The sequence below is a fragment of the Micromys minutus genome (genome assembly GCF_963924665.1).
Source record: "Micromys minutus genome assembly, chromosome: 2".
In the NCBI taxonomy this organism is placed as follows: Eukaryota; Metazoa; Chordata; class Mammalia; order Rodentia; family Muridae; genus Micromys; species Micromys minutus.
The window spans coordinates 86,378,452-86,586,380 of NC_137971.1; the positions used below are offsets into that span (position 1 = coordinate 86,378,452).

The following is a 207,929-nucleotide window of genomic DNA, read 5'->3' on the forward strand; positions in this document are numbered from 1 at the left end:
TAGAATTACAGGCATATGCCGGCATATGATGCCAAGCATTGAGCCAGGGTTTGTGCATGCTACATAAGCATTCTACCAACTGTGTTACATCCCCAGTCTCTTCCTCCTTCCTTCACATACACAGGTTAAACATTATACAAAATGAGTATTAGGAATTATATAGCAGGGTGTGCACAATAAACTTCACAGTTGAGAAGAGGGCATTGGATCATCTGAAACCAGAGTTATAGACATATAGTGAGTCACTATGTGGGTGCTGGAAACTGAACTCCAAGAGCAGACCGTGCTGTTCATTTTTAAGCCATCTTATCCAGCCTTAAGTATTTACTAGTTCAGTTATGAACAGGTGTGAAGGCCTCCTTACCATATAAAGGGTAAGTCAGAACTCCCTGCTCAGTGTGCTTCAAATACCATTTTATGTAATGACATTTTCTATCTGAGATTCCTTCAACAGAAACTGAAGAAACTGAAACAAAGACTCAGAAAAAAAAAGTGATGGCCAGGCATGGTAGCACACCTTTAACACAACCATTCAGGAGGCAGAGGGAACTGGATCTTTTGTAAGTTCTAGGACAGCCTGTTCTACATAAATGATACCCTGTCTCAAGAGAGGAATGGGGAACAAAAGTGAAGGACAATCTGAGAGTGATCAAAGTAGTGCCAGAGGCCCTCTACCAAGGAAGACTACTTTGGAGCTGAGGCTTATCAGTTAGATGATAAATGGGAGAAGGGGCTTTTGGCAAGTAAACCAGTACCTACGTTGTAGGAGCTGGAAGCTATTTCTTCTGTGACAGAAAGGGGAATTTTTTAAAATGTTTTTTTGCTTTTCTTTTGGACATGATTTCATTATGTAGCTCTGGTCTCAAACTCACAGAGATCCACCTGCCTTTGCTTCCCAAGTACTAGAGTTAAAGGTGTGTGCTACTATACCCAGCTTGTTCAAACACATGAGTCTATGGTGGGGGGTGTCAATCTAAACATTATGCATTATGCAAAATACATTTAGTTCAACTTCAAAAGTCCTCATAGTCTATAGCAAGTCCCAACAATGTTAAAAGTCCAAAGGTCAAAGTTTCTTCTGAGATTCATTCACTTAGTTAGTCATAATCTTCTATAAAGTCAAAATCAAAAAGCATACCACACACCTCAAACACTACAGGATATACATTCCCATTCCAAAATATCATAGTGAGAAAATACTAGATCAAATAAGACCAAAATCCAGCTGGGCAAATTCCAGACTCTGCATCACCACGTCTGATATCAAAGTGTTCTTCAGATCTCCAAATCCTTTCATTCTTGTTGACTGATGTTGGCAGATCTGGCATTCAATAAAATTTAAAAACAACACCATTAAATATCACTGAAATAAGCACACTGCCAGAGACGGACATGCTACAAATCCTGCAGGTTATTAAACACTCTAGGTTCAGGAATAGCTTCCTCCTTTGGTATCACTATTTAAAGCAGAAGAGTTACTTTAAGAAAACACCAGCACCTTAAGTTGCAGCACAGACGTCAGCGTGCTGCACTCCTTAGGATCTCTCTGCCCTTCAGTGCCCTGCAAGGTTTGCATCATCATCCTCATTAGCATTGAAACACACACCAAGAGATTAGCATTGGCCTCACTTTCACTGGTTTGGGTTGGGTAGGAAATAAAAACAATCATTCTCATCAAAACAAAGATTAGAAAGCCTAGTAAAAGAAGTATTACCTGTATTTTGGAATAATAATTTTAGCTGGCTTTCCCAGTTAAAAACAATACTGACTTTAAAAAAATTTTTTTAAAAAATAAACTGTCAAGGTATGGTAATGTTTAGTAGTCATCATTAACTATTATTAGTTTTAACATGTAAATTTACATGTTACCAATGTAAAAATGTTGTACAAATACTACACATTTGAGCACAGACTAACAAAAGCAAAAAATATGTAGTAAACATCACAAAATGTAACTTTATGGTTTGACAACATAGTAGTCACAAAGAAATTGTCCAAGAAAATGTTCCTAAGTAGTTATAATGAATACAGTTACTTTTATTTATACAACACATATGTGTATGTACACATGTGTTGGTTTGCATGACACTGCATGGAGGGTGAGGTATGGAAGCTGAAGAATAGCCTTGGGTGTTATTACTTAGGACACTATCTTTTATAATTTTATTTATGTGTATGGATGCTTTATCTACACATAGAGAGACAAAAGTACATATTATGTATGCATACCATTGTGAGCCTAGTGGCAGAAAAGGGCATCAGATCCCCTGAAACCAAAGTTACAGAAAGTTGTAAGCCACCCTGTGGGTTTTATGAACCAAATCCATGTCATCTGCAAGAGCAACAAGTGCCCTTAACCACTAAGACATCTCTCTAGGCCCCATCATCTCTCTTCATTGAAGCGAAATCTCTTAGAGCCCTGGAACTCACCGATTAGCTGAGGCTGTTTGGTCAGCAAGGACTAGGAAGGAATTCATCTGTGTTTGTCTCCTGTCATCACTGGATTGCATGAGTAACCAGGTTTGGATTTTTATCGGAGTTCTGGGGATAAAACTCATGCCCTCATGGTGGCAAATACTGAACTCTAAGCTTCATTTTTATTTGTTTAAAGTATTGTTTCTCATGGAGAATGAATATACTAATATATCAGAAAAAGGGGAAATTCTAAAGCATAAAAAGTGTATTTTGCAATTAAAAAAAAAAAAAGTGGAGAAAAGTTAAGGAAGACTCCAAAACTCCAAATATCAACTGCAGGCCCTCACTCAAGGCATATATAAGTACATGTACAAGACTACATACAAGGGAACACAACACACACACACACACACACACACACACACAAAACACACACACACAAATACTCATAAACTACCTTCTAAAATACTGTCCTCTTGTAACCTTGTGTGTATATCTTTCCACTGTGCTACAAAGCCTTTCATCCAGCTTATCTGCAAGCACATCGATTCCTTCCAAGTCAACCCCATATTATCACTGTGGTCACTGGTGAGATGGCTTAGCTAGTAAAGGTGCTTGTTACTAAACTGATGGCTTCCAGGAGACATCAGTTTCCAGGCTCTGCATGGGGGAAAAAGAAAGCCTACTATTGCAAACTGTCCTCTGACTTCTGAATGTACACACACACACACACACACACACACACACACACACACACACTAAAATGCAATACAATTTAAATAATACCTTTAATTTGGAGAGAGCTAAACATTCAGACCACAGTGCTACCTACAAGTCATTCTGTTTAGAACCCACTACCCCCCTTTTCAGACAGGGTCTCATGTAACCCAGGTGTGGTGTTTGAATAAGAATGGCCCCATACCTTCACATATTTGAATGCTTAGTTACCAAGCAGTGGCACTATTTGAAAAGAATAGAAAGATTAGGAGGTATGGCCTTGTTGGAGGAAGTGTGTGTCACTGGGAGAGGGCTTTGAAGTTTCAAAAGCCCAAGTCAGGCTCAGTATTTCTTCCTGCTGCCTGCAGATATGGATGCAGAACCATGATGATAATACACTAATTCTCTGAACCTGTAAACAAGCCTCAATGAAATGTTTCCCCTTATAAGAATGGCCTTGGTGGTGGAATTTCTTCCCAGCATTAGAACACTGGATAAGACTCCAAGCTAGCTTCGATTGTACTATATACATCAGAGGCTAGTCTTTCTTCTTCTTCTTCTTCTTCTTCTTCTTCTTCTTCTTCTTCTTCTTCTTCTTCTTCTTCTTCTTCTTCTTCTTCCTCCTCCTCCTCCTCCTCCTCCTCCTCCTCCTCCTCCTCCTCCTCCTCCTCCTCCTCCTCCTCTTCTCCTTCTTCTTCTTTTCCACCTTAGCATTTACTTCTATCCCATATTCTTGGAACTGTCTTCATCAAAGCTCAACATGAGATGGCAACGACGGAAAAGATGCTGGCTGTATCTCCAAGAGCAGCTGCTGGAGCTGCCTGGGAAGCTTCACATACCAAGAAATCAGGGAGATGCTGTTAGGGTGGGCAGCTGCCTGCAGCCAGCCTAACATCTCTTGGAATAGGGGCTGGGTTGCAGCCCAAGTCTCTCACAGAGGTGTTGGCAGTGCCTGCACCTCCTCCAGGCACTTGTCATAGATCTGATTCTTCGTGGGGCTTCACCATGATCACACAATTGGGACGTTGTCCCTGCACCCAAGTCTGTCTTAAAGGGAATATAGACGTAAGGCAAGTTCTGGTCCTCACACATAACTAGAAGATGACAGCACACCTCAATGTGTCTCCTGCCAAAACTATGATTCTTGTCTTGCCCTTGTTGAAAATTTTCTGAACCTACTTCACGCCACAATGAATCTGCTTCTTCTTCATGGCCTCTTGATGCGTTTGTAGAGCTTACATTTATAGAGCAGCAGGAAGCCAAAGGCTGTGCACACAATGGGGTTCAGGTTGACCTGCAGCTCTTGGGGGGATGCGCTGTTCACTGTAGCCCTCCACCTGCACCTCAGACTCCTCGAGAACTGGTCTTTATTTTGGTAACTTTAGCAACTACAATTCAGTCAGGGCATAGAGGAACCACAAGCCAGAGCTACTCTTAAAATCTGTTCCTTTTCTATCTCCTGAGTACTGAGATTACAGGCATGAGCCACCATACTACTTGGCCCACTTTTAGTTGTTTTTCTAATACTTACAAATTTTAAGCATTTGTTGTATATTTTGAGTATCAAACTTTCTTCCAATATAGGATTAGTTTTTAACTGCATCCTGCTCCCCCACAGCACACACACACACACACACAGAGGTTCTCACTAGTCCCTGAATGGCTGATATAGGCCAGGTTGGTCTTGAATTCACAGATCCACCTGCCTCTGCTTCCTGAGTTCTGGGATTAAGTCATGTGACTTTATGAACCACTTAACATTATCCTATCTATCTATCTATATCTATCTATCTATCTATCTATCTATCTATCTATCTATCTATCTATCTATTTTTGAGACAGAGCCTTACTTTGAAGAACTCTCTACATAGACCAGGCTAGCTTCAGAACCATAGATATCCATCTGCCTCTGACTCCCAAGTACTTGGACTAAAAGCATGTGTTACTACATCAGAAGTATTTAATAGATTTACTGCTATAGCTTACTTGTTCTAATAATGCCTGCTGATGATTTCTAGATAATTATATCATAATCAACTAATAACAACCTTGTCCCTTTTGTACAAATACTTTTCTTCATCCTTCCTTTCCTTTGATTCTTCCTTTTATATCTACTTTATTTATTTTTTGTGTACCAGAATACACACATGCCAGAGAACATGTTGGAGGTCAGTGACCAGAGAAAATAAATTGCAAAACAAAAGCCTCTCACACCTGGCTAATATGTCCCCACAGACCCTGAAGGAATATAGGTTGAGGGTGTCAGAGCCAAGTTGGAAAACAAAGCTACAGAAGTGGTAATTTATTAACATGGAATAATTTGTCTATGACTCAGATCCCACCTCTTGGCAAGAGCACATCTAAAGCCTTTCATGACACTATGCTTCAGAGAACTCTTTGAAGCCCAAACACAGGCAGCACACGAACACAGCTTCCAGCCGTTGTGCAACTCTGTAGAAAGTAAGACTCAAAGGTATCCTGTGAACTGTGTATGGTAGCATGAGCCTACAACCCCAGGATTCAAGAAGCTGAAGCACAGACATTAGGTTCAAAGATGACTTCAGCTACCCTTTCTCTGAAACCAAAGCTCAAACCAACTGAAAGGACACACTTTCTCCTGTGCACTGTCCGCTGTCCATTGCTATCTTTTCCCAAGTCTACTTTATTTATTTAAACACAGGACTGGGATTTAAATGTTCATGTTAGACAACTGATTTATTGTTGTGTTATACCCCAGCTCCAAGGCTGTTTTAACTTTCTTGCCCTTGATCTCTTCACATTGTACAGAGAACCATACTGGTTCAGAATATTGAAAACATCAGCCTAATTGGGCCTGGAACAGAGTGATAACCACCCAGGTCCTCTAGTGTGTATGTACACTAGAGGGTGAGAAATGGGTCTGGGGATAGAATTCAGTGGCAGAGTGCCTGCCTACCACACACCTAGATGTTCCAGTTGCTTTGTCACTGGTGTTCTAAGATAATGTGCATAGGTCTGCTGGGTTCCAGTTGTACAGCAGAGGATTTTCTCAAGGAGTTACTCAAGGGAGAAATAGTATTTCATACATGTATGTGTTGGGAGCCGTTTGCTGCTTCTCTGAAGCAGAGGAGAGAAAAAGAGAGAGAAAAGTCTGTGCCAGGCAGAGTCAAGGCAAGTCAGATGTCCTGGTCTGCTGAGGCATGGGATGATAAGAGGAGGTACACTTGAGGCAAGAAGTGAGAGGCTGAAGATTCTGTTGACCTTTGTGGAAGAAACATGGAGGCATAGGAGATGTCCTGTGTGTATTTCAGCAAATTGTTTCTGTTAGCCTGGGGCTTTGTTTCCCATCATATTACATTTTTCCCCTAAAGTTATGGGGCTCTAAGAAACAGGCAAGAACAACACCAACACCAACAACAACAACAACAACAACAACAAATAAAAAGAAATCCCAAGGGCAAGGAAAGAACAAGCAGTATTTGATCATGCATGGCTTGCCAGCCTCTGGTCTGGAACTAGAAACATGCTGTGTGAAGGTTTGTCCTTCCTTTCTTCTTGCCCTCTCTCCCTCCCTCTTTCCCTTTCTACTTCCTTTGAATTCTTTGTTTTTTAAAAGACTTTACAAAAAAAAAAAAAAAAAAGAAAGTAATTAAATCCACAGGCTTTTGAACTACATGACTGACCTCATATAAATGTTATAATACAGTGTGGGGATCTCAAAATATTTGGCAACAGTAAAACATTTGAGTGTACAACAAACTAATACTGGTTCAAAATCAACCCTGCAATGAGTCTGAGCTCTTGCCAGATGTTCTAGTCCTTGTTGCCACCTAGTAGTTTTCACTACAGACTTGTTTCTGGACACACAGTGTGTACACGTTGTACTGTATGAGCCATCACCCTACACAGCATGAGAGAACGCTGCCTGAAACACCCTGGCTAACACTGGATATTATGGACTATACATACAAAGCTGTATACTCTTGTAGAAACATAATAGTTTTTTTTTGCCTGCCTATCTGTCTGTTTGCTTGAGACAAAATTTCTCTGTGTGGCCCTGGCTATCCTGGAACTCGCTCTGTAGACCAAGCTGTCCTCAAATTCACAGAGACGGCTGCCTCTGTCTCTTGAGTGCTGGGATAAAAGGTGTACGCCACCACTGACTGGCTGATATTAATTCTTATGTACAAATAAACAAACAAACCTACATTGTTACTATGCAACATTGCTTTTATCTTTAACAAAGTGTAAAATTTTATAGATGACAAATTATTGCTGAAAAATAAATTTCTAAGCCAAAGGTTGTGGTACATGTCTTTAATTACAGCACTTGGGACGAAGAGAAGGTATATCTCTATAAGTTCAAGGCTAGCTTGTTCTATGCAGTAAGGCTGTCTTAATAACAACAACAATAATAATTTTTAAAGTATAAATATGCTGAGGTTCTGGGTTGTTATGTAGTCAGTGCTAACTGAGCCTAGCTTGTCTGTGCATGTATTTGTGTGTCTGTTCATTTTCTTATCCCCCCAAGCCAGGTTTGCAAGACCAAGCTGTGAAGAATGTGAAGCTTTGCCTTAAAGAGAGATAGCACGGCTTGATTTCCCGAAAAACTAAGCTTGGTGCTTCCTGCCTGTAATTCAAACAATTGGGAGGCAAAAGGATCAGGAGTTCAAGGTCATGGTAGCTTTGGTCAATTAGGGGAGTTGGAGGCCAGGCTTAAAACCTGGTCCTGAGTTCAATTCCCAGCAGCCACATGGTAGCTCACAACCATCCCTAATGGGATCTGATGGCCTCTTCTGGTATGTCTGAAGACAACAACTGTGTACTCACATACATAAAATAAAATAAACCTTAAACAACAACAACAAAAAAGAAAAAAGGGAAAAAGAAGCAGGGTAACGGAGAGGAGGAAGAGGACAGGAAGAAATGGAGGAGGAAGGCCACTGAGGAACAAGGGAGTCATTGCTTGTAGCTAAAGTATCAGGGATGGCAGGGAAAAGGAGGCCTCTGAGCTGGTTCTGGACTCTAAAATATGACAGCTCTGCATTTCATGGGCTGGAAGAGATGATAAATGGATCAGTGCATGACAGTTCTGTTAGTATTTCGTGGGCAAACAGTCCAAGCAGAGGGAATGATAAATATATCAAGGTACAGAAATGGGAAAGCCTGATTTGGAGTATACAATAGCTACAATCCTTGGTTACAAAGATCATATTACTTAAGATGACTGATTTATTCCAAGGCTATGTGGGAAAAGAAAAAGAATGTCAGTCATCTAGATTAAGGCTTTGAAGGGTATTAAATTCAGTCTGGGTCCTGAAGGCTATACTAAATCCCAGACAACCTAGAAAATCAGGTGTGTTGTCTGGATGTCTTTCTGGGTCCTGTCTATATTTAATGGTCCTGCTTAATTTCCTTTTATGCTTCTGAATAGCAAAGACTCCTGTTTGCTTCTTGCTTCTGCTGTGTAATATCTCCCAGTCAGAGCCTTTTCTCTGCGTATCTTCCAGCTTTGACTCTGTTATTAAGCATTTATTATCTGTCTCAAATTCAATCTTTGAAAGAGAAAATTTGATTCTTCTAGCTAATTATTATCATTTCTATCAAACAGCCCTCTGGGACAGACTATGAATAGGCTTGATTACGTCAACTAGATGAGTCAAAGCTAACAGAGGTCTGTAGTGTTCTTGTTCTAAGTCTGTAGAACTAAGATATACCTTAGTTGGCCGAGTGCTTGCCTAGCATGTACAAAACCTTAGACACTCTTACCAGAATCACAGAAAACTATGTATGGTGGTGCATGCCTATAAAACTAGCATTTAGGAGAGAACTGAACTTTGGGCTTCAGAAAAGCTAGAGGAGAGCTCTACCCTGGAGCTAAATTCCTATCTGAGAAAAGATTTCTTGATGGTCCTTTCCCTCAGGAATGCCTGGAGAGAGCTCTACCCTGGAGCTAATTTACTAACTGAAGAAAGATTTCTATTTGATGGTCACTTCCTTCTGTGTACTGTTTCACTGCCTGTGGGGAAGGTAGGCCCTGTTGAAAACCCTGAATCTTGGTTGAGATGGTAGAAGCCCTGAACGGTGAATGAGCCCGCTGGTAGCTTCCTGGACTCCTGTGAATCCATAGGCACCACACTGCTCCTTTGGGTACTAGCTACACCTCAAGTCCCTCTCCAACAGGTAGACATGACTGCAGGTCAGTAGGTCACATAAACTAGGCAGAAGCAGGACTGACCCCAAATATGTAGACAAGGTCTTCCCAAGTCCTCAGGCCAAACCAATAGAAAGTACCTGTGGTCAGACTCCTAACCATTTCAAAACTGTACACACACACACACACACACACACACACACACACACACACACACGCGCGCGCGCGCGCGCACATTCGAGGGAGCTTGGGTCAAAAGTAAAGGAACTCATGTAAAAATCATTAAAATCATTTCTCTGCCTGAGATCCTTTATTCTAAAAAGCTAATAACACTGCTGATTAGGAAGAGATTTTCTCTCCCAAAGCTTCTTGCATTTGGCACCAAACCCTCTGGCTGACTTGGTTCATTCAGCCTTGCCAGCAGTGAAGCTGAGGCCAAGCTGGGTTTTCTCTCAGTTTGCCTGAGCTTGCACGTGCCAGCCGGACAAAGAGGCAGAGGTATCAGGGATTGCCCCTATCTCTAGCCAGAGAGCTGTGTGGGATTTGTGGCTCCAGGTCCCACAACTGCCCAAGACAGGTACAAGTTTGTAAATATAAATCTTTTCTAAGAATCTAGTAGCCAGGCATGGTGGCTGCACCCACCTTTAAACCCAGCAATTGGGAGGCAGAGGCAGGAGAGCTTTGAGCTCAAGGCCAACCTAGTCTACAGAGCAAGTTCCAGGACAGCTATGGCTACACAGAGAAACCCTGCCTTGAAAAACAAAGCAACAACAACAAAAAGATCTTGAGACATTTATTTTCAGCATTATCCATTTTTTATTTATGAAATCACCTATCTGATTAGGAACTTGGAGTTCATTTTCACAGGTAGGAAGAGTTTGCAAAGAAACATTTCCATCGTTTCATCCAAGACAGCCATGCCAAACTCAACCACCATTCTTCCCTGCAAGCTGGGTGCAACGGATCAATGTTATGATCCCTGCACTTGGGAAGAAGAGCTAGAAGGATCAAGAGTTCAGGCTGAACTGGAGGAACAACTCAGCGGCCAAGAGCAGTTTTCCTCTTAAAATACAAAACAAAATAAACAAACAAAAAAAAAAACCAAACAATCCAGAGTTAGGTTCCTAGCACCCAAATAATGGCTCACAACCAATTTTAATTCCAGTTTCAAGGGCTCTGTACTGTTCCAAAGGCTCCTGCACATACATATAGGTGGTACATATATTTACACTTAGGCATACAAGCATAAAGATAAAATAAGTATATTTTTAAAGAGTTCAAGGTGATCCCCATGTATATAGCAAATTCAGGGCTAGTCTGGGCCTCTTAAGTCTGATCTTACCTCATCAAACCAAAGTAAGACAAAATGACCCACTGCACAGCCATATTCTTTCCAATGGCAAAAGGACAGCAGTATTTGTTTATAAGCAAAACATTCTAAAGCATGAACTACATCATTCTAAGTACTCACAAATATGGTCTCATTTAGCTCTCACAAGAACTTATGTAGTATTATTTTCCCCATTTTTTTTTAAATGGAAAAACTGAGACAGTTAAGACACCTGTTCAAAGACGCCTAGCTAACTTGGTGTGAGAGTTCATTTCTTTGATACAGCACTCAAGAGAAAGAGCTACACTAAGTTTCTGGACAGCCTGATCTATACAGTCAGTCCCTTCATAGCCAGAGACCCAGTCACACTCCCCACCTTAAAAAAAAGAAAGAAAGAAATAAGGAAGGGGGTATGTTCATATTTAATACTATTTAAATCTTGGAGATCAATTTTCTATTTTACTTGCAATTCTTAAAATTGCCCTTTTATAATTTTTAATTTAATTTAATTTTTTTTTTTTTAGTTAGTATCTCAATAATGTAACTCACATTGGCTTTGATTCTCCTGCTTCTTGCCTCCTGAGCAATGGTGGGACTATGGTTCTTTTGGTTTGATTTTGTTGTTTGAGACAGGGTCTCCCTCTGTAGCCCAGAATGAGTAACTCTGACCTTGTGACAAGCCTCCAGCCTAGGCCTTCCAGATGCCGAGATTACAGTCAAATTAAAATCAAACAAACTTGTGTTTGTGTGTGTGCTTTGCTATTTATTGTCCATTGCATTTTGGAATGGATTTAGGTGTTTGGCCCTAGGCAAATTTCTTCCCTTTTTGTTTATTTTGTTTTTGTTTTTGATTCAGGGGGTCGTTCCCCTATCACAAATTATGCAGTCAAGTTTCCCCGAATTTGGGGGTCAGAACACACGGAGTGCAGTGTATAAACCTAAACCTCGCTTTGGGAAAATCACCTTCGTGATCATGGCATTTCACCTCCCAGGTAAGGACAAGTGTCTTTGATCTTCTAACCAGTTTTGGAAGCTTGCAGATTTTGACAGTCTCTCCTAGCTCAGGTTGCTATTAATCTTCTGATCCTCCGCCTCCACTTCCCAGGTGCTAGGATTTCAGTGGTTCCGCACCAGGCCCAGTAGCCCAACCGTACTGCATGTCCTTTACCAACAAGGCAGCTTCTACTTTGTGACTTTAGATTCCGGCTTCAGCTCCTGAGATGAAGCGCAGGGACAACAGACGTCCAGCGCGGGCGGGTTTCCAGGAGTGTCGCGGCGCTGACTCAGCCCTTCCGGTCAGCCAGCCGCGTCATCCTGAGTAGTCCCGGCAGGGCCGGGCCGGGAAGTGCAGAAGCCAGAGTCACTGCCATGCTTGGCCCCTGACTCAGCCACTTCCGGAGCATCTGAGAATCCAAACGTGGCTGCCTTTGGCATAGGGCAGCCTCCTACACCCTCTGCCTCATGTGCTCTTCTCTCTTGCTGGGATGGGGGTCGCAGCGTGGCAAAGCTCTTCCTGGTGTAGTATTTAGAAAATGAGGGTCTTAGAGCACAGACCACATGGTACCTCACAACCATCTATAATGGGATCTGACACCCTCTTCTGGTGTGTCTGAAGACACCTATAGTGTACTTATATATAATAAACAAATCTTAGAAAAAATCCAAAGATTCTTTTTTTCTATTTTTATTAGATACTCTATATTTACATTTGGAATGTTTTCCCTTCCCCACCCCTCCACTCCCACCCCCTCCCTTCCCCTCCATTTGCTTTCACAAAGGTGCACTCCCTCCTAGTCACCCTCTCCACCCCATTGCCATGGCATTCCCCTACACTGGAAAAACATGCTCTCCCTGGGCCAAAAACCTCTTCTCACATTGATGCCAGACACTGCTATCTTCAGCTACATATGCAACTGGATCAATGGGTCTCTCAATGTGTGCACAAAAGTTGGTGTTTTAGTCCATGGGAGTTTTGGAGGGCTTGGTTGATTGATAATGTTCTTCCCATGAGGTTGCAACCCCTTTCAGCTCCTTAGGTCCTTTAGCACCCTTATTGAGGTCCCTGAGTTCAGTCTGATGGTTAGCTGCAAGCATACACAGCTGTACCTATATAACTCTAGCATAGTCGCTGAGGAGGCATCGCTATCTGGTTCCTGCCAGTAAGTACTTCTGGAGATCAGCTAGTGTTTGGATTTGGTGGCTGCATATGTGGTGGATCCCCAGGTGAGGCGGCTTATGAGTGATCATTTCTTCAATCCCTGTTCTTTTTTTTAAAGAATTTTTTATTTATATGAGTACACCGTCACTGTCTTCAGACACACTAGAAGAGGGCATCAGATCTCATTACAGATGGTTGTGAGCCACCATGTGGTTGCTAGGAATTGAACTCAGGACCTCTGGAAGAGCAGTCAGTGCTCTTAACCACTGAGCCATCTCTCCAGCCCCAAATCCCTGTTCGACTATTTAACCTTTAATTTCTTCCTGTGAGTGTTTTGTTCTCCCTTCTAAGAAGAACTGAGGCATCCCCATTTTGGCCTTCCTTCTTTTTGAACTTCATAATGTCTGTGAATTGTTTCTTGGATATTCAGAGCTTTCTGGGGCTAGTGATTGCATACCAGGTGTGTTCTTCTGTGACCTCACTCAGGATGATAGTCTCTAGTTCCTTTCATTTGCCTATGGATTTCATAAAGGCAGCAAATAAAAGGCAGACTTTCCTTTGAGAAGCCCATACCCACCTCCTCCCATGTCTTACTTTCTTGCTGAACACTTTCTTTTTCTTAACTCTAGTGCTTAAAATCTATATTGTACTGTCTTAATAAACTCTTAACTCTGTCAAAAACAAAAGAATGACCCATACCACCCACCTCTTCCCCCTCCCATCCCTCTTCCTCCTTCTTCATTTTATTTATATTTTTGAAATAAAGTCTCACTCACTCTAGAGCCTAATTTGGTCTCCAACTCGTGGTGATGCTTCTGCCTTAGTCTACCAAGTACTAGAGTTATAGACATAAGCCATTGTGTTTGGTCAAGTACATCATGTTATAAAGTAGTGGTTCTCAGCTTTCCTAAATACTTTGGCCTTTAAAAACAATTCCTCATGTTGTGGTGACCCCAACTATAATAACCTGCCCCCACAGCCTCCTCCCCTCTCTGAGACAGGGTTTTCCTGTGTAGCCCTGGCTGTCCTGGAATTCTATTCTGTAGACCAGCTTTAAACTCAAAAGATCTGCCTGCCTCTGCCTCCCAAGTGATGGGATTAAAGGCATGCACCATTACCACTTGGCTACAGAATTATTTTTTGTTGCTACTTTATAAACTGTAATTTTGCTACTGTTATGAATCATAATGTAAATATCTGATATGAAGGACATCTGATATGTGACCCCTGTGAAAAAGTCATTCGACCCCCAAAGGGGTTGCAACCACTGTTATAATGAGAAGTTCTTTACTCTATATGCAGGATTTATTCTGAATCAGTCTTCCAAATTAGTTCTGAAACCTGATGCCCATCACATACTTTGGGCTGAGAAAAGAAAATCAAACATTTGTTCGAAAACCAAAGTTTAAAGTTTTTTTTTAAAAATTTTGTTTATTTATTTATTTTTTTTGAGACAGCATTTCTGTTTAGCCTTGGCTGTCCTAGAACTCACTCTGTAGACCAGGCTGATCTTAAACTCAGAGATCCCAGTGGGAGCGGGGCATACATTTAATCCCAGCATGTGGGAAGCAGAAGCAGTTGGATCTCTGAGTTCTAGGCTAGCCTAGTCTACAGAGTGAGTTCCAGGACAGCCAAGAGAAACCCTGTCTCAAAAAACAAAAACCCCACAAAAAAACAAAACAAAACAAAAAACCCACAAAAAAAAAAAACAAAACAAAGCAAAAACAGAAAGAAGCAAACACACACACAAAACAAAACAAAGTGTGCACCACTATTGCCTGGCCATTCTTTTTCTTTCTACTACATTTGGGGGCAGGGTAGGGTTGGAGGGAGTATATGTCTGTGTGTTCATTGTGGGTTCCCAGTGTGGGTCAGGAGATAATTTATGAGAGTCAGTTTTCTCCTACCATGTGGGTTCCAGGGATATTCCTGTCATTTGGCTCTGCAGCAGGAGCTTTACTAGCTGATCTATTGCCATCCCTGTCATCATCATATTACTGTGGATGTGTGATGTGGGCTATATGAGCCACGTCATGTATGGAGGTCAGAAGACACACCTGTGGAGTAAGTGTCTCTCTCTGCATGTCCTGTGTGTACTAGGGTATGACCTCAGGGACCAGGCTTGGACAGCAAGCACTTTTACCTGCTGAGCCCTCTCACTGGCTCAGCTTAAATGTTCAAAAGAGAAAGCTATCTGTAATCCTACTATGTGACAAATTACCAACTGTACTTTGAGTGCTCTTTCAATACATAACTACCTCTCCTGGATTTGCCCTGTGATAATTGTTAGCACTTATAGGACCTTTATACGGTAAACTGTGAAAATTTGGGGTTTTCTACTGTACCGGCTGGTTTTGCTTGGGTTCCAGTCCTGACTTTCTTTGGTGATGAACAGCGATATGGAAGTGTAAGCTGAATAAACCCTTTCCTCCCCAACTTGCTTCTTGGTCATGATGTTTGTGCAGAAATAGAAACCCTGACTAAGACATCTACTCATGGAACAATAAAAGTAGCCAAAGGACAAAATGCCTCTGCTGTAGCCTCACTTCCTCCTCAGTCTCTGTGAAAGCTAATATTGTCAACGAGACAGCATCTAGAATCACCTAGCACACAAGCCTCTGGACATGCCTGAAAGGATTGTCCACACCAGGGAACTGAGGAGTGAAGCCCTACCTTAATTGTGAGTGGTACCTTTCCATGAACAGCCTGGAATCAAGAAGTATTCCAAGAGTAATACAAGAGTAAGTGAGCTAAGCACCAGCAAGTCATCTCTGTCTGCTACCTGGCTGTAAGTAATATGACTGGCAGCTTCATACCCTCCCACCGGGCCTTACTCTGGATCTTTGAACTATGGGGCAAGTAAACCCTTTCTCTCTTAAGTTGTTTCTTGTCAGGTATCTTGTCACGGCAATCAGAACAGTAAGGATAGAAAACTGAGACTTGGGTGGTTGCAGTGATAAGCCTGAGCGTGTGGTTCAAAGGCTTTTGGGACTTTTTCTGAGAGGAATGTGGTGAGTTTGGAACATTGGGCTAGCAAATTCCTTGGATATTTTACACAGAGCTTAAAGGGCTATTTCACTGTGAGCTTGGAAGAAAAGATTGTGCTTTTAATCCTAATGAGCAGTAGGCAGAGGATCTATGGATCTGTGTGAGCTTAAGGCTACCCTGCCTATAAGTGAAGCAGGAATTATGAAGGGCTGCTTAACTTAGGAAAGGGAAAATGTTGGGGTTGGTCTGGTGCTGCTATAATACATAGCCCCAGATCTTTGGGTGAATCTCCACATATACCAGCTTTTGTTGTGCAAACCCTGCTCTTCAATTGAAAACTACTGGTTAAATAAAACTGGTGACAGCCAATTACCAGAGAACGGAGGGAGGCAGGGTTTGAGTTACCTGGCTGGGATTACAGGTAGGGACCATGAGAAGGAAGGAGAGGAGAGAAAGGAGGAACAAGGAAGAAGGTGGAGAGAACTGGTGTCCATTACATGTGATGAACCAGGACATATGCCCAAGTGAAATACACCCCCAGGACAGACTGTTGGATAGAAGTAACTCAGGCAAGATTGTAAGCAGCAAGTACTTGGGTAACACAGCTAGGAAGCAGTCTAGTGAGTAGAAATATAGATCAGTGGCAATCCCCAGTAATTGTGCTAGAGCTGATTTTAAAATCCATAGAACTCTGCCTTGATTACTAGGGACTGGCTGGGTTATATTAATAACTAGTAGAGCTTATTAAATTCCATTTATAATTTGTGACACTTTTATGTTTTAAATGTGTGTGTGTGAGAGAGAAATACAGAGACAAAGAGAGAGAGAGAGACAGAGAAAGAGAGGGCATGTGAGTACAGGTGTCCTTAGAACCCAGAGATATCAGATCCTCTGAAGCTAGAATTATACGTGTGTAGTTATTAAATGTATGATGAGAATTGTACTCAGGTCCTCTGAAAGGACAGTATATGTATGCTCCTCACCACTGAGCCATTCTATTTTCTTTTCAGACCTGCACACTATTGTTTGAGACAACTTCTCTTACTGAATCTGAAATTTACCATTTCAATTAAACTGGCTAGCCCTCAAGCCAGTTTATCTCTGCTTTCCCAAGCATTCCACTTAACCAGGTTTTTACATGGCTGGTGGGCATCCAAACTCATGCTTGTGTAGAAAGAACTTTATTGATTGTAAACTCCCTAGTCCTCTTATCCTTTTTATAACATTTTTTTGGTAATAATTACCTTTTGTATAATTCAACAAAATATTTTACCAGTTGTTTGTGCCAGACATTGTTCTGACTTTTGAGGTACTGCAATGGATGAAGTGTTGTGATCACCCTCTCCTGGGCTTTGCTTTCTAGTCAGAGGTATGACAAAATGAATACCATATGCTTTATAATACAATGAGAATTGATAACATTTCTTATGAAAAAAAAAAGATTGAAATAAAGTTTCTCTTACTAAAAAATTAAAAGGTAAACAGGGCAGAAAGAGCCTAGAAGGTGAAGGCAAGAGGATCAGAAATTCAAGGCTGTCCTCAGCTTCACTGTCAGTTTGAGAGCATCATAGAACACATGAAATCATGACTCAAAGATAAATAAATAAGGCTGGAGAGATGGCTCAGAGGTTAAGAGCACTGACTGCTCTTCCAGAGGTCCTGAGATCAATTCCCAATAACAACATGGTGGCTCACAACCATCTGTAATGGGATCTGGTGCCCTCTTCTGGTGTGTTTGAAGACAGCTACAGTGCACTCATATACATAAAATAAATAAATCTTTTTTAAAAAGAAAATTAAATAAATAAAAATAGGATATTCCAATCTGATTTGTTCAAATAAGCTGGTCTCTTTAGAGATCTTTTTGGTAGATATGCAGAAAAGGAGGCCTTCTCTCAAAGACCTGTCTGGCCTTTGTCTATCAGACTGTCCTTGAACTTGTAATATTCCCTTATCTGCCTCTGGAGTACTAGGACTATAGGCATGAGGCACCACACCAAGGCAGACTCTACTGGCCTGAGCATATCATAATACTCAGAGAAATGATTCAGAGGTACAGAGCCATCAAAGCTTGAAAGGCTCCTGTTGATTTTTTTAAAGCTTTTTTTTTCTTTTAAGTAATATTTTTTTTTTGTGAATTTGACATCACCCCAACCCCATTTTTCCCCATCCTTTTGTATTCACCCTCTGCCCTTGCAACCTCTCCCCACCCCCCAAATAAAGTATATCTGTAGTATGTCACAGCGTGTCACACAGTATATTCTTTGTCTATATATTTTGTAATTGTTCATTGCAAGAAGTCATTGGTATGTTTCAAGGCCTCTGGCTATAATGGATCCTTAGGGGATTCCTCTCAGACACCCTGCTGTTTGTGTCATAGAGATCCTGAAGGTTTAGACCATATGGAGAGTAAATGTTAGTTAGGGTGGGCCACCTTAAAGCCCTGGATCTGAGTCTGGGAAGTAGCTGAGTTGATCAGCCTGCCTGTTCACCTGCACCAACAGGGTGAGTTCTCTAGTACTGCCTTGGCTGGTTCACCCAGTGGTGCAGCTAGCCAGAAGCAGAGTCAGCTCTCCATACTTCCCCCCACAGGGCCAGCTTTACTGTGCTGCCCAGGTGAGGTTTAGGGCCTGATCTTCCAAGTGCTGCTTTAGCCTCCTAATTTCAGGAATTACAAGTATGAGCCACCAAACTTGGCTCAAAGCCTGAACAGTCTGTCCAGCACCCTCCCTACCCACACAAATAAAAAAGCAGCTGGAAATGCCTGTACTCATTTCATACACAAGTGATGTCAAGCCAAAGAATTTGGCTTGGCTGGTTACCCTCAAGTGAACTGTCATTCTTCCCATAACACTGCTGTGACCATATTTGAAGGTACCCCATCCATGGTGTAACTTCATTCCAGCCCATGGGCTGCTCTCCAGGCATCCCGCTGACTTCTGGTCTGCCTTGTCTGATACTGCCTGGATATTAGCACTGAGAAATGAGTTCTGAAGTCAGGCTTGGTGGCATATGCCTATAGCCCCAGCATTCTGAATTTGGAACAGAACCCTATTGGGGGGTGAGGGGAGGGCAGGGCAGGCACTGACTATCTCTCCCTAAATGTCTGGCCTGGGCCACCACATTCTTATCTATTTTTAGGACAACATCCTTTCTTTGGCTCCCTGAGAAACTGCTCTTCTTTTTCTGTTCCTAAACTGTTTCCACTCCTACTTTAGACTGAGGAATCCATACATGGGAAACACAAGAGTTTAGGGTTTTAGTTGTTGTTTTTTTTTTTTTTTTCTCCACAAGTAAGGTACTGGTTATGCTAAATTGTTTTTAGCAAAAGAGGTAAAGCTGAGTATCAATAACACAACAAAAACTTGTATATACCATAGTATTACAAAACTAAAATAAATAAATAATTAAGACGTGGTCTCTCTTCTAATCAAGGCTGGCCTTGAACTCATTGTGCAGAGGTTGGTCCTGAAAAATGAGATTTTGTTTTGTTTTGTTTGTTTAGCTTTGGGCCTTGCTATAAAGTTAAGGCTGGCCTAACTTACAGAGTAAATGAGGCTATCCCCAGACTCCAGACAATCCTTCTGTTTCTGCCTCCTATGTTCAGCACTTCTCTCCCTTTTCATGCTTCTAATTCTGTGGTTGCAAGACAATCACAAGGACCTTGACAGCAGATGTTTCTATGGCTACCAGGCTCAGACCTGCTATAATAACTCTCTTTGCATGCCTGGTGATAAAGGTATGCTTGGGGAGGGTCAGTCCAAAGCAGCCTGAAAACCAAATGAAGAGGCTGAGTCTGGTGACACATGCTTAGTAATTCTAGTACTTCAGAGACCAAAGTATGAGAACAAAAAGTTACAGGCCAGCTTGGGCTACCTGGTTAGAGTCTGTCTCAGAAAATGAGAAAACAAACCAAAGGTGATCAATGTAAATGAAGACAGTGTTAACAGAGGACAGTGGTAACTTTGCTTGATAGAAGCCAAAACTAGGTGAAAGGAGGAGCTGTGATTGGAACTCAGTTGGTGGGATGCTTGCCCAGCGTTCCTGAATTTCTGGATTTGATCCCTAGCACCACACAAAACTGGCATGAAACAGTGATCTCAGCACTGAGGATGTGGAGAAGGGAGTGTCAGAAGTTTTCAGTCATCCTCAGCTACATAGCAATTTTGAAAACAGCCTATACTGCGTATGACCCTACTTCAAAATCAAAACACCTAGGTGAAAAATAAGTCTACTTAGGGACACAGGAGAAAGGTGAAGAAATAGAGTTGTTGGGATGGGTATATAGCTCTGCCGTGTGTGCCTAACATGTAGACATTAAGCTCTGTGTTCCATCCTCACCAAAAAGTTGCTATACCCATCCAAGCCTTTGTATTTGGATGGACAAGAGTTTTCAGGTGCCAAATGGGAGCATCTTAGAACTGCTGGGCTAAAAGTTGGCTGTTTGTTTAGTTGTATGAGAAACTGTCAGTTTTCTAGAGCTCTTGAATCATTTAATATTCCCAACAGCAATTTCTTATCAATTTAAAAACTAAATACCTCTTATCAATTTAAGAACTAAGTCAGGAGGGAAAAACTCTTAACCATTTATGACTTTGGGTTCTTCTCTGTTCTCTCAGAGAGCTTCATTTCCTTCTGCTATCAATTCAGTGTATACTGATGACAAAGCTCTTAATTTTGCTGGCCAATAATGTCATCACCTTCACTTGTAAATATATCTCTGCTGGTGTTAGAACTGTTGGTTTGCAGGGCTTTTTCCTTGAGATATTTTAATGATGTTTCATGTTTTCTTGTTCATGATGTTACTTTTTGGGGAAGGTGACTCTGTGCATGCCTGTATGTGTGTTTTCCTACCGATTCGTATCATGTGTGTGAACAGAAACTAAAAGAGGGCATGGAATCTCCTGGATGGAAGCTCAGAGCTACCATTTACTGTGAATTAACAGTTCTTACCTGCCAAGGCAGCTCTCCATGGCTGACATTACAGGTGAGCCATCATGCCTGTTTTTCTATTCAGGTGCTGGGATCCAGATGAAGCTTCTTGTGCTTGTCTCTTTTCTTTTGTTTTCTTTTCTCTTCTGAAACAGTTTCTCTGTATAGTCCTGACTGTCCTGGAACATACTCTGTGGACCAGGTTGGCCTCAAACTCAGAGATCCTCCTGCCTTTGCACCCAAGTGCAGGGATTAAAGGTGTGTGTCCCCAGCCCAGCAGCTCTTTGCCGTCATGGTCATCATTGTCTTCACTGTCTTGTCCTCATGGTACTCCTCCTATCAGCTTCCTCTTCTTCTTCTTCTTTTATAGTTCAGGCTAGTGTTGAATTTACTTTTTAGTTTTCCTTCACTTTTCCCTACTTTTAGTTAACTGCAACTTTTAATCCCAGCACTGAAGAGACAGAGGCAGGTGCTTCTCTATGTTTGAGGCCAGCCTAGTCTACAGAGTCAGTGCCAGGACAGCCAGGACTACATAGAGAAACTGTCTTGAAAAACCAGGAAAAGGAAAAAAGCCATTCACTCTGTTTTTGACTTATCATTTTTGTGATTATCAGAAAAAACTTTTTGGAATGAATTAACTCAATATATAACAAGTGTCTATCAATCAAAAGCTAAGAACATCAGCAGATACTATCTAAAACTTATAGTTGAGGACTGGAGAGATGGCTCAGCAGTGAAAAGCACAACCATCTGTAATGGGGTCTGATACTCTCTTCTGGCACATGGCTCTACATGCAGATAGAGCACTAGTATACATAAAATAAAAAAGAAATTAAAAAAAAAAAGAAAATGCAGGTAGATAAGCACTAGAGTTTCAGCAGAGGAGCGAGAGAGGTGGTCCAGTCAGTGGTTAAGAGCATTGGCTCCTCTTCCAGGGGACCTGGGTCCAATTCCCAGCACACACACAACAGCTCATAACCATATGGAGCTCCAGTTCTGGGAGATCAAAACTGATGAGAGGCCAGCCAAGACTCACTGTCAACTAGAATAAAATGGGAAGATTCTAGAAATGAGGACTTAAGATTAGAAAAAAAAAAAGTATATACTCATGGAAACATTAGGTAAAGGGTTTACAACAGAGTGAAGAATTATCTATTTTATGTACATAAGTACGTTGTAGCTGTCTTCAGATACACCAGAAGAGGGCACCAGATCCCATTACAGACGGTTGTGAGCCACCATGTGGTTTCTGGGAATTGAACTCAGGACCTCAGGAAGAGCAGCCAGTGCTCTTAACTGCTGAGCCATCTCTCCAGCCTGAGTATATACATTTAAAAATTTTTATTTATGTTATGTTTATGCGCAAGTGCCTGAATGTTTGTCTGTGCCCCATGTGTGCTGAGGTTACAAAGGAGGCCAAAAGAGGATACCTAGTCACCTGGGTTGGAATTATAGGCAGTTGTGCACTTCCTGTTGTGGGTGGTGGGAACTGAACCCAGATTCTCTGCAAAGGCAGGAAATGCCGTTTTTATTTGCATTGACTTTTTGTTTGTTTGTTTTTGAAACAGAATTTCACTATGCAGACAGTGGTGGCTGTTCTGGAACTCCCATGTAGACCAGGTTAGACTGGAACCCCTCTGCTTCTTGAGTGCTTGGATTAAAGTTAAGGGTATACAACCCTACCAATACATTTAAAATGGCTTACCAGTTTTACCCTATAACTAGGATGAATTCTTATTACCTGAGGGTGAGAGTTGTTTTGTGTTGACAACTACAATACTACCATTATTAAATATGACTCATGGTTACTTTTTATAAAATGATTTTCTTCTTTATAATTTTTAATACTACACTTATTATTGTGTGTGTGCATGAATGTCATGTCGAAATCAGAGGACAACTTGTAAGAGGTGGATCTTACCTATGCCATGTGGGTCTCAAGAAACCCAATTCAGACTGTCAAGTTTAGAGACAAATACTCACTGAGCTGCCAACTTTCTAGATGTCATATTATTTCTTATAAGTGCAATTATTGGATAGGAACAATCCAATTTCCCACTCCCCCTTTTGGTCTAAATTTTAAATACTGTCAAGTTGCGCTCATGAATAAATTCCCCATTATTACCTTCAATATCTGCTTCTAAAGAACAGGAAAAAAAAGAAATTAGCTGGTTAGGGGCATAGCTCAGCAACAGAATGATGTGGTTTGCATGCCCAAGGTCTAGGATTAGTTACATCTACAGCAAGAACAACTAAAAATCCCAAAACTTAAAAAAGAGGGGATTCTAATATACTTACCAGTGAGAAGCTGGAAAGCTGTTCTGAGGGACAGGGGTAGAAAACTGACAAGAAGCTATGCCTTGGTTCAGGAAACGCCAAAATATAATGAGTAAGGGTGAATTTACTTGTGACAGGTGGAGAAGGCGGGAAAGCATTTGCTTTGAACTAGAAAACCTGGCCTCCACACTTATTTCTGCCACTCTGTGACCTCCATAGGTTGCACCTTTCCTCTGGGACCCAATTTTTTGAGATTCCGGTACATTTGTCGCATGTTTTAAATTTTACACGATCTTAAGACCAGGCTTCCGCTCCCTCTGCGCTTGTAACCCTTTTGCTGCGGAACTTACGGAATCTTCAATCAGGAAACACCCACTAGTCGCGCGCAAACACTTCCGGTCGGAGGAACAAAGAGTCTGAAGTACTCAAGGCCTCACTTCCGCGTGACGAAAGCGGCGCAGAGAAGCCGGTCTTTAGGCCGCAGACCCATGACTTGCCTAGGCGACTGCACATGCGCCCTGCAGGAGCGAGGTGGGCGGGGCCCCGGAGGGGGCGGGGTCGGCCCTGACTTGTCTCGCGGTTACTGGGCGTGCGGAAGCGCGCGAGGCTCGTGGGCGGTTCTGGGCGGGCCCTCACCTGATACCTCTGGAAGGCTCCTCCGAGTGTCAAGTTTTCGAGGTCGACTCAGGTGAGGGGGTCGCGCCGGAAGTGGCTGTGCCGCGCGCCTCGGTGTTGAAAGGAAGCAGCGGGAGGAGCTTTAGTCGTTCAAGGGGGCGCGGCACAGCTGGGAGCTCTTCACGGCCCCCTGCAGCAGCCATGGCGAAAGGCAGAGTCGCTGAGCGATCGCAGACGGAGATGCTGCACTCGACCCCAGCGGGAGACCGGGCAGTGGGGACGCAAGGTTCCGCTGCGCCCGGCCACAAAGATCATCTCAAAGGTAAGTGAACCTGCGGGCCGGATCTGAGGCTATCCCAAAGATTGGGATCTCATGATGCAGGTCGCAAGGAAGGAGGGCTCCTAAGGATCTCAGCAAGAGAGTCGTGTACTTGGCGGGGACCCCGCTCGACACACGGCTAGATTCCTAGTTGGTACTTTCTCAATAGACTTGGTTAAAGGAAACAGTAACCCCGACTTGGTGTGACACCAAATAGACAGGTTCATTACCCAGGCCACCCAGACAGGTGCTCAAGAGACTTGAGCTTTCATTGCATCGTTTTAGAGATGAGCATACTTGAGGGCTATGCAGCTACATGACTTGTGTAGAGTCACAGAGACACACCAAGGTTGTGATTAAAAGCAAGGACTTGAGCTTCCAGGTGCCATTTGAAAGTATCAGATTCTAGCCGGGTGGTTGTTGCTCACTCCTCCGGTGGCAATGGCAAGTTCGGGGCCAACTTGGTCTTCTTAGCGAATTCCTTTACAGCCGGGGCTACACAGAGATACCCTGTCTAGAAAAAAACAAAGTTTTCAGATCTTGCGTCTTCATTTACTCTGGTTTGTAACTTAAATTTGTTAATTTGTTTCTCCGTGTAGCCCTGGCTGACTGGAGGGCTTGCTCTGTAGATCAGGCTAGCCTCTAAGGCAAAGATTTCTCCAGCTTCGGCCTCCCAAGTACTGGGATCCAAGGTGTACACTACCATCTCAGGGCGTTTTCTTTTTTTAAGACCTTGTCTAGTTCGATAGGCCAAGTTATCACCAGCCTTAATTTTCTGAGTACTGGTATTAAAGGAGTGAGCCACCCACAGAGATGGATTTGTAACTTTAAAAAAGTATCTGAATTTTAAAACAATAATAGTCGTAATCGTATCTGCTTAATCGGTTGATGTGTGGCGTAAACAAAACAGTTCACCTAAGCGTGGCTCCTCTGAAATGGCATTTACCTTTAATCCCATTATTCTGGAGGCTGGGGCAGGTGGCTCTCTAGGTCAGCCTGGTTTACAAAAGAAATTCCGGACAGCCAGGCATGTTACAAGACGAACCCTGTCTCAAAACAAACAAACCAAAAACCAGAACAACAACAAAACACCCAACAAAGTAAGGGGGACTCATAAGTTTTTTTTAGCCTAGTACACTAACCTGAAATTTCTTGGCTCTTTAAATATAGTTTTAAGTGGGAAAATGTAAGTGCTTTGATTTTGTAATGGCATAACATTATTCATTGCTTTTCCACAACTATAATGATTGCATCCTTTTATGTGCTTTTTGAAGCTCAAACATCTGAAGTGATTAGAACAAATAACCATTATGTTGTTTGCCGCTCACTCACACTGCTGTCTTTCATTGCTACTAATAGCCAAAAGGATGGTCTGGTAAGAATGTGTAGTGGAGAGGCTGGAAAGATGGCTAGTGGTGAGAGGGTTAGCTGGAAAGCCTCAGTAGTTAAGCACACTGGCTGCTCTTGGAGAAGAGCCTGCCTGGTTCCCAGTATGCACATGTCAGCTCATCACAATCTGTAACTCCAGTTTCAGGGAATCCAGGACCACCTTCTGGGTGACCTGAACTCACCCTCACCCCCACACAAATAATAAAATCTTTTTAAAAAGTAATACACAGTGGAAATGTGTTTTCAGCTATTTTTAATGCTTGGTGTACTCTAGCTTGCTTCTTACTTGGTATTTGTATTTGGTTACAGACTATATAGCTAAATAATTGTCACATTGCTTGAGATGGTCTTAGGTTGTGTGGGTTTGTTTTTTGTTGTTGTTCCCTCTTAGAGTTTTAAATAATAATAATAATAATAGTGGTGGTGGTAATAATAATAATAATAATAATAATAATAATAATAATAATAATTAATAATACGGCAAAACTTCCAGAGTGCCTTTATGGTGGTTTCTTTTATCAAATGTCTTGAAAACTACCCACATTTTACTAAGCCAAAGGATAAAGATATGCAGATGTACCCTCTAGATAAGTGAAGAAAGGGTAAGGCAGGAGCACGTGGAGCTGGGGAACAGGCTTGAGGGTTAGTGTGATCCCTTTATGCTTGTCAGCAATGTTATAGTATATTGATAGTATATTTAATGTGCTGTTAGATTATTTTAGGCAAAATGATGTTTTTTAAAATTGATCTTGTTTATTAATGACTTAATTCTTTTTCGCACTTCTGCCTTTTCCTAGTATTAGGAATTGTGATAGGATTTAGTTTACTTAGTACTGTGCTTGTCATGGTTCCATCAGTAGTGTCTAATTAGCAAGCAATTTTTAGCTTTAGAAAAACAATTTTTGTTAATTGTAGACTGCAACTACCATTATCCTCTCCCCCCTTCCAAATCAGAGAAGTAAATATTCTAATAACCTTAGATTGGAAAGTACTTGGTGATAGAATCTTTATTACAAATTCTGTAACACTTTAGTGGTTTTTGTTTATTTTTGAGATAGAGTCTCTATGTATCTGGAGCTGACCTGAGACCCTTTTTCCTCAGCTTCTGAGAACTGAGATCCCAAGAGTGGGCCACTGTATACCAAGCCATGACACTTTTTTGTCTGTATGGGAAAGTCTCATAGACCAAGTCTAGAGCTTACTGTGGACCAGATGGTTTCCATCTTTTGGCAACAGTCTGGTCTATGGTTACAGACAGGCCACCTTCAGTGTTGCCTTTTGTGTATGTGAGGTTTTGATTTTTTTTTCCTTGCTTTTTTCCTTGTTTTGGGGTGTGTCTGTGTTTTATTTGCATTAGATACAGGGAGATAAGTTCAAGGTCACCTTTAATTACATTTTTGAGTTGCAGGCCAGCCTCATCTACACGGAACCATCTCAAAACCCAAAAAACATAGAGGTACAATATGATTAATTTTTTATTTTTTGAGCTATGTGTCTGTGATTCTTACTAAGTTTCACTTACTGAACTTGAACTCATCCTGTAAACCAGGCTGGCTTCAGACTTAGAGAGATCCATCTGCTTCTGCCTCCTGAGTGCTGAGGCTGTATATCGATGTTAGGAAAAAGGTGATTACACAAGGCAAAAATTGAAGTGTCAATGAATTCACAAAGTAATATCTAGAAGGACCTCTGTTAACATTTAACAAAAAGATAAGACAAAGGAAGTTGATTTTTGGAAGCAGATCTTGGAATAGACATGGGAGCTCACTAGTAGGAATCAAAGTCCTCGGTTAATGGGAGAACTGTAGAATTAACATCTTGAAAGAACTTGTTAATCATTTTGGAGGGTGTTATGACAGGATTCCTGCTTGTCCCTGACAGCCAACAGTGAAGCAGAGAAAGTGTTTGGACTTGTAGGGTGATGAAGCTTGATTCTTTCTCAGGCAGTACCTTTGACCTGGGAGAAAGTTAGAAAGGCAGATAACAAGCATGATAATATTCATTTCCTAATAATACTTGTTAAGTATAGTGATAATATTCAGAAAGACTTAGAAGCTAATGCATTTCAAATGCAGGCATGGTTGCTACAAGAGCTAAAAGCACATGTATCTGATATAGTTGTGAAAAGACACTAGTAGTATGCATAGTATACATTTACAAAGAAATTGTAAAAAGACTTATAACTACGTGGATTGCATGCTATCTTTTAGGTTTAATAGATACTCAGGAGTATTACTGACTCATAATCATCAGTATATACTTTTAAAAGTATTACTATATACTTTTTTCTTTCAGAAAAGCCTTGTGCAGAAGCTGGATCAGCAAGAACATCACTCCTTATACTGGTGTCCATTTTTTCATGTGCAGCTTTTGTTATGTTTTTGGTATATAAAAATTTTCCTCAGCTTAGTGAGTAAGTATACCACTAAAGAAACTGAAAATGTCTAGATGTTTTAGAGGTGATATGAGTTAAAAGCTAAGTTTCCTTTAGCAACAGAACTATTAGGGTGCTTGTGCACTAGCTCTTGTCCAAATAGCAAGTCCATAAGCACTGTTCAGATTTCCTGGTTGACTTCCTTCTTGCCTTCCTGCCCATTGTTTTTTACACAGAGTCTCATCTCCTTTGTGATTTAAACTCCTGGAACTTGTAGTTCTGCTGTCTCTACCTCCCAAGTCTGAGATTACAGGTGTGTCCACCATCCCAGGTTTAGGTCCAGGGTTTGGGTCCAGAGTTCCTGTGTATTAAGCAAGCAAAGTACAGCAGATACACCTCAGTCCCCTTCCTTCATTTCTTTAAGAAAAGGATAGGAGGGGCTGGAGAGTTGACTCAGTGGGTTAAGAACACTACTGCTCTTCCAGAGGTTTGTTTTTTTTGTTTTTTGTTTTTTAAGATTATTTATTTATTATATGAGTACACTATAGCTATCTTTAGACACACCAGAAGAAGGCATCAGATCTCATTTCAGATGGTTGTGAGCCACATCTCAAAAAGAGAAAGGAGGAAGAACAGCTTTCCTGCATTTTGACCTGGGATATATTTTTGCTCTATAAAGTATGATTTCAAAAAAAATTTAATAATTCTCATAATAAATAATTATTGACTTTAGTTTAGAAAAATTACCTAAAATAATATTAAATATGTTAATGCTAATGGTTAATTTCTAATTTAAATTTAAGCCAATATTAAAAGAGCTGTATTTAATTTTTGATTTGTATTATTTTGAATTTTAATTTGTGTATGTTTGCTTAGACTGTTAAGACTAAAAACTGTGACTTTGTCCTTATTGCAGATCAATTGCATTGCATCATTTTGACTTTGATTTATTTATTTATTTTTTACATTATTATTTTTCTCTAGGGAAGAGAGAGTGAATATGAAGGTTCCGAGAGATATGGATGATGCCAAGGCTCTAGGAAAAGTTCTCTCCAAATATAAGGACACCTTTTATGTACAAGTATTGGTTGCTTATTTTGCTACATATATTTTGTATCCTTTTATCTGAAAAAAAAATGTTTTCTAGTTTGTTCAAGAAAAGTTCCCAAAGGTCTCTTGTTTAGTTAGAAGTGATGACTGTTTTCCTTCCTTTTATTTTTTTTTAAAAATTTTTTATTATACATAAGTAAACTGTAGCTGTTTTCAGACACCAGAACAGAGGGCATCAGATCCCATTACAGATGATTGTGAACCACCATGTGGTTGCTGGGATTTGAATTCAGGACCTCTGGAAGGGCAGTCAGTGCTCTTAACCACTGAGCCATCTCTCCAGCCAAAGTGTTTTTCTTTTAAAACATTAATACAGGGGGCACCTGCTGGCAAACCGAACATGATGTCCTGGGTTTGATGCCTAGGATCACATGGTAGAAGAGAACCTGCCCTTAAAAGTTGTCCTCTGATCTCCACATGTCACTCATGCCCTTAAACATACACACCCAAATAAATTAGTTTAATTCAGTGTTTAAAATAATAAAATGGGGTTTGGTGTTTTTTGAGACAGCCTCACAGTGTAGCCTTTGCCAGCCTGGAACTCTAGTTTTTCAGCTCTCAAACATTACAACTCGTTTAATGCCAGCCAGTACTTCAGAGGCAGAGTTGAGTGGTTCTCTGTGAGTTCAAGGCCAGCCTGTTTTTCAAAGAGAGTTCTGGGACAGCCAGGGAAACAAGGAACTGTTACACAGAGAAAAATAGTCACATATAACCCAGGCTGCTCTTAAGCTTGTTATGTGGACAGTAATGATAATGTACTTCTGGTCTTTGTTTCTACCGCATAGATGTTATAGGTACTGGGAATTGAACTCATGTCCTCTGGAAGAACAGCCAGTGCTCTCAACGACTGAGGCATCTCTCTAGCCCCTTTATTTTATTCTTTTTTTGGCTATAATTTTTAAAGTTTTGTATCTTAATTGTAGTGTTCATTCATTTAACCAGTTTTTAAAAAATGCTACGTTCATGTCTTATGTTTTGAGTATTAAAAAACAAAACAACCATGACCAAGCAGCTGAAACAGTGGAAGGAGGATGGGTGGAAACACAGCATAGTCTTCAGCAGCACTTATTAGTGTGCTTTTGATCTCTGAGTTTGGGTCTGATCTTGTCTACAAAAAAGTTCCAGGCCAGCCAGGGGGCTACAAAATAAGAGATACTATCTCAAGCAAAACAAAACAAAAACAAAAAACATAAAAAACAAAGGGACCTTACTGAAAACTTTTCCTAGCTGAGCCCCACCCAGTTTGTCTCTGCCAGGTGCCTGTTGGGGGCATTTGTCCTAGATTTCCTCTTAGCATAATCTTACCAATGTTGTACTTATTTGATTACTACATTTTGTATCATTTGTTAATGGGTATCTAGCTTGGAGCTAGAGGCATTCTGACTGGCAACTTACATACTTTTTAGCCATTTGATTATGATTGTACATTATTCTTTACTCTATGTTGGGTATTACTAATGCCCAAAACAAAATGGCCAGAATCTGCAACTATGATACCACAAGTAGAAGAAAACCTACCTGACCTCATTATTATTATTCAGTCAATACAAAGAATAATGCTATATACATTTACTCTGGGGCAATATAATAATAATATAAATTATTAACACAATTTCTGTATTGTAATTTTATGTCAACTTTGTCTTGTAACACTTCCACTTCGTTATGTTTTAATTCTTAACTTACAAGTTAACAGTTTGCAAACGTTTGCTATCCCAGGTTCCATATTCCTCAGTATCCTCTCTGGATTTCTTTATCCCTTCCCACTTGCCTTGTTCCTTGTTTGCTTGGTAAGTATGTGAACATAAGCAGAGCATTGGGATGACGATGGCAGCCTAGCTCTGCCAGGTAGTCTCTCTTACATGTATCCATTTTCAAGACGCTAATGTTAATGTAGATTTGTTAAGTCTCAAGGAGCTCTGAAGAGTTTGGTTTTTCTAGAATGAGGGTATTACAGACTTACTTGCAGTTCCATTACATACCCTTTCTTTCCTGTTGTCTTAGGTAGACACAGCGACTCCCTGGGTTGGGAATAGTGTTTTTATGCATCGCTATAGTATGGAGTGGGAATGGCTCCTTATTAAACTAAAGGCTAGCGGTGATTACAGGTTTTGGTCAAAAGTTTAATCACAAGTGCCAGTTTATTTTAACCGATCTTGTTTGAGTTAGTTTGAGAAAGGACCAGATCAAGTGGGTTTTCATATGGACTTCCTTGCCTGGCTCTAAAAGAGATAAATTAAGTAAATGCGTCTATAGGAATGAGATGGGAAAATACAAGGTACATGTGACTTCTTGTTTTCCAGTGCTCTGGACTTGGTGCCTCATTCTGCTACATGCTGTCCTACTTAGTTGGAAGACCCGTTGTATACAAATACCTAACAGAGAAAGCAATGAAATGGTCACAGCAGGTAGCTATAAGCGTTAGTTTGTTTCTTTGTTGTTCTTTGGTTTTGTAATTTAAAAAATGTTATAAATTTTTTTAAATTTTTATTTGAGAATTTCATGTAGTATATTTTGATTCCATTCACATATGTCTATTTTTAGTATTGTTACGAGTGTCACTATGTAGCTCTGGCTGGCCTAGAACTCAAGCTAGCCTCAGATTCCCATCTGCCTGGCTTTGCCTGTAGAGTGCAGGAATTAAAGGTTTAAACCACCACTCCAACAAGAAGTTTATTTTAAAACATGTGATGTTTAGATTTAGTTGCTGAGTCAACACAAAGTAGAATAACCTGGAAGAGAGACTCAGTGAGAAATAGATTGATCTGTTGGCTTTTCCTAGTTGGGTTATTTGAAATGAGAAGATCTACCCTGAAAGTGATCAGCACCATTTCAGGGGCTGGTCCTGAACTGAAGGAAAAGATGAGCAACCTAAGCACTAAGCATGCATTAATTTATTATTGTCTTCTCTTGACAGTATATACAATTCACCCCAAATCTGACTTTCCTCTCCCCCATCCATTAACACTTTTTCCCCATTCCATAATCTCCAATCTCTCCCCCTCCCTCTCTTTCTCCTGTTCAAAAAAAAAAAAAAAAAAAAAAAAAAAAACACCAAAAAAACCGTTTTGTTTGGTTTGGTTTGGTTTTTCAAGAGTGGCACTAATCTACAGGTGTAAACATATAGATTTAGAAGGCTTTGATAACATAACACATTAGTGCCCGTGATCTCTCTAGCCATGGCTCTTGACCAGATTTACAGAGGCATAGTTTGTGGGATTTAATATGGCATTTCATGTGTATACAATGTATATTGATCATATTCATCCCCTCTTTCTTCCCTTTAAATCCTTCTAGACTCACTTCCCAACACATTCTCTCCCAAATTACATGTTACATGTTCTTTTTCTTTCTTTTGGGGTGTAGGGGGTATGTTGAGACAGGATTTCTCCATGTAGCCCTGGACCGCACTCTGTATGTAGTTCAAGTTAGTCTCAAACTCACAGAGATCCTCCTGCCTCTGCTTCCCAAATGCTGGAATTTAAGGTGTGCATCAATCACCAACTCTTGCCCTATCTTTTTTCTTCTTAAGTACCATTTTTTTAAATGTATATGAGTACACTGTAGCTGTCTTCAGACACACTAGAAGAGAACATCAGATCCCATTACAGATGGTTGTGATTTGAACTCAGGACCTCTGGAAGAGCAGTCACTGAGCCATCTCTCCAGCCATGTCTTTTTTTTTTTTTTCTTTTTTTTTTAATATATCTCATTGAGTCCAGTTGGTGCTTTCCATATATTAGGTATTTTGATGTGTGAAATTAACTTATGATAATTTATCTTTTGATAAAAATAGTATCGTTGGGATGCAAGTGCGATGTTCATGCTTGTTGTTATGTTGTTTTTTTTCTCTTGCTCTTCCTCGGTGCTGTGCTAAGGATCCAGGCCCTCGCTTGTACAAAACATAATGCTCTGCCACTGAGCTGCATCCCCAGCCCCTCTGACTTTATTTGTTTGTTTGTTTGAGACAGGGTCTCTTATGTAACCCTGGCCAACAAGGAATTAAAGAAGCATGTCACCTTCCTGGCAATTTTACTTTAGTTTTACATTTTATTTCCAGTTTTTAAATTCACTTGTATGTGTGTGTCGTGTGTGTATTGATGTCTGTGGAGGACAGATTATAGAGTCAGACTCCTGGAGCTAGAGATACAGGTAGTTGTGAGCCTCCTTATAGGTGCTGGGATGTAAAATCAGGTACCCTGGAAGAACATCAGGTGCTCTTGACAATCAAGCTGTTGCTCTAGACCCACTGATTTTACTTTTTTGAAACAGGATGTTATGTAGCCTGTGCTGACCTTGAACTGAAGCTCCTCCTATCTCCAATTCCATCTTTATTTATATATTTTAATTTTGGTAAGCTCAGTTGGCAGAAGAGTCAGTGTCAGTATAAAGGAATCCCCAAATGAGTCACTTCATGTGTCTGACTGAAGAACTTTTAGCTTACTGCTGCTAGGCATTTCAGCAGGAAAAACTTTAAACAAGACTAGCAATCATTAGTATACTGTACACAGAAAAATGCTACCATAATCTTTGAGTTTTATTAGGTTCTTTATTATTGTAACAAGTGCTGGAGAAAAAACATACACATGATTTTGTTGCAAGGTTTCAGTTTGTAGTCCTTAGTTCATTTTTAGGCTACTAGTAGGACAAAATATTAGGGCTTTGGGTGTTTGTGGCAGTGTCTATTCATCTTATGGCAAAGAGGAACTCAACAGAGGATCCTGGGTAGGACCAAGATACAGACAACTTCAAGGACACTCTTCAGTCACTCACTTTTTCCAGCTGAACCCCACCTCCCAGTTTCCATCACCTTTACTGGCTTCAGATGTTTTCTCTCCATAAATCCCTTACCCACCCACCCCCTCCCAGCATTTTACATTTAAACCATAGTGGGGAGAATTCTACTTTTAGAAGAAGATCAGAAGAAATGATTATATCTCAAAGGAAATATAGAGATCATCCTGCCTCAGCTCCTTGTTTTGGAGAAGAATGTTTTATATTTTACTTGAATTTGTGATTATTTATAAAACATCTGAAATCTCTGGCTAGACTTTCAGTCTAGTGCCCTTTTTGTTATATGTGTGGTAAATATCAGGTTTACATATACATTTGCTTTGGAATAGCTGTTTTATATAAGTGATTTTGCTAGTTATGTAGATATACAAGTAATCAGTACTTAATCGTGCCATCTCTCCAGCCCCTAATACTTGCTTGGTATACATGTGGAAAGCAAAAGCTATATCACTGAGCTACATCCCCAGAAAACACACATTGTTTTCCTGTTGGATAAATTTGTGGTGTGTCTGGGGTGAGAATTAAGGTATTTTATATTAAACAACTTGCTTTGAAGATTGGTCTTAACTGATAATAGTTTTTTTTTTCTTGTAACAGGTAGAGCGTCATAGAGAACATCTTATTAACTACATTATATTTTTGAGAATCACACCATTTTTGCCTAATTGGTTTATTAATATTACATCTCCTGTAATAAATGTACCATTGAAAGTGTTTTTTATTGGCACTTTTCTAGGTAAGACCTCTGACTCCTGTTGTCTGACAGCTCATTGGGTGCCTATCCAACTGTCCAGCTGGCCTAGTTTGCCTGCTGTTTGCAAAATATCCAGTACCATATATAACTCTTGGGCACAAAGCCTGCCCTAGATACATAGCTTGTTCAGTGTGTTGTAATGTGTTACCTCTTTAAAGAATGAGCACTTTCTACTAGATATTATTTTAATAATGCAAAATTAAGCAGAACCCCCTCACTGTTTTTAGTTTGTTTGTTTGATACTAGGGTCAAATGGGTATGTCAAGCAGTCTGTACCACCAACCACATCCTTAGCCCAAGGAGAATAACCCCAACTCTGGCCAGAAGCCCTTTCTTCCTTTGTCAATGATAGTCAGTTATATTAAAGATGACAGGATCTTGAGGCCACGAGCTTTATTGGCCAAGCTCTTGTCATGAGCCTAGACTGCATGCTTTCTAGTGAGCACCCCAGGCCAAGTTCCAGGTGTCCTCTGGTCTTTTATTAGAGAATTTGCTAGTGATGACTAGGTACTGACCAAAGATAGTACTTTTTTGCTGCATAAACTTCACTGTGTCCCCATGCAGAACTTTTTTTTCATGTATGCATGTCACTGTCTTCAGAAGATGGCATCCAATGCCCATTACAGATGGTTGTGAATCACCATGTGGTTGCTAGGAATTGAACTCAGGACCTCTAGGAAGAGCAGTCAGTGCTCTTAACCACTGAGCCATCTCTTCAGCCCCTCCCCACCTTTATTTAAAAAGTTATTTATTTCCTGTATGTGGGTACATTGCCTCTGTCTTCAGACACACCAGAAGAGGGTGCCGAATGTCATTACAGATGACACCTATAATAGCTGAAATTACAGGACTGACTGACTTTTTTAAAAAGTATCTTTTTAAATGATTTTTGTTTTATGTGCATTGGTGTTTTGCCTGTATGTATGTTGGCTCCCCTGGAACTAGAGTTACAGATACTTAGGAGCTGCCATGTGAGTGTTGGGAATCAAACCCAGGTCCTCTGGAAGACTAGCTGGTGCTCTTAACCACGGAGCCATCTTGCAGTCCCAAGACTAACTTTTAAAACATTAACTTGCTGTGTAGACCAGGCTAGCCTCAAACTCACAGAGATCTTCCTGCCTCTGCCTCCCAAGTTCTGAGATTAAAAGTGTGTGCCACCACACCCAGCCTGGTGTCTTTCTACTTTTGTGTGTGTTCCAGGGATCAAACTTAGGTCCCTAGGCTTCCAAAACAAGTGCTGACTCACAGAGCCATCTGACTTGCCTTATTCTTTTGAATATTAAATTTAATTTAAATTGAGACAACAGGGAGAGATTTGATCTTGGTGCATGAAACAATTCATTTTACCTAGTATACAGCTGTTGGTAGAACTGAGTGAGACATGGAAGGGCATGAGGAAAAGTAACATCTAAAACTAATTTTACTTCCATATTATACTTGAGTCTGTGTGTCAGATAATTTTATTATTTCAAAATATAATATATGTAAATGCTGGTATGTCCTGGGATTGATTCAGTTCCTTCTGTGTGCTAAGTACCTGCTTTAAATTCTTAATCCTTTCTTCAAAATGCAGAAAGCTGAGTTCCTGAAAGACATTTCAAGCACACCGCAATTTAATTTTTTAAATTTGATTTGGAGGTCTGGAGAGATGGCTCAGATATCAAGAGTACCACACGGGTTTAGTTCCCACACGGAAGCTCACACTGTCTGTGACTCTAGTTCTAGAGATCTAATGACCTCTTCTGGCCTCTATTGGCACTGTGTGCACATGGTGCACAAAACATGCACATATGAAAAAAATGGTGGTTTTTCCTTTATTTGACAGGCTGCCGGTACTCTTCACTAACTCTGTTTTTTATTTTTTATTTTAGGTGTTGCACCTCCCTCTTTTGTAGCAATTAAGGCAGGAACAACTCTGTATCAGCTTACAACAGCAGGGGAAGCTGTTTCCTGGAACTCCGTATTTATTCTGATGATTTTGGCTCTTCTTTCTATTCTGCCAGCCATCTTCCAAAAAAAACTAAAGCAGAAGTTTGAGTGAAAAATCATGGCTTTTCGTTAACCATCATCACTCCCACCACCACCATCATCTCAGGATTAGCAGGTGTATTCATTGTATGTTTGGAAATCACCTCTTCAGTAACTAAAAGAAGGGTTTGTAAAGTAAAATATCCCATGAGATAGATGATAGTGCATATATGTGGCAAGGGAGAACAGAAATTGGCATGCTATGTGAAGTGCTGTCACCAACATTACTGTCCCAGGATTGGCTCTGAGACATCATCGTGGCTTGGTTTGGAATTTTTACTCTAAATGATTCATTTAAAGTGTTTTTCTCTTTTATGTCTGACTAATGACTAAAATAGTGAACTCAGATACAGTGGAACATACTTATAACCCCAGCTTCTCAGGAGGCTAAGGCCAGAGTATTGCTAGTTTGAGAATGTCACAAGACACCCTGTATTAAAGTAAATAAGGAACAGTGAAATTAGAATAAAAGATCAGAGCACAAACTGAATACTTGAAGCAAAAATATGAGTTTTTCATTTTCCTTCTCTTTTCAGACAGCACTTCCCATAGGTAGTGAATGTAGCGAGGATGGGTTATTTAAGTTTTCCTTAGAAATCTATATCATGAATTAGTCTGATAATTTTAATTCTGGCCAGTCTGTTTTCATCCTTTTTCTAGGTTTTACAGTATTTCCACCATACATATAGAAAAGGAGAATTATATATCTGTATCATATTGGTGTTGATAATGTATATTAAGATAATGATATTTTGTTACAGTGTCTTTATTATCTCAAAGGGGTTCTAAAAGTAAATACTCGAAGCATATACTTTTTAGACATTAATTATTTTATACTGAAACGACTGACAGTAAGACATTAGTGATTAAATCTAGTTTATTTGTTGCAATGATTGTAAAATTTGCCTCATAGTTTTGTCTGTTCATTAAAGAATGTATTGTAATTACCTTTCATGCATGCTACATCTTCAATTGCTTTGTTGCCTTTCCTCTGACCTCCTGGGGCAGCACCTGATTAGTACACTTTCCCTCTTACTCCTCTCACCTTGACATGGTGATTAGTGTCTCCACCACTTCTTAGAAGAGACTCCCTTTGGCTGCTTAGGTACGTCTCTTGTTCCTTTCCAGGACAGAACCATCTAAAGCCTAAAGTACTAAGATCCCAGTTGGTATGCTGAACAATTGCTTTAGTGGCGTAGGAAGTCCTAGGGTTTTTATTCTTCAAAGTCTGATCATCTCAAAGCCTGTTTCTCCTGCAAAATGTGGACTAATCCTTTTCTGTCACAGTATTAACATGTGGATATATTACAAATACAAGGAAGATAATACTGATCAATATTGTAGTCTGTCTTGTGTCCTTTTGTGTGAAATTTAGTGACCAGAGATTGATAAAGCTCTTGTTATTTTTACAGATGAGTTAAACACATAGGTGTTTGGGACTATATATATATATATATATATATATATATATATATATATATATATATATATATATATATATATATACACTTATATTATTGAAGCTGGGCATGTAACGCTCTTGCAGTCCCATGACTTGGGAAGGGAAGTAGATTCAGGTTCAGGATTAACCTTGGCTGCATAGTGAGTTGGATGCAACAATCTGGGCTATATAAGAACATGTCTGAAAAAAAAATACATGTATACGGACAAATTTTTATCAGGATTTTAAAGCTTGGATTTTACAGAAACCCTGCTGTTTCTTTGCATTTGTTATGGTGCTTACTCTGCTGAGAGTATTCTTTCCATCCCCTAGTGCACGATCTTTCCCTGTGCTATGTTTTCCTATGTTCAACAGGAGCTACCACTTTAGTTGGATATATTTTCTTCTCCCAGTAGAGTAACCATTGTTTTAACATTTTTGCCCTTGGGCTGGAGAAATGGCTTAGTGGTTAAGAGCATTGAATGCCCTTCTAAAGGTCCTGAGTTCAAATCCCAGCAACCACATGGTGGCTCACAACCATCTGTAATGAGATCTGATGTCCTCTTCTGGTGTGTCTGAAGACAGCTACAGTGCACTCAGATTAATAAATAAATCAGGCTGGAGAGATGGGTCAGCAGTTAAGAGCACTGACTATTCTTCCAGAGGTCCAGAGTTCAATCCCCAGCAACCACATGGTGGTTTACAACCATCTGTAATACAATCCAACACCATCTTCTGGTATGTCTTAAGGCAATGACAGCGTACTTAACATAAAATAAATAAATCTTTAAAAAAACCAAATCTTTAAAAAACAAAAAACAAAAAAAAATATTTTGCCCTTGACTGTCGAGAAAGAACTTGGACCAAGTATTGTGACTCACTAATGCCCAGGGATTGGAAGGCTGAAGCAGCAGGATAAGGAGCTTGTGGACAGCTTGGGCTGCCTGAAGTCTTGTCTCAGGAAAAACAACATCAACAACAACCCCACAATTTACCTGTATGTCACCTGCGTTCATGGGCACAGATGTGACATAATCCAAATGTAAGTAGTCCAGGCTCGAAGCACGGTCCCTTATCCTGGAGCTTTGTCACTTCGAATATAATATATCTATGATCTTAGTAAATGTAAAGTGGCTGGGTGGTGACAGTGGCGCATGCCTTTAGTCTCAGCATTCAGGAGGCAACCTTGTCTACAGATCAAGTTCCAGAACAGGGCTACACAGAGAAACCTTGTCTCAAAAAACTTAAATAGATTAATTAATTAAATGATGTAAGCTAAAATGTAGATTACACTGGAGAAACACATGCTTAAGATTTGTTTCATCAAAGTGCATTTTTAAAAAAACATCCTGATTAAAAGAATTGTTTGAATTTTTTTTATTGTTGTTTTGGGTTGTTTGTTTTTTCAAGACAGGGTTTCTCTGTAACCCTAGTCATCCTAGACTTGATTTGTAGACCAGGCTGTCGTCTAACTCAGTGTCTGTATCCCAAGTGCTGGGATCAAAGGCATGTGTCTAACATAGGTTCTTGTGCACTGTAGAAAAGCATTGTACCACTGGATTATGTTGGTGGTTCCCTCAAAAGGCTGACATACATTGCATGATCAAGAACAAAGAGCATAAGACTGGGGTGTAGCTTAGTTGGTACTTACCTATTATATCTGAAGCCCTAGGTTCAATATCTCCATCCATCCACAGCACCTCATAAACCTGGCCCAGTGGTGCACACCCGTGACTTAGGCACTATAAATCCAGCAAAAGGATCAGAAGCAAGTTCTAGGTTAACAGGCTAGCATTTGTTTTGTTTTGTTTAAAAAAAAAAAACTAAACATGAGATTTTTTAAATATATGATTTCTTAAATTATTTTTTATGAAACCTTGAGAATGAGGACCAGGGGACTAGACTGGTGCTCTGAGTCTTGGTATCAATGGTGATGATGTACCTTATCTTTATAATATGTTGCCTGTGGGTGAAGCTGAATGCATAGAATTTCTTTATTTCTTAGGACTATATGTAAGTCTATTAGAAGTGTTTCAAAATAAGATTGAAATCAGTATGTGGGGTGCTGGAGAGATGGCTCATTGGTTAAGACTTCCACTGCTCTTCCAGAGGACCCAGATTCAATTCTCAGCACCCACATGGCAGCTTATACTTGTCTGTAACTTCAGTTCCAGGGCTTCTGACACCCTCACACAGACATACATGTGAAGAACATAAGTAAAAATGAATTACATATTTTTCTAAAGATTTATTCACTTCTTTTATGTAAGGGAGTACACTGTCACTTTCTCAGTCACACCAGAATTCCATATCAGATTTCATTACAGATGGTTGTGAGACACCATGTGGTTGCTGAGATTTGAACTCAGAACTTCTGGAAGAGCAGTCAGTGCTCCTAACCACTGACTGAGCCATCTATCTAATCCTGAGTATTTTTAAAACTTACCCACCAGTGATGTTTGAATGAGTGATTCAGTTTCCCTTTTTAGCAGCTATGTTCATAATAGACAAAAATGGAAGCAACCCAGATGTGCTTCAATGAATGAGTTTTTTAAAATGAAAGCAAAATTTAAAAAAAGAGTTCAGTGTGGTGGTACATTTAGAATTCCAGCCTCAAGAGGTAGGGGTGAAAGGCATAAAAGTTTAAGGCTAGCCTGAGCTACATAATATAACCATATTTCCCAAACCAACAGAAAATCTTGTAGCATCTCTCAAATCTCTTGGCTTGAGCTACAGCTCATTAGTAAGGCTTTCTTAGCATGTCTTAGACTTCTAGGTTAACCTCTATAGAAAAATACAATCAGAGTAGACATAAAAGACACCAGGTGTGGGGATATTTACCTGTAATACTAGATGTGGCTGAATAAACAAATACATTCAAGGCCTACTTGGGCTAGTAGTGTAAACTCCTCTCAAAAAAACATGGGGGGTGGGGGGGGGCTGGAGAGATGGCTCAGTGGTTAAGAGAACTGCTCTTCCAGAGGTCCTAAGTTCAATTCCCAGCAACCACATGGTCACAACCTTCTGTAATGGGATCCAGTGCTCTCTTCTGGTGTGTCTGAAGACAGCTACAGTGTACTCATAAATAATAAATCTTAAAAAGGAAAACATAAAGGGCTGGAGAGATGTCTTTTCTGCCTCTCAGATAACTGTGATTTCTTTAAGGGTGGAGACATGGCCCATGACAAGATGACAAGTAAGGTTGGTCTGATTTCCACAAACTGATGCTTTGAGAAAAGGGCGAGCGGCAGGGGCTGTGGTTCAGTAGTACTGCACTTGTCTTGCATGTACTTGTGCTACCCTAAGTTCAACCAGCAGTCATACAGCAAGAGAAGAAAGAGTGGCAGTGCTTTGCAGGAGAGTACATGGGACAGGTAGCCAGTTATGTACCTAGTGTCATAAGGGAGAACCTGGGTCTGGCCTGGTAGCATTGCAGAGCCCCAGGTTGTCAGTGTTCTACTCTCAGAGAAGTGCTGTTGAAAACATTTGGAGTGAGGAGCCCAGACATGTAAATTGAAATGGTGGAGGTGAGTTCATGTCCTCAAAACTCTAGGTTTGCCTCTTTTAAATAAAGGTTTGATGAATGCCTACAAGGTTCGTGTTGTGGCTTTAAGTTGACCACAGGTAACAACTTAGTCTGTCATCACTGGTAGTATTATAATGGGACAGTCTGTTGTATGATGTTCTGGAGTTGATTTTGAACAGCTAGCTGTATTCCAGATCTGTTAAGCAAAAAAGGACTTAAGGAAGCAATTTTAGCTGTTTTTAGAAGTAATATCGAGGTTGGAGAAATTTCTTATAGGTTAAGAGCACTTTTTTCTTCTGCAAAGGACCAAGGTTTAATTCCCAGGGTCCACATGGCCAACAACCATTCATAGCTGCCAGAGGATCCAATGCCCTTTTCTGACCACAGTAGGTTCCAGGGGCCCATGTAGTGCACACACATACAGAAGGCAGACATACACATAAAATCCTGTGGTTCATTGGAGAGAGCTCAGCAGTTAAGATCAAAAGTTGCTTGTCATGAATACTAGAGTTTGGATTCCAGCACCTGTTTCCTCCAAACACCTATGACTTCAGCTCCAAGGGACACATAAGAGACACAAAAACACAATTAAAAAATATTTATATGAGTGTGACATACCAGAAGAGAGCATCAGAGCCCATTAGAGATTGTTGTTAGCCACCATTTGATTGCTGGGAATTGAACTCAAGAGCTCTGGAAGAGCAGCTGGAAGAACCATCTCTCCAGCCAAAAAACCCACAATTTTTGTTTTAAAATTTAAAATATATGAGACGTGCCTGTAATTCTGAACAGATGCAGAATATTTGTGAATTACAGACCAGGATTACAAAATAACATCTTGTTTAAAAAATAAAAGGGGGGCTAGATAGATGGGTCAGCAGTTAAGAGCGCTGACTGCTCTTCCAGAGGTCCTGAGTTCAAATCCCAGCAATTACATGGTGGTTCACAACCATCTGTAATGGGATCTGATGCCCCCTTCTGGTGTGTCTGATGACAGCGACAGTGTACTCATAAATAGCATAAGTCTTACCAAAAAGAAAAAAAAAAATGGGGAGGAAAATTAGTGAACCAGATCCCTGGGAAATATAAGAAGACTGGATGGACTTGGGATAGGATCTCATTCCTTTAATCCCAGCTCTCGGGAGACAGACAGATGGATTTCTAAATCAAGGCCAGCGTCATCTACATATCAAGTTTATGCCACCCACAGCTACAAAGTGAGACCATGTCTCCAAACAAAACACTTTCCTATCACCCAGACTAGCCTTGAGTTGAGAATAGCCTTGAACTTCTGCTCCTGTATCTGTGCCTTTCACTATGCCAATAGTCTCTAACGATGCTGGATAAGGCAGTAAGGGAATAAGAACTAAAGTAAACCATTGGTAGAGTGCTTGCCTTGGCATGCACGCAGCCATGGGTTTAACTCCCCACACTACTAAAACTGGTCCTGCTTGTAATCCTATTATTTACTAGGTGGAGGCAGGTAATTCAGAGGCTGGAAGTCATCCTCAGCTACATAGTAAGTTTGAGCTCAGCCTGATCTACATTCTGTCAGTGGGCTGTGCCCCAGTCCTTAATGGTCTGGCTGGCATTCCTGGTAAGCTTTTCAGTATTCCTGGTGGACAAGTTCACATAAATGCTCATCCTGTCCTGGGCTTGGATCTCTGAATTCCCCACACCTTACTGATCTTGGAATTCTCTGCTCAGATAGTTTTGTGAACTCTTAAAGGAATGAAGGCAGAAAACAACCCAGACACTCGTGGTTCACAGAGCTTCAGTTTGTATGCACTAGTCTCTTATCACATATCATTAAACCAAGTAAGTGTGAGGCTCTTCTGAGCACAGTGCCCTGTGTGTGAGTGGAAAGGCAATGTAAGTGTCCCTAGGCATAGAAGAAAGCAGTAGGTATAGATGCTGCCTGTTCACTGGCCACATCCAGCTCAGTGCTAGCAACCAGATGATGGAGGTCAAAGGTGAGAGGAGAACGGAGCAGAAGCACAAAGGAAGCCATGATGGAAGAGCAGAACAGATGTTGACTTTTTAGTTCTGCAAATCTGTACCCTGTCTATGAGCCACATGCTGGCATATGTCCAGCAGCCCTGGTAGGCGCACATGCTGTGTGGAAAGGATAGCTCTCTTTTTCAAACACTCTACTGCCACCTGTTGGAAGATGGTTACAGTAACTATGCAAATTAATGGTGCTTGCAATGGGACCTTTGCTGTGTGCTACCCTCATTGTGTTAGGAGCCAGAGGCACAGATACTAATTTACAACCTGAGTAGAGTTTGATGCCAACCTGGGCAACCAGGAACCCTATCTCAAAGGACCAAAGAACAAATCCTAACATAGTCCATTATACATTGTATATATTTTCAGATTAGTGATATTTACTATTTTTAGTGGGTAGTTCCCAGTTTTGTCTACCGTGAGCTACAATGTAACCACTACTATAATCAAGATACATGACAATTCCATCACCTCAAAGTCATTCAGAATCAGAATGTGGTGCCATATGCCTCTGCACCCCAGCACTCTGGAGAGTTTCAGGCCAGCCAAAGATACATAGTGAGACCCTGTCTCAAAAATTATAAAAATCTTTCAGAGTTTAGCTACAGCTAAATATAGCTCCCTTTGGGATCCAGTCCAAGGCCTTTCATTTCTCCCTCACTACACCATCCGGCCTTTCCCAGGACGCTCTTGTCCCTGAGCTGATGAGAATAGTGCCACTACTGTGTTCACAGTCTAAGGGAAAAGGCCGGGTGCAGCACACAAGAGGCCATCTGCTCTGATTCTGAAAAGCTTTTTAGTCCGGTGGGACATGGGAGGGGGAGAGGGCCTGAGAAAAGCAACTGTTAGTGTCTCTTGGGCTTGGGGAGCCAAAGATCCTCTGCTTTCTGAGTCTTACCACCCCACCCCCACATTCAAGCAAACACATCTGCATAGTCATCTACTTACAAGGTCAATCCTGAACCTGAATATTCATACAGGAAAAACAAAAACCTCAGACATACACTTACATGCACACATTCACATGTTCACATACTACTTTTGGGGAAGTTGTAACACCTGGTGACATAATCAACATTTGTTCCTGTTTCTCAACTCATCCTTTCTCATTTGTGGCATCAGAAGTGGCCTGGCTGACTGACTTTGAGCGCTTCCTTGCTGCTGTCGGTTATTGGCTAAAGGGTTGAATAAGGAATGAAGCCGAGGTGGTTTCTGGTCCAGCAAAGGAGCTGATGCACAATTAATTGCTCTCCAAGAATCAGCTTTGTTAAGATAAAGTGACCACGCTATTAGCCGGAAGCAACTAGAAAAAACAATAAACTAGACAATGCTGGCAGCACACACCTTTAATCCCAGCACTAGGGAGGCAGAGGCAGGCAGATCTGAGTTCGAGGCCGACCTGGTTTACAGAACAAAAGTGATACAGATGGAGCTCCCATAATAGGGATGGTAGAGAAAAGGCTTCTCAAAAGAGCCTTCAGAGAAATCATCGAACAAACAAAAACATCGGAGGGAGTTTATTTTCTGGGGCTTTCAGTGGGGTTTTCCAGTACGAGCCTTAGTCTGGGATTACTCATTTGACAAAAGAACATGGAAGAGCCAGGCCCTGCTTAGGACCATCCTTTAGGCACTGTAAGACATAGCACAGCTGCATAACTTTGCTCCAGGCTGGGAATGTTGAGGGGTGTGGCCTGGTTTTCAGTTCTTTTAAAGCTTCTGTTGTTGAGAGACAGGAGGAGTACTGTTAATAAACAAGGTGTTGGGGGCAAGTGGGACAGTAGGTTGTGGGAACATGAGATATGGATGACTTCTCGGGTAAAAATCGGAGGTGGCTGTGACCACTGAGCATGGGGACACATGCCTATAATCTTACCACTCCAGAGACTGTAGCCTAACAGCCTGAGCTATATAGTGAGACTGTCAAAACAAATTAAACAAAATGCAAAACTGTCTTGGTGAAGGATAGGCAGATTCCTTTGCTTATACAAGCAGAACTCTTCTTTGAGCAAATACTCTGTTTTTGTTTGCTTGCTTATTTTGGTTTTATATTTTTTTAAAAAAATTTGATCTTATGAGTATAGGTGTGTATTGGATTTATGTCAAACTTGACACAAGGTAAAGTCATCTAAAAGGAGGTAACCTCAGTTAGCCAGGTGTGGTGATGCACAGCTTTGTAGGTGGGTCTGTGTGAGTTTGAGGTCAGCCTGATCTGCAAAATTAGTCCAGGACAGGGCTCCATAGATTAAATCCTGTCTCAAAAAAGTTGAAAAAGAAAAGAAAAGGCCTCCTTAAGAACAGTCTGTAGATAAGCCTGTGAGGCATTTTATTGATTAGTGATCAATAAAGGAGGGTCCAGTACATTGTGGCTGGTTCCAGCACTGGTCTTGGTGGTCCTGGGTTCTATAAAGAGTCATGTCAAGCAAGCCATTAGGCAGTACTCTACAACCTCTATATCATCTGCTCCAGGTTCCTTCCCTGACTTCCTTCAATGATGAACGATGATATGAAAGTATAAGCCAAATAAACCATTTCCTCCCAACTTGATTTTGGTCGTGGTATTTCATTACAACAATAGAGACCCTAACTAACATGATGTTTTGCGTACATGTATGTCTGTGTACAGTGTATGTACGGTGCCTACAGAGGCCAGAAGAGGGGGTTGGATCTTCTGGGTCTAGAGTTACATCTTTTTGTATGCCTCTATTTGCATGCTGGGAACTGAACCCAGGTCCACTAAAAGACCAAGTGCTCTTAACCACTGAACCATCTCTCCAGTCCCTAAGTACAATCTTAAAAAAAATTTAGGGTCTCATGGGGGCTGGAGAGTTGGCTCAGCAATTAAGAGCACTGGCTGTTTTTCCAGAGGACACAGATTCAATTCCCAGCACCCACATGGCAGCTCACAATTGTCTGGAGCTCTAGTTCCAGGGCTCTGACACCTTCACATAAACATACATGCAGGTAAAACACCAATGAACATAAAAATAAATTACTTTTTTAAAAAATAGGGTATCAGCCTAGTTTAAGCTGACCTTGAACTCCCTACTTAACCAAGAATGACTTTGAGCTTTTGATTCTCCTGCATCTACCTCTTGAGTACTGGGATTACAATAATGCCTGCACTGCTGTTTCAATCCTACCATGGTGAGGACAGAGTGCAGGGTTTGCTACCAAGTGATCTATACCCAAGTCTGGTTTACATCTACCTGTCTGTCTGTGTGATTTGAATCTAAATATAGGTAGGTAGGTAGGTAGGTAGATAGATAGATAGATAGATAGATAGATAGATAGATAGATAGATAGATAGATAGATTGAGGGGGCTCTAGTATAATTCCTAAAACTTCATATGTAACTAAGGATGACTTTGAGTTCCTAATCTGAGCTTCCTATCTCTCCCTGAGTGCTAGAATTACACTTAGTTTATGTGATGCTGCAATTGAATTTAGAACTCTCTACTAGCCAAACTATATCCTTAATCCTTTTTTTTTAACTAAGTGCATTTGCTTTGTTTTAAAATATTCTTGCTTATTTTTTGGGTACAAGTGTTTGATGTGTATGTATATTAACATATGTACTGATCTAGAAATGGAGTCACATACTGTTGTGAGCTGCCGTGTGGGTGTTGGGAACTGAACCCTGATTCTCCACAAGAGCAGCAAATACACCTAACTGCCGAGTCATCTCTTCAGTCCCTGGCTTTTGTTTTTTCATTTTGTTTTGCTTTTAATTTAAAAAAAAAAATATGTGTATGTTGTATGTGACTGTGTGAGCGTATGTATGTCATGTGTATATGTGTATCAGATCCATGGAAGCCAGAGGCTATTAGATTCTTTAGAACCAGAGTTACAGGTTGTGATTTGAATGAAAATGTCCCTTATAGGCTTCTATATTTGTATACATGGTCCCCAGTAGGTAGAACTCTTTGGGAAGGATTAGGAGATGTGGGCAGCCTTTAGGTTTCAAAAGACTGGTGTCATTCCCAGGGTGTCCCTTTTCTGTTTTGTTCTTCCAAATCAAGATGTGAGCTCTGAGTTCTTCCTACCACCATTCCTTTGCTCTGCCATCATGGACTCTAGACCTCTGAAACAATAAGCCCAAATTAATGCATTGATTCTTGGTCAAGGTGTTTGTAACAGCAATAGAAAAATGACTAAAGCACAGGTGGTTAAGAATCACCTGATATGGGTGTTTGGACTGAACTCAGGTCATCTGGAAGAACTGTGGGCACTCTTTTTATTATTTTTTTAATGTACTTTACATATATGAGTACACTGTAGCTGTCTTCAGACGCATAAGAGGATATTAGATCCCATTATAGTGATTGTGAGCTACCATGTGGTTGCTGGGAATTAACTCAGGACTTCTGGAAGAGCAGTCAGTGCTCTTAAACACTGAGCCATTTCTCCAACCTGTTAGAACCTTTTCTACAATGCAAATGTCAGTGTGCAACTAGTTTTGATGCAAAAGATGTCAGTAACTTCATTTTGACTGGAAGAGCAGTGTTTGGTTCTGAGTGCATCTGCAGACCTTTCCTTCCAGTTCACTTTTCCTTTGCTCTGCACCCTTGCAGAGTGTAACCCTGTTGTTCTTTTATACCTCCAGAAAAGATGTAAGGGGGGGCTGTTTATCAAATATATAAAGCCATGATCATTACTGAGGTACATCTCCAATATTGGCATTTAAAAATGATCATGAGGCTAGACAGATGGCTCAGTGGTTAAGAACACTGGTTCTTTTTTCTCGCTCCTCAGCCATCTTGGTGGCCGATCTTGATTGGGGGTCATCCCTCACGTAAGGCAAGAAGATGGTGGCCGCAAAGAGGATGAAAATGTCTCTGGAGTCGATCAACTCCAGGCTCCAGCTTGTTATGAAAAGTGGGAAGTACGTGCTGGGGTACAAACAGACTCTGAAGATGATCAGACGAGGCAAAGCAAAGTTGGTTATCCTCGCCAACAACTGCCCAGCTCTGAGGAAATCTGAGATAGAACAGTACGCCATGTTGGCTAACACTGGTGTCATCACTACAGGGGCAGTAACACTGAGTTGGGCACAGCGTGTGGGAAACACTACAGTGTGCACACTGGCTGTCATCGACCCAGGTGACTCTGATATTAGAAGCCAGAGCAGACTGCTGAGAAGTAAACAAAGTTTTCCTTTAATAAAACTTTGCCAGAGCTCCTTTTGAAAAAAAAAAAAAAAAAAAAAAAAGAACACTGGTTGTTCTTTCGTGGGATCTGGTTTAAATTCCAGCACCCATCTGGTAGCTCACAGCTGTAAAGCCAGTTCCAGGGGATTCCCACATTCTCACACAGATGTACAACCCCCCAAAAACAAAAAAACCCACAAGTACAACCCTCCCCCAAAAAACCCCCACAAATGTACATAAAATAAATCATTAAAAACCAAGCGTATTTATTTATTAAAGGCAGGTCTCATGTGTCTCCGGCTGGCCTGGAGTTTGCTGTGTAGAACAGGCTGGCCTTAAACTTACAAAGACTCGTCTTTCTCCTTCTAGTGCTGTGATAAAAGGTGAACCTTCACACTCAGGGAAATGAACCTTATTTTTATTTGTGTACTGTTTTACCTCTATGTGTACTCCATGTGTGTGCAGTGCCAGTAGAAGCCAAAAAAAGGGAGTCAGATTTCCTAGAACTTGGGTTACACATGGTTGTTAGCCATCATGTGGTTTCTGGGAGCCAAACCCAAGTCCTTCAGATGAACAGCCAGTGTTCTTAACCTCTGAGCCATCTTCCCAGCCCTAACGTTTTTCTTTCTTAACTATTCTGGTCTAGGAGCTTAAAACAAACAAACAAACCACTCCTATCAACATGCCATTGGTTAGAACCAGTCACATGGATCCAAAGAACATAGAAAAGGTACATATTTTCTAGGGACAGCTCTACACACAGTGGAAAGAGAAATGTGGTTTTCATAGTGAACTTCAAGCATCACTTACTATCTTTTCCCCTGTCCCATTCCTCTTAAGCCACCCTAGCCTACTTACTGCTCCATGAACATTCCAGACACACACCGCTTCACACTCATTTCTGTAATGATGTCCCCTCAGATAGTCACTTGCTTGCCAATATTCTTCATGTTGAATTGGGCACCCCAGGTTGCATTTATAAAATACATATTGTATATTAGACTGATAAAAAGGCTCAGTCAGCAAAGATGTTTGCTGCCAAACCTGATGATTAGAGTTCTAGCCTGAGAACCCATGTCATCAAAGGAGAGAATGGATTTCCCTAACTCTTGACTTCCACATGTGTGCCATTGCATGTACATATGTACGCACACACACACACACACACACACAAACACACACACACACACACACAGAGAGAGAGAGAGAGAGATGTAATAAAGATATCTTTATTTATTTTATGTATATGAGTATACTGTAGCTGTCTTCAGACACTTCAGAAGAGAGCATCAGATCCCATTACAGATGGTTGTGAGCCACCATGTGGTTGCTGGGAATTGAACTCAGGACCTCTGGAAGGGCAGCTAGTGCTCTTAACCACTAAGCCATTTCTCTAGCCCCAATAAAGATATTCTTATATATAAAAGAATATATTATAGTAATGCATGGTGGTACATGTCCATAATCCTAGCACTTGGGGAGGCTGAGGTAGGAGGATTTTAAGTTGGAGGCCAGCCTGAGCTTCTTAGGCAATTCCAGGTCAGCCTGGGTTGTATATACTCTGTCTCAGACAAAACAAAGTAAGCATAGAAAGCTCTCAGTGTTTAAAATTCCTTTTCATTTGTTCTTCAGTTAATTTCTGAATCTGCACTGTAATCGGTTGGGAGGTAAGAAGAGTTGTTCTGGGCTAGGAGAGGTTAGCTCATGTCCTTTACACAGTTAGGGAGAGTGGAGCAGAGATTTAATCACCAACTAGTAATATCCAGACCTATATTTCTTCTGACTTTCTAAGAAGGAATCATTCTGCCAATCATATTTCCTGCTGAGAAGACTACAGTTGAGTATTCTGGGCCTCTGATCAAATTAATACAGGCATGTATTTGTTTTCAACTAGTGTTTCATGGGTCGAGTTTGTATGAGAGAGGTCTTCTAGCAAGCCTAGATAAAAAGTTTATCTAGACTTTTAGACTGAGGAAACTTTCTTTTTTTTTTCTATTTTTACACTGTTTTGTTGTGGTAGGTTGTTTTGTTTTGTTTTTGAGACAAAGTTCCTCTTTGTATCCCTGGTTGTGCTGGAATTCTGACTAAACTGTCCTAGAACTCAGAGATCTGCCTGCCTCTGCCTCCCCAGTTGCTGAGGTTAAAGGCAGGAACTATCACATTTGACGTTTTTCTCTATTTCTAATTAAAAAATTCCCCAAGTCTCTTTTAATCTTTGTCTGAGTCATCCTTTAATTTTACCTCTGTACACGTTATCTGGCACGTGAAGCCTTTCTTGCCCCACACTTTGCCTCCCTGCTTTCTGATTTCAATCTTTAATTCTCTGTCTCTGTTTGCTATTTTGTTTGTTTGTTTTAGACAGTCTGTGCTGTAAGGCCAGGCTGGCTTCAGATTCACGCTTTTTTTGGTTGGCCTCCAGAATGCTGGGATTATAGGTTTGCTCCACTACACCTGGCTCTCCCATCTTCCACATTAGCGCATTCCTCGATGCTGCCTAAACGTCTTACTTTTCCACTCTTTGTTGTGGGCACACATTAGATCCTGTGGGTCACCTGACCATGTCACCTGACCATGACCCAACACCACGAGGCTTTCTTTTCCTTGCTCCATTAAGCTCTCTGAGCCCCTGCACAGACTCAGTCCCAAGCAGGGAGGATAAAGTCGCATCACTTCAGATGGACTTTGTAAAGTTTCCCTCTCCTCTTGACTCTTTCCAGCTGTTAGGTCAGATACAGGGAGCAGATACTATGGTTTCCAATGATGTTAGCTGTGACCTCTCAACCAACCTCCCGATGGGATCCAGTACTTGAGAGAAATACTGGGGACAGAACCCAGGAGAGAGCCCAGGTTCAGCCCTTGGGGAAACCAATTACCTTCTCTAGTCCTTAGCTGGCTGCCTGCCAGAGCAGACCTTGAGCACGCCATTCTGTAACAACAATGATGATGTATAATATTGTGGAGTGCCTCCTACGTTCTGGATATAATCCTCACCACTTTACCTAAGCATGTATTTATTTTATGCTTTTACAAAAATTATGCCTGCGGGCACCTGGACATTACATAAGTAACTTGCCAACATCACATTGGACATTATAAAAGTCAGGATTCAAACTGGGGGATTGTTTCTAGAGCCCATGCTAGCAGCCACTACAGTTTCTCTTTCTTGGCTTCTGATGTTACAGTAAAGATTCACCCGAGCCTGGTGTGTCTTTATGTAGTCATGATGTAGGCCTCTAAGTCCAGCACTGAGCAGGCAGAAGTAAGAGTATTGCTATAAGTTAATACAAGTACACAACAAATTCTGGGTCAGGCAGGGCTACAAGTGAGACCCTATCCAAAAAAACCAAACCAAAATCACCACTACTAACTACTACCACCACCAAAACAAAACAAAAACAAAACAAACAAACAAACAAAACCCCAACAACAACAAAAACCACATCTGCCTAACTTCTGTAGGAAATGAAAGGAGGGTCTGTTCTTTAGACAAGAGACATGGGCAAGGAGGTTTCACTGTCTCAGCTACCCCTTTTCTCCTACAAGGAAAGTCTCACTAGAAGGGAGAAAGGAAAGAAGGAAAGAAGGATGGATGGATGATGGATGAATGAATGGATGGATGGATGGATAGATGGATGGATGGATACATGGATGAATGGGCACAGAATTCTGAGAGCGTCAAAAAAACTAAGTGCGGGGGGGGGGGGGTTGGCCTCTGAGGCTTCTTGAAAGGTGGAGAGTTTGATGCCTGGAAGAAGCCCCTGCTTGCCGGGTGTGGAGCAGTGAGGTAGCACATGATCCAAGTGTAGGTTTTGTCTCTTGCATTTCTTTGAGCCTCAGTTTCCCTATCTGCAAATTAAAGGTAAATATAAGATAAATTGATCCACTCTCTCCAAAGAACAGAGTTTCCTCAGATCTACTGGAGAAAGCTAACACCTAGGAGAGGTGACTATGAAGATGCTTTGTGGTGACAGCATACGAGCAGGATCCGGTGGGGTTCACGGTTCAGTGGTGCAGCTCTACGCCGGTGACACGGCCAGCGATAGGCAGGAGGTCTCAGCTCTACCACCATGGCCCACTCTTGCCGCACACCGCACCGGAGGCGGCAGCAGTCGTGGGATCCCAGCAGCTGACCGCTGGCCACTCTGTGGTGACTGCTCTGGAAGCCCAGGCCCCCGGGGCCCAAAGAGCATCACGTCATCCTTTGCGCCTGGCGCCCGCCCCTCCCCGACCGCGCGTGCGCACGCGGTGGCGGCGGGTGGGGGGCCGCGGTGGGGCGGGCGGCCGCTCTCCGCCCTTCCTCAGGCTTGCTCGGGCCGCGGTGCGGAGGACAGCGTCCAGGATGCGGCGCGGGGTGGCCCGGCGCCCCCCTGCCCTGGCACGGCAGCGGCGGCCGCTAGGATCCGGCGAGGCCCGGGGGCGGCGGCCGGAGCCTCGGTAGCGGCGGCGGAGGGAGCGGCGGCTGAGGGCGAGCGGGCGGCCGGGGGCGGGGGCTCGGCTCCGCGCGGCTCGCCCCGCTCGGCCCGGCGCCATGAGCGGCGGCGGCGGAGGGGGCTCGGCGCCCAGTCGCTTTGCCGACTATTTTGTCATCTGCGGGCTGGACACCGAGACCGGGCTGGAGCCGGACGAGCTGTCGGGTGAGTGCGCGCCGGGCCCGCGGACCCCGCTTTGTCCCGGGAGTTCGGTGAGGGTCGGGCGAGGGGACTGGAAGCGGGACCCCGCGGGCCTGCGGTCCCCCCGCGTTGTGGTCGCCGCGTCGGCAACCTGGGGAGACGCGGACGCTGAGTGCGCTCAGGAGGTCGAGTGGCTTAGTCCACAGTGAAGGGGAGCTTGCCTTCTAGCACCCTTTTGGGAGGGAAGAAGTTAGCCCAGGTCCTAGTGAGAGTTATTCCCACCCAGACTTTTCAAAAGAGCAAAACAAAAACTTGATGAGTTTATTTGGCCTCATCCCAAGAAGCTGGTGCGACCAGTTCCTCAAAACCGTTATAACTCACTCCGGAGTAGGCCAGACCCGGGGCTTTTCCTCCACAGCTCTGTCCCTCTGGATAGGACATGAAGTGACAAATGACATGAACTGGGTTACACCAAGAATGGTTTCTTGGCGCTAGAAAGGAACTTGTACCTGGGGCTATGACTTTTTTTCTTTTGAAAGTTAATGTCCTTTACCAGGAGAGAGGGTCATTTGTGAATGAAGGCAACGTCCCAGTTGGTCAGTTTGTGCTGTGTTGTGATGCCTCTCAAGTTATCTTTCGAAGAGGAAGTGATGGGGGAGTGACAGCGAGGCCCTGATGAGATTTGGCACCTATTGCTTGAAGGTGTAAGAATTATAAAATCCCCGGTGAATTCCTGCGCGCCCACATTGGAGTTTGCAATTGTTTTGAAAAGTTTTTGGCCAGTAAGCAGGTTTCAGTGGGTGGAGGCTTGTCGTGTTAGACTTTAAAGTTATGTCACGCTGATTTGATGAGGGAAACTCCTCTCTCCTTTTCTGTCACTATGTGGTCACTGGATACTGTACAGTTTCTCTGTTGAAAGTGATTATCTAGTTTTGCAATTTTTTTTTGTTGTTACCAGAAAAACTTCCACTTTGTTTCTCCTCCTCTTTCTCCTCCTCTCCTCCTTCCCCCTACCCCAGATGGGTTGTAGTCCTAGCTGTATTAAAACACACTCTGTAGGCCAGGCTGGCCTCAAACTCAAGAGATTTGCCTGCCTCTGCTTCTTGGGTGCTGGGATTAAAGGAATGCACCACCACCGCCTGGCAAATTCCTGTATTTCTTAGGAGAAAATATACGTACTTGAAATGACAAAACTGGAGTGTCTTTTAAGAATATGAGAAACAGATGCCTTATAAAACATCCTGAAGCAGCAATGTTTTGATCCTTGCTAAGTCTTTTGTTCTAGCTTTAGTATTCCAAGCTCACCTTTGCCTCGGAGTACAGGCGGATGTTGTCTTCTGTTTCCTATGTATTACTTTAGAGTTGTGGATGATGTAGTTGTTGGGATTCGGTTTTAGATGTTGGGGCTGGATGGGATCTGAGAGGGAAATGGAGCCCAGAAGGACAGCAGGGCAGTGCTTCGTTGGTGACATGCTGTACCACAGAAGCCTCTCTTTAGACAAGGTCGCTGATGCACATCTGTAACCCTAGCATTTGGGGGGCGGAGACAGGAGGATTGTCACAAGTTTAAGGCCAGACCTGGCCAAAAAGAAGAAAGAAAAACAAACATGTTGAGGAAGATTAAAAGTAACAGTTTTTCTGGATGAAAGAAGCAGCTCCGAGGTAGCATAAACTTATTTTTATGGTGTACTTTATTGAGTGTCTGTTAAATTGGGTAACTGTTTGGTCTTAAGATAGACTTGATAGGTGCTGTAAGCCTGTGAGATCCCTGTTTCAGAGGCACGAGGATCTGGAGTTCAAGGTCATGCCCAGCTTAAAAAAAAAAGAAAAAAAAAAAAAAAAAAAAGAAACAAAGGAAGGAAACTAGCCAGTGTGGGGTTAGAATGGACAAACCTGTTTTGCTATTGGCTGTATTTGTGCCTGGGGCAAATTAGATAACCAGGGCTGTAACTAAAGAGGCCTAAGGCAGACCTGGAAACTTAAAAACATTCTTTGACCGAAAAACAAATGTTACTGTCTTTTAATGAATAGCTATTAATTATCTGGCTTCTCAGCAAGCTAAAATTATATCCCAGTTTAAGCTTATTGGTAGAATAAAGAAGGGGTGAGTTGTATAATGTGTAAGAAGGGCATCTGTATATATATATATTTTAAATTGAACAACTTTATTTTAAAAAACATCTGTGTATTTTTAAGTTTAGTTGTAGTAGTGTAATGCCAAGACTATGTATCCAGTAGCTGGTTTGCCTTTGTTAGATCAGACAGTGATTGAAGGATTTTTTTTTTCATCCTTCTTTTCATTTCTGGTGGGCTGTTTGGGGAATCTGGATGACCCTGGGGGGATTTAGGGGACAACACCACAGAATACAAATAACTCTGTGCAGTTCATTTGGAGACTCTAGGGTGCATTTTCTCTCCTTAGCCTGCCTGATTGCTCCCAAATTGGTGATGTCATAGTAAATCTATATGAAGTTAGGAATTGCACTCAGATTCTTCTGAGAGGAACTTGTGTTCTTTTCTCCAACTAAATTAGGCTGTTTCTTTGGCAGTTCCTGAATACCCAGACAAACAAAACAAAACAAGCTATATCCAGAAAAAGCAAATCAAAGATGCTTTGACAGGCTTGGATCTACATCTGTAATCCAGGTCTACATCTGTAATCCTAGCACCAGGGAGGTTCAAGATACAGGAGACTTAGAAGTTTAGAGTCATCCTTGTCTACTTAGCTAGAGTTCTCCATCCTGGGCTACATGATACCCACATCTAAAAAAAAAAAAAAAAAAAAAAAATCCAAGAATATTTCTAAGTAATTTCATCATCTGGAAGGTAGAGACAGGTGAGTGTAAATTCCAGACCAGCCTGGCTGCTTAGTAAGACCATGTTTTTGTTTTTTTAAAGATTTCTTTATTTTATGTATGTGAGTACAGCTGTTTTCAGACACAGAAGGCATCAGATCCCATTACAGATGGTTGTGAGCCACCTTGTGGTTGCTGGGAATTGAACTCAGGACCTCTGGAAAAGCAGTCAGTGCTCTTAATTGCTGAGCTACCTTTCCAGTCCCGAGACCATGTTTTTAAATTAAAGTAAAAATTAAAATTAGGGGAGGGAAAACCTTTTACAGTCAGTGTTTCTTTGCTGACATGGTGAAAGATCATAGTCTAGAGATGCAGTAAATAGTTGCTCTGACCTGAGAGGAAAGGCACCACATTGAAAGCATAGGCTGAAATCATCTCAGAATGTCATCTTTTGAAGAGTGAGAAAATTCTGTGTAGAAAATTCAGAGCAGAGGATTGGTCAGGTCATAATGCTTAAATGTACCAAGCAGTAGATTAAAACTGCTTTTCTTTTTGAAGATGAGATCTTCCCATGTAGGCCAGGCTTGCCTGCGACTCTTTAAGCAGATAGCCCAGGCTATCCTTAAACTAGGATTTATGTGTATACCACCACACCTACATAAAATAGGAACCTTAAAGGCTGTGGAATGTAGACAGGGAAGCATACTTAGAGATCATATATACTTCTGATTTTACAGAGGTCTAGAGGATAGTTAAGAGTATCTGTTTCTTGTGCCACAGTTTGTTTGTCTTTTTTCGCTATTTAAGTGATGATTTTATGCCTTTTACAATAGTCTGATGGGAATGGGAAAAGTAAGATATTTGCATGATCGGGTAGCAGCAGACATCATGGCCTTTTATTCAAGCTCAGATTTTTATTTTTAAATTTTTTTTGTTTCCTAATTGAGATAGAGGTTCATTGTAGCCCAGGCTAGCCTTGAGACTTTGACCCTTCTGCCTGTTTGAGTTAGATATGTACCATCATACCTGACTATATTGTTTTTGTTTGTGGCTTATTACTTATTTGTAACATAAAACATTGTATTGGTTGACTAATACTTAAGTTGCTCCTACTTTTTAATTATTGTGAAAAATGTTGTGATTTTCATACGTGGTTTTTGTTGGGCATATGGTTGTTTCCTTTGGCTTGGGTACCTAGGAATAAAATTGCTAGGTCATATGGAAACTTTATTTAACCTTTTGAGCAACTGCTTGCTAGTTTGTGTTCCAGAATTGTACCACCAGTTAATATTTCCACTAGTATCCATAGCTTCCCAACAGCAGTCTTTCAGTTTTGTTTTACTTTGTTTTGAGACAGAGTTTTACTCTGTAGTACAGCACAGACTATCCTGGAACTTAATATGTAGCCCAGGTTGTCCCTGAACTTACAGGGATCCTCCTGCTTTAGCCTCCTGGGTGGATTGCAGCATGACCACCCTAACTGGTTAGAGACATCCATCTTGTCTGTGTGATGTGGGTTTTGATTTTTGACTGCTAAAGAAGATGTGTTATTTAAAATAAATAGACTGTCTCTCATTTTATAGAGATGAAGCTTGAGAGGTGAGTGGCAGTTCATGTATGAAATCTTATCACCAGAGGTGGAGGCAGAAAGTACATCCCAAGTTCCAACTCAGTCTGAGTTATAGAGAGACTAGCCCCCTCCAAACCACCCTACCTCTCCCTACCTCCCAGAAACTTGATGAATTGGCTGGGTGTGTGAATCAGTGCTTGTCTAGCTTGTCTAGCATACATGAAATCCTGAGTTCAATCCCCAGAAACACGATCACCACAGCACGTTTGGGGAGAGAGTTTCTTCAAACTGGGAGTTGATTGAATGAAATGTACTTCAGTCTTCCTAAACCACTCTGGTGGCTTCCAGGTCAGTTCTCTTATAATTATTATCTGTGTTTCTGTCCTGAAGCCTAGCTTACTAGCTACAGGAAACTCCTATCCTGGAGGCTTACCTCCAGCTTCTGACTGTCCGAAGTCAAGTCTGTAACAGGTGGATACTTCCAAAGTAGGGTCATGTGCTTCTTTTGTAAGGTAGAACAAGGACGGAGTCTAAAAATGACTAACACTCAGGAAATAATGAAGAAACATCCCAAGGCAATTTCAAACACAAACAAAATTTGATTGGAGAAACTAACTTGGTAGAACATTTGAGACCCCTGACTTCCTCAGGTGGCGAGGGTCACTTGGAAAGTGAGTGGGTTTTACTTTAATGATTTTGGGCTCTGCTCCTCTTAGAGGAGATCCTGAGTCAGTGTTTGGTGCTTAAACCACTTTCTCCTACATTCTGTTCAGGTCAGTCCTTCCTTCCTTCCTTCCTTCCTTCCTTCCTTCCTTCCTCCCTCCCTCCCTCCCTTCCTTCCTAGGTTGAAAATTGTTTCTTTGCCTAACATCCTTTTCCATTTCCTTTTAGAAACTTACTTTTTGGCTAAGTCTGGTAGAAGGTATATTGGGCTTTGCTTAGCTCTTTGTGCTATTCCTGTAATTATTGTCAGATGAGTGTGGCGATTTCTGAGGAACTTACGGTCAAAGAAGGGGTCCTGTGCTCTGTTTTAGATTCCTGCAGGTATGGAACAGTATGAAAGGCTTGCCTGCTGTTCAGAAGCTGGTGACTTCTTATGGAATTCAGTGATAAATTTTGTCATTAATAAATTTTTAGGTTTACTTCTTCAAAGTTACTGAGTGAGGTAGACATTAGTAGAATGTCCATATTTCAGGAATTTTGTGATTGTTGACTTAATTTTTTTATTGCACTTATTTTTGTGTATATGGGTTACATGTATCACAGTATATGTGGAAATCAGAAGACAGCTTTTGTGGGTTGCTTCTCCTGCCATATAGGTTCCAGGGATCAAATTCAGGTCATGCTAATTGGCAGCAAGTGCCTCTACATGCCGAGCTATCTTGCTGGCCCAGTTGTTAATTCATAATAATAATTAATAATGATGATGATAATAATGATTATTATTAGAGATAGGGTTTGCTATGTAGCCTTGGCTGGCTTAGAGCTCACTATGTAAAACAGGCTATCTCAAACTCACAGAGATCTATCTACCTCTGCTTCTCAAGAAAGGCATGTACTGTGCCCAGCCAGTTGTTGATTTTAGCTTGGAGTATGAGTCTGTGAGGCGCAGGATCGTGTGCCATTTAAGGAAAGAAGAATTTACTTTGGCTCACAGTTGGGTGTGACCCATCATGGCAGGGGAATTATTATGTTGGAAGCATGAGGCAGCTGGCCACTTCATTTGTAGGAAGCAAAGACGGTGCTGGTGCCCAGCTCACATTCTCCCTTTCTAAAAATTAGTCTTGGACTCTAGCTGAGGGATGGTTCCAACTGCATTTTGGGTTGGTCTCCCCACGTTAGTTAATCCTCTCTGGAGACATCCTTGAAGACATACACATCTTTGTGTCATAGGGGTTCTAAATTCAGTCAATGAAGATGATCACTGTAGTCAGGACAAAATGTTGCTAGGCCAGGTCAGGCATGGTGTTGTACACTTGAGGCAGAGGAAGATAGTCTGGTTTACATAATGAGTTCCAGACCAGCCAGGGCTACATAAAGAGTCTGCCTCAAAACAAACAAACAAACACACGACTGCTAGTTCATCTATGGTATACTGTATAGATGGGACAAGCTGCTTAAGTCTAAAATGCTGAGTGGCCTAAGCAGTGAGAAGGTCTGTGGAAGTTGCTGTCATTGAATTCTAACCTTCCCAGTGTGCAAAACATGATCACTCATTCGTGTATATTGGTCATAGAAGCAAACAAAATATCAAGAGCTAGAAGTCTAGAGACGATTCACCACTTTTGCTAAATGGTAAATGATTAATATTTCGAAATGACCTTAGAGTTTTGCTGTGTACTTTTAAATCATTTTTATTCAGTTTTATTTGAAATAAAATCTTCTGTTCACTGTTATCAAAAGTTGAAAAAGAATTGTTAGTTGGTGGTGCATGCCCTTGTTCTCAGTACTTGGCATCTCTGTGAATTCAATGCCAGCCTGGTCTAGATAAGAGAGTTCTAGGATAGCCAAGGCTACACAAAGAAACTGTTTCAAACAAAACAAAATGTTAGAATCCAGGTCTCTGTCTGCTGTCTCATTATTGACTTGACTTTATTTTTTATTTATTTATTTATTTTTTTAATTTCTGATTGACTTTATTTTTTAATTAAGGGGCATCTGATTTGTGATTTGTATTAAGAAGTTTGGCATGACGTGACATGTGGGCTTTTGTGGTTCAGTCTCCAGTTAGTACTTGAGTAGAGGTGCAGTGTTAGGAGATCAGACAGATGGGTTATTTCCTTGTATATAGCTGGGAAAGCTGGCTGTTGGTTTTTATTCTCTCCCCTCTCTTATCAGTTCTGGAAATCTTAGATCAAAAAGTGAGTAGAACTTTGATTCTAAGAAGGTTAGTGTTCCCTCTTCCCTTGAGTGTCTCTGTGCTTGCAGGATGTTTCAGACGTTTTGCATGTGGTCTGTTTTCTCTGAAGAAGAAAGAACAGGATTTGCATTTGCTAACCTCAAAAGCCCTTTGGTGTAGTGTGCACTTCTCGGCTTCTGTGTTGGTGGTCAGGGGTTTGCTTGTGATTTGTATGGTCTTGAAATGATATGGGAAATAACCAAGAAACTTTGAGGAGTTTTAAGTCATAGACACAGGAAAAAATGTTTCTTTCTTAGAAATATTATTCAAGGCCAGGATTCATAAGATAGTAAGTAGCAAAATTCATCAGAAGCAAATTACACTTTTTAAAAAAAATTATACATTAGGCTGACATTTCAGGAATATCTAGAGAATTGGTTCTGTTGGGGTGAAACAATGGCTCAGAGGTTAAGAGCACTGACTGCTCTTTAGGAGGACTCATCATGTTCTATCCACAACACTCACATGTCAGCTTACAGCCTGCTCTAACTGCAGTCCCAGGGGATCTGATGCCTGTTGGCCTTTGAGGCACTGTACAGACATATATGCACACAAAATTAGAAGAAACAATAGTTATCCTATATGATAATGACAAATATATGATAATGGCTGAAAAATCAGTGAAACAGCTTGTTCATAAAAAGTACCGAAAAAGAAAAAAGAAAGTATTTATTTTTATTTATCTGTATTTGCTTGCTCATCTGTCTGTGTGTCTGCTTGCCTGTCTGTGTGCCATGTGTATGCTATGCCCACTAAGCCAGAAGAGGGCATTTGATTCTCTGGAACTGGAGTGATAGGTAGTGGTGTATGCTTGATGTGAGAACTGAGCCTAGGAACTGAGCCTATTTGTTTTCGAGTGCTCTTAACCACTGAGCCATCTGTCAAGTCTTGAACTCCTTCTTCTCCTCCACCTCCTTCTCCTCCTCCTTCTTTTAAAGATTTATTTATTTATATGAATACACTATCACTGTCTTCATACACCAGAAGAGGGCATCAGATCCTGTTATAGATGGTTGTGAGCCACCATGTGGTTGCTGGGAATTGAACTCAGGACCTCTGGAAGAGCAGTCAGTGTTCTTAACCACTGAGCCATCTCTCCAGCCCTGAACTTATTCTTCTTGAAATCAGAGTATCATTCTCTGATGCTTTTTTGTTTTTTTTGTAATTATAAAAAACTTGAACTTTATTATTATTTTATGTGTATGAACATTTTGTGTGCATTTATGTACTATGCATGTGTGTGGTGTTCTTGGAGACCAAAAGGTGTCAGGTGTCTTAGTACTGGAGTTGTAGGTAGTTATAAGCTCCATGTGGATGCTGGGAGTGGAACTCAGGTCCTCTGGAGGAGCAACCAGCTCCTAACCACCAAGCCATCTCTCCAGCCCCTTGCTTTGTAATTTGTCAATGATGATTTTATAACATTGGCTTAGCCTAGTCATGTAGGTAGGGATTGATTTTGTTATATACTGTTATATTATTGAAAAAAACAGATTTAATTTTAGGAAGGTGTCTTTTCCATTACTTTTTCTACTTTTATTTGATCTGATCATGAAAAAGTTTAACATTTTTTTCTGAGCTAGTGGGATGGCTCAGCAAGTAAAGGTGCTTGCTGCCAAGCCTGGTGTCAAGGGTCCACATTTTGTAGGGAAAGAATTGATTCTCAAAAGTTATTTGTTCTGCAACCCACACATACAATAAATAAATACAATAAACTTTTAAAGAAGTTTAATTGTTCCTGATTATAAAATCCTGATCATTGCACTTCAAATATTACAGAGCTAGATTAGAAATTTCTCTTGACTTCGAGTCAGCTAGGCAGAGCTCTTCACTTGCTGGAAGACATTGTAAGTGTGTAATGATGGTTTGCTGTATTATGGAAAGACAGCAGCTTCTTTTCATATCTTAACTGTTTTTCTGATGTAAGGCATAATATTTAACCTTTTGGATTGTAATAAGCCAAACTTTAAATTTTTCTAAGTGCTGAGTAGTGGATGTGAGAGAGGTCTGTCAGAGAGAATAGCAAGGACTGGTTAAAGTTCCTGAATTCTTAAAAGTCCAAAAGTCAAGTCAAACTTGACACTGAGTATTGATGAGAAGAACATTTTTGTTTTGGAGTCTGGTTATTTCATGATTTATACATTAAAGAGATGAATGTGTTTATCTTGCTCCATAGTCTAGACTATACTCTAAACTCTTTTATTCTCTTGCGTTGACTGCAGTGTGCTGTGATTACAGGCATACCCACAAGGCCTGGCTGTGCCTTTAATGATTCTATTTAGCCAGTTCTGTTGACTCAGTCACCTCTGTCCACTCCCATGTCCCTGTTAGGGATTGAACTCAGCACTTGTATCTACCAGGCCACCACTTTTACCCATGCATATCAACCCCAGTCCTGTTCAGTTTCTTGCTGAGAAATTAAATATATATTTATTTTTGCCTTTGGAAGTTGCCAAGCTTATTGGTGCTGCTTTAAGAGAATACTATAAAGCGCACACATGCATTTCTCACAGCCATGTAGCTTGGGAGAGCAGCTCAAAGTGGTTTGGGCATAGTTTTCTTATAGCTGCTTGTCCCAGAAGGACAAATGAGTTCTAACAACTAAAGCCTCTTTTTCTTTGGCATTAATCCTATTAAAGAGAGCAGCCCTCCTGGCCTGATTTTTTTTTTTTTTTTAAGGTAATCTTATATAGCTCAGGCTGGTCTCTTACTGTGATGACCTTGAACTTCTGATCCTCCTTTCTTATTCTTCCAAGAACTGGGACTCCTAATCACCCAATAATGGTCTTAGTTCTTAATACTGTCACATTGACAACATCTTATTTTGGAGGGAATACAGTGAGATCGTAGCAGAAATACAACATATGTAGAGATACCATCTGCTGAACTGACAATACTTTGCTGAGCCCTAAGGTCCTATATGTCTAAATAGTGTTTAATGCATAGTCTAGTATTGTCCACTTTCCCCCATTTCTCATGTCTGTGTAAGATTGTTTTTTCTCTTACATTTTTCTGTTTTTGAAAAAGTGGTATACTTGTGACTCTGTTGAGAAGAATGTTTGTGTTTTATGTTGGTTGGCAGATCTAGCTTGGTTGGCTTTGTTGCTTAGCCATGAATGTGCGGTACATTTAGTCAAGGGCATTAACTCAGTTACTTTCCATAAGGACAATTTTTGTACTGGTCTCAGCTGACCATCCTGCTCACAAGTACACTGTAGATCTAGGGAAGTGAGAAAGTAGGATTACCAGCCTTGTTATCATAGACAACGAACAGTGATTCTTTACTGACAATTCTAGATGCCATCCATCCTCAACTGTCAGGTAAGGACAGTGCAGCAATTTTGAACTGGTTGAGTTCATACAGAAGAATTAGAAACATGTTCTTGTCTAAAATCCTCTGTCACACATATTTGTATTGAAGTGCCAGCATAGTGATGGGGCTCTGGCTTCCAAAGCCGTGTGTGACACAACCCTGCTCCCTCTGGGGGTACAGCTAGGCATTTGTAGTATTCTGAGGAGTTAGACACATTAATCAGAAACTTCAGGCAGTGATGATAATGAAGGTGACCAAGGCAGCTGACAAAAAAGATGCTTATTTGGGGCTTACAGTTCCAGAAGATGATGGGTTTGAGGGAGTAGCTAAGAAAGCACATTTTGAACTACAAACAAAGAGAGAGAGCTAACTAGAACTGATGTGAGGTTTTTGACTTCGCAGGTGTACCCCCAGTGACACACTTTCTCCAGTGAGGCCATAACCTCTAATTCCCTCCAAACAGTCACCATCTGGGGACCTAGTATTCAAATGTCTGAAACTTATGGGAAATCTCATTCAAACCATCACAGATGTGTTTTAATTTAGAGTTATCTTGTAGACAGTGATTGTCCGGAAGACCTCGAGCTGGGCTGGGATGTGTTACTAGAAGAGGACTTGCTCAGCATGTGTAAACCCTAGATTAGTCCCCAGCGCATGGATTTGAACGACAACCACAAAGTTAGTCTTTATTTGATTTTCATTCCCTTATTTAGCTAGTATTAGTAGAATTTTGAAGATCTTGTAATCACTATTTGAGGCACAAAAGGCATGTTAGTGAGTGAAATTCTCTTTGTGGAGTTCTTTTAAGTGGAGAGAGACAGATATTAAAAATTAGACATAGCTCGGCCCAGTGGTGCATGCTCTTTGTCCAGCAGAGGCAGGCAGATTGAGACTAGTTTGGTCTACAGAGAGAGTTCCAGGACAACAGGGCTATAGAGAGAAACTGTGTCAAAAACCAAACAAACAAACAAACAAACAAACAAATAAATAAATAATAAAATAAAACTAAGCATAAGGTTGAGGCAAAGAGATTTGAGAGTTCCAGGCTAGTCTGGGTTTCATAGTGAATTCTAGTCTGGACTATATACTAAGAGTTTGTTTAAAAGAGGAAAGGAAAGAAAAAAGAGCACTCTAAGTATGTAGTGTGTAAGGGGTGGAAAGAATTGACAGGATCAGGAGTGTCAGGCCAGGTGCATGTGGATATTCATACTTTGCTTTGAGAAAGAGGAGCATGTAACCCAGGGTAGCACACTCTTGACTATTTCATGTCTCATCCTCTAGAATTCTGCACCTCCACTCCAACACGCACACGCATGCACGCACGCACGCACAGACAGTTTCTTTGTGTAGCCCTGGCTGTTCTGGATCTCACTCACTCTGTAGACCAGGTTAGCTTTGAACTCACAAATTACTTACCTGCTTTTGACACCCAAGTACTGGGATTAAAGGTACCACCACTACTGCTGGGCTCGCTGTTCCACTCTTCAACAGAACTGTTCAAAAGGTTAATAAGGCCAGACAGAGCTAGTAAGTGAGATTGTTAATATGATGGGAAGATGTTGGGTGTTGTGGACCAGTGTCTTTCATCGCCTGTTCTCTGGACCAATTAAAACAGCTCCCAGAATTTACTACAGAAATAAAATTCAATCCAGTGATCTGTTGGATTATGTATCTGTCTACATCCACCCCAATCTTTTTTTTTTTTTTTTAGGTAAGGGCCCATGTTTTTCAGTCTGTTTATGAACTGGAGACATCAGTAGGTTATATTAGCCTTCAGAATTCCCAGGATTACAGATGTATGCCAGAGAACCTGGCCAGGCTATCTATATATTTTGCCTTTAGAAACATAAAATTTGGGAGTGGGGCTTAGAAATTTATATTTTATCAAAGCAGCCAATCCCTGATGTATATGCTATACTAATTATGACAGCATGTCCCACTCCCTTTTCAGCGTTGGGGGCTGAACTTAGGACATTATACATGCTGAATAAGCACTCTGCCACAGTTTTAGCCACACTTGGGAAATTAAAGCTCCACATTTACTGAGCTACATGTTCTTCAGGGAGGCCTGGTGTTGAGGAAAGAAGCACCTGAGGAACTGCAGAGTTGGGCTGTGGGGTTGGTTATTCCTGCTTCACTTGCAGTGAGGCCTCGGTGGTGACAGAACTGGTTTGTACGATTGCACCAGGGAGAAATATAAACAGATGCACACAGATTATTGGGCAGGTGAGGCTGTGGGACCTTTACCTTTTTTCTTTTATTATTGAAATTAACGAGTCATTCAGCACCCATCCTCCATTCAGCCTCTTCTGTGAGTCTTAGCTCGGAGGGTCTGTGTCATCGTGAGAGCTGGAGAAGGCAGGGTGCACTGTGAGACAAACTAGAAAGGAACCAGATCTCTGTGCTAGAGGTCAGCCCAGTGCATGTAGTGAGTTCCAGGACTGCCAGAGCTACATGGTGAGACCCTATCTTGGGGTTGCAGGGAAGGGGAGTCATCATTGTATGAAGTAGCATTTATGTATTTTTAAAAACTAAAATAGTGAGGAACTTGGCATGTAGCCATCTTGGTAGAGTTTTTGCAGAAAGCCCTGGGTCTTATCCCTAGCACTGCTCTAACTTCTGTGCACACACAACACTGAAAAGGTGGAGGCAGGAGGATCAGAAGTTTAAGGGTCATCCTCAGCTACATAACAAGTTTAAAGCTAGCTTGGTCTAAAAGAAAAACCAGTCAATCAAATCCAAAAAACAAAAAGATTCCAGTAAATTTTAAAACACACGCTTCACATGGGAACTTCATAATTACAGACGAATTGAGAAGTACCTCCTGATTCCTTGATCCAGAATCAAGCTCTGGAAGCATTCTGATGTATCTATGTGTTTCCTTTGCTATTTGTACCTTACTTTGTGTTTTTGAGTCCTGTATACACTATATGATTCTATATAGTTCTGTAACTCACTATGTAGACCAGGCTAGCCCTGTACTCACAGAGATCCATTAAAGTTGTGCACCACTCTGCCTGGCAAATTTTTTTATCTCTGAAAAAAGTAAACACCAACACTGAGTGTATAGCTTGATACATGTTGCACACACATTTGTGTACACGATCCCAGCCCAACTAGATGCTGTAAAGCTTTGTTATATGTGCATGAATGCATACTTAATTATTAAGTTGTGTGTCTAAGAGTGTCTGATCCTCTGGAATAGGCGTTATAGACAGTTGTGAGTCACCATGTATGTGCTGGGAATTGAAGCCCAGATTCCTAGAAGAGCATTCAGTGCTGTTAACTGTTGAACTATCTCTCCACCTCTCTCACTAACAGTTTTGACATCACTGTTTTTCTCTGCTTATGCTGGCTAGTGTTATGTCGACTTGACACAAGCTAGAGTCACTGGAGAGAAGGGAGCCTCAGTAGAGAAAATGCCTCCTTAAGATATGGCTGTAGGCAAACCTGTAGGGCATTTTCTTAATTAGTTATTAATATGGGAGGGTCCAGCCCATTGTGAGTGGGGATGCCTTTTAGCTGATGGTTCTGAGTTCCATGACCTCTGCATCAGCTCCTGCCTCTAGGTTTTGAATTTCTGTCCTGACTTTAAAGATGAACTGTAATGTGGAAGTGTAAGCTCAGTAAACACTTTCCTCCCCAAGTTGTTTGTCATAGGAATAGTAGCCCTAATTAGGACAGTTCCTCTAATGTGCTATTGCTTTTAAAGAACATTTCTAGGCTTGGGGAAGAAAATATTCTGAATTTAATCATTAGTGAAGCTGAGCCCTTTTTCCCTGTATTCCTTACAGTTTTTACATTTCTTTACTTGTCCAGGTATTTTGTTGACATTTTTATTGTGGTTTTGATATTTTTCTGGTTGATTTATTTAAACTGTTTGTCAGGAATATTTTTTCTGTGTGTTTCAAATATGTTTCTACATGTTAAAAACGATGACCAGGAATCTTCAGGGTAAAGGCACTTGCTTTCAAGCCTAATGACCTGAGTTTGATCCCCAGAATTACATAATGGGAGGAGAAAACTAACTTCAAGGTTGTTCTCTCCCACATCCCCAAGCAACAGCAACATGTACTGAGCCTGCTGATACTTTTCTATAATCTTAGGAGTTTGGGAGACTGAGGCAGAAAGCTTGTAAATTTGATCTAAGTTGGGTAACATAATGAGATTCTTACATTTTTTATTGTTATCAGTATATATTTATTATAATTTCTCCTTTTGCTCATTACTTTAAGGGGTGCCTTGGGAAAACTGAGTTGGGATTTGATTGAAGGGTAATTAAAACTCTCCCCTACTTAGAAAGCAAGTGAATTTGTCATGGGAGTGAAGAGGGTAAAGGAATGTGGTTTGGAACAGGTATTAGTTTCCTGTAGGCTGCCACATCAAATGACCACAACTCTCCAGGTTTAAAACAATATGGTCAGTCAGGTCCCCTCTCTCTAGAGGCTGCAAGTTCATGATCAATGGCCACAGACTCTCAGGTTCTTGGAGAGAGAATGATTCCTGGCTTCTGCTTCTAGCTTCTGGTGTCTTTGGCCATTCTTGGCTTCTGACCACACCCCTTCCATCTTTTGTCTTCCTGTCCCTCTTAAGTGTGTTTTCTCCTTTATTTGTCTTGTCTGTAGGGATTCCCTTTGCCTTTTGAGTCCACCCAGCTGATCTATGTTAATTTCATCTCTACATCATGATTATGTTTGTGTGATCTTTCCTTAAATTGATAGCATTCACAGATGCTAGGGATCAGGATGTGGACACACCCCTTCAGGATGCCAAAGGCAGAGCTTGAATTGTGTCAGTTGTGAACCCGGAGGCAGGGGTTCTGAGTTCTAAGCCAGCCTGGTCTACAAAGTGAGTTTGAGGACAGCCAGGACTATACTGAGAAACCCTGTCTCAAAAAACCCAAACCCAAACCAACCCTCCCAAAACCAACAAAACTTAGTTATGATTTTGTTACAAGCAGTATAACTCAGGTAAAAGTCACGCTTTTGTGGATTAGATCATCATGTTTTTCCTTAGCAACCTCAGTGCATTAGGAAAAAAAGTCAGGTACTGTTTTTATTGTTGGTAGCTGTCATCACAATCATTGCCTAAGCCTAGATTTATTTATGCTCTGTCTTTTAAAGCAAGCAGGATTTGGAGCCTATGCAGGAGAAGCAAGATCAGGTAGAATTTCTGAACCTCATTTCACAGACTGGAAATTGATTAGGAGCTCCCTGAGAAACGTGTTCAAGTTCTTGTAATTGGCTTGTACAAATAAGACTTGAATTTGGGGTTCCTTAACTCTTTAAAATTATTATTTATTAAAATATAAATGACTTATTTTTAATTACAGACATATATGTACACAATACACTAATGTGAGTATAGGGACCTCTGCAAAGGCATACTTTTAACCTCTGAGCCATCTCTCCAGTATACCGGCGGTCCCTTAACTCTTGTGACTCTCCCCCACCCCATAATATGATGTGTTTATTCCTTCAAAGCTGAAGTAGCTTCTGGAATCTGAAGGAGACGTTATAGCCTGGAGCTTAGATCTGTCACTTGAGTCTGTGGGTTACAAACCCAGCTCTTTCTGTTACGGTTTGCATGCTGTGGGCAGTTTGCTTGGTTTTGGTTAAGTTTCTTAATCTGTTAGGTAGAGTCCCAAAAACTTAGAGTTATGAGGATTAAAATGAGTTAATACTAAATTGTTTGGAATAGTACCTAGAACATGGTATTTGTTAAATGATCACATTTACTAACATTTTTATTTCCATCCCTTAACTTTAAAGCCATTTTAAAAAATTACAGTTATATACATACATGCCATGGTGCCTGTGTCGCATTCAGAAGATGCTTGTAGGAATCAGTTTTCTTCTACCGTAGCATTCTGGGGACCCAACCCAGATTTTCAGCTGGCAACAAGCACTTTAACTCCTAGGCTACCTCCCTAGCCCATCATCACTTAACTTTCTATGCAGTTTTGACATTGATGAGAAGTAGTCACTGGATAGTAATTCCTCCTACATTCTTTCATTCCAGCTTATTTGTAGTCACATGAGTGGAGTTTTATTATACCCATTTTATAGACTAAGATGGTACAGTTAAGGAACTTTCCTAAGCTTGCAAAGCTGTCATAAGGAAAGATGGGGATTCACATGTAGATAGGTCAGAATCCAGAGTTGATTCTCATGTAATTGAATGTACACTCTGGTAGTATTTTGACAACTTGAGTATAGCCAGGTTGCCAACACCTTAAGACTCTTAAACTGAATTCTTTTGGAGTTTTTGAAATGTAGCCCACCTGGGTCTCAACCTCGGTACTGCCTTGTTTTAGCCTCCTGACTACTGGGGAAGGATGGTGTGTACCATCACACTAGGTTCTGTGATGTGGATTTTTTTTTTTTCATTTTTGGTCTTTGTTTTATTTCTAAATTGCCATGGGTCTTTTTTCTTTTTCTGGCAGTATCAGGGATTGAGCCTAAGGCTTCCAGAGTGCTCTACTGCTGAGCTACAGTCTAGTGCTTGTGTTTTGAATGCTTTTGGACACATATATTGTAGTTTTAGATTGTTCATTCTCACTTTTGTATGCTTTTCCATTGTTTCACTTTGCCCCATTTTATTTTTGAATTTTACATTTGCTAGGCACATGGGTAGTTTTGGGCTTTTGAGTATTGATATTTTATTAGGACTCATGTCACATGTATCTTTTTGTATAAATATGCTTTTGGTTTGCTTGGGAATTTATGTAGGAGTGGAATTTCTGGGTGTTGGTATATTGACAGCATTAGTAGAGTCTTTTTGTTGTTGATTATGTTTTTTGAGACAGGACAGGGTTTCTCTGTTAGTGCTGGCTGTTCTGGAACTTGTCTAGACCAGACCAAAGGCGTACATCACCGTCGCCAGGCTCAGAAGAGTCTTCTATGGCTATTGTACCTAGTATGCCAGTTGCCATTCCTGTCAGCCATGTGTGACAATGAAGGCCTCTCCAGGACACCTACCTCATCTGTGCACCTCCTCTCTTCATTTTAGCCACTGTTGCAATTAGGTACACCATTATTTGGCTTTGTATGTAACTCTGCTCTGAAACAATAATATTATGAAAGATGGTAAGAACAAGAAGCTTTTTTTTTTGTCATTGAGGGCACATTAACATTTGTTTTATTTGTTGTTGTTTTTTGTTTATTTTGTTTTGTTTTTTTGAGACAGGTTTTCTTTGGGTAGCCCTGGCTATCCTGTAACTCACTTTGTTGACTAGGCTGGCCTCCAATTCACAGAGATCTGCAGCCTCTGTCAAGTGCTGGCATCAGAGGCACATGCTCCTGTGTGCTGTCAGGAAGAAGAGCCTCTGGTCGGAGGGTGTGTGTTCTCTTGAGCCATGGTTTAAGCTCTTAGAGGACAGAGATAGGGCTTCATTTCAGAGGAATCAAGCTAAATTGGCTGCCTTGGGTTCTGCTTTGCTCTGTGTTCTGAGAAGTGGCTTTGTGTTGCCACCTTCATACAGTGGAGGTTTCTTTCTTGGGAAGCATTTTGAAACTCCTAGGGCATTCTGGTTTTTGCTTTCAGGACTGCAGATTTGGAAGGGACATATATACAACAGTCATTGGGGGAAAAGGAGCTAGTATTTGTTGGGTTCTTTATTTAATAAAATTTATTTATTTAATAAATTACTCATTTATTCTAAGGGATGTAACTGAGAAACAGTCAAAGTAGTGCTGCAAAGGTCAGGGTACAGGGAAGGCATAGAGCTTGCATCCCTTCCCGAGGGCCCTGTCTGCAGCCTGCTTCTCTGTCTCTCTGGTGGCTTAGAGAGGTTTGTTTTCAGGTGTGTGGTTTTGATTTGTTGTTATCTTGTCAGTTTATGATAAAGTGGCTAATGTGGCTGCTTTTGCCTTAAGAAAACTTGTATTATAATTAGAATGTGTGTGGCTTCTGCAGTTTCTTAGATTTGTTTTCAAGAACCTAAAGAAACTTCTAAAAAGAAAAAAAACTTTTATTCTGTTGAGTATTTCTTTAAGAAGTATGTATATATATATATGCTGGGTGCACTAAATGTGAAATCTCAAATAACCACATTTGAAAGCAGGGTGGTGGCAGGCACCTGCACTTGCAGTGTTTGGGAGGGGAATCAGGAAGATCAGAAACTTAAGGTCATCTTTGGTGACATAGCAGGTTTGAAGTTAGGCTGGGATACATCTCTTTCGGAATACATAAGACCACCCCCCCCCCAAAAAAAAAAGCTCATTTGAAAAAGAAAAAGCAAATAAAGTTCAAAACAGCAAAATCTATTTTTTCTTTACTGTCAGGATCAATTTTGTATAATTTGGAAAGAATGAATTGGTAAGAAAAGACTGATACTGCAATCTCTAGACAATGTGCCAGAAACATTAATTTTGCTATGGATTGGATTGCAGTCTCTGACCCAGACATTACACCTTAGTATTTGGGAATGAGTCAATGTTAGTAACCTCTAAAGAATCAGTATTACCACCACCGAACAAACAAGCAAACGCCAAACCAAATAAACAAAAAGACATTTTCAAGACCATGAACAAAAAGTAAGCTTGAAGTGTTTGTTCCACCTGTTGAGAATAAGGTCACTACTACAATTTTGAGCCAAATTTGAAGGGATCTTTAAATTATGGGCCCTGGACAGGACCATTATGGGATTCCCAGAAAAAGACCATGAGTCACATCTTGCAGAAGCTGAGAAAGGCAGCCCCACAAAGCCACCATGTTTCCCATCAGCCCCATTGAGGGGCAAGCATGTTTCCTGACATACTTCCTGCCTGCACACCTCCTACCTACATCTAATCAGGGGCAGGCGCATGTGACCAAGCACATCCATTTCAGTTGGGTCAAACAGACTGTTTAGGATTGTGTAAACATGTGAGTTGTCATTTTATGTAAACAGTAGACTCTAACCTTTCAGGGTATATCTGTCCTTGGGCAAGGGACTTATAGGTTACAGGTATCTTTGTTTCATGGATCTCTTAGGGCACAGTATTTAAAACTTAAAATGCTGCATTCTAGAGGGATTCTGCCCTAGTCTGAAGAAAGGAGTGCTGTGTAGGAAGATGGCCTTGCTGGGTCCCTCTCATCTAATCATCCCTTTCATCCAATTAGATTTCTGTGTAGATTTCCATTCAGCTCTGGACCTAAGCATTAACCCAGACATTTTATCCTGGGTTTTTGGGTATTCATTTCTAAAGGCTCTATGTCACAGAAAGTTTGTTTAGACAGATTTGTTAATGCTTGCAGAGTCAACCATTAAGAGTTTATACTGCTTTTTAAAGATCTGAGTTTAGTTCCTAGCACCTGTCAGGTGGCTTGCAACCTTCTTATACTCCAACTTCAGGGAATCTTACACTGTCTGCTGGATACTGTGGGTACCTGCACACGTGCCTCCCCCTCAATGAAAATAAATTAATATTTTTCTCCTTTTGGTTTTTGTGACAGGGTTTTTATTTTTAGCTCTGGCTATCCTGGAACTCACTCTGTAGACCAAGCTGGCCTCAAACTCAGACACCTGCCCGCCTCTGTCTCCTGAGTGGGATTAAGGACTGGAGAGATGGCTCAGAGGTTAAGAGTACTTGTTCTCATAGAGCACATAGGTTTGACTCTCGCACCCATACGGTGGCTCACAACCACCTATAATACCAGTTCTAGGGGATCTAGGACAGATCTTTCGGGATCTCTGGAGACTAGCCACACAGATGGCACACATACCTATACAGGCAAAAATAAATTAAACTTTTTGACTCCATTTTTCCTTATTAACTAGCCCATTGGAGTGGACTGAAAGCATGGCCAGTGCGGGGGAAGAGTAAAGTTGTCTCACCTCCATCTCTGGAAGAGTTAGAGCAGGGTGCTTAAGCATGCTATCTTTAGTTCATTTTGTTCTGCTTCAAAGTTTGTGTGTGTCATTTTTCTTTTCATATGGCATTTTGCTTGAGATTGCACATAAATCATAGTTAAAGAGACAAAACCGCAGCTCTTTAAAATGTCTTCAAATACGTGAAGGCTCACAGTTCCTCTGGAGCCTCATTCACTAGAGAACTGACTGTTGCTCTGTTTCCTTTCATTTCTATGTGCCTATGTTAATCAGTGTGACCATCTTAATCTCTATTTTATTTTTTGTTTGTTTTTTTCTCCTTCCCTCTTTGAGATTTGTAGCATTTGTAAGAGTCTGTGTTAAATGAATATGCTGTGGTTTTTTCTTTGTGTGAGACAGGTAATAATGCTTCCTGGAGGTGATGTAATGTAGGTTTTGGTTCACAGATCCTTTAAAAATATGATGTAAGCTCAGATTTTTATGTTAGGCTAGCCCATCAGTCTTGGGTTGTTTGCTATGGCTTGCCAGGTTTGCTGCATCAAAATCTTGAAATGTCCTGCTTCAGGGACCACAATATGATGGCTCGTCATACTATCTACTAAATGGAGTGAATTCTCCAAATCTGAGATGCTATCTCAGTAGATGTGTGTTCATTGAAGGGTGTTCAGTTGTGCTAAAAGGACACCGTGTGGTAGTTTTTGATATTCAAATTTTGGCCTAGTAGGGAACATTTGTAATCTCAGCCCTTTGGACCACTGTTCTCAACTTGTGGGGTCGTGACCCATTTTTCACAGTGGTTACCTAAGACATCAGAAAACACAGATATTTACACTGCGATTTATAATAGTAGCAAAATTACAGTTATGAAGTAGCAATGAAATGATTTTATGGTTAGGTGTTATCATGAGGAACTGTATTAAAGGAACAGCATTAGGAAGGTTGAGAACTGCTAATTTAGGAGATGATGTTCCAAGTATTAGAAGTTCTTTGGTTATCTTCAGTGATACTGGAAATTTGAGGGACAATTTGGGCTATTTGAGACCATATCTCAAAAAAAGAAATAAAAATAAAACAAACCCCCACAAAAAAAAAAAAAAAAAAAAAAAAAAAAAAAAAAAAACTAGAGTGTGTCTTTTTATCTGGAACAGTCTTGTAATTTCTCAAACCTCAGTCACTTTGTTAAAACCTGTCAGATGTGAGGTCTGTGACTTGGGTTAAGTCTGGTGCCTAAAGATGTTAAACATCAGGCAAAGCCCCAGCACAAGTAATATATTACTTGACAAAGAAAACATACTGAGAAAGGGAGTGAATAAATCTGCCTCCAGAGGAAAACGTAGGAGCAACAGACCATCTCTTTTGATTTTCCTGGGAAAGGCTTGGTGAGTGGCTTTCTTGGGCTGGTACCTGAGAAGGGGCTTCTGTGGTCTTTCTGGAGTTGGGGGCAATTTACTGCCTGCTTTTGGGCATTCTTGAATGACCCCTGAACACATAGTCAGCTGGGGGTGTAGACAGCTTTTTGACCCTGTTTCAAAAAAAAAAAAAAAAAAAAAAATTGCTCAGGATATAAAGAAAGAAAAAAAACATGACTCATGACCCATTCTCAAAAGAGGAATCAACCAATAAAGATCAACCATGAGTTGACCTAAGTATTGAGAATAGAAAAGATTTTAAAACAGCTTGTGGTATCTAAGCTTCTCTTTCCTAAGCTTGGTTAGTTAGCTTCACTCTATGTTATTGCAGATTTACTTCAGTTTCATGTTGAGGGGCTGTAAGAGAGTGGGGAAGCTCCCGAGACTCGCAGCCCTCATGGTGTGTGGTGTTTCTTTGGGACCCAGTCATGCTTTATAAAGCACAGGTTGGCTTCAAACTTCTGATACTTCTGGTTCTGACCCCAAATGATGGACATATAGTTGGGCACCACACTTGAGTATATGTTTTTAAGGTGTCTGTACTTAAAAGGATACCCAATAGTAATCACAAGGTTAATTCTCATTTAAGTAGTAATCCATTTTTTTTTTCTATTTCACACTGTGCCCTTTACAGACAGATGACAGGTGATGCTGTTTGTTTACTTGGAGTTGAGGAATTATCTAGAAGATAGGCATAATTGAAATTTAGGGAACAGACCTATTGAAAACAAAACCACTGGTTCTTTTTTTTAAAGATTTTATTGTTATTTTATGTATATGAATGTATGTATATTTACATATGTATACATCATTGTGTATACACTGCATACAGAGATCATAAGAAGTTGTCTGATCACCTAGGTCCTCTGCAAGAGCAAGTGCTCCTAACCATGGGGCCATCTCTCCAGCTCCCAGCCGGTTCTCTAATGAGACCCAAACTGTGCATCTCAATGAACATCTATTTATTATTACATTTATTTATTTAATTAGTTTGTGTGTATGTATGGGTACATGTGTGGAGGTTAATGGACAATTTGGAGAAATTTTGCAACCATTTGGATCTGATCAAACTCATCATCAAACATGGCAGAAAGTGCTTTTATCTGCCAAGCTATTTGCTGGCCCCCAAAATATGGAATGCTTAATGAATTCACATGTTACCTTTGCATCCAGTCTTCTTTCTGTTCTCCAGATTGGATTGCTGTGGTACTGTTTTCAGGTTTGCTACTTGTCATCCCCAGTCTGCTGTAAAGTCTGGTTACACAGTGGCGGTGTCTGGCCCTCTGTTAAGACCTGTTCATAATGACTATAAGCTGTTTTTCTATTCTCAATACTTAGGTCAACTCAAGATTGTCCTCTATTGGTTGATTCTTTTGAGAATGGGCCATGTGTCACATTTTCCATTTTCCTCTTTCTTTATATCTTTAGCTTTTTTTTTTTTTTTTTTTAAAGGAGTCAGGGTCAAAAAATATCTATATATCCTTGCTAGCATAGAACTTGCTATATAGACCAGGCTGCTCTTGAACTGGCAGTGATTTTCCTGCCTCTGACTCTCAAATGATAAGATTCTAGAAATGTATGACCAAATATGGACTTGGGACCCTGGGCAGTTAAGTATAATATGTTGACAGACTGGATTCTGTTACCTTCCTTCAAAGGGCATTGTTTTTGTGTTTATATTGTTAACTTTCCCTTGTTTCTTTTAGTTTGACTTTGTGGCATCTGATCAGGGATTGGCCAGGAATGTGGGTTTTGGATTCTCCTTACCTAGTTCTGTTGAGAGAATTAATTGTCTTATCTCTCTAGTTGCTGTCATGGTCTTCAGATTTGCCCTCTTATAAAGACTGTAAGGCTGGTGTGGGTTTCTTACTTGAGCCATTATCTTCTGCGAAATGTAGTTCTTAACTGCTCAGCCCTGCATGCTTTTCATTCTCCAGAATTTTCCAATAGTATCTTACTTTGTTCCTTTCTTTAAGTTAAATTTTGTTGAGTTCGTGATTGCAGAAAAACTGATGTGGCTGTAGGAGCTATTCTGTCAAGACTATAAGTAAAATCTTTAACCATTGTTTACCATTCTAGGTGGGACCTGCAGATTCATGCAGTAGCCAACCAGACTCTGCAATATTCAGAACACCAGATAATTTATACTCAGGGTTAGGATGAGTCACAAAGTAAAATGTTGTCTGATCACAAGGACAGTCCATACATGGCTGACAGTTGGCATGAGGCAAATACATGTTTTTCCATAGACACATATAAAAAAATAACAATAGCGAGTTGTACTGAGGTAAACTCAGTCCTTCCTAAGTTCTGATCATCCTGCCTCTGCCTCTGCCTCTGCCTCCCAAGTACTGGGCTATATATGGCTTCAGTATAGGTTTCTAAAGGAAGAAAAAAGGAAAAAAGAAGGGCTGGAGAGATGGCTCTTAGGTTGAGAACACTGGCTGCTCTTTCAGAGGACCTGGGTTCAATTTCCAGCATCCATATGACAGTTCACAACTGTCTGTAACTCCAGTTCCAGAGGATGACACCTCACACAGAAATATATGTAAATAAAACGCCAATGCACATAAAAATTTATTTAAAGATTTTTTTTAAATGAAAGAAGAAAACAGTATCACTTTAATTTGAGTCAGCACCAGCTTGGAGAGCAATTATGTAGTGATGCATGTGGTTTAATATGGCGCTAAGGTTGTTTATGGTAGAAGAATCCTAGCTTTATTGAGTTCTGGAACTTAGAATCTGATTGAAATTGTGGTTCCTTTCCTAGAAAAAACACTCATGTTTTCATAAAAAATTCATTAATCCCCGCACCCCCATTTAGGGTTTTTTAAACCAAGCTGATAACAACAGATCAATAGAGGTACAAATATTAGTTTGTGTTTTGGCTTAGCCAAAGGAGAAGAACTATGTAACTTATTAGACATCCTAAGGCATGTAAAGTTTAGTTAGGGTTTTCCAAAATGTATTTTAGTAGAGACAAATTCACAGAGATAGAGGAACACCCAACATTTAAATGCTGCTAGAAATGGGAGTTAGGGTTAGGCAGTGGTGCATGACTTTAATCCCAGCACTCAGGAGGCAGGGACAGCTGGATCTCTGAGTTCAAGGACACCCTGGTCTACAGAATGAGTTTTAGGACAGCCAGGGTTACACACAAAAACCCAGTCTCAAAATCCAAAAAGTGGGAGGAGATTTAGTTTTACATCTGTTGCTATTATAGGTTTGTTTGTTAGGGTTTTTTTTTTTTTTTTTTTTTTTTGAGACAGGGTCTCATTCCTGTGATGTGTGAGTTCTCTAGAGATCTACACAATGGAGGTACTAAATGCCTCTGTACACAAATTTCAGTCAGGGATCTATGTAGGTGTTTCCATTACTAACCTTAAAAAAAAAATCAGCCCTTCATTAAAATGCAGCAATCCTTTATAAACAATAAAGGATTGAATCATATAAACAAAATGACCTCAGGTTTGTTAATTCTTTTATTTAACATTATCATACATTCACTTCTATAAAATATACAAAAGGTTTATTTTATAAAAATAAAACATTTATAAAATATTACAGGACTATGTTTTAAAGTGTTTTGTCTGTGTGTATGTATGTGTACTGTGTGTGTGCCTGATACCTGTGGAGGCCAGAGGTATTAGACCCTCTGGAACAGGAGTTCTGTGTAGGTGTGAGAATCAAAGCCCATGCCCTTTGCAAGAGCAGTCAGTGCTTTTAGCCTCTGAGCTGTCTCTCCTGGCCCTGGCTCTACTCTTTACCATCTGGGCTGCTGTTGTTTTCCATATATATCTTGTTCTTTATCCATTGTCTGAGTGCTCATCTTGTTTTAGGGACAGCAATCTTAGAACAGCTTCTGTCTCCAGAAGTGTTTAGTTTAAACAGTGGTAGCCTTCCTGACACCTGTGTATGTTCAGATATTTTGTGATTTTACTTGGGAATTTCTAGATAAGCTAAGAAGAAATGAGCAAACTTGGCAAGTTTTAGAAACTTAGAAAAACGAAATAGTTATCTCTTCTTAGAACTGAAGGTGGGTTAAAAATACCTTCTGAGGTTTTTGACTGCAGACAGGATCATTGTCTCAGCTGCTTGCTGCTGGATTACTTTATGCAGTAAATCCAGACCTGCCATGGGTAGATCTCTGCAGGTGCTATGGCTCTGTGTAAGCCATAGGCCTTTGTTGTAACGGTTGCCAGGTGCCTGCTGATTGTGCTAGTCTTCCTGAGTGAAGATTACTAAGTATATTTTGAGAGATGAAATGCACTCAAAAAGAAAATTCAGAAGAATATGGAAGATAGGGAAATTGTGGTTGGTATTCACTTTACTTGAGAAGGAAGTTGTGTCTTGACAGAAGTTGAAAATTATGAAGAAATGGGCTGCTGCTTCTGAGCTTAGACAAAATCAGAGTGCATGAAAAATATCTTAATTAGAAAACAGTATATCTAACTCCCTCTTTGTCTGTATTTGCAATATATGTTTGTAGTGCCCACTGAAGCTGGAAGAGAGCATCAGATCCCCTAGAACTGGATTAGAGGTAGTTGTGAGCTTCTTGATGTGGGTTCTGGGAATTGAACTCCTGCCCTTTGGAAGGGTAGTGCAGTGCTCCTAACTATTGAGCCATCTCTGTAGTCCTGACCTTTTGAGCACTTGCCTTCACCTTCAGAACACTGGGATAACAGTGTGCACAGATATGCACTATCATAACTGGTTTGAACATGGTAGGCAAACCCTTGTCTGCTGAATTACATCTCCAGCTCTAAAAACAGGAACCCATGAAATGCCTGTGGGATGATTTATGGAGCAGCTTAGGTCTATGCCATTCTGTATGATGAACAATTTATCCTTCTTAATGTTGCTGGCCCCTGATGGGTGTGATGGTGCATGCTTTTAATTTAATTAGAGCACTTGAGAAGCAGAGGCAAGCAAATCTTTGTGAGTTTGAGGATAGCCTGGTCTACATAGTGAGTTCCAGGACTATGGTGAGAGACCTAGTCTCAAAACAAACAAACAAACAAACAAACAAACAAAACCAAAGCCCCAAAACAAACAAACAGAAGGATCTATATCTATCTATCTATCTATCTATCTATCTATCTATCTATCCATCCATCCATCCATCCATCCATCCATCCATCCATCCATCCATCCATCTATCTATCTATCTATCTATCTATCTATCTATATTAGGTCCCCTGAGTTCTGAACTACAGTTTGGATAGAATTCTGTTAGCTAGTATGCACAGACAGGCCCCTGTGCAGTGAGTGTACCACATCAGTCTCCTGAGCTCTGAGATAACATGGAATGACCATCACACTCAGCTTTGCAGTCAGCCTATTTTGGAATAGAAAATATGAAAGAATATTGTGTAAAGTAAGGGTAAGTATTATTTTGTGAGATTTTTGGTTTTGGTATATATAGATACATATATATACATAGATATATATGTATCTATACATATACACACATACATATGTGTTTATTGCTTTGTGACATAAAATGTATTTTGTGCTGGAGTCATGGTCAAAAAGTTTGAATAATACTGCTTTATTGTAATACTCTGTTATTTTATTTATCGTATAGCATTATGCCAGTACATTCAGGCTTCTAAAGCCAGGGATGGTGCCAGCCCTTTCATTTCAAGTACGACTGAAGGTAAAAACAAAACCAAACAGCGCACCCAGAGCTTTCCGGTTCTCAGTCTCTCCAGTGGCATTTTGACTCTTTGCCCTTTAAACCACCTTGTGCCTTTTTGAGCAGTAGATTTCTCAGGTTTGCGTCTCTCTAGATGTCAGTGTGTTTGACTCCTTCCCTCCTCACTTTAATATTATTACTTCAGCATATGCTAGTGTTTTTATGAGGAGGCAGGGGGAAACTAAGAGTTCTAGCAATTTCAGATGATTCGGAACTGATAAAACAGTCCATTAGCTAGCATCCCTGAAGTCTTCTTAATGTTTCTGTGTTTTTATTATCACAGAACTATAGCACACTCTTAAAGTGTTTCCAGTTGATTTTAGGCAAATTAAATGTGGCTCTGGGGGTGGGGGATGGGCAGTCTTCTTTCATTTCTTGTGCTTTCTCTGTCTTTTAGAAGAAAATTAACCATTGGGCTTACAGCAGTGGTTTCAATGCGAAGGTAGTAGTGTCCACTATTAACAGAGCTACACTTTTTCAGCTTCTTATTGACATAGTAACTTTCGATGCCTTTTCTACTTAGGTGGCTGGCATACTAACCCCTTGCCTTCATTTCTGTTCCTTGCTGGACTGCCACACTGTGTTCATGATCCTGTGATTTAAAGGGACTTTGTGGAGAGGATTTGCTTCATTCATTTTTTGTTTGTTTGTTTTTTTTTTCAGGAGAAAATTTTGAGCAGACGCCATTGAGACGAACATTTAAGTCTAAGGTCCTTGCCCGATACCCTGAGAATGTAGACTGGAATCCCTTTGACCAGGATGCAGTGGGAATGGTTAGTATTTGTTAGCCGTGAAATGAGTGCAGAGTAATTTATAGAAAGGCTTTGAATCCTGGGTGTGGTAGCAGTACTTGTTTAATTTTGGGGATGCTGTGATTTAAACTCTGGGCTTATTGATGCTTGGTCAGCACATCATTGAGGTAATCTACCCCAACACCAGTAGTTCTTGAAGAAAGGATTATAGTGCACATTGCCTATGATTTTGTATTTGATTAGTGTATCAAATATACTGAAAAATCATGTTTCTGTAAATATATAGTAATGGGTCAGTGTGTGCATTGTATAAACAGGTGTCCAACATGGTAGATTGTAGCTAGCCGATTTGTGTTCTGGAGAGGACAAGGAATGCTCTCACTACTTGCTTTCTTATTGTCTTTTGTAGCTGTGCATGCCTAAAGGGCTGGCATTCAAGACCCAGGCTGATCCCAGGGAGCCACAGTTCCATGCCTTTATTATCACAAGGGAGGATGGCTCTCGGACATTTGGGTTTGCCCTTACTTTTTATGAAGAAGTGACCAGCAAACAGATCTGCAGTGCAATGCAGACCCTCTACCACATGCACAATGCTGAGTATGATGTCCTTCATGCTCCACTTGCTGATGGTGGAGACCAGAGTGGCATGGAAGATGGTGAAGGCATTCCTGGGACCAAGCTGCAGCGCTTCAACTCCTATGACATCAGCAGGGACACACTCTATGTCTCTAAATGCATCTGTCTCATCACACCCATGTCTTTCATGAAGGCATGTCGGAATGTGCTGCAGCAGCTCCACCAGGCAGTCACATCACCTCAGCCCCCTCCTCTGCCCCTTGAGAGCTACATATACAACGTACTCTATGAGGTGCCACTTCCACCTCCTGGCCGCTCCCTGAAGTTTTCTGGGGTCTATGGGCCAATTATTTGTCAGAGACCAAGTACCAATGAGCTTCCTCTATTTGATTTTCCCGTCAAAGAGGTCTTTGAACTGCTTGGGGTGGAGAATGTGTTTCAGCTTTTTACTTGTGCCCTTCTGGAGTTTCAAATACTGCTCTACTCACAGCGTAAGTCAGTGTTGACTACAACTCTCCACCCACGTGGGGTCCCTGCTTTCTATAGTCACATATCATAGGTCTCACATAAAAGTCAAGGGCTGTTACAGTTTTTTGCTGGTGGATTGAGCATTTCTGGTTGGCTGTCATCATGGCCTTTTGGTAGAATCTTTAGTTTTGGAGGGAATACTCATTCTGATTGACACTGAAAAATGTTAAAGGGAAGTAGCCTCCAGCAGTGATGGAACATCACTGCTGTTCTGTATTCTGTCTCTTTTTTGGCCTGAGTTAAATTATGGATGATCCATTTATACTGAGAAGATTCATTGTTGCTTTTTTCTCTTGTTATCTGAACTGTTTCTATAAATGAGAGTTGAATGTGAATAGCAGGCTTAGAAAGAATACTAAGGTAGGTGAGGAAAAACAGTTGCTTACTCTGCTAGTCAGACCAGCATCATAAAATTCAGAACATAGTTTAGTGCACAATGTGCCAGGCGTTGTTTCAAGGGTGGTAGATAAAAGTTATGTACAAAGTAAAGAAATAATCTTTCTGAGTAGAATTTGTATTTTAATGAGAGAAAAGGAGTTAGTAAATAAGCAAAATATGCAGATGGAAGATAGTTAAAGACTTGGAGAAAAATAAGACAGAAGGATGATATTTGGAGAAGACAAGTTCTGGCTGTTTAAAAAGAAAAGATTTATTTTGTATTTTAAGTTTGTGTACGTGTGTGTGTGTGTGTGTGTGTGTGTGTGTGTGTGTGTGTGTTTGCATGTGGGTATGTGCACACGAGTGAGGGGCCTACAGAGTCTAGAGGCATCAGATTCCCTGGAGCTGGAGTTATAGACAGTTGTGAACTACCTGATGTGGTGGTTGCTGGGAACTGAAGTTGGAGCCTCTGGAAGAGCAGCCAAGTGCTTTTAACCACTGAGCTGTCATTTCAGCCCAAATTCCAGTTTTCAATAGAATGGTTTGTTTTATTTATGAATTTATTTATTTGGTTTTTCGAGATAAAGTTTCTCTGTGTAGCCTTGACCATCCTGGAATTCCTTCTATAAACCAGGCTAGTCTTGAATTTACAAAGGTCTGCCTGCCTCTGCTTCCCGAGTTGCTGGGATTCAAGGTGTATGCTACCACCACCTGGAAATAGAGTAATTTTAAAAACAACTTATTTTCATTTTGGATTACAAATAGGGTCTTTTTCCCCCACAAAGACTTAGTGTTTTTAATTATGTATTTGTTTGTTTGGGTGTGTATACTTGTGTACAAGTGCCCATGAAAGCCAGAGGCTTCAGGGTTTTTGGAGCTGGTGTGAGCTCTAAGAGGTCAGAGCTTGTAAGCATCTGACATGGGTGCTGGAAATGAACACAGGTCCCATGGAAGAGCAGTAGTATGTGCTCTTAACTGCTGAGCCATCCTTCCCCCTCTAGGTGATTATTTTTAGGAAGTAAGTTAGGTCTTTTTTTAAACATAACTTGTGAATATCTGTAGTCAGAACATTCCAGGTTGGGCTTGTGGTGGTTCAGGGATTAACAGCACTTGCCCACCTAAGGCTGGCAATCTAAGTTTGGTACTTAAAACCTATATAAAAGTTGGAGAGAACGAACTCTCCAGAGCTATCCTCCTACCTTTTTATGTATGCAGTGGCGTGCACACCCACCCTTAGTGCCCTCCCCCACACATCAGTTGACAGTTTCTCAGCCTTTGTCTTTTATGATATTGACATTTAAGAGGTACTGTGCGTGTGCATGTGTTGTATATATTTTTAGGACTCAAGTTGCCCTAGAGCTGGTTACATGGACAAAGACATTTTCTCTGCACAGTGGTAAGGCTGCTGTTGTTCATTATCTCACTGAGGCATTCTGAGCATTAGAGCAGTGGCTGGTATATAAGTACCTAGTAAATGCTTATTGAATGAATGAATAGGTACTCTTTACATTTTGTTAAACTTATGTATATGGTGTGTGAGTAACTCTACATACATACAAGAGCCTGTAGGTCCAGAAGAGGATGTTGGGTCTCTTGGAACTATGGCAGCAGTTAGCCTCCTAGTATGGATGCTAGGAACTGAATCGGGGTCTGCTAGAAGAGTAGTTAGTGCTAAAAGCTACCGAGTCATTATTACAGTCCTTGAGTAACAACTTTGGTTGTTGTTATATATATATAATTTTTTTTTAAGACAGGATTTCTCTATGTATCTCTGGCTGACCTGGAACTTGCTCTGTAGACTAGAGCTGGCCTCACACACCTGCCTCTCTCCTCCACCCCCATTAAAGGTGTATGCCACATAAATAACATTTTAAACAAACTATTCTACCTATTTTTTAAAAGATTTATGTATTTATGCATGAGTGCTCTATTTGCATGTATGCTTGCATGCCAGAAGAGGGCATCAGATCCTATTATACATGGTTAGACCTCTGGAAGAGCAACTAGTGCTCTTAATTACTTAGCCATCTCTCCAGTTCTTTGGTCACTCTTAAAAGAGTCTAGTTAGTGAGATATTGTAATTGTCCATAAGGAGGTGTATAGTTAACAACTATGAAGTGGTTGGGGTTTGGGATCTAGTTTGAAGGTGAAGTAATGGAGACTCTTTTGTTTTGGCTTTGTTCAGAATTTTTACACACATGCATATATATATATACACACACACACACACACACACACACACATAGGTACCCATGGAGGTCAGAAAAGGGTATTGGATCCTCTGGAGCTGGAGTTATAGGTAGTGTGAGCCTCCTGACCTGGGTGCTGGAAATCAAGCTTATGTCTCCTGGAAGAGCTATATTTGCTCTTATCCACCAAGCCATCTTCCTACTCCTGTTTGTTTGTTTGGAGTCAGGATCTTCCTGTCTCTGCTTCCTCCCTGCTGTGAGCACAGGCATGACTAATCACCAAGTGTAGAACAGTTATGAGTTGAAGAGCATATACCTATCTAAAATAAACAGCACTAATTCTAGTTGATTTCTTGAGGGGCTACTGGCCTGATCTTTCATAAGAGCCCAGACTTTATAATTTTCACAAGAACCCGGATCAAAGTCTGTGAGTATTAAATGATGGCAGCAGTATTGTGAAAGACTATAGTCCAAAACAGCGTCTGTCGGTGAGCGGCTCCTGAGGCTTCCTTTCGTTAACTTCTCAGTAAAAATACAGACTTGTTCCTTGTAGTAACTTTCTGATTAGTGGCAAACTGTTCCTATGGTCCAGTAAGATTATGTCATGTATGACTCCTGGAGGTTAGCATTCTAGTGTGGGTGCCCCAGATTGCTGTATCTCTGAGGCATTGTTCAACCATCCTTTATGGTGGGAGGCTGCTTTAAAAAACAAGCAAACAAACAATACAACATCAAAACATTTAAAAGGTAGAGGAAGAAAACAACTTATACAGACCAGGAGGCTATAAAACTCAACATTTCTTTTATCTGTTAAAACAGACCACACAAATGGGAAGAAGATAGCCTTGAAAATGGGGATTGTATTACTCTGTCTTGTTTTTAAAGAATGTCACAGTTTCAATTGCACTGCAAGAAGTTCTTCAGAGATTTAAGTCTAAAGTCAACAAAATTATGTATTTCAAATACTAGATTGGGTTTATCTTAGACTTAGGTGTTATAGTGGCTAGAGAAAGGTGACATTTACTCTTACTGCCATATTTCTATATATTTTATTACTGGTTGGACCTGTGTATTTGATAGGCGTCTACCAGGGCGTCTGAGTCTGTGGCCTCCTGTAGGGAGTCATAGTGGTCCTTGGGTTTGTTTGTGCTTATTCTGTTGTTTTTCCCTCCGACCTAGATTACCAGAGACTGATGACTGTGGCGGAGACAATTACAGCTCTGATGTTTCCTTTCCAATGGCAGCATGTCTATGTCCCCATCCTCCCAGCTTCTCTCCTGCATTTCTTAGATGCTCCTGTTCCATACCTGATGGGCTTGCATTCCAATGGCCTGGATGACCGCTCAAAGTTGGAGCTGCCTCAGGAGGTGAGAAGAGAAGCCAAGTACTGGGCCACTGGCCCTCTCCAGCATGGGGGAGCCCAGTATGGTGCTACCAAGGGCCCTTTTTGGGGGTGGGGTGCTGAAAAGGGAACGGGGAACATGAATAGCTTTTCAGGAAAAAATAGAATGAAAATGAACCGTTAGCCCCAAATTTATATCACCTCATAGGGTCTTCATCTCCTCATGTGCCTGGTATGTTTTTGTTTCTTTTTTTCCATATACTTCTTTTTTTCACACGTTTCTCAGTTTTATCACCATCTTTGGCTTCATGTAACCTGGGACAGATTCTGTCCCCTGCAGGACTCTTCATCTTCATTCTCCGTGCACTTTAGGCGTGTGGGTATGTGAAGAAGTTGCTCAGGAACCAGCAGTGTTCTTAATGGGACTGTTTGAGGAGTTGTTTGTGTAAGAGACTCCAGTGTTCTGGCATGTGCAGCCTCTGCTCTGTGGCTTTTCCCATCATTAGAACAGCCTTTACACCTAAGTTTCAGGCCTTCTCCTATGGTCTGCTTGGGGAGGAAGAGACAGTGGGGTGAAGATTGCTAATGTGTCTGTCCTTCAGAAGTAGGTCTGTCTATGGACTTGGAGTCCATTCACCCAGGCCTGCCCTCTGAAGGCCACATATTTTTGAGGGTGGTTGCCTAGCTGGGTATTTTCTACCTTGACTTATAGCAGACAACCTCTATGGGGGTAAAGAACTGTGGGTCAGTTTTGTAAAAGAGAAAACCATTACACAAGATGAGGTAAGAGTAATGGTATCCTTGAAACATACTTTTATGTTTTTCCTCAAAAGTTCATAGTTTTATAAAATGAACAATAAAGGAAGAATTAGCTCACATTTTATTACTCAGGTAATTTAGCATCTTAGCTGACATCTTTGGACTATAAGGATTTTTAAACCAGCTATTTGAGGGAGTGTTAAGGCAGAATGAAGGACCTTGATGTAGTTCTGTGCCAGGCAGCATCAGGATACTGAGGTGGCAAGGTTGGAGTATAAAGAGACTTTCTGTTGAAGAGTGTTCATTTTTTAGACCCTCAAATTAGAATTCATCAGTTGCAGCCTTATCTTTGGCCATCAGAAGTTCGTAAAAAAACTCTTTGTTCTTTTTAACACCAACATGATCTCAGCTGGCCTTGAGCAATGAGAACCAGAGCTGGTCTTGTGAGACATCTTTTGTTTGGCTTCTCTTTGGGGTTTCATTGTCTGAAGACACAGCCATGTCAGAAAGTAAGCTTAAAAGCATTGGAGTGAAGAAGGGACTGTCACTCTGCCTGTCCCTTTCTTTTCTCTCTGTCTTCTATTAGGACACTCTCAGTAGCCTTCCCCCGGATCCTGTGTGCTGAGTGAGGTCTCCTCAGTGATGAACTCAAAGATGCACTGAGAGGAACTGACTGATTGAGTTTAGGAACTAAGGTTGGCAAAGAGCTCTGTGGCTCTGAAGGGAGAGTGGGGAGAATTTGGGGATTTGGAGGATTTGTGAGGACTACCTTGGGCAATAGTTGTCTTTCCATGCTCCCTTTCAGCATGGCAGACGTGAGCAGAGAACTGAGTTTGGCTTCAGTGTCTTTCCAGGCTTTGCATCCTCAGAAAGCCCTTCACAAAGTAAGGCACATGTGCCACTGGACCTTTTCTCAGTTGCCAGAGGGGATGCTAAGGACTTGGTCATAGGTTTATAAATTGCTTCAACTTGCCAGCCTGGGCTGAGAAGAAACAGCATGATACTGTTTTTTGAGCCTAGAAGTTAAATGGCCTCCTTTTTCATTTTGCCCTCTTACCCCTCCCTTTTCAGCCCCATTTTGCAGAGTGAGTAGGGAAGAGGTCTATGTAGAGGTTCCTGTGTATCCTAGCCACCTCTGAGTGTGTGCCTGAGCTGTTTTTCTCAGTCACCTCTCTCTCATCAAGGGTATCCACATATGTGGACTCAGAATTTGGGGTTGATAAAGTTCTTTGATAGCTCAGTGGAAGAGCTATTATTCTTCCAGAGCACCTCTCTTCCATTCCCAGCGCCCACATGGTGGTGTTAGTTCAAGGAATCTGATGCTCTCTTCTGACCACCACAGGTACCAAGTACACCTATGGTGCCCAGATATGCGTGCCGCTGCATGAGAAGGGGCAATAAATGAAGCATCAAACCAGCCACCCATGATTCTCATCATGAGGTTTTTATTGTGACTAAAAGAGAAAATATCCAGAGGCTTGTGGAAGAGTCCAGATCAGAGAAAAAGCAGCAGTCTAAACATGACCAGGGCTAGGAAAGTGGGTGTGAGAGGGTGGTAGCAGAAAATACTTCGTTTTAGGGGGAAGAGTAGCTACAGGAGGCTAGAGGCTAGTGAAGGGGCTTTGAAATGTAAGACTGATACTTGTGAATGAGGTCTGAGGAGCCTGGAAGCTAGTGTGGACTTTGATATGCTGATATCCGCAGGTGTATGTCAATATAGCCCTATTTCCTGTTTGCCAAAAGCAAGGGAAATGATTCCTTAGCTGATGGGGGAGCCTGTTTTACAAGTTTCTGAGGATTGCTGGCTTTTATCTAACTACCAAAAATCTTCTTATAGGAGCTTGAATTGGACCAAGACTGGATTATGTACTGCCTGAGACCAAACACAGGCAAAGCATCCATACAGATTTAATAAAGAATAAGAAAGAATTCTTTATGGACACTCTGTATTTGACTCACAACAGTGAAAGAGAATCCACCAAGCATTATTGGGTGGATCTAGATACTTTAGTTGCTTCTTTGTTTCTTGTTGGAAAAACTGAAACCCCCACCACCCTTTTTAAAAGAGTAAGAGATGGACATATGGCCTTTCATTCTGTCAGCTGTGTGGAAGACTCTTCACTAGAGGAGTTGATTTTGTTTTGATTTTCTTTTTTGATGGCTTGGCCTAAGAACATTAATAATGTTAAAAATCTTAAACAAATACATAAAAAGTGGTCTGTCTTTAGGTTACAAATATTTGTTGGCATTTAACAAGACAGAGTCAACATTGTTATGTAGTAGAGGAACTCAGAAATAAGGTTTAAAGTGACTCTACTATACTAGTTTTGAAGCTTTGAGATGGAAAGCTTGCTTTTTTTATAGTTACAGGTCGATAAGTTAGTTTATGCATAAAGGATACAGGGCTGTTCAAAGTGAACTGTAGTAGATGAATTTTTTGGGATGGGAGTGCTAGCGAGCTGATCATATCCTCTGCCTGCTGCTTTCAGAACATTAAGACTATTGAGCCAAGGGTAAACTTGTGTGTCACTGGGACAGCATTTGGTATATAACAACAGTGCTTTAATGAAGGAAGGACCCTTATCTTATGCTGTAAGGAAACCTGTTCCACATAGATTAAAAGTTAAAGTGTATGGGGGGAGCAGTGAGGTAGCTCAGTGGGTAAAAGGCGCTTACCAGCAAGCCTGACAATCTGAGTTAAATTCTTGGAACCCACCTGAAAGAGAAAGAGCCTACTCCCAAATGTTGTCTTCTAATTTCTCTTGTGCATATACACTCAGTCACAAACACATGTAGATATTCTATAAAAATTTGACATTATAATTCTCAAAACACTCTAACAGGTATGTCTTTTATATAATTGAGAGAGACATACTCTTAACCCTTTAGTATCAGTTGCAGTAAGACAATGCTACATGTCTTTCAAGGGCAGATTAATAAGATAAGCATATACAGCTCTTCTAATTTATAGTGCAAGAAAATTAACAAGAACAAGGATTTTATTTTAAAGTATTAAATTGATCAAGCAAGACCTGAGTATCAGCCGAGGTGTGATAAGTGAGCGGTTTTAGTGTAATGACTGCAGTCAAGCTGAGTTCAAATCCCAGTGCCACCAAGTAGTGATCATAGGTATATGCTTGGCCCGTATCAGGGTTTTCAGTTAATGAATAAGTATGGGTTCTACATGCATATATATGTGTGTCTTTGTGTCTGCTGGATCTGGAGTTACAGTTGGGAGATGCCATGTGGCATGTGCAAATTGAACTTGGGTCCTCTGGCTGCCAATGCTTTCATCTGCTGAGCCATTTCTCCAGCTCCTATCTCTGGATGGCCTGAACTCTGTAGCCTTATGCTAGCCTGGAACTCTTAGCGGCTCTCCTGCCTCAGCTTCCCCAAGTACTGTGATTATAGCCATGCATGTCTTCTTTAGTCAGGTTTGTCTGTAAAATAAGACTGGGCAATGACAAGTCCAACCATTAGTCAGTGTGAGTACTGACTGTACTCTCGGCATGGGAAAGACTGTAACAATCATCTGGAAAATTAGGAGTGAAGCGTAGAAGGGTGAACACGATGCTCAGCACTGGTGCCAGACTTTGACACTTATCACTGACTGGAATCCACTGATTTGTGAGCTATTTCCCCTGACATCTTACCTCTGAGGAAAGAGCCATATTTCTAAGGTTTTATTTTAGAAAGCAGAGGGAGCATGGGCGGAGCCTATCTTGCTGCCTCCATCTATACACTGCCCTCATATTTGCCATTCCATTACCCATTGTCCTTTGTAAAACTGCTCTTGGAGCTCTATTTGTTCACACCTCCTGTTGTGATTTCCAGGCTAACCTCTGCTTTGTGGATGTTGACAACCACTTCATTGAATTGCCAGAGGACTTGCCTCAATTTCCCAACAAACTGGAGTTTGTTCAGGAGGTCTCTGAGATCCTCATGGCCTTCGGTGTTCCCCCTGAAGGGAACCTCCATTGCAGCGAAAGCGCCTCGAAGCTGAAGAGGATCCGAGCATCGGAGCTTGTGTCTGACAAGAGGAACGGGAACATTGCGGGCTCCCCTTTGCATTCCTATGAGCTCCTCAAGGAAAACGAAACTATTGCGCGGTTGCAAGCTTTGGTCAAGAGGACAGGAGTGAGTTTGGAAAAAGTAAGATGCTTGAAATAAGCTTGTGACAGTTTGGATCTGTGTTTGAGTGCTGTCCTTGGGAAGCTGAACTTAGGATGGAAGGACCCAGGTCAGGGTCAGGAAGGGCACCTTTTTTTTTTTTTTTTTTTTTAAAACTTTTTTTTTTAGACAGGGTTTTTCTGTGTAGACCAGGCTGGTCTTGAGCTTACTTAAGAAATCCACCTGCCTCTGCCTCCCAAGTGCTGGAATTAAAGGTGAGTGTCAACACCACCCAGCTGACAGTGCATATTTGTGAGCAGTGAAGGAATGCACCCTATGGGAGATTGAGGACAAGCAGCTATTCTAGCAAGTGTTGATCTAAGTCTGGGTGGCTTTTTGTGCAGGTCAGGAAGAGCCTGTTGCCATTCTGTGTGAAATTCTGCAGAGTGATTGGGAAAGATTATAGACCTTTGATATCCACTGCCCTGTGACGTCACAGCAGCCAGACTTAGATCAACACTTGCTAGAAGTTGTTGATCTAAGCATATTCACCCAAGATTCAGAGCCTAGTCTAGAGTTCAGCTGCAAGCTTAAACCAGATCCTGCAATACTGAGCTGTCTCCAGGAATACACCTGGCTTTCCCCGTTTCTGGTTTTGATATTAAGGTTTCTGAGCTTGTTTGCCCATGTCTTTACCTTCCCCATTCTTATTGCTAAACAACTTTGGTTAGGTGCAAATGCATGTTAGGCTGACGTAATGATTTTGTTGGACTTCCTTTTTAGGGGTCAGCTATTTCATTTCTCTTTTATTTTGTAAAGTACAGAAAATTAGTAAAACTTATATGCCAGTTGAATAGAGAAATATTTAGGAAGATTAAAAAAATACCTCTTTTAAAAAAAGAATAATCCTTGAAAGGTAAGAAAAGTAATTTCCCCTCATCCCCTCAAAGAAAGAAACCAAAGAAAGGTGACACGTCTGGAGCAGGTGAGAACCAGAGCTTGGCCTTCTTGCTGGGGATGTTTCACTCCTTTTGTTCCTTGGCTGGATTGCACTCAATTTACAATGACTGCATCTCTGCATTTTTACTTAGCTTCTTGTTGGATACCTTCAGATTGAAGTCCTCTTTTTTCCACCTCAGAGTCTCTCCTCTCTCCCCTTCCCTTTACTTCCTGCCAGGCAAGTTTCAACTGCTTAACTAAATCTCTTTAACATCTAGACTCCCATATTTATTTTAATTACCACCTTCTCACCATTTGCTGTTAAGACCAGTAGGGAAAATCAGATTAATTGTATTTCTTGATATAAAAGTATAATAATATATCCTACCCCCCCTTTTTTTTTCAAAGCTGGAAGTTCGTGAAGATCCCAGTAGCAATAAAGATTTCAAAGTTCAGTGTGATGAAGAAGAACTAAGGATTTACCAGCTAAACATTCAGATCCGGGAAGTTTTTGCCAACCGCTTTACTCAGATGTTTTCCGATTATGAAGTGTTTGTCATCCAGCCCAGCCAGGATAAGGAGTCCTGGTTCACCAACAGGGAGCAGATGCAGAACTTTGATAAAGTGAGTGAGACCCTGTGGGGAAGTGAGCATGAAGTGACTGCATATGACATCACTAGAAAAGTCAAGGCTGGCTTGCAGATGATTACAGTTAGGTGATTTGCCTCTAGCCAGTGGTCCTGAAAAGTAGTCTTTCTAGGCAGAGGTGTATGTGTAGTTGAAGGTCTGGGCTAGCTGTGTCAGATTCTCAGGAAATTGATCTTTTATGAGAGTTAACAAAGGGGAGGAGGGTTGTAGTTGGCTTTTCATAAAGTCATAGGATGCTTCAGAGAAGATTTGTTTCACGTCAGCCCCGGGGAGGGGGTGTTGCCTGTGATCGTCAGTGCTGCTCTGTTCTCTTCTCTGTTGACTGCTTCTGTTTGGTTACTAGGCATCCTTCCTGTCAGATCAGCCTGAGCCATACCTGCCCTTCCTCTCAAGATTCCTAGAGACCCAGATGTTTGCATCTTTTATTGACAACAAGATCATGTGTCATGATGATGATGATAAAGACCCTGTCCTCCGGGTCTTTGACTCAAGGGTAGACAAGATCAGACTGTTGAATGTTCGAACACCTACTCTTAGGACATCTATGTATCAGAAGTGTACCACTGTGGATGAAGCAGGTAATGCCTCCTTGGCCTCTGGGACCTCATTGGTAACATGCCCCTTTTCCTCAATATGTATGCTGCTTTTCTCATGTTTTACCTTTGAGTATGTTATCATGTGGCCTATAGTGTTCTTTCCTATTACTTTATTTATTTATCCATTTAAAGACAGGGTTTCTAAAACCCTAGTTATCCTGGAATTCACTATATAGACCAGGCTGGACTCAACTTGTAGAGCTCTACCTGCCTCTGCCTCGTCATAGAGACCGAAGGTGTGCATCACCATGCTTTGCTTTTTTCCTTATTCGTTTATTTTTTTCTTTTGGTTTGGAATTTTTTTTTTAAAGATTTTATTTATTTATTTTTTGTATGTGGGTACACTGTCGCTGTCTTCAGGCACACCAGAAGAGGGCATCCAATCTCATTACAAATGGTTGTGAGCCACCATGTGGTTGCTGGGATTTGAACTCAGGACCTCTGGAAGAGCAGTCAATGCTCTTAACTGCTGAGCCATCTCTCCAGTCCCTGGATATTGTTTGTTTTTTGTTTGTTTGTTTGTTTGTTTGTTTGTTTTTGAGGCAAGAGTCTCTTGACTGGTCTAGAACTGCTATTTAAGCCAGGTTGGCCTTGAACTCCTATCTCTCAAAATCATTTTTAAAGTCAGGATTCCCCATCCTTTTTATTTCTTATCAAGTGTATTACACTTGAAAATGGCAGTATTGGAACAGCTGAGGACTGTGAAGCTGGAGATATGGTCATTTAGGGCCCTACCTATCTGCCATAAGAGTGAGGCAGTCAGTTTGTCCGTCTGTAGTCCATGTATTAAACCTGCAGCATGATTTGAGTTACTCTTGCCTGTTGTCAGAAGATGGCGTGTCATGGGTCTATTGGAGTATAGGGTCTGAGCTATGGAGTGAAGTGCTAAGCAGCCCTCACCTTAAAGGTCTTTCAGAAGAAGAGTGGCATGTTAGTACCTGTGGCAGCTGTGCGCTTTGTTTCCAGAGCACCAGGGATCTCACTGCAGACACACTAGAGCAGTTTTGCCATTGGCCTTATCTCCAGCCTTTGGGATTGCTCTAGACCCTGTCATCTATTTCTAATTCTTAGGGACTCTTGTTTTTCATTGCCCAGTGGACAGGTTTGTTTTTCTGTAGTGTGTATTTCAGGCAGAAGAGTAAAAATTATTATTTTTTACTCTATCTTGGTTAGAAGTGAAAGTAGTTGTGTCTAAAAGAAAGGATTGACTTGAAATTTTTTTAAATCTCACTCAGAAAAGGCAATTGAGCTACGTCTGACAAAAATTGACCACACTGCAGTTCACCCACATCTTCTTGACATGAAAATTGGACAAGGAAAATATGAACCTGGCTTTTTCCCTAAGCTACAGTCGGATGTACTTTGCACTGGGCCAGCTAGCAACAAGTAAGTAAACCCTATAGAGTCTCCAACCTAGTCACTGACTCCCAGAGTCTGTGCTCGCATTGGTATACACAGCAGACCTCAGGGGTTCCTAGTATGTTTTAGTTTATGTGTATGAATATTTGCCTGCATCCATGTCTGTGCACACCTGCATGCCTGGAGACCAGAAGAGGGCCTAGATCTCCTGAAGCTGGAATTGCAGATGGTTGTGAGCTGCCGTGTGAGTACCTAGAATTGAACTTGGGTCCTCTGGAAGAAAGGTTGGTGCTCTTAACCACTGAGCCACCTTAGCATTTAAAGAATTTTCAAAACAAGTATGGGTAAGATCTAAACTCTGTAGGTGTCAGGGTGTCTTGTCAGCTTTTGTCTCCACTGTACAAATTGGGTACCTCTTACAAATTGGATATTCCCAGGACTTGCAAGCAGCCAGGCAGCAGATGGGTTAAAATGACCTCCTATCTGAATTCCATGTAACACACAGCTATCTAGTTTTATGTCCTTAAAAGGCAGTGATGGAAATAACTGGACCCTGATGGTGAGCAACTTGGATGGATGGTTCTTTCCTAGACAGCTTTGTATCTACATGTGAATTTTTGGTAGATATTTCAAGACAAATGAATGACTTACTCCTTGGAAGCCTTCTATCTTTTGTTCAGTCATTTAATTTTTAGCTGCTCATTCCCACAGACTTTGCATTGCCTCTGTGGCTTTCTGTGCTCACCATTAGTTGCCTAGACATTGGAGTTTTTTTCTTGTTTGTTGGCCTTAGGGAATCTTTTTTCTTTTTTCTTTTGTATTTATCTCAAGACATGGTTTCTCTCTGTAGCTCTGGCTGCCTGGATTTGTAGACCAGGCAGGCCTTAAACTCAGAAATCTATCTGCCTTCTTGAGTGCTGGAATTACGGCTGCCCTTTTTATTTTTTGAGACAGGTTTTCACTGAGTATACCAGGTTGGCTTAGCACTCACAGAGTAGTGAATATTCCTTATGGCCTCTTTTGATATTGTCAGGTGGACAAAAAGGAACGCCCCTGCCCAGTGGAGGCGGAAAGACCGGCAGAAGCAGCACACGGAACACTTGCGTTTGGACAATGACCAGAGGGAGGTAAGACACCTGTGGACAGTCATGCTGCGCTTGCTCTGTCTGTCATTGTAGAGTTTAGTAAGTTGTCCCAGCAGTGACCTCTCCAAGAATTCAAGTGTAGTTCTAGAGAGCATAGTGTGTTTTTCATGACAGCTAGCTAGATGATCCTGTATGTTGTTACTCGATAGGAATTTCAAAAGATGCCATTCTGGTACTAGGAGAAATCAATGCCTTTAAAATTGGGGCTTTTTTGTTTGTGGTACAGTAGTAAAGGAACTAATTTTGTTAAAATAGAAAGGAGGAAAATGAGCTGGGGTCAGTGCTGTGATGCTGACTCTGAGGACAGAGAACTTTTTCCTGGACTTCTTTGTGTCTCAGGTGACTGTGATATTTAGTTTTCAGTGCTGTCTTAGTCGGGGTTTCTATTCCTGCACAAACATCATGACCAAGAAGCAAGTTGGGGAGGAAAGGGTTTATTCAGCTTACACTTCCATATCGCTGTTCATCACCAAAGAAAGTCAGGACTGGAGCTCAAGCAAGTCAGGAAGCAGGAGCTGATGCAGAGGCCATGGAGAGATGTTACTTATTGGCTTGCTTCCCCTGGCTTGCTCAGCCTGCTTTCTTATAGAACCCAGGTCTACCAGCCCAGAGATGGCACCACTCACAATGGGCTGGGCCCTCCCACCTTGATCACTAGTTGAGAAAATGCCTTACAGCTGGATCTCATGGAGGCATTTCCCCAACTGAGGCTCCTTTCTCTGTGATTAACTCCAGCTTGTGTCAAGTTGACACAAAACCAGCCAGTACAAGTGCTGACTTGACATAGTCCAGAGTCACCTGGGAGGAGTCCTAATGGGGGTGTGTGGGTCTAGATCAGGTTGGCCTGTGTGCTTGTCTGGGGGGACTGTTTTGAATCCTGTAATTGACTTGGGAAGATTCTCTTGCTCTTGGTGGCACCATTCCCTGGACAGTTGATTCTGGGTTATATAAGAGCAGAGAAAGCAAACCGAGAACCAGCATGCTGCACCCTTGCTCTGCTGATTGCTCCCTCAAATGCCTGCTGCTGTGCTCCCTGATATGATAAACTGTAATGTGCATCTATGAGCCCAAGTAAACCCTTTGTACCTTAATCTGCCTTAAGTTGCTTTTGTCAGGGTTTTATGGCAGCAGTAGAAAAGAAAGTGGACTTAGCTGTTTTTCCTTATGTGGATAAGGAGGGGATGGTACCCTGCTTACTGTCCTGTTGTGCAGAAGTGACATGACAATTAAGAAAGTTCTTATAGAAGGTTGTAGGCGTGCTCGGCTTGTGCATTCCTGGCTTCCCAGCATAAAGCAGTAAATGAACTCAAACAACTGTGATAGAAGTTTGTTTGTTTATGTATTGCAATTTGTAACTTCACTGTAGGATTCTTAAGTGTAAACATCATGCGATAATATCAAAATTTTGGTATGATTGCTAATGTATTTGTGTCTGGATAAATGCCTCTTGTGTCTTTAAATCAAAGTTAGTTTATTATACTCATGTCAATAAAACCAGAAATTGCATTATTTTGATTTTCCCCTTTTGTACTAGAATCGCACTTAAAAGTTCTGCTCCTGTGTATATTTGAGCCCAGGCACAGGCAAGCAAAGAAGTATCGGGTACAGTGTCCTCCTCTGGGGCCCACCAGTACTGTGGGCTCTGTCCATGGACATAAAAGGTCTTGACTTTTTCTGTTTAATGTAGAAGTACATCCAGGAAGCCAGGAATATGGGCAGTACCATCCGTCAGCCCAAACTGTCCAACCTCTCTCCATCAGTGATTGCCCAGACCAACTCAAAGTTTGTGGAAGGACTGCTGAAGGAATGCCGAAACAAGGTGAGCTGTGGGTACTCAGTGCTGCTGTTTCTCTTGGTAGCAAAAAGGAGATCATTGCTTGGCTCTAACCACTCTTTATTTTAATTAAAAAATGTGGGGATAGGGGTGGGGAGAAGGGAGGTCAGGACAACGTTGTAAGTCAGTTTTTTTCTTCCATCTTCATGTGGGTTCTGATGATGGAGCTCAGATCATCAGTTTGGCATGCCATCTAACTGCCCCATTATAATACTAACCTTAAAAGCATGTTGCCTTATTAATTACAGATTGTTTAGCATATGTGGAAATGTTTTTGTTTTTCTGTTGTAATCTAACAGTAATTGCTTTTTATATCTAGTAATAGTAGTTTGTGGGGTTTGAGAGATGGCTGATGGCTCAGTGGTAAGAGCACTGGCTGTTCTTCCAGAGAACCAAGATTACATTCCCAGCACCCACATGGCAGCTCACAACTGTCTGTAACTCCAGTTCTAGGGAATCTGACTTCCTCACACAGACACACATGCAGGAAAACATTGATGCTTAGAGGACCAGACTGGCATCCAACTCACAGATATTTGCCTGGCTCTGCCTTTCGAGTGGTGTGCCACCACTGCCTGGCTAGAAAGATTAATTTTTAATATTTAAGTTTCAAATGTAATTTCTGATAAAAAGTTTTTATGCAAGTCAGAGTATCATAATGTTTAGGACAACTCAGCTGATTTGTTCTCTGCTGCATCCTGTAAGTTATGAGTGAAAGTAGAAGAAATTCATACTTTAAGAAGCTTGGGCTGAGACCACTGGAAAGGGAGAGGGAGAAGGAAGAAGATGCCATGGGGAGATGGATCCTGAGAGCAGGCCATGAGGACCGGCCCACTGGAGTAGGAACAGCCCAGGCAGAATATGGTCTACCTTCTCATCCTTGTCACTTTGCCCCCAAAAAAGACAAGAGAAGGAAAGAAAGAGGAAGAAAAAGGAGCAGGAGGAATGAGGAAGAGGGACAGGAAGAAGAAGAGGAAGAGGAGTCTAATTTCTGTTACACATATACTCACTTGAGTATCGTCAAACTCTAGTAACTGGCCCCTTAAAGAAAACAGCTCTTCACCACCAGCACCTCCACCAGAAGCCTTCAGTTGTGGAGAGCTACACCTCAGCATCTTTATCACAATTTTTTAGAGTTCTCTTTGATGGTTTTCTGTATAGACTGTTATTTTTTTGGGGGTAATGGAGTAGGATTCTTTGTTCAAAATAAGCAAACTTTATTTTTTGTCAGAAAGGACTGTCTCCCCAAATTGGGGTTCAAGAAAATAGCATCAAACACAGGAAAGGATGAGGTTTATATTAGCTCCCCAACTGCAAGGCTAGGAATGGGGTTCAAGAATTTTTGATTACATAGAAACTTGGCAGAACCTTTCAAAATTATGTGCCAGAGTATCCCGTCTCAGCAGAGTGGAGGTGTAGAACATGTCAATTCCAGAAAATGGACAGACCCCAGCTTTACAGAAGACAGGAATGGACTTATTCTGACCTTGTAACAAGATAGGTTTTAATTTTAAAATGGAGTCAGGCTTCTCCATCAGATAAAGGGCCTGGCTGCCAAGCCATCTGATTCTACACATGTATCATGGCACTCATGCACACGCGAGTGTGCACACACAAACACACACAATGGACACATAAAAGAGCACTAGTAAAATCTTAAAAAAAATAAGCATTAGAATAAACAGGAATGCTGCTGTACAATCTTTAATCTCAGTATTGAGGGGGTAGAAGTGAGCAAATCTCTGAGTTTAAGGCCAATCTGGTCTATATAGAGAGACACCCTAGATTATTCTATCAGAACTGGTATTTTAAATTTTATATTTGTTCAACTTCAAGATTTTATTATTTATTAATATTTTAAGGTTTATTTAGTATATATGAATACTTTGCGTGTAATCTGTGCACTACATGTATGCCTTTGTCCTAAGGAAGCGGTGAGCCTCCGTGTGGGTGGTAGGAATCAAAACTGGGTCTTTTGAGAGAGCAACAAGAATTCTCACCTACTGAGCCAACTTTCCAGTCCAAGTTTTTGTCTTTTAAGTATATGTTTGTATCTCTGATTGTGTTTGCCTGCCTTCAAGTGCCCTCAGAGGTCTCTTGGAGCCTGAGCTACAGGCTATTGTGAACTGCCCAATGCAGATTCTGGGACTGAGCTCAGTCCTCTTTGTAGGAGCAGTCCAGGGTCTTAACCCTGAGCTGTTCTTTTTTTCCCAGACCCCTAGTTTAATTTAGTTTTTAAGCTGCAAGTTCATTCTTAAGTCACTTGTGATTTTCTCCAATAATGTTGCTTTCCTGCCATTAAAAACGTTGCTGATACATTTCTTTCTTTCTTTCTTTCTTTTTAAGAGTTATTTATTTTATTTATATGAGAACACTTTCGTTGTCTTCAGACACACCAGAAGAGGGCACTGGATCCCATTACACATGGTTGTGAGCCACCATATGGTTGCTCAGAACCTGTGGAAGAGCAGTCATCTCTCCAGCCCGTTGATACACTTCTTGAAAGATTTCATGGTTCTCAGTCATCTTGACATTGATTGTTGTTACATATTTATAATAAGCATTTGCAGATTTTTACCTGAAATTATTCTCAATAACTTCTTGCCTCATTGAGAGTTACTTTAGATTTATTTATTTAGATTTACTAGTTATATGTGCTTGAAGGTTTGTAGCACATTTATTTACGCCATGAGAATGGGAGAATAGCTGAGGTGGGTATGAACAAAGGGTTTTATTCTACTCTCTTCATCTCGTAAGGCAAAAGGTTTGAATCCAGAGTAATGGAATTCCTTGCTTGGATCACTTGCTGATATCTGTGTTTTAGCCTCCTTTACTGAACTTTGAAAGTTTGTGTTCCCTATAACCTGGCCCACATGACTATATACACTGTCCTTGGGCTTCTTCATCTTATCCTTCCTAGCCCAGCACATGTGCCTCACAGGCTGCCCCGGCTCTCTGCAGTGGTGTGTTGTTCTATTCACTGTGGTGATTTATCCTTATGCTAGACCAAGAGGATGCTGGTAGAGAAGATGGGTCGAGAGGCAGTGGAGCTGGGGCATGGGGAGGTGAACATCACCGGTGTGGAAGAGAACACTTTGATTGCCAGCCTCTGTGACCTCCTGGAAAGGATCTGGAGCCATGGGCTACAAGTGAAACAGGTAATGGGTCTAGCCTCTGGTTTCACTGCTAGTCTCCCCATACCAGTGGTTCTCAACATTCCTAATGCTGTGACATTTATACAGTTCCTCATGTTTTAGTGACCCTCAACTATACATTTTTTTCATTACTACTTCATAATTATAGTTTTGCTACTGTTTTGAATTATAATGTAAATATCTGATATATGGGGTAGGGTATCAACAGCTAAACAAATGTGATTCAGCATTTTTTTTTCTTATAATTAAATAAGGTTTATGCATCTATGTTTTTTTAAACCTTTAAAAGTGGCACTTTTTGCCAGGAGGTGGTGGCTCACACTTTTAGTTCTAGAACTGAGGCAAGAAACAGGTGGGTCTGTGAGTTCTAGGACTGCCTGGTCTACAGAGAGTTCTGGACAGCTAGGGCTATACAGAAAACTCCTGCCTTTTTTTTTTTTTTTTTTTTTTTTTTTTTTTTTTTTTTTGATATTTATTTATTTTATATATTAGTACACTGTAGCTGTCTTCAGACACACCAGAAGAGGGCATCAGATCTCATTACAGATGGTTGTGAGCCACCATGTGGTTGCTGGGATTTGAACTTAGGACCTCTGGAAGAGCAGTCAGTGCTCTTAACTGCTGAGTCATCTCTCCAGCCCCGAGAACCCTTGTCTTGAAAAACAAGATCAAACAAACAAAATGGCATTTTTCTTGGGAGTAAATTGCAGGTCAGTTTGATGGGTCCTCTACTGTTGGTCTATGTTTGGAGGTAGAACAGAGAGAGACTGAGGTGGAGGTACCAGCCATTGTTAATTTACAGTCCTAGTAGAAATGAGGCTCTCCCTGACGGCTGGTCATCTGAAGCTCTAAGAGAAGCTGAGTGTTTGGTCCTTGCCACATAAACCTCTGAGATTCTCCTTGTTCCAGTGACATGCTTTTCAGTGGTCGTCCTAGCAGCTATCTTTTATCCTCATGAACTGTTCTGAAGCAAGGTCTCATGTAGCCCAGGCTGCTCTTTACTCCATGGGTACTGAAGATGACCTTGAACTCCTGGGCCTCCTGCTTCTGCCTTCTAAGTGCTATTACAAACACCTGCCATACTCTGTCAATGCAGTTTGAGAAACCAATCCAGACTTTGCTGTATGCTAAGCAAACACTACCATTGGATCTAATTTTCTTTCTTTCTTTCTTTCTTTCTTTCTTTCTCTTTCTTTCTTTCTTTCTTTCTCTTTCTTTCTTTCTTTCTTTCTTTCTTTCTTTTCTTCCTTCCTTTCTTTCTTTCTTTCTTTTGTTGTTGTTGTTTTTTCTTTTTTGTTCTTGTTTGTTTGAGGCAGGGTTTCTCAAGACAGCCCTGGCTATTCTGGAGCTCTGAGCTCTGTGGAGCAGTCAGGCTTCAGTCTCAGTGATCCACTGCCTAAGAGTGCTGGGATCTGGCCCTACTTAAATTTTTTTTTTTATTAACTTATTTTATGTGTGAGAGAGAGAAGGGTTGGGGAAGAAGGTGAGCAAACAACTTGCAGGACTCCTTTCTCTGTTTCTGCTGTTTGGAACACAAGGATTGAACTCTGGTGGCAAGCTCCTTTACCCACTAAGCCATCTTGAGTAGAATTGCCTTGAACTCACTGTATAACCCATTACTATGTTGATTTACCACTGAAGATGGAGTTCCACTCTACAAGAAGGTAGGCTGTACGCACCTATGAGGATGAGATAAACTATAAGTCAGTACACTAGAACCTTGGCAACTGGAAAGCCAAAGTTGTAACTGCTGACAAATAGTTAGTTTTCCTTTTTACCAAGGCACAATTTCAAATAACATCTGGGGAGTCTGAGTTAAGTCTGCCCCTTAATTGGTCACCCACAAACTGGTTTCTTTTATAATCATTCTTCAAGATGTCATGACATGACTTGAGGAGGTGGGGGGCAAGAGCTGACCTTCTCCAGCAGAGCATTTAGAAATTGTCTTTTACTTTCTTATATTCATGGCTTCTTATCACTCCCTTTTGAACACACTCTCCTTTGTATGCTATTTGGGAATTGTTTCAGTTTTTGTGATCTTCTGTCTTTTCTGGGTTTTATAGAGGATGTATGTATGTACATTGTTTGTATTGGGAGGATTGAAACACAGCATTTTTAGCAAAAAATTGTTCTTTGCATGTTGAACATAATAATAGTTGTTTTTCCCTCCCATTGCTTCCAGGGGAAATCAGCTTTGTGGTCTCATTTGTTACATTATCAGGAAAACCGGCAAAGAAAACTCACATCAGGAAGCCTCAGTACCTCAGGTTTGTGCACTTCTGTAGAGTGTCTCAGCTCACGCTCCTGCCCCTCCCTACAGTGATCATTATCATTCCTCTGTCTAGGCCAGTGAAGCTTTTACTTAAAATATTTTTTATTAAAAATAAATAAATAAAGGCACTGGACTGGAGAGATCTCAGCTCAGTAGCTAAGAGTATTTGTTGTGGGGTTGGAGAGACGGCTCAGTGGTTAAGAGCACTTGCTACTCTTCCAGAGGACCTGCGTTGGGTTCCAGCACCCCCATGGCAACATTCATTGCTCCAGTTCCAGGTACTCTCTACTCTCTTTTGCCAGGTACAAGTGCAGTGCACATACATGTAGTTATGCATTATTTTTCTTATGAAAGAAAAATAAGATCTTTTTATAAAAAAAGTGCCCATTGTTCTTCCAGAGGACCAGAGTTCTTTCTGTTCCTAGCTCCATGTTGGGTAGATCACAACCATGTGTAACTCAAGCTCCAGAGTTTGAGTCTCCATGGGTACACACGCACACGCACACACACACCCCTTGCTGAAACAGCATCACCCGCACCACCGTGATGTTCTCATTATCTGTTTTTGGACCCCTTTGATCAGTAAAAGTTAAAAGCCTAATGTGGCTTCAAAAATGGACTGTAAATTAAAAATAGAAAAGTGAAACTGGGTTTTACTGTGGTCCTGGTGTTTGCAAGAAACTTTTTTTCTTTTAATTTCTCTGACATGGGCGTAGAGGTCAGAATAGGGCATAGATCCCTGGATTTGTAGTTACAGCCAGTTGTTATCCACCATGTTTGTGCTGGGAATTAAACCTCTGGTCCTCTAGAAGAGCAGCCAGTGCTCTTAACTGTTTAGCCTTCTCTCTAGATCTCTCCACCCCCACCCCACAAAACAAAACAAAAGCAAAACCAAAAATAAAACTTGGGGTTTGTAGGGACTCCAGGGACAATCTAGTCCATCTTCTTTATAAGAAAAAAAAATGAGGTCTCAAAAGAATGCGATTGTTGTAAGATCATGCAGTAAGTTAGTGAAAAGGAAAAGGCGTATTGAAAATGCCTGTGTTAGAAGCAGACCTCCTGTCTACTCATCTAGGGTCCCTCATGCTGTTCTCAAGTGTCCCTTCCCATACGTGCTGCGTACACTGTCTCCTTTTACTTCTTGATTATGACTCTCTTTATACCATGTTTTCTTCCTTTCAAGCCTCTTCCTTGACTGGTTGGTCTTCCTCCCCCTCCCTTTCTTTCTTTTCTTCTGTCCTTCTGTCCTTCCTTCCTTCTTTCTTTCTCTTTTTCAAACACAAGGTATCACTGTGTAACCCTGGCTGTTTTGGAACTAGCTCTATATATAGACTAGCTGGCTTTGAACTCGCTGAGATCCAGATGCCTCTGCTTCCCCAGTGCTGGGACTAAAGGCATCACCAAAACTCAATTGGCTACTCCCCCCCCTCCTTTTGGTTTTGGTTTTTCGAGACAGGGTTCCTCAGTGTAGCTCTAGCTGTCCTAGAACTAGCTTTGTAGACCAGGCTGTCTGCAAATTCACAGAGATCCACCTGCCCCTGCCTCCTGAGTGCTGGGATTGAAGGTATGCACTACTCCAATTATCCATTCTTAATGGTAAAGGTAAGTTTGGATAGAATTTTGAAAATTTTCCTCCTTGTATTTTAGTTGGATTATGAACTTCATGCCCTTGAACTAGTTGTCCCTCAAGTAGCACTGACTCTGAGTAGAAAATTGGCTGAAGACCAGGGACAGGCATTTCTTAAGGAGCCTATGAGGCCATTTTAGTGTACTTTGTTGGTGTGTGAATCCCAGAATTTCTCAGAAAGGTATGGCAGTTACTGCCAAGAGACAAACTACAGCAGCATATTCTCAACAGCTTGGTGATGAAAATGCTAAGCTTTAAACATGGCACATGGTACCAGATCAGAGGTGGTATTCCTTTCTCAGAGAACCTAAGCATTCTGGAATAGGTTCATTCTGGAACATTCTCTTGGCTCTTTTGAAGACAGATTTGGGGAGTGAGCAGTAGCTTCATGTGGAAGTACTCTTCCCCTGGTCATGACATATGTGTTCATGATGAACTGGGAGCCAAGAGTCAGCTCTACCATGTCTCCCTCTGTTAAATATAACTGCGATACGATACTTTCATTGGCTTATCTTACAGATTATTCAAGAAGTAAACAATATGCAAAAGTATAAAATCTGATTTCTGTTGGAAACCTAACAGTAGTTGTGAAATGGCTTTTAAGGTATTAAGGATGGAACCAGTTGTTTACTGTAGGAGTTTGTGATTTGACATGTAAGAGAGTCATTAGTTATTTGGATACTCAGGTCTCTTTGGAGATGACTATCTTTGTTGTTACAGGAATACTTCTGGATTCAGAACGGAGAAAGTCTGATGCCAGTGCCGTCATGTCTCCCCTGAAGATTTCTCTCATTCAGGATATGAGGTATGTCTGCTCACTCATAAATCAACCACTAAACCTTGTCTCAGCAGTTGCTTGGGGGTGATGCTTAGTCCACAGGATTTCTGTGGCTGTTAAAGTATTTCAACTAATTCAGCTAACTAGGAGTCTTCAACATTGGTCTTTGTATATGTAGTTTTGCTGGCATTTTGCAGACTGTACTAGGAGGAAGAACATAGGTATCTCATAGTGCTGTGGCTTGGGACTAGCCTGGCCTGTTGAAATCTATATTATCTGTTCTTTTCCCCAAATTGTGAGAAGTGTGTCTTGCAAAGCCGTAGAGAAGAGTGAGAAAGACTCCTAGGTAAGATGGGGCTGCTCTACCTGGACTCTTCATTTCCCACCCTACCCTACCTTTCTTCCTTTAGGCACATTCAGAATATTGGGGAAATCAAGACTGATGTGGGAAAGGCCAGAGCGTGGGTGCGACTGTCCATGGAGAAGAAGTTACTCTCCAGACACCTGAAGCAGCTTCTTTCAGACCATGAGCTCACCAAGTAAGGCCAGGCTCCAGGATTGGCAGGTAGACTAGGAATTGGGGGTGGGAAGGGTGAGTTCATCATGTTACAGCAGCAACGTCCAGCCAGACATAAGCTGCAGCCAGCGTGTACACACACAGACATACACAAACGCAGACTTACACTTCTGCTTTCTGCTTCCCTTGCCTTCAGTCTGCATGCTCAGAACTTAGCAGGCGCTCTCCTTCCTGGAACCTTTGGCCATGAGGCATTTCTTTAGTCTGTCTGGTTTTTGTCCTGAGAAACAAAGGGTTGGAGAATTAGAGGAAACTTCTGAGTTACCCCTTGTCTCTTCTGAGCCTGAGGCCAACCCAGTTGCCTTTCCTTCTTTCTTGACTAAGTCTCCCCAGAGCTTTCAGATAACACGTCTAGAACCTTTTCCTCCATACTTCTCATTAATCCAGAAAGGGTGTCCAGGCTGTACACTTCCCAGAGCCATGGAACCTGAAGTCCCCTGTTTGCCTGCCTCTCTTCCCATGGTTCAAAACCAAGAATGAGCTGTCCTTCCCTTCTCTGTCTTCTCAGCACATCTGGCTCTTTTTGTTGTTGTTGTTGTTTTTGTTTTGTTTTGTGTGTGGTATTTGGGATTAAGAACCTCACACATGATGGACAAATGTACCATTTAGCTAGTATGTCTTCAGCCCTAATCTTGTTTTTTTAAAAAACGTAGTTCTGTTAGAGGATATTAGCTTAAAGTTCACTCAGTGTTCAGTTCTTGATCCCAGTGACTACTCCCGTGAGTAAAAAGTGAAGTTTGCTTCAACAGATTGCATTTGGAAGTACAGGAAGTAAGAAAGACCACATCAAGCACACCCTTGGGTATTAGTTCATGTGTCGTTGCTATAGTGGACCATCTTGTGGATGTCTTATAAATCTTACAATAAATGAGACTGGAAGTCCAGGATCAGGCCACCACATCTGTTTGGTCTGTGGCAAGGGCTTCCCTAGCTATGTTACAGCATAGAGAAGGTAAAGGCTGATGCCGAGGGACAGTGCACAGAGTGCTCTCACTTTACAGTAACCTGCTGCTTTCTCGAGAACTCACTCCACAGGACCAACATACCTGAGAGAGTGATGCTTCCTGACCCGATTAGATTCCTTTAGATCTGAACTTTCACCACACTGGGGTCCAAACTTGGAGCACATGAGCCTTTTAGGGAGTTAACTCAAACCGTGGCCAACCCATAGCACCCTCCATCCCAGATCCTCATCTTTCTCCTCGCTTACTGAGGGTTTCAGCCATACTGCACTGTTCCTCCTTTTTAGATGTCTTTAGTTGCTCCTGTTGACTGTGGCTCTATCCTCATCCTCTCTCCATCACCTTTAGGACCTAGTGAGAAGTTTTCTTTACCAGAGGTTTTTGGATGCTAGTGCCATTTGTCCTTCAGGCAGGCATTTGTTTTGATGGAGCATTTTTGGGCTTTCCTTTACCTTAGAAAATGTGTTACATTATGTAATGGTTCTATACTTACTAAAGTTCACTTACATTGAAAAGCTGAATTGTGTGCCTTTCCCAGGGCTAAGCATGCTGTTTAGTATCTAGAAGGAATCAAGCAGTGTCTGTAAAACATGTGCCTGGCTGTTTTACACTTTGGAAAGAATCAGTATTGATTTAGCCTCTAGCATTTTCAGCTGGGTTTCACCACTGTTGGTAGCTTAGAGACTGAAGAAGGTATGTGTGTGGAGTTATTCATGAAATTCATTGAGCTTTAAACTCTAGAGCAACAAATTAGCTCCCTTGTGTGTTCAGATCTCCTTGGCCTCTCTGTGGTGAGTGGTGCTGCATGGTGCTTGCTCCCCTTACCTTGAAACTGCCCTGTTACGTTGCATGGTTGCAGTTAGCCCCATATTCTTCTGCTTTTTTCCCTTTAAAAATTAAAATATTTATTGTGCATGTGTAGGTCAGAGGACAACTCTGTTTCTTCACCATGTGGGTGAGTCTCAGGGTGGTCTTCAGATTTGGCAGCTGGCTCCTTTACTGACTGAGCCATCTCACCATCCTCTCCTCTTCTCTGTCTCCCCCGACCTTTGCAGGACGTTGGCCTCTGCACATGTCATTCTTTGTCCTGCCTTTCTTGCTCTGTCTCACTTGATGATCTCACACATGACTTCAGTCACCTCTAAGCAGGTGACTCCCACCTCTGTAGCCCTGACCGTTCTTCTGAGCCCCAGTCCTGCTTTTATTTCCATTCAGACCTGAGGAAGAGCTCAGAGAGAATAAAATCAGGCTTTACATCATGTGCTTAACTTCCTTTTTAGTTCTGCAAAATGTTGCTGCTGTTTTCTCTGAACATCTCAACATTTCCCCCAACACCCACCGTCCAGAATAATCATGTTTGACTCCACTCTTCTGCCCTTCCTGGCTCTTTGTTTTTTTTTTTCTCCTTTTCTGCGTTTTATTCTCTTCCCAGCTTCCCATTACACTAACTAAACTTCCTAAAATTGCACTAAGGGTATAGGCTCTTTATTTCGTTCTAGCCTAACGTTTTAACCCTATTGCTTCCTGATCACTTCCGGGCTCTCAAGTCTAGCTACCCTAATTTTCACACATCTTCTTTCCCATGATTCAGAACATGTGTCTGGGTTTGTACTGTCCTGTAGACCCTCTTTCCTAGATCTTGTAGATCTAGAAAACCTAACAGGACTATTGAAGCTCACTGTTCTTAAATTCCTAGAGGGGGCCTTTTATCTAGTAACTCATGAATTTGTATACCTTGATGCTTATTCAGTTTGTTCTGCCACTTATGAGAGTCCCTTTGAGAGCAGGCTGTGGGTACGATGCTTTATAAATTCCTGGGTGCTGGTGATTGTAGTAAGGCAGCTAGGGTGTGCCTTCCATCTTCCCTATGTATGTCTCTTTCACAAGGGCCTGAACATTGTGCTCTCAGTATCTCCTTATGGAAGATATCATTGTTGTTGAGCCATGGAGGGCCTATATGTAGGCAAAGGAATTGGCCTTTGGTGTTTTGACCCTTGCCCTTAAGGTAGATCTGAGGTAGAAGCAGGGTCTTTGGGAGGCCTGAGATGTGGCCTGGTAAGGAATGGTTGTTGTAGATCTCTTCCCATTGTACTCGTGGCCATACACTGAGACAACAGCCTGACTAGAAGAAGTCTGAGAGTGTCTGTGTAATCTCCGATAGTTTTGCAGTTTAGTCTTTGGTTCAGAAAAGGAGATTTCGTGACCTGTCTCTTGTGACAAGACAAGTACAACACGCCGAATGTGATTTTGTTGGACTTGCTGTGGCTTAAGCCTGTAGCATCAGCCACAAAGAATGGCTAGTTTTCATCGTTTATGAAGAGATCCTAAGGAGCTTGAGACTTGCTGCCTCATACTTCTCTCACCTGTCTACTTGTGGAAGTGAGCGCTTTAGCTTCTTTCCTGTCCTCTTGGCTGGTGGTTGATGTGTTGATGTCTTGCTCCTGCCTGACAGGAAGCTGTACAAGCGTTATGCCTTCCTGCGCTGCGATGACGAGAAGGAGCAGTTCCTCTATCACCTGCTCTCCTTCAACGCAGTGGACTACTTCTGCTTCACCAACGTCTTTACAACCATCTGTGAGTAGTCTGTTCTGGTCCCAATGGCCTGTTCTAGCCTGGTGTCATGAACCTACCCAGGCTTGCTGTCTCCTTTGTACACTATTTCCATTTATTTATTTATTTATTTATTTATTTATTTATTTATTTATTTATTTATTTATTTATTTATTTATTTATCCATCCATCCATCCATCCATCCATCCATCCATCCATCCTTGATTTTTGAGAAAGAGGCTTACTGTGTAACCAAGACTAGTATCAAACTGGTATCAAACCAAACTCATGGTAGTCCTCCTTGCCTCTGCCTTTTGCATACTGGTAGATGCCTAGACGCCTGGCCTCCCTTGCATTGTCTGCCTTGTGCTTCTGTGGGGTAAGAAAGGAGGATCAGCTCCTTCTGTGTGGCTGTTTTCTGAGCTTTCTGTCCTCATCTTTTTTTTTTTTTTTTTTTGTCCTGATGTTAGTCAGTGTTGTTCCACAAACTGCTCGTGAGGCCTAAGGACATAAAAGTGTGCTGGAGCCTCATTTACCTTCCATCCTGCATGCTTCTACAGAGTCCTCCTTTTGTTCAGCCTGAGAACTGTCTCAGCATTACAGATTTAAAGTAGCCCTAGAGAAAAAGATGTCTTCCTGAAGTAGCAGAAAGAATGTCATGTGACTGTAGACCTTTAGGCCAGGCTAGCCCTGCCCCTAACTCATTAAATTCCGGTGTGCAGAGCTATGGGCCTCATTCTCCATATTTTTAGAGGAGGTAGGTTCAGAATGTCTCAGGTCTTGGAGCTTTATTTTTCTGTGATGCCAAGATTCTTTCTTTACTTGGTAGCCTTGAATTTGCTCCGTAGCTAGTTCTCTGACCAGCCACCACTGTGCAGCAGCTCTCACTCTCTCAGACCCTGGGGCTGTGGGCTTGGTAGAATAGGACTGAACTGGAATTCAGACCTAGGGCAAACTCTTTTCCTCTCTGCCCTGAAAAAGAGGTGACAGCTGTGCTGACTGCTGAAATCAGTCTGAAATTAATGGGTTCAAGATCGAGAGTCTGCAGAGCACTCTGAGATGGGATTCAGCTAAGAACTGGTTACATTCAAAGCTGAGCCTGCAGACAAACTTGTTTTCTTTATTGGGTGGTAACCCTGGGAATAGTAAGAGCAAGGCTGATGTGAAGCAGCCAGGGAATCTGCTGACTACAGCACAGCAGGAGCTTCCATCACAGTGTTGTTCCTGGAGCAGGTCTGGGCCCCTCCCATCAGGTGTGAGATTCCCAATCCCCATCTTGACCGATTGGCTTCTCTAAACAGTGATTCCGTACCACATTTTGATTGTACCAAGCAAGAAGCTGGGGGGCTCCATGTTCACCGCCAACCCGTGGATCTGTATATCAGGAGAACTAGGTGAAACACAGATCCTGCAGATCCCCAGGAATGTGCTAGAGATGACTTTTGAGGTATGTGATATCTGGGGTCCCAACCCAAAGCTCTGTGGGGATTCAAGTTTGTAACAGCTGCTGTGGGAATCTTCTGCAGGATGTTATGAAGGCCTTGTTTCACAGCCTTGTGTGTCAACACAGTGGACCTGTTCTGAGACAGTTTTAGGTCAAGACCAGGGTTGGGCTGGAAGGAGTTTATATGTCAGAACTTGTATTTGAGGGTGTACATGGGAATGGGGTGGATTGTTGGAGAATTTTCCAGAGTTCTTTCAACTGTTAACACACAGATATTTGTTAAGCCACAGGACCAGCCTGGAGTGTTTTGACTCCAGACCCTGGTCTTTCCCTAAGGCTAGCATCTTCTTTCTCAGCCATGAGCTGTCTAGGAGACTATGCTGGTCTGCCAAAACTTGGAGTAGGTGGAGCTGTGAGCTCTGCTCCTACAGATGCTGAGCCAGGTGGCAGGCAGCCAGTCAGCTTTGTGCCTTTAAGGGTTACCACTTCTGCTTTTCTGACCTGGCTTCTTTTCCTTATTCCTTCAGTGCCAGAACCTGGGGAAGCTCACCACTGTCCAGATTGGCCATGATAATTCTGGGCTGTATGCCAAATGGCTTGTGGAATATGTGATGGTCAGGAATGAGATCACAGGACATACCTACAAGTAAGTGACCCTGAGTGTACACCGCTAGGGCTATCTTTCATAATTGAGTCTGAGCTTCTCAAGGAGCCTCTTAAGGTTTGATAGTTCTGGTGATTTCCTTTGGCTCTGCCTTGGTATTTAAAAGGTACAGCTGGTTTCCAGCTGAGTAAAACATGTATGGCATTGATGGACAGTCAGGTAATTCCAGTGATAATATACTGTGGGACAGAGAATCCAGGAGCTCCTAGTCTGGTTTCGTGACCTGTCGCTATGGATCGGCTTTGTTGATAGCGCTGCTGAGCAGCAGGGTAGGATGCTGGAGGAAAGAGCAGCTCTCACAGGCCATTGTTTTACATCTAGGTTTCCATGTGGCCGATGGCTGGGGAAGGGTATGGACGATGGAAGTCTGGAGCGTGTGCTTGTTGGGGAGCTGCTCACTTCCCTACCTGAGGTAGATGAGAGGCCTTGTCGGACTCCGCCACTGCAGCAGTCCCCCAGCGTCATCCGGAGACTTGTGGCCATCTCGCCCAACAATAAGCCCAGTGAGTAGGAGGAAAGTCTGGGAATGGGTAGGTCTCTGAGGACCCTGGCCTCACTCTATAGCTGCCCCTGCTGGAGTAGAGAGCGTGCCAGGAGCCACCATTGCCAGCAAAGCCATCTCCTCTCTTGATCATCATGTGTATGTGGCCCTTGCTTTGGAGACCTGGAAGGAGACTCTGACGATCTGTCTTGTTTTCCCGTGATCTTGTGTGTCGGGGACAGAGGTCATTTCTGGCCTCCTCCTTAGTGACTGTTCACAGCCAAGTCACAGCTCTCTTATGGAAACCAAGAGCTCCAGCGTAAAGTGGAAAGTAAACTGGGCCAGCATCTCACAGAGACAGAGTTCTATTAGCTTGAGTTTGCCCCCTAAGATTTTTGAGAAGAGCTCTCTCTACAGAAGTAGGTGGGCAAGAGTCTCTGCTTCCTGACTTCCTGCTCTCCTGCTTCTGCTATGGGCCTATTCTCTGTTCTCAGTCTCCTGTTTGGTAACCTCTCAGATTACTTATGGCTGTACTTGACTTTCTCAGAGCTGAACACTGGGCAGATCCAGGAGTCCATTGGGGAGGCAGTGAACGGCATTGTAAAGCACTTCCATAAACCTGAGAAAGAGGTGAGTGAGTCTTCCTGCCCTCTAGTCCAGAGCCATCAATAAGGTCTTCTGGAATATCTCAAGCAAGCCTGGAATCCCTTATGTGGTCTATCCTGCTCTCAAAAGTTGTGGCAGTCTCCTTCCTCCATCTCCCAAGTGCTGGGATTGTAGGTGCATATTCCCATGCCCAGCCAGAGTCCAGTTTAGCTATGCCTTGCCTGCTTGGGGATGGGATGGACTCCTTTCTCAGGAGCCTCTGCCTCACTTGTTTTGTTTGCCCTCCATATTGGTGACTAAGTGGAGTCTCTGGGGCCCCTCAGTAAATACAACCTCTTCTTGTCTTTTCTGGATTTGCTTGTGCCTATCCAAATGATGACTACACTGGCTTTGTGTCCTGTCTGTCAGTCTCCTATATGTGACCCCAACTCCATCACATGCCCTTTAGCAGTTCTTCTTTGAAAGAGTATGCCAACCATTGTAGTTGGTGCTGGACAACAGATGAGCTTTCTGGTGGTTTGCTTCCTGGCCTGGCTGTGGGTTTAAAGATGCAGGAGTGGTAGGGCAGCTCAGCTGAAACCTGCCTGCCATTTACCCTGTTCTCTTTCTTAGCGTGGCAGTCTGACGCTATTGCTTTGTGGAGAGTGTGGTCTCGTCTCAGCACTGGAGCAAGCTTTCCAGCATGGATTTAAATCACCCCGGCTCTTCAAAAATGTCTTCATTTGGGATTTCCTGGGTGAGCTGGTCTAGGGTTGAAGTGTAGGAAAAGTGTGTTGATATTGGAGGTCTTTATATCCAGTAGCATGTGCTTTAGCTGTAGAAGCCAAATCAGGCAGCCCTCAGTTATGTCTGCTCTTAGTTTGCCCTGGAGTTTTTGTAGGGAATGATGGGATTGCACAGCAACCCTGTGCTCATTTGTATGACCCCTTACCTCCTGAGAGCGCAACAAAAAGATTCTAAGCATCTCTCATCTAGACTAGGCCTAGCCCCAAGTGCTCACCCTCTATCCCTGTAGAACCAAAATTACAGTTGAGAGTATTGGATCCCCACTGGAGAATTTTTATGCAGGAGACAGCCCTCAAAGGTTTCTTGTCTCTTCAGACCAGGGGAAAGACCATATTTATGCCAAGGGCTACATAAATAAAATCTAAAACCAGCATTAGTTTTGAATATGCTTTCTGACATCAGAACACGCTTTGATCTCCTGAAGTTGCTGTATGGCGTGGAGAGTTCACAGCCCTGGCTTGCAAGGCAGGTCTCAAGGAGCTATTGTCACAGCTTTTCACCTCTTCACAGAGAAAGCACAAACCTATTATGAGACGTTAGAGCAGAATGATGTCGTCCCAGAGGAAAACTGGCACACTCGGGCTCGCAACTTCTGCCGCTTTGTCACTGCAGTCAACAACACGCCCCGGAACATCGGCAAGGATGGCAAGTTTCAGATGCTGGTGTGCCTAGGAGCCAGGTACTGCAGGGCTCAGAGCATGCGGCAGCCAATATTCAGATGCTGCACTAGGGCAGGCACTGTAATGCAGGGTAGGCATTGGCTATAGTCCTGCCTCAAGGGGTCCTTTAGGCTGCTAATTTCATATGTATCTTGTGAGTTTGTGGTGATCTGTGAAGTAGAATGTATATAATTAAGGAAGGTGGAGGTCACATTTTGATGGAAAGGTTCAAAACCACCCCATTGGGGATATTGGAAATAAATATGTATAGTTATTTTTTCAGTAAGCATTTGAATTTCAGGGACCTTATGGAAAGTGGTAGGAAGAGAGCTGAACTGGTCATGTTTAACAGTAAAAATGTCACACACCATCAGACTACCCCGCATAGTCTGTGCTATGTGCTGAAACCCTAGAGAGGGGAGAGCTCCAAGAAAGCTTCAGCAGGGAGGAGGTATGCGGTGAGGCTCTAGTGGAAGGAAATGACACAAGAATGACAGAAGGTTGTGACAGGGAGCAAGTCTAGAAGGAAGCCAGGGGCCATCAAGACCTGGGATGGAGAAAATCTCTTCTGTGTTAGGGCTGCATTGTTTAATGAGAAGGCTGAGGTAATGTGGATCTGACGTGATGGCTGTTATGCATGAGTGGCCAGCACTGAGAGTGTCAAGGTCAGACAGACAGGCAGGGTGTTCAGGCTTGTGCAAGAGAGTTGCCGTGGTAGCTAAATACAGACTCTGAGCTGAGTACTGTGTGGCTGTACCCCCAGCTACTAGGGAGCTGAGGCAGGAGGATTGCTTGAGCCTAGAAATACAAGGCCATCATGAGTAACATAGTAAGACTTCCATCTAAACAAAACAACAGTAAAATAATGTGCTGAAGAGAGACAGCTTAGTGGTTCAGAGGACCTTTTCCTCTTGCAGAGGACCCAAGTTAGGTTCCCAGCACCCACATGGCTACTAAGAAAAGTTCCAGAGAATCCAGCATTTTGTGCCTTTTGGTGGCATTTTGTGCCTTTTGGTCGTGCTGTCATGAAAACTAAACCTCTTGCAACAGTGTGGCACATGGGAAGCGCCATGTGTCTTAGCACTTCTGGTGCTGTTAGTATGTGGTGTTGACTGGAGACAAGAGGTGTTCTGAACCTCTGTTTAATGGGGGGGGGGGGAGTGCTCACTTCAGCCTAATAACTGGTGTGTGCTAGGTTGTCTAGGGAAATGAAGGAAGTAGAGAAAGAGAAGCAGGTGACAGGGATAGTTGTGTTGGGTTCTTCCCAGGGCTGGGTGGTGGAAAGCAAGCTCCTTTAGGGAGGGAAGTGGGGCCATGGGGGAGGGGTATAGCTTCTTCATCTTCACACTTAGTTCAAGGGTCCCCTTGGCCTGTTTCTCTTTCTTTTCCCTTGCTTTAACCTCCCTGCATCACTCCTACCCTGCCAGAGATCACCTCCTACACCACTGGATAGCCTTGCTGGCCGACTGCCCCATCACTGCACACATGTATGAGGATGTGGCGCTGATCAAGGACCACACGCTCGTCAATTCCCTGATCCGAGTGCTGCAGACCCTGCAAGAATTCAACATCACACTGGACACTTCCCTCGTTAAGGGCATTGACATCTGACCTCCCGGCACCAGCCAGCAGCAAGGTCCAGAAAGACTCCTGCAGCTCTGCCTCTTCATCCCAAAGGGACCTAAGCAAGCTGTGAGGGACAGAGAAGATATGTATACTTACTGTAAAAAGAAAACTAGAGGATTTTTGGAAAAAAATAATCTATTTTAGAGTTTATTTGCTGATCTGCTTTTTACACACTTTCATGTGAAAGAGACAGAAGAGGGGCGAGGTTGGTGCTGCTTGTTTTGAAGCTGGTGCCTCCCTTGCACGGCCGCACGCTGGGAGCCTGCACACATGTGTGGGGCTGTTCCACGTGCCGCTCCATCACGTCGATGAGGCCATTCCACATCGTTTTTAAACTAACGTTTTCTATATTAACATTACTCTGGCTATCTGCCTGTCATGGGCCATGCACACGTGTACAGGTGGGAAATCCCAAGTCCCAATCAAAGGGATTCTTAGCAGTGCCTCTGATCAAGCACTGCGGAGTCAACCCCACATCCATCTCCCCTTCCCCTTTTTGTCAGTATTATTTGGGAAGGAAACATGCCAGGACAGTGTCATTGTACCGTCATGCAGAGAATCATGTTTGCTGTTGACACAAAGCTGCACAGAAGTAAACATGAGCATGTTTGAACAAGTTTGTCTTTTCTTCATCTGTCTTCTTTATTTAACCTGCCTCGTGTGGTTTAAGTGTTTGTTTTTCTTTTCTTCCCTTTAAGAAAAGGAAAAGCTTGTCACAATCTAACTGGCTGTTATTACTGTTAAATTTATGTTGTTTTGCAACTTAGAAACCAGCTACAATATGGCCCACTTAATAAAACACCTGAAACAAATCTCACTGGTCACTGACTTTCACGGGAATGTGGGCTGTGGAGGGTAGTGTGGCCTGCTTGAGGACCAAACTGCATCTCTTCTCTCCCTAGCTAGCTGGGGTCTAGACTGCCTAGGATGCCCCTGAGAACTTATTTCCGTGGCCCTTCTTTCGTTAAAAGATGATGTCCGGGGTTTCTGCACCAATGTTAGGAAAAAGATAAAGAGAGTAGGGGGAAGGAATATGGCCCATGGAGGTTCGGTGAGGCCTAGGGGGAAGGGGGATGCCTCTGGGGCACCCATGTTTGGAATCCCTTCCCCCTGAGGGACCAGCCACACAACATATACTACAGAATAGAGTTTATTCAGGCCATGGGGGGAGTTAAGAGGGTGGTAGAGGCAGAAAAGGGGGGGGGGAGGAAGGGGTGAGAGGAGAAGTAGAGGCTGGCCCTGAGCAAATGGAGAGAGCAAGGGAGGAAATGGAAGGGGAAGAGGAGGGGCAAGGGGGATGAGCAAGAGAGAGAGGAGGGGGCAAGCAGCCCCTTTTATAGTATCAGGTAACTGGGGTGGGGCATATCTGGCTATTGTCAGGTAACTGTGGGGTGGGGTGGGGTTTACAGAATCCCAACACCTTCCCTATCAGGTGCCCAAGGCTTTCATAGCTAATTTAATCAGCCAATGAAGAGAAAAGTGTGAGGGTGGTTCTACTGCAGAGGGAGGAAACCTGCCCAGTCTTACAGACTGTCACTTGATCGATGATGCTGGGCCATTCCTTGAGAACTCAGAACATAGAACTCAGGTGTCCCTGTCTGCCCTCTATAGTGTGCACATGTGTACTCATGCTTGTGCAGTGTGTGTGTGTGTGTGTGTGTGTGTGTGTGTTTATGGTATAAAAGCCCTTTCTCAAGCAAAGGGTTTGTTCTGTCAGGCACAACAGTGGAAGAGCCTTAGGACCCTAGTAACCATAGTAACCAGGTAGAGTTTTCGTCTTTCTTTTTTGTTGTTGTTTTAGACTTCCAAGTGCTGGGATTAAAGACATGTGCCACCGCATCTGGCTACAGTATTATTTTTCAATCAAGCTCCTTTGGCAGAATGTTCCAGAAGTGGCTTAAGCACATAGAAGCCCCCAAACCCAGCACTGTTCTCTTTTGTGCTCTTTTGGTTCTGTGTGTACTGCTCTTTGCTTTTCTTTTGCCTGTAAATCGTGCAGTGTTTACTTTAGGAGGCACCTGCTATGATGTCTTCTCCAACCTCCCAGGCAGTTGTCATTGTCCTTGAGGCCCTACAGTTTCTTAAAATTTGGCAGATGATGCAGATGTAGCTGGTCGGTGCTGCCAGCCCCATGTTGGGTCATCCCCGGACTCTGAGCACCTGCAGGGCAGAGAAGACAGCAGCATATCTTTGTCTGCTGTCTGGCAGCTTGGGTACATAGGATGTCGGGAGGCTTCAGGAAAGCCACACCGTGGTGTCCTGCCAGCAGGGGGAGTGAGTGGGCTACAAATAGACCTCCGCTCCTTTGCAAAGAGAGGAAAGAGGAGAGGTTGGGCTATGTCTCTGGAGTACAGAAGAATTTTTGGCCCCCTAAGAAGGGTAGTAACAGCTGTATGTGTGTATGTTGTGAGCCTAAACCTGGGCACACCTAAAACCAGGGCTTTACAGACACTCTGCAAAGCAAATGTAGATTTTCCCAGGTTGGGAGGAAACCAAGGCCTGGAAAAGTTGAATTCCTTGCCTAAGGCCACATAACCCATAAGTAGTTTGTGGTTATTAGAGAAGTCTCAACCCCAGCTTGTGGTTTGAATGAGTGCTCCACACTTTATGATTTTAGAGAAATCTGCCCTAACTCGCCCATCACTTCATTTCTCCTTCCTGTACTTAGATTATTACACTGTTTACTTGTTCATTCTGAGTGTCAGTTTTATGAAGGTGAGACTTGGTTTACTTTGATCACCACAGTTGTGGCTGGCAGATGGTAGGAACCCAGTGTTTGGAATAAATGATTTCATTTGCCATGAGAATCAGATCAAGGGTGGGCTACATAATTGCCCCAAACCTCAGAAACAGGCCAATAATAGGAATCTGCATCCTAGGAATGCCATAAAGGTTAAGTATGTCAAGCATGGGCCAGTGACATGACTGAGCAATAAAGGTACTCGCTGCTTGTGACCTGAGTTCAGTCCCGGGGCCCACATGAGAGAACAGACTCCTGCCGATTATTCTCTGTTCTCCACACATCCCCGCAGCCTCTGTCTGTCATGTGCATGCGTGCACATAACGCAAGTAAATGTAATGAGATGTGTGTGCCAGAGTCTGCTGTTGCTCTGGTGTTGCATCCTGCCCTTTCCTCATGCACAGATGACTGAAACCCAGAGGTGGGAGTGTGACTCCAGAGAGGACATGAATTCATTATCTGCTTTGGGTAGCAGATTGTCAGGGCAGTGGGCCTTGCATACTATAGAACAGTAGGAGCAAAGAGGTGTGAGATTACCAATGGGTTGGAAGCTCGGGGCAATTGAGGCCAGCCTGAGAAGGTTTGCAGGTCCCAAATAAATGTTCAGGATCTGTGGACTAATGTGGAATTCCCACATGCTGTGAACGTCTCACAGCACAAGGACTGGCATTGGCAGCACGGTTCCACCCCAGGAATGGTCCTGCTGCTGCTCTGGACCCACCTTAACCCTACAGTGTTTCAGGGGTAACTGAAGGGTCCGGCTTCACACTGAGCCCATGAGGTGGTCACAGGACTCAGGAAGATGGAGTATAGTTCGGGTAGCCAGAAATACGGTTTTAGTCTTCATTGCTGGGATAAAAATAACTGACAAGCAATTCGGGGGGGGAAAGGTTTTAGTTCAGGTTGTAGTTACTGCAGAGAAGTTAAGGCCAACTAGTCATATCGCATCCACATTAATGAGAATGAACAAATGAATGAATGAGTGCATGCCAGTAATGAGCTCACCCCTTTTCATTCAGTAGAGGATTCGACCCATGAGATGGTGCCACCCATATTCCGGGTGAGTCTTTAACTTCAATAAGAAAACCCTTCACAGGTTAACCTAATCCAATAACCCCTCACAGACTGTCTTCCCAGGTTATGCTCCGTTGTGTCAAGTGCACAGGTAAAACCAACCATCACAGTTCCTTTATCTTCTTCCAGTTCTCAGGAACCAATAACCTGAGCCAGCTCTCATCCCGTCCATGGGATGGATGTGGGACAGGCCTTAGGACAGCTGGCCACAGCTGTGGTTCTGCAAGACAGATGTGCATCAGCCAGATGTCAGCTGTGCATCTCAGTGAGGGAGCCTGGGTCAGCCCTGAGCAGAAAGTGCTGCTGAGAAAGTGAGTGTGGATATGTTTCCTAAATTAGGGACACTTGAGTCATCTGTACCCTGCTCGGGGCTCGCTCAGGTCTCTGTAGCTCTGGGCAACCTAGATCCTATTTGCCCAACACACTACCTGCCTGCTTTAGTATCTGCACCTACTCTCTTCCCATGCTTCCAACACCAACATTTCTGGGTAAGTCGGCAAGCAATCAGATGAACTCAGTGAAGGACTAAAACATGGGCACCTTGTAATTGCACTGAGGACCTTTGCCAGCCCCAAATAATGTCCCTCTTCTCCACTGCAGTCCCAGTGGCCTCCCTGTTAACAGCTGCTAGACTTTTACTGTTTTTTTTTTTTTTTTTCAATTTAAAATTAATTAGGACTGAAGAGGCGACTCAGCAGCAGTCAAGAGCACTCGTTGCCCTGGTAGAGGATCCAGGTTCCCAGCACCCACAGGGAGGGTGGGTCACAGTCAGTTCCGTGGATCCTACTCCCTCTTCTGACCTCCATGAGCACCAGGTGCACACACGGTGCACACATATAAATGCAGGTGAAATACCATATAAAATAATTCTTAAAATAATTTTGTGTATGTGTGAGGGCATGCATGCCACTTGTGTATGTGGAAGTCAGATGGTGGCAGCAGAGGGGGTGGCCTTTGGTATGTGGGACTCTGCACTGTTGGCCCCCCTCCTCCATCAGAAAACCATTTGTGTACTCAGTTCATTTGCTCGCAATGGCCAGTCTACTCCATTTTTGGTTTTCCTATATGACAATGCTTTCTGGTGTGAAACAAAAACTATCATGTTCTGTGAACTGGAAAGTGTCCCACCGCCACCACCACCACTACCACCCCACCACCACCACACCCCTTCTACCAGACCTTGTCCAAAACCAGCAAGAGCTTTTTTTCCCTGAACCCTTGCTATCCTGGGTTCTTGAAGTGATGTTCCTAGTTCAAATATCCTGGTCTAGGAGTGTGAAATGGTCTCTAAAGTGCCCCTCTCTCTGAGCAGGTGCACACCTGCAGCTCTGTAACCTGGGGAGACTCTCTGAACTTTCAAGGTGACCCTCAAATTGCCTGTCGTGCAGCTACTGTTTTTTCTAGGCCCTCTACCGGGTTCATCAGCAAACAAGCTGGGGCAGCTTTTCTATGTTGGCAGGTCTGAAGGACCTAGTTCATAATAGTCAGTTCTGAGTGTCCTGTCACTTGATAGTCAAGCATGTCATCAAAAGGAGAGCCTTTCATGTGGCAGGAGCTCTTTCTCAAAAATCTCTGCTGCAGATGGTCCAGCTTCACTCTGGAGCCCAGGGGTCTTGCCTAGCAACTCTCTGGTGTTTACAGAGAGAGAGGTCCATATTGTGTTTCTCACATTTGCTGATAGTTCCAGCACATAGGGCCTCTTACATCTTAAGAGCCCAGTGCCAGACCATTACCCAGCCATCTGTGCCGCCTGGAGAGGTTTCACTGCAAGCTGGTAGCTTTCACTGTTACCAGAGAGCTTCCATGAGTACAACGTGTCCTCCAGAATCCAAGGAGGGCTGCCTTTCTAAAGGGTTCAATTTATCTTTTGCTTCTTTTTTTCCTTCATTTATTTTGGTGCTGAGGATTGAACGCAGGGTTTTAGTGCTTGTTCTGCCATAGTTTTGCCTTTTACTATGGCTTTTACTTTGAAAGAGATGTCCAGGCATAGGGTGAGTGACCACTGAATGCTTTAAACTGTTCTTACCTATTTAAGTGGCAGAAGAGAGGTTTGGACACATTTGGCATGCATTTGACTTAGCACCAGAGCTGCGTTAACTCTCTTGGCTTCAGCTATCATCCAGAGAGGTCGTGGCCATTCGGATGGCAGAACACTACAATTCCTCATAATGATTACATGATGTGGTTGTGCAGAAAAGGCAAGCAGTAGCCAGTACCCAGTTTCTAGAGCCGTACGCTGTGCTTGAGAATGTGGATAGTAAACCCCGTGAAGATGAGGAGGAGCTACATTTTCCTCTGAGAGCCTGAGAAGCCACAGAGGATTCCCAGGAGAAGAGTGACGTGCTCAGGTTCACATTCTGAGGGAAGAAGCATCCTGCATCGTGGTCAAAGTAGTCAAAGAGGATGCATGTCTTTGATGACTGGGGTGGTGGGGTAGTGGAGGGAGAATGGATTCCACAGTTGCTTAGAGGCAGAGGTTTGTGGGGTGAGCCAATGAGTCCTCTGCTGGTCTACTATCAAGCTGTTTGGAACTTTGGCTCTCATCAAGTAGAAGGTTCGGGGCTGGCTGACTCCAGGGACATCCCAGGAACTAAGGTCATGTTCTTCCCTTTCACTGACCTGAAAGTGAAGCTGCCAGTTCCTGAAGTTCCCTTCCGGGTGGAGTAAGCAGGCCTTGAACACATCCTCCTGGTCCTCTGTGGTCCCAAGGATCTCAGTTTCCTGAAGGCTTATTATAGGGTCTGACCTTTAACTCAAGCCACATAGGCTGACAATTGCAGCAGCCTGGAAACTTCAGTATTAACTCGCCCGAACCTGGCACAGAGCTCAAGCCGGATCCCTAGGCTGCTGCTCCAGCCATACAACATGACCCTTGACCAAACTCTCCTCCTTTCTTCCAGCCTTTCTTCCTGATCCATCCTCTGTCCCCAGGAAGTGGTGATATCTTCCTACCCTTCAGGCCCTCTGGCCAGGCAGCTTTTTACTCTTATCGAGGATGTCGAGTAGAGCCTAAGCCATAGACTGCACCAGGGCCAGGCCTTCTAGTGAGCTGTTAGAGGCTGGGGAAAGTGCTCGCGACACAAGCATGAAGACCTGATTTCAGATTCCCAGAACACACTTAGGCTGGATGTGGTGATGTGCTTGCCTGTAATCCGGACATGATATGGGATGAAAACAAGTGAATCCCCGGAAGTTTGTGAGCCAGCTAGCCTGGCACAGGCTGTGTTGAGCAAGAGACATTCTCAAACTGGTGGTTTGAATGAGAACGGTCTCCATAGGCTCATATGTTTAAAAGCATGGTCCTGGGTGGAACTGTTTGGGAAAAATTAGGTGTGGCCTGTTGTCGATGGGGGCAGGCTTTGAGGCTTCACATGTAAGTTCTCAACTCCTGCTCCATCAGCGTGCCTGCCCACCTGCCTGCCTGCTGCTGCCATGTTTTCCACCATGATGACCATGGACTAACCCTCTAAAACCATAGGTAAGCCCCCAGCAAAATACTTCCTTCTATAAGTTTCCTTGTACATGGTGTCTCTTCGTAGCAATAGAACAGAATCTAAGACACAAACCAAACAGAAGGCAGGAACCTACACTGGAGCAGGTCCTCTGGCCCCGTACATACACTTACATATGAACACATGGCATTAAAAACAAACAAACAAACAAAAATGTTAAAATAAGATCCCCTACAAGACTAAAACCCACCCTTCTCTGAAGCCCGAGACTGTGTGGGTTTCTACAACGTTGTTAGCAAAGAGCCCTCAGAAGGTTAAGTGACAACCACTACTCTGCTTTGTTCACTGACGACCATACTAAGGACTGGTTTGCCACCATCAGTGAACCTTTTTTATTTACTAATGCTGATGGACTCCAAGAACCGGCATTGATCTGAGAACTGTGTCGGCAAAGCCTTAGCTGACTGCGAAACCCACACAGCCAGCCTGGCCATCCTCCATTTCCTTTTCTGTACAAAATAAGCAAAGGCCAAAAGACAAAAGGAACTAACCATTAAATGGTCTGTTGTCATTTAGGGTTCCTATTGCTATGAGGAAACACTGTGACCAAAGCAACTTGAGGAGAAAAGGGTTTATTTTGCTCAGAGTTTTATATCATAGTTTGTCACCAAAACAGCGAGGACAGGAACTCACACAGGGCCGGAACCTGGAGGCAGGATCTGATGCAGAAGCCACGGGGGAAGGCTGCTTACTGGCTTGCTCCTCCTGGCTTGCTCAGCCTGCTTTCTTATAGAACCCAAGACTACCAACTGAAGGGTGGTCTCACCCACATTGTCTGCCCACATTTACATTAATGACTAAGAAAATGCCCTACAAGCTTGCCTACAGCCAGATATTAATGGAGGCATTTTCTTAATTGAAGGTCTATTCTCTTAGATGACTTCAGCTTTAGTTGACATAAAACTAGCCATCACAGTTTCCAAATATAAGCATTATATATATTAGGTAAGAAAATTAAATAAGGGGTTGGAGAGATGGCTAAGTAGTTAAAAACCCTTATATTGTCTTCCAGACAAGCCAGGTTGAATTCTCAATACCTATATTGCAATTCTGAACCATCTGAAACTCCAGTTCAGGCTGGTTTTTTTTTTTTTTTTTTTTTTTTTTTTTTTTTTTCTGGCTTCTGCAGACACCAAGCACATACGTGGTTCACAGATATAGACACAGGAAAATATCCATTTATATAAAGTTTTGAAAAAGTCTTTAAAATCTAAGGAAGAGAAAAAGGCACCTAAATAGGAAAGAATTAAGCATATCTATTTGCAGATCATGTGATTTGATGTTGGTAGTTTTGGTTTTTCTGAGATTGGATCCCATGGAACTTGGCCAGGACTCACATGAGCTGACATTACAGATGTGCATGAGAGAGATTTCAGATGTGTACTACCTGCACAGCTGAAGAAACAGCTCCAAGGTTAAAAGCACTTAACTGCATTTCCAGAGGACCTGATTGGTTCCCAGCACCCACACTAAACAGCTCACAACTACCCATCACTCTAGTTCTAAGGAATATAACGCCCTCTTCTGGCCTCTGTGGGTACTACATGCACATGGTATACATGGAAACACAGACATAATAATTCCAAACAGGTGTGTATCACCACAGCCAGCTTTATGATGTTATCTTCTATGCAGAAAATGCCAAATGAGCCACTAAAAACTATTATCAGGACTAGTATAATAGAGGTAAGTAAGTGTTAAGATAAGAGGGGTATGTATTATGGACGTGTGGTGAGGTATGGGGTAAGAGGGAGGCCTCTTGCAGATCCATGTTGAACATCCCTTCCCCCTGAGGGACCAGCCATAGGACGGCATAGTACAGAACAGAGTTTATTCAGGGCATGGGGAGGGGAGTCAAGAGGGTAGAAGGGGCAGAGAGAGAGAAGAAGAGAAGAGGGGTAGAGGAGTAGAGGCCGGCTATGAGCACATAGAGAGAGAGGGGGGAAGGGCATGGGGAGGGGGGACAAAGAGGTAAGAGCAATAGGGCAAGAGCAAGAAAGTAAGAGAAGAGAGCAAGAGAGGAGAGAGCAAGAGAGAGAGGAGGGGGCAAGCGGCCCCCTTTTATAGTGCCAGGTAACTGGAGCGGGGTATACCTGACTGTTGCCAGGTAACTGTGGGGTGGAGTTTCCAGAATCCTAACAGTAAGGTTTCAAGATTAGTATACAAAATAAGTTATAGTTTTACACATATAGCAATGACACACTGCATATTAAGTTTCATTTACAACAACAGCAAAAAGAATAAAATGCTTAGGGAAGCTCAAAAAAACAAGTACATAATGCATACTCTGAAAACCACAAAAGATCATTGAGAGACAGAAGACCTTGGTAAATAGATAGCCCGTGCTCTAGAGTGGGAAGACAGTATTGGTAAGATGGCAGTATTACCCAGCTATAGGGTCAAGGAAGTCTCCATTACAATCTCACCTATGGGCCAGCAGATGGCTCAGTAGGCAAATGCATTCTGTGTGCAAGCCCGATGAGCTGAGTCTGATCCCAGAACCCACATTAAAAACTGGACGTGGAGGTGCATCTGTAACTCCAGCACTCCTACAGTGAGACGGAGTGGAGACAGAGGACTCGCCCAGTGAGGCTGAAATACACAGCACAGTAGGGACAAGGTGGAGGGTCCTGAGAGGTGGCCTTTGATTTTGATGTGCATGTCATTACGCCAGCATAGGCATGCGATCTCTCAAACAGTCCAATCAGACTTCATTGTATACAGAACAAGCCAATCTAAAAACTCGTGTGGACATCAAGGGAATGCAGGTTAGCCAAGGCAAACCTACAAAAGGATAAAGTTGAAATACTTGTGTTTCCTCATCCTCAATCAAGCTTCTATTGGCATAAGGGTAGACATCGATCTGTGGAATAAAACTGAGTCCAATTCATTAGTTGTCATAGTAATGATCAATCAATTTTTGGCAGGGTACCAAGAATGTATAATGGGGGTGGGGAATAAAGTTGCTGACAATGGGTGCCAGGACAATTGGTTACTTATCGACATGCAAAAGAGTAAAGTTGGATCCTAGCTCACAGCACATGTAAATAGCAACTCAAGATGGGTCGAAGATCTACATGTAATAGCCAGGGCTATAAAACTCTGAAGAAAAATGTCATAAAAATTTGTGACTTTAGATTAGGCAATAGTTTTTTAGCTGTGGTATCCAAAACACAAGCAAAAAAATTTTTTTTTTTCAAATTTTAAAATTCATGCTTAAAGGATCATTGTTAAGTAAAAGGACAACTCACAGAACAGAAGAAAATATTTATAAATCATATATCTGACATAGGACCAATATCCACAATATATAAAGAGCTACAACTTAGTAAGAAGACAACCCAGTATAAAAATGGGTAAAGAGGGCCTGGGGAGATAAATACTTATTGCTTTTGCAGAAAACCCAGGTCCAATTTATACCTTCTATATGGCATTTCACACCCATCTGTAACTCTAGTTCCAGGGGACCCGATGGCCTGTAGTCACAACTACTGGGGAAGCAGAGGCAGAATTGCTTAAGTCTAGGAGTTTGAGGGCAGCTAACTGGGACTGTTGTTGCTCTGTGGTAGAACATGTACTTAGTGCCCTCAAGGCCCTGGGTTTGAGCATTCGCACCCCTTTTGCCCCTTCCAAAGAAAAAAGAAACCGGAGCAACAAAGAAAGATAATAGTAAGCCAACGTTCCTTACAAAGTGTTTCATGCAAGGATGCAGAGAAACAGGAGTCCTCAGGATACACCAGAGCCACCACCTACAGGTTAAACATTAAGCATTAGTAAATGCCCCTGCAGTTCTATTCCCGGGTATCCATTCAGGAGAAATGAAAATGTACGTTAACACAAAAGGCTGGATATGAAGGTTTATAGCAGATTGTTTCAAAGGTGGGAACAGTCCAAAGATCTACCAACTGAGGAAGGGTTAACTGATAGTTAGCACACACTGCTATGTTAAAACACACAGCAGTTACACTCATCGCGAAGTGGACGGTACTTACCTGTAGAAGGAACGTGAGCAGTGTGACTGCATTAATCTGAAATGTCCAGAATAGACACACCTGCAGGGTCTGAAAGTAAGAGCTCTCTGGGGATGAGAATGAACAGAGAAAAACAACTGTGGGCACGGGGTTTCTCTGGGGGACAGTGAAAATGTTCTAAAGTCAGTCTTGACAGTTGGCACAACTCTGTAAATATACTAAGACTGTTTGTTGAGTTGCAGCCTAAGTTGGTGAATTCTATGGTGTGTAAAGTATATCTCCATAAAGCTGTTATTTGTTGATTTTGTTTGAGTCAGGAGCTAGAGACACGGCTCAGTGGTAGAGCACACGTTTAGCATGTGTGGAGCCTGGCTCTGATCTTCAACGCTGCGAAAAGCCAACAATTCCCAAACCCAGTTTTACAGCCCAAAGTTTAGTTCCTCCCCTTTAAGTAGGGTGCCATTTTGAGAGGGGTCCTCAAGATACAGGACAATCTGTACTGAACCCCACAAATTTCAGAACAAATTGGGATGAGCTGGACCCCTTCCTCCAGGGGACACTCCTTTAGGACGGACCCAGCAGCTGCCTGACCCGAGGCAGGTGCAGAGACTGTCCTGTTCCCAGGCCTGCTCTGGGGGAGACTCGGAGTAGTGGAGACATTCTCCCTCAGGCAGTAAGACAAGCCTGACAATTAAAACAGATCAGGCCAGAAACAAAACCTCATAGAGAATGTTCTGTCTTGCTTCCACTTGTCTCCACAGTGACGTTGTCACACAACAATAACAACTAATGTCCCATGCAGAGAGGACGCCTGCTCACTAAATATATCCATGTACCTCCCCACAGATATTTTCCAGCATTCTCAAAGCTAGCCAGGCTCCTGTGATCAGTCCTGGTCCACCACAAGCAGTCAGAGAGCTCTGGTGTGGTCCTCCCTCTAACAGACTTCAGCTCAGCTTCCCAGCTACCAGCCCGTTTGATCTGCAGGACCACCACCATGTCAAAGGCAGCACAGTGATCAGGACCCTTATCCCAAAGCTCGGAGTCACTCCCGGTGGTTCTACAACCCTCTTACACCCTCTTTGCAGCAGAGAGCAGCTGGAGAGTTGGCTGTCCTCCAGTCTAAGGTAACTCGTCTCTTGCCAACACCCAGAAGCTATGGCCTAAGAACTGCCATTGTCCAGGCTCCCAGCTGTGACAGCGAGAACATTGCCAAGGCCAGAGTAGCTGGAGGGTTAAGAATCTATGGACTATCCCAGGAAAGCCTGGAAGTGCCCTTGAACCACAGCTGCTGGCAGTGTGAGATCATATGGGTCTGGGTGCTTTCCTATACTTTAGTACAAGAACAAGATACTCCCCAGTATGGTGTCTGCTGAGAGCATACTTCATGTTCAAAGATGAGTCAGATGAGTCATGTCTTTACATAATCAAGAAAGGAAGCAAGCTCTCTTGAAGTCAAAAAGATGATTATCCCATTTATGAAGGTGCTGCCTTCATGGCCTCATCTGATATTTATGTCTTAGTTACTTGTCTATTGCTGTAATAAGATACCAGGACCAGGGAAACTTATAGAAGAAAAAGTTTATTGGGGCTTACAGTTTCAGTGGGTTGGAGTCCATGACCATTCTAGCAGGGAGCATGGTAGTAGGCAGGCAGGCAGGCAGGCAGGCAGGCAGGCAGGTATGGCACTGGAGCAGTAGCTGAGATTTTACATCTTAATCTGCAACTTCAAAGTCCACACTACCTCCAACAAGGCCACACCTCCCAAGTCTTCCTGAACAGTTCTACCTACTGGGGACCAAACATTCAAATACATGTGCCTATGGGGCTGTTCTCAACCACTACAGTTGGTTACTCCTAAAAGATACCTCCTACACTATCACATTAGGGAGTAGGTTTTTAACATATAAACTTGGGTGGGAAATGAGTAATTAATTCACAATAAAATACAAGTCTGGGAACAAGGGAGGTGGCTCATCCAGTAGATCAGTGGTTCTCAAACTTCCTGGTGCTACAACCCTTTAATATGTTTCTTATGTTGTAGTGACCATAAATTTATTTCTGTTGCTACTTTATAACTGTATTTTGCTATTGTTATGAATCATAATGTAAATTTCTGATATGCAGGATATCTGATATGCACCCCCTGTGAAAGAGTCATTTGACTGTACCAAAAGGGTCAAGACTATAGGTTGAGAACTTTCTGAGCTTGATGACCTGAATTCAACCCTCAGATCCCACAGTGAAAGGAGAGAGCCAAGTTCCCGGTCATTGTCCTCCACTGGTGGCACACGCATGGCCACATCATCATCAAGACTGGTAGGTAACCCTCCTTTTCGTCCATATTGGTTCAGGATCAGATGGGGTTCCTTTATCTAGCTGTCAGGAGAGAGAGATACTGAGGGGTTCATCAGCCCCAGGGGGCTACTCAGGAGAGAATAGTTCTTACATCATTTGTGGCTCTTAAAGCACGAGTTACTTTTTTGCATGCTGGGGCTCAAACTTGAGGTGTCCCTCATGTATACAAGCATTTAACCATCAAGGTACACCCCAGCCCTCTCCCCTTTCACAGTGTTTCCTTATTCCCCAGCCAGTCCCAAACTTCTTCAGCTGTTTACATTTCTATGAGGAGTAGGTGGCAAGTCTCAAAGCTAGTTAGGAAGGACAACAAAAAGGAAGAAAGCAAGGGATGTTGAGGAGCTGGCAAGGATCAGGAAAACTATGCTGTGTGCTTCCTCCCCCCCTTCCTCTCCCTCCTCCTCCCCCTCTGTCTCAGGTAGGTATTGAATACAAACTCCTTGATTGCTCTGTTGATAAGTGGAAATAGCAATGGTGGTGATGATGATGATGATAGTGATGGTGATGATGGTGATTGTTCTGTCGATTTTGTTGTCAATTTGAGACAAGCTCAGGTCATTTGGGAAAAGGGAACCTCAACTGAGAAAATGCCCCCATCAGAATAGCTGCAGGCAGGTCTATGGAACATGTTCTTAATGATTAATGTGAGAGGGCGCAGCCCTGTGTGGGCAGTGCTACCTCTGAACTGGTGATCCTGGGTTGTACGAGAAAGCAAACTGAACTAGGCATGAGAGCAATCCGCTAAGCAGTTTTCCTCCATGGCCTCTGCTTTAGTTCCTGCCTCCAAGTTCCTATCTTGAGCTCCTGCTTTGGCTTCCTTTATGATGGACCATAGCTATAACTTGAAATAAATCTTCTACCCAGGTTGCTTTGGGTCGTGGTGTTTATCATAGCAAACCAGGACAATGACGGAGCACCAACCCATAAGCACTGATTCAAGTATTTTACACTTGCTTTTTACAACTCAAATTTCTGTTTTGTAGGCAGGAAAACTAAGACCTGGTGATAAGTGAACAGACTTGCCACACTGCTGAGGAATGAGTATACTAGTGAGTGAAGGGCTTCTTAGGGAGGGAAGGCCTCCAGGGACTGTGAGTCCCAACATCCATGACAGTGTAATACTTATTTCTTGGCACGGACAAAAATTGAACGTCTGGGCAAGACAGAAGAAAGGACCTATTCTTGCTCTGGGCCTGAGCAAGAAAGAACAAGGTGTCCTGGGTAGCTGGGTCCTATATTAATTGTCCTGGCCACCTGTCCCTTTGAAGTTCTTTTCTTTGACTACCCAGGTTAGACACAGCCCATGGAATACTGGGCCTTTGGTGGTCTGTATACCCAAAGCTACCCTAGTGATGTTTCTCTTAACCTGCGGGAGCAGAGGGTTATCGAGAACCATAGTGTTGAACACTTAAAGGGCATATTCTAAGATTGCAGCTTTTGATTCATGGAAGACATTGTGAGAAGGCAAGAAGGCATGGGGTGAGTATCGAATACGACCAATAGGAAAAGGGGGAGGACACAGGGACCTTATAAAATATCCAAACAGCACATGTTTGGTGGACCCCAAAAGGATAAAGTGGTTGGTTGGCTACATTCTCTCTCCGTGAGGCATGGTCTTTCCTCTTTCTGTGACATTCACTTTTGTTTTGTTTATCCTGGTGCTGGGAATGGAGCTCAGGTCCTTTATAAGACCAGGAGGAGCTCTTTTGTGTTCGTTTTTCAGATTTGGTTTTCTCTGTGTGACCTCGAACTCACTCTAGATCAGACTGCCCCCAAACTCACAGAGATCCACCTGCTTCTGTCTCCAGACTGTTGGGATTAAAGACGTGCGCCACCGATGCCCAGTAGCCAGTGGGAATGCTTAATTGCTGAGCCATCTCTCCAGTCCCTCAAAGGTTTTTCCACAATCATTTGGGGATGGTAAGATTTTCCTTTTGGGGAAAAGGAAGTTCCAATAGGGAGGTCACCTACTGTGGTAGTTCAGTGGCAGGTGAAGATGCAGCTGTCACAGGGAGGTTCCTCGGAGCTGGAGTTAGGGCCCTGAGAGCAGGTTTGAAGAAGATTGTCCAGTAAGACGGTTTCCAAAGCAGCTGCTGCCAGGACGTGTACAGAGGTGCTCCTGCTGACTTGAAGCTGGCTACAGTGCCACGCAGAGCTGTGGCCTCTCAGTAGCACCTCAGATAAGATTTTCTTTGGGGAGGGGATGAAGGAAAGGGGGCAGCATTCCATATGTGGGTTAAGTGAGGACAGAGAGAACAGCTGCGGAGAGTGGGAAGCCAGAGCGACACAGGAAGAGGAAGGAGAAGCAAACTTGACCGTGAACCAGGAAACTTACCGCAAGGCGGGGGAGGGCCTTGGATTGTGCACATGTACAGGATGAATACTTGCCAGAGAAAGGACGATCTGGAAGTCTGGGGTGGGGGCGGTGAGGACGCAAAGACAGCAGATAAATGAGCTGCAGGTGTGCAGAAAGGGAGACAGAAACCACGCCCACCACTAAGACAGCAACTCGAATAGCTGCAAACACTTTAGCACACATCTTCTGCATATATTTTTTTTCTCCTTTCCCTCTATCCACCCCATGACTTGAATTCCTGATCCTCCTGCCTCCACCTCTCAAGTGCTAGGATTACAGATATACAGCAGTGTGCCTAGTTTATGTGGTGCTGGGATCAAACCCAGAGCTGTGTGCAGGTGGGCAGCTCTAGCCTCACCACATTTTCCCTATGTAAACACAGCTTTCCTACCCCCCCATACGTGGGGAGGGAGGAGCAGAAGTGCGGGGGGGGGGGGCTCACACTTTCCTTCCCCAAAGAGAATTGTTTCCCTGCGCTCTCTGGGCCAAAAGGAACCGGCAACTTTAATTCAATACCACAGCCTGTGCATGGAGCAATAATTCACCAGGACAGTGTCTTCCCCCATTAATCCTGGCCTCCCATTGTCACTAGATCTTAGGGAACAAGTCTTAACTTTAGCTCAGCCTGGCCCAAGATGATCTGTGCACTTTCAGTTCTCTGAACCTTTCAATTATCCTACTTCCCACTTCTGTTACTTCTTCTTAAAAAAAAGATTTGTTTGTTTATTTTATGTATATAACTACACTGTAGCTGTCATCAGACACACACCAGATCTCATTACAGATGGTTGTGAGCCACCGTGTGGTTGCTGAGACTTGAACTCAGGACCTCTGGGAGAGCAGTCAGAGCTTTTAACCTCTGAGCCACCTCTCCAGCCCTGCCATGGTGTTTTGCCACAGCAACAGAAGGATAACTAGTACAGGTTCACTCTGTAACCCACACCAGTGTTGAACTCATAGAAATTCTCCTGCTCCAGCCTTTTGATCACTCCATGACAGGCTTGAGCTACCAGGCCTGGTTCTCCATGTGTGGGTTTTGTCTATTGTACATTCAGTGGTATGAAGGAGTTCAGCTATGGCCTGATCTAGTTTGATTCTGTTCCTCTGAGATACTGAAGGCTTCCTCTCTGTAGAGACTTTGTCCTCAGGTTATCTTCCTTCATGGTAGCGAGATGGAATCAGCGCTCACATCCGGCTTAAGTGAGAGGGCTTTATGTCTGCAGAACGGCTCACGACCAGGATTGTCCAAGGCTGTCAGGGTTAGTGCTTAGGTAAGTGCAGGGGTGCATTTCTGCAGTGCAGAGCCTGAGAGGCAAAACCAACATCTCCAGGTTTCCTTGCACCTTGGTGTCTGGGTGTGGCTTCCTCCTGACTGGTAAAAGGAGGAGGTGAGGCAAGCTGAGCTGTTTCCCAGTTGCTTTGCCCCTGTGTGTCCCTCCAAGCAGGGGTGCTGATGAGCTGCTGATGTAGAGAAGGTGCTGCTGGGACAACAGCTTTCAAGTCTTGAAAGGTTCAGGGCTTTTTTTGTTTTGTTTTGTTTTTTGTTGTTTTTTTTCTTTCTTCCCAATTTTTATTTTGTTTTGAGAGTCTATGAAGCCCTAGCTGGCATGGAACATCGTGTGCAGACCAGGCTAGCCTCTAACTTAGAGACCTACCTGCTTCTGCCTCCCTATTGGGATTAAAGGGGTGTGTGGATTTAGGCCACACACACCTGGCCAAAAATGCCTGAGGGTACATGACTGGCAAGTGCAAGCGGAATAGCATTAGGATGCAGGGGATGCTGGGTGAGTTCTTGACGTTTTTCCACCAGCTGCAGATGCGGAAGCAGCTTCTCTGCTGGCTCCAGTTCTGTACCTTTAGGATTTCTCCCTGGAAGGCCAGCCTAGCGCTCCATCCTTCAGCTCTGCCCATTGGTACTCAATCCTCTCTGTCACTCCCTGTCTGGGATCTGGTCAGAGCTGGTTGTCTCTCCAAGCCCCAAGATTCCTACTTACACTGTGCCATAGAGAGATTAGTAAATCAGCTCTTCCCAACAAGCAGGGGCAAGTGCCTGTTCTGCACACTGTGGATGGAGGAATGAGGAGATGCGGTGCACACTGGGCTGGCCTTCTGTGGGCCCTGGTTTCACTGGAGTCAAAATCCTGTTTACATGGGATTTTATGCCGAAGCCTGTGTCTGTCTCAGCCCCAGCTTGCTGCAACCTTGTGAAACAAGGATACTCATCCTCAGGCTACATCTGGGGAAACTGAGTCTCAGAGAGGTAAAGTAGCTTACCCAAGATGCCCTGCCAAGATGTCCCAGATAATAAGTGGCAGGGTTGGGGTGAACATCCAGGTCTGTCTGCATCCACAGCATTTGCATTTAAAATGTCTTCTCGATTTAACTATGAAGGTTATGCATATTCATTAGGGAAGTGATGATATGAATTATGAAGGTGATGTATATTCATTAGGAGAGTGTTGATAACACACCTTGTTGTCATGGATGCAAGATGGAAGCAGAACCCATCTTTTTTTTTTTTTTTTCCTCATTTCTCATTTGACTTTCACATGGAGAGGGGAGTCATTAACAAAACTGCACTAGTAAGCCAGACTGTGTGGCCAGGCCTTTGATCCCATTACTCGAGAGGCAGAGATCTCTGAGTTCAAGGCCAGCCTAGTCTACAGAGAAAATTCTAGGACAACCAAGGCTGTTACAGAGAAACTCTGTATTGAAACCCCCTCCCCCTTCCCCATAAAACAAACAAACAAACAAACAAAATCAACTAATCAACAAAACTTCACTAGCCTGTGGATCTTTATTGGGAAAAGTCATTTTCCACTCATTTTTACTGAGGATCTGGGTGATCCCTAGAGGGTGACCACCACTGTGGAGACGGGTCTCCTCGAGCGATTGCAGAAAGCCATGAGGAACCACCATGGAGGAAACCTCTCCTCAGGAGCGTCTTAGGAAGACCTACTGCAGCTCCACAGAAGGACTGGGATGCCACAGGCTAGGAGCTGGTCCGAATTGCCATCAGAGTGACCGGTGAAGTCAGTGTCCTGGTGTTGGTAGCTCAGGATGCCTTATAGGACCTCAGAGAACTGTCTGGTACCAACTATGCAAGGTCCTCAGTGCATAGAAACCCCTGCAGCTTTTCTTCATGCCCTTCTGATAGACATGTTCAGAGACAGCTCCAGATACCTCATGGTTCTTTTGCCCTCTGAAGATGACGTCGTGGCTCAGCTGCTTTCCACTCCTGCAGACGGTCCTAGTTTCCCAGTAAGACCTAAGTAGAGGGTTGGAGGCTTTCCAGGCTCCTGTTTCCTATCCCTTCATTAGGGCCTGGCTATGTCTCAGACTTCAATCAGAGGTGCTGTGCCTCCAGTTTGTCTCCTGGACAGCCTCTTACTCCACAGGAACCAGCAAAGTCTGAATGTGGAAGGGGTTTCTGGAAGTCTCTCAGTCATGTGGAATCTGCGGTGTAAGGGGCCTCTGGAAATCTGTTGGCAATTTTAAAGAGATTTATTAATTTTGAAGTGTGTGAGTGCATATATGCATGTGCTTTAGAACCCGGAGCTGGATGATTGTGAGCTGGGATCATGTGTGATGGGAAACAAGCTCTGGGCTACAAAGAGCAGTAATCACTCTTTTTTAAATTAATTTATTTATTATATGTAAGCACACTGCAGCTATCTTCAGACACACCAGAAAAGGGCATCAGATTTCATTACAGATGGTTGTGAGCCACCATGTGGTTGCTGGGATTTGAACTCAGGACCTCTGGAAGAGCAGTCAATGCTCTTAATCACTGAGCCATCTCTTCAGCCCCAGTATTCACTTTTAATTAACCCTTTAGACACCTCTCCAGCCCTTAAACCAGTTAGCTTCCCACACTCTCCTACCTTTGTCTCTAACTGGTTTGTATCAGCAGTTGTTGACGCTGACCCTGAACTTCCTGCCTCTGCTTCTGAGTGGTGTGATTATGGACAAACTCCACCACACTCTGGACCTGCAGTTCTGGGGATCAAATCCAGGGCTTCTTGCCTGCTAGACAAACACTCTATCACCTGAGCCACGTCCCCGGACACAGGGGCAACTTTCCCAACACATATCTGTATATAGTTATGAAGAAAGGCCCCGATGCTTCTCACACACATGCTCAGTTTCTGAAAGAAGAAATGAGAATTCTGTTTTATCTTCCTTTGAACACTTAGATAAAACAATTGACCAAGTGGCTTTCCATTCACCTATTAACAAATGAAAGGCACTGCGGCAACCTGTAATGAAATCGTACCACAGACTGGGAGATAATTGCAGAGAATCGTAGCTCACAAAGTTTCTTGTTATCTTATTAATTGGTTCCAGGCAGAATTAAAAAAAGATTGCACCACTTCTGTACCAATCTTATGAGATGATTTTTATCACATAAAATAACACTGACCAGGAAGGAGAAGAGCAAGAGAGCAAGGGGAGCAGGGGAGGGGAGGGGAGAAGAAGGGGAGGGGAGGAGGATGGGAGAGGGAGGGGGATGGGAGAGGGAGAGGAGGAGAGAGGGAAGGGAAGGGGAGAGGAAGGGGGAGGGGAGAGGGAGGAGAGGAGAGAGGGAAGGGGAGGGGAGAGGAAGGGGGAGGGGAGAGGAAGGGGGAGGGGAGAGGAAGGGGGAGGGGAGAGGAAGGGGGAGGGGAGATGGAGGGGATTGGGAGGGGAAAGGAAGGGGAGAGGGAGGGGGAGGGGAGAGGGAGGGGGAGGGGAGAGGGAGGAGAGGGGAGAGAGAGAGGAAGAGAGAGAATATTGATGCTTAGTATTTTCCCATAGGATATAGGCAATATTTACTAATGTTTCCCCAAGAACTTAAAAGGTTTTACCCATTGCTTGTTCAGCCTTAATTGTTCCAGGAGGATAAGTCGCCATGACTGTGTCAATAACTCTAAGGCTGCAGGAGAAAGTCAGTGTGGTCCTCTGTGGCTGCTCACTGGGTTGCCGCCAAGACATTTGACCTGAGTTCAGTTCCAGAAGAAGAGGAAGAAGAGCTGATCCTCTTGCCTCTACAAGTGGCACCAACCCCCAACACAAAATAAATAATGTTTGAAAGGAAAAGAAGAGCACCTTGGTTCTCAGCAGGGGCCCGGAGTGGGGGCTGCACTCCATTTGAAGTTCAGGGCTTATGGGATAAAAGCCACCACCAGTTCTGGCCACCCCGCCCTGCCTCTTTGTATTTTATTTTACCTTTTGGTGAACCTCAGGAACAGGGGATACAAGTTTACTTACAAACATATGGGAGAGCCCAAAACTGCTGCATTGCCACATCACAGATAGGACCCTCTTTTTCCACTAACCTCCCTCCCCTCGGTAACAGCCTCCCTCACAGCCCACTTGCCTTCCTAGAGTCTTCATGCATATTCATGCAAGTGAGTATGAATACAGGTTCTTGGACCACCTCCTCCTGTTTGTAAAAGGGAACAAAATGCACACACCGTTCTGTGTCTTTTCCATTTACGGACACTCGAGCACTCTATATCAGAGCACGGAGGTTTCCCCTTCCGTTTGTACAGCTGTACAATGTTCTATGTTTTTAATGTTCGTTTTTCTTTATTTATTTTAGCACATGTGTGCTGCAGTATGTGCACCACAGTGCACATCTGGAGGTCAGAGGACAACTTGTGGGAGTTGGTTCCCTCTTTCCATTCTGATGTGTCTGAACTCAGACCATCAGACTTGGTTACAAGTGCCCTTAGCAGCTGAGCCTCTTCACCGGCCAAATGCTCTGTTTCATGGGAGTCATACCATTTTATGTTTTGTCCAGAAAATGATCTGTGTTGGCCATATTTTTGGGGGGTTTGAATAAGAGTTTATTAAGCATACAGCAAGCCAACGTAAAAAATAAATAAATAGCAAGAGATAGGTAGGAAAACAATCCAATTGGGTAATCAAAACATTCAGCAGAAATCAGTTGAGGAAGTGATGGTTTACAGCATCTGGTACTTAAGACGTCCAGCAAATCCAGGGAGGTTGAGGCAGTCATCTGGAGTCTGGATTAAGATTCTCCTCCTAGGCTGAGCTTTCAGCAGGAGTTGCAGGTGCTTTTATATCACGGGATAAACTACTGAAACTTCTGCCGAAGATGGTTCGCCTTCTACAGACTCTCAACGGTACAGTGTTTCTACCCTGTGGCTGTTGGCCTCTTCCTCTCCTCATCCTAAGATAAAGGGCCTTAGAGGACACTAGGACACCCTGTCTCAGGGTGGGGGTGTGGTGGGGGTGACCAGGGAAGGGAGACAGGATGGATGGGATGAGAATAATGTCCCACCTAGCTTCCCTGTGCTCAAACACCTCATGACAATTACTAACGCAGTGTGTACCTGGCAAGTTAACAGTCAAAGCTAAGCAGGGCTGGGGCTTATCTGGACACACAAGACCCTGGGGTCAGTCTCTAGGATAAGCGACACATAAATGCATGGTGAATTAAGTCATGGGGGTCTGTCATCTTTGTGACGTTGAGAAATTGTATCTCAGAACATGTCCTATTTGGGTTGTACTTTAGAAAGCTCATTCATACAGGTCTTGACTATTCCCTTTTTTTAAAACATGTATTTATTTTATGTATGTGAGCACACTGTTGCTGTCTTCAGACACACCTGAAGAGGTGGATCCCATTACAGATGGTTGTGAGCCACCATATGGTTGCTGGGACTTGAACTCAGGACCTCTGGAAGAGCAGTCTGTGCTCTTAACCACTGAGCCATCTCTCTCCAGGCCTTGACTATTACTTTTTACTATTATGTTTTTTTTTTTTTTTTTTTTTTTTTTAATCTGTGAAGAGGCTTCTATAGTTTTCCCATGAAGACTACTTAGGCACATTTTATAATATCAAACCATCTTTGCACTCTGAAATATACTACACTTAGTATGATACTGAATTCCTTTTAGTTTAGTTTAGTTTTGTTTTCTGAGACAGGATTTCTCTGTGTGGTCTTGGCTGTCCTGGAACTCTCTCTGTAGACCAAGCTGGCCTCGAACTCACAGAAATCTGCTTCTGCCTCCTGGGTGTTGTTTTGATTTTTGAAGCAGGATTTCCTAATTTCCAAATTTGCCTAGGCCTCAAACTCACTATATAGCCAGAGTCAGGGGCGTCCTTGAATTCCCGCTCCTCCTGCCCCTCCTCCCAAGGGCTGTGATTATAGAAATAACAGCAGCACATTTGGGTTGATGCCGGATTCTGATCGCCTTCTCTTATTTATTTTCTTTCTTTTATTTTTTTATGATAGGGTCTTAGTTATTCATAGGGTCTATCCTAGAACTTGCTGTGTAGACAAGGCTGGCCTTGAATTCACAGAGATATGTCTACCTGGGATTAAAGGCAAGTGCCACCAAGCCCAGATGGTTTCTTTTTGTGTGTTTGTTTTTTTTTTAAGATTTATTATTTTTATCGTATGTGTGTGTGTATGACTGAGCATATGCTTGCAAGTGACACAGGAAGCCAGAAGAAGGTGCCAGATTCTCTGGAACTGGAGTGACAGATGGTTGTGAACCGCCTGGTGTGGGTGTTGGGAACTGAATCTGGGTTCTCTACAAGAACATGATGTGCTTGTAGCCACTGAGCCACTTCTCCAGCATCTAGTAATGGAGACAATTCAGAAGCCACTTCTGAATTTTCTATTAAGGACTTTTAGCTAATGGCCACCAGGGACATTGGTACAGTATCGCTGAATTTTGGTATAACATTGGAAGAATTTGGGGGCTCCTCCAGCACTGCTCTGATGTGCTGCAGAAAAGCTTGTTAGCCTCCCCATTAAAGCCCCAGCGGTTTCTTTTTTAGTGGGTCCTGAGCTTTCTCTATTTCTTCCACACTCCTCTCCAGACCTCTCTTGCTATTTCGAAACCTTGGCTTTTTCCTCCTGTTTAATGATAACCTATGTTTTTCTCCACTCCCCATTGGTATTGTATCTATGGCTTTCTTAATAGGAGGCCAATAAAAGTGCTTATATCTTACTTTGGGGGGGCTGTATTTGCTCTTACAATAATCCTGTACTGAACGTCTGTCATGTTCCTGACCCAGCTGTGCTTGAGGGATACAGAATAAACCAGTTAACATCAGCCTTTATGGGTTTCAGAGCCAAGCTGGGAGGACAGCCAGGGACTCTGACACTTATGGCTGTGTGGGAGGCAGAGGTACCTAAGTCAACTAGGAAGGTGGTTTACAGGTGATTCTAGAGCTAGGGGTGGTGGCTTATCCCTGTGAACCTCAGCACTCAGGAGTTGGAAGCAAGAAGAGGAGGCATTCATTCATTCTCAACTACACAGGAGTTTGAGGGCAATCTGGGCTACCTAAAACACACGTACGCACAGTCATCTCATAAAAGCTCCTCAGGATATACTTGTTTAAGAATGTGTTCTGGGGAGTCAGACGGAAAGATTCCACATTTGGTGTTATACCCTCTTCTGGCCATCTTGAAACTGCTAATCATTTCATTTTCAACAACTGAGGGTTTTATTTTAAGTAGGGCTTCATTATATAACCCAGACTGGTTTCAAAGCCACAGTCCTCCGGCCATGGCTCCTGGAGCACTAGGATTACAGGTGGGCACCGTGACATTTGGCCAGATGTGTGTTTTGTCAGTGAGGTCTGGTGGGATAATAGTGCATAAAACGGGCACTTGAGATACCTGGACCACCAAGCTGTCACTATGGCCTCAAGATTTTTTTTGCCTGGTGCTTGCACATGCCTTGAGGCTTTGTGCTCTTGGGCCCATGCTGTGTGGACTATCAGCTGTACCACAGAGGAAAGAGAATCTGAATGGGGGAAGCGTGGAACCTTCCCTGGGCTGTCTGCACCGACATCAACTCTCTGGTCTGAGCACGGAGACAGCAGCTCATGGGCTCTCTGACAAGAAATGTTTCTAACAACTTATTACAAAGCAAAGAAAACTCATGGGCCTTCAGATAGAGCAAAATTCAGGGAATTGGAGTTCCCTGAGGAGTTTAGAATCGGTGGTGTATGCACCTACCACAGCCTCGTAAAGTAAGCGTTTGCACACGTAGAAACCAAGGATAGATAAGAAGCGATACGTCACTAACTGTCAGCTCGTGGAACTTCTGGAGATCATTAAGCGGATGAAACGGCGTGTGGCATGAAGCCTGTAGAATGGAGACAAACCTGTGCTCTCTAGACACCAGAGGCTTCAACAGCTAGAACGCCAAATTACTTCAAAAGAAAAGGGAACCAAGAAATCAAATAACTTGGGCTGGAGAGATGACTCAGAGGTTAAGAGCACTGACTGCTGCTCTTCCAGAGGTCCTGAGTTCAATTCCCAGCAACCACATGGTGGCTCACAACCATCTGTAATGGGGATATGATGACCTCTTCTGGTGTGTCTGAAGACAGCAACAGTGTACTTGTTATATATAATAAATGGATCTTAAAAAAAAAAAAGAAATCAGACAACTTAATAAACAGACAGACAGTCCTAAAGATATGAAAGACAGGACCCACAGCAAACAGGAAAACATGACTGGAGGAGGAAAGTGAGTTCTCTTGAATAGTTTAGATCAGAGGTAATTACAGGCAGATGAGGAAGATGGTTGGATGCTATGTTGGCCTGCAGCTAAGGGACACTTCAGCCTGCTGACTAATGTTATGGAATTAAGGAATAAGTGGACTTTCCAGAAAGAGGAGGTAAGAAGAGGATCCCAAGAAGACAGTAGGGAAGGACTTCTCAGCCGGGTGGCTGGGAGGCCAGGAGTCTGGTGTTTTGACAGGCTAGGAGGCCAGGGAAAGATGGGTTCTGAAACGGCGTAGTGAGTGATGCCAACTCTAGGCTAGTTATAGGAGGACACTTATGCTGTCTCTCCAGATTGGCAAGAATCCTAGACATTGCCTGGGCCACCTGCCTCTTCAGGCCTGATCATGGCCTGCAGCCTGTAGGAGGAGAGATGACTGGGGAAATCTCAGTTCAGACTCCGTGACTGTGGGAACCTCAGCTAAACAACAGAGGGCAGAAAGCATCCAGTGCAGCCACCCTGGTCACTTCAGACACTGACTGTGGTGACATTTAACGCCCACCCCCCCTTTTCCCCTATGGAAATTCGAAGTCATAAACCATATTGATTTTAATTTCAAGTGTCAGAAAGGTTGCCCGGGAGTCTGGGAGCTGACAAACTAAAAACAGATTTGCATGGAAACCAGAACAAACAAAACAGGATTCAGAAGAGTTTTTGACATCTGAGACAGTTGTGATTCCCCCCCCCCCCAACCATAACAACAGCAACAAAATGGCCTTTTCAAGCAAAAATTGGGAGGCCTTATCGTTATAGGTTTGCATTCCGGCTGATACATAAACTTGGAGTAACGGAGCAGGGGGACAAGCAGCAACTGTCCTCTTTACCAGGCATGCGGGTGCGGGAAGAGGCTACTTTAGAGTTTAATGGGCGGCTTTATGTATTTATCTGCTTTGACTGGAGTCAAAGAGCGCTGTGCGGGCCGCACAATGGGAAGTTTTGAGTTGGGTTTTAGAAGAAATAACTTTGATTGTTTCAAAAGCAATGAAGCCTGATGCACCCAGGAGAAAAGAAGGCATTAATTTATGGCTACCATTAAAGACACCCCCGACAAAGGCCCGAGGGGACCGTTTCACTAAGTGAAGATTTACAAACGTGTTAAAACAAAACAAAACAAAACAAAAAACCACCCTTCAAACTAGAAATAGCCCTCTCTCTCAGCACCAGATACAAAAGGAGTGGGAGGGAGGAGTCAGAGACAGAGCAAGGGGTGGAACCTGACTGCATTTTACTAGAGAGGAAAGGTTAAAGGGAAAGCTCCGTAAACTTCTCAGACTCCATCCACAGCAGACTACATAACCGACCCCCCCCCCAGACAGGCTCAGCCTCCGCCCTGGGCAGACACAGGCGGGGTGGCAGACAGATGCTCAGAGAGCTGAGGTGGAAACCGTAGCTGGTAGCCAGACCCCCAAGATCCGTGTGCTCTTGTGTATGTGAATATACACTTGCACATGTACAGTATATGAAGCCATATGTCTACACACACATGAAGATGTGTGTAAATATTCACAGGAGGAAATGGAATGAGAACCATTCAGAGAAACCCAGATACAAGCATTCACAACTCTGTGTATGGCCTTCTGTTTCTTCCGTTAAGGGGTCCACAGAGCATTTGTTCTAGAATGACGCAGACTGTAGTGGCCCTGGCCACCTGAGCTGGAAAAGATGGAAAGGGGTGGCTTTGGGGAATAGGTGCTGACCATTGCCACATATGGCCACAGCTCACCACATCTGATTTCTAAGTAAGTTCCTATGGGTCATAGATGCTACCTATGCCCAGGACAAAGTTGGGAGCTCTACTCCCTGAGGTGGTTTCCACCCTGAACCACTGGACCATTTTTTTCTTTTACTTCCTTGCTGTTAAGATACACTTAACTAGATTGCAATGGGAAACTACTCTCTGCAGTGATTTTGAACCCAGCTTTCTTGCTCGCTCTCTGTTTCTCTTTCCTTCTCTCTCTCTCACTCTGTCTCTCTCTTTGTTTCTGTCTGTCTCTCTCTCTCTCTCTCTCTCTCTCTCTGTGAGAGAGACAGAGACAGAGAGACACAGAGAGACAGAGACTCAGAGACACAGTGAGAGTATGTGTTCTCACAGTCTCAAGGAGCTACTTAGGAGCTAAGGTATCTGCGAGGCCTGGCTAGTGCCAGACTCAAGCAGCAAAATGTGTGATGCCCTGGGCAAAGCAGCTGGGGTCACTCAGATAGCCTTGTCCTGAGTTCTGACAGGGTATATGTTATTGGAGGGGTGCTCGGCCTGGGGTCCAGTGTCCCATTGTGTGGTGACTAAGAGAGACACTCTCTGGGCGCCCTGTGACTACTTGAGTTTGGAAGGACCGGGTCAAGTTGGAGGGCGCTCGGCCCAGGGGAGCGGAGACTCCGCGAGCGAGCGAGGGCGAGCGCAGGGCTCTGCTGACAGCCGCTCAGGCCACGGCGGCCGCGCCCCCTCCGCCCCGGGCCGGGGAGGGGCCAGACGGGCGGGGCGGCCCTGAGGACCGTGTGAAAATGAGGCCGGGGCTCGGGGGCGGGCGGGGCCGGGGGTGTCTGCGAGCGCAGAGGCCGGGAGCCCGCACACGCCTCCCCGCGCCGCTGCTGCCGCCGCCGGCTCTCCGCCGCTCCGCGCGCTGCGGCTGCCATGGGGGTCGCGGGCTGCGGTCGGCCTCGGGAGGCCCGGGCGCTGCTGCTGCTGCTGCTACTGCTGCCGCTGCGGTCACTGCTGGCCGCTGCGGTCCCTCGGGACCAGGGTCGCACCAACCGGCCACCAGAGGGTGAGTGCAGCGGGGAGTACCTGGCAGGATGCAGGGCTGGGACTCCTGAGTCCCCTTGAGTGGTCTCCCCATCCAGAGAGCTTTCACCCTCTGGAGGCAGTCAGAGGCTCCTGCTCCGGGCTGTTGACCTTTCCTGCCCTGGTACCTATCAATTTTTTCAGGGTCTCTGAGAGTGCCTGCTATCCAGATTGTTGCTAGCTGTCGCTGGATGGAACTGAGATCTGGGGTCCAGGTCCTTCTTGTGTAGATGAGCTCGTGGCAATTTGGTCCCCCTTTTCCCCTTTGGGGCTGATAAATTCTGCCAGCTTCAGGATGAATGCGGAGACTTCTGTGGGCACGGAACTGTTACGGTACCAAGACCTAGAATGTCCCTAAGCCTCCGGATCTGATCAGCCACGCATTAGAACTCTGTACAGTCTGCTTTGACTGGACTTAGACTTCTTTCAAAACTCGTTCGTTTTCATCTTCATACCCAGGAGTGGTATCGACCCTGGAAGTGCTTTGGCTATGGTGGATTTGCAGTTGAGAGAACTGGCAAGGTTGGGGCTGGGGCCTCCGGGACACCATTCCTACATCTGAGGGCTCAGGATGCTGTTCGCTTGAGACCAGGGAAACTTTCACCTGCACATCCCAGACTCAGAAGGCCGAGAGACAGCTGTCTTGGCGGTCTTATGGAACTTTCTAGCCGACTCTACTCTATGTCTCTCCCCCTTAGCAGGCAGTCTACCATATTCTTACATGCCAGGTATGGTGCTGGCTTGGCATCAGAGAGCTGGTTCAGTTGTTAGTGCACCGTGGAGAGACAGGTGAGAGTAGACAGGGACAACCCTGCATACTCTGTGCTCTGAGTGAGCTAAATACGTGGGAGCCTGTGGTGGGAACATCTACCTGACATCAGCGGATCATGGCTCACTTCCAAGAGAAGGCACATCTGAACAAAGTCTTTGAGGCAGTAAGGGTGGCCTTCTTACTTGGGTGATTCCACTTGGAACAGCGCGTCTGGAAATGGGCCTGGGCATGGTGTACTTTATCCCAGGGTGTCCTAGGAGTACAGGGGGGTTGGAGGAGTAGAGCGGGGTGGATTGTGGGAGGTGGAGAGCGAGCCAGATCACTCACAGCTTGGATAGCGTACCAGGTGCTTGCTGTGTTCTTTTGCAGACTTGGATGAGTGTGCCCAAGGGCTAGATGACTGCCACGCTGATGCGTTGTGTCAGAACACACCCACTTCCTACAAGTGCTCTTGCAAGCCTGGCTACCAAGGGGAAGGCAGGCAGTGTGAGAGTGAGTGACTTGGGCAGAGGGTAGATGGGCAGCCGGAAGTGGTCAACTCCTTAGCTTTTGTGGCATGTGGTGTCTAAATGACCACTCCTACCTTGAATCCTGTCACCTGCTCTTTGAAATGATTTTCAGATCCTCAAAGGGGTGGGACATTAGGTCCTTTCCCCTGAACGATTGCAGTTTTCTCTGCCTCCAAAAGGCCCTTTTGTGTGGCTCCTGGAAAAGGAAATGCAATGCTTTGCTATCTTTTGATTCCATTCATCAGGAGAGCCAGACAAAGCTTCAAGGACCCTGCCTCCCCGAGACTGAGGTCTGGAGTCCTGCTTTCTACAGTCTCTGGAGGATCCATGCTGTCTGTGGTTTTGGGGACTGATACTGGGACCTGCTAGGCTTTAGAATTTTACCCAGGCACTGCCTTATTTTTGTGGCAGATTCGGTCTGGAAAGATAAATGCAGAGGGAGATTTCAGTTCTTTGGTGCTGCAGACCGGAGATCCCGAAGTCTGGACTCTGCCCACTAGGGATTGGCTCCGTGACTGAAGCTCAGAACGGAATGGAAACTGCTCTCACAGGAGGAAGCAGAATGTGAGCCCTGACAGGGCTCTTCAGAGAATTTTGGGTCATTTCCATAGCTCGTTTTATGGATGAGGACACTGAGGACAGGAGACTTGGGGCCATCAACACATGATTAGTCTTCTGGTGAATGTCACACCCTCACCCCTGTCCCCAGCTCCTGGGTTCTCACACTTGCTCAGCCTGCAGCTGGCTCTCTGGTTGCACGAGACATCCCTATAGAGCTGAGAAGAGGTATTTAAACTCAGTTCTGATGCTTCCCCCCTGCCTCTGGACCCAACCTTGGTGAGCATATGGGAGGCCTCTTTCACACTGAGAGCTTTTAAACTCTCAATCGAGCTTATCTTCTGGTGGGAGTTGATCTGAACCCCTGCAGGAACAAAACCTACATAGTAAGTTAGGAAGTCTTGTCCAAGCACTCGGAACACCTCACTCACTTCTTCAGGCAGGAGGAAAAATGCAATCCGTGTCTGTTTGGGTGGTGCTTGATATCTGGATGTTTGATTCGTGTCTTGATGTTTCAAGTGGTCCTGCCTCATCATATGGCCTGAGACGTCCAGTTCTTGGTGCTGGGCAGTAATGTAAGAACCAGAGGTATCTGGTGTGTGTGGTAGACACCCATCCTTGCATTTTGCTGTTGTTTTGATTTTGAATTTTTTGTTTTTTGAGACAGGGTCTCATGTAGCCCAGCCTCAGACACAAGTAAAGCTGATCTTTTGACCTCTCTCTTCTAAGTGCTTGGATTGTAGGTGCATACTGTGACACCCAGCCACATTTTCTTTGCATTTATTTACTTGCTTATATTTTAATTATGTATTTGTATGTAGGTATGTGAGGACAGATGTTCTTGAGGACCAAAGGTGTCAGTCCCCCAGAACTGGTGTCACAGGCAGTTAGTTGTTAAGCCCAATTCTGGATGCCGAGAACTGAGCTCACATCTTTTTCAAGAGCAGTACACATTTTAACCACTGAGCCACCTCTCTAGCCCCTATTTTTTTGTTTACTTTAAAAAAATGTTCTAAAAATTTTTTTTAAAGGGGACTTCTTATTTAGAAATACTTTCAGGCCAGAAAGCTTGCAACACCACACAAAGCTCATGGGCATTTGCTACTCTTCTTACCCCAGCGATATCAGCTTACAAAATGGTCGTCCAAACCAGGACATTAGCAATGGTACAAGGTCATTTAAAAACAGCTGTAAACATCATTCAGATTTCATCAGATTTCCCCTGATGTTCTGTGTCTGCTCCAGAGCTAATTCCAGGTCCTGACCCACATACCCAGTGCCTGTGTCTCTTGTACTTCCTCAGCCCTTACTCCGCCTTTGTCTGGAACGTCAATTTTGTGTGTGTGTGTGTGTGTGTGTGTGTGTGTGTGTGTGTGACAGGGTCTCTTGTAGCTCAGGCTGGCCTTGAACTTTCTCTGTAGCTGAGGAAATGATGCGGTCACCCTGCTTCCACTCCCTAAGTGCTAGGATTACAGACCTGTGACACCTTATCTGACTTATGTGATACCGAAGACTCAACAGAGTCTCTCTCCTGCTAGGCAGTTGTCAGCTGCCTAATGTGGTTGTGTGATCGTTGAGAACTGAGCCTGAGTCCTTTGCAAGAGCAGCGAATGCCCTTAAGTACCAAAGCCATCTCTTTGGTCCCAGCATCAACACTTTTGATGAACATTGTGATTTCATTTGCTTCATGTTAGGAGGCAACAAGTTGATAGAGCTTGGCATGGTGACTGTGACAGGAGGATTGCCATGAGTTTGAGTCTAGCCTTGGCTATACACTGAATATAAGACCAGCCAGAAGAGAATGTGTCTCCCGTTGATATGGTTTGCTGGCCAAGTAAGAGGGTCACAGAAACACCATAGTGACTTTCCCAGTAAACCACCTCAGTGATATATAGTGTCACTATGCCCCATCCAGGTGATGCTAACCTTGTTTAACACCCGGTTTAAGATGGTGTCTGTTGAGCTGGGCAGTGGCGGTGAATACCTTTAATCGCAGTACTGGGAGGCAGAGGCAGGAGCATCTCTCTGAGTTTGAAGCCAGCCTGGTCTACAGAGTGAGTTCCAGAACAAGCCAGGGCAACACAGAGAAATCCTGTCTTGAAAACCAAACTAAACCAAACCAAACCGATGGCATCTGCTGGTTTCTCTACGGCAGAGTTACTATTTCCTCCCCATACTTACTTGGAAGCCTATTTGAGGGAGGCCAAGGCTTTGCTCACTGAGTTTGGTGTCCAACCACGGATCTTGCCTGCAGCAGCTGTAACTGTGGTATGCACCTCCTTGAATCTTTGCACTGATCCCTCCGTGCACCTCTAAACTGTTTGTTTCTGAAGTAAGATATGCCCCTTCCTGCTTATTCATCCATTTCTTCATCTGCTTCATTTATATGTTTATTTGAATATTGGCTTTATTTCACTATTTTTTTTCTCAGATTGTTCTAGCTGCAACAATCAGAAACTCTTCTTCACTGTTGCCTGGGTTTGTTTGTTTGTTTTTTTTTAAAGGTTGATTTATTTTATGTATGTGAGCACAGTGTCATTCTCTCCAGACACGCCAGAAGAGGGCATTGGATCCCATTATATATGGTTGTGAGCCACCATGTGGTTGCTGGGAATTGAACTTGGGACCGTTGGAAAAGCAGTCATTGCTCTTAACCACTGAGCCCTCTCTCCAGCCCCCACTGTTGCCATCTTTTTTTTTTTTTTTTTTTTTTTTTTTTTTTTTTTTTTTTGAGAATTTTCTAATATTTTATAAGATCTTCCATACCTTTTCTGCTTGTTCTGGAATCCAGCACTCCCCATAATGGCTCTGGTTCCTTTGATGGACAAGGATAAGCATATTCAGAACCGGGACCTGTGTGTGTGGTGTTCTCAGGGGTGCCTGTTCCTAGGGCTCATCAGTGCACAGAGCTGGGATGTCCTAGCATGTGTGTTGATTCATTTTGTTGTCTGCTTTTCTGAGACAGGTTCTCCCCTTTATGCAGCTCTGGCTGTCCTGAAACTTGTTATGTAGACCAGGCTAGGCTCAGCCTCACAGAGGTCCACCTGTCTGCATCCCAGGTGCTGGGATGACAGGTGTGCCACCATGTCTAACTTACTTACTGTCTGTCTTATTCCTCTAAATCACAGTCAGACTATGGGTAGCACTGATAGTTTGACTTCTGAGCTAAAACAAGACACTGTAGCTTTACAGGTTTTCCTTGGACAGCAAGAGATTCAGTTCCCACCTTTGTGCTGTATTTACCTTTGAATCAGCCTTAGTAGGTACAGGACATGCTTCCAGGTTACTGATGGCCTTTCAAGGACTCCGGTTTTGCTAACCACAGTATTTATTAACTAGAGTACAACACGCAGCACTCTGTACTTTTATGACGTCCAGTAAGTGGTTGCTTAGTTATGGATGTTAGGTTAGCGCTTTATGGATGTGTTCTGGTTATGTTTTAATTTGCAGTATACTTCGTTTCTTTTTATATCTCACTTATTCCCATCCCCTCCCACCCCTACACCTCCTGGCTATTTGTTTGTATTATGCACATAAATAAAACCTCACTGCATTTCTAAGAGTCAAATTGTACCAAACTGTGGTGCTTTCTGGCCCCTCTCGCCCTGCCCCATGACGCCTCTCTCTGCCCCTTTTCCCTCACACCTGTAGTTTTCTGCTTATTCTTCCTTTCTGTCTTTTATACAAATGAGCAAACAGGAGCCTGTTCTCTTCGTTAACGAATTTTCAGATGCATCATGTATATACCATAAATTTCACCGGTTTTATATATACAAACCAAAGAGTTGCAATAAATTGTCTGAGTCACGCAGCCACACATACAGAGTTTTCAAACATTTTACTTTCTCAGTAATATACACTATGTACACTTCATTCCCAGCCCTTCCTCAGCAACAGCTAACCAGCAATCTACTTCCGGTACCTTCCAGCAGTCTACTTCCGGTACCTTCCAGTAATCTACTTCCGGTGCCTTCCCTGTCCCCGCTGTAGCTACCTAGCATTGAGTATGCTTCCTGGATGCCTCGCATTGATGAACTCCTGTAATCCAGGCTCCTTGCATCTGGATTATGTCTCTTAGTGTAGCCTGGGAAGCAGTGCCAGGCTACAGCCTGTATCCACACTTCCTCATGACTAAGTAGTCTGTTGCACAAATACACCACGGCCTTGGTTTGTTTGTCCTTGAGATAGAGGCTTGCTCTGTGAACCAGGCTGCCCTCACACTCACCATGCAGCCCAGGCTGGCTTCAAGTTTGTGCCCGCCTGTCTTTTTCCCCTTTTATTGATAACGGATTTTTTCCCCCTCACATAATATATTTATGGTTTCCCCTCCCTCTTCCAGTTCCTTTCCACCTCCCCGCCCATCTGGATCTGTTCTCTTTCTGTCATTCATTAGAAAACAAACAGGCTTCTTTTTTTTAAAAAAACATGATTTATTTATTTTTTATGTTCATTGGTGCATTGCCTGCATGTATGTTTGTGTCAGGGTGTCAGATCTTGGAGCTACAGATAGTTTTGAGTCATCATTCGAGTGCTGGGAACAGAACTTGGGGTCCTCTGCAAGAGCAGTTGGTGCTTTCAACTGCCGAGCCATCTCTCCAGCCCCCCAAACAGGCTTCTTAAGGGATAATGGTAAAGTAAATAAATATAAAACAAAAACAAAACCTAACACATTGGAATAAGACGAAACAGAAGAAAAACAGACCAAGAGAAAGCACAAGAAACAGGTATTGATGCAGAGACCGTACTCAGGGATCTCCTAAAAACACAAACTGGGAGGGAGGAAGGGAGGGAGAGACAGAGAGACAAAGAGACAGAGAAGGGATAAAGTTAAAACAAAAAGAGGGGAGTGGGAAGCCCTGACAAGCCTCCAAAGATGTCATTGAACTGGTTCTCTATTGGCCTTCTGCTGAGGGCCTGCAATTCACCCTTCAGAGTAGTAGTTTGTTTTCCAACTGAGTCTCCCTTGGAGAAATGTAAAATTTTGTTTGCAAGTGGTTATCAGTGGAAGACAGTTTCTGGGTTAAAGATGGGGTCTTGTGCCTACTTCTTTCAGCTCTAGGACCCCATCTGATGCTGACCCTGTGCTCACTGCCCTAGTCTCTGTGAGTGAGCTTATATGTGTCAGTCCTGCTGATTTAGAGGGCCTTACCTGAGTGTCCTCTAACCCTTCTGTCTCTTAACTCTCTTTACCTCCTCCTCTGCAGGGTCCCTGATCCCTAGGGGTAGGGATTTGACGGAGATTCCTTGTTTGGGGCTGAGTGTCCTAAGGTCTCTCATCTTCCACATTATCTCAACTGTGTGTCTCTGTATTTGTTTCTGCACTTATTTCTGTCCTGTGATCTCCTTATCCTTACACTGCAGTCTTAATAAGAACAGCTTTATAGTAAGTTCCCCTGGATGTTTCCAAATTGTGTTATCCCTTCTGAGTCTTTTTAGTCCCACATAAACTTTATGCATGTTGGAATTTTGTGTGCATTTATTATTGTATGTGTTTAGATGTTGTCTTGAATTTAAAATACTCTAGGCTTTCTTTTGGATTTGGATTTTTTCACTTAACAATATATTCTACTAATTATTCCACATTAGTTCATAGAGACTATCTTTATTTTCTTTTAGAGCTACATAGAAATCCATCACATGAATATACTGTGACTTACTTGGGTCTTCTATTGCTGTGATTAAACATTATGACCAAAGCAACTTGGGAAAGGAAAGGGTTTATTTTACTCACAGTTTCATATCACTGTTTCTCACTGAAGAAAATCAGTCAGGGCACACACAGGGCAGGAACCTGGAGGCAGGAGCTGATGCAGAGGCCATGGAGGGGTGCTGCTTATTGGCTTGCTCCTTGAGGCTTACTGAAGCTGCTTTTTTTGTAGAAGCCAGGACAACTATCACAAGTACCAACCACAGTTGATTGTACACTCCCTCATGGATAACAAATTAAGAAAATGCCTTATGGCTGGATCATATAGAAGCATTTTCTCAGTTGAGTGTCCCTTCCTTTGGATAACTATAGTTTGTATGTGTCAAGTTGACATAAGACCAGCCAGCACATATCACATCTATTAAGCTGCTCTCCTAAACATGGACTTCTGGGTTGCTTCTAGTATTTTGTAATCTAAAACAATACAATGAAGATGAGTGCTTGTTTATTTTTCTGGTTGGTGGATTCTAAGAAGCGGGATGGCTAGCTAATGGGCAAATGCATACGTATCTCTCTCAAAGCAATAGCACCTGCTGAGCTCACTTCCCTTTTGCTTCTCAGACATGGATGAATGTGACAATGCACTTAATGGAGGCTGTGTCCACGACTGTTTAAATCTTCCCGGCAACTATCGCTGCACCTGTTTCGATGGTTTCATGTTGGCTCATGACGGTCATAACTGTCTTGGTAAGAAAAACATTTTCTGACTCCCACCCTCTCCCAGCCTCTTTCTTTTTGAAGACTTACTCATGAAAGAAAGAAAGGGGGGGTGGGGTACATCTTAGTCAGTAAGAATGCTTGCCCTGCATAACATCCTCAGTACTGCAAAACCTCCATGGTGCACATCTGTAATCCCAGCACTCAGGAGATAGAGGCAGGGGGATCAGTAATCTAAGATCATCCTTAGTCACAAAGCAGACTCGAGGCCTGTCTGAGCTACATGAGACTCTGTCTGCATATATAAAGAAGACAAAAAAAGTGATCCAAGGATCAGGGAAATGTGGGTTTTGGCCCCTAGACAATATGACGGGAAACTGGATAGGTAAGTTTAGTCCAAGGAGATGGGCGGACATTGCCGCTACTGTTTATTGACTTCCGATATAGACTTTCTGACTTTAGGTGTTCTGTTGCAAGGATCACAACTGTCCTTAAATACTATGTCTTTACTCTTGCTTCAGATCTGTGTTGGGTCACAGCTAGGTAGATCCTACACTTTGTTGTTGTTTTGAAAGAAAGATGAAAGCTTTCCGTAAGCATCCTCTAAGACTTCCACAAGGCAGACATATCAACTGGCACTACGGTCCCTGAAGCGAGGAATGCAGACTGTCCTCACCAGTCCGTCGTGTGAGCGCTAGACTAGAATCCAGGGGTCCTGCTGGATGGGGGTGCGGTTGCACAGTCTGGGAGGATGCAGCATACCAGGCAGGTGTTTTGCTTTGCTAGGCTCATGCTGTCAGCCCTACAGGAGGACATTATGCTGATGAGCCTTTCTCTGGCTGACCTCTTGGTCAACCAGGGTCTGTTTCAGGGCATGCGATTCAGATCTTTAGAGAGTGGTAGGAACAGTTTCTTGATCAAATGCCTTGATGTCAGCTTAAAAAGCCCCAGCGGTGCCAGGAAGATGGCACAGTTGGTAAAGTGCCTACTTTGCAAGTTTGAGGCCCTGAATGTGGGTCCCCAGCACCCATGTAAAGCGGGCATCGTGGTCCACACTTGCAATCCTGGCACTGGGAAGGCAGTGTCAGGCAGATCCTTGGAGCTCATGGGCCAGATGACCTAGCCCAGTTACTGAGCCTCAAGTTCAGTGAGAGACCTTGACTCAAAATATAAATTGGAAAGCACCTGAGGAAGACACTTGATTGACCTCTGACCTCATACACATGCAGACACCACTTGAACCCCTCCCAAGTCTAAGCTGAACTTGTGATCAAAAGTTGGGCTTTGGAGTAGGAAAGGAGGGGGAAGGAAGGGGTGGGGGGAAGAGGAGGAGGAGGAAGAAAAAGAGGAAGAGGAGAATGCTCCCATTTGAGATTCAGCCCAATATTATATTTCAGTACTATCTGGTGTGGGCCTTTCCGGTCTGAGCTCCCATGAGAGAGGCATAGGCTATGTGGGCTTCCAATTCTGCAGCTGTCAATCAGATACCATGGGTGGTTAGAGGAGTATAAACCCCTCCTAAGCCGGCAGCACTTAAAAAGGATGCATTTGAAGACAACGCTGAGAGTAGAAATAAATCACAATGAGTTCAAAAGTCAGGCAAGACTTCAGTTTGGTGGACAGCATACATTCTAGTGCTGTGGTTGTGGTTGATTTCCCATTGGTTTGCCAATAGTATCATTTTGAGGGTTGATATCTGATGGCTGACCAGGTTCTTATGTGGGGCTGGAGCTTCCCAAGAGCAGCAGGCTGAGCCACCCAAAGCCTAACAATGTCAGCCAAGGCCGAGTGGGGCTTCCAGAATACAAGCATGCCCATACATTTCCAGGCCTAGAGCCTTGCCTTGGCCAATGACAGATGGCTCAGTAGAATGACCTTGTCACCATCTGGGCTTTCTTCATGGACTCTGCCAAGCATCTGCTTTGTAGAGACCTGAAACATCTATTGAGTAAGTGTGCAAACTCTAGGGTTCTACAGGAAGGCAGTAGAGGGTCGGTTGGGGATATACTTCAGTTGGTAGAATATATTTTTTTAATTAAAAAAATCTATGTGCATTAGTGTTTTGTTGGCATGCATGTCTGTGTGAGGGTGTCAGATCCCCTGGAGCCAGAGTTACAGACACTTGTGAGCTGCCTTGTGGGTGCTGGGAATTGAACCCAGGTCCTCTGGAAGAGCAACCAGTGCTCTCAACTTCTGAGCCGTCTCTCCAGCCCACTGGTAGAATGTTTGATTAGCCTGCACAAATCCCTGGGTTCGGTTCCCAGTGCTCCATAAAGCAGATATAGTGGCATACACCTGTAATGTTAGTATTGTGGAGGTAGAGAGACAGGAGGATCAGGAGCTCAAGGTTATCTTTAGTTCCACACAGAGTTTGAGACCAACCTGGGCTACAGGAGGCCCTGTTTTAAAGAAGAAAAGGAGGGGGAGGAAGAAAGCTATGAGGGAATGCTGTTTATTTGGAAGAGTGGGACCAGCACACACGGGGACTTCTACACCCTTGGTGACAAGACACTTTGTGGTAAGAAAGAGCTCAGAGCCCAAATTCCTCTGGAGTGGCAGGTTCCTATGTTCTCTGGGGTGACTTTTTCCCTGTGGCCAGCCCCCACTAAAATACACCAGCCAGCATGCTCTGACATCAAGCCCCCCAGTGCCCTAGCCTGGGAAGCAAATACACAGGAAATGAATGCAACTCTTCCCCACAGCCCACCCACCTGAACTCAGTTCCCATTGATGACCAGTTACAGCACAGTTGTTTAGCTGGGTAGCAGAGGTTCTTCTGAGATGTTTAACAGACACCGCCTGAGCCTTACCCCAGCCCAGTCGCATTGACGTCTCTGGAGGATGTAGCCAGGGTGTCTGGAGATTGCACAGGGCAGTCTGCAGACAGCTCCTAGCTCCTGACCCACACTCATCCTGTGAACACGCACTGTATTCATTCATCTCATTGTGTCACCCCATTTAATGACACATTGCTGATTGCTCGGCAAGAAGACGGAGTAAGTGACACGTGGGATGGCTGTTGTGGCTCAGGAGAGCTTGCCTTCAGGCGTGCCAGGGAGCCAGCCTCTCTACTTACTTGGAGCCCTCGCTGCAGAATGGCCAGGTGTCCCAGTACAGGCTTCTCTCTGGAATGTGCTTCCTTCGCCCTTTGGCATAGACAGGGCAAGTTTGTTAGGCTTCAGGGAATGGCTGTGGTCCCATCAGTTTAGGAAAACTTTGCTCGGTAGTGTAGGAGGACCCTGGCCTGTAAGATCTGAAGCTTGAAACCAGATAACAGACATTTAAATGTGAGTTTTCTGATTACAGATACACCCAGGAGTCAGGGATAGGCATATGAGATATGAGACTAGAGAAGTTCTTAGTTAGTTAGGTTTTTTTTTTTTTTTTTTTTTTTTTTTTAAATCAGCTTTCTTCTTGAGCCTCTGTGATATCTGAGGTTCTGGAAGTTTCCTCCTTGGCTCTGGTTGTCTACACTTGTTCCTTGTTGCTCATCAAATGACCCGTTAACGAACTGTCCAGTGCTCTGTCAATCACTATTTTATATTATTATATTAGAAGACAGAAATCTAGATCTGCCAGGAGCACACAGTCTGATGGGGACCCACAAAGAGTACCAAGAAGACAGGCCAGTGAGTGGCCCAGGGCAGCTGTGCCAGGGTCTCAGGCTATCTCTCGGAAGGAAGGTTTCCTGAGGGGTGAGTTGCAGTAACAGGACCCAGGAGCCTTACTTCCTGCCTTCCTGACTGTGCCTTCCCAGGTTTTGGGGACTCCTGATGACTTCTCTGCATCTTCCCTGCCTCTGTCATGGTCCAAAATTCTCCCCTTGGCTTGTGCCTTTCTGCTCCTGGTCTCTGGAATGTTCACATCCCTGGCTTTGGTCCTCCTGTCTGCTGCCAGCAAATGGTGTTCTCTATCCCTCCGTCCACTGAGCCCTGCCTGTACTTCAGTCTGTTAGGATATCTCTTTCCACACTGGGAGCAAAACTGAGCTTCCATTCCTGTTTAGGAGACCAGCATCAGTCTTCATGATTCTTTCTAGACAGCCTCCTTCCTGTCCCTTAGGGTGCATAGGAACAGTGACTCTCCCTGGAGCATCTTGCCTACCCAGCAGTTTTCTATGCCCGCCTCTCCAGCTTATCCCAAGCGCAGCTGCTCTGCCTCTGTCTCCTCCCACAGCACTGACTGGCTTGGGCTGTTTTGGGTACAGAAAGGCAGACCCCAGGCTTTTTTTTTTTTTTTTTTTTTTTTTTGGTCTGCTCTACTGCTGTCTTAGATTCTCCCAAAGAAGGGGCTTGCCTTCTTCATCCCACTGCAGGGAAACAGGAGCTTCTTAGCTTGCTATTTAAGACCCAGAAGCATCGTGGCCTTAATCTATCTTCCTGAATGTATCTCCTGTGACTTCCCTCCACGTCTCCCAGGCTCTAGCCAAAAGGAATGACTCACTGCTATCCAATATACTCCAAGCTTCCCCACCGCTGTGCCAGGGGAGGGCTCTGGCCCTTCAGCCTGGAATCTCTCTTCTCCAGGTTTGTAAGTGCAGGATCCTAAGGGCCCATCTCTTATCAGCTTTCCCCATAAAGGCCTGGGTGTTGATAGCCCACAATCTCGAGTTATCTTCCTTCTTTCTTCTGCCCCACCCTTCTCTTATCTGAGAAGCCCAGGTACATTGTCTTTGTCTCTCCGGAAGGCTTTCTCTGGAAGCTAAGCATTATCTCGCCCATCTGGCACTGTGTTTTAGAAAAGTGAAGGTGGTCCAAGGCTTTTGGACTGTGTTTGTTCCTCCGAGCCTGACCAGCCTGATGAGGTGAGCCCTAGACCCATGGGGGCTGGGTGAACCAACCACGGGCTCCTTTGGTTCTGGCTTGGAGGGTTTCTGTGATACAGGAACAAGAAGGACCTTGTCTCCGCTTAGCAGGAGTCTCTGAGCTGCCTGGCTGGGTAGGGCTTTGGAAATAGCCATGAAAGCCAATCTTGATCCCTCTCTCTCCAGACGTGGACGAATGCTTGGAGAACAATGGCGGCTGCCAGCACACCTGCGCCAACGTCATGGGGAGCTATGAGTGTCGCTGCAAAGAAGGTTTCTTTCTAAGTGACAATCAGCACACTTGCATTCACCGCTCTGAAGGTACCTTAGTCTGGCGGCGGGGGCGGGGGGGGGCGGGGCTGAGTCTCATCAGAGTTCCCACCCCTCTCGCATACAAGATGACTTTAGCCGGGAAGCAGAGTGTCTAGTAAGCCTTAGAAGCTGCGGACAAGTCCAGAATGTGCTGTTAGAGAGACGCGGCAAGCTCTGTTACCTTCGTGGTTGTCACCTAGCAACGTGGCAGGCCGTGGGATCTCTGAGGTCCTTGCAAACTTTCACACCCTCTGATCCTAATCTCTAAATAGAGTACATTTCGAACCTCACTCAGTACATGGCTCCAGAGAAATAAGGTGTGTGATTTTGCCAAGTTTTTCAAAAAGATGCTGAAAACCGCAGTACCAGTGCAAGCATGCCCTTTGCTCTGGGCTGAGGAGTGGGGGTGGGGGCGGGAGCTGCATCCTCCCGGACTAGCCTCTTGCAGCCTCAAGCCACTTCTGGCCCTTCCCTGTGTTTTGCATTTCTTGGGCTCTGTGGGGGCTGGGGGAGGGGAGAGAATACCCTCTCTGACATTACTGTTCTTCTGAAGGCCTTCCTGTCATACTATCTGTTTTGAGTTTATGTCTTTTATTTCTACTATTTTAAAATTCCTCCGGCTTTGTCTTTGGAGGAAGAGGCACCAACGGCAAGTGGCCAATTGGTTGTTTTTTTCACCGACTGTCATCTTATTTCTCTTCTTTTTCTTAAGCTAAATAGGCTTTTCTTTTCTTTCTTAAAAATATTTTTTTAAAGATTTATGTATTTATTATATATAAGTGCACTGTAGCTGTCTTCAGACACACCAGAAGAGGGCATCAGATCCCATTACAGATAGTTGTGAGCCACCATGTGGTTGCTGGGATTTGAACTCGGGACCTCTGGAAGAGCAGCCAGTGCCCTTAACCACTGAGCCAGCCCCAGATTCCCATATCTTAATAGTGAAGTCACTTTAAGTTCTTCCATTATTAATCACAAACTAATACATTTATTATTTACCATGGCTTTAGTGGACATTTCAAGTGTTTCATCATGGACGATGATTTTACCCTATTTTCCAAGAATGGTGGATTTTGGTGTTGGGCAGCTGTGGGTTTGATAGAGGTGGTTCCCCGCCCACCATCTATTCATTCTCAGTGCTCACTGGGTGGGGGGAGTCACAAACTCTGGTTCTGATTTCTTATCTCACGTTAGGTGTGACCCATGAAGAGTAGTTAGTAGTGGCCTTTTCTTCTGGCCGGGGTCTCTAGATTCTTGTGGCATTGGACGAACTGGACCTGAGACTCAGCAGCTCTGCTTTCAGCTGCTTCCAGGGAGATCACTCTGTCTCTCTCTGGTGGCTGTGGGAAGAGGCAATGACCTGTTGGTATAAGCATTGCCTCTGCACCCCCATATAGGCTCTGCCCACCCACAGCAGCTCAGGCCTCTGGTCTCTCACTTACCCTGTGCTGCAGATCCCTGGCTCAGCCCTCCTCTCCCCTCCCACAGGTTTCTCAGAGCAGAGGTAAATACTGGGCTCTTTTCTGAGTTCTTTCTGCAAGCTGTATTAGAATCCCAACTCTTCCACACTTCAGACATTCTTGGATCCCCTGATGGGTACTTAACATGAATATAGATGTCTGGAACTAAAGCCCAAATCCAAGAATTGTTATTGTGGTCAGGAAGTGCTGTGATTTGCTGTTGCACTTCAGTTTGACTACTGCCAAATTCCTGCCAGTGTGAGCCAGCAGGTTACAGCAGTTAGCAAAGGCAACCCACTTCTACACTAGGATTTTAATTCTTCAACCAACTGACTTCTAAAAAAAAAAAAAAAAAAAAAAAAAAAATCATTTCTAAGGAAGTCTTCCTTCAGGTGTACAGGAGCTTCTTGGAGACTGTATTTAAAGACTTTAAAATCTACTGTGGAAAGTGGGTTAAAAAATAAAAAGCTGATGTCACAGGCTATTATTTTCTAGTGCCACTGTTTTAATAATTATTTACTAAATATTTTCAACAGGGATAGTTAGTAGCTGAGTTGGATGGAAACTCAAGCTACTGTTTTTTTTTTTTTTTTTCTTGGTTAAAAATGCTTAGAAAGCTCAGAGCTGTGATAAAAGAGAATGTGTGTTTTCACCCATGTAATGGAGGGGTGCCCTCACCCTCCGTCTGCCTTTGTTCCCATTCAGGGGTGCTCTGGCTGTCAGAATGAGCCTCTCTTTTGTCTTGTCTGCTCTGAGGGTCTTTAGGCAGTGCACTGCTTCCCTGGCTGAGCTGCAGGAGACATGGGGATGACAGGGAAGGCTGGGCTTGCAACAGTGCACATCTCCCATTTTGTAAAATATTTCCCATCTTGCTTTTAAGGCAGATATATCCTCATTGTAAGTTTCCAGAGAAATCCTAAAGTGGAAGCCCTACAAGGGAGCAAAAGTTTGGGGGGCATTTCTGGAGTTTCTGAGCACCTTCCCTTTTGGTGCACCCTTAGCTTTGGATGTGGCTACCGGACCAGGTCCTAGGGAAGTTTAGGGCCCAGCTGGCCTTCTTGGTTTGGACCCACCTGCCTTCTCTAGCTATGGCCTTGTTTTAAATTGGGGTACTCTAAAGGGCTTTGGGGGGTCACCTCTTGAAAAGCCATCTGTATTTTCAGAGTTGTCTTGGTCCCCATCACTTCTTGGCAACTGCAGATCCAGTTTGCTATGAGGGGACCTCGGGGCAGCTTCTCTGACAGCTTGCGATTTTCTTATAAAATATTTCTTGTGTAAATGAACTGCTCAGGGGCAGCAAAAGTCACTTTGCAAATGCCTTAGGCACATAAAACAGAGTAAACTATCCAGAAGGTGAGGAGAGCTGTCTGGGGAGGGGGGTAGACTTTCTATGGAACTCCTTACACTGCATCTCAAGCACTGTTAACAATTACCTGCAAGTATCATCCTGCCTCAATTACTTCAAATGCTCCACTGACCCAAAGACAAACACAGGACTTGCTGGGTCTTTGTGGGGGAGGGAAGGATACTCCCTCCACGGGGCAGCTCTCACCTCCTGTGCCTTATGGTACTGGGGTGGGAATGACATCTTTATAAAGGATCGGCCAGAGCAGAGAGAGCTTTGCAGCAACCCAGTGCAAACCTCCTTCTGTGCTACTGCTACTTGGCAGCGGCCCTGGGCAGGGGCTGAGTCCCAACATGAAGCAGATGTGTGTGGGGGCATACAGCTCAGAGCTGTCAGATGAAAAACACGGTGGTCTTTGGACAGAGCCGAGAGAGTCAGGATGTCTTAACTGCTGTGCTGTCTTTTGAAATAAAAATATCTTTTGAGGTAACTATTCTCAGGACACACAGGCATAGAGAGGAGGCTCATCCTTTTCTTAAAGTCTACGGGCTATGGTTTTAGGGGCAGCATGCACAATGGTGTTCAGTCCTAGTAAAGCTGAATCAAACTTTCCAGTACTCATTTAAAACAGTCCCGATTCTAGAATTAGAAACTCTCCGGGGCCTTCTAACCATTGAGAACCAAAGCTCCACTCCCAGAGATGTCTCATCTGTTGTCTTACACAGATGCCAAGGAATAATACGCGTACACATCCTCACTAATGCAGCCCTGACTGACAAGGCACCTTGAGCACATGCTTGGGTTTGGTACCCAGGCAGCAAGGTTTCAACGAACTGGTTTCTGATGAGGCAGGCTGCCAGCAGCCCACACAGGCGCTTCTACTGTTGCAGCAGCGTTTAGATCAGTGGTTCTCAACCCTTGGGTCGTGACCCCCTTTGACAAACCCCCACATCCAAAAATGTTTATGTTACTATTCATAACAGTATCAAAATTACAGTTATGAAACAGCAATAAAAATAATTTTACGGTCGGGGTTATCACAACACAAGGAACTGAATTAAAGGGTCACATGAGGAAGGTTGAGGACCACTGATTTAGTTGCTTGTTAAACTCGAAAGTATTACAACTACCTGATTTATCCTCCTTCCTATCACCATTGTTAGGACCAATTGGGCCTAATAGACTCTTACAGAACAGCTAACATCATTTCATGGCGGCTACAGAAACCCGCATGCATGAAGGCTCTCCCTCTTTCCTTTTATTCTTCTTGTGTTGTATGATGCTGTCTGTGGGAGGCATGATGCTCTGAGCATGCTCAGGGTGAGGCTGAGAGAATAACTGAGGGTCACTTGAGAGAAGCCTCTAGGGAGGTGCCTGTTATTCCTCATGAATGAATGCAAATCTTGGCAGACATAGAAGTTCAGGTTCTGCTTCCTGGGATGGAGACACTGCTTTGCTGGGAGGGCGTCTTTATTTTTAAAAGACTATGTGTATGAGTGTTTTGTCTGCATGTATGTCTGTATACCACATGTGTGCCTGGTGCCCCCAGAGGCCAGAAGATGATGCTGGATTCTCTGGAACTGAAGTTACAGACAGTGTGAGTCATCATGCGGAACTGTTGAGCCAACTCTCTAGGTCCAACTCCTCTTCTTTAGAAAAAATTTGAGGAATTCCATCTCTTAGGTGACAAAAGAAATTTTTTATATCTCTGTTAATTGCCCCATCCCTATTATCTATTTATTTATTTATTTGGCCCTGGCTATTCTGGAACTCACTCCGTAGACCAAGCTGGGCCTTGAACTCAGAGATCTGCCTGATTCTGCCTCCTTTGTGATGGGATTAAAGGTGTGTGTCATCACCACCCAACTTTTTATTTGTTCCCAGCCTGATTTCAATGCACATTCTTTTTATTTGTTTATTGTGTGTGTATGTATACATAAGAGGGAAACTCATAGGAATTGTTTCTCTCCTACTATGAAGGTTTGGGGATAAAACTCAACCGGTGAGGCTTGACTTCTTTACCCACTGTGCCGTCTCACCAGCCAGATATAGTCTTTAAAAATGCACTGCTAGAGCCAGGCAAAGTTGGCACACACCTTTAATCCCAGCACTTGGGAGGCAGAGGCAGGCAGATCTCTGAGTTTGAGGCCAGTCTGGTCTACAGAGTGAGTTCCAGCACAGCCAAGGCTACACAGAGAAACCCTGACTTGAAAAGCCACAAAAGAAAAATGAATGTGACTGTGGCCATGTAGGGTGGCACACTGCCTATAATCCCAGTACCTAGGAGGTAGAGGCAGGAGCATGACAGTTCTAGGTAAGTCTGAACTACATAGGGAGTTCAAGGCCAGCCTGGGCTCCCAAGCAAGACCCTGTCTCATAAAACAAAAACAAACTATGGGACCAATGGTGATTCAGACAGCAAACCTGTGACCTTCCCCCTGTCCATCCGTCTAGCTCTTTCTGGTCTGTCACCTGCTACACACTGCTGCTTTGCAGAAGGTCTGAGCTGTATGAACAAGGATCATGGCTGTGGTCACATCTGCAAAGAGGCCCCAAGTGGCAGTGTTGCCTGTGAATGCAGGCCTGGTTTTGAACTGGCCAAAAACCAGAGAGACTGCATCTGTAAGTATGAACTGTCACTCAGCTGAGGTAAGGACAGACTACACAGAAATCAGAGAAACAGCCACAACCACACATAGCCCAGGGACACAAGAGCAACTTGTGGGAATCACTCTTTCCTTCCACAATATGCATCCCGGGGACCGAACTCAGTAACAGATGCCTTACCCTGTTCTATCTCACCAGACGAATAAGCCCTTTTTCTTGTTCTTTCTTCTTCTTCTTTTCATTTTTAAGATGTCACTGCTTAAATGCTTTTTGTTACAATATTTGAAGAATTAAAAAAAAAAGCCACATTCCTGTGATCCCAGCACTTAGAAGGTAAAGTCAGAACGATCAGGAGTTCAAGGGATATCTTTCAATACCGGGCTCATAGAATGAGTTGGAGACCAACCAGGGCTACATGAGACCCTGTCTCAAAAGACCAAACAAACAAACCAACCAACCAACCAACCAACCAAGAAAACCCTTGAAAACTTAAGAAAGAAGGTGGGGAACATATCCCAGAACACACATAATGTAGCCAGCTCATTTCCCCCATATTCCTACTAGTCACTGTGCAAATTAAATATTGTCAGTTTGTTCAAAACATGAAGTGCTAGAGGATTTCTAGAGGCCCTGGGTACAGCTGGGCTAACAGGCAGACTTCACCAGAGAGAGGGAAAGAACAGTCTAGAATCGCTTGGCATAATCCCCCACGTACTGGGATGCTTCCCTACCCTAGCCTTCCCACCTCCATCTTTCTGTATCTCTCTGTTCAATGTTATGGTTCCGTGTGGCTTAGACTGTGACACTGTATACACTGTATACACTGCACACACAAAGACAGCTTCTGAGTGCAAGTCTTTTATCTCAGAGTCAGGCATGCACTAGATGCCCAGATACTTGCAGAGAAAGAGAATCAGGATTAGGGGAAAGTGTGGTGATGGATTCCTTTAATCTCAGCACTTCTGAGGGGAAGCAGGCAGATCTCCAGTTCAAGGTCAGCTAGGGCTACATAGTGGGTGTGTGGGCCAGTTACACAGTGAAGCCTTGTCCTTAAAAATAAAACAATTCTTTGGAAGCAAACCCATTGTGGAAACCTCAACACTTTAAGTACTGATTCATTTTGACTTCAGTGACTTGTAACCATGGAAATGGTGGGTGTCAACACTCCTGCGAAGATACAGAAGAAGGCCCGGTGTGCAGTTGCCACCCACGGTACAGGCTGCATGCTGATGGGAGAAGCTGCCTAGGTGGGTAATTTCAGCCTAAGCCTGCCCACTCCTACCCCAGACCCTCTTTTTAATCTTAACCCTTGACAGTGCTTAGCCCTAGATGTGAGGTATGACTGATAGCCAAGGCCCCTTCGAATGCTACAGAGAGAATGGCCTACTTTTGGGCGGGAGTCTCTCTTTAGAAAGCTCTTCCTCTCCGCACTGACTGGGCTGTTCTGGAAGATGGTATTCTAGAGATCTGGGCAATGTATTCCAAAGGAGGAGGGTGGCAGTGCCTGTTGCTGGCTGTGTGTGACGGCAGAGCGACAGTTACAAAGTCTGCCCGTGTCTCACGGCATAACTCTTGCTGGCTCTCAAGGAATTCTTATCCTTAACCGCGGCTTCCGCAACCTAGCATCTTCCGGAGTCTCTGACCAGTACATTATATTCCAAACCCCTTTCCATCCTTGATGTTCATAAGGGCCTTCAGTCATATGCCTGTCCCCACAGAGCCATATAATGGCTTGCTCTTATGGAGCAGACAGTCGCCCATCTGCCACCGGTCACACATTTTGTGTCTGAGAGTTCAGCAGAAATGGTTGCTCAGGGAAGGAGTGGCTGGACCATTCAGGCTGACAGCTGTGGCTTTGCTTCTCTTGTAGAGCGAGACAGCACCGTGCTGGAGGGGACAGAGGGCAATGCCACATCAGTGGCCGATGGAGATAAACGGGTGAAGCGACGACTGCTCATGGGTATGCAATCCTCTCTCTTCCTTGGCCCTGTCACTGTCCCCTTCCCTCTCTAGCTCACTGCATCAGGCCTAAGCCCGTGTGTCCCGAGGCCAGCTGGACTGGGGTGAGCAGCTTCTCTGGAGCCAGGATATGTTTTCTTTTTCTTTGCCCCTGTACTGTGCCAAGTCATCAGAATAATCAGGTTAATGTCCTAGCACTGCCCAACTATGTGTGAGACTTGGCAAACCACTGAGACTCTCCCTATCTGTAGGTCTCTCTTTCTTTAAGATAGATGTAGGGGCTGGGGTGGAGCTCCGTCAATAGAGTTCTTGTCTATCTAGCATCTGTAGAGCCCTGGGTTCGATCCCTAGTACAGCATAAACTAGGCTTGGTGTCACATGACTATAATTCTAGTACTCAGGAGGTGGAGGCAGGAGGGTAAGAAGTTCAAGGTCACCTTGCTTACATAGTAAATTCGAGGCCAGCCTAGGATACGTGAAATCTTGTCTCAAAATGAATAGATGTAGGGTAGTCATAGTGGTATATGTCTGAAACCTCAGCACTTAGGAAGCAGAGGCAGGCAGATTTCTGTGAGACAGAGGCCATCCTGGTCTACCTAGTAAGTTCCAGCTAGTCAGGGCTACATAGTGAGACCCTGTCTCAACAATATATAAAAGCAAAGAAGGTGTATGCATTAAAGTCTATCTTTTATGATTATCAGCAGATTCAGCTATTGGGTTTGATGGTAAGTGCCTGCACCCCAATGACATGTTTGATCCTGGAAAATACCTGGTGGAAGGAGAGAATGGACCACTCCCACGAGTTGTCCTTTCTCCTCATTACATGTGCTGTGGCACACACCCTCCACGCACACGCACACACGCACACACACACACACACACACACATGCACAAGAAGCATAATGCATTTTTTAAAGATAATGACATGTAGAGGTGCCCAGAGTCCAGAGTGTGGGATGCAGGGGGCAGCCACCGAGCGCCCATTCTCTTCCTCTGGTTAGCAGTAATGACAGAGGGTTCTGGGTAGCGTCCAGCTTAGCATGGCAGCTCGTCTGGTTTTGTGCCCACCCGCCTCCCATCTCCGACTCAGCCAGTGTTAGTTCTGGAGGAGCTGAATGCAGAAGAGTGGCACTTGGCTGGGGGACATAAGACAGTTGGCCCGCAGCCCTGACAGTCAAGCTAGAGATGAGAGAGAAGAGGCAGTAATTGTGGGGATGGGACCAGATAGACCTTTTGACACGTTATTCTGGAGACTTTTGTTTGACTTAAAACTGTTCATCTGACAGCTCCTGGGTTTACTAGTCAGGTAAGATATTGACTCACTACTGCTGACCAAGCAGGAGACCATTCTGATCTCTCTTTCTTGTGTGTGTGCAAGTACCTATGTCCGTATTCCCCAGTATCCCTTATTTGGGGGATGAGGGAAGACAGGTAGCTCCAAGGAACTCAGTGGTCATCCAGTCTAGGCAGATGTTGGTGAGCTTGTGTTTCAGTGATGTATGTATTCACTCCCCCCTTCCAAGCCCTTAATATGGTTTATCACCATTTAAGTCAATATTAAGTGTTTGCATTACTAAGAGCATCTACATACCATTCATCCAAGTCTGTAATGCACTGCTATTATATGCTTTCTTTGGTTGCAGATCGGAGAGCTGTTTTCTAAGAACCGCCCACCGGTTCCTTTTGCAAGTCTCTGGCAGAGCTTTCTAAAGCCCTTCCCAGCATGTTCAGAGACAGCAGTGCCCTCCTTAGCCCCTTCTCTTCTCTGACCATCTTTCTTCTGAGGCTTCCTGCTGCTGGGGACTCCTGGCCTGCAGCTCTGTCAGCTGTGCCTTTCCCATGGGCCTAGGAGCCCCCTTTGCTGCTCTCCTGTTTTGGCAGAGCCCAAGTCTTGAAGTTTGTCACTTTATATTGTGGATAAGACAGAGGTTTCTAAAAATCTTGTATCTCTCAAACTGCCTTCACTGAGGATTTGGCTCATTATAGAATCCTGAGTTGGAAAGAATATTCTGTTGTCAGATTTTTGACACCAGTTGACACCAGTGCTCCATTGTTTCGTGTTATCCCCCCCCCCCCCGTCTGTCTGTCTGTCTGTCTCTCTCTCTCTCTCTTTCTCTCTCTCTCTCTCTCTCTCTCTCTCTCTCTCTCACACACACACACACACACACACACACACACACATACACATGGGCAAGCACACACACACATCTCATTTAGTCCAGACTAACCTCAAATTTACTAGACTCAAGAATGACCTTGAACTTCTGGTCCCTGGCCTCCACCCCCAGGGGCTGGGATTACAGGCACGGGCCACTGCGCACGCCTGGGAATGGAGCAGGGCTTCACCTATGCTAAGTGAACAACCACCTACCTGAGCTCCATCCCCAGCTGTCCCCATCTCTCAGTCCAGCGTGTGAAACCTGCTGAAGCTTTACCCTAGAGTTTTCAGCGCCTTGGTGATCTGAGGTTTCAAGACGATGTCCAGTTTAGTGTGCTCCCTGGCCTTTCTGAGATGGGGTCTGAGTTCCCTGGCTCTGCTGTATATGAGGACTGCTTGTACACTGCTTCATTCTGTACCCTTTGTGTGTTCCCTGCAGACAGCAGGAACCCCAGAGGTCCTCTAATTCTCTACCCTTTCCCCTGTATCTTTTGTTCTACCTTCTAGAAATGTCTCATTTCCCACCTTCTAATAGGAGTCTTTTAACTGTTCCTTTGTCCTGTTCTCCCCTCCCCCTGCCCCAGCGTTTCCTTTAGTCTTTGTTATAGGGAACTGCTCAAATTTCATGGGCTTCTCTTACCGCCCTGAAGAAATCATATTTTACTTTCCCTCTTTTCCTGTATTATCTTTGTTAAAATGGATGCTGTTAGTTTTAATTGTTCGTATGCAGATGCCCATAGAGGCTAGAGGTCAGAGGCATCCTCTCCCTCTGGTGTTAGAGTTAAAGGGAATCGAACTCAGGTCCTCTGCAGGAGTTTGATGCACTCTTAGCTATTAAACCATCACTCAAAGCCTTCTATCTATTATTTTTGTTTTCTCTATGTTTCTTGTTCGATTTGGTATATATGTAAAATCCTAAATATCTAGCAACTCTTGACTGACTTTTCATATTCAATAATGAAAAACTAAAAAGCCAGATGGATTTTATATTGATCCATGGGTCTTTGTATTGGTGTGACTTCACATTTGGCCTTTATTTTGAAGTCTATTTTTATTTTTTATTTTTGGGCAAATTGATTTAGTTTATGAGGAATCCTTATGCTCTGTGAGAGCCTCGTGTGGGGATACAAACATTCCTGGAACTGAATCTGGGGGATACGGGTTTGGAAAGCTGTCTTTCCAGGCATTAGACTTTCATCTGATCAACTGTGGCCGTCCTTTCCTATTCTGTGACCTGATGTACTGCTCTGCCATCCCCTACCTGATCCCTGGCTATCAGGGGTGGATAAAAGTTGGGGGTGGGAGTGGGATGTTGGTATATAGGAAACATGGGTTTGGGGGCTAGGGATAGGGTGTTGGGGTATAGGGGATGTGGGTGTTGGGGCTGGGTGTGTGGGGTGTGGGTGTTGTTTCTCAGGAAACCTGTTCTTCTTATTTTTTAAACTCTTAACTCCTGGGCCTCCCTGGATCCTAGGTTCTTATGGCTTTGTCCCTCTGCAGACCTAAGGGATTAACTTTCTTCCCCATTGACATGCCACTTCCTATTAGTTGACATTTTTTTTCTCTTCTATTTTCTTTGTCTCCCAAGAGTTATGCATTTAAACACTTAATCTCAGTGTAGTAAAGTTTTGAGAGGGAGTACAGGTAAGCACACGTGTCCTGTGTATCTCTGTCATTTTTAATTAGTACTAAGTCTGTTCCCCAGGCTTCTGATGTGTTAACATAGAGTGAATGTTGACTAGTACTTGCCTATCACTGAGAATGGCCCTGTGCATGAGAAACTGCCAGGGTTCATTTTCAGTAGTTACGGCAGGCCTTTTGGGGTGGGGGAGGGCAGAGGAGAGAGAGAGACAGAGAGAGAGAGAGAGAGAGAGAGACAGAGAGAGAGACAGAGAGAGAGACAGAGAGAGAGACAGAGAGACAGAGAGACACAGAGAGAGAGACAGAGAGAGAGAGACAGAGATTTGAGTAAATTGGCATTGTAAGGATAAAGTCTTTAGTCTGTAGCAAAGGAGTGGTGGAATGGGGCATACAAGAAGCTTCTGGAATAAGAAAGGAATTTGCCCTTTTGCCCTGTTCTATAATACTCAGTCCAGCCTGCCAGAGGGAGAGGTCACACTTAGCAGGCTGTTGGCATGGGACTCCAGGAACTTTTAGTGGGGAGAGATAGTTTCTATAGATTGGGACATATCTTCCCTCTGGTCACCAGTTCCCCGAGTAACCACAAGAGCAGGAGATGCAGCAGCATCTCTTCCCTGTCTCCCCTGTAGGTGACAGAGACTTGGGGTGTGACAGTCTGTATCAGGACTCCTTCAGGAAGCTAACTGCCCTAACAGCCCTTCCCACCTCTCATCAGAAACGTGTGCTGTTGACAACGGAGGCTGCGACCGCACCTGTAAGGACACCTCAACAGGCGTCCACTGCAGCTGTCCCACTGGATTCACTCTCCAGTTGGACGGGAAGACATGTAAAGGTAGCTCTGGCTTGTCCTGGGGGGGGGGTGGTGGCTGGGGGGCTGAGGGCCTAGGGGTCTGGGTGGAGGGGATCCTGCACTGCTGATGTGTACAGGGGTAGAGGCTGCTCTTCCACAGTGTCTTCCAGATTTGCTTATGATTCCTATTGATGAGAGCGTTTCTTCTCTGGGCTAGTGAACGGTTAAAATTGAGCAACTTAATTAGAAGCGACTTAATTACACTAACTGCCGAGAAGGTCCATTTCAGACAAGTGGCTTTATTAGCAAAGGGCGGTTCATGGAACATTCATCGGCAGCAGATAATATCAACCAATCATAAATAATAGCCTCGAGATTACATGTAAATAACGGCCAAGATTATTATCCAGCGCACTTAACGAATAACTGTACCATTAACTTTTAGTAATGAGGACAGACCCTAATGACTTGCTGGTCTTTCATGGGCAAGACTACAAAGGGTTTTGTTTGTTCTTTAGCATGATTTTAAAAAAAAAGATAAACTGACTATGAGATGAAAATGGGAGAAGATAAGATTAAGTATCAGGAATCATTAAAAAATGTTGAGGCCACTTGGTCATTGTGTAATTTGCCAAAACAAAAGCTCCTGTCCCTTATAGCTTTAGTCATTAAGCTAGAATAGAACATGTACTATTGGGGGTTGTCTTATCTTTGGAGGGCCCTGGAAGATGAGAATAGAATGAAACATGACATCATCACTTCTTTCAGGGTTTGTGCCCTTAGTGCTTGTCAATGGGATGGGAAGTCATAACTGTTGGCTGGACTTTCAGCCAGACAAGAGAATGCTTGTAAGATTGAGACTGTCCGGGTGTGCTTTTCTTTCTGAGGATAGGGGTGGGGGGCGGGGGAGCCAGGCAGGCAGCTGCTGCTCTCTGCTTCCTCAGTGCTTGCCCATTACAGATATCGACGAGTGTCAGACCCGGAACGGAGGCTGTAGCCATTTCTGCAAGAACACTGTGGGCAGTTTTGACTGCCGCTGCAGAAAAGGATTTAAATTACTAACAGACGAGAAGTCTTGCCAAGGTATGAGCTGAACCGGAAGCTGAGGTGTGCAGGGTGCCCCTGGCTGGGACAGAGAGGGTGTGAACGCGCCCTGGCTAGGTAGAGGCTGGCTCACCCGGCTCCTGACGCACACGTGGATTTCAGGCTCCAGCCTGGATTTTACTTGCTTCATCTTAGGTTGAATGAAAACACAGCGCAGCTCACATATATTTGGAGGCTAAGCTGTTAGCATTTGGGGACACCTTAGAAACCCTATCAGGTGTGATTACAACAGAACCCACTGCTAGAAAATGGAACAAAATACGTGAAGCAAGCAGGGACATGGATCTTGATAATAGAGATTCTTTTTTGCTTTTCTAAAATTTATTTTACTACAATTGGATGTTTGATAAAAGCTGGCATGAAAAATCTGTAGATTTGAAGAATATGCATACCTAGAAAAAGGTGAGGTCCGTTCATAATCCAGAACCAGCTGGTCTCTCCCTCCAGCCCTTACTGTGGATGGCTAGTCTTTGACACTTTGAGGTAGATGGGAAGGGATTGAGTGGAGGAGATATTGGTTGGAGGAAAATTAAAGACTCCATTTTTTTTTTCTTTTACTTAACGGCTTTTAAAACTTATATTTAAATATGTGTATATGCATGTCTGTGTGTGGGCATACGCCTGCAAGTGCAGGTGCCCACAGAGACCAGAGGCATCTGATTCCCTGAAGCTGGACTTACAGGGGGTTATGATCCTCCTGACGTCGGTGATGCTGGGAGCTACACTCCACTTAGTCTTTTGTAAGAGTGGTACAAGCTCTTAACTACCGATCCATCTTTCTATCCCCTACAGACTCCCTTTCAACTGTATCCTTCCCACATATGGTTAACAGCAGTTGTCAATGTTAACAACTGACTTAGGGCAAACATCACTTCTATTTTTAGATAAATAGCTTTCATGCCCTACCAATGTATATGTGAAAAAGTTCCAGGAAAGATGCACTGTCATTTATCTTGTTCCATTTCTGGGAATAAGGGCTGCCTTACTCATTTTATTAGACATCTTAGCATGGGGGCTCATCGAGGGGTGAAGGTCAGTTGGTAATGCTTGCCTAGCATGCACAAAGATCCATATTGGACCCCCAGCACTGCATAAACCATATATGGTGTCTCACACCTGTAATCACAGCACTAAGGAGGTAGAAGCCGAGAACCAGAGTTTCAGAGCTATCCTTGTCTCTATATGGAGTCTGAGACCAGTCTGACTAGAGATCCAGGAAAAACAAACAAACAAAACCACAAATTCTTCAAGCCAGAGAACAAAGCAAAGCTCAACACTGTATAAAAATCAGAACATGTGATGTAACACTTGGAGCAGGGGAGATGGCTCAGTAGGCAAAGTGCTTGCAGTACGAGCCTGTGTTTGGGTTGCCAGCGCCCACATACAAAGCGGAGTGTGGTGGTGTGTATTCCAGTCCTGCCAGGCAGTGACAGAAAAATCCCTAGAGTTCAACCACCAGCTAGTTTGGCAGAATTAGCAAGTTTCAGGTCCAGTGGGAGACCCTGCTCAAAAAATAAGGTGGAGAGCAGTAGGAAGACCCTGTGGTTGACCTCCGGCCATGGCACATGTGTGTATACAATTGTGAGCAATACATACACACAAGACAAAAGATGTAGCATCTTTTTAAAAAGACACTTTACAGAGTAAACTAGGCTCTCCTTTTCCTCTTTGTTCTTAATACATGATTTGCCTGGCAGTTCAAATGCATTCTCCTTTAAATTCAGTGAGTTAATTCTACATAATTATTTTGTGGTTTTCTTCAGTTTGACTTGGAAAGCAAATTTGCTGTTCCACACAATGTTTCATAATGCATAGGGCAAGAAATATGTTTAAGCTGTGTAAACACATTAAAAAGGAATTAGGAAAATGATCTCATTATTTTTGGCAAAGCAAACGTCCACAGTGAGCAACCAAAGTCAGCTACTGAACGAGGGCACTCTGTCGGCAACTGGCTGATGTTCGTAACAGATCTCACAGAACGGCATCAAATACAAGGAGAGAAACTGACTTTTTCTCATTTTCCGGCCATTGCTCTTGGTAGAAAAAATATTTGCACAGAGTGAATTAGCTGAAAAAAGAGTCAGGATTTCTGGGAAAAGCTTTGCAAGAATTTGTCCTTTTATATTTTACACTTTCATTTTTCTTGATCCATCCATGCTTGTCTCTCTTTCTCTCCCTCTTTCCTCTTCCCCCTCTCCCACCCTTACCTCCCCCTCCCCCCGTGAGTGAGTGTGTGTGTGTGTGTGTGTGTGTGTGTGAGCTCGTGCACACGCACGTGTTTATTGTTATTTTGAGTCCAATCAGGTTCTGATTGGCCTGAAAATTGCTTAAGCTATGCTGACTTTGAACTCATGGTGATCCTGCTGCCTTTGCCGCCCAAGTGCTGGAATTATAGGCATGTACCACCACATCTGGCTAACATGTTATGCACTATTACATCTGGTGAAAATGTTTGCCTTTTCCTAACATAGCTTTTCACGTTGGATATAAAAAAGTGTGGTTGTCATCCACTAAGTGTGACCCAGGGTTAGCTATTTGGGGGCACCAATTAAAACCATTCCAAGCGTTCTGGGAGTAAAACACAGAAAAAAACATAATCACATCCACAGATGCAGCTGGCAGAGGCTGGTTTACATGGCCCTACTAGATGCTAGGTATATAGCCCCCTGTGTCACAGACAAAGAGGGCACAGTAGGGGAGTAACAAAACCAAGCCATTTCCCCAAAACATCTAATTGGCCTTAGCCAATCCAATTTTAGCATCTTTCACAGAAAATCACTAGGGTATTAGTGCATTCTTTTAATGCAGGGGTCATTAAGACAGGGGATTGCAGAAGAGTAATTCTGAAAAGATGAGAAAGAGAGAAACCAGAATGGTATCCAACCAAAGGATTTTCTCCTTTTGTTTCACCATTTGCTAGCAAAGCTAGAGCAATGATAGCAAATGGATAGCACTGCCGTTATAATTATGTGCCCTTTAGGTTATGAACCTACTTTTAGGTACCTCATTCACCTTCATTTACACGTTAGTTTGCTGTCTATCGCTGTGACAGAACACCATGAGCGAAAGCAACTTGGAGAGTAAAGGGTTCATTTGGCTCACAACTCCGATCATGGCCCATCACTGAGGGAAGTCACTGAGGGTAGGAACTTAAGCAGGGCAGGAACCTGGAGGCTGGAACTGAAGCAGAAGTCATGGAGAAACAATACTTACTGGCTTGCTCTCCATGGCTTGCTTAGCTAGCTTCTTATACCACTCGGGATAACCTTCCCAGGGGTGGTATCATCCCCCACTGTGGCCTGGACCCTCCTACCTTAGTCATCAATGCTTCTACTGGCCAGAAATGGAGGCATTTTCTCAACTGTGAATCCTTCTTCTAAGATGACTTTATCTTGTGTCAAGTTGACAAAAAGACTAAAAAACACAATTTATATAACTTACTCAGACTTGCAAATAAGAGTGGGTGAGGGAGGTCATATGACCTTCAAAGCAACTAGAGTTTGTAATGGAACATACAACCAAGGAACCTGGGAGTGACTGTAGCTCCCAGTCAGCTCTTTAACATGTTCTTTGTACAAAAGAGCAGAGAGGATGAGTTGATCATGCTGTTGACATGACTTGACATGTGTTGTTTTGCTGTTGGCCATCAACTTGTGATCAGTATAAAACAGCTCCCTGCTCTCTTTGATAATTACAGATGTGGATGAATGTTCCTTGGAAAGGACCTGTGACCACAGATGCATCAACCACCCTGGCACATTTGTTTGTGCCTGCAACAGAGGGTACATTCTCTATAGCTTCACCCACTGTGGAGGTGAGTGGGCTGTCCCACTATGGTGAGGCCATGCCTGGGTAGCAGGGCCACCCTTGAGGGTCATCTTCTTATTTGGGGACAAAGGGTACATTCTTGGACAGTGCCAACAAGAGAAGCATTTGTTGAAGAAGTATGTTCACGTTTCCCCCATTAGCACATCAGGTATACAATGGAGTACAGAAGAACCAAGCTCTGTCGGCTGTAAATTCATCAGTGAATTTACTTGAGCTTTTCTTTAGAGAATGAGGGAGTCTTACAGGAGCTGAGACAACATCCCACTGGCCTTCCCAGCCGAAGATGTGATTGTCTTCAGAGAGACTTGACAGGGCACCCAGAAACTCTTGGTTTTGTTCTACCTGGGTACTGGCTGCAAAGACTTGGATCAAGCCCTTCAGTTAGGGCCTGGATCCAGAAGGGGACATTGACTCTCTCTTCGTTCTGTGCCTGTGTGACAATATATGTTCATGTGTCACACCCTTATGGTCAAGTAGGCTGTGGTATATATAAATTGGTGACAACTGATTCTCACTCTACTTTCCTGGCAATCAGCCATCACTGAGACCAGATCTAGATTCCAGACAACTTGTCTAAGGTCTCCATGGTGATTCTAAGTATCTATGGGATTTGGGGACCACTGGCTAGAACGCTTCTTGCCAATTTTCATGCCCTGTGTTTGAGATGAACAGATAATGGTGCTTTGCTGCAGGTGGCTGTGTCTCCATCCTCTCTTTCTCTCCACATTCTTGGCACAACTAAAAGCATACCTTCTCCCCTACCCTGTCTATCATGAGACCCCAGTGGGACACACAGATGTCAACCTGGTTGGGAGCCTCCTTCCAGTTTGGGTTCTGTCCCAAGTTGATGGGGATGTAGATTCTCACAGCTTTTCTTCTCTCTTCACCATGGAAACAGTTAAATAGGGAGTCTGTCTGTCTCCCTTGGTATGTAGTTCAGAGGATGGTGGAGTTTCAAGTTCAAAGCCCATATGGGGTCTGAGTCTGGACACCGCAAGTAGTGTGCTCCCTTTCTGAGTGTTCCTGTCAATGATTAAAGCCTCTTGACCAAGGCACATGCCAGTGGGGAGTGTGCACTGTGCAGTCAGCAGGTGACAAGTACATGTCCCTGAAAACGACTGTCTGTCAGCCATGTGACTCATCTACTGCTTCCCCCTCAAGGGAGAGGCAGTCAGCCCTTGATGTACTGTTGCGACAGGGGACCGTTTTTGTTCCACAGACACCAACGAGTGCAGTGTCAGCAATGGAGGCTGCCAGCAAGTGTGCGTCAACACAGTGGGTAGCTATGAGTGCCAGTGCCATCCCGGGTACAAGCTCCACTGGAACAGAAAAGACTGTGTGGGTAAGAGGCTCCACCCCTCTTAGTTCCCGTGCGGCCACTGGGTCACCCCAAGTCTGCAGGTTTGAGACTGTGTGCTTGCATCTTCCACTGGGCTTAAAGCAGCAGCTGGTCTTTAATAAGTCCAAAAACAGGAGATACTTTGCAGGCTCCTTGACCTTTAGCTCTGTGCTTCTGCGAAGATTGGGGCGTCCTTCTTTTTCGTGGTTGCTTCTCTGCATGAGCACACAGCAGACATGTGCCTCTCTGACTTTTGCAGGAGGCAAGGCTTGTGTGTCAGCTAGGCTGGGCTGGGGAGGGAGGTCAGCTCTGCCTTCTTTTCTTGGGGCCTTTGGTGGGCTCCACTCTCATCACACTTGGGTACGTGCTTCTTTTTACTCAAGCGCCTGTGTTTTGTCCTGTCTAGAAGTGAAGGGCTCCCTGCCCACTAGCATGACACCCCGTGTGTCCCTGCACTGTGGTAAAAGTGGTGGAGGAGACAGGTGCTTCCTAAAATGCCGCTCTGACACTCACCTCTCGTCAGGTGAGTGGTACACATCCGTGGGACGGTTCTCATGGCAGGGCCTGTAGATGTTAGACGTGCTCAAAGGGCTTTCTGGTTCTGGACCAGATACTTCGTGACCATCAGAGACCCATGCTTTGAGAGCCCATGTCCTGGGTAGTTTTTTAATGGCCTATGTGGAGTGGGGCGGGGGTAACTTTAGTTGCTACCAGGATGTCATTTTGCATATGTGTTCTGACAAGTCCACCTTCTGTCTGTCAGGATTGCAAGAGGCTTACTCTGTCACCTGCGGCTCTTCCTCTCTCAGAAGCAGACAGCAAAAATCAAATGACTCTGCTTTTGGGGGTAATTACCAAACTGTGTTCTTGCAGGGGTCATTGTGTTTAGTGGGCTTCTTTCATGGGGTACTGTTCATGGGGGCGGTTTTATTTGCCTTTCTCTTAGCTGGATGCTGGGAGAATATTGCAGGATGTTTTTGCCCACAGCTGTGGCATCTGATGCCTAACTCACCTCTAGAAATCATACTCATGAGTGTCCCGCGTGTGCTTGGAAGTCCTGCTCAGTCTGGGTGGGTCACCATATTGACAAGAGGTCCACAGAGTTCTGGAGAACAGTTTCATGCATCTGGAATTCCCTCTACTCCAGAGCACTTTAAAGGCCCAATAGGGACCGTGCCTGGGATACATACATTGGAGGAGGTGACATTGACAGAATAGGGCACATGAGATCCTAGCTCAAGAAAGAGACCTGACTAGCCCCCAGTCAAGGAACTAAAGACAAGTCCAGTGTTTTCTGAAGGCCCCATCTTCCCAGATAAGGACACATTTGCCAGTTTATCATGAGTCTGTCCAAGTCAAGAACCACATTATATCTTGATATCTATATTATAAAGATGTCCAAAGTAAGAAACCAAGGCTCAGAGAAAAAGAAAGACTAAACTTAGAGTAACCCAGATAAGGATTCTAATTCAAGCGGTCTGAGTTCAGAGCCTTAAGCACTGTTCTTTGCTGTCCTTTCTTATGGATGTTAGGACCGTTATCTCATTTAATCCTTATGACATCCTGGTAACACAGGTGCTTAACTACATGCACTTAACAGAGGAGGAACCTGAGATGAGGAAGGTTAATAAAGAATTTGGGAATGTTTTCACACATCAGAGGGCTTTCACCTAGAGGCATGGACAGCCCAACATAGTTAAGCATGATTTTGGGAGAATAGAATTCTGCACTTACCACATCCCAGACCCCAGAAGTGAGAGCCACATCTGAGCAGGCAGCCCTCTGAGCAGGCAGCCCTCTCAGCCCTGTATTCTCTGGGAAGCCACACATAGAAGAGGCCTCGCTCAACCATCTGATCCAGATCTGAGCTGGAGGATATTCACCTTCCTTCCCAGCAAAGCACAGAAATGACCTCATCTTCCATCTGACCCTGGAGACTGTTTTGGGTCCTTTCTCTGTTACATTTCAACACTGGGTCCCTCTCTCTCTCTCTTGAGATAAGGAGAGGCTCCGGGTGAGCCTGTGCAAGATAATGGTACTTCATGATCCAAATTGTTATTGGATCATCTCGAAGGTTAGAGGGGTTCATCATCTATGGCCCGTGTGGAGACCCAGCCAGTAGGAGCTAACCGTCACCCACTGGGTGTTCTCTTCCTTTGCTATGAAGATAATTTCTCTCACTTATTTCTTTCTGAAGATGTTGTCACCGTCAGGACAAGTGTAACCATTAAACTAAATGAAGGCAAGTGTAGTTTGCAAAAGGCCGAGCTGTCTCCTGAGGGCCTGCGACCAGCACTACCAGGTATGGAATCAAATGGCTAGTGCCGGGAGCTTGCCTGCATGTTGGGTAAGGGACCTGTGACCAGCTGAGTGGAGATTGCTGATTCTGCCCGTGTCAGATGGCACTGAGTTACTCAGAATCTGCAGGGACTTTCTTCTGTAGGGGAGCAGAGCCTGCCCTGACCCTTGTGGATTTCTGGGGTTATACTTCAGGAGGTCCTTTGTGAGGTCATTGTTGAAGCTCTGGGGAGACTCGGGAGTTCATGTGAGTCAATGGGGCTTGAGATGAACTTATGGCTACGTTGGGTTGAAGTTTTTAATCTTAGAACAGGGTTGAAGCTTACACTATGAAAACGGGGCTTGACTCAGAAATGATAGCATTGATGGACCGAGATGGAGTATCCAGTGTCCTTGCTGCTGTGATGTTTGGGAACTCTGGTCCCAATGGTTGTATCGGAACAAACACTACCCAAGAATAACTGCTTCCCAAAACAAGCAAATCTCATGTGCCCCTTTCTTCCCTAACTTTCCTTTCCAGCAAAACCTCAGAGAACACTTCTGGAGCTTAAGAGAAATTGAGACATTCACAGAGGAGGAAGTTCCCCGCCCCCAGTCTACCCTAAACAAATTAACCTAAAGCTCATTCTAGCTACTTTGACTGCTTCCTGGTGAATAAGCGAGATGCATTTTGGTGCCTTCATTGATAGAACACGTGCCTCTATTGATTATTTGCGTTCAAAGAATGTGAATGACATAGGAAGACGTCTTCTTGTATGGCTGAGATAGTAGCTGGGGGGTGGTAGTGGCATACCTTTATCCCCAGCACTCGGGAGGGAGAGGCAGACAGATCTATGAGTTCGAAGCCAGCCTGGTATAAAGAATGAGTTCTAGGACAATCAGGGCTACACAGAGAAACCCTCTCTCCAAAAACCAAAAACAACAAACAAAAAAGAAATGGAAAGGGGGACAGTAGGATTCTATATGTCTAACTAATCAAAATTGTATATATATATAAAACGAAAGTTGAAGGCAAAAGCTCCAGAAAGTTGACTATATCATTAGTACTCATTGCGTCTGGGTAGGAGAATGCTGAGTGATTTTGGCTGTTTTTTTATTTTGTGCTTTTCATATTCTCTTTCCATATTTACACTTTTCCATAACTTTTATTAGACATGTTCTTTTACATTTCCATACATGTATATAGTGCATTCTGATTACTGACACCAGTGCACTCTCTTACCTACCTCCCATCTCCATCTCCTCCTCTTCCCTCCAGGTTGATTCCCCACATCCCTGTCTTTTTGTTTTGACTTGTGACCAACTGGGTTTAACCAGGGCCATTTGTATGCCCATGGGTTTAGAGCTAACAACTGGAAGCTGTTAGGTTCATCGGTGGGCACACAGCTGAAGAGAATGGCTGTCCCTCCCTCAGAATCATCCCTACAGTTCAGGATAGCACCCCATGAGCCTCTCTGATCCATCACTGACAGTTGGCAGACCCAGTGCAGGTAGCTGCAGCTGCTATTCGATCAAGATGGCACTGGCTGTGTTGTGGCCAGAAGACAGTGTTTCACAGGCCCTCTCTCTGTCTTCCTTCTCTTGGATTCATTCTATCCCCTCTTCCAAGGTGTCCCCTGGGCCTTAACCAGTGACACAAATGTGCTGTTTAGGGCTGAGTCAATTTTTTGTAAAGTGTTTTTTATTTTGTGTGTATGGGTGTTTTGACTTCATGTATATCTGTGTACTACCTATGTGCCTGGTGCCACAAGAGGACAGAAGAAAAAGTGTCTGATCTCTTGGAACTGGAGTTACAAACAGTTCTAAGGCATCCCGTGGGTGTTGGGAATAAGCCTAGGTACCCCTAAAAGAACAGCCAGTGCTCTTAAGCACTGAGCTATCTCTCCAGCCCCAATGTTGCTTTGATGTGAAGATCTGTTTTTATTTTCAATGATGTGGACGTGTGTGGGTACGAGTGTAGGTGTGTACATGTAAGAACAGTGCCTGCAGAGCCCAGGGGTGTCAGCTTTCTCGGGAGCCACCCAGTGTGGGTGCTGACGATCAAACTCTGGGCCTCTGCAGGAATGGTACATGCTCTTAACCACCGAGCTGAGAGGAGGGTGTGCAAGAACTCTGCACTTTGCTGTAAATCTAAACTTACTTCAAAATACAAAGTTTTAAAATAAATATGGTGACTCACACCTATAATTCCAGCACTTGGGGGCTGAGGCAAGAGCTTGGTCTGAGTTCAAGGTCAGTTCTGAGTGCATAGTGAATTCCAGGCCAGCCTGGAGCTTGGAGTAAACTTTGTATAAAAACAAAATAAATAGATAAAAATGGTTTTAAAGCCAGTGAGATGCCTCAGCTGGAAAAGCAGCTGCTGCCAAGCCAGACAGCGTGAGTTTGATCCCCAAGACCCACCATATGCTGGAAGGAGAAAGCTGACGCCAGAGGTTGTCCTCTGTCTTCTACATGCACTCTTCCCACGTGGCACAAGTGAGCCATAGCGTGTGAACAAACATACACACGACACACAACATACAACATACAAACAAACATATACACGACACACAACATACAAACAAACATACACACGACACAAATCATGTGAAAATAGTTTTGAGGTGGGTATTGGAAAGAAAGGAAAACAAGTTCAACTTTAACATCTACTTAGGCCTTGAGTTTAGCTCTTTAAAAATTATAGATAGGACTGAAAAGATGGCTCAGATTAAGAGCACTGGCTGCTTTCCTAAAGGACCCAGTTTCAGTTCCCAGCCCATCCTGGACAATTCTCCACTGCCTGTAACGCTCCACGGCATCTCATGCCCTCTTTTGGCCAAAGACCTGCACATTCGTGGCACATACACATATATACTCCATTTGTACATATACAATAAAATATATGTTAGGGGAAGAATATAGGTAGAAAATGAATCTTTCTCTTCCTCTGGGCCTGATGGTCTACTGCTTTGTAATTAGAGACTGTGGCACAGGTAGCCTTTAGTTCAATAAAGTAAGTTTTAAAAAGACATGGGAATAGCTTGGTGATGGTGGCATATGCTTTAATCCCAGCACTCAGGAGGCAGAGCAGGCAGATCTCTGTGCATTCGAGGCCAGCCTGGTGTATAGAGCAAGTTCCAGGACAGCCAGAGCTGCACAGAGAAACCCTGTCTAGAAAAACAAAAAAACCAAACCAGAACAAACCAAAAACAAACAAATAAAACCCTCAAGACGTGCAAATAGATCTCGAGGAAACATGTCCTTCTCTGTAGTTTGGTTCGGTTTAGTTTTGTCCATTGAGAGTCAACAGATCAGCAGAAGTGCTGGGCAGAGGAGGGCTACCATGACTTGACAGTCAGGAGTACGGACAGGCAGAGGCTGACGTACAGTGAGCATTCCGCTGTTGCCCTAGATGGTTTCAGTTCCTGTTTGGCTCTGTTGAGTCTTTGTGCCGTTTACTGTTTGTGGGTATAACAGGAGACTCGCTGTTGATGTCTGTTCTCTCTCCCCCTGGTGTGGAGTTGAACCCAAGTCACCTGCATGAAAGCAGGAGTTGCTGTCTTTTCATTCCATTTGACACTTCCACATCAGCTCAGGCTACCCCAGTTGGGCTGTGAGAAAAACCACCATGAGATAGCCCCCTCCTTAGCCAACCGTCAAAAGAACACAAAACGCCCTGGCCCCTGGTTCTCATCCTCTGTGTGGCTGGCCAGTGGGAGACATTCAGCCTTTACCCGTGCAAAGAATGTTCAAGAGCTTGACTGTAAAGTTCCGTAGGAATGAACATGTCCCGGCTTCAGGCTAGGGACTGGCAATGGCTCGGCATGCGGAATGAGTCACACACTCCCTAGAGGGTTGTAATGAAATGTTTACTGAGCTTTAGCAAATGCTCAGCGCAGTCCTCTGCCAGGACTTGGCTTCTAATGCTTTTGTTTCTTCATACAGAGAGGCACAGCTCAGTAAAAGAGAGTTTCCACTATGCAAACCTTACATGCAGCCCTGGCAAGCAAGTCCCAGGAGCCCTTGGCCGACCGAACGCTCCTAAGGAAATGTTTATCACGGTTGAGTTTGAACGGGAAATTTACCAAAGGGAGGTGACAGGTTGGTCTGAAAGCCATCTACGATATCAGGCTTCTCACAGCTTGTCCCTTCTCTCTTTGCCTTTCATTTCCCGTCATTCCTGGGTGTGGGGGCAGAAACTAATGCAAGCACTCAAGTATCTCCTGTTTGATTTTTTTTTTCACCCACAAATTACACTAAATTGTTTTCAAACCTGATAAAACTTCATAAAACCCCAAACTACCATTCGGGTCCCACAAATCTGTGTTCAAACTGAATTGCTGCTCAGGTTGCCAGGTTCCCAGCTCCGGAGAACTTGGGGTGTTGGCGGGTCACTGGACATCCTCGCTGCAGCCCGAGGACCCCTCCCCATGCTGCTGTCCCCCGTTTCTGCAGCTTCCTGCAATCTGAGCTGTGTGGTAAAGCGGACAGAGAAGAGGCTACGGAAAGGTCTCCGCACACTCAAGAAGGCAGCCCACAGGGAACAGCTTCACCTACAGGTCTCAGGCATGGACCTGGATGTGGCTAAGAAGTCTCCCAGAGGGCCGCAGCAGCAGGGGCAGAGCTGTGGAGTGGGCCAGGGTCATGAAGAAAGCCAGTGTGGTGAGTAGCCAAGGTGTGATTATGAACAGACCTGCCTGGGATGCCAGACAGGTGGACACAGGAGCCAGTGACAGAGCTGGGCCATCCCTCCTCCTCTGGGCTCACTCCAGAGAACATTCTGGATGTTTATACCTGGCGGGTTTGCTGGCCTGTGGTAGGCAATATCTGTAGAAGTGACTAACAGAAAGGCAAACGCTGTCCTGTCTGGCTAGGGCAGGATGCAAGGCACCCCTGAGCCTTTCTACACTCTACAGACACGGTTTCTGTAGTTACTTTTCTTCGGCTTATTACTCACTGCTGCCCATAGGGTGTGCAAAGGCAAAAACTACAGACACCTGGGCCTCAGGCCAAGGCTCCAAGTGGTGTCAGCTCCATGGTGTAGAGTTCTCTCTCTCTCTCTCTCTCTCTCTCTCTCTCTCTCTCTCTCTCTCTCTCTCTCTCTCTCTCTCTGTATGTGTGTGTGTGTGTTCCAAAGCAAATATTGTTTCTAAATTCATTAAGAGGCTCCAGGACAAGAGAGCTCAGTATAGTCAGATATGACATTTGTTCTGTGCCTGAAGACCCTCACAGGGAAGGTGGCTTCTCCCTTCAGAGTGGTAAGTGTGGCTGATTTGGTTCTTATCTGGTAGGAACATAACATTGCCCTAGCTCCTTAGATCTAGTGATAGTCTTTCTGGGCAGGGACCAGCATCTACCTCCTACAGGCAGGGACCAGCATCTACCTCCTACAGGCAACAACATGAATGCAGAGGTCCATATTCCGCTAATTAAAATCCCACTGGTGGGAGATGCCTCGGGATGGTAAAGCACATGCCAGGCAAACACAAGGACCTGAATTTCACCCCCTGACACTCACATAAAATGTCAGGCTTGGTAGTGCACACTTATAATCCCACTGGAGAGGCAGAGACAGAGGATCACTGGAGCTTTGCCTAATTGGTCCTAGTGAGAGACCCTGTCTTAAAAAAAAATGTCTGGATGTTATGTGGGGAACAACAGTCTAGGTTGCCTTCTGACCTCCACATGTATGAACACTCGTATACACCCCACAATACCCTGTTCATACCCCTCAAATAATAGTAGTAGTAGCAGTTTATTGGTTTTTTTTTTTTTTTTGGTTTTGTTTTGTTTTAAGATGCAATTTATGGCTTAAAGTCTTTTTCACTCCTGTGTAAGGTGAAGTTCAGTAACCAGATGCTCTGAGAAGAAGCAGCTGCCTGTTCTTAAGGGTCCATAGACCTTTGGGGCCAAGTAGTGGAGCTTAGGAAAGGTTAGGAACTTGGCTGGTGCTTCTCATGGGCACAGCCGAAGCTAGCTTTGTTCTGGAGAACTTTCAGGAGAGCCACTGCTCCAATCTGCTGCTTCGCCAAAGCTCAGAGAAGACTGAGTGTAACTGTGCATCAGGGCCAGTTCCCAGATAGTCTCGACTCTTATTCCAGCTGAGTTTCTTAAAAAGAAAAGAGGGCAATAAACCCAGCTGGCTGGTTCTCATTTGGAATCCTCAGAGTTCCAGTCTCTGTACCAAATTAATGACAAGAGCTGGCTCTTGCTGCCCTGCTTTCTAGGGTGAGTGGGATGAACTCTCGGCAGGCGGGCAGAGGGGCGGGCAGGCGGGCCCTCTTTCTGGTCTCTGGGAGCTGAATTGCAGCCCCTCCCTTCTCAGGCCTGTGGGGTTAAGGGTTTGTAGGTTCATATGGGAAACTGTGGACAGTCAAGAATTCGGGAAAACTAGTTTCAAGGCCTGTGGACCCTCAGGGATCATGAGCCGTACTATTGTGGGTGTGCTTTGGGAAGCAAAGGCCCAAGAAGAGGAGTTGGCCTTACTAAATGACTTAGGCCTCTTGGCCACAAACCTATGCGGGAACACTCAATAGAGTTTTTTGTTTGTTTGTTTTTTGTGGGTTTTTTGTTTGTTTTTGTTTTGTTTTGTGTTTGTTTGTTTTGCCATTGGGTCCTTTACTTCCTTTTGTACATCAGACCACAAATTCATGGGGAACGGCCTCCAGCAACTCTGGCTCTTTCCCATTAGTCCTCACAAAGTGCGTTTCTCTGGGTGGCGCAGGCTGGCACTTCAGCTGAACCCAGGTGCCCTTCTCCTTGGCTTCCTTTTTCTTCTGTTCCTTCTCCTTCACCCGCTTCAGGAAGCTGTCTCTGCTCTTCGAGTGCTTGATGTGCTCAATTCGCACATTGATCCTCTTGGTCAGAATCTTGCCCTTAACTTGCTTATTTGCAATGATGCCCACAGCATGTTGGGTGACACTGTAGACTCTTCTGGTTCTTCCATGGTAAAACTTACGGGTCATTCCTTTCTGAACAGTGCCCATTCCCTTGATGTCTACAATATCACCCTCTTGTAGATTCTCATGTATGTGGCCAAAGGAACAACTCCATATTTCTTAAAAGGCCTCGAGAACAGAGTGAGTGCCTCTCCTCTTTCCCTTTGTGTTCGTCATTTTGGTGGGTTAACTGAAAGATGGCTGCTGCGGCCAAAAGTAGACTTAAGTTCTTGCGGTATTTGAATGTGTCCCTGTCATGCCTATCAGCTAAATTTGGTTGGGTTTGTTTCTGAAAGAGGTAGTATGTTCCCCAAGAGCTTCTACTAACTCTAGATGAGTCTAGCGCCCAACATGGGACAAAGTCAGGCAACAATGTGGAAGAAAAAGAAAGGTCTATTTTGGTTTATGAGTTTGTATATCGGATATAAAAGGGCCATATCTCATAATAGCTTTCTTTTGGTCATAGTCTCAAGGAGGGCGTGGCCTCAGATGGTGAAGATGAGGGCTCACATGTGGCTCTTAATTTTTTTTTCTGCTCTTTTTTTCCTTTCCTGTTGTGTTCTCTTATTGTCTTAGTGTGTGGTCCTGGCTCCCTGAACTCATGGATTTAACTAACATTTGTGCCTCAGCCTCCTGAGCACCTGAAGTTACTCTCCCTATTCTTTGTTTGTTTTTGCTTTTCTTTCTTTCTTTCTTTCTTTCTTTCTTTTCTATCTTTTTTTAGGCAGGTGTAGCTGTCCTGAAACTCACTCTATACACCAGGCTGGTCTTGAATTCAAGAGATCCACCTGCCTCTGCTTCCCAAGTGCTGGGAATAAAGGCATAGTACACCAACACTGCCTGGTTCTTCTTATTCTTATTAAACCACCAGTATTTAGTCACATGGACCCCAGTCTTACGAATTTATATAGTTCTAATCATTTCTCCCCCAAACCCACCTCTAAAGACCAGAAGAGGGCATCAGATATCATTATAGATGGTTGTGAGCCACCATGTGGTTGCTGGGATTTGAACTCAGGACCTCTGGAAGAGCAGAGCCATCTCTCCAGCCCCCTACATGTATCTTTTAAACCATAGCAGAGCCCCACGAAGGTGTTTTGAATGGCCTGAAAGGAGGCTGGAAACCATTATCTGTCTTTTTTTAATGATAGATGTGGTGTAGATTTCAAATGGTACAGTCACATGTAATAGTGAGCATTCTCTCCGCTGCTTCCTAGTCCTACCTCCCAACACTGTTGAAACTGACTTGTTCTTTATGCTTTTTATGCATATATAAAAGTAAAATGTTATTTATTCATCAATGAGTATTTATTAAGCTCCTGCTCTATACTAGGAGCCATTGTAGATGGAAGACTCCAGCCATGAAGACTAATAAAAACATCCTACTGTGTGCCGGGTACCATTGTAGATGCTGAGAATCCAGTAAAGGAGATAGACTAGCAAAAGTCTTAGCCGTCTTGACGTTTATAATTTTAAAAAGGAAGAAGCAGGGACAGATTAGTCATCACATGGCTGATAAGGATATGAAGAACAATCCACACGGGAGGTGAAATGGAAGGACCACAGGCAGGGTGAGGAGCAGGGAGGCATCATGTTCTCCATGATGCAGATGTGGTTGGGAAGGACCCATTGTGAAGCGTGTTCAGTCCAGGATAGAAATCAGCACGTTTCCCTACTCATGGCTCTGGAGCTCAACCCAGGGTCTCACGCACGCCGCACTGCCAGCTGGTATCTAAGTCACCAGCAGCTGTCAGCCTATGAGTAGACGCTGCCGTGATTCCTAACTTTCCTTTACAAACAGAGCAGCCGTGGAGAGCCTTCTTTGTGCACACACCAATATCCTTGAAGGCTAGGCTTCTGGAAGTATAATTGCCAAATCAAGAACACACATATATAAACATTGGTAGATATCGCCAACTTTCTCTTTCAAATCCCCCCCCCCCCACAAAGCATACGCCTTCAGCACCATGTGAGCCCTAAATGTCCCACATCCTCAGGTACATGACATAGTTATCACCGGTCCTTTTACTCTTTGCAAACCCAGTAACGGAAAAAAAAAAATCACTAACTTTTTTGGTCATCAAGAAAAATACATTGTCTTAAATTATTTATATTTCCTCTTCTAAGAACATTTATAGGCTTTGTCTATTTACCTTAAGTTGTAAATTGTAACTTAATGTAAGCAAAATATTTATAATATGTGAAAAATATATTTTCATATTTTATTTAAAATTTTAAATTATCGAATACAGAAGTCTTTGTTCAGTTGCTTAAAGTCTCACTGGTGGGAAATACCTCGGGTCAGAAAAAATATTAGTCAGGCATAGAGTGGTGCACACCTGTAATCCCAGCGCTTGAGAGGCAGAGGCAGGAGGATCTCTGTCAGTAGAGGCCAGCCTGGTCTCCATAGCTCCTTCCAGAACAGCCAGGGTTACATAATGATAGCTTACCTTGAAACAAAACTGTAAATAAAATAAAACTTAGGCCAGAATAAATGGCTCCATGGGTGAAGGTGCTTTGCCATTAAACCTGATGATCTGAGTTCAGTCTCCAAGTCCCACGTGGTGGAAATACAAAACCGGCTTCCACACATACTCCTCTGTCCCCACCCATGCTATTGCATGTATGTGTGTGTTCACATGAGAACATGTGCACACAAAATAATTTAAACTTAAAAAAAAATTAAAGTCCCAAGTTATACCATAGAAAAGACTCACTTGATGAAGCTGAAAAGCTTCCTTATGGTCATTTGTACAGAGTAAAGCTTATGAATTTGGCATTCAGAGGCAGCCTGTTCTTCAAGTAACCTTTGTGCCATCTGTGATCAACTTCAGCAAGATGTCAGAGAAGAAAAGCAATTCTGGGGCTGGGGACATGGCTCAGGAGGTAAGATGCTCACTGTACAAGAGTGAGGATCCGAGTTTGCACGTTCATCACCCACATAAGAAGCCAGGCAGGCATGGTGACATGCGCTTGCAATCCCTGGTTTGGAGACAAGAGTCAGGCAGGCCACTGGAGCCCACGGGCCAGCCAGTTGGTTTTAACTGGTAAGCTCCAGGTCTCGGTGCACATTTATGTATATACATGAACATGTATATAAACACACAGAGATATGAATACAAATAAAGCAACTCCATTTTACAAATAACAGGTTCCTGGGTTAAGGCTGTAGCTTCTTGTAGAGTTTGTTTGTTTTTTTAAAGTTGTTTTGTTTGTTTGTTTGTTTCTTTGCTGAGCATAAGTGAAGCCCTGGGGTTGATTGAGGGGCTGGGATTGATGTAGAGGTGGCTCAGCAGTTAAGAGTACTGCCTGATCTCCCAGAACACTTGGGTTTGATTCCAGCACCCACATGGCAGCTAAGGTCTGTCTGTAACCCCAGTTCCAGGGCATCCAAGGCCACTAGGCATATACATGGTTCACAGGCACATATGCAGACAAAACAACTATACACATTAAATAAATAAATATTAAAAAAAAGAAGAAATACATTTGGTAAACTAGACATGGTGGTATATGCCTAAAATCCCAGAATTCAGAAGGCTAAACAGGAAGACTAAAAGGTTTTAGCTAACAGGATCAATATAGTGAGACTTTGTCTCAACAATAGCAAGAATACAATTTAGTAAACTATTGGCATTTATCAACTACTTACAGTGTGTCAGCATTATTATTCTAAGTTCTTTGTGTATATTTTCTCATTTAATTCCTATAAGTCTGTATTATATTGTGCCCTTTTTATAGGTAATAGAAGACATACCCCCATCCCTGCTAATTTCAACCAGCAGATGAGTGTCAGAGGCAGGACTTAAATTCAAGTCTGAATCAAGGGCCCATGTTTCTGACTTCCCCAGCGTGAGGATCCTCCTGAGCAGGGCCTGAGCCTCGAGATCATTCCTTCATACTATATTTGGGAACAAAGCCAAGTGTCCATTCTGTGGTGGGTAGTGAGGAGCTCTGGATAAAATGAGATGTCATATTGTGAGTTGCGCGGGGCAGGGTCAGATAGAGAAGTGTTCCTCAAAGAGGGATGCCTGAGCCAAGTTTGGAAGGAGGTACTGTTGATGGTGGTTAAGGAAGAGCATTCGGATAGTGGCACAGCCTAATCAGGAAACAGCAAGCCTTGCAGAGCCTGACCTGCACATCAGTATCTGAAACCTGGAGATCTATGTAGGGTAATTAGCCTCACAGGGCAAGCATGGGCAATCACAGAAGACCTGGAAAAAATATGATGGATGGACAGATAAATAGATGAATGAATGGGTATATAGATACATGGACGGGTGGATGAAGAGATAGTGACTCCTTATTTCTCTCTCTCTCTCTGTGGTGTATGTATCTTTATCTCCTCAATGTATGTTTGAACTTATGACTCTTTTCTGGTACTACTAGCTAATATAAGCAATAAACAATGAAAGACAGAAATTAAATAAGCATAAATAATTTTAACTAGTTTCTTCTTCAGGTATACTCCGTCCATGTTGGCAAGGTTCACTGTTGTTTGTGCTGATGCGGATCCATTTCTGAGACAGACTCTTCATTTGTTGCTAATGCCTTGTGTGAGCTCCTGTCAGATCTGGTTGACTCATGATATGGCTTGACCAGGAGCAAGTGATAGCGGTAGGAGACGTGCCTACCCCAAGTTCTTGCTCCAGTGCTTGCACATTGGTAAACCTTCAGTGCAGGTGGCCTCTCAAGAGTCAGCCTCAGCCTTTCTGTGATCTTATAGTGGCTAATCACTTGTTTGAAACTAGATATTATAATCAATTATGATTATTTGTCCAGACACAGTCTACTATTACCTTTACATCCCCAGAGTTGTGGAATATTCATAATTCTTTTTTCCTTCCTTCCTTCCTTCCTTCCTGCCTTCCTTCCTTCCTTCCTTTCATTCTGTGTGTGAGGTTCAAGACAGGTTTTCTCCTTGTAGCCCTAGCTGTCCTGCAACTCAGGCTGGACTTGAACTCAGAGATCCACCAGCTTCTGCCTCCAGATTGCTGTAATTAAAGGCATGAGCCACTGTCGCTCAGCCAATTCTCTTTTTTTAAAGGCCTTTCATCCCCACAACTATCTTATGACTCTTGAACAAGTGGGTTAACTAAGGGGCCAGTCTTACATCTAGAGGCTTATTTCTTATTTAGTAGGGAGAAATGAATTTATAGAGATCTGAGATTTTTTTTTTCTTACACCTCTGAGTCACCTAGTAAGTAAGCCCTCCAAGTTGCAGTATCTGTCTCAGAAAGCACAGGGAGCTTACATGCCCCTCAAGATCAGCACTTGGATGGATGGATGGATGGATGGATGGATGGATGGATGGATGGGTGGAAGGAAGGATGGATGGATGCCAGACATACTGTTTCCTCCTTCCCAACCAAACCTGCCCTTCTCCCCTCAGCATATAGCCCTTCTCTTTATACAGTGGCTCAAGCCAAAGCCCTGGAATCTTCCTGGCATCTCCTATGCTGTAGCCCTCACCCCTCTACTGGTGAATCTTGTCAGCCTGCCAGTAGGTAGGCTCCTAAGCCCAGCTGATATCCCCTCCTCCGTTAATATTGTTGGGTTCCAAGCCACCCTCCTTTCCTGTTTGTCCTCGAAGGCTGAATGTTCGTCTTCCCTTTCCTGCTCTCAACCTGTTCTCAAAAGATGGCTTAGAGGCAGAGATTCTGTAGGCTGCCTGCCTGTCCAGGCCCTCTACACACCGTAAAGCCTTCCTTCCTTACCATGGCCTTCAAGACCCAACACAACCTGCCTTGCTTGTTTTGTATGGCTTGGTTTTTGTTTTGTTGTTGTGGTTTGCTTGCTTGCTTTTTGGTGTTTTACTATGTAGCATAGCACAGCCCGGCCTGCAATTCTCCTGCTTCAGCCTCTTAAAACACATCTTCAGTCATCCTCCCCCTTTCCTTGCGTTCCTGTGACACAAGTCTTCTGCAGCTAGGTGGTCTCAGTGGAAGACTGTTTCTCTCCCTCCGTTTTAATCCTTGCCCAGAGTCATCTTTCCTAGCCTTTACTGCAGCACTTACAGGTAGGCACTGTAACATTTAAAATGTTAAGTGAAGAAGCAAATGACTCTTCCCAGGCACCACTGAAGAATGGGGCTGGCAAGATGACTCAGTGGGTAAAGGGACCTCCCGCCAAGCCTAGCGTTTAGAGTCTAGGATCCCTGGAATCCACAGGTGAGAATTCCCACTAGTAGTCTTCTGACCTGTACCCTGTCCTCCTCACACACAAAATAAATAAAATGTTAAAAAGTTAAAATAAGAAGAAAAAAGAAATCCCAAGGACAGGTGACAATATGTGAAGAGGGAGTAGGGTGGCTTTTGTGGGGGGAAATTTAAATTGAGGGTCAAAAGAACCCCCTGAAGGAAGTGAAAGTTTGGCCCCACTTCACTAGGAACGAAGAAACCATAACACACAGCTGGGTCCCCAGCAAGGGAGGTGTCCAGCTGGGCTCATTTCTGGCCCTCGGTCATGAGGATGTTTTCAGACAGCAACCCTGAGTGCACCCCCACGTCCTGCAGAGATGGTGAAGAAGCAATCCCTCAGTCTAAGGAGCCACTGTGCCCTGTTATCCTGGGGCACTCCTTTAAAGGGGCCTCAAACCTGGATCCTGAGACTTGGGACTTGCCTCTGAGCTGGGGACAAAGCAGCCACCTCACCCCAGGATACCTTGGGAATCCACATGGGATGCCTGTGGCTCTCCTTCAGAAGTCAAGGCTCAATCCTGAAGACAACGTGAGACTTTGGAGAGTGGCCCCTTTCATTAGGTTCACCCTCTTAGCCGCAGAGAGACCATAGTGTTTGCCCATAGCCTGAAATACTCAAAGGCCCTGAAAAGAGGGCAAGCCTTTTAGGCCTCTTTGTCACCATTAATCCCGGTCCCTGCTGGTTTTTACCCTTTTGCATCAGAAAGGCTTTCTTGTATTTTTTTTTTCTCTCTCTCTCTTTCTTTTTCTCTTTTTTGAAGAGGAGGAGAAACAGCTGTGCAGGATTTGAGAATGGGGTTTTAATGGCCACTGACAGTACACAAAAGCTCTACTGTGACGGTGGAGTGTTCTGGGGGCAATTGCCTCCTTTGTCTGAGGGCAGTGACACAAGCAGGCCACTCCAGGGGAAGAGAGAAGCAACTGGGACATGTGATTGAGGTACCACCCAGCACATGTGCATTCTGCTATAACAGTGCTGTTCCCAGGCATCTGGCTGACAGTCAGGGGCTTGCTCGGCACCGTAAAAGAAGCAAATGTATCTGGAAGATGTGTGGCAGGAATTATTTCCTTAGGTCTTTCTCTCTGGAAAGTTTGACTGGCAGAATGCAGTTGTTTATATGAAGCAGGCAGAGTTTCTTGGCCACAGGGCAGCTGATGTACTATTCATCCCTTTGATTGGTTAAGAAATCCCACTGATACGGAATAATGTGAGAACCTTGGCAAGGATTGGGAGTTGGGTACATAGCTCCGAGGAAGAGCCGTACCTGGACAACCCTGTGTCCGTCCTGTTCAGTGAGACGTAGGTCTAGACCTGAACATGAGCACTGTGCTTTTTTCCAGAGGAGCCAATGATGCTAACCATGTTGATCTGCCTCTATGTAAGGACTGATTCTGCTGCTGGTACGATGGTTTTAGCCTGGGTCTCTGTAACAGCTTTTCCTTTGATGGGAATGGCTCAGGCCAGAGGCCTTCTGGACAGGCTAGCATTGATTTGCTTTCTTCTAGTCTCCATGATAGCTTGGCTGAAGAAACCCATAAAAGAATTATTCTCTTATTTACTACCCCGCTGTAGATACTGGTTGGACAGCCGAGACAGCATGGCACGGGAATGCTTTGTCTATAACTCAGTCCCACTTCTCATGAGACATGAGCTAGAAGCAGTGGTTGTGAAAACCGTTTGCAATGACATTGGTGTAGAAAGTAAGTTTGAAATATAGACCCTTTATTACAGACAGATGTATCCTGCTCCTCATAATACTGAGTGCCAAGGAAGCAAGGTGGGCTCACATTTAAGATTTCAGTTAAAACAAAACCACAAACTTTTGGGGGCCTGGAAAGTTGGCTCCTTGGCTAAGTGTACTGGGTACTCTTTTAGAGGACCCAGGTTTGATGTATATTACCCACAAGATTGTGACAACCATTTGTAACTCCAGTTTCAGGGGATCTGACATGTTCTCTTGGAGTCTACAAGTAGCAGGTACACATACAGTACACACACACACAGAGGCAAAACACCCACACACATAAAATAAAAACAAAACTGTTTTTGAATCACAAACTCATATAAAAACAATCCACAAATATCATAAGAGAAAATACAAACAATACAAAAAAGTGTCAAGATTTAAATATAGATGTAAATTTTATTGGTTGGGTACATCTATAGCTGTAGAAATAATACCTAAAGTACTCTACAGCCTCATTCTGACCCAAAAGCCTCATTTTTGATCATCTTTGGAGAACATGATGGAAGTGAGTAATAAAGAATTTTTGTTGTTTTTGTTGGCTTGTTTTTGAGACTAGACTTTACTGTCTATGTAGGTCTTGAACTTGCTATGTAAGACCAGGATGGCCTTGAACTCATGAAGATCTATCTGTCTCTGCCTCCTGAGAGTCAGGATTAAAGGCGTGTGTTATCATGTTTTGATTACTGAGGACAGAATGTTTGCCATGTCTAATCCTATGATTACACGTATGACCTGTGCACATGCGAACTGCACTTGGAGGACAGAATGGAAATGAACATTCTCCTTACGGACACTTGAGATGCAAAACAAGTGTGCCCTGTGTTGTTTCCTTTATTCGAGTTCCTGGAAGGTTCACGTTTAAAAGTGAATGTGTTTGTTCTGGTTGGACTCTTAGCTGCTTAACAACATCCTGTCTCTATCTTTTCCTTTCCTAAGTTCAGAGTTCAGGGTGCTAACTGTTATACAAGGGAAAGCCCTAAATTCAAAGCTCTAAAGCTCTCCGAAGATCTATCCCACACACTAGCTGTGAGGCTTTGGACCACCATATTTAGCTCCCCCTTCCTAGGCCCTCTTTTGTAAACTGGAGCCAGTGATGTCACATGCTCTCCAGAGTTATGCTAAGAAATACGTGACATGTTACAGGTCTGGCTTGGTGTTATGTATACTGTAGGTACTTAATGACGGCTACATGATGTTTGACTGTTGAAATAGGAAGCCAAATCGGTGATATTTTCTTCACTTACATGCCATAGAATAGGGCATAAATCCTGATTTAATTAGTACCATCAGAATCTTTATTTAACCAGCAATTGGAAGCACAGTCATGAATTTTCTAATTGCTTATTCTTTCTGGAATATTTACAAGGATTTATGCACTTTATGGCATATCTGAAATATGTTGTTTTATAAGAACCTTAAGACCTTACTGATCTCAGAGGCCAAAGAGAGCTTCAGAAACATGACTTCTGATGGGATTATGGGATTCCTCCTTCCAGGGGCTTTTGCACGCCCCTCCCCCACAAGAATAAATTTCAATGTCTGGAATTCAGGAACTCCTTTGACCTATCCAGCTGGGGCCATTTTCTTTTGTTCCAATGTAAGAACCCCATGACTTGCCCCATTTCTATCGGGGAAATCCTATCTAACCTTCAAGGCCTAACTCAAATATGGCTTCCTCTAGGAAGCCTTGCAGAATACTGCCAGGAAGAATTCAGAACCTCTCCCTCAGGGCTGAACTCTGTGGTAGAGTGTTTGACTACACAAGTGAGGCCCTAGACCCAGTCCCTAATTCTTACAGGTGAAACACACACACACACACACACACACACACAGAGAGAGGGGGGGAGAGAACCTTTATACTCTTTTGATAGCCCTGTAAACTAGGATAATCCAGAAGTTAAAACAAAGAACTAAACAAAACAAAACAAAAAAACCCCACCATTTCACCTTCAAGTGCTTCTGCTATAACCTAAGTAAGGTTGCTATGGTTGCTGCTGGCTTGGGGAGACACAGACCTATTAGACAGAAGCAACAGGAACAGGGAACCCAGAGACAGCACCCAGTCTGTCTTTAAGGGATTTGCATGGGGAGTGTGTCCATGTGCTCATCTTCGTCTTAACACCTTCATCTCTAACACTCGCATCATCCTCCCTTGGCCTCTGTCTCCACACTGACCAGATTCTTCCCCCTCTGGCTAGTCAGCTGCAGGGCTGGAACCTATTATGATGGATCGCAAGAGCGCTGCATTTTATGTCCAAACGGAACCTTCCAAAACGAGGAAGGACAAGTCACTTGTGAACCATGCCCAAGACCAGAAAATCTTGGGTCCCTAAAAATCTCAGAAGCCTGGAATGTGTCTGACTGTGGAGGTAAGGATCCTGTCGGTCCCCTCTTACTCCTCCAGTCCCCAGTGTCATTGCTTAGACTGAGGCAGGTGGCACCCCACTGGACCTTGGTCTTCCCTCAAGCAGGGACCGTGTTGGGCTCATTATTAGTTCTTGCTTGGGTTGGCACCGGACACACTGGGCTGATGCCCATGAGCAAATGAAGGAACATGGTGGCACAGCTCAGTTGGTAGAGTTTGCGCCCCAGTCCTGCATTAGCTGTTGTGATAGCAGACACTGTAATCTCAGTGCCTGGGAGGTGGTAGCAGGAAGATCAAGAGTTCAAGGTCGTCTTTGACTACTTAGTGAGCTTGGTGTCAACCTAGGCTACACGAGACAAAGGATGGAGAAAATATTGACAGAACACTGTAAATGTTACACTTACATGCTTTCTTCACCCTGTACATATGCACAGCGGAGATCTCAACCATCTCTCGGTCTAAAGAGCCTAGTTAAACAAAACGAAACCTGAATTTACAACTCTAAAAGAGGGACCAGTAGTGAGGACAGGGTAATAATAGGGGTAAAATGGAGAGCAAAGTAAATCAAAAGAAAGTAATTAGAATACATTGGATATATGGTGATACAAAATTAATCAATAAAAAGGAATAAAAAATACAAAATTCACAAATAAACAACAACAACAACAACAAAAAAAAAAAAAAAAAAACAAAACCGAAAATTGGGTAGAGTTTTGAGACACAAACTTTGTAGAGTACCTTGTTACTGGCAAGCTGTGTCCTCCAAGAACAAGACCTTCTAGGGGGTCTTTCCTGACCTTGAGGGGGACCCTCTGACAACATGGGCTAAGTTAGTTGGGTTTGGTAGACTGATGGGCTAGGCCAGAGCACAGCTCAGTGTAAGGAGACACAACTGCAGAAATGATGGGACGAGAGACTCCAAGGCTGTTCGTGCTGTTGCTAGGTGACCCACAGCTGGATTTGTTCCATTCCCCTCACTCCAGGCCCTGGCCAGGGTGCAGGTCAGAGCTCCACACTAGGCTTTTCTCACTGGAAGCAGAGGCACACCTGTGCACTGGGCTCTGTAGGCCTGTCTGCAAGCCTCAAGCACTTAGCCACCTCCTGAGGATCCAGGTGGGAATGGCTGGGTGCTTGTCACTGAGCTCAAGTCATTAAGGGGTATCAGGCCTCACAGAGGCCTATCTCTTGTGCAGAGAGGTGGGGAATGGCCTCTCTTGGAGCCTCCCTCACTCAGGGCCATACTCCCCGCAGGCCTTTGTCAACCAGGCGAATATTCAGCAGATGGGTTTGCCCCTTGCCAGCTCTGTGCCCTGGGCACCTTTCAGCCTGATGTGGGCCGTACATCTTGCCTCCCATGCGGAGGAGGTCTTCCTACCAAACATCTGGGAGCCACTTCCTTCCAGGATTGTGAAACCAGAGGTGAGTACTTCCTTGCCCCTTTGTGGAACACCATTCTCTTCTGAGTTCCACCGGGTGTCATGAAGGTATGATTCTCCCCCCCCCCCCCCCCCCGTCCAGGCCACCCCTGTGGCAGGGCTTTAGCTCTCCCCAGCCACCAAAGCCTCTCACACAAGAGTGATGATTGGGCAGCAATGAACTGGTTTTATAAACAGACCCCCTGCCCACCCTTCTCTATCTCAGTGCCCTAGTTCCCCCTACAAGCCCCCTCCAGAACCACGTTTCCCTGCCTCTCCCAAGGAAGGGCCAAGTCAGCCTCAGCTGGTGCCCTAATTGCTCCCACCCTGAAGATTTAACTGATGACCACTGCTGTCTGGCCACATGCTTCATGTTCATTATTTCGAGTGTTATGAGTACCTCTCACTCTGGGTATTGGGGGGATCAAGTGTTGATTAATCCTGGCTTGCCAGGAAAACAGTATTTCATTTAGGCATAATAATTTATCTCATAAACCTTGGAGGATTTGATTAAAAATAGTCTTTTTCTTCACAGTTCAATGTTCACCCGGGCATTTCTACAACACCACCACACACCGATGTATCCGTTGCCCACTGGGAATGTACCAGCCTGAATTTGGAAAAAATAATTGTGTTTCCTGCCCCGGCAATACTACCACCGACTTTGATGGCTCCACTAACATAACACAGTGTAAAAGTAGGTTTTCCTTTACTAGGATTGATTAGAGGATGCCTGGGTTAGACTTGGGCAGCAGGTGTGAGAAGGTGGCCAGGGTTCCAGGCTCATCCAGAATCATGTGCTTGAGGCTAGTCCTATGCATAGCTAAGGTGAGCCATGCCATGGGAGGGAACAGCTGCAGTGCCCTTGGCTTTGGAACGGGAGCTGTAGCTGTGACCCAGAAGTCTCGCCTTTTTCCTATGCATGGTGTAAGGAAAGATGACGGGGCACCAGTGAAAGGAAAAGTCACTGAAAGGAAAAGTCACGGGGCACCAATGCTGTGAAAAGACGATGTCCCGGGTTTCGGCACCAATGTTAGGGGAAGGATGAAGAGAGTGGGGGGCATATGGCCCATGGAGGTGCGGCAAGGCCTGGGGGTAAGGGGGATGCCTCTGGGGGGGTCCATGTTGGGAAGCCCTTCCCCCTGAGAGACCAGCCACACAATGGTATAGTACAGAATAGAGTTTATTCAGGTCATGGGAGAGTTAAGAGGGTGGTAGAGGCAGAGAGAGGGGGAGAGGAATAGAGGAGTAGAGGCTGGCCATGAGCAGGTGAAGGGGGGGGGAAGGGAAGGGGAAGAGGAGGGATGGGGTGGGAGAGCAAGAGAGCCAGGAGGCAAGAGAGGCCAAGAGAGAGAGGAGGGGGCAAGCAGCCCCTTTTATAGTGTCAGGTCACTGGGGCGGAGCATACCTGGCTACTGTTAGGTAATTGAGGGGTGGGGTTTACAGAATCCCAACACATGGTGCAGGGGATTGAACCAAATGCTGAAAGCACAGTCCACCCTCTGCCCCTGCACCACACTCAGGCTACCTGTACTTACGGCTGTGCTTTTTCCCCTGGAGGATAATTTTAGTTCAGCCTAGCTCAGCACACATTGTCTGAGGGCCCGTCCTGTGCTCCTGCTAAGTCAGCCTGGCCCAGCTGCCAGGAAGAGCAAGATGGATGGGGTGGGAGAGGGCTCCACGTGCACGCAGCCACATAGGAAGCCAAGGCTTATACAGTGAATGCCTTCTGGCAGCAGACTTGTGAATCTGGGCACAAAAAGGAGGCTTCAGACAGATGTGGGGCCTGCTAAGGGTTGTGGTTTGTGATTGCAGCAATGGGGAACAGGATCGTTTAAGGGTCTTAAATGCCTGCTTTGATGACAGTTTCACTGCCATCCAAGAGACCCTCATGTGTTGGTAGATTAGACTTTGGGAAGGCTCACAGTGTTAGGGGATTCTTCCACATACCAAGGTGACCCTACTCCTTTTCTTCCCAGAAGAAAAGCCTAGTTATTCTTATTGTTCTATCTATCTATCTATCTATCTATCTATCTATCTATCTATCTATCTATCTTTCTTTCTCTCTCTCTCAATCTCTGTCTCTCCCTCCCCCCTCTTCCTCCCCCCCTCTCTCCCTCTCTCTCTCCCTCTCTCTCTCTCTCTCTCTCCCTCTCTCTCTCCTTCTCTCTCTCTCCCTCCCTCCCTCCCTCCCTCCCTCCCTCCCTCTCTTTCTCTCCCTCTCCCTCCCTCTCCCTCTCCCTCTCCCTCTCTCTCTCTCTCTCTCTCTCACTCTCACTCTCACTACTGCTAATTCCCAGTTATAGTTAGAGGCAAAAAATCATTTCTTGATGTCTCTTGTACAGGTTTCCCTAACAGTATTCAACAATAAGTCCCCTGAGGGACTCCGGCCTATGTCTGTCTTAGTTCTGAGCCCCAGATCTTTGGGAGACATATGGGGGTGTCAGGCCCTGATAAGAGAGCTCATGTGGTGACCACGTACTCGTGAGTGCTTTTCCTTTGACGAAGACATAAGCATGTACGAGTGCATCTAAGAGTTAATTGAAACTGCCTTCTCCATTAAGAATAAAACGTGGCTTTAAACAGAAAGAAAGGTGAAAAAATGTTTGGTTTAGCTTCATTAAAAGTCTTGGTCAAATATTCTCTACTGAGCTAGGTTCTGAGTTTGGTGGTATATTCCCCTGATGTATGGCATTGTAAACAAAATAAACGTGTTGAAATGTGTTGATAAGAAGGTAGGCTACTTTGGGGAGTCCATGTTGCCTGGCTCCCACAGAGGCCATGAGCATTACAGGAGTCTCACTCCCAGGGTGATGTCATTTCCTTGCAACAAGGAGTCTGGTTCTCAGCCATGCTTGGGGTGTCTAGAACAGCAATGACAATGTTCTGCCCCCCTAACTCATGACACTTCCTTTCCAGACAGAAAGTGTGGAGGGGAGCTGGGGGATTTCACAGGCTATATTGAATCCCCAAACTACCCTGGGAACTACCCAGCCAACTCAGAGTGCACCTGGACCATCAACCCACCCCCCAAACGCCGGATCCTGATTGTAGTCCCTGAGATCTTCCTGCCCATAGAGGATGACTGCGGTGACTACCTGGTGATGCGGAAAACCTGTGCGTCTCTCCCTGGGCTTCCCTCCCTTCCCAAGGCAGCCTGGGAAACCTGATGATCTGCCCCCAGCCTTAAATGTGAGGATCAGATCTAGTAGATTGTTTCCTTCATAGTACAGCAAAGGTGGGGCATGAGTTTATAGCTAACTGGGACTGGCATGGCTACCCTAGGTAGCAACATATAGTTTAGACTGCCCAAGGCTCAAGGTGTGGTCTAACCAGGAAGGACAGCCCTTCCTGTTATCCTGACTCAGCCTCTGGTGTCTATTGTCTATAGCGAAGCATTCTCAGCCTATGTGTCTCAACTTATGGGTCTCAACCCCCTTGACGAACCTCCAGCCCTCAAAATATGTACATTATGATTTAGCAAAATTATACTTCTGAAGCAGCAACAAAAATAATTTTATGGTTAGGGGTTATCAGAACATGAAGAACTGTATGAAAGGGTCACAGCATTAGGAAGGTTGAGAACCATTATATGATGGAATCTTCATGTCAAGGCAGCTTATGACATCTGAGAATGGGACTGATCCCAGATTCACCTCTTACTGGGTCTGTGAACTTGGGTGGACATTCTGAACACTGTAGTCTTCTGGGGAAGAGGGGAGGAATGACAGCTGCTGCCTTGTAGGGTTGTTAGGACTAAACAAATGCTTGGAAGGAGCCATGTGTCTCTGTGTATCTTCTACTTTTAAATTTACTGGTATACACTACTTGTATAAAATCACAGACTTCACGACAACGTTTTCATACACATATATATTTTGATCATACTCTCTCTTCATCGCTGTCTTGTGTCTCCTTCCAGCTAGCCCCTTCTCCTTCCCGATCAGTCTCTCCTGTGTTTGTCTTTGGGGGGGACACGTGTGAAAAGTAATTTACAGGAACAGTGGGCACCTTCCCATTAACTACACAACTGGAGAAAACGTCTGTCTTCCACACAGCCATTAGTTGTATAGATTATGGCGTGGCACTGGGGGGCAATCACAAGCTCTTCTCTCCATATATGATGTCCATAAGCCCAGTCTTGCACAGATGCTGTCATTCCAAGAGCAATGACCATGGCTGGTAGTTAAAATGAAGGAAGTTAGATGAGGGTTTGAATTCTGTCATTGTCACACATTGGTTGCGGCCCTCATTGTAACAGAGACAGTAATTGGTCAGCCTCTGTGGTTTTAAGGGGAATCAGTTAGATAGATCAAGCCTATAAAACCCAGTGTACTCCAAGGAAACTACAGTCTGTGCAGGTGACTCTTGCTGGGTATGAGCAACATGCTCTGAACTCTGGGCCCTGTCTCAACTCCTACCATGGATAGGACAGTCTGCGTCACAGCCATTTGTCTGGCTGAGGACAGGTGGGGCTTAGCCTTTCCTTGGGGCAAAGTATAATTCCCTAGTAGAATCTTCTGTTTCCAGGCTTTCTACTGTTAGAATGAGCCTGAGAGCTCATGTGTGGTTATTTGAGAGCATGTGTGTGTGTGTGTGTGTGTGTGTGTGTGCGCAAGCTCGAGTGTTTGTGTACGCATGTACAAGTGCATGTGTGTGTGCAGATGCCTATGCGAGCTTGAGGTCAACCTCAGTTGTCCTTTCTCAGATATCATCCACCTTGTCTTTTGGAAACAGGTTCTCTCATTGACCTAATACTGGTCAAGACAGGTTCTCTCATTGGCCAAGTAGGCTAGGCTATTGGGGCAGCAAACCTCAGGGATCTCAGCTTAGCCCATGACTATAGCCTATGTTTGGCTATAAAGCAAAACAACACCAACAACAAAAACATAGGTTCTAGATATCATTTCAGGTCCTCATGTTTGCAAGGCAAGCATTTGACCAAGGGAACTGTTTTCCAGCGGGAGAATTCCTGAGTTCAACTTATTGTGTAGATTACGTGTTTTCAAAGATGAGCATCCCCTGACTGTGGCTCCGTAACACCTCTTGAACCACCTGCTATATCTTTTCTTGGCAGCATCACCAAATTCTGTGACCACATATGAAACCTGTCAGACCTATGAACGCCCCATCGCCTTTACCTCCAGGTCAAAGAAACTGTGGATTCAGTTCAAGTCCAATGAAGGGAACAGTGCCCGAGGTTTCCAGGTTCCCTATGTGACGTACGATGGTAAGCAAGAGCTGCGGTGCCCCGGCTGTGCTGTGGCAGGTCTGGTACAGCTGTGCTCTGAACTGAAGGAACTACTTCTGACCCAGCTGGTGGATGCTGGCAAGCCCACCCAGCCAGCCAGCAAAAGGACATGGCTGACTCATCGGGGCCACATTTTAAACAGGCATTTGGGGACACTTATTATGGGAATGACAAAGAATGGTTTAGAAAATACAGGGAAAGTGAGTAGAGTCAGGTGTGAGGTCAGGCTGGCTGTCTCTTCCAGAACTTGTGTTGATGACTTACTTATCTCTAAGTCTTATTTTCTTGCTTTCCAGTGATGGGTGAACCTAGGGCTTCTGACTCTGAGCTACACCTCTAGTCACGCCTTATTTTCTTAGTGAGTGTTGGAGAAAATCATTTGAATGAACATTAAGAGTTTAATGCAGGACAGTGACTGGCAGATAGTAATTGCTCAAAACTATTTAAACTTGTTAAGGTTGTGACTTTTATTAAATAGAGTCCTGAGATGGGCTAGAGGCTTGGTCCTGCTTTAGACTCTGTGATCTTGGGCAAGTCGATGATGTTTCTGGATCCTTTGGATCCCTGGAGACCTACTGAGATTCTACAGATATTTATTGTGGCGAGAACATAAAAGTATGTGATTTGTCAAAGATGCTTTTATAGGCTACATACAAGACAGTGGGAACACAGAAAGAGAGAAGGCGGCAACTATTCTGAATAGGCTTGGAAGGAACAGACCAAGATCAAGAGGTTTGGGTCTGGAAAGAACGTGTAGGCTGAAGTGGGACATAAATAGAAAGAAAGACGCTTCAGGAAGAACCCAAATGATAAAGTGCCTGGCACAGGTGGGGTCTGCTTTGGCTGTTGGGGGACACAGGGAGGAGAATAAATGAGACCGTGACGAGGCAGTGAGGAGCCTTCAGCCCAGCTCAGGAGAATTGAATTAATTTTATAGGGAGCCATTAAAGAGTTTTAGGCAAAGAGGCATCCTTGGCTTTCCTAACCCCCCTCACGTGGTTTATTTCTATCAAGTGGTGCAAGGTTCTCCATCTGCCCTGCATTTGTCTCAAATGATGTGTAATGTCCAAGATGAGGGTTCTTGGAATCTGACTTCCATGACTCTGCTGAAGGAGACATTGAGACTGGTTTCTTCCTGAAGCAGGTATCCAGCAAGCTCTCCTGTCTGCAGTTATGGAGGGAAACAGACAGACTCTGAGGCTTGGGTAAATGTTATCAAGGCATTGAGACATCATATGACACACTTTAGGATTCTGTTGTTATTCTTGCCTTGGTGACATATTAAATGTTCCCTTTTAAGTTGATAAAAGTGAAAACAGGGGCTGCAGGTGTAGCCCAGTTGGAAGAATGTTTGTGTAACATGTATGAAGCCAGTGCCTGGCCTCCCAGCATCCTATAAGCCGGGTATGCCGGCACTTCCATCCTATGAGGAGGAGCAGCACTGGTGCGGGTGGGTGGGGTGGGGACTACAGATGAGTCCCATGCTGGAGAAGGGCAAGAGTCCTGCGGCAGGCATGAGGCATTCCTGGGCACCAGGTATGCATCAAGGTGCCTTTTATGGGCCACATTCCTCATGGTCACCCCATGAAGCAGACCGGGTCACTTTCTGATGTTACAGAGGAGGCCACTCAGGCTGAGAGAGTTGAATAACTGAGTGAGGACGTGATGTAACAAAGCCGCTGGACTGGGATGACCCACGTCTAGAGACTTCAGAGCCCGAGTTCTGGTGTTGAAAGGCAGAGGAAGGCAGGGGGCACAGGAGATCTTAGAGACAGCGATGTGTATTTTTAAAAGACAACATCCTGGAAGCGTTTGGTATGATAGCAAGCACAGTATAGTTTTCTGTGACAATAGTTTGCACAACAACCTGTACCACTAAAAGTAGACCCCCTTGATGGAAAGAAGCCCTCTGAGGTCCAGACACTGGGCAAGGGTGCAAACCTAAAACTAACAGAAGCAGGGTATGGTAGCATACACTGGTATTCAGCACTCAAGGGGTGGAGGCAGGAGGATCAGGCATTCAAGGCCAGCTTTGGTTACATAGCAACTTCTAAGTCCAGCCTGGACTACATTAAACCCTATTTTAAAGAAAGAAAGAAAGAAAGAAAGAAAACTTAAACTCCCCATTTTGTTTTGTTTATTTGGGCTTTGTTGTTGATGGTGATTTGTTTGTTTTGGGACAAAGTCCTATAGCTCACAAAGTCATCATATAGCCCGAGCTGTCCTTGAATGTGTACACTTACCTTATATATTCATTAAAATAAGGGAATGAAGACAAAGGTGCCATGCCAGGAGTTGTAATGATGGTGTATCAAATGTTCCAATGTATCAAAATGTATCAAAAGTGATGCTCTGGACTGAAGGACCTTCTTGGGATCGCTTCCAGCTGCCTCCATGAATGCTCTCAGAACTCCTGCTGCTCCTCGGCACACGGGCTGCATAGAGAAAGGCAGCTTCTGGTGTGTCTGGGCTTTGGAGAGGACTGTGCTCTGCATATGCTTGTTTGAGTTATGACTATGGGAAGTAGGCTAGACTTCAAAGTGGGGTGAAAGTACATTTGGAAAGGGAATACTGTGTGCACTGCACATAATGTGTATGCCAGGACCACAGAAATGCAATGTGCAAAAGTACATCCTTTCTTCTCAGACAGATGAGTTCTCCATCCCTAGCCCTATTCCAGCTAAAGAGAGAAGAGTCTTTCTTGGTGGTAAACTTGATCACCTTATACACTGCAAGGACAGAGAGATAGCGGAGACATGGAAGGTGTTGGTAGAGAGGGAAAGAAAAACCTGGATGAGCTCCCAGGGGAGGGAACATAGGTAAGAGCATATCACCAAGCATGGAGCTCCCAGGCCCCTACTACGGGCAAAGGCCAGGGACGGGAGGAAAGCAAAAAGTCCTCAGGGGCAGTCAGTGAGACAGTGGGAAAACCAAAGTGTAGAGTGTTCTGGAAGAACAGAGAGGAACTGGATAGAGGAGGAGGAGGGTGACAAACCAGCTGGGTCAAATGCTGCTACTCCTGCATGAAGGGAAGTGAGGACCAGCATTTGACACCAGGACACAGGACACGAAGGCCATTGCTGATCTCAACTGGCAGTTTTGGAGTGGTTGGGACAAAACCAACAGCAGTTGGTTCAGGAGGAGAACGGAACCTTCTCTGAGAGACGTTTACTACAAAAGGCGAGAGAGGCAGGAGATGGAAACTGGAAAGAAAGAGGAAATTAAACAAGGCATCCTTACGATTGCTTTCACGCTGATGGCAACCAGTAGAAAGATATCTGTGTAGGGAAAAGTACAGAATTACTGGCATAGTGTCCTTTATTTGGGAAGAGAAGATGCATCTGGTGTGGGGGGTAGAGGATGGGTCTCAACTGGAAACACAGAAGGCTCCTCTGAGGGGGCGGGGCGGGCAGATGCTAGCTGAGTGGGGAGGTGCTGACTGTCCTCTCTGTGTCAGAATGAAAGGTTCTCTGAGAGCAGCCACCCAAGGGAGACTTCTCAGAGCTTATAAAAGACAGATGCACAAGTTTGGAAGTAATTAAACAATGAGAAGCAAAATATGTCCTTTATTTCAACAGAAGACTACCAGGAGCTCATTGAAGACATAGTCCGGGATGGTAGGCTCTATGCATCTGAGAACCACCAGGAAATACTGAAGGTGAGTTCCTGCTAGCCATGAGCTCCTCACATATGGCTTCCAGACACCGACTCTGGGGAACAAGGTCAGCTCCATCCTTCCTGTTACTTAAATATCAAGTTTCCGTCTTTAGTGTTACATATATATATATATATATATATATATATATATATTCTACCCTCTCCCATAACTCCTTCCAGGTATTCCCTTTGCAACTCCATGATCTCTCTCTCTTTTTCTAAATAACCCACTGAGTTTAATTAGTTCAATCATAGTATATATGATTAGTGTATTACATAGTTGTAGGGCCAGCCACAGGAGCATGGGCTATGTCTCTGAAGAAAACTAGCCCTCTCTCCTCCAGCAGACATCAACTGCCAGTTGCTTCTCAGTTAAGGGTGAGGCGCTGTGAGCTCTTTACCCGCTTTGGCTTGATCTTGTACTGGTCTTGTGCAGGCAAACACAGCTGCTGGAATTCATGAGTGCATGTATGGAGTGTGGTTGCTTAGAAATTCAAGCCAGGGGCCTGGAGAGATGGCTCAGCAGTTAGGAGCACTGGCTGCTCTTCCACAGGACCCAGGTTCAATTCCTGGCAACCACGTGGCAGTCCCCAACTGTTTGTAGTTCCAGTTCCAGGCGATGTGACCCCTCACACAGATACACATGGGAGCAGAGTACAACACTAGTGTAAACTAAAAAAGAAAAGAAAAATCCAAGCCAGGGCTACATAGTGTTTTTATGTTCAGCTTTAATAGTGAAAGACCTTTTCTCCTAGTTAATGCCTCAGGCTTAAAGCTCACCCCATTTTAGATTCTTGCAAGTGGTCAGTAGTAAATACTATTATCACTAACCCTAAACTACTTTCCAAATCGTTATGTTGTATCTCATGTGGTTGAGGAAAAAAAAAACAGTTTTTATATAGCAAATCTTCTTTCATGATGTAATGCATAATTATTATTAGCAATTAAGAAAAACGAAAACTGGAAGGAAGATAGCAATCAGAGGGAACAATTTTCACCAGGCGGTTTCTAGCTAGCTAACCTCCCATCGATTGAATCATTATGATTCCATTGGCAAAATGTCAGAAGGTTTGAGTGTTCCAGCCCAGTAACAAAAATTCTGGTCTCCTCAGGATAAGAAACTGATCAAGGCTCTGTTTGATGTCCTGGCACATCCCCAGAACTATTTCAAGTACACAGCCCAGGAATCCCGAGAGATGTTTCCAAGATCTTTCATCCGATTGCTACGTTCCAAAGTGTCACGGTTTCTGAGGCCTTACAAATGACTCTTCCAACGTGCCACCCCGAACAGGGTCCTACTGTGGGCTCAGTGGGCTGCAGTCCTCTCTCCTCCACAAGCCAGCCTGCCATCGGATTGTCACCACGCCCAGTATCAGTGATTCCTCAGAATTCAGTTTTTATAGACAGTACAGATATCTTGGTAAACTGAACTTGAGTTTTCTTCCCCAGCATCTCAGATGTGGACTGCATACACCTTGAGTAGCACTGTGTGGGCACATGTCTTGGATGTCGTGAGGGCTGGCTGAACTGGCCTCCTTTTGGGTTCTCACTCCTCTGACTGACTGTAGTGGAAAGGAGGCCACAGGAGAGCCGTTCTAGCTGCATCTGCACTCCCTCTCGGCCCTCCCAGGGAGCCTCTGTACTCACAAGCATGCCAGGAGACTCCGAGACCTTCTGAGTCATGGGAAGACTCAGGTCCTCCTGGCCTTCTGCAGTCTCTACAGCACCAGCTTAATCCTGACCATGTGAGTTCTAAGCAGTGATTTAAAAAAAAAAAAAAGACTAGAAAGAATTAGAAATAAAAAGGCAAGTGTAGCCCCTCTGGAGGTACAAATAGCATGTGCCCACACACACACACACACACACACACATACACACACGCACACGCGCGCACACACACACACACACACACACACACACACACACACACACACACACTGCAGAAGGCTGCTTGCCACAACATCTCCTCTGCCTTCAGCCACTCGAGCCCTGTGCTAGGACTTGGTGAGTTCTTGAATGTGATCTTGATGACGACTGCTGTCCTCCATCACGGAAGGAAGGCAGACTTCGCCAGTCCAGGGTCAGCATGGCCAGGGCTCCCCCCACCCCCAGTGCTGGTAGTGACTGGCACAGTACCTTCCTTTTCCATTTTCTCAGAGAGAAACTGAGTCTGAGACGAAGTGGCATCGTGCAGGGCATGATGTAGTAGCATCACTGTCATCCTGACCGTGTGGCCACACGCTGGCTCACGGACCACACGCCACACAGTGGAATCACTTTGGTCTGTACAGGGGATCC

At 43.8% G+C, this 207,929-nt stretch overlaps 3 protein-coding genes and 1 pseudogene across 7 annotated transcripts; all 4 read left to right on the forward strand.

Annotated features, from left to right (window-relative positions):
* Window positions 1-23,596: 23,596 nt before the first annotated feature.
* On the forward strand, window positions 23,597-37,281 carry TMEM41B (transmembrane protein 41B). The gene is made up of 7 exons (XM_080910991.1): window positions 23,597-23,887; window positions 27,569-27,686; window positions 28,632-28,760; window positions 30,454-30,547; window positions 31,061-31,165; window positions 34,149-34,287; window positions 36,177-37,281. The coding sequence occupies exons 1-7, from the start codon at window positions 23,767-23,769 to the stop codon at window positions 36,344-36,346; spliced, it is 876 nt and encodes a 291-aa protein (XP_080767117.1). The 5' UTR covers window positions 23,597-23,766; the 3' UTR covers window positions 36,347-37,281.
* A 10,831-nt stretch (window positions 37,282-48,112) lies between these two features.
* On the forward strand, window positions 48,113-48,450 carry LOC308416801 (large ribosomal subunit protein eL30-like; annotated as a pseudogene). The gene has a single exon. The product of its transcript is annotated as a large ribosomal subunit protein eL30-like (transcript).
* A 4,281-nt stretch (window positions 48,451-52,731) lies between these two features.
* DENND5A (DENN domain containing 5A) lies at window positions 52,732-116,703 on the forward strand. The gene is made up of 23 exons (XM_080912036.1): window positions 52,732-53,088; window positions 80,449-80,520; window positions 81,223-81,332; window positions 81,721-82,378; window positions 86,162-86,349; window positions 90,918-91,235; window positions 92,541-92,756; window positions 93,124-93,358; window positions 94,612-94,762; window positions 95,769-95,862; window positions 97,568-97,699; window positions 100,720-100,872; window positions 103,052-103,136; window positions 105,489-105,573; window positions 105,957-106,085; window positions 109,538-109,659; window positions 110,937-111,082; window positions 111,607-111,725; window positions 112,065-112,246; window positions 112,772-112,854; window positions 113,443-113,566; window positions 114,127-114,295; window positions 115,703-116,703. Exons 1-23 carry the CDS (start codon window positions 52,983-52,985, stop codon window positions 115,884-115,886), a joined length of 3,861 nt encoding a protein of 1,286 aa, XP_080768162.1. The 5' UTR covers window positions 52,732-52,982; the 3' UTR covers window positions 115,887-116,703.
* A 27,378-nt stretch (window positions 116,704-144,081) lies between these two features.
* On the forward strand, window positions 144,082-207,726 carry SCUBE2 (signal peptide, CUB domain and EGF like domain containing 2; the record flags this gene model as incomplete). Of its 4 annotated transcripts, XM_080913124.1 has the most annotated exons (23): window positions 144,082-144,214; window positions 145,373-145,495; window positions 152,339-152,464; window positions 157,424-157,558; window positions 162,851-162,976; window positions 164,092-164,208; window positions 164,832-164,921; window positions 169,435-169,551; window positions 170,470-170,592; window positions 174,311-174,427; window positions 175,661-175,783; window positions 176,187-176,303; window positions 176,544-176,627; window positions 177,978-178,082; window positions 182,003-182,158; window positions 182,513-182,719; window positions 195,142-195,312; window positions 196,560-196,727; window positions 197,259-197,420; window positions 199,643-199,840; window positions 201,801-201,953; window positions 205,553-205,632; window positions 206,744-207,726. In XM_080913124.1, the coding sequence occupies 23 exons, from the start codon at window positions 144,082-144,084 to the stop codon at window positions 206,894-206,896; spliced, it is 3,084 nt and encodes a 1,027-aa protein (XP_080769250.1). In that variant the 3' UTR covers window positions 206,897-207,726. The 4 variants fall into 4 exon arrangements, with proteins under 4 accessions (XP_080769250.1, XP_080769252.1, XP_080769251.1 ...); XM_080913126.1 differs by lacking the exon at window positions 195,142-195,312; XM_080913125.1 differs by lacking the exon at window positions 176,544-176,627.
* Window positions 207,727-207,929: the final 203 nt, after the last annotated feature.

Coding starts and splice junctions, on each gene's coding strand:
- TMEM41B (XM_080910991.1), top strand. CDS start 23,767: ATGGCGAAAGGCAGAGTCGCTGAGCGATCGCAGACGGAGATGCTGCAC. Junction 27,687..28,631: donor AATTTTCCTCAGCTTAGTGA/GTAAGTATACCA, acceptor ATTTTTCTCTAG/GGAAGAGAGAGTGAATATGA. Junction 31,166..34,148: donor CAATGAAATGGTCACAGCAG/GTAGCTATAAGC, acceptor TTCTTGTAACAG/GTAGAGCGTCATAGAGAACA.
- DENND5A (XM_080912036.1), top strand. CDS start 52,983: ATGAGCGGCGGCGGCGGAGGGGGCTCGGCGCCCAGTCGCTTTGCCGAC. Junction 95,863..97,567: donor TGGACAATGACCAGAGGGAG/GTAAGACACCTG, acceptor TGTTTAATGTAG/AAGTACATCCAGGAAGCCAG. Junction 100,873..103,051: donor ATGGGCTACAAGTGAAACAG/GTAATGGGTCTA, acceptor CATTGCTTCCAG/GGGAAATCAGCTTTGTGGTC.